The 272,258-nt window shown below is 43.9% G+C and overlaps 1 protein-coding gene and 1 long non-coding RNA gene across 15 annotated transcripts; one reads left to right on the forward strand and one right to left on the reverse strand.

The window, feature by feature from the left end:
- The first annotated feature begins 39,505 nt into the window (after window positions 1-39,505).
- LOC144329302 (uncharacterized) lies at window positions 39,506-56,777 on the forward strand. Of its 3 annotated transcripts, XR_013394790.1 has the most exons (5): window positions 39,506-40,744; window positions 48,097-48,150; window positions 49,397-49,497; window positions 51,858-52,437; window positions 52,636-56,777. It is a non-coding gene; the product is annotated as an uncharacterized LOC144329302 (long non-coding RNA). The 3 variants fall into 3 exon arrangements; XR_013394789.1 differs by lacking the exon at window positions 52,636-56,777 and having other exon boundaries at window positions 39,524-40,744; window positions 52,277-52,518; XR_013394788.1 differs by lacking the exon at window positions 52,636-56,777 and having other exon boundaries at window positions 39,530-40,744; window positions 51,858-52,518.
- On the reverse strand, window positions 49,904-193,834 carry SVIL (supervillin). Of its 12 annotated transcripts, none has more exons than XM_077936794.1 (41): window positions 193,512-193,834; window positions 158,196-158,281; window positions 120,350-120,416; window positions 116,648-116,739; window positions 112,609-112,666; window positions 112,361-112,512; window positions 110,288-110,945; window positions 105,511-105,594; window positions 102,873-103,730; window positions 102,278-102,448; window positions 101,632-101,666; window positions 99,741-99,802; window positions 98,947-99,086; window positions 98,132-98,227; window positions 95,654-95,906; window positions 92,200-92,773; window positions 90,101-90,296; window positions 86,304-86,436; window positions 80,064-80,141; window positions 78,315-78,380; window positions 74,104-74,251; window positions 73,419-73,508; window positions 73,234-73,320; window positions 71,360-71,537; window positions 69,326-69,498; window positions 68,008-68,163; window positions 66,701-66,837; window positions 65,794-65,941; window positions 65,518-65,663; window positions 64,600-64,775; window positions 63,782-63,923; window positions 62,854-63,130; window positions 61,790-61,941; window positions 60,987-61,092; window positions 59,348-59,555; window positions 58,362-58,495; window positions 57,595-57,750; window positions 56,500-56,643; window positions 52,348-52,469; window positions 51,042-51,197; window positions 49,904-50,932 (listed from the first exon to the last, which is right to left on the reverse strand). In XM_077936794.1, the coding sequence occupies exons 5-41, from the start codon at window positions 112,614-112,616 to the stop codon at window positions 50,846-50,848; spliced, it is 6,687 nt and encodes a 2,228-aa protein (XP_077792920.1). In that variant the 5' UTR covers window positions 112,617-112,666; window positions 116,648-116,739; window positions 120,350-120,416; window positions 158,196-158,281; window positions 193,512-193,834; the 3' UTR covers window positions 49,904-50,845. The 12 variants fall into 12 exon arrangements, with proteins under 12 accessions (XP_077792920.1, XP_077792922.1, XP_077792914.1 ...); XM_077936796.1 differs by lacking the exons at window positions 158,196-158,281; window positions 193,512-193,834 and adding exons at window positions 145,400-145,516; window positions 148,716-149,236; XM_077936788.1 differs by lacking the exons at window positions 158,196-158,281; window positions 193,512-193,834 and adding an exon at window positions 153,091-153,225 and having other exon boundaries at window positions 105,511-105,591.
- Window positions 193,835-272,258: the final 78,424 nt, after the last annotated feature.

Here is a 272,258-nt window from a genome sequence, read left to right on the forward strand (position 1 = left end):
CGCAGGTCAATTCTGTGTCCAGGGCAGTTGTTTACCAGCTCCATCTAGTATGCAGGCTGAGACCCTACCTGCCCGTGGACTGTCTTGCCAGAGTGGTGCATGCTCTGGTTATCTCCCGCTTGGACTACTGCAATGAGCTCTACATGGGGCTACCTTTGAAGGTGACCCAGAAACCACAACTAATCCAGAATGTGGCAGCTAGACTGGTGACTGGGAGTGGCCGCCGAGACCACATAACACTGGTCTTGAAAGACCTACATTGGCTCCCAGTACATTTCTGAGCACAATTCAAAGTGTTGGTGCTGACCTTTAAAGCCCTAAATGGCCTCTGCCCAGTATACCTGAAGGAGCGTCTCCACCCCCATCGTTCAACCCGGACACTGAGGTCCAGCGCCAAGGGCCTTCTGACGGTTCCCTCACTGCGAGAAGTGAGGTTACAGGGAACCAGGCAGAGGGCCTTCTCAGCACTGGTGCCCGCCTTGTGGAATGCCCTCCCATCAGATGTCAAAGAATTAAACAACTACCTCATGTTCAGAAGACATCTGAAGACAGCCCTGTTTAGGGCAGTTTTTAATGACTGATGTTTTAATGTATTTTTAATATTTTGTTGGAAGCCGCTCAGAGTGGCTGGGGAAACCCAGCCAGATGGCTGGAGTATAAATAATAAATCATCATCATCATCATCATTATCTATAGATATACTGCTCTTGAGCATGGGGTTTCATTAAGCTATCATGGCTCACTAGCATGGAGAGACGAAGTCTCAATGACTGGCTGTCATCCAGTTTAACATCCATTTCAGCCAGTGGCTTTCACAGCTTGTGGCAGCAAATTTCATGTTAGTAACCTGGGAAGTTCTGGAGGCCCATGGCTTTTTTTCAGAAGACATACTATATGTTTGGAACAAAGCATTACAGTCAGTAAATGGTTGTGGCATACTGCCCTGGTTTCTTCTCATTTTGAGAGCGAGACCTGGTGTGAGTCAGTTGACAGTAGTGAGTAATAGGCCACAGCTGGGAGATTTCAAGACAGTTGTGCTAGCCAGTTTGAAGGTAACCATTTTTAAAGCTGGAAAATAAGACTCTTGGGGAGCACGCCAAGAGAAGGCTGGTCATGTGAGCTTGGCGAGGCCCTGGGAACACTCATGAAGAACCAGAAGTTGGACAAAACTTTCCTCAGTCGGTCTTCTAGGGATGGATGTTAAGAAATAGGTTGATGAATTGTCTTGAAATGACTGAAGTAATCGTTCTAGCTGTGACTTCAGTTTAACAAAAACTCTGCTACCTTCAAACTCTTCATTTTTAATAAAATAATATACTAATGATTATTTGAAAAGTGTCAAAAGAAGGCCACACACAGGATGCATAAACAACAACAGCTTTAATACAAAACGGTTTATGGAGAGAACACTATGCAGCAGGTTGCTGCTTGCAACAGAGGCCACATCTGCACTATACATTTAAAGCAGTATTATATCATGGCTTCCCCCAAAGGATCATGGGAGCTGTAGTTTCTCAAGGGTGCTGAGAATTATTAGGACACCTTTATTCTCCTCACAGAGCTACAATTTCTAGAGTGGCTGAAGAATCAACCCCTCTTTCGAGGTGAATGGAGAAGAAAGTGTTTGTGTTTTTGTTTAAAAAAGCTCAACAATTTTGGGGTGCCCTGGTTTTTACTTTTCGATACATGCCCATTGCCGGTGCCTCCCACATATATTTTCAAATGCACAAACTGCAGGGTTACACAGAATCAATCTGCAATGAATTTTTATTTTTGGAATGAAGCCAGTCTCTCAAGAAGTGCTTCTCAGGGGCAAGCAATATGGAGAGAGGAAGATTGTGTGTGCACTATGTAGAAAATGCAAGTGGCCAAACTCCATTGGTTCTGGAATAAAATATGTAAAGCGGGTCTGTTACTACTCACTTCCTTGGCACAGACAAAGTTTGTGTACAGAAAGTGAAGAAAGAGGGAAAGGTGTACAATGGCAAGGGACTTCCAGGGCTCATCGGCATTAAATTCCATTGCCAGTTATGTGATTCAAAAAAGACTGTAAGCAACATATGGACAGTTACATAAAATGCAAAGCCTACTGAGAAAAGAGAGGCTGCAGTTCTGACAATGGCCTTTTCTAAACTGCATATTCTGAAACAAAGCTGCTATTTCATGGTATTTCAGACTGAGGAGTTAATCGTGCCAGAGTTCAGGCAGCCAGAAATCTGTCAGACTCAATCCCAGTGCAACCCAACATTCTTTCCAATCCCCTTACTTTGTATTGTTCCGGAATTTTCCAGCAAAGCACAAGTCAACTAGCTGGGTCTTAAAACGGAGCAGTTCATCTTAACTGCAGCTGACATTTGCATTCTGAAGAGGAATCCTGCTTTCACGCTCTGTTATCCTCCATTTGGTTGAAAGGGCCTGCACTGTGCTCTTCCAAAATAAATTCTAAAAGTTACCGAATCAAGTGCAATAAATGTAAAATGAACATATGGAAACACTTAAGGTATATTGACATGAGGAGAAAAGCGTTGAGTCGTTTCTCTGGGTTCAGCTTCAGATGGCCGCGTGGTGAGAGGAGGATACGCTTTTATCAGCTTTAGACTGGTGGTCCCCTTTAGAATTGTGAACTGTTGTAACATTTCTTATCAATCAATCCAGAAAACATTTCCTTCTGACTTGGGGGTGGGTGGGGGTGGGGCTTGGTGGGATGGTAGGAAAATCACTTCTGATTCCTTTAAAAGCAGCAACAGTGGAACAATCTCATTTTGACAGACCCTGGTCATTCAGACAACTCAGCAATTTCACTCTGAGATCTGAGATACCTCAGGTCAGGCATGAGTAACTGGTGGCATGACAGATCCTGGAGCTCCAATGGGTCTTTTATTGATCGCCAACCCAGCGGAGGTGTGGATAAAAAGAATATTAGGGCACTGTTCTGAAATTGCTGGAAACTATGGGCGGTGTGTGTGCTCTTGTGCTTGGGTCCTTCTCGTGGGTTTCCCACAGGCATCTGGGTGACCAATGTGAATACAGGATGCTGGACTAGATGGGTCACTGGCCTGATCCAGCAGGCTCTTCTTGTGTTCTTATTTAAAGCAGGGCTGGTGACCCTCTGACCCTCCAGAGGTTTTTGGACTACATCACTGACCACTAACCATACTCACTGGGGCTGATGGGAGTTGAAGTTCAACAACACCTGCAGGACTGCAGGTTCACCAGCCCTAATTTAAAAGAAAAATGTACTTCTATTCATAGCATTTAAGCATTTTTCTGGCTGAGGATCCTGCAAGAATGAATCTTAAGTTTGGAGTCGTTTTATTTCACGCGTCTTCTGTATCTAAGCAATTTTATACTCCCTGCTTTCTTTTAGTACAGAATTGTAAGAAGTGCTTTAAGAAACCCACTGTGTTCTCCTTTTCCCCCCCAGAGGAAATACTTTGGGGAGACTAATGTTGCTTATTTGATTGTACCTCCATGCATCTTAAAAATGAATTTTGATGTGTTTTCTGTGTTAGACCTTTGTTACAACGACAACCCTCAGAAAAGGCTGCGGGTAATTAAGTTCCAGTCTACAAATTCAACCTCTAGGTGGGACCAGATCAGTTTGTATCAGAATCCACAAATGCTGGATTCCACAAGTGTCCATAGTCTGGGATTTATAGAATCATAGAGTTGGAAGGTTCAGCACTAAACTGCAATAGTTTGCACACTGGATCTCCAAAACACAACACCTAATTGGAACGCATGGCTATCTGTGTGACAGCTGTTTCTTAGTGGGGTTCAGAAGGGGCTCCTGGCTGTTGTGTCTTATGATCCTTATCCCAATGGTTTTTCTACTTCAAAACTGTGTAGGAGGGAAACGGAAACCTGGTGGGATACAGAGCAGGTTGAGCTATGCTGAAAGCTCAGTAAAAACCCTTGTTTGAAGCCATTAATTTGGTGACCTCTGGCCATAAGGCAGACCTCCAATTTGCAAAGCAGAGGACTGAATGGAGGGGTGGGATGGAAGCAATCTATTCATGAGAGAATGGTTGAATAGAAAATGTTTTGCTCTCGTCTCTCCACCCATACTGCTTGCTTGTAGAATAAACAGGATTATTACTTGCATTCGTAGCTGAAATCAAGCATTTGCTTCTGGTCCAATAAAAATAGACGTAGGCCTTAGCACACTGTCCCATCTCCACCCCTCCTCGGCTGCTACTTTATCTATTAGAAAGGTACTTGACAAAGCATTGTAAAGATAATACTGAAATCAGACAGTGGCATTTCCTTATGGGTTCTGGTCTCAGAAGTTGTAATATGCTTGTGATGTGAAATAGATAGGAGGATGCTCAGGGGTTGCAGCATCCTCTGCTTGAATTGCCCTATAAAAATCTCTTTGCAAATGATAATCTACCATCTATAGTTATAAGCCTTTAAGCTGCTTATTCTGTTTTTGTGGGTTGGTGTTGTTTTTTTTAGCCTAAATATGCAACCAACTGGCAACAAATTCGCACCAAGGAGTCGTGTAATAAAATCTCAAATTAACTCCACAGGAATAAATCTTGAAAGGCCGCAGAGGATCCTGACATTTGTTTCAGATAGTAAAACCATAAAGCTTGTTCGCTTGCAAACCAACCGTCTAGTTTTCAGCAAAGCCTTTGGCGTCTTTAAACTGGCAACATAAGAAATGGCTTCAAAAGTATGTTTGGCTATTGATGAAAATGATGAGAGTGACATTTTCACACTTTGCTTTTCATTGTTGCATTATTATAGTTCATAACTATATGTATTTATATATGGCATTTTTGTGCCACCCCATAACATAAAGTTATCTGGCTGGCTTACAATAAATAAGTTTTTTTAAAAAAAGAAAAGAAATGCAAACTAAAGCATAAAACCAATTAAGAAAAAAGGGACGCGGGTGGTGCTGTGGGTTAAACCACAGAGCCTAGGACTTGCCAATCAGAAGGTCGGTGGTTTGAATCCCCGCGCCGGGGTGAGCTCCCATTGCTCGGTCCCTGCTCCTGCCAACCTAGCAGTTCAAAAGCATGCCAAAGTGCAAGTAGATAAATATGTACTGCTCTGGTGGGAAGGTAAACGGCATTTCAGTGTCCTGCTCTGGTTCGCCAGAAGCGGCTTAGTCATGCTGGCCACATGACCCGGAAGCTGTACGCTGGCTCCCTCGGCCAATAAAGCGAGATGAGCGCTGCAACCCCCAAGTCGGCCACGACTGAACCTATTGGTCAGGGGTCCCTTTATCTTTAATTAAGAAAAAGGGGGATGACATGAATGCAACAAGTGGCCCAGATTTCCTAAGTTGTTCACAAGCCTGGGTGAACACAGAAGTCTTCACCTGGCATTGCAAAGTCTACATGGATGGCACTAGGCGAGATTCTCTCACTTAGGTGCCACTACTGAAAAGGTGAGGGGATCCAGAGCAGGATCTTGAAAGGTGCTCTTAAGGTTGGAGTAATGGGGAGAGTCAGTCTTTCAGGTAGTCTGGCCAAAGCTATTCAAGGCTTTAAGGTTTAAAATCAGTCCTTTAACCCAGAAATGGACTGGGGTGACTTGATGACGTGTTGATTGAGTGTGCATACTGATTGGTTTGCACAAGGTTTGTAAGGAGGTTTTATAATGCTGGATAGTTGCTTCTTGCTTGTGTTGGACTGAGGACAGAGAGAGATGTGTGAGCAAAATACTTCCTTTTTCTGACACCACCCAGAACTGCCATGTGGTTCCTGCAGAAGGCGGAGAAAGATTCCCCACCCGTGTTATAATACATAAGATGCACAAACCAAGGGGTAAGGAGCAGCAATAGATATTGTCATTTCAACAACATTATAAAAGTAAATCATAATTGGTGAGACATGCCAGTAAATGTACCATTCAGATCTCATACCTGGCAAAGAAAGCATTGGATTTAATGTGTCTTGTTCCCAGTTAAGGGAGCACACCACTGTAACCTTAATATTTTGTCATTTTGTAAACATTAGGAGAGAAATAAGATTTGAACTCATGTAGATATAAACATGTCTCTTGGGTTATTGATCGTAAAACTTCCTCTTCTAGTTAATCTGAAATTAGTGTGGGATAAACATATAGCTTTATAAATGGAAGGACTATTTTTATAGGCTTACATTTATATAGTGGAGCTGAAATTCACCTGGACACAGTCCAGCTAGAGCCAAACCCTTTTTTACGCTCCGTCGAATTCAGCAGGAGGCATTTAGTGCATGCTTAATTTTCCATTAAAATCAAAAAGATTTACTGTGCAACTTTACCCAGAAGTAAGCCCATTTAATGTGCTTGCTCTCAGGTAAAAGTGCCTAGGCTTGCAGCTGTTAAGTGTGCTTAGCTTTGCTGGGTCATGCTTATTATTAATTTTTTTTTAAACCCAGTGCATGATTTGTGAAAGTAGCAAATGGAGACTAAAGAGATGGAGCCCTGGTGTCACATGACACACCACCATCCACATATGGCAAGTGCAGATTAAAGCTGAGACAGACAGCTACAAGTGGGAATTAAGTGCAGTGCTAACACAGACTCTGTAACAGGTTCTTAGCAGCAGGAAAGACTTATGTCAAACCTCTAATGTACAAGGATGTTAATGGAAACAAAACACTGTAACAATGTTGATTTATTGGGTCAGGCACATCAAGACTTTAATAAGCGAATCTTTGACACAATCCCGTATAATGGCTATCTGGGCCTCTTCCAATGTATCATGTCACTCTGGTTTGGCCTGCCTTCACAGTTATTGTGGCTGCAATCCAGTGCTTGATGCTTGGTTTTCAAAACAAAGATGTAGGGTGTATGTGTGTGTGTGTGTGCGCGCCTGCTAGTGTTCATTTCTTCATGTTGAACTCAGTGATCTAGTGGACTGGCTGCTGAATTTACAATTCAAGTTTCCCAGCAATGTGTGGGGCTTTAGCAGCAGAGTTGTCTTCCAAAATACTCCTGTGGGAAAGCAGTGCTTTGAAAGGATTCAGGAGTAGTAATAGTAGTAATTGTGCCCCATCCATCTGACTGGGTTGCCCCAGCCTACTACTCTGTAAATACATGCATACAAGTCATAAATGAAAAGTAAAAAACTGTTGCCGCCGTAGGTGATGTTCTTAAGGTACGGGCCAGTCTTGACAGACTCTGGGGTTGTGCGCCCATCTCACTCAAGAGGCCTGGGGCCAGCGCTGTCCGGAGACACTTCCGGGTCACGTGGCCAGCGTGACAAAGCTGCATCTGGCGAGCCAGCGCAGCACACGGAATGCCGTTTACCTTCCCGCTGGTAAGCGGTCCCTATTTATCTACTTGCACCCGGGGGTGCTTTCGAACTGCTAGGTTGGCAGGCGCTGGGACCGAGCAGCGGGAGCGCACCCCGCCGCGGGGATTCGAACCGCTGATCTTTCGATCAGCAAGCCCTAGGCGCTGAGGCTTTTACCCACAGCGCCACCCGCGTCCCTGGTGATGTTCTTACATAAACCAAAAACCCTTTAAAAGCCTATTGTTTGATATCGTGGTGGGAGGGACATATTGGTGATCACCAGGCCCCTCATAAATAACAGCATAGTTTTCTAGTATCCTATTTAATGAAATTGATTTTTTTAGCTTTCTTGGAAGCAAAGTCCTCAATCAAATCACTGTAATCCAAACCTCTCCCAATTTTATGTTCATCTGAAATTAGTGCTAATCCTACTAAGCGTTCTTGCAACATAGAAGACAGTTGTTGTTTTTTGTTCATCAGGTTCAGCTTTGAAAATGACCCCTCCCGAGATGCAACAGTTACAGGTACAGTGGGAGTAATGTCATGTACTACACATAAATTGGGGGTAAATATCTTGAATATTACACTTACGAATAAACTGAAAGGCTAGCAAAGCTCTGCATTTTCCTTGAGGTTGATAAGCTAAACAAGAAACAAAAAAAAAACAAAAAAAAGATTGATCTTGCTTTCTTTTGTTGCAGTTTCATTTTTATGACAACCCACCCCCCAGTTCCTTGTAGAACTAAATTTCTCTTAAAATTGCCCTAAAAAGAGAACTGCAACAAAAGTACAGTGGTACCTCAGGTTACATACGCTTCAGGTTACAGACTCTGCTAACCCAGAAATTCGTTCCGGAGAAATTTCATTTCAAAATTCGTAACCTCGGGTTAAGAACTTTGCTTCAGGATGAGAAGAGAAATCATGTGGGTGTGTGGCAGCAGTGGGAGGCCCCATTAGCTAAAGTGGTGCTTCAGGTTAAGAACAGTTTCAGGTTAAGAACGGACCTCCAGAACGAATTAAGTATGTAACCAGAGGGACCACTGTAAGGGTAAATGTATCATAATACATTAATTATTATCAGTCTGCAAGTGAGGCAGTGGATGTGCTGGACCGTTGTCTTGCCTTGGTAATGGCATGGGATGAGAGCCAACAAACTGAAGCTCAGTCCAGATACGACTGAGGCACTGTTAGTGGGCAGTTCCCTAGACCGGATGGATGAGAAGTTGCCTGCTCTTGATGGGGTTATGCTCCCTCTGAAGAAGCAGGTACATAGCTTGGGGGCACTTCTGCATCCTTTGCTGTTACTTGAGGCTCATGTGAGTGGCACGGAATGTCTTCCATCTGCTTTGGCTGGTGGCCCAGCTGTGCCCCCATCTGGACAGGGATAGTCTATGTCTTCTGTCTTCTATGGTCTGGTAACCTCAGGGCTAGATTACTGCAACACATTATGCATGGGGCTGCCTATGAAGACAGTTCAGAAAATTCAGCTGGTACAGAATTTGGTGGCCAGGTTGCTCACCAGACCAAGATGGTTTGAACATATTACACCAATCCTAGCCTGACTGCACTGGCTGCCAGTTAGTTTCCGGGCCCAATTAAAAGTGCTGGTTTTGACCTGTAAAGCCTTAAATGGCTCAGGATCACAGTACCTCAAGGTCCGCCTCTCTCCATATGAACCTACCGAGACTCTGAGATCATCATCTGAAGCCCTTCTTCACATGCCTGTATGAGAGTTCTGGAGGGCAGCAACACGAGAATGGGCCTTTTCTGCTGTGACTCCCTGCCTGTGGAATGCTCTCCCCAGGGAGGTTTGACTGGTGCCTTCATTATATATCTTTAGGCACCAGGAGAAAAGTGAAGAGGAATTAAAGAACCTTTTAATGAGGGTGAAAGAGGAGAGCGCAAAATATGGTCTGAAGCTCAACATCAAAAACACTAAGATCATGGCCACTGGTCCCATCACCTGCTGGCACATAGAAGGGGAAGAAATGGAGGCAGTGAGAGATTTTACTTTCTTGGGCTCCATGATCACTGCAGATGGTGACAGCAGTCACAAAATTAAAAGATGCCTGCTTCTTGGGAAAAGCAATGACAAACCTAGACAGCATATTAAAAAGCAGAGACATCACCTTGCCAACAAAGGTCTGTATAGTTAAAGCTATGGTTTTCCCAGTAGTGATGTATGGAAGTGAGAGCTGGGTCATAAAGAAGGCTGATTGCTGAAGAATTGATGCTTTTGAATTATGGTGCTGGAGGAGACTCTTGAGAGTCCCATGGACTGCAAGTAGATCAAACCTATCCATTCTGAAGGAAATCAGCCCTGAGTGCTCACTGGAAGGATAGATCCTGAAGCTGAGGCTCCAATCCTTTGGCCACCTCATGAGAAGAGAAGATTCCCTGGAAAAGACCCTGATGTTGGGAAAGATTGAGGGCATGAGGAGAAGGGGACGACAGAGGATGAGATGGTTGAACAGAGTTTGACCAAACTGCGGGAGGCAGTGGAAGACAGGAGTGCCTGGTGTGCTCTGGTCCATGGGGTCATGAAGAGCCAGACACAACTAAACGACTCAATAACAACAACCCTTTAAAATGGGAGGGGGTGTTATTGGTTTGGGGGGGTTGCTCTTGTTTTTATTGTGTCTTTCATGTTTTTATCTTGTATATTTATGTTGTGAAGTGCCCTGAGATCTATGGATGAAGGGCAATATAATAAATAAAATAAAATAAAATAAAATCAGCAACTCTGTTGAATCAGTATCTCCCTCGAGCTGCTAAGACATATAGCTGGAGCCTTTTTCAAGGTCATCATCTCCCATAGTATCCAAAGACTGAACATCAAATATGAATCCATACTTCTCATTAAACTGCACCATTTGATTAAATCTGTCATCTAGGTGAGCAATTGTTTCATCCACTATAACATTGGAGAACTTTATGCAAAATTTGACTTTTGGATCAAGAATGGGGTCATTTCACCTTTCTTACATGCTGCACTGGGAATGCCACCTCAATGGAATCATCAAATGTTGCAGCAATTTTTTTCAGAAGCTTCTACTGCCTTTTGAAACCCATGGTCTCAATACTCAGTTCATATAATCATGAATACCTTTCAACAGTGTCAATGCAACATCTTGCTACGTATCTCAATTTTGCATCAGCTTGCTTACTCACTTGTGACAGGATGCCATACCAGATAACTGTACTAAGAAGACATGTGAAAGATTGAAGCTCAGACAAAAGACCATTGGCTTCAGCGCACGTTACACTGTCAAGGGCAGGGGCTTTCAATAATTTAATAATGGCTTTATAAATTTGAGAAGCCTTGAAGCAAACGACTTCTACACCAGTAATGCAACTCTCCCAATGAGTTTCAGGTGGCATTTTCAAAGCACATCTTAGAAATGATGTCAGTATTTCCCATCTTTTGTGGAGGATGCAGAGAGATGATAAATTCTGTGTAAATTTTAAAAAAGAAGAGAGTTGAAGCTATATTGCCTCACCTAGAACTAGGTTTGAGCTGTTACATCCACGGGGAATGTAAATAGTGTTAGGGTTGAGACATAACATTCTCCTTTGTATTTTAATATATTTTTTCTTTTATATTGGCACCATTATCATATCCTTGACCTCTGCAGTTACCTAAGTTTCTCAAGAAGTGACTCTGTCAACCCAACTCCACTAGGGAATTTGCATTTATGTATTCTATGAATCTTCTGATGCAGGTTCACTCTCTCCAACATTAGCAACTCTTAAAAATGTGATTTGTTCCTGATGACATATACCTGGTGTACAATCAAGGATGATAGAAGAGTATTTTGTTACTTTAAGTTTCAGATGTTCTTCAGTATATGATTTGAGCAATTAATTTGCTTTATATGTTTTTTTCTTAGAGGGCAGGCATTTCCTTACATTTGGTTATATCTGGCCATAACACCCACTTGTCCTAAAAAGAATTACTGTTCTGGCATTACCGAGGTCATTTTTAAAAAATGACCACCAGTTCCTTGTCGAACTAAATTTCTCTTGGCTAAGAACTGGAAGCAGGCAATGAAATATTTTTTTCTCCAGTAGTCAATTTGCAGCTACAACTGAAACTGCTGTAATGCATCAACAGGTGTTTTTGAAATCAACCTTCTTTTCAGTTCATACCACTTCTTCATGCAACACGTATGACCATCTGAAACCTCATGATTTTTAAGATGATAATTTAAGTGCTTACAGATAAGTAATCCACCAGCAAATAGCTGCCTCATCTTCTGACTAAGCAGTTTATAGTAGAAGGAATAAACAGCATCACTAATCTTTGAATATACGGACACGTTCAATCCTTTGTCCATTCCTTAGAACTTTGAATCCTGCCGTTGTTCACTGGATACTTGTCATTGTGAAAATAGTTGTCTCTTCATGAACTAGCTTGAATCAAGCAACCTCTGTCCATGTTGCGGTGTCTGCAGTTAACAAGGTCCTGACAGAATTAATGTCATGTGTGCCACCATGGGACTGTTGGTATTGGGGGAACAGGCATGATCCCGGTCTTCACAGTAGTTATCCCTAGTTCCCGCATCTGAACAGGGGTAATGAAGCTCACTGGTTATCCATGGATCAGGTTCTGTCTCTTCATCTAATCTGCCTTCTGTGCTTGCTAGGATCAGTAAACTGGGATAACCTTGTGTACAAGGCTCTGATCTCCTTGGGAGAAGGATGTGATTAAAATGCGACAGAAGAGACAGGTAACCAAAAAAACTGAAATGAGATGCCTGGAAGTCATAGAAGGCTCCAGAACTGAAATCCATAGTCTCCCAGCAATATCTCCTGAGCTGCTGTACTAAATATTTCTCACACTCCTATATACTTAGAAATGGAGAGGTTTTTTCCAGTTAACTCGCCAGAAATGTCTCCTCTAGAGAATACGTAAGAATCTACGCCAGTGCATCTTAGCAATTGAAGCAAATGGAATTCCTTTTGATCAGTGATGTTTATGGAACACTTTCAGCACAGGGACACACCCTCAGGAACTACTTGCATGGGCAAAGCAGAACACTTCCTAAGCCAATCATTGTGCTATTTCGTTTGTACCGCTACAGGCTGGTTTATTTTTCTTCTTCTTCTGAATCTCTCCGTGTTAACGCAACGAGGAATTTGAGCTGAAATCGCTACCATCTGCATAAAGAGAGTAGCGAAACATGGTTATAACAAATGTCTGATTTGGACAGCAAAGTACAGGGCGGCTAATGGTAACCTTTCTGTCATTAACATGAAAGATTAAAGGCTATAATGTACAAAAAATGTATTAGACGGTTTATCATTATTTTTAATGATGTTTCCAAAGCTACAGTGGGCAAGATTTCTAGAAAGGAGGAAAAATACCTCTAATTTTATTTGCATTCTTGGGAGTCTGCCCAGTCATGATTGTTACCTTTAAAATACCAGCTTTTTCCATACTCTCGGCCTAGTTAACACTCGGCAAAGGCTTTCATATAACCGCACACTTAAATGCTCTTTTTCAAAGTAGCCTATGTTGACCTTTTACCTATAGAGTGCTGGTTCAAATCTCACTTACGCTTGGTGGAAATTTGAAATAGCAACTATATGTAATGTACTGGCTGTGAATTATGTTAAATGAACTGGTGTTTTCATTCCAGGTCCCTAAGGATTTTTTAAGAATCCTTCCAGCATCACAAATTAATAATATCTAACACTTCATTCGCAATCATACAAATGTGAAGGATATCCATACCAGTTGTTATGGATATGATATATACCTTAAATTTCATAGAATCATAGAATTGTAGAGTTGGAATGGACCCTGAGGGTCATCTAGTCCAACCCCTTGCTCTGCTGGAATCTCAACTAAAGCATCCAAGTTAGATGGCCATCTAATCTCTGCTTAAAAACCTCCAATGAAGGAGAGTCCATCACATCTCATGGTAGTCTGTTCCACTGTTGAACACCTCTTACTGTCAGGAAGTTATTCCTGGTATTTTTTGGGAATCTCATTTCTTGTGACTTGAAGCCATTTAGGTCCTACCTTCCAGAGCAAGAGAAAACAAGCTTTCTCCGTCTTCCATGCAACAGCCTTTTAAATATTTGAAGATGGCTATCATATCTCCTCTCAGTCTTCTCTCCTCCAGGCTAAACATACCCAATGCCTTCAACCGTTCCTCATAAGACTTGGTTCCCAGACCCTTGATCATCTTGGTTGCCTTCCTCTGCAAACATTCCGGCTTGTCAATATCTGTTTAAAATTGTGGTGTCTAGAACTGGACACAGTACTCCAGGTGTGGTCTGACCAAGGCAGAATAGAGCAGGACTTCCATTGATCAGGACACTCTGCTTCTGTTGATGCAGCCTAGAATAGCATTAGCTCCCCTGCTCCCCTGCTGCATCACACTGTCGACTCATGTGAAGCTTGTGGTCTACTAAGACCCCTAGATCCTTTTCACATGTACTCCCGTCAAGCCAAGGTGTCCCCCATCTTATATTTGCGCAGCTGCTTTTTCCTGCCTAAGGGTAGAACCTTACATTTATCCCTATTGAAATTCATTTTGTTAGTTTTGGCTCAGTTCTCCAATCTGCATGTGTGGTTTTGGTGCCAGGCAAAGACATCTTTCAATTTCCCCAGACTTAAACCTTTTAGGATGCATTTATGCTGCTCTGATATCTCCCGCTTTATTCCTAAATTATTTAAGTTTGTCATTTGAACTTTCCGAATTGTATTGTTTTATTGCAGGGGTGGGGAGACTGTGTCCTCCAGAAATTGCTGGTTTGCAACTCCCCATTAGCTCCAGCTGGCAACATCTGGAGAGCCACAGGTTCCCCACTGCTGTTCTTATGACATTGATTGCATTTTAACTGTTAGCCATCCTGGAAATATTTGTACTGAAGGTGGGTACAGTACATAAATTTGCAAAACATACATTCCATGTGTATACAGTCGTACCTTGGAAGTCGAACGGAATCTGTTCTGGAAGTCCATTTGACTTCCAAAACATTCAAAAACCAAGGTGCGGCTTCTGATTGGCTGCAGGAAGCTCCTGCAGCCAGTCAGAAGCTGTGGAAGCTGCATCGGACGTTCGGGTTCCAAAGAACGTTTGCAAACCAGAACCAAAACATTGGGAGCCAAAACATTCAACTTGCAAGGCATTCGGGAGCCAAGGTACGACTGTATATATCTAATTGAGGGGCTGCCAGAGATGCCCATCAACAGGTCCTTTGTCCTCCTTTTTGGTGATTAGTAAGTGACCACTCTGATGTCTGTGGGCATTATAACATTATGGGTTGCATCCAACTAAGTTCCACTCCAAGGAGAGCCATTGTAATGAATGGGCCCAAGTTAGTCATGCCCACCCATTTTGATGGAGCTAACCCTATGTAATGAGAACGTGCCACCGGTGTGCCATTTTTTTTAATCATCCTGTGGTGTATGTAATGTGTAGTCCCCACAGCACTCCCTCCCTCCCTCCCTCCCTCCCTCCCTCCCCTCTCTAGATTGTCATTTCCTTAAGGTTCTTTTTGATTACGCAGACTTTATTATACCAAGCTAAGTACCGTGATCTGCACTATGGATTTCCCCCCATGTAAGTTGTTAGAGCAGGTTCAGTCAGCACATTCAAGTTAGTCCCTTGTGTCCCATAAATGTAATACAACACTCAGCCCACTTTGATTATTTTTAGGATACACTTATGGATATTTGTTGGGGTGGAAGAAGGCCAGAGAGAAAGGAGCAGCAGAAAGCGGGATACAGCTGACCGTGAGTGTGTGAAAGGAGTGTTAAAATGGTGACAGGTTAAGCTCCCGACAAAGACTCTGATCAAAAGCAGAACCCACATTTGAATGCTTATTCTGATTTACTTAGGGGGCCAAATGAAGGGCCAAATAGCACATTTGATGCGGGAGTTCTGCGATCTGATCTCCCAGCATTTTTGTTTTTACTTAAAAACTGGCATGGAAGGTCTGAATTGGATCTGAGCAGCGGTACTGGGGAAGTAAGGCTTTAACCCTCTCCTCCCCATGCCACTGGCTTGCATCCTTCCAAAGTTGCTGATGGCGCTGCGGTCGTGAAGAGGGCAGCCACTCCACAGTCATCTGGAAAGAGCAAGCAAGAACAGCCATTTTCGGTATCTTGAAATTTCAGAACAGCTGACCTAGACATATCCTAGAAATGTTGTCCTTGAAGAGTGGGGATTTTAGATGCTCTGCCTCACTGTTCATCAGAATGGAAGTTATGTGCAAGTTTGGGAAATAAATACTTTCCACCTTTCTAGCCCAGAAATTGCCCTTCAGTTTATCAATGAAGTGGGATCATCTACTGATTAACACAAACTGTGCTCAGGCAGAAGCATGGTAGCACTCAGTGAGCGGCCAAGAAGAAAAGGGCTTCTTTTGTTATTGCTAGAATACCTGTGGCCTTCTTGGGAGCAGTATTTGAAAAATGTCGTGTTGTGCTGCCAAAAACGGCTGTATTCTAGTTTTATTTTAGTCATGAGAGTTGATTTGACTTTTTAGTCCCTGGCCAAAGGACCAAGACGTGTTGGAATGTTGACTCTCCTTCCCTGCAAAGATTGTAGAATTGCAGATTTGGAAGGGACCACAAGGGTCATCTAGTCCAGCCCCCTGCATTGCAAGAAACTTTTGCCCAACATAGACCTGGAACCCACAACCTTGAGAGTAAGAGTCTCATTCTCTACCAACTGAGCTATCTTAGGTGTGCATCGGCACTGGCAACTGATCTGTGGTTGGGGTGAGAATCATGGAACACTTCCTTTCCTTTCTAGATTTATGGGCCACCTTTATACTGAAGCACGCATGACACCACACAGCTTAAAGTATTGACACACTGTCCAAGATGCAGGACAGGAAAGGTTGTGGGAACTGGAGGGTTGTGGGGGAAGAAGAAAAAGAGGGAAAATCAGAAAATCCAGGTACCAACTTTTTCTTACCATTCCAAAGGCCTCCATAATGAGGTTGCATAATGTGGGTGCAATGGATGGTCACTGCAGCAAATCCACTTTTTAAGAAAAGCCTTTTTTTGCAGTTAGTGAAGTGATAAGAAAATGCATCGAAAAGTTTGGGAGGGATGAGTGAAAACATATACACGCCCTAGAAGCAAATCACAATGAATGCTCAACAAACAGGTGTTTTGGAAGACCCCTTAATGAACATGGCCCCAAGATCAGCACATGAGCACCACAGGTTCCCTTGCTCAGCTCAGCCTTAACGATGCACCCTGCACTAAGAACAGCCATAAACTCTTACAAATGCCCCTGGGAACCCGTGTCTGTATGCTGCTGTCCACAGGTGATTACTTTAATGACTGACAGGTATGCAGGAGACCCTCCAAGAGAATGTAACCAGCCTGAAACCTTGTGGTAAAACTACCTCATCTGGGAATTTATTCTGGAGCTGTCTTCCCCCCCACAATGGGTTTCATTTCCTGTAATTTAGAGCTGGATGTCTTCATGGAATATCACATGGTTTCAGTTTACACAGGAAATCAGCCACAGTTGCAAGAAAATTCTTCATCTCCATCTCCCCCACCCACCCAATGAAAGTTTGCAACATTCTGGTTTCACCTCTGCTTAGAAGTCTGTGTTCTGCAATGTGATCTCTGGCTACGCCCAGAACAGCAGATTTATTTCTGGCCCTTGATAATCCCTTTATATGAATAAAGCAATGGTGTGCCCCACCCCCGGCCACCCGCTTTCCCTTTACAGCAATTATATTAATCCCAGTGGCAAGAGGGAAAGGTGCGGGGAGGGCTGTTCGGCAAGTCGAGGGTGAAAATCACATTCTGAAACAGGAAGCGTGCCCAGTAAAATGGGGTTTTAAAAGGTCTAGGAGATTTAAAAAAATCAAATTAGAATGGGAAGAACCTTTTTTAAATGGGAACAGGATTAATCAACATGGTTAAAAGTGCTGCCCTGTATGGGATAGTTCAAGAGGGTAGGTGCTGGTTATATACGGACTTCAAATGTTTTTGTGAAGCCGTGCCAATAAAAGCAAACATAACTCTACTTCCTGTGTTATTTTTATTTTGGTCCCTGTATTTTACAAGGATCCAAATCATACTGCCAGCACTACAAATGCCAGTTGCTGGGAATTGCAGGTGGGGCGAGTGATGTTGCATTCAGGTCCAGTTTGCATTTTTTCCGCAGGCATCTGGTGGGCCTCTGTGAAGACAACATCCTGGATTAGGTGGGCCACTGGCCTGATCCTGCAGCTTCTTCTTGTGTTGTTGCAACTTTTATTTGAGATACTGGAGAGCCACTGCCAGCCAGTGTAGACAGCACTGAGCTATATGGACCAATGGCTGGCTCAGTATAAGCATCTGTGTTTGGTGTAACATCCTCCTCCTATAGATTTTCATTTGTGAGATTTGGATATAAGAAAGGACCACTTTCATTTGGTGTTCTCTCTCTCTCTCTCTCTCTCTCTCTCTCTCTCTCTCACACACACACACACACACACACACACACACACAGAGCTATCCCTTCTCAGACGGTGTTGGCTACAATGCTTACAGGTGTCAGCTAAAAGTAAAGAAAGTGTGCTTTTAAAAAAACTACTATAGTTTTATGTAATGAATGCATAATCAATTACATAATTGATAAACAAATTAAAATTCATCTGATTAATCAAGCTTATGGCGATTAAGATAACTTCAGTCTAGTGACAACCTATGAATTACTCACCTGAAGAAGCCTCTTGCTTGTAACCAGCACGACAGCAGAACATCCTCACCTCTACATATCAGGGTAGCGAGAGGCAAATGGACCAGCACTCCTGCCCCTGAATGTGTATGCAAGAACTCTTAAGACAGAAAAAGAGCTCCTGGCCTCTTTCTGCTCGCTTATCTGCTGTTGCTGGTGTCTTCTCCTTCTCCAGTGTGGAAGAGCTCTTTGCTAATGGGCAAGGAGGGGCCTGACCCACTACTAGATTATCATAGGGGAGAGCAGAATGGTGAAGTGGTTAGAGTGAAGCTCAGTGAGTGACCTTGGGCCAGTCCCTTAGCTCTCAGCCTAACTTCCCTCACAGGGATGGAGGGATGGAGAGCCACGTGTACTCACGGCCCTGGAGGAAATGGCCTTCGAGAAAGGGTGGCTTGTGAGTGCTATAGATACTGATTTGCAAAACACCTTTCTTTGCTACTCTCTGCCGGAAGCCCTTCAGCATTTAAGTCTGGGCAACTGACTTTCTCAACTCATTGGCACCACCAATGTGGACTAAGGAGGAACTAGGCCAACCTTGTCAATCATTCGACAACAGGAATATTGAGCTTGGAGGAGGCAGGGAGTGCCATGATTCTTCAGGGGCAGAGAGAATATGCATGAGGAGGAGCCCTTGCCTTTTCAGTATAGAGGATCTAGGATAGGAGAGGTGGAAATGACCTCTGGTTGCCAGAGTGGCCTAGACAGGGACATCAGTCTAGGGCACCCAGCGAGCTTTGTGGGTGAGTGGAGGTTTTGACTGTGCTCCAAGTGCTCTGGAAGACTCACTTGTTTTGGCAAACATTCCCCTGAACTTGGAACTTTTCAATTTAATCATTCCTTTTAACTGTTTCAATGGTTATGTTAGCTGGCTTGTTTTGTGGCATTTTTTAAAACTCTCAATGGTTTTAATGCTTTGATGGAATAAATTTGTTTGTGTATTTTAATTAGGTATGGATTTTACAATTGATCTTATACTTGTAGACCGCCTAGAAGCCATTTTGGCACGTAAGTGGCATACATATATATTGACAGCAACGGCAGTTGTTCTGTGTGTAAGGCAGGCTCATAGGAGCTTCAGTGTTGATAAAGGGGTTGTGTACCCTCTCTCATTTTAGCCTCACAACAATCCTGTCAGGCCAAGAGATGGCAATGACTGGCCTACAGTCACCCCATGAGCTTTATGGCACCTGGGGCTCCCTGCTCCAAATCCAACAAGTTGACCTCTGTACCACATGGACACATTTCCCCCTTCAAGTTCACTCAGGGATGATGCATAGCTCAGTCTTTTGCCTCCAATCTGCAATAAACTGCAAGGTGGATTACAATTGAGGATTACTCCATAATCATCATATGACCTTGTGTGGATCAGATACTGTTGAACACACAGTAATTTTGGACACAGTTAAATCACTACAAGGTGACTTCCCTCTGTGTTTGTCCCAGGGTAAAGCTTCAGGCAACGAGATTCCTAGGTTTTAAGAAGGTGGAAAGACTGTGATGGTGTGTGTCAGCTACAGAAGGTTTTTAACGTTGTGTTTTAATTGTTGTAACCTGCCCTGGGACCTTAGGGTGAAGGTGGGGAATAATGATGATGATGATAATGATGATAATGAATAATAAATTAATAATAATTATAATAATAATAATAGCTTTCCATTTTCTTGTTTATAGAGTAGCTCATGCAAATGAAAAGCTCTGTTCACACTCCATTGTTTAAAAGAGTCTTCCTTTTGTATATCTTGCGTGTTTGCCCAGCTGAACAAACTTCCTAGCAGATGTCTGGTGTAGGATAACTAGATTTAGGCAGGGAATGTCTCCTGTCTGGATGTCCTGCAGTGTGAACTTAAGATCCCTTATTATGTCCTTCCTGGCTTAACAAGGAAGTGGTCTTAATGTGTAGGATAAGGATATGGATATATATATATATATATATATATATATATATATATATATATATAACTTGAGTTTGCATTTTTATTAAACAGCCAGCAAAAGGTGTCCTTCCATTCTTCTCCAGATCCCAGGCAGAGTAAACCAACCAGCTGAAGAGGAAGCTTGCAAGAGTGACCCATTTCCTTGGGGAGCTTGCCTCTCCCTACTTCATACCTGCCCTTTTTGAGTCAATATATCAAGCATATAGTACAGCCAGTTTGATCAGTGGAACTATTTGGAGTCATCCATGGGCTGCCCATTTTGGGTTGTTACTGAATCACCTGCAGGAGTTAGGAATGTTCCCCAAACTCAAGGAGACCATGAACCTGCAGTAATGGAAAATATGGATAGATGGGAATGACAGAACATAAATGGACGAGCAGATCTCCTGGCCAATATTATTTCTGAATATGCCTTATTGTGCTTGTCTTGTCTAGTATTTGCAAAATCGGAGCGAGCCATTGAAAATAGAAGTCCGGCCCAAAGTTGAATACTACGCCTCCCAATGTGAGGGCACGCTTGAAAAAAGAAGGCTCATCTTCAGAAAATGTTGGGAGAATCTGCAGTAGAAGGAGCAGCCTTGAGACAGAAGCTGGTGAGTTTTCTGTGCCGTCAAAGCAGAGGGGTGCTAGCTGATTTACAAATGTCAAATGGAAGGGGTGGGAGCCAGGATAGCCCTATCTGAGCATCGTAATGGCATCTTGTTGTGAACTGGGTGAGCAAAATTACACAGCATATGTTTTTCAGAATCATAGAATCACAGAATTGTGGGATTTGAAGGGACCCCAAGGGCCATCTAGTCCAGCCCGCTGCAATGCAGGAATCTCAACTAAAGCACCTATGACAGATGGCCATCCAACCTCTGCTTAAAGAACCTGCAAGGAAGGAGAGTCCACAACCTCCCAACAGAGTCTATTCCAGCGGACTAGATAAGTTGTTGTTGTTGTTTAGTCGTGTCCGACTCTTCGTGACCCCATGGACCAGAGCACGCCAGGCATTCCTGTCTTCCACTGCCTCCCGCAGTTTGGTCAAACTCATGCTGGTAGCTTCAAGAACACTGTCCAACCATCTCGTCCTCTGTCGTCCCCTTCTCCTTGTACCCTCCATCTTTCCCAACATCAGGGTCTTTTCCAGGGAGTCTTCTCTTCTCATGAGGTGGCCAAAGTATTGGAGCCTCAGCTTCAGGATCTGTCCTTCCAGTGAGCACTCAGGGCTGATTTCCTTAAGAATGGAGAGGTCTGATCTTCTTGCAGTCCATGGGACTCTCAAGAGTCTCCTCCAACACCATAATTCAAAGGCATCAATTCTTCGGCGATCAGCCTTCTTTATACCAGATAAGTAGTGCTAGATATTTAGCTGGGCTCTCCCTGGTGTTGTTAACACCTTTAGCTCTCGGAATACAACACCCATATTAACATGCTGCTAGATGGAGTGAGATGCTGTCTCTCCCCCCTCCCCCCGGGAAAAAGACATCTGACACAGTGGAGCCTTTTCCGTTCTGGCATTAGCATGACTTGACAAAGGTTGGCAGTGTAGTGGATACAGAGAAACAGTGACTTCCTTGGCAACCCAGCACAAACGCTCCTTGTTAGAGCGAGGAAACCAGCTAAGTACAGCATGACTGCCTTATCTGTTAGATAGCATGGGGATGTTTTTGTATATCCAGTGTCTGAGAATTAACCTCTTTGAAATGGCCAGAGAGAATTCTGGTTCCTTTAATATATATCCTGTCCAAGATGCTGACTATTTTGCTGGGGGGGGGGGGGTGGAGAGATGCTGCAGGAAACCCAAAAAGAAACAATCGCTAATCTGAACCCAGATGGTAGCAAAAAGCAGGAAACATTAGGTAATACAGCAAATACGATGCACAATTTTTAAAATTTTTTATTTTTGCTGTTAAACTATGACATAATCAGTGAGGTGGAAACCAAAGTCAGGAAGCCCCATGTGACCGTTAAAACTTTGTGTCGTTGGGGTCTTCATTAGAGGAGTTGGGAGTCATGGCTTGGGTCTGGATCAGACACGACACGTTGTGGCAGTTAAGCGTCCTTGCATCCGCACAGTCTCCAAGACAGTCAAACAAGCAAAAAACCAAGACTAGAGTGTAGATATGCCCAAATGGGGGAAACGTCGTTAGACACGTTTTGGGAAGATTCTTCTTCAATGGCCTTTGTCATAAACGTTTTCCATGTACACATTTGCAAGGCAAATGCGTAATGATCCCACAATTTGTCATCTTATAACTGATCAATTTCTAGACTAACTCCCAGCAGTCCTTTGGAGGAAAGTCATGTTCTTTAGACATGCTTCAAATGCCGCCCCCCCCCCCACCCTCAATAGATACTGTAGAGTTTGAAAGCGGCAACCAAACTGATCAGGTGAGTGGAGTAACTCTCATACAGTGGTACCTCGGGTTACAGACTCTTCAGGTTACGGACGCTTCAGGTTACAGACTCCGCTAACCCAGAAACAGTACCTCGGGTTAAAAACTTTGCTTCAGGATGAGAATAGAAATCGTTCTGCGGCGGTAGCGGGAGGCCCCATTAGTTAAAGTGGTGCTTCAGGTTAAGAACAGTTTCAGGTTGAGAACAGATCTCCAGAACGAATTAAGTTCTTAACCCGAGGTACCACTGTATATGGAAAAGTTACAGCATTTGGGACTTTTTTAGCTTAGCAAAAGAGTAAGTTGTGACATGGCAGGGAGAAAGAAGACAGAGAAAAGTTTTTCTGCCTCTCTCAAAACACTAGAACTTGTGAGTGTCCAATGGACCTGGATGCTGGCAGATTCTGGGCAGATATAAGAAAGCAGCTCTTCACAGAGCACATAGTTAAACTGGGGAACTCACTGCCACAGGAGGCAGCGATGGCCACCAACTTGGATTGCTTCAACTCAGAATTAGGCAAATTCACAAGGGACAAGGCTCTCCATGGCTATCACCAGCCAGGTCGACTGTGTTCCGCCACCATAGTTAGAAGCAATATGCCTCTGAATACCTGTTGTTGGGTATCTATCACATGTGGGCAAGAGGGCTGTTGCACTCATATCCTGCTTGGGGGCTTGGCATTGTCTGTTGTGAGAGCAAGATGCTGGGCCAGATGGCCACTGGCCTGTTCCAGTTCTATGCATGCAGCCCCAGTGCCCACGGAGAAAGCATCAGTGCCATGCAGCGCAGGAAGACAGACAGAAGTGTAACCTGATTCTGTGTCATCTCATCCATGCGTGCAGGGCCCTTCTGTTCTCTCTCCAGGTCTGCTGCGCAGATGCCCACTTCCTGGGCCACCTGTGGCACCGCTCCTGCCCTTCCTCCTGAGGCTGCCCTGGTGCCTACCCTTAAGGACTGCTCTGCGACAGCACCCCCTTGCTGGAACACTGCAGATCCAGGCAGATGCATTACCACCCCGTGCTAGATCTTTAAATATGCTGACAACGTTACTGCTTATTTATTCCGGTCGCATTTTGAACGAGAGAAGCAAAAGCCTGCTGGTATTGTGCCAGAAATGCGATATATATAATGATGTTGTTTAGCAGCAACTGTCTCACTTGGTGCTGTTGACAGCAAAATAAATTAGCCTGATAAACATAATTTCTCAAAAACAGCTAAGTCAAAACAGATGGTTTAAAATATTTTGGCAGGGCCCATTAGCCCAGGTTTACATGTATGTGGAGACATTAGTTCTGCTGATGACATATGGTGCCTATTTACTATTTTTGCAGCGAAATGCTCTCGTCTACAGCTTTATCACGGAGAAAGAGGTTGAAGGGTTGTTTAGCTTTAGTTAACAGAGATCTATTACTTGCTAATTTACGGAAGAAGAAATGGGGAGGGACGGGGAGAGGGGGGAATGTAGCCATAGTAATAATTCAAGGAGCAGCGGAGGAAAGTGGAGGATAATGACACATTTGTACACTGACACAATAGAATATTATTGAATGCTAATAGCTACTTGTATAACAAAATGATGGGTTGCTTACTTTGCTCACTGTGTAGAAGTTATCTTCCTCCCCATCAGCTCATGCCATCCACAGCATGATATTCCCCAATAATAGTAACACTCCCCAATAGCACCAGCCTTTATTGCAAGTATTCAAAGCCCTTTGAAAAAACACTAGTTTAGTGATCCTCAAAAGTTGTCTAGTAAGGTCACGCAGTCCTAGTATTCCCTGTACGGGAGATGGGTTGTGTATGTGCAGGGGCTGAGAGGCAGTAGCCCTGCTAAGGCTATCAAGAGGAAAAGCATCTAAGGGTCAGGCTAGGCAATCAGCTTGGCACTCTGTGGATATGGCTGGAAAGTGACTCTGATGCTGCGCAGTGACTGGGCACAGATCTGGGCATTGGTCTGGGATGTCTCGGGGCATGAGGTGAGGGCTGCCACCTTGCAGGTCTGGACAGTGTCTGCACGGGAGACTACCTGGGAACCTCACGAATGCCACCTTTCAAGTGCCAAGATGGCATCAGGGCAAGGGATACATGTACAAAATAAATGCACAAATGTGTGAATGAATGGCTGCATGGTTCCTCCAGCATCCAGCTAACCTACAGCTTGACAGTTATTCTTGATTTGGAGCTCTTTGACAGTAGAACAGACAGTGGGCTCTCCTTTGCTGAAGGCATTTAAGCAGAAGGAGGACAGCAGTTATCTGGGATGCTGTAGCTGTAGATCATGGGTACGCAAACTAAGGCCCGGGGGCCGGATCCGGCCCAATCGCCTTCGAAATCCAGCCCATGGACGGTCCAGGAATCAGCGTGTTTTTACATGAGTAGAAAGTGCCCTTTTATTTAAAATGCATCTCTGGTTTATTTGTGGGCCATAGGAATTCGTTCTCCCCCCCCCCCAAAATATAGTCTGGCCCCCCACAAGGTCTGAGGGACAGTGGACTGGCCCCCTGCTGAAAAAGTTTGCTGACCCCTGCTGTAGATCTCTGCTCTGAGCAAGGGGTGAGACTAGGTGAACTCCAGTGACCCTTCCAACTCTTGCATTCTATGCTTCTTTGGGACTACCAGGGGTTTTGTAAGGGGATGTCGGGGGGGGGGGGCTAAGCCCCAGGGCTTTTGGCTCTGCTGCCCCTTTGAGCTCAGAAAAAGGATGCAAGGTTGTCTTTCCTAAAGGGAACCACTTCAGGATGGGTGTGGAACAGGGTGTGGATCTGCAGCAAGAAAGCATGGACAGGAAGCTAGCATTGCTCATACACAGGGAGGTCAAGGCCACTCCACTAGTTTTTGCAATGGGCCTCTTAGCTGCAGGTTTGGGTGTGACCCCCCCACCTCTCTCTTTTCAAGGTCCTTCAGTGCTCCCTTGCCTGCCATGTCTCTGTCTGACTTCTTATAGGGTGGTTTGGTCTATGCTGTCTTGTCGCTCTGTATTTAGTACAGCTTGTCTTTTGCATATTCATGAGGTGGGTGGGCCTCTCTGAAGTTCAAGGGCTGAATGTTTGGGTGGGTGGACATTTTCTGGAGTAGTCCAAGGGTGCCCCCCCCATCTTTTAAAAACCATTGTTTAACACAGCCTCACACACCTATAAGCATTCAGCCACACAACCCTCCCACCTGCTTTCTGAAGCAGGTCTTTCCAAGTACCATTTCTACAGGTGAGTGGTGGCTGAGTCCCAGGTGTCAGTTTTATTGGTCCTAATTTTTTAAGGGAAGAGCCCCTTAGCAGCTTTCCCTGTGGTTAAGTGAGGTGGAGCCACAGAACACCCTCCTGCAGTTCTCTGCAGTCAGGATTGTTTGTAAGGAACAGCTGTCAGCGATTCTCCTAGGAGAAAAATTTGAGCAGAATCAATACATTTGATAGTGAAAGCAGTAAGAACTTTTACGATGTCTTGACTTAAATAAAGCAGCCAGCAAATCTTTCCCCCTCCTCGTGGTTCAGTTATAAAGACTGTAATAAAGTATTAGTAAAACATAGTTTAATTGATGTTTAATGACTTCCAATATATTCCAAATGACCATCCACAAGTTATTTTTTGACATTTATTAGGAGCCATTAGATAACAATTTCATTGTGATTTTTATGACACAAATCTGATGGGTAAAATCTGACGGATTGATAGATAAATTAAAATGTAATGGGGTTTTAGGGTGAGGGAATTAGGCTATCTTGCAGGTCTGTTTTCGATGTCATAAATGAAAGGAATATTGTTTGAAAAGATTTGTTTATACCTTTTGGCTTTCATAATGTGCTGTAAAAATAGGTGTGTGGCAAGCTGTTATCACAGATTAAAAAGCAGGATGTGGGGCAAACAAATGTTAAGGGAATTGTGTCATCCCCTGAGCCAGAACTCTGCACATAAATGAACAAGCAAGATTGTGATTTTCTCACACAGGAAAGTAAAGTTTTACTCTGCATTTTGTTGACACTTCCATTTATTATTTCCTTAAGGGGTCTTCCAAAACACCTGTTTGTTGAGCATTCATTGTGATTTCTAGGGTGTGTATATGTTTTTACACATCCCTCCCAAACTTTTCGATGCATTTTCTTGTCACTTCAGTAACTGCAAAAAAAAAGGGCTTTTCTTAAAAAGTGGATTTGCTGCAGTGACCATCCATTGCACCCACATTATGCAACCTCATTATGGAGGCCATTCGAATGGTAAGAAAAAGTTGGTACCTGGATTTTCTTATTTTCCCTCTTTTTCGTCTTCCCCCACAACCTTTCCTCTCCTGCATCTTGGATAGTGTGTCAATACTTTAAACTGCAAAGAGCCATAAGTGCTTCAGTAGAAAAGTGGCATATAAATCTAGAAAGGAAAGGAAGTGTTCCATGATTCTCACCCCAATCGCAGATCAGTTGCCAGCGCTGATGCACACCTGAGATAGCTCAGCTGGTAGAGCATGAGACTCTTACTCTCAAGGTTGTGGGTTCGAGCTCTACGTTGGGCAAACGTTTCTTGCATTGCAAGGGCTTGGACTAGATGACCCTTGTGGTCCCTTCCAAATCTACAATTCTATGATTCTGTGTGAAAGCATGCAAAAAGTCTCGAGTTCAACCCCTGGCATCTGCTGGTAGAAGTGGGAGAGACTGCTGCCTGATACTCAGGAGAGCTGCTACCAGTCAGCGTTGACAATATTGGGTGAGGTGCATCTATGGTCTGACATATAAGTCATTTTCCTTTGTATCCCTCCAACAGCAGTGTGAAGATGTGGCTTTTCCAGAAAGCTTTTGAGATTGGCTGAGGCAGTTTTGAGGGCGTCGTTGTACATTTGCATAGCTGTTTTAATGACTGCTCTCTGTGTGTTTGTGATCTGCAATTACCAATATGTTTAATTTGGTTTAGTCACAAAGAAACGCAGGGTATACCATTTTGAAATAGGCAAGCAAACAGTGAATCTACAAAAAGCCACACACAACTTATGCACCTCCCTTCGGAGGCTAGACTGTCTATCACTGACACTTTTGTCCCAGGGAGTCGGGACCGAAGCATTTGTTGGGGTACTTGTAGCCTCTGAGCATGTTGGCTTTCCTAGGCAGAGAAGTCAATATAGGCGCTGATTTCTATGTTTGAGAGAGAGAAAAACTCTTAAGTTCCCTTAACAGAACTCATTACGTTACCCGGCAGCTACGTGTTTCTCCAGTTGAACAAGGCGAAAAAGTTTTGACATTTCCCCCACCCCACCCACCCCCCGGCTGCAGAGCAATCAAAAGGGATAATAAAACTTGCCAATTTATGAACAGCTGAAATATAGGCCTATGGGGAGGTGTGTCAACCTCATTGAGATTGACGGCCATAGGGAGTCCCTCTGTTGGAGAAACAAGATAACTTTGAAACGAGGCGAGGAGGAGGAGGCCAAGCGTGCGTAAGACTTGGCCGAGGAGCAAAGCCCAGATTTTTCGTTGGGTAAGTTTTTCCTAAATGCCTTCTATAGCAACTTCAAACATTTTTTCCAAGCAACGCTCCAGGTAAAGTCCCTTGACTTGCGTATCTAAAGAAAAGCACTTTAGCGGCAAACCTCAGGAGCAGATGTCAGCATTTCTGGGACTCATTTGACGTCACTGAAACCAGCGCAGGTGGCCCTGCTGGCAGGGGCCTGCTGGGCGATGCCAGGCAGTGGTTGCAAAACACTGCAGCATCTCGCCGTAGTTTCCCGGAAAAACCAAACCAAATCAATTCCAGCAGCTAATAAAGAGAGCCAAGGGGAGATAGCTTAGGAGTGTGGAACTCTGCGGCTGGCATTGAAGAGGAGCTGTAAAATTCAGATTCAAAACTTTCTTAAAAGACAAACAAACCCAATTACATTTAAATAAAAAAACTCGGTGTTATTTATGATCAGAATTCCCCCATATTTGTTCATATTTATCATATTTCTTCACACGATTAATACAATTTGGAAATTAAGTACAGTGGTACCTCAGGTTAAGTACTTAATTCGTTCCGGAGGTCCGTTCTTAACCTGAAGCACCACTTTAGCTAATGGGGCCTCCTGCTGCTGCCGCGCTGCCGGAGCATGATTTCTGTTCTCATCCTGAAGCAAAGTTCTTAACCTGAAGCACTATTTCTAGGTTAGCGGAGTCTGTAACCTGAAGGGTATGTAACCTGAAGCGTATGTAACATGAGGTACCACTGTAGTCGGTGCATGTTTATATTTATTTTATTTATTTCAAGCTTTTATATACTGCTTAACACGCTCCTGAACCACTAGTGCAAATGCAGCCCCCACAGCCCCCTCCACTCACTCAAATGGGCAAACCTTTCTGGACAGATATTGTCACTGTGAGGAGAAGACAGAAGGCTTGAGTCTCTGGAACTTGAAAGACTACCTTCTTCCGCATGAACCTGCCTCAGAACTAGTATCTTCATTGCCTCAGTGGTGCCCTGTCTTCAGTGGCGAGTAACCGGGGAAAGGGCCTTCTTAGTGGTGGCACCTGACTTATGACAATGGAGTCTCACTTTTAAGTTTCAGGCACCAGATCAAGCTGACTTCTTCACTTTTATTCACCCAGGCATTTTAGTCAGTTTTCTTGCCAAGAGAATGCCCTGATGATTTAATGCCAAATGATTTTATTCCTGTGGTATTTCACCCTGGTTCTGTAATTCATATATCTTGCCTCTGTTTTCATCTTGCTGTTTGTATTATTATTATTATTATTGAGCCCTTACTATTATTTATTATTGTTGTGCATTATATTTAATTTATTATACATCCTTTTGTATGCTTTATCTTTTAAATCATCCTGCCACCTACTTTGGAAGCTGGCTTTCAAACTGAAAACCAGGCAACTGATAAAACAAAACCAAACCAATAGCTGTTCCAATCAAGGCATACTCCAGCTCCAGGTACAAAGCCCAGTCGCTGGACTTGGGTGATGAACGCTCACCCTGAGGCTACAGAGAGCAATGGAGGGGAGAGTGGTTAAAAATCTTCTTTGACGTGATGGTGAACCACAATACCCAGGAAGCAGGAAGAGATATTTCACCCCCCTCCCTCCACCTCATTTGCCTGTTGTGCCTTGGGAAAGGAAACAGGCCCCACTTGCAAGAGAGCAGCCAAGGTGAAGGCCGACACAAACAGAGGCGCTATTTAATTCCTTTTCGCTCCTTGAAGTTCACAGCCGAGCGGGATTGTACTTCACAGTGAAAGAAGAAGTCCTGGGAAAGGGTGCAAAGGATTGTGCCTCGTCCCGTGAGAAACCCTTCCTTTAATTAGGGAAAAAAGAGACCTCTGTGGGGGTTGGGTCTCCTCCCCTCTGTGTTCCTCACAGGCACTTTCGATGTGTTTTACCAGTTTGGCAGCAAATCCCTCTTCTTCACATATTACTGCTGAGGGGGTTGTGGTTTGCAGAGCACAGGCTTTCCTCGTGGGCAGTTCTGGGTTCAGTTACTTGCATCTCCAGTTACAAAGAAACAGGAAGTGGCTGAGGGAAGAGCCCTTTCTTGACCTGAGAGACCTTGGACAGCTGCTGCCAGTCTGAGCAGGAAACACTGGGTTAGATGGCCTGACCCTCTATTTAATTCTTATTCTGTCAGCCAAGCCCACTTCCTGTTGAACTTCCACAGGACCCTTTTTTTAAAAAAAAATTCATCAGGCATGTTTAGTTTTCCTACTTAATTTTAATCTTGGGTCATTGTGCAAACTGGCATTCCCATCTATTAGCCACATATAGTGAGTGCCTATGGACTGAGCCCAGTGAGGTAACAAGAGCGATGGCTTAAATATTAAGGGAGAGGGGCAGGATGGCGGCCTTCCTCCCGAACCGGGAACCATAAGGAACAGGGAAGAAGGAAATTAACAGGAATCCCAGGGAAGGAATGAGAGTTTGAAGTGTCAGCGCAAGGCCTTGATTTTGCGAATCCAGAAAAAGCCTCAAGCCCATTAAAGCTAACAGCCACCACAAGGCAAAACGGGATGATAGAGGAGCATTTGCTGATGCTTTCTCTGGCTCCTGGCCCAGCTCTGTGTTACTGCAGCAGAGCTGCAACTCGTCAGGAGATCTGGCGTAAGGGCCTCGGATTGGCACAAAGGGGTGCCAATCGTGGTACTAGGTGGGTGCCGTCCATCCTTTGGGAGGGTGGCTTCCTTCTCAGCCTCTTCTGCATCCAGACTGGGAGTGGTAACTTTTTTCACTCAAGGGCCACATTACCTTCCGTGCAAGCTTCTGGAGGGCCACATGCCAGTGGTGGGAGGGGCTACCAGGAAAAGTTGGTGGAGCAACGTATGTAAATTTGTAACATAGCCTGGTTTTCTACACATGCTACTCCCACATCCCTCTCTGTCCTCCATCCAGACAGGCAAGAAGCATTATTGGGGTTCAAGGACATGCAATACACTCAGGGGGTGAGGGGGACCAGTGAGGGACAGTCCCGGGGAGAGTTTTGAGGGCCAGAGAGAGGGGCCTGTAGGGCCACAGAAAGCTGGCTTATACCGTTGGCCCCTTAGCTCAGTATTGCTTACACCGACTGGCAGCTGCTGTCCAGGGTTTCAGGCAAGACACTTTCCCATCCCTATCTGGGATTGAACTCGGGACTTTTTTGCATGTAAAGCAGATGCTCTCCCTCTGAGCTATGGAGAGGTTCCTCACAACTGGCCAAGAACCTCTAGCCACTCTGCTGGAGGTGAGAACAATAACTACCGGTACTTCTGCTCCAAATATTTTCTTTCCAAAACCAAAGCCAGGAGGAGTAAAAACAGAATGCACGATAAACTCCAAAACCTTACCAAGGAAAACGAGAGAAGCGCCCACCCCATATTTCTGGACACTACCTAATAAAGAGCAGTTGGGCTCATGGGGGGGGGGCACCTGAAACCTGAATGCTAAATAGAGCCTGCCTTTTCATGTGTGCAGATTTCCTTGTGGGCCTACCTTGAGAGCAATCCAAAACCAGAATGGTCTTTTGTGCATTACACCGCTGCTCTTGTTGCCAGAAATTATTGCAATGATGTAAGAAAGGGTTTTGCCCTCCATGGGGTTGCTGTTGCAGCTCCTACCTGCCCCAGCCAGCACTTGCTCTCAAGGGCACCAGGTTGGGGAAGGCTGCTCCGCTCAAATAGCACCAACCCTTATTGTTGCTGGCATTATGAGATTCTCAGCAAGGGTACCTAAGGGTCTTCCTTCCTTTTTCATGGTAACAATCGTCCCCCCTTCCCCAACCAGTATCTCCGATTAGAGATCGCTGTTCTCTCTCCTCCCAAATTTGACTTCAACAATTTGGGTCAAAAGCTGGCTCAGGGATGTGAATCCTGGATCTCAGCCAGCACACTTGCCTCTGCCAGCAGAGAAAGAGAGAGGTGGCCACAGAGTGGTATGAGAATTAGGCTTCTGGAAACAAACCTGAAAGCAGCGTCCAAAAATCCAGGGAGCCACTTATGGGTTGGGGTGGGGGCAGAATCCAACATTGCTGTCCAGATTTTGTTTGTTTGTTCTGTTCAGTTTTTACAAAGCTTACGAGGTTGTGTTCCATCCTTGCCTGGGTCTTCCACAAATACAACAGGAGATCTGAGAGGCCGTTCCTTCAAAGCGAATTGTTTGTGCAATTTACCCGGGCAATTAAGAACAAGACTCATCAGTGTGAGTCACACTGAACCTTTATTAAAGACTCCACTCTGGCTCCAGAGTTTATTCTGCGGATCCCTGTCTCAAGGGACTGGCAAACTTGTGTTTGGAACCGGCAAAAAAGAAAGCATCTTATTAGCATCATAGAATGGGGATGCTCAAAGAAAAGGACTCAAAGGTGCTGCTACCTCCGCCCCCTCCTTGCATGAGGGCCTCAGTCACTTGCCTTGAGAGATAGGGAGGAGGCAGATGGTATGTAGGGACAAAGGAAGCTGCCCTGTACTGAATCAGACCACTGGTCCATCTTGCTCAGCATTGTCTACACTGATGGGCCAGCAACTCTTCAAGCTTCCAAGGAGGGGACAGTCCAAGCCCAGAGTGGAGATGCTGGGAATTGAACCTGGAGCCTCCTGAACGCAAAGCGGATGCTCTACCACTGAGCTAAGACCTTCCTAGCAGACCTTCCCCAGGCAATGACTCAGCCCCATTTGGGGCAAGCAACAGGATGCTCACCCACCCCTAAATACCTGCCTTTGACATTTGCAAAGAAAGATGGTCCATAGCAAAATGCATAGTGTGGGACCTAGAGTGGTGTGGTGGTTAGAGTGTCAGACTAGGACCTGGGAGACCCGGGTTAAAATTCTCACCGTGAGACCTTGGGCTAGTCACTATCTCTCAGCCTAACCTACCTCGCAAGGTTGTCGTGAAGATAAAATGGAGAAGGGGGAGATGTTTGTGTACATAGCCTTGAGCTCGTTGGAGGAAAGGGGTATAGAAATGCAATATCAATCAATCAATGCTGTGAGCTACTATTCAGGTCAAAACCTAAGAGAAGTTTGGCTTCAAGACAGCAAAAAGATGCTTTGAAATCATGGTTTGATTGTCACACTCAAGTACATCTGCAGCAAGCTAAGCATTAGAAGCAAAGCATGCAGATCAGGTACAAGTTGGGAAACATGGTTGGTTTTTTTTAATTTCTGGATTCTCAGTCCAAGTCTGTGGGGAGTGGTAGAATGATCCCCCCCGGACATGCATATCACAAGCAATTAAATGCTTGTGATACATTCTTATATAAGCATAAGAAGTAGTGGTTGTCATACAGTCCCTTGTCTGAGAGGATTTTGTCTAGTAACATCTGTGGGGAAGGTATGACGCAAACTGTTCTGTATTTTTCACTTTAATTCTTGACCAAAAGTACAGCCAACTTTTTTGTAACGTCAGGTCTGCTAGAGACAAAGGTTAAGGTTTCAGCAGGCCGGACCTGGCTGCCTCTTGCGCTGTCCACATATGTACTGTGTACGGTTCACATCTATTCCATTCTGCTTGTTTGGCAAACATTGCCTCCAGCAACTACTTACAATCTGTTAATCAACACGGCTTTAGAATCTTTTGATGAAGGGCAGCTCAGAAATATTTTACATAAAATAAACAAACCCTCAGTCAAAAAAACATTCCATTTCTCCTCAGAGAAGAGCCTGAGCTCATGCGTTTAACTGAAGGATGCGTTACCCTGAGTGGTGGGGCGGAGATTTGAACTGCCATTGTCCCAGCTACAGCACATTCAGCAAAGGTAGAGCTTTCAGGGAGATTTATTAAGGACAGCAACATTTTATTTATTGCATTTCTATCCCACCTTTTCTCCAAGGACCTCAGGGTGGCATATATAATTCTCCTCCTCCCCATTTTATCCTCACAACAACCCCGTGAGGGAGTTTAGGCTGAGAGTGCGCGACCAGCCCAAGGTCACCTGGTGAGCCTCATGGCTGACTGGGGATTTGAACCCAGGTGTGGCGTTTGCCCTCCTAGGGGTGTGACATCATACTGGGTTCATAAGGAAAGGGTTAACTGATTGTAATTTGACTAACCAATGGGAACCCAAGGGGCGGAGTTAATTGTGTATAAGGTTTAAGCACAGAGGGGTTTTTTTTGAGAGGGGAGTTAGGAGTTAAGAGTTGTTGAGAAGACAGTCTAGAGTTAGAAGAGACAGATAAGAAAAGTCTGTAGGTTGGGCTAGTCTGGTGTTAGAGAATGAGAGAATTTGTTAAGAGGAGTCAGTCAAACAGTTGCGATAATCAGACAGAAGGTATTAGGAAGTTCTAGGCTGGTAAAGAAACTAAAGTTAAGATACTGACAGGAATATTATCTGAGAAACCATAAACTTGTTAATGTTTGTAAAATAAACTTGGGGTTTTTTTGTTCACTTTTAACAACTCTCTGGACTCAGCGTTTTACCCGAGAGTAACGGGTTGGTGGCAGCGGGGAAGCGAGAACAGTGGTGGCACAGGGATCAATAGACCGTTAAACGTCCGGGGACCCTGTGTGATCACCACACCTGGTCTCTCAGGTCTTAGTACAACACTCCAACCACCACACCACACCGACTCTGGGAAATCTGCCTTGCCCTTTAGGAAATTCCCTGTCCCACAGCCCTTCTGTGGGCGAGGATGCCCTCCAGTTGTGGAAACCAAAGCCTATGTGGGTGACTCAGGAAAGGGAGGAGGACGTTGGGGAATGTGGCAAGAATATGGTGGCGGCGGTTCTGCTCAGCATCCGATATGGATGGATGGAGACCTGTCCCACAACATCTGAAGACTCGACAGGAAAGAAGGAGCAGCCACCCCCTTCATGACAGCTGTGAGCCAGAGCTCTGGAGCAGATGCATTCCAGATGAGCACCACTGTTGATTCATGTGCAGGGCGTGACCACGGCTTGCATTTCAGAGCAAGGCAGCTGACATGGACTCATCGACGTGAACCACCTAGATGCAGGATGCTGGCTGTTTTCTTTCCTTTTCTCTCTCTCTCTGCTTCCCTCCAGCCTTCTCCTAAGCACCTCTTAAGGGATCCCTTGCTTCCCTTCTGAGTCATAATCTGAAAGCCTAAATCTGTTTTCTTGGAAGGACATCTTATTGACTCTGGTCCATCATTTCCAAGTAAGTGTGCTAGGACAGAACCCTCGAGGCATTTTATGCCATATCAGGGGCCCCCGTTTTAAAATATTAGGAACATAAGAAGCAGCTTTATACCCAATCAGACCAGAGGTCTATCTAGTACAGTATTGTCTACACTGACTGGCAGCAGCTCTCCAGGATTACAGGCAGCCCCACCTGAAGACTGAACCTGGAACCTTTTGGGGGCTCCCTCACTGCACTGTGGGGCCCTTCCCCACATGAAGCCACTTCCCCCACTCTGGAATCTCAGCTTCCCCATTCTGCGTGCAACAGACTGGGCATAATGGTTGCAACTGGATTCCTTTTCTCTCTTGTACACCGCTGCTCACCAAGGGGTTGGGTAGAAGAGGTTTGTACCTCCCCAGGAATGGCCCACCTCACCTACAGCTTGAAGATTTCTTGGTGTAGCTGTCTCTCGTGCCTTTCACCCGTGTGGGGACAGACTGAGATTTAACAGGAAACCTGCCCATGGACAAATTTCTGACTATTGTGCAGCTGTAAAAAGAACCCCAACAGGAAAAACAACAATATAGGAAGCCAGGATTCAGAAGCTGCCCTAGATAAAGTCAGATCCTTCGCTCACCTTGCTCAGAGACAGGTGTTTCCTTTCAATACTGGGCAGTATGTTTGAGGCTCTTTGTAAATAATAAGCAACATAGTTGTTATGATTTTAGGTTAGGGAAAGGGAACAGCAGGTCTCTCCATGCCCTCGCACAGCATAGCCTTGCCCAACCTGGTGCCCTCCAGATGATGTTGGACTGCAAGTCCCATCATTCCTGACTTTAGGCCCTGCTGAGCAGGGCTGATGGGAGTTGGAGTCCAGCCACACCTAGAGGGCCACACACACTTCCCATCCCTAATCTAGCTCAATATTGTCAGCCTTGACCACCAGTGGCTCTCCACCAGGGATTGAGTATGGGATCTTCTGTATTGAAAGTAAGTGTTCTTCCACTGAGCTACCCTGAAAACATTGCTGGGGTCTTTAGAAGATGTTTAAATAATTATACAACCTTCTGTAGGCATCTGAAGGCAACCCTGTATCGGGAAGCTTTTAATCTATTGCGTTTTTGTATATTCTGCTGGAAGCTGCCAATAATAATAATAATAATAATAATAATAATAATAATAATAATAATACCACCACCATGTTAAAACACTGGTCCCAGGTATGGGGAACCTATGGCCAACCAGAAGCTGAACTATAACTCCCATAATCCCTGGCCATTGGTCATCCTTGCTGAGGCTGATAGGAGTTGTAATTCAGCAACATCTGGAGAGCTAAAGGTTCCCTGCACCTGGTCTATGCTGCAGGCCTGTTAGTGGTTCTCTAGGGTTTCAGGCCTGGAGATACTAAGGTTGCATCTTCATCCAGGATGAGGAACCTGCAGCCCTCCAAATGTCGCTGGATAACAAACCACACCCACCCAAAATAGTAGCAGCAGAAGCAAGAAGATAAAATAGCAAATACCCAGCTGGGCCAAAATAAAACCGTGCACTCAAAGCAGCTTTGACCAGTCACAAAAGCTTTCTGGAAAAAAACACCAAGGTTTCACATGGCAACCAGAGGTATACACAACAAATTGCCTTGGCAAAATACCCAGTTTATCTGGCCTAGTACTGTTGACACTGGCTGGCAACAGCTCAGAGAGGGGTCTCTTCCAGACGTACCTAAGAAATGCATGCAGTCTGCATGCAAAGCCTGTGTTCTGCTGCTGGGGCCAAATCTGTGTGCTTTAAAACTGCTGTCAAAGAAGAAGGAACACAAGGGAGATGAATGGCAGGAAATTACCTTTTGCTGCATACCACGCCCGAGGTATCCCTTCTGCAGGAACTCTTCCCTAGGCTGTTGAGACTGGCACCCCAGGCCTCTGAGAAGGGAAATACCTGCTCCCTCCACCCAGTTCCTGTCCAATTGTGTAATGCTGTGACATGAGGAGAAAAGGAAATTCCTACCCAGTGGCGTTGGCTCTGGGCTCTCAAGTATGAGCAAACTTATCTGTGGCTCCCCTTACTCAAGTGGTACAGCATCGGGCGACAGCAGCTGTCCTGCAGATGGCTTTGCATGGTTAATCAGCCCTGGGATAGCTCATTCGGTAGAGCACAAGACTCTTAATCTCCGGGTTGTGGGTTCGAGCCCCAGGTTGGGCAAAAAGATCCCTGCCTTGCAGGGGGTTCAACTAGATGACACTACGCTACAATTCTGTGATTCTGTGCATGAGCTCCTCTACTCTAGTGTAAAGTATATGTGTGATGCTCGTCACCACCTGATCAAGCCGTTCCTGCTTCTGGCTTGCCAGCAAGCAAAGCCTTGCTTTCCAATTCCCATCCATTCCCAAATAGTGACCTGCCTTCCAGCCTTGAATTATACATCCTGTGAGAAAGGCAGGAGAGTCCCAGTTCAAATTTCAATGACAGCAATGAACTCAGGGGGTGGGCTTGCCCTGAAGCCAGTCTCTCTCTTACCATCTGCACTATGGGGGCAAGAAAGTGACCCACCTTACAGGGTTGTTGTAAGGACTGAGATTGTACAAGGGAAGTGCTCTGAACAGTCTAAAGCACTATATAAATAAATTCTAACAATGCAAGCCTATGCATATCTAGGCGGAAGCGAGTCCCATTTAGTTAAATGAGATTTACCCCCAGCAAAGCGTACATAGTATTGCAGCCTTCTTCTCTTATTTGCTTTCCTCACAAAAGTGACCTGAAACAACTACCAAAAATAGTATAAACACTGTAACCAATTATGACAAACACAGCCAATAACAGCCGTTTGGAATATTCGTGACTAGTTTGCACCCAGGTGGCCCATCTATGGACAAGGTGGGATTTTAATTTAATTTTTTTGAAAAAAAAATAACAACACACACACTGATTATTTTATAATCAGCCAGTATAAGAAGCTTCTGTTCATCCGTGGCCACAGAATGCTTGCCTGGAGATAACAAGAGCTCATCACTTCCAGGAAATACTGGAGATCAGATCTGATCTGATTTGATTTCTACACAGCTGGAGAGTCCTGAACGCAGGTGCCAGGTTAAGGTGCTGCTATTTTTGCGGGCATTTTAACAGTAGTGTTGGGAAGGTGCTGCTATATTCTAAACCAGGGGAATCCATACTGCTGGGAGGGGCGAGTGCTCCTGCTTTTGGGCTTCAACGCAGACATCTGGTTGGCCTCTGTAAAAGAGCAGAATGTCACACTAGATGGGACTTAGGTCTGACGCAGCAGGCTCCTCTTAAATTCTTAATAAATATCTCTTCCACCTTCCCCGCTGCTTTTTACTCTGTCTCCTAGCTCCTTTCTGGGGTTCCTGTTGCATCCAGTAGATCCAGACCTACCTTCTGCCCACAGTCCCAGCGTGAGCTCCGTGCCCAAGTCATTCACCTTGGTGAGCAGGTAAGCTCTCAGCAGCCCACCTCTCTGGGCACCGTGAAGGCAGGACTCGGAATGCAAAGCCAGATGCGAAGCCAGGTGCGGACGCCATTTGGGTTGATGTCAGCTGGCTCTGCCTGGCAGCGATTTGGAAAGAGGCATTTGGAGAAAGGATTGGGGTGCTGAATTATTGATGCGCATCAATATCCCGAGTAATAGACTCCCCTCTCTCCCCAGCGCTCAGGTTTCACGGGATGCGATTTCCCCAGACTACAGCGCTCTAAAGCTTCGGATCTGGGTTTTTAAGCCACACATGAAAAACCTTGCTCTTAGGGCTCTTTGACAGGGGCAACAGCTAAAAATGCAGCAAGGGCAAGCATATCTGCTTGCATGCCATCTATGAACCATGTCACCTTCTCACAGGTGCTTGGAAGGTTGCTATAAGCAGGACTTGGAAACAAATGGTGTGTGTGTGGGGGGGGACTGCCCCAGTGAGGCCTGCAGCCCACTCTGCGAGGAGGATGAAGTCAGTGTCAAAAGCTGCCAGCATCCTTATGGCTTCCTGAAGTTAATGAGCCCTGCTTCGCTTTCTGTTGCTGGTTCCCAAATTCCCTTTAACAACACACGGAGGTGGACGTGGAATCAATTGAGTGCTGGAAAAAGCCTCTCGTAATGCAGTTTCAGTTCAGGGCTAGTTTACAGAAATTCGCACAACAGTTTTGCCAGCCAACCTTCACACCCAAATTGCAAGAGAAGAAATGGGGAGGTGGAGAAGGGGGTTTTGAGCTGCAGATCTTGAGAACTGTGAGAGGAAGGCTCCTCCCCCGCCCACCTCCCACTTGCAGCATAGATGATACTAACCCAGTCAGATGGGCAGAGTACAACTAATGAAAATATTACAAAATTATTATTATTATTATTATTGCTGCCTGGAGAGGAGAGAATCTGTCAGTTGTGGTTCCTTTCAGTTTCCCAAGCTTCAGTTGAGCTTCCCATATTTCTGCATGGAAATCCCATTTCTCTTAATAGGTACATTTTGTATGCCATTTTTTCTCTCACTCACCAATTTTTTTCCCAAGTTTCTCCCTCTGATATACAGCGGTACCGCGGGTTACATACCGCTTCAGGTTACAGACTCTGCTAACCCAGAAATATTACCTCGGGTTAAGAACTTTGCTTCAGGATGAGAACAGAAATCGTGCTCCGGCGGCGCGGCAGCAGGAGGCCCCATTAGCTAAAGTGGTGCTTCAGGTTAAGAACAGTTTCAGGTTAAGTACAGACCTCCAGAATGAATTAAGTACTTAACCCGAGGTACCACTGTAATGCATTGTTGTGTGTTCTGCATTTCGGTGCATGCTCTCCCCTAATTTGTACCCAGGGGCAAAAGTGTGTGGAGCAATGAATGTAATTTTTACTTTTGTACTGTGGGCTAGTTTTGTTCACGCAACCCTCTCTGTCAGGCAGGCAAGAGGCGTTCGCAGAAGACCACATCAAAGCCATGCAAAAATTCCGCAAAGCAGGGGCAGTGAGGGGTATAGCCTGGGGAGAATGCCAAGGACTTAACAGAAACATGAGAGGCGGCATTTGTCTCCTGGACCCTTAGGGACTTCCACTGTTGACACTTCTCTCCACCACACGGTGTCCTGTATCTTCCAGGGATTCTTTAGCTGTGACACGCGTATTTGCAGGGGTTGTAACTAGCTGATCCTCAGGATCCCTTCCAACTCTCTGATGGGTCTTGCAGCAATCAGGGTCAGCCCCTGCGGGCCCCAGCAGGGCTCTCACACCTTGCAAAATGGCTCGAGCGCCGGCTGTGTTAGGAGCAGCCATTCATTATCTGGCCACCAGGGTCCGCTTTCGCAGTTCTGCTTTCGCTCTTGGAAAGTCTAGCAGGGAACAGCTGGGAGGGCTTGTGGGTCGCCGTGCCAACTGTGGTGGGTTTGTTCTAGTGTCTCGACTCGTGCGCACCAGGTGCGGTCCCGATCGCGTGCCCCGAGCACTGCAGTCGTGCAAAAACAGCCCGAGCCGCGGAGCCCCTCGCTGCCCCTTGGAGACACCGGCTCGTAGGCGATGAGCCGCGGTGCCAACTGGGTCACAAGCGGCGGAGCCGGCAGCTCCCTGAGCAATGCCCACAAGCGAGCACACGGGCTGGATCTGGCCTGCGTCCTCAGCCTCCACGTGGCTTCCTTCCTGATTCAACGAGATCCCTTTCATGTTGCTCAATGCGCTGCTAGTTTGACTCTCGCCACGCGCACCGCTTGCGCATTTTTTTCCTAGGGAGGAAACGCGAGGAGTTGCGTGAGATCAGCCGCCTCCTCCTCGCTGGCGTCTCACCAGCGGGCCCGGGCTCTGCTTCCAAAAGGGGCCGGGCTGGCAGTCGCAGATCCGGCCGAGAAGGTCGAGGCCGACCCCTTAATTGGCCTGAGGCGCCCTCTGCTGGACATCGCTCGGACTCTCAGCCACGCAAGCTCATTTCCGTAAGCGGCCGGCCAGCTGGTGACTCTTTCCCAGGTGAGAACCGGGAAAACAACGCGCGTGGCTTGAGGCCTCTTCTGCAGGTACTCTTTATATTTATATCGCATACAGTTCCACATATGTGTGTGTGTGTGTGTGTGTGTGAGGGAGGGAGGGGGGGGGACAGAACGTGCTTAGGCAAAGAAAAGTGATGGGAAAAACTTGGTCATTAGAAATTTGTTTCTTGATACATTTCTTTCCCACGGTTTATATACCAATTAACACTTTAGTTTCTAAGTGGCATGCAGAAGAGTTAGTCAGATACAGTAAAGATAAGAGCTAACACTAAAAGCAGAAAATTTACTTTAAGTGCATTGCTGGAAATAGTACATGGGTAGGCAAACTAAGGCCTGGGGGCTGGATCCGGCCCAATCGCCTTCTAAATCCGGCCTACGGATGGTCCGGGAATCAGCGTGTTTTTATATGAGTAGAATGTGCCCTTTTATTTAAAATGCATCTCTATAATTCGTTCCGGAGGTCCGTTCTTAACCTGAAACTGTTCTTAACCTGAAGCACCACTTTAGCTAATGGGGCCTCCTGCTGCACCGCTGGAGCGCAATTTCTGTTCTCATCCTGAAGCAAAGTTCTTCACCTGAAGTACTATTTCTGGGTTAGCAGAGTCTGTAACCTGAAGCGTATGTAACCCGAGGTACCCCTGTATTTTGCCCTGAATTGTGCCTTTAGGGCTATACCTCATCAAAATGCCTAGAGTGCAAGTTGTCCGGCGTTGCCATTCTCTGGCAGAATTCACCTTCCTCCCAGGGCCTCCAGAGGGACAATCTCTGGGTTCGAAGGATGGGTCTTTGGAACATAGGACACAAATAGAAAGGCCAAGTCAGGAGAACTTTCTGCGTGAGCAATCTGAGCTGGCCATTTATTCATTCAGTTGCATTCCTACCCCACCTTTTTCTCCAAGGAACTGAAAGTGGTGAACGTGGTTCCTCCACTCTTCATTTAAACTCCACAACAATCCTGTGAGGTAGGTCAGGCTGAGAGGCAGCAACTGGCCCAAGGTCACCCAGTCAGCTTCATGGCTGAGTTGGGATTTGAATCCTGGTCTCCCAGGTCCTAGTTTGACACTCGGACCACTACACCACTCTGGTACCACCTTCTTTGCTGGAAAACCTCTGGTAAAATAACTCTTTGCATGTTGTGAATGTGTATCAACTCCCTTTGGCCCGAACATGGAAGGAGGAGAAGGTTCAAGTTGTTTCTTTGAATGCCTTCATTGTCCCCCAAATCAGAAAGGCCAGAATATTACTAAGCGAAATGTGGCATTGCACCAACATGAAGCAAGCCGCTAGGGGAGTCTTCTCCAACCCAGTTCCCTTCAGATTACAGTTCCCATCAACCCCACCCACATGGCCAATGTGTACAAACATGGCATGCAGGAAACCCCAAATTCAATCCCTACTATCCTCAGGTAGGGCAAGTAATTTCCCCCTTCATTTTATTGTATTATCTTTTGGAAAACTGCTTTGAGGTTTTTTGTTTTTTGCAATTAAGTGGCACGTAAATTTTATGACACAAATAAAAATAAAATGACCCTAATCCCAAGGAGTCACTGACAATATAGCCACTGATATGTAGACAATCTTGAACTAGGCTGCAGGTGCCCTCCTGATATTGCTAGACTCGAACTCTCATCAGCCATAGCCAGCATGGCCAAAAATCAAGGATGATGGGAATTGTAGTCCAGCAACATCTGGAGGGCGCCAGGTTGGTGAAGGCAGCACTAGTGTGAGGACATGGGGAGCCTGCCTTCCATTTTCCCTCTTCCCCCAACCTTTTTCCTAAGATAACAATGGGGACCCTTCAGATGTTGTTGGACTAAAACTCCTATCATCCATGACCTTTGGGCGAGTCCCTGGGGGTGATGGGATTCGGATTCCAGCAGGTTTCCCATCCCTGCCGTATAATCATGATCATAAATGTAACGTTTATGGTTTACAAAGCGCCTCAGACATACTGCACAGTAATTATATCAGGCTCACAGTCTGAGAAGACAACACTGTGAGGAAAGGAGGAGGACAAGGACGTAAAGGGGAAGAAAAAAGATTATAGCAATTCATCATCTCAATATAAAAAAGGAAAAGGCAAGAAACCAGAGTGCAGGCTTCCCACTGATGAAGTTGTCTGTACTGGGAAGGAGCAGACGGGTCAAGCGCCTGTGTGCTTCACCCATTTGGGGAGAGCGTGTGAGATTGCTCACATTCTGAGGCCAGACAGAAACATTCCTAGCCAGCAGCATCTCTTGGGTTCCAGATTTCACTGGGAGAGGAAGTGTGTCACTGAAATTGTTAATGTGTGATTGCGACCACATCACAGTGCTCCACTGACCCACAGGTGCTCAACTGGATTCCTGGTATCCATACTCTCCATTGTAAACAGATCACCACCACCGTCAGATTCTTTTTCATTCCAGAATGGGTTTCTGATTGAACACCTGACTAAGCAAGGTGGGTGCACCTGGTGCCATGGTGGTCCTTATCACATCACAAGAGGGATGGGGGCCTGTGGGTCTCTAAACGCAGCTGGACTCCAGCCCCCATGAGTCCCAGCAGGCAGTATGGCCAATGGTCAGGGGTGGTGATCGGAGCTGTTGTCCAGCAACATCTGGCAGGTTCCAGATCTCCCAGCCCTGCACCACAAAGATCATAAACTAACCCTCCTAAGATCATAGAATTGTAGAGTTGGAAGGGGCCGCAAGGGTCCTCCTGCAATGGATGCAGGTTTAAAGCATCCATGACAGATGGGCATCCAACCTCTCCTTAAAATCCCCCAAGGAAGGAGAGTCCACAACTTCCTGAGGGAGTCCATTCCACTGTCAAACGGTTCTCACTCTCAGAAAGTTCTTCTGGACTCCTTTCTTGTAACTTGAAGCCATTGGTTCAGGTCCCAACCTCTGGAGGAAACGAGCTTGTTCCCTCTTCCATGGGACAGCCCTTTAGATATTTGAAGATGGCTATCGTATCTCCTCTCAGTCTCCTCTTTTCCAGGCTCAACATGCCCAGCTCCTTCAACTGCTCCTCATAGGGCTTGGTTTCCTCTTCCTTCTTAGCTCTTCTTTCCTCACATTTGGTATCCCATGATGCACTTGGGACCCAAGCAGCAGCAGCCTTCTTCGAAACTCAAAAGCAGTGAAGGGTTTTCCAGCAGGTGTTTTAAGCTGACCCTTCAATGCCCAGTTTAGCAGCCAGGATCTAGACCGGGCCAGGAAAAGAGTAACGCAGAAAAGGGAGATTTAGCCCAGATATTACTGGAGCGAAACCTCATTTCTTGAATGAATTGCAGAGGGCAGGCCTGACAAAAGACATCTGAGTTAGGAGGTGAAATATCACACAAGCACCCGGTAAATAAAATCAGCCGGATTAATTTCTTCTCTTCTCTTCTCCTGCCCCGGCCCGGCTCTCCCAACATGATGCTCAATTCATCATCAAGCGTACAGCACACAACGATTTTCCACAGGAATTGAAGCACTTATGATAAAATGTTGCCAGCTCCAGCTACATTATTATAAAAACAACATCTAATTTATGGCGTTGGAGTGCCAAGGCATTTCTTCACTGTAAGTCACCCCTGCCTAGGATGGGCTATAAAACCGCGAGGCACAATGGCTTTCCTCGCCGCTTGCGATATCGCAGCAATCAACCAGAAATATTTCCCACTGTGGAAATTAGCGCTGATTAAATTCCATAGCCCGATCTAATCACAGCAAAAGGTATTTTGACAAAACAGCACATTTTCGAGGTAGGAATTCAACAGTAGGCTCAACATTTAGGCAACAGAAAATTTTAGGCGGCCTCATATCATCAGTACTTAGGCATTTGCTTTGTCCTGCTGAAACGTGCCAGGAGTTTGAAAATGTATGTTACATCAAATGGCAGCTTTTTTACTGTCTGTCAGGGTTCAACCCACTTTTCCAAGTTCCATCACTTAGACTGGAGGGTCTCCCATTCCAGCATACTATTGACACTTTTTATTGAGGCCCAGTAAATTGACCACCCAAAGCCAGACTTTTGCCTCTTAACAGTCATAATGTCATAGTAGGAGGATGCCGTAACGGTCACTATAATCATGGAGACTAGATTCCCCATATCTACGTAGTTTTGATTTCATTAGGAGAAATGTCCCAATGGTAAAAAGGGCCATTTGACACTGGGTCAGGCTGTCTTGCCTTCACAGAGCCTGAATGCCCACCTATCAGCAGTGCTGTGGATTCCTGCACTGAAGGTTGGGACAGATGACTGCCAAAGACCCTTCCAACTCTAAAATCCAGTGATTCTGTCTCGTGGGTCTGTTTATTTTAATTAGTTTCTATTAAAGGTGTTCTTCTGTTACAAAACAGACAAATAAGTGGAGAAAAGTGCAGTTGGGGCGGGGAGGGATGGGGAGGTGTTGTTCTTTCATTCTGTTGCATAATGTTAGCGTAGGGTTTGTATCAGCATCATGTGGATTGGTCCTTTGTTTATGCTGGTTGCAGAAGTGTGGCTGCTTTGCATGTTTATTTGAGGGGGTGGGTTGGTTGTTGGGTCAGATTAGCCATACAGTCATATCTCGGGTTGAAGTAGCTTCAGGATGAATATTTTTGGGTTGTGCTCCATGGCGACCTGGAAGTAATGGAGTGTGTTACTTCCGGGTTTCGCCGCTCGTGCATGCGCAGACGCTCAAAATGACTTCACGCGCATGCGCGGAAGTGGCGAAACGCAACTCGCAGACGAGCAGTCGCATGTTACATTCACTTCAGGATGTGAACAGGGCTCCAGGACGGATCCCGTTCGCATCCAGAGGTAACACTGTATTGATTTGTATGCTGTGGGGGGGATAGGTCATTGTCCTGTTGTGCTGTGTTATGTGATAAAGGGGAACCACACTGGGGTGAAGATGGCCTCCTTTGCTTGTCCCCATGCTAATTTAAGTTTGTTGGTTAACTTTTCTAGTAGGGCAGTTTTGGTACCACTGGTCTATCGCATGCTCACTCCTGATCTCGCGGGCCTGTTCTGAGGCCAATATGGGATAAACCCCCTCCATACTCCCCTTTTTGAGACCATAATGCAATTGGTAATAATGAGGGAATCAGATCCTGTGACTTTTCTCTCAGGTGGTCTCAGCCTGGAGAAGTACACCCAAAAGAGCAAGGGCTCGTTAAAGAGACCCAAAAGAAACCAGTCGCAGCACTGATATCCGCATCCCAATTCCACCCGGCTGCATTTTAAGAGGGAACGAGAGAAAGAAAAATGTTTTGGATCCAGTTCCCAGCTCCGTTGGCAGGTTGGGGGTGACACGTCGAGTACTTTCACCATTTTATGGCCAGGTTTTGGCAGGAAAGGAGCAGCTAAATTATACCCTTAGGGAAAACAGACAGATTTAACAGCCCATGGTTTCCTGGCGCCCGGCCCAGAGTGCCTTCCCTTAGCTCAGAGGGCATTGCTCTGTCTGCACCATGGCACCAGGCAAAGTAACAGGAGAGCTGGCAATGTCAGCCTGCAAGGTTTGACAGAAGAGACAATAGCACGTCGCTCATGCAGCAGCTCAGATAAGGCTCTGACAAGCCAGGAATATGGGTGTAATTTAGATCAGTGTTCCTGGAACCTGAGTGGCGCTGAAAAATAGTTTTGACATTTCCAAAGAGAGTTGAGCAGACATAAGCACATCACTTAATAGATGAGTGTGTGAAAGGGCCAGAATAGCAGGTGGGAATGGGATATAGCAAAAGGCAATTTAGCAAGGACCTCTCTCCAATATTCTGGTTTGCTGCAAGCCAGCTTTTAATGTGGGGGAATAGGCAAGAATACAACACCCCTCCCCTCCTCATACACAGCCTGAAGTGGTGCACAGCTCTTGAGTTCACCCACTTCAGTCTATTATTTCATTCTGTGTAATGCTGGGAAGTGGAACCTGTGCCCATCCCATGTGTTTTTGGATTTCAGTGCCCATTATCCTTGACCCTTGGCCATGTTAGCCAGTACTGATGGGAATTGGGAGTGCAACATCACCAGGAGGAACAGAAGTTCCTCACCCAAAGTGTGAAGTATTGAAACTATTGTGGCAACACCAACATTGTCCCAGTTTGGTGTTTCTAAACCAGCTCTAAGAAAAACCAGATGAGATGGTGAATCTATACCACAGATCTGTCCTTTTCTTCGTCTGCAAAAGAGACTTCCATTTTTCTGCCTCGTTTTCAGAATGCTTTAGAATTTGCTTAGACTTTTGATAGCTTACCTTGCAGAAGTGCAAAGGATGGCATCTTTCCATTTCCTCTCTGCAGCCTCCCTGGCTGCCAACATTTCCTGATCTGAAAAGCAGCTTCAAAGGAGGAGATGCCGCACGATGTCTTTCCCTGACCTTTAATGGAAGCACAGGCACCCAGGAGGGCTGCAGAGTGCAGAGAGATGATTTGTAGAATGAAAGAAAGGGACCCTCACAAATGCTACTCGGACACCTTGAAAGTAATCATGACAAAAACCTGCAACCCACGATGGGAATTTCACAAGAAAATGATCTACCTTTGACCATTTTCAAATGCAGTTTCTTTTCTCATTCATTGATAAATAATGGTGTGTGTGGGTGTGTGCAGGGGGAGAACAGGAGTAACTTGTTGAACTGCACTAATTTGCACAAGTGGTGGTGGGAGCCTCACATGATTGGATGCCCCACTGTGTGTCCACACACACAAACACTGATGGGATCCTGCAGTCATTTGACTTGATTTTGCATTTGAGTTCTGCAAAATACTGTGCCCCACCCCCCGCTAATTCCTGCATGGCCTTTTGTAAAACTAAACTAAAAAATCCAATAGTTTTTATTCTCTGGGGTCAGGGTATATACTGCATGCCCTATGCACATACGTGATCACTTTTAGTTTATTGGTTTTCAATGAGTCACAACATTCACTGCCACAGACAAATAGCTCCCTTCACAGAAACCTGGACTTCCTGAAATTGCAGAGCCATGCTCTTTACATGTGCGAAAAGTGTACCCATTTTGTAGAACATTTTAGACAATTGCAATGTGTTGTATTGTGGATCTGCCTTTGAAAACAAACTGCAGCCGGTCCTGAAGAGGGCGGCAAAAACATTAACTGGGACTGGAATAAGACCATCTTTACACCTCTCCTTTGCAGGCTGCACTGGCTCCCTGCATTTGGATCCAATTTAAAGTGCTGGTTTCAGTCTTGAAAGCCTGAAATGGCTTGTGATCAAGTTACCCAATGGAGCGTCTTTTCCTTTGTGCACCTGCCCAAACCTAAAGATCCTTGGTGGCTCTTTTCTGAGTGGCTCTGCCAAATAAATAGGTTAGGCAGGGCCTTTCTGGTAGTGGCACCCCTGGTAGGGAATGGTTTTTCCAGGGAGGTTTGCTTGCCATCATTTTCATGATCTCTTCTTGTTCTATGTAGCACTCCCATGAGAGAAGAACATGAACAAGCCCAAAACTACAGGGGGATGCACAGGTGAGTAATAACAGTATAAATAAGATTCTTTACAAAAAGCACCAGCATGGTGTCCAGATTTAATGCAATGGTAAAAGGTAGACAGTCCTATGCATTATTTGTAATAGTATATGTAATAAAACTCCACTAAATTGCATAAATATGTTCTGGGTTTTCCAATCCCCTGGAGACTTTCAGATTGTGAATCCCCACCCCCCATTGCCACATTCCCCACAATCTTACTTTATTACCTTTAGGCACTAGGTGAAAGACTATTGAATTCATCCAGGCTTTTTTAAGAAGTTGATGTTTCACAGCCTGGCTCTTTGTGTTTTAAATTCGGTTTTGATTATGTTCATTTTTAGACTCAACCCATTACAGTGCCCATTATTTTATACTTCAGTTTTGTTCTTATAATCTGAACAGCTGAGCAGTTTAGAAACTTCTGCTATGGGAATCAATATAAATGAAATAAATAAATCATGAGCCAGTCCTGTCATAGCAAGCAATTACTAATTTTCATCTAACATAGGCAGATCCCCACAGAAAGCAGGCTTGCATACAGGACTTGGAACTCAAACTGATGCTCACATATGTCACGGAAGTACAGCATATAATTTGCAGTTGCTTCCTGTTTTTTAAGCTGTGTTTGTTGACATCTCTGGACACTACTTATGCAGAAGTCTTAAGGACTTTGATTTTGTGGGCTAAGTCACACTTCAGGTTACAATAAGGCCACTCAATTCAGTCTGTTCAATGTGCTTGATTGCATTTGATTTGGTCAGGTTAAGAACAGCATCTCAAGAGATCATCATGTCACTTAGCAACAATGGCTTGAAGATTTTCCTCCTGTAAAGGTAATTTTGAACTGTTAAGTCTACTGAAATGCTTTCCCCGGGTTTACAGGCAGGGAAAACATTGTACTGCATCTCTTTGAAAGACACATAAAAGGGAGGAAATCTTTTGAATATGTTGTGGTAATTCAAAGTGAATAGATAGCTACCTAAAACAGTAACCAGATATGGCTTTGCATCCTTTGTTGAAATCAGAATTTAATTCAGTGCCGGGGGAAAAACCACACCACATGATTTCTGAGCAAAAGCCGTGAAACTTACTATATTTTAGCAGGTCTGATATAAGCCAGAGATTACGAAGTCAGCTAAGATCTAGAGCAGTGATCCATAAGCCAAATTATTTTATCTGGCTATCATTTGTCTTACTACAGTTTAATCAAAGAATGATAATTTTTGTTCTGTTTCACTCATAGGGAAAAGAAGCAACGAGGCTGCATTTCTCAGCAGTGCTTGCTATTGTAGGCGAATTCAGGAAAGGAGCTGCTGCCAATCTGCATCTTGAAGGTATAATTCAGTAAGTACCGGTATATCCATTTCTTCTGTCGCCTCTTTCCTACAAATGGCAATTGTTTATCACCTGGACCCATTAGCACGAGTGGTTCAAGACCTTAGACTTCGTGTCTGGTAATACAGAAAAATATAAAAATGACAATCTCTTTATCCAGAGGCTCTGATTATGCAGCACCATTATTTCATGAGCAGGGAACCCGGTGGAGAACCTTGGTTGCTTGTACACAACATTTTATAGGACATTAGATCACAGGCACCAGTTCTCTCTTTATCACGCAATACTAATTTTCTGAATCAGAAAATTTCTGCTCTTTGTTCACAGCACAATGCAAATATTTTCTGTGTGTTTTACTGAAATGAGGTATTTTCTGACAGAATCAGTTACGTGGGAGAAGAAGAACAAGTCTGTGTGCATTGCTAAGAGTTTATTCTGAAGCTTTGCTTTGAGTCTTTGTCATAAAAGACAGTTTATCTTTACAACAAGTTATTAGAAACTGAGATGTTTTTTTATTTCTACTATTATAAAAGTAGAGCATAGGAGACTTTTCAGAGCCATCTTCAAAAAGCAGACCGATCTTTTTTGTATATAAACTGTACACAGAAAAAATAACAAGGCACTATACATTTTTGGGATAACAAAGTATATCAAAGTTGGATTTGGAGAGTTTCTCAAGAAACTCGTGTGATGACGCTTTGTTCAGTTTAGCACCTGAAGCAGCATTGAGACCAATTTGTTGCCTATTAAAAAGAGAAACCATTCAGAGATAGAGGGTGGGAAGACACAAAGAGAGAGTAAAAACATAATTGGTAGTTTAACTAATTCAGACCAAGCAACTGCACCGCCGAGCTACTTTTCTGAAAGTCCTTCTCGACTGAAGTCTTGAAAGTGAATAATACACATTGCATTGTTAAATACATCCTTGTCCTATGTGTTTTATATAAATATAAATTCTTTTTGAAAATCCACAGCTTTAAACAAAATAACACTTTACAAAGAGAACGTCTTCAAAACCCAAATGGCAAGTAGTGTAACGCAGCTAAAAACATCCGCCATTGCTGCCGCAGCAGCAGCCTGAGAAACTGCTGCTAAAGTACAAGGGGGAACACAATTCATCAGCTGTCAAATTGCCTTACCTCCCCAAGCAAAAGAGTTCTCTCACACATTTACAATATGACGTGATTTAAGAAGAGGCAGTAATCTACAGCCTTCCGGCGGTATCTTGTTGGCTTGGTGAAAGGGGGGGGGGGTGAGCGCAAGTTGGCCACGCTGCTGCTCTTTGTCCACGAGGTGCTGAAAATGACACAAGATCCCACTCCAGCTTTAGCCCTTAACTGCAACATGGCCAGGCTACTTAGAAGAGTCCTTTTGCCTTTTTGAGGTTCACCTGTTTCCAGGAAGGCAGTGTGTTGTATTCCTCTCTTGTCATCTGCAATCCAGCCTGCATTAAAAGGGTTGTTGAAGGGTAAGCATTAAGAAGTGTAAAAAAGAAGAATAGCAATGCAAAGAGTAATTATGGAGACATCTGTGAGAGGTGTATTCCCATTTACCTCAAAGTCTTCATCTGTAAGGTAGATTTCAAGATTTAGTGGATCCACACCCTCTGGGAGGGGCCTTGCTAAAAGTTCAGCCAATGGGTACAGCTTTTTGCATAGTTTGGCCAACACATCTTCCACAAGGATTATCTGGTTAGAAGCTTCAGCATCCTAGAAGGGAGGAAAAGATTTAGAAATCTCAAGTGGTTCAGAAAGAGATAAGCAGCCAAATGTTCTCTGCGGAGAAGTCAGGTGATAAACAAATTCCCCCCCCCCCCACACTGGCTCTTCAATCTGAAAGGAATTATGTTTGTATATACTTTATGGCTTAGCATTAAATGAAGAAACCAGGGCAAGCTTTGGGCTTGCATACAGTCTCCCTCCCTCCTTGCCTTCCATGATGGCTGGAAGTCAGGTGGCCAAGACACTTTTTTATTCCTTTTTCAATTAACTACTGTATTTACTTGAGCCTAATGCGCCATCGAATCTAATGTGCACCTCAATTTTTCAGAACCTTGAAACAAATAAAAAAAGTATTTGCTGGCAAATGTAAACGTGCCATGGAATCAAATGCGCACCTCAAATCCTACAACATAATTTGACCAAAAAAGGTGAGCATTAGATTTGACTAAATACGGTAGTTTAGCAATATTGTTTTTATTTTTCGTGCCATGGCCAGTGGATGGGTGGTGCCAGAAGCAGAAGTGGGTGGAGAAACAAATGTTAGTTTACTCGCACTTTGCAGTCACAACAGAGCCACTGTTTCATCTGAAAAAGCAGGTCTCTGAAATGTACATTTTACCCAAGGAGCTTTGTTTACTTCTTTTACAGATATGGCAGCCGATTTAGAACGAACCAGCCAAAAGAGGTGGCTCTCTCGAGGGAAGGTTCTTCTTAATTACCAAGAAAGTCCCCACATTGCCACTCCAGCTTTTGTGTAAGGCTTTGCATTTTAGACAAAAATGATGTGCTCTGTTTTGGAAAGGAAGCTCCAGCCACTGCACGCCTTGGCAGGTTTTCTGAGAGAGATAAGGAATAGCCAGGCCTCTGTTACTCAATCAGCTCAACAAAAACAAATATTTTAGCCAGACCTCTCAGTTCTTCAGACATAAAACATTTCCTTGCATCCTGGAAGCTTTATGTGTAGATGATAAAATCTCAGTCAAAATCCACCCACGCTGGTTCTTCTCCCCCTCAAATGCTTGAGGCTGCCTCTCCATGGTAATCCCCTGGCTTTTGCTGCTTCCCAGAACACCACCACAGCCACATCGCCAGCAGCGCAACGGAAAACGGAGAAAGATAATGAGAAAGGTTGATTTACCATTTCTGTAATCTCCGCAATGTCCTCTCTGTGTTCCCAGCTTGGAAACATATTGGTGAAGGTCAGAGGTTCAAGACCAGCGTGAATTAGGTAAGATTTGGGAGGTTTCTTCACATTTTTTCCTATACATAAAAAGAAATCAAAATAAATATGGAATACCTTGCCACCTTCTTCTAGACTTTTGTGAATTTTCCACTTATCTGAAAAAAAAGCTTTCTGTTGTAAACCTTTCTAGCAAAGTGTCCCGATTACCCAGGAATATGTTTTAAGGCTCTCTTTATCTCATAGGAACCTGTCTCATCCTTAATAGCAGCCTGTCTTTCCTGGATATTCCTTTTGTGGGCCCTAGCGATGAGGCCTTCTCAATTGCAGAATTCCATCCTTAGATGCAAAGTTGGTGTGGCAGAAAACCTGTGCATTCCAGAAGGTTGCTGGCCTGCAACTCCCACCCCTACACTTGGGAGATCCTTCTCACTGCTTTTAGATGGGTTCTGAAAACCTTTTTATTGCACAGGGTGGTGGTTTTTTTTGGTCTTCGATATATCCTGTTTTAATGAAAAGTGCATTTATTCGGTGTGAATTTTATATATGTGTGCATGTGTGTTTATGCACACCCACACAATTAATATTGCAATTGAAGTTAATTGAATTAAGTTGCTTTGTTGAAAAACAGAACACAAACAAACAAACTGAAATAAATCAATAAAAGCAGTTGCCTTTTATATAACAAGACAGAACACTGGTTGACTGATCCCAATATTTCCTACTTGGAATGGCTGTGGCCTTTCCTAACCCTGCTAAGAGAGGCTTAACCATAGTCTGCTTCAGACAAATTGGTCTGAAAGCATATGATGTGGTAGGCTTGCTGGAGCTACACAGGCCTGGGTCTACTTGTGCCCAGAATTGAGACCTCTTGCATTCTACCCTCAAGTGCTTGAGGAAGGAAAATGGATGTCACTGCCAAGACAAATGGGTTTTTTCCAACTAAGTTCTATTAACTAGACCTTTTGAAATTAATGGATCTCAGTTACCCATATCCATTAATTCTAATGAGTCTACACTGGGTACAGCCAAATGATTTTTATCCATTGCATATAGCTGCAGATAATAGCTACAAATATTCCCCAACATACAAGCATCAGACCCGCATGCTGAAGCTAGAAAATGTTTAGTGGAAGCTCTCTAAGTGCCTTTTTGAAAATATGGCAGTGCTTACCTTTGTGTAAGCAGCCGCTCATACCTACAGTGCAGTTTAATCTGCACGTGTGCAATTAAAAGTCTTCTGATGTTCTAACTACAACAGTGGAAGCTGCTTGAATTTGGCAGTGATGCCACATGTTTGACAAAAACCCAGACTCTGCAAATGTGCCAGTCTGGATAGAGTGCTTCCCTTTATCTCTCCCTGGCCTAGGCTCTTACAGTCTTCCTTAGGGTGTGTATCATTCTGCTAAGAAACCGTGCTGCAGAACGACAGCGGCAGCGGTACCTCTACAAGCCCCTGAGTCAAGCCTGCTGCCATCTGCCTGACTCCACCCCTTCACCTTTTTAATCTGTTTCTTTGTGATGGTATATGATGGCAAAGTTTTGGAAAAAGTTTAAACAGACAAGTTCAGCCATCACCCAATCTGGTTTAGCTCTCATTATTAATGTACAGTGGTACCCCGCAAGACGAACGCCTCGGAAGACGAAAAACTCGCTAGACGAAGGAGTTTTTCGTTTTCTTAGCTGCTTCGCAAGACGCATTTCCCTATGGGCTTGCTTCGCAAAACGAAGCTTGCCCCACAAGCTCCGGGGATAGCGGGGAAGCGCAGCGCGTCTTCCCCGCTGTCCCAGGACTTCTTTTGAAGCAAGTGGCGGCGGGGAGAAGATCGCTTCTCCCCGTTGCCAGCCCCGCAATCTCCGGACCCCTTTTGAACCAAGGGGCGGCAATGGGGAGAAGCGATTCTCCCCGCTGCCCCTTCCCTTGCTTTAAAACAGGTCCGGGGACAGAGGGGAAGGCGCGCGGCGCTTCCCCTCTGTCCCCGGACGGTCTCCATAGGAACGCATTGATTGATTTTCAATGCATTCCTATGGGAAACCGTGCTTCGCAAGACGAAAAACTCGCAAGAAGAAAAAACTTGCGGAATGAATTAATTTCGTCTTGCGAGGCACCACTGTATATATTTTGTGGTTGCCATCTGTCTGTCTTGAGCCAATGGAATACATATGAAAATCATTCCAAATGGAACAGTACAGTATATATTCAATACATTTCTATTGTGAGATTCACACCAAGCTGGAAAAGTAATCATATTGGGGGTGTTTTTTACAGCACTCTGAAGACAAAGCATCTTAATCACAGCATAATATTTTATAGACTGGAGCCTAACTGCATTAATACATAAAACAAACTAGATAGATGGTTAGGTACGGATGCACATGGGCTCAGGAACAGTGGAAGGAAAGCCAACTCAACAAGGCAAGACTTGTTGTTAACAAAAGGGCAATAACACACCCTGGCAGCAATAATGCAAGATGTAATCTAGTCTTATATCTGCATCTGCTGAAACAAAGCATGAATTCTCAATGGCAGCTGTTAACACCAACTGGGTTTCCCCAGCCCCCTAGGAGAGAATCACCCATAATCCTTATTTAAACCTGGAGAGATATAGTGTCAACTTCGTTAGTGGAATCTAATCCTGCATCTCCTCATTAAGTGTCCATCAAAATACATCAGGCACAGGACATCCAGAGAGATTAAGAAGCAGAACATTTTAATTTCCTTGAACATTTTGATTCTGACTTTATAGGTCACTATATTTAAGCAGAAAAGGTTGAGGTGACTCTTAGAAACAGTTAAACGCAATTAGGTTTGCTGTAGCTATCAGAAGGTTTGCAGAAAGTCTGCTCGTTAACTGCAGCAAGCTGCTTGTAAAGTAGTATTTTATTAATGAATTAAAATAATTGATTTAAATAATGATTACCTAGACACAAGCTTTTTTTAGTGATGGGAATGCACGATCAGGCAGCTGAATTCTCTTTATAACAGATGAGAGCCATGGAAATGTTGGGGAACTTTGCCTTGGCTTAGAGCAATGATAGGCAGGGGAAGGGAGAAAAACACTCCCACAGGGGCTAAGTGCCCCCACCTCCCACTTTAGGCAAGCCACACATATTCAGTCTCTATTTGCAAATCCTTGGTGTTCTGCCTTAAAAAGGAGAGTTGTGGGAGTGAAAGAATAGTGCAAGGCATGTAGCACCTTCTTTCAGGAGTTATAGAAACCGACAAAGACCAATGTGTACAATGCAGTAGCTACACAGGGCAGACAGCCAACATCATCTGCTACCAGGCCAGGTAGCACTGAACAACCTGGTTCCAGGATATCTCAAAGGGCCATCTGAGCCCTTTTATCCCAGCTCAGTCACTGAGATTGTTCGGAGGAGGGCTGCTAGTTGCCCCCTGTGCTGCAGAATCCTGGCTACCTTCAACTAGGCATTTAGTGTGGAGCAAATACTCTTCTGGTGAAGATTCAGAAGGCATCTTCGCTACCAATTTCCATATGTGTCTTGAAGACCTTATGCCAGCTGCTTAAATTTTTCCAAGATGAGCCTGTGATTTTAATGACTATTTTCACTTTTCAAACAGTGTTTTATGCTTTATTGTACTAATAATTGTTGTATAGCAGCCTGGTATTCTATTTGAAAGGGAGTGGGGGAGTCTAGAAACATTTAACATATAAATAAATGTCATCCTGCCCTAGGCTCAAACTTGGTATAATCAAGCTCCAAGAGACCCAAGTCATACTTGGGCCCCAAGCCAACGTCTGGGATACACTAGCTGGAAGTGTGCTGTGAACTCAGTGTTAGAGGAAACATGGTGCTTCAGCCAAAAATAACAAACCTGTGTCTGTCCTCCACCCCCACAGCCATAACATGTGTTGCAACCTACCCCGTGTCATTCTGACATGTGTTTTCCTCCTGTCCCTGCTCCACATCACTGGCTGCTGGAGATGAGGACAGGGAAAGCCACAGCAGAATGAGAGGGATGGGGAATCTCAGCACACCCCACATCCCCGCTCTTTCTGGGATGCAACAGGGTCCTCCTCTGCCAGCAAGCATTGACTTTGTATGAGATGCACATCCCAACACAAATGCTCCTGAATCTGTTATTACCTTTGCAGTACTGGAGGACGGTCTCCATGGCACATTTCCTGTCCGAGGCCCAGCGGATTCGAGCTGATCCGGCTATTTTATTTTCCACAGGCCACCAGCCTTGCCAGAGGTACACTTCATGGTGATTGTCAACAAGGAAGAGAGCTGCACAGGTTAAGAGACAAAGATTCTAAACATTGCACGCTTGAGTGTGTGAGAGAGAGGGTGTACCGTATCTTCAGCACTCCCATTTCATACATAATAAAGAGTCTGGTGTGGTACCAGAACCTGACACACTGGATTTGGGTCGAGTTCCCACTTCTGCAGCAAACACATTATGCCACTCTCTGAGTTTTCCATATAAAAATGGCACTAAAACTGTCACCAGCATCTCCTCACAGTGCTTTTTATGAGACAAACAAGATGAAAATGGCAAAGCACTTTGCATTCTTACTGCAGGGAGGCTACTGCTGCTTATATACTACTTCTAATTTGCACCATGTGTTGCTAGAGTGCATTATCTTAGTTTTAGTGAATCAGAGTGCTAGAGTGTATTAATTTATAAGGCCTTCAGCAGCTTGGAACCAGGATGCCTCAGGGGCCATCTGATCCCTTATATCCCTGCTTGAGCATGGTCTCCCATGGCTTGTATGCACAGCTCATCTCCATCGGGAGTCATATGTTCAGTACTGTGGGCCCAATTTTGTGGAAATCCCAGTGGAGGTCAGACAGGCCCCCTGTTGAACCTCTAGTGCTTACCAAGGACTTTTTTGTTACAGCAGGTTTACAACCGAAATCTGGTTTTTATAGTTTTAACTCATTTTTAGTCTTACTGCACTGGGTCTTCTGTACAACACTTAAGAGACGACTGTGATTAAGCATTATATGAATTACTAAAATGTAAGAATCATCATCACCCCTCTTTTGGGTTTTGGTGGGGGTTTTTTTGCAACTTTTGGGAGGAAGAACATAATCAAGTAACTGAAATCTGGCACGTTCAGGGTTAGCAGTATTCCTGAGCAAAGGCATCTTCCTAGAGGCCAGAGACTTCCTAAGGCAGCAGACAAGTGAAGCTTCAGATTGGGGTCCATATTGTCCCCTGCCACATTCACTTGCCTGGCTGGGGAGCTGTGTAGAGGTCTTCCTGGAGGAATGGCATAGAATTCACCACAGTGGGGTCTCTTGCTGGATAGATGTATTCAGTGGCTGAGAATTCCCCAGACGAACTACCAAGGATGAACAAGCGGGGTGTGAAGTTGAACTTCCCAGGATCTTTTTTGAAAAAGCAATGAAAAGACATATAATTAATATTTCAGAAGCCATTTTACCCATTTTTAGGGTTGTTGTTTTGTATGAGTCTTGTGACTTATTAGTTTTATCATCTGATTTATCAGCTACCCCATCAGGCCCCAAGGTGGGCTTCAACAATCTAAAATTCAATATTAAAAACTTATTAAAATATTACAGCCGTAGGGTGGGTCCTGAAAACACATCTGAGGTGTCAAAAGCCAGCATAAAGAAGTATTACTTCAGTATATGATGGAAACTATATAATGAAGGTGCCAGATGGGGAGGGAATTCCAGAATCTAGGAGCTGCCACAGAGAATGCCCTCTCCCAGATGATAGCCAGCACCCCTGAACATTTCCTGGCACTGTATTGCCATGGAGTTCATGTTCACCAGAGATGATCCCACAGCTTTACACCAGGGGTGGGGAGCCTGTGGACAACAATTCCCACTAGCCCCAGCCAGCACATGACCAATGGTAAGGGAGGGCCACAGATTTCTCACTCCTGTTTTAGACAAGTGCCTTTCTCTTGTCTGTATTTGTGAGTTCTGGGGTATCTTCTCAAAGCGCCGCAGGAAAACCAAGCATTCCCTACCTTGCAACATGCAATCATAGGCTTTCCGGTCTCTCCTCCCTAAGGCATCCCAGAATCCCAATGGCTCTGACCCTTCGTCGCATTCGTGTATCGTCACCTTGCTACTGCTGTGCAGCCCTGCTTCCAGAGGGCACCTGAAATGCAATATTAATCCATCAGAACCACTGTTCGTGTTGTGAATTTGTGCTGCAGCATGATTCTTACCAAGTCAGACATGCTCATAGACACTTTGCCAAAAAAAGAAAAGCTGAGAACAATGCCAGGTAACAGGCACCTGCCAAGCCTCATCACCTCTTGTTTCCTCTGACTCAACTGTTCTCATAAACCGACATCCTTGGCAATGGCTCACTCAAGCATCCTGAAAGTGTTTTCTCAACTTGAGAAGAGCTCCGCTAAATCAGTCCAAAGGGGCCCCTAATTCAACCTCCTGGTTCTCTCAGAAGCTAATTAGGTGCCTCCAGGAAGCCCAGACAATAGTTTTCCCCTTGCAGCTGCCCTCCAGCAGCTGGAATGAAACACACTATGCCTCTGAATGCAGAGGCTCAGCACAGCCATCATGGCTACTTGCCACTGACACCCATTTATCTAAAGCCACCCTAGTCACTTTAGCCACCTTCTCTATACAATGCCCAATGTGCACATTATAAAGGCAATGTGGCATAGTGGCTAGAGTGCTGGATTAGGAAGATCCAGGTTCAAATCCTCACTCCCCCATGAAACTCACCGGGTGAACTTAGGGTAGTCACCACTGCCCAGCCTAACCTCCCTTGCAGGGGTGTTGTGAGACGAAAACACGAGAACCATGTATGTCACCTTGAGCTACTGGAAGGGTGGGTGGAATATGTGTGCAAAAAACGAAATAAAAGTAATAAACCTCAATTTTGTCCCCCCCTTAAGTCATTTCTCACACATTTTCAGGGGTCTTCCACACAAACCTTGGACAGACAATGTGGATATGTATTCAAAGAAATAGTTTGGTTACTTACTGTTCTTTTATTTTATTGGCTGCTGTTCTTCCAACTTCCTTGGTGTGTGGCTGGGCTTTGCAGCCGTGCCACAAGTAAATGAGGGCTTTGTTGATATTTAGAACAAGCATTGATGTCCTGGACCTCAGGCTGCTACAGTGGCAGGCTACTTCAAGCAGGTTTCCTTCGAGGGAAAGCTCCCCTCGTACACAGTACAATCGCCAATCACCTGCAATGGGCATGGATAACACAACTTTATTATACAACTGCTAAGGCTACTTCCAAGTTAAGCTATGCATTGTGGCACAGGCAAACGAAAAGCCTTGAGGTGCTTGAAGATCAAGGCTTTGGTGAGTGACAGATGTGCTGAGGCAGTGTTGCTCACACCTGCAGTCAACACCTGGAATGTGCCTGTGTTGATCTCCACTGTCGATCACTCACAAAGTCTGAACAAACTATCAGGATCAGAAAAGATGGTCACTTAAAACACTTCACTAAAACTCAGTTTTTCTTCCTATTTATGATGGTTTTTACTTCATTTCACTCCCTCTTTATTATGAATGTTGCTGGAGGAAGCAAACCTAACTGGCATAAGGGCCTGGTTCATACATAATGCTAAGTGATGGTTTGCTGAAGCTGACTGTGGTTTGCTGGTATGTGCAAACCCAGCCCAGCAACGTAGCCGTGATTTGTTTTCTGTCAGCAAACCATGGTGTGAAATCATGCTTTGTTGTTCTAACTTTGGTTAGGTGACATGCCTGAACCCAGTAGCCTTCTTTAACCATGGTTTGTTTGGCCAGACCTATGCCAAGATTCAAAAGCATGAGCAGCTGGAAAAACAAAAAAAGCTTTGGAGAAAATAAGGGCTTGTCTGCTCAGCTCTGAGTTGAGAAGCCACTGTTAAAACAAACCATGTCCAAGTGCTATGTGTGAATGTAGCCACTGTTGGCCCACACCGGTGAAACACAGTGTGGCTTGAGTTAGCATAGTGAGAAAAGAATGGATGTCAACTTTTCTATCAGTAGTCTTTCCACCTGACTCTATTTGAGGGAGAGGTGAGACAGCAAGGCCCACTTCATTAGCCTGGATTTGATTCCTTCCTTCCTTCCTTCCTTCCTTCCTTCCTTCCTTCCTTCCTTCCTTCCACTACCTCAATCAACAGCCATTCATTTAGAAAGATGGGACCTGATTTATTTTCCTCTTCCTGTCCCGTCCCCCCCGTATCATGCCTTTTATACGTGTCTTGCAAACTATAAACTGCTTCAAATGCTTTGGCAGAAAGACAGAATATCAATGTATTAAATGTATTGTTTTTATCTTCTATATGTGACGTAGTGCTTTGTTTCCAAAGAGAGGAGACATGGTTTATCCTGCTTGGCAAATGGCTGTCTCAGATCTGGAAACCGCATGCATAAATCCAGTTATGTGGGGCCAGCTGTGATTTTTGGATTGTAGAGAAAGGAGACTTTGCACATGCTTAAATGTACTTGCCTTCACTTTTACTAGTTTGCTTCCCTGGCATTCAAGACAAGTGCTGGTTAAATTAAATGCTACTGTGCTGCCTTAGATGATCAACAGAGTGAATTCAGGTAAAAGCATTCACACAGTTCAACTCTCCTTTCTGTCACAGCAGAAAAATTGGTATCAGGAGGCTATTTACTCTGTGTGTTTTCTTCTTCCTCTTCCCTTCTGCCCGTATGAACGATCATTCCACCTTGAAAACACTGAAGAAAACATGGCGGCTCTTTTCCTTGAAGAACTTGAACCTGAAAAGGGAACATGATCCTAGCATTACAACAGGTTAAGTTTCATTCAGGGCAATGCAAAATATTACATAATTAATTTGATAAATGGCTGGGGTCAAAAGTTATGCCAGGTGTCTTATGAACCTCCCTACGTCCTTAGGACAAAGGTGGAGAACATGTGGCTCTCCACTTATTGTCGGACCACAACTCCTGCTATACATGCTGCCTGAGACCAACAGGAGTGCAATAACACCTGGAGGGCTTCAGGTTCCCCAACCATGCTTTTGATCATCTCACAGGACTGGAGGCATGGAAGGAGGTTACAAAAAGCAGAGCCTTTTCAATTGCATTAATTTGGCAGAATCTACTGGGAAGCCTTTGTCATCCCAAGCACTGCATTACCCTCTGGGCAGCCTTCCAACCAAGGACCACATGCCTGTGATGGATAGAGGCAGAGGCAAAAGCAGGCAGAGCAACTGATGTAAATTTCACATCTGTAGAGAAGACCCCTCCATCCAGAAAAGCAACAGGGACTATCAGAAGACAAGGTTACACACAGTGTGAAGCAGAGCCAGCCAGGGGAGTGGCCTTAGGAGAGATCCAAGGGCCAGACAGAGAGACCTGGAGGGCCACGTTGGGCCCTGACTCTGAGTTACCCCACCTCTGGTCTACATCGTGCTGAAAGCAAAAGAACTTGACAGCCCCATGCTTTGCTTACCTGAGCACCTCTCTCTTCATCCAGCTCCACGGTCATCAGTGCAGATGTCCCTTTCTCACTGACGGTGGAGTGCCTCCCTTGCCAGAAGAAGTACACACATTTCTCTTTGCCAACAACCCTGGTTTGTAGGTCCCCCTTCTGTCTGCTCCCAACTGCAAAGCAAAGTCAAAAGAGGCTATAACCTGAGGAGCACATGCCCAACGCATAAGTCAATTTTACGTCTCACAAACATTAGGACGAAAGCATAGCAAAGTGTTCCTGCAAAGAACTGCTGGGGAAAATTGCTCTGGCAGGCAAAAATACATGCAGGAAAACTACAGATTGGCCAGCAGTTTTATACTTCTCAAAGCACCATAAGAAAAAGTAAACGGCATTGCTTGGCAAAAATGAAGACAACTGCAGTATGTGTGTGATATTTTGCAACCTCATCATGCTACCACCTTAAAATAAGTGCTCTATGCCATTTCCCATACTTTAACAGTCTTTGACAGCTATATATTTCGTGGGGGTGGGGGTGAGCGTTCAGTATTATTGAGCAGCATTGGAATTCTGTGCAGGTAAAATATGCACAGTGCAATTCACTTGAGTAAAACTTTTTTTTTAAAAAGGTAATATTCCAAGGGCTCCTCCCATAGTGCAGAGGTATGTAGAGAAAATTAAATTGTTGATACTGTATATCCGTTTTCATAAATGATATGTGGCTTCTTGTATGAATGAAGAGCTCACTCAGGAGGTGTAGCAAACAACCAATAACTATGTTTTAGCTATTCTGCTGTATAATTAAGCATCATTCAGAAACGGCGTAAAAACTAGTCAAATGTAAAAGGGTGATAAATAGTTACCTCTTGAAATAAAAAATAAAGATCACAAAAAGATACATAAAGGACATTGTTTACATCCTGCCCTCCTCCTCAACAGCAAGATCATTTTTAGCAATTCATATACGGAAAAACAAAACTAGTTGGTTATGTGCTTGAATAGTTAAGTGCCTCACGGGCAACACAGATCAACTTTACCCAATTTTAAAAAAAAATCAATACTTCATTAGAGGATTTTTCACTAACCTGAAGTGCTCACAAGGTACTTCCATTTGACCACATACGTGTCGCCTTCATGAAACTGCCCGATGCTTTGCTTAGGGAGCCTGCTATAATCAAATTCCAATATATGCCAGACATCCACAGAGACAGTGATGATTTCGAATTGCCTCCCGTCATCTCCCTCAATGAATCCATAGCCGCGGCCGATGTTCATCCCATCCAAGACCGTGCCAACCGTTGTCTCGGGCACAGGGACCATTCGCATGACATCGTATGGTTTAACGTCAGACCTGGTTTCCTCCTGCAACAAGACACAAAGCATATTTCCCCTAAGACAGCAATTTCAGAAAGCCCATTATGACATTATGATAACAAACGAGCCAGATGTCAAGCACTTATCATCATACTAAAGAAGCCTACAGGGGTTCATCAGCAATTCACTTTGGTTGTCAATCACAAAATTAACCTTCAGAAGACATGGAATAAAAGACTACATGAATAGAAATAACGCTTATAATGGTGAAACCTAGCCTCACACCTGACAATCTCAGTTTCTTTTACTTCATAAGGGACCACAAGAAATGTTATAATCATCATGTCATCTTAGTACAGAGGACAAGTGCATCGCAGTAGCTATGGTAAAATCCCCAGGTACAATTATGGGTTTCAGCCCCACATTGGACAAAAGATTTCTGCACTGCAGGGGGGTTGGACTAGATGCCCCTTGTGGTCCCTTTCTAGAATTCTATGATTCTCTGAATTCATTGGGTAAGCCCCTGGGCAAATCCATCTCTTAGAGCTTAGTATTTCCATTTGTAAAATGGACACAATACAATCTCTCATACAGGTTCACTTTGTGGAACAATATAAAGTTTGTTTCATGCCCTGATTGGCAATGCATAATTAATTTACACAAATAAAACTACTATAAATAAGTATATAATTCTGACACCTTCTGAGGGGATTCGCCAGAGTTCTTCTCAGCTGGTTTCTTCAGTTCGGTCCAATCGAGAAACTTTTCTTTAAATAATATTGTCTCATTGTGTTCTGTGAGCCTGCCGAAAATAGCCCAGTCTGGACGTCCCTGTCCTTTTCTGCATTACAGAAAAGATAGATATAGATATATATAAACACAGAAAACACTGCAACGTCAATCAACGTTTCACACTATAAAATAAAAGCTGCAACAGCTTAAAAATAGTACTAGATGTCTTGCTTAATTCAACTCTGAAAGCTCTATTTTTTATTTTTTTTTAGAATTACAAGAACACAAGATTGTGTAGGTAAAAACACTCTTCACAGTTCTGATGCAGGGTTGTTTAAAAACGTGAATGAGGAGATGTAGAGCAGTGAGATACACACCCTGTTTGGATATACTGAGAAGGAAGTCTGCAATATTTATTTTTCCAAACGTGTTTCCTGTCTGGTACTGGCACAAGCATTGCATGTTCTTTAACAATGGCTGGGGTGAATGCAGAAGCCATCATTTCCCTCCCACAAACGCACAAGAATTAGCAAAAGTTAGAGGGCTGCCTCAACCCTGGCCCTCCAGATGTTTTTGGCCTACAACTCCCATAATCCCTAGGTAGCAGGACCAGTGGTCAGGGATTATGGGAATTGTAGTCTCAAAACATCTGGAGGGCCGAGGTTGAGGAAGCCTGCTCTAAGCTGCAAGCAATTCAGATCCTTAGCTCATGGCAACGTTTGTTATGGAGGTATCAAAAGAGGGAGCAAATTCAGCATTATGAATCATAGTGTTGGGGTTGATACCTTGGAATAAGGGGGTTGCATTCACCAGGATCCAGAGGATTGATGTCACAGTTTGCATAGTCAAAGGTGCCGTTCCACAAGTGTTTGGCCAGCTGGAACGCCACTTTTCTTTGGGCTAGCGTGACCTCCTTCCCATGCCAAACATACACTTCGCTACCAAAATCAAACACCAAGACCTGAAGGAGGTGGGAGAAGGGAGAGGGAGGAGGAGGAGAGAGAACGAACAATGAAGTCATTCATTTAGCCAAAAAAAGAAGAAATGCTGAGTAAAAACTGAGCAGTGCAGCTAAACAATGCTGACAATAACACCACAAAAATAATGGTATGCATGTTTACTGGGAAGAAATGGATCAGCAGCACCCACTCATTTCCCCATAATGAGTAGCCCAGGCTTCATTTCTGAGCAATTATTGATTTGCTGCTGGGGTCTCCTACACAAATGGCTTCTTGTCTTGCCTCCCTCCACCCCAATTTACAGTTTTGTATATTTACAGCTGCATAACCAAAAACTACAACATCTGCATCATTCAAGGCAAGCACTAAGGTTTGTAATTATCCCACTTGTAGCTCTGTGAAAAGTGCCTGTTTGTATGCCTTGTAAATATATTTTATTTCCTTGCCTTAGAAGAGTGAGCCATGAATGCTACTTCCTACAATATCACCTGGTTCCCACAGTTCCTATCTTCTGGCATGGGCACTCTTGGATTTAATTTGTGATTTGGGGGTCAAGGGTGCCAGTTGAGTTATCAGGAGAAGGCAGTGTGCAATCACTCAAGGGCTGAGTCTGGGCCTACTTCAGAATCAGCAGAGCCCTAAGGGGAAAATATCCTAGGAAATTGTACTAAAAGCCAATGCTTGTTTGCGCCCCAAAAGGAGCACCAGAGCTGCCACTGAACTTCAAAGCACCACTTACTATACCTCTTTTGAATTCAACAGCATACACTTTGGCATCTTTCCCCAGTAGTCATCATCAGGAATAAGTTTATCATCCACTAGTCGGTAAATGCAATTTGTTTCTATTATTGCAGCTTCATACATTTCATCTTCTTCCGGGTTTCCAGCAGCTTGAAATGAGCAGGCAAGACAAAACATCACGTCAGTTTAACTTGGAAGAAGCAACTCTTGGATATTCTTACAAAAAAAAAGCGAGCACTGAGATGGAGAAAACAAAAAAAACAAAAAAAAGAGCCTTACACTGGTAGCTTGTCTGGCCACCGAGCAGTTTCCAGAAGTCTTTGGCCGCATGAGTGTGCATATTGATTCCTTCCTCTATGGTCTGCACATAAGGAGCCCGGCAGCCAAGTTCTCGCTTTGTCTGAATTAAAGTTGCAAGTTCTGAAGCCTAAGAAATTTGAACACGATTAGCTGAATAGGCTTGTCTCAGCTGGTGGGATAATAGCTCAGTTCAGAGGAGAGAAAGAGGATGGGAGCTTTCTGCTGTTTTTATTAGACAAACGATACTGAACATGAAAACTATGTCAGATGCATATAGGCTCTCTTGTTTGCATTTCAATGAGGACTTTATCCCATTTAACCCAGAAGCCAAAGAGAACATCTTCAAAGCATTCCCCACCCTCCCGTTTGAATACAAGCAGAATTCTTGTATTCCTCCTCCTCCACACATAGAATTATTTCATCTGCTCAGTTGTAAGGTTTAACAAGTTACAAACCATTAACACTAGCTTTGACTCCCACTGTCTCTTCTATCCCCTCAATTTCTTTGTGGTTTTTAAATGTGGTTTTATTGCTTTAAACGATGCCTCTGGATTTTTGTAAGTAACATAGGAACTTGATATGTTATACTGCTTAAAAAACATTCTGGCATGTAAGCGGTGTATAAATTCATAAATAATAGTAATGCTTGCTTTGTTTAAAAAACAGGAAAACTGCAATGCAATTTTTAAAATATAAAAAATCAACCCACACCAGCCTTTTTTTTGGTGGGGGGAGGCACAAAATGACAACAAGGAGGAGGAAGAGAACTGCCCCATCAGTTACATCCACATTTCACATGTTACAAACAGCCATTCGCTATCTTGCCCACAGAAGAAACTCCCCAGGAACTAAGGGCTTTGTTATCTCAATGCTTATAAGCACCAACCTTTGCTTTCTCGATGACATTTGCAAACTCCCCTACCCACAGGAAGCAGAAATGAGGCGTAAGTAACAGGAAACAGTCGCCACTGTTAAGCGATGAAGCCCTTGGCTCGACTAATCTTGTTTGAACATGTCTTCTTCCTACAGTGAAAGGGAGAAAAAAAACCCAGACTAGTTGCATTCCTATAAATAAGTACAGTCATAACCTTGGATCCCGAACACCTTGGTACTCGGACGTTTTGACTCCCGAACGCCACAAACCTGGAAGTGAGTATTCCGGTTTGTGAACGTTCTTTGGAACCCGAACGTCCGGTTGGACTTCCGTAGCTTCCAACTGGCTGCAGGAACTTCCTGCAGCCAATCAGAAGCCGTGCTTTGGTTTCCGAATGTTTTTGAAGTTGAACGGAATGTTTTGGAAGTCGAAGGTACGACTGTACTAGCGCCATTTTCCAGGCTTGATTACACTGAGGGGGTTGGGGAAGGAACCACAACCCTGTAACAAGTAACTAATACTCCATTTCCTCAATGTTGTTTTATGCAAGAGGTAGCTTATGTAGTAGCAGAGGGTTCCTGTGCATAAAGAATACAGCAACTTGATCACCAAAATAACCCAGCAGCTGCAATCTGTGAGACAAGGTTTCAATACCTGGGTTAATATCCAATGCTAGCCATACTCAAGAGCAGATCCATTTAAATGAATGGGCATGACTAACTTAATTGCATTCATTCCAATGAGTCTACTCTGTGTGGAACTTAGTTGGATACAACCCTTGGGACCTTTTAGTTTAGGAAAAAAATGTGGTCAGAGGTAGCATGCTTCTGAGCACCATTTGCTGGAAGCTGCAAGAGGGAAGAATGCTGTTGAGCTCAGCTGTTTCCCATAGGGATCTGTCTGGCCACTGCAAGAACGGGCCACTGGCCTGATGCAGCTGGCTCTCCTTATGTCCTTATGTAAGAGGCAACATGATAGGTTTTTTTCAAAAACAAAACAAAAAACAACCAGTACCCCATCTTCACCTGTGGAGGGAGAATTTCTGAATACTGCAACACCCTTGGAACAGGGGGTCCTTACTATTAGGTGAATTTGATGCTGAGCCAAGCTGTTCAAAGAAGCAGCCTGCCTGCCAAGTGCTTTGAACACACAGACATTACAACGATGATACCAATTCCTAGGGTGGCTTAAGATGACCACTACATTTGCCGCAGCCCCCAACCACAGTATATGGATGCTGTTCCTCCTCAGTTCCCCATATAACTTCTTAAAGTCTGCATTTCAGATAAACTTTAGAAAATAATAGCTCTTTCACATACCTTTGATCTGCAAGAGCATCAGCTGTTTATATGGCACAGCACTGTTGTTTGAGTTCTGTTCTGTTAGATTGACACTACGCAGACTAACATTGCTGAAGTTCTCCTTACTCGCTAAGCCAGCAAGTGCTACTTCTGAGAAATTTGAGTTTGCAGACACTTAAAACAGTAGAAGTAAAAAAACAACAGACAAGACAGAAAAAAGCCAGGGGGAAAGAAAAAGAAAGAAAGCCACACACACAAAACAACAAAGAAACCACATTATGTTTCGTTTCCAAATTTTATTTAGGTTTTTTCATGCATGGCTCATTTCCAGCATTTTTTGTTGTTGCTGCTGAAAGAGACAACAAAAAAACAGGTTGAGCTCAAGTTATTCACTAATCTGAAGAACCTGACATTTCCAGGAGGAAATTTTCAAGATAATGGTGAAAAATGGAAGCATTTAGGTCTTAAAATTCCTATACAGTGGTACCTCGGTCTACAAACAGTCCTGTTAACTAACTATTCGGGCAACGAACTCCGCAAAACCGGAAGTAGGTGTTCTGGCTAGTGAACTTTGCCTCGGAAGCTGAATGGTGGAAGGTCACTGATGGCGGGAGGCCTCAGTAGGGAAAGCGCACCTCGGTTTAAGAACGCTTTGGTTTAAGAACGGATTTCCAGAATGAATTCAGTTTGTAGACTGAGGTACCACTGTATATTTATATAGGACAAGTCTATAAGGAAAATTGCATCATTATTATTTTTTGCATAATAGTTACTTAGTCAATGAATGGGATTCAGGTGTGTTTGCAGTTCTTTTCCAGGACATATAGGCACAGACCCCTGGCAATGACTGACAACCTCTTCTCCCTGCCTGCACTATTCATTTAAAATTATTGAGGCACTTCCTATTTTAAGGCAAAGTAATCTGTAAATACTCAGACCTCTAGTATATTCCCAGGTTGTTATTAGTTGCTTGTTACCCAAAGGTCTCCAAGTAACTTACAAGTATTGTAGTAGTAGTAGTAGTAGTAATAATAATAATAATAATAATAATAATAATAATAATAATAATAATAATGTAAGGGTCACATGCCAATAAACTATGGTTCATCAGCCTGAAAAGTATCTTTATGTCCACATGCTCCCATCTTGTTCCTCCCCTCTTCACATGCATCTGATTTTGGTATGGATATTGTGGATTGTTTAAAAACATATTTATTGGCCCAAGGTCATAGTGCTCTTTCTACAGCAATACCACTACGCTTCAAAGCCAAACCATAAATTCTGAGAACACTGCATCTGTAGCACACGGAAGGTGCACTTGGGATACCAAACTTACTTTTTTCAACTTTCATCCGCTTTGATTCCATAAAAGCCACATTTAGCCTTTGCTCTGTGTATTCATGAAGAATGTCCTCTCTTGCGGCTAACATCTTTAAAGGGTTCCTGGAAGCCTGGACTCTGCGCACGGGCCTCACTGCACGTTTGTGCTCTGCTACCAAAGAAGTCAACCTGAGAAAACAAAGAGACCCATGCTTAACCCAAACTTTACCTGCCTTCCATGAAACGTTGGGAGCTTCCAAAACACAGCAGTGTATTGTGTACTCAATGCTGCTCACGCATGCTAGTTTTAAACAGTGTGCAGAAGAATCTATCCTCATCAAAATGCTACCTCCTATTCCTATTGGTGCTTCTTGGTGGGAGACAGCCCTCTCCCGGCACCAAACCAGAGCGCGTAGCACAGCACTCATCCCTTCGGACGTCCAAGCAGGACATGCATCCGAAAATCCATGCACGTAGTAAACAGCAGAGTCCTAGCAGAAGCTGAGACTGCAAACACGTGGCATCTGAGTTTAGCTATTTATTTACAGGATCAAAATAAAGAGCAATCATGGCGTGTCTCTCTTCTCCACCGAGAGAGAACAAGAGTCAGAACAAAGAGAGTGGAAGTGGTACACAGTGTCTTCCGTTCTCATGCTTCGAAAGCATAGAATGTAAACACACAGAGCATGTGATCTAATAGCCACACACTCAGCAACGGGAGAGGATGAATATACTGACAATTCCACCCCACCCCCCATTTAATCCGGATTTGCTATTTCTGTGTTGTTCTTTTCAATATCTGATTTTCCATAGAAATGCTAAATCCTGATTAAATAAGAAAACAGGAAATGGCATTTTGCTGAGGAGCGTGTGTGGTATGCCGCACAAAATGTGCATGCTTAGCAGCACCAATAAAATGCCATGTGTGCCTGTTGGAAGAAGCAGAGACATCATGCAGCCTTTTCTGAAGGCATGCATTGCAGCCTCTGCATCTAGATGTCTAAACAGCCCTTTGGCCTTTTAAAAGCAGGTGGGGTGTTTCTAATGTCCCCCCCTCCCTTGGATTTAATTTATCCATCAGGACTTTTTGTTTGTTTGAAAGTCACTTTGGGTTCCCTTGGGCAATATAAAGCGAGTAACAATAATAAATAATTATAACAACACTATTATTAATAAATAATAATAATAATAACACTAAGCATGGACTGTTACCTGCCAGCACTTGCCTTTTCAATCCTATGGCTTCCTTAACATTAATTACAATAGCAATGTAGAGAATGAGACTCTTAATCTCAGGGACATGGGTTCGAGTGGCGGCAGCGAGGGCCAGGTGAAGAGCAGCCTCCATGCGCCACCCCCGCCCAGTGCATGAGCGCCCACCAGGTGGCGGTGTGGGCTGGGGAGATGCACTCTGTACCTGCCCCGGGCACTGGCAAACAGCGCTACGCCCCTGATACAATGTGGCACTTCAAAGTTGGATTCAGATCCCTAGAAGCTCAATAGATGGGGTCTTGCTCAATGAACAATCTCTTGATGCACTGCCCCTCCCAAGCTCCTTGGAAGAAAGATGAGATGTAAGTGAAATATACATGAACACAGGCTCTGTCACCACAGTCAAATGCTGCTGGTGCGTAAGTCCTAATACATTGGCCATGCAAACCATAATGATCCCAGGAGGACTAAGCTGAAATTAATATCATCACTGATACTGGATTCTTAGTCTTTAAACTGAAGAACTTTATATCCTAGCATTCCCTTTTCAAGCAATGAGGAACTGGTACTGCCTTCTCTACCACCACCACTCCTAGCTCTACAAAGGAAGAGAGAGGAAGACTAATAATAATAATAATAATAATAATAATAATAATAATAAGAGTGCCTGGGGCTTTCACCGCAGGTGTGGAAGAGATGGCAGTACAAGAACTCATAGCCTAACTGTTTCAAGTAGGAGTCGTTTAGCACTGCATAAAGCAAAGGGAAGGGGCAAAGGAGAACTCTGGCAGTGGTAGGAGCATCTCTCTCCCCAGGTGTGTGGAAAAAAAGTGCTCACTTTGGTGCATCAGGATCAAATATGGCATCAAAGTCTTCATCCAGGTCCAAAGGCAAAGAGGAAGTGGGGTAATCCATGCAACGGTAAAACTTGGAAAATGTTTCTTCATCATCCAGCTTCATCACTTCCTTCACAGATTTTCCCGTGACTGTCAGCAATGTTTCTTGCATTCCACCAACTACAGAAAAAATGAAACACAATATCTTTCCATTGCTTTATTTTGTTTTTAAAAACCCACCCTTAGTATTGGTGCAAGATACGAAGGGACACACAACATCCATTCCCTGCGTAAATGCAGACAAAGAAGACAACAAGGAACACTTAAATTGCTAAAGTAGCTTTATAAATGGATGAGAGAAAGTCAGGAAGGATTAGCCTAGCAATGGTACTAGTCATTATAGCTCTATGGAGCATCCTACTTCAGAGGGAGAAAGTCAGTGAATTCCAGCTGCTGGAGAGCAACAATGGGAGAGGCCTACTGCCTCTGTGTCCTGCTTGTGGACTTCCTGGAGGCATCTGGTTAACCACTGTGTGAAACAGAACGTTTAATTAGATCAGAGACGGGAACCTGTGTTCCTTCGGATGTTGCTGGACTCCAATTCCCATCATCCCTGGCCAGTGGGCATGCTGACCAGGGTTAATGGAAGCTGGAGTCCAACATCTGGAGGGCCACAGGTTCCCCATCTGCAGACTGGATGGATGACTGACTGGGGCCATCCAACAGGAGTTCCCTTATATTCTCAAGACACAGAACAAAATAAGCAACAATAGCTTCCAACTATTGTACTCCTGGCAGTTTCTCTTGGTCATATTAGCAATGGGAAGTCTGCTTAAGTGTGCAGAGGAACAACATCACTGCCATTTCAAATTTCTTCAAAGAAGGATCCGCCATTTAAGAAGGGGATGAGAATTTTTTGTGGACTTCAACTGGGGTAATAGAAGCAATGCTTGAAAACTGAAAAGCTTAGCTAGAATTGATAGCACAGATTATAGTGAAGTCATGAGTGCAGTGTCAGAACTAATAATAATTGTGCTCAGTGCAAGCCATATATTGTGTGCCCCAGCCCCCAAATAGCTATTGGTATAAACAATAAACAAACAATCAAAAATGTAATTTGCAGGACATTTTCTTATGAGTCATAATATTCATAATCTCTTAAAATAAATATAAATAAATATAGGTAAAGGTAAAGGTACCCCTGCCCGTACGGGCCAGTCTTGACAGACTCTAGGGTTGTGTGCCCATCTCACTCAAGAGGCTGGGGGCCAGTGCTGTCCGAAGACACTTCCGGGTCACGTGGCCAGCGTGACATCGCTGCTCTGGCCGTTTACCTTCCCGCTGGTAAGCGGTCCCTATTTGTCTACTTGCACCCGGGGGTGCTTTCGAACTGCTAGGTTGGCAGGCGCTGGGACCGAGCAACGGGAGCGCACCCCGCCGCGGGGATTCGAACCGCCGACCTTTCGATCGGCAAGCCCTAGGCGCTGAGGCTTTTACCCACAGCGCCACCCGCGTCCCTACTAAATATATACTAAATAAATATATTGTGTGACAAATAATTCTGAATGCCCATGATGCAGCAAGTTTACTGAAGCCAGGCAGGTATGGCGTCTGGATCACTGCCCGGGAATCCACTGAGTACAGCACAGGGGGGAAAAGGCAGAACAACAAACAAAGGTGGTAAGTGTGCTTTTTATACTGGGGAGCCATGGTGTTCCACCAGTGTCCTGAACTAAGCAAAGCTTTGCTAGTGGATGTTGTAGACATGTGACTCACAAGCCACTGCTGCAGTGAAGAAAATACTTAGCAGAACTACTAAATCAGCAGATGTAAGGAAGGTGAGCTAAAACACAAAATGCCTTAAACTGCTACAGACCTTTGTTGTTCAGCCTCCCCAAGAAAGTCTCCAGTTTATCCAACTTCATGTCCGATTCTAACTGCATATCTGGCCTAGCTTCAATTTCTAAGCAAAATAAGAATGAAAACAGTGGCTGAGATTAATGAGAATCAAAACTACTCTCATTAGACATCATACTCTTCTTTTTTTTTTTAATGACCCACCTTCCAGGGGTTTTGAGATGGGTGTAGTTGACTTCAGTCTGTTGCAGAAAGGGGATGCGGCAGGTGTTATGGCGGTAGGAGATGCTAAGCCTGTGGAATAGGCAGATGCTCAGTTTTGCATTACATAACAGATGCTTCAGTTTTTAGCGAATTAGCATGCCTAAACATTTCACCCAGGAAGCTCTCCCCATAATCACTATTATGCAAATATAGGTTATGGTCTCCTTTGGGACCATGCATATCCATATTTTAAGCATTCACAAAAGCCTGGGGTTAGGGCCATTTTTTTGCAGGAAGATGCGGTGATGAGAAAAGATAATGGCAATTCCCAAAAGCAAGTAGGGAACTCATTGGTTAAGTATCCTAATACGATGTGATCAGATGTTGATTGCTCAGATCTTATTTACAGCATCCTGAGGTCTATTTACAGGGTGTTCAGGTTGCATATAAAGGGAAACTCAACATACAATCAGCTTCAGAATGCAAATATTTTGCCGTTTCATCATCCTACTATGCTTTTAATATAATTGAAATGACTCTACAAATAATGTAGGGGGAAACTGAAACGAGCGGCTTCCAGAAATTAAGAGGAACTGAATGTTCCTTGGCATATCTGCCTCTGCTTGCTTCTCACTTCTATCACTGAAAACATTCCCAGTTACAAAGGATGGATAAATTCACTGACCTTTTTTGACCATTCTGCCAGCCACAGTGAACTGTGTCGAGTCATTGGCTGCTCCTTTCCCTCTCGCTTTCCAAGCCTCTTCCCGAACACTTATCAATTGCTTTCTTTCTTCAATTGTCATTTGACTTTCACAGGTATCCGACATCCTCTGGTTTTCAAAGAGAAAGAGGAGATGAATTTTGAGGCACAAGAAACAAACAACAACAACAAGAAATAAAACCCTGTGTTCTATCTTACAATGTCTCCATACATTTTTTTTAAACATAATTTCCATGTTATTGTTTGATGGCATTTTCATGCATGAATCTTTGGCCTAAACATATTTGATTCACCGGCAGAATTCATCTTGTACAATAATTTATGTGTTGTTGTTTTTGTAAGAAACATTGACAAGATGGCACTATGGGTAATTTTGTTGTTCCTAATCTGGTTATTTTTTCAATAAGCATCCAAAATGCACATTTGCACCTCTGATATGCAGAAGGAAGATAGTTCTTTGGATTGTTATTATTATTATTATTTGCTCAGTTTGACTCTAGGCAAACTTTCAGAGCATAGATCACATTCAAGCCATACATTTAAAGCCATAAGATACCACTTTGAACATTCATGGCTTCCCCCAAAGAATTCTGGGAGCTGGTCCCTTCCACCTCAAGCAACCCCAGGACTGCTTCACAGGGCTATAACATACATCAGCCTTATTTCTGGTGCATATGCGCAAGAATGAATAAACAAGAAAAACAGGTAAAAGCTGGTGCATTAATTTTAGCCCTCTCATGAGATAAACACAACCACGTTGCCATGTGCATTCACAATCTTCTGCCGAGCTGGTTTCTAGTAGCGTTTCCGTAATTGTAATGATTTGAGCACCAACTCCCTCCAGTGCCTCTCCATTTTACCCTGGTTGCAAGGTGGCATGGCATAATTCTTCTTGTAACACAAGCAAATGCCCCAGATTACCAAGTTCCTGCCAAGAAACCACTCAATATGACGTTGGTGTTTCTACAAGAGCACCAACTACAGTTTGAAGAAAGCACTACAACAAATTATATTTGTTCTGCTTCTTTGGCCTTTGAAATCATGTTCTGACCCAATTAAGTTAACCTATGCATTTAGCAAGTACTAACCATTGAACCAAAGGGACGCGGGTGGCGCTGTGGGTTAAACCACAGAGCCTAGGACTTGCCGATCAGAAGGTTGGCGGTTCGAATCCCTGCGACGGGGTGAGCTTCCGTTGCTCGGTCCCTGCTCCTGCCAACCTAGCAGTTCGAAAGCACGTCAAAGTGCAAGTAGATAAATAGGTACCGCTCCAGTGGGAAGGTAAACGCCGTTTTCGTGCACTGCTCTGGTTCGCCAGAAGCAGCTTAGTCATGCTGGCCACATGACCCGGAAGCTGTACGCTGGCTCCCTCAGCCAATAAAGCGAGATGAGCGCCGCAACCCCAGAGTCGTCCGTGACTGGACCTAATGGTCAGGGGTCCTTCACCTTTACCTTTAACCATTGGATTGCTCTTGGCTGCTCTGGAGATATCAGAAAGTATTTATCTCTCAATGTATTTTGAAAGGCTAAATGGACAGATTTTCTGAACTGACTGTGAAGATCTAACCCTTATATGGTGTCTTTCTTTATTATGAGGTTAGTTCCACTAACTGGGGAATCTGTGCACCCCAACCCCAATGTGGCAAAAGGCAGAATGGCGAATGGTTAGGGATAATGCAGTATTGGAACACCTGAAGGGTTGCAGGTTCCCCAGACTTGACCTAAGAGAAGCAAATCAGCTCAGAACAGCTTTGCGTTTAAGCAAAACTGTCAATTTCGAGATACCTGGAAAGGGTCTTATGCTTTTACCCCATCCCTTTCTTTGTACATGTATACAACTGCTATGTACTCATCTCTCCATTTGGATACAAGGCAATGCAACAAAGGAAGGAAGGAAGACTATAAACTGCACTCTGGACCACTACAAGGAGTTGAAGTGGCTTAATCTGCAAAGTTCTAAAACTCCAATAACCTTTTATTGCCTGGTATGAATTGATGGGATCCACATAGAAATATTTGTGCAACCATAAAACACTAATGAAACCCAGAGAAAAGGCAGTGCCAAGGACATACACGGTAGTGACAAAAGGAAGTGTTCAAGAAAAGTGCAAAAATATCCAACACACACTGCTTGTAACTAGTGCTGGTCTCTTTAAACCAGAAGGAGGGTCTCCACCCCCATTGTTCGGCCCGGACACTGAGGTCCATTGCTGAAGGCCTTCTGGCAGTTCCCTCACTGAGAGAAGCAAAGTTACAGGGAACCAGGCAGAGGGCCTTCTCGGTAGTGGCACCCGCCCTGTGGAACGCCCTCCCACCAGATGTCAAAGAAATAAACAACTATCTGACTTTTAGAAGACATCTGAAGGCAGCCCTGTTTAGGGAAGCTTTTAATATTTAATGAATTATTGTATTTTAATTTTTTGCTAGAAGCCGCCCAGAGGGGCTGGGGAAACCCAGCCAGATGGGCAGGGTATAAATAAATTATTATTATTATTAGTTACGTCTAGACCATTAATTCAGACAAAAATACCTGAAGTATTTCTGCTAGGATCCCAAAGAAGAAGAAGAAGAAGAGTTTGGATTCGATATCCCGCCTTCCACTCCTCTTCAGGAGTCTCAAAGCGGCTAACAATCTCCTTTCCCTTCCTCCCCCACAACAAACACTCTGTGAGGTGAGTGGGGCTGAGAGACTTCAAAGAAGTGTGACTGGCCCAAGGTCACCCAGCAGCTGCATGTGGAGGAGCAGAGACGCGAACCCGGTTACCCAGATTACGAGACTACCGCTCTTAACCACTACACCACACTGGCTCTCCAAAGGACTTCAAAACAGAAAGGGTTCATTTTCTCCGCAACTGAACGCAACACATGCCAAAAATAATCTAGACCAAATTAACCAAAATAAACTTGTTGTGTTTCCTGCACTGCAGGAGGTTGGATTAGATGACTCTACAAATGGTTTAGCATGATTCTATGAAAAGCAAGATAATCTGTACAATTAAAAAAAACTCAGTGCCAGGAATGGCAACCTGTGGCTGCTCAGGTGTTACTGAACTCCTATCAGCCTCAGACAGCATGACCAATGGGGTCAGGGATGATGGAAGCTACTGTCCAACAACATGGGGGGGGGCACAGGTTTCTCAACCCTGTTTGAACCCATAATATGAGAAACATTAGTCATTCTCATCACCAACAAAGCGAAGAGCACTGAGCCCTATTGCTTTGTTTCAAAAGTTACAATCGTACTCAAACATCATTAAAACAGACCAGCTTTGAAACCCAGTTCTGAGCTAAACCCAAGGGAGGGAAAACCCTTATCCATTGCTATGCTCACTGGATCTGACAGATCACTTTTTTGGTGCTTAGCATGACCAACTTAGCTTCTGAACATATGAACACACTGCACAGCAGAACACACAAAGATCAAGAGAGATCTTGTAGATGGTGGACTAGTGGATGAAACTTAACTGAAAGATACAGGACAGAAGGAGAAAAGAAATGCTTTCATGTGTATATTAAATCTGCTTCCAAGGTTCCTTTCAGAATACATGGATTGTTGCAATGCACTCTATGTGCAAAAACTCTGCAGCTGGACTGTCAATGGGACAGGCTATCACCAGCACATAAGCTGCTAAAAAGCTTGCATTTGCTGTCTATACATTATTCAGCCAGGTTCAAGGTTTTTGTATTGATTAACAAGGCCCTTAACAATTGGGTCCAGGATGTCTTAAGGACTGCCTGTTCCCTTACATCCCTGCCCAATCACCAAGGTCTTCAGGGGAGTTACTGTTAGCTCCCCCAAATGGCTAGGATGTATGGAACATATCCACTAGAGGAGCCAGGCATTCAGAATTGTGTGCTCAGTTCTGTGAATCTCCTTGCTAGGTGAGGCCAAATAGACACCCTCCTAGTTGGACTTCCGGCACCTACTGAAGATTCTTTAATTCCAGCCCACATATATTATATTATATGTTTGCATGCATTTAGAAAGTTATGCACATGTAACTTTTTTTTCTCTCCCCAAAAATGATCCCTTATCAGAAATCTGGAATCCATTCAGCCAAATAATACATTCTGTTTGCTGACAATTCTCCCAAAGAGTGTCACCACAAAACTGAGTTGCATATTGTTTTGGTTCTAGGCTAAAGAATCAGACAGAAGAGGCAATATTTCACCTTCCATCTCCAGGGGTGACGCTCAAAGGCCAGGGGGCTTGGATCTTTCAAACTAGCACTACTGACCTTGAGGAAAAAGAAAATGGAAGTGTGAGAAGGAGAGGAAAAGCAAAGAAGCAGAAACAGAAATAAGCCTCCAACCCCTTTTCCTGAGTTATAGACGCTCAGACCTAGAACCTCCAAACAATGGCTTGGTTGTGTGAAATAGCTATCCACTTCTTCCCAAACTATAGAAATAATCTGCCTCCAAGGCGGTGCAAAACAAATCCCTGAAATCTAGCCACTGACTCAGATGTTTGCTTTGGAATTTGGGCTATCCATATATTAAATCTGTAACCTGCCTTGGCTATATTTGTAAGACATCTTGGACTTAGAGAAAGGCAGGCACACAACATACATATAAATATATGATAATATGCTGATGTTGAGAAAGATAATGTTTACATTGGAGCAGCTGATAATTTCATCAGGCTCTAGGAGGAGGAAAGGTGAGAGACAGGGCTGTTTAATCAGTTCTGCTGAAACCACTGGACTTCTCCTTTCTCTGAACTGTTTTCATTAAAATCTGCTGCTATAGGAACTTAGTAACTTTTAGAATGGTGCCTCGGTTTGTTTGTTTTCCTCTTGCATTGTGTATTCTTCTGTCTTGTTTATTACTGTTCTCATGTAAGCCCCTCTGGGTGCCTTTTCAGCTGAGGACTGGGACAAAAATCATTTTTACAAACACACAGGTACACATCACCATTTCTGGTTTCTGTCATTGCCTCCAGTTTCATAAAGGGGTGGGGGGAAAGAGAATGAAGCCAAACAAACAGGAGCACAACAACCATCCTACAATTTCTCTACCTTCCCCCTTTTTAAGTAGAGAGGAAAAACCCAGATTGTGCAGCAATGTTACTTCAATTTTTATTATACATTAGACCTATAGGAAGGAAGGAAACAAGCAAAAAGGCCCTACACCGTGCTCAACAATATGTAAACAACAGAGTAAATCATAAACACTTTTATGACACTAATAGTGCCTTTTCTGACCACCTTCAGAGTAAGAAGCAAACATTTTGCTAATGCACCAAGTTACAAGGAATCGGCCATCTGGAAACGGGGTTAGTTAAGTTGAACAAATCCAGACTTATCCTGCCCCAGTGAATGGGGGTGGAGGTGTCATGATAATTGTTGGTAGCCGACCGCCATCTTTGGGATCTGGGCTCCTCTCCTGGGAAGGGTGGGGGCCCATGCCTTCACCCACACTAGAGAACAGTGGATGTGTGAATTTCAAAAACAAGGCATTAAATGTTTGAATGCACTGAAGATATATTCATATCATTCCAAGATTCAGAATTCAAGTCAAATGCCACTCTTGAAAGCAACCCAAATGATTAGATGTTAAAAAGGATTAGGTTGTATGCTGCTATGTGTTCTGCTCTATAAGGAGGAGAGTACATAATGGCCGGCCACTAAAGATTTCCAGACATATATATGTGTATGTGTGTGTGTGTGGAGAGGGAGAGGGAGAGGGAGAGAGAGAGAAGGGATGAAAGAGAAAGAGAAAGGAAGGGACAAGGGAACTATGGGTTGTATCTAATGCTAGTCATACTCTGCGTAGACCCATTGAAATGAATGAAGATGGCTAACTTGGCTCCATTAATTTCAATGGGTCTGAGTGTAACTTAGACACAATCCTATACCCCCTCCGCATGAACAAGCACTTGACAAATCATTGCAATGTCTGAGTCTGCAAGATTTGCTCACCTGATTAATAGGTACAAAGGGATGAAGTTTATGGGCAGCAGCTATAGCAGGAGAATAAGTAGAAGCATAGACAGGTTCCTATGGACAGGGGGCAGAAGCAATATGAGAGAATTAAAAAGGTATGAAGATGATGTGCAAGACGGTAAGGGTCAAAGGAGTGATTACTTCATGCTAAACCGTTTGTAGCAGTTTGCATCCTTATCCGTCAGATTTCTCCCATACCAGACAATATTCTGCAATAGTAAATAAAAACCACACACACACACTTTCCTGAAGCCACTCACATGCGATAATTAAAAGCTTTAGTGGTATCAGAAAGAAGCATGCCAAAATAGGGCTGCCATACACCTGGATTTTCCTGGATCTTAGGCAAGTCAATTACATGAGAAAGCGTATGTACAGCACACCATGAACCACAACAGCAATGCTTTCAGACTGCAATGCATTTAGCTCTTCCTGAAAGAAAGAACTGTCCATTATTTTGATGCACCACTTCCAGAAAGGGAACCATTGGCTGAAGGGAATACAGAATTGCACCCAAAGAACCACCACAGTGAGCCTAGAATAACCCCTATGCATTAGAGTCAGGCTTACCCAAAGCAGCTTAGAAAATGGCATTATAATCTGTAACTCCTCCTCCTTCCTACAGGTTAAAACAAACAGGAAACATTGCAGAGCAGGAGAGAGGTGTAGCTGCAGGAGGAAGCTTGCATTCCTAGTGCCACTGCTCCTAGTCGGATTAAAACTCACAGTGGGTCCGCTGAACATAACGATAGCTGCAGTTCCAAAAGAAAAGCAAGCTGCCGTCTAGTGGCTAGACCCACTACATTTGCCATGGATATTTTGGGAATCAACGCTTGATGTAAGAATAGCTCTAAAGCAGGATGTCAGCCTGAAAAGGTCGCTTTTAGGTCTCAGTAGGAGATTAAAAAGCATCATTTTTGCAGGAGCACTTTGTTGGAATGAAACGCATTTCAAACCCCCTTTGCTGATTTAATATTCCACTCACATGACTTGGAGCTCACTGCATAATCTGGAACTCTAAGCCGACTAGGGTGTACTTTTCAATAAAGAGACAACCTAACAGAGATGATTCGAACGTTTCCCTCATGCGATTATGAAACCGTGACGGGAAAGGGAACAAGCCAAGGAGGCAAGGTCAGATATGAAAACAGATAAGCTTTAGTTCATGCCTAGGAGTCTTCAGTATACTGAACCAAATACAATTTTAGCTGCTAAAGCTGAATGTTGGAACATTCAGACAGACAAAGCACAATACTTCTTCACACAGCACATCCGGAATTTGCTGTCCTAAGATATAATGATGGCATCAAAAACCTGAATGGCTTTAGAAGAGGAATAGACAAATTCATGGAAGATAAGGCTGCCAATGGCCACTGGCCACAATGGCTATGTGCAGCTTCCAATGTTGGAGGCAGCAGGCCTCTAAAGACCAGTTGCTGGGCAGCAGAAGTGGGGAGAGAGGTGATGCATTAATGTTCTGCTTATGGGCTTTCCCTAGGCATCTGGTTGGCCACTGTGAGAACAGGATGCTGGACTAGATGGGCTTTGGCCTGATCCAGCAGGGCTCATCTCATACTATGTACAATACGTGCAATAGATTTGAATGTTAAACACAGGGGGTCATTCCAGGAGGCAACATGGAAACAACTTATTGCTATTAAAATATGAAGCATGTTCTAATTCAAGGAAAGGGTGCCACAAATATCATGTCTCTTATAACATCACAGGTTGGCAAAAAAATTAATATGATAAATAAGGTCCAATTATAGCAGCCCACATAAGCAAAAATCTGCTTGCTCAATGAGACTTCTGGTTTCTCTTCTCTCCTCTACACCCCACATGTTCCAAAAATCTGCTCCAGAAAGTTCCCCAACTATGTGGAGCAGATTTTGGGGGTTTCTGGAAGACTGTATGGCAGAGGAAAAAAGAAGCCCTGTTGCACAAATGCTCATACTATAATGGATCTCGCCTAATCTCTGTATGCCTACCAACAGCTATTTATGAAACCAAGAAAGTTGGCATGTACAATGAAAAGGTATAAATTTTCACTCCAAAGTATGCAAATGCTTTTATAGTGAAAATGTTTTCCTTTATGCATAAAAAGCATTAGAAACCATCAGCACTCAGGATACCAGTTTGCATAGTAGATCTCAATTATATGTAAAACATGTTAATTTAGAAGAGCACCCCAATATTAAGGCCATCAATTTATTTTAACTCCTCATTCTCTAAATAACTATTGTTTTATGGAACACCATGGAGTGGGGAGGTAAAAAGGTTTGATATTTTATGTATTCGCTTGAAATAGTTTAGCGTGCCTAAATATTTCTGAGGTGTGCTTAATTCCTGGAAAAATAATGGATGTTCTTCTCTAGATGCAAAAGAGCCTTAAGCTCATTTAGGCATTTGATGCCATACTTTTGCCAAAAACCATTACAGGTCTATTCCACTGGATGGCTGTGCTATCTTACAAGTGCATCATTTATGTTTAGAAGAGTTACAGGTTGCTGCTCCAAGCTACACCTAGAAGTATATGCAAGACGTACCAAGCAAAGTCAGCCACAGGCTTCAATACATAACATCATGCACCAACAGCCAATTAACAGTTTACACAATTTTCAAGAAAGCAAAAATATCATTCCTAGTATCGTTTTTCTGAACAATTCCTACTATAAATGGATGGTATCAGAGATTCAGGTTTGATCAGCCAGTGTAGCTTTCATTAGCACTAGAAATAATGCAGTCCTTTATAAAATATCAGAGATGCCCAACTGCATATATGCAGTATAAGAGAGGGCCTTTGAGGAACTGAATGCTGCTGTCTTAAAATGAAGAAATGACTCTTCCCCATACTAGATATTTGAAAAGTAAGACAGGTTTGGAGTGGTAGTAAAATTGCAGTGAGTTGACATTCCATAACTTGCATTTTAAAGGCCATTAAATGCCTTTCTGAAAGTTCCAAGCTGCTTCCAGCATTTGACCTTTCGCGCCCTAGTCCTACACTTTGAAATCTTTCCAGTGAACGAGGCTTAAAAGCAAAATATGTGCATCGTCCAGCTTTTCTGAGATTGATGTGTTTAAATGTCTGGACTAGTAAGGATACATTCTGGAGGCATCTTCTTCCAGGATCAGATTTAATAGCGTATTTGGTAACTGTTGGGAGATAAACTGCTAGTATGAATCTGCTGATTATTTCCTGCTGGCCATTTGGCTGGCTCTCTTGAAGACAACATTTTATTATATCGTAGAACAGTGGTTTTCACCCTGGAGTGCCTTAAATGATGGTCAGGGGTGCTGGGTGCAACACTGGCCTCCATCCCTCTTTCCTTCCTCTGATGCCCTCTCGCGTCTCTGCCTCCCAAACGCCTGCACAGCTGTTTGATGCAGCAGCCCTGACTACAAGCTCCCCAGATCAATGGGCGCCTCTGGGGCTGGCCAGGGGGTGCTGGTTGCCAGGAGCTGAGGCAGCCTCAGAGTAAGCAAGCAAGTGGGCGAGGGAGCCCAGCCAGGCAGTCCATCAACCCTTGCTGTTGGGAATGGACAGGCAAATGGGAGGCCAGGCAGGTGCTTCACTGGCCTTTCTTGTGCTCCCTGCCTGGGAGCTGAGTGCCCAGTGCTGAAGGGGAGCCTTTTCTCTATGCAGACCTGGCAGCGCCTGCTGCTGCCTCTCAAGGTAAGGTGCTGGCCTCACGTTCACCATTGGCCGGTCTCCACTGGGATACTAAGGCTGAGGGCATCCTCTTCCCAGGCCACTGTAGGGCAGTATGAGGGGCTGAGGGGCAGCTCAGAGACCAGGGGTGGCGGCAGCAGCTGCCCAGAGGACTCCCAAGGAAAGAGGAGTGGAGTGGAGTGGAGAGGAGACTGAGGGAATGCTCCACAAGGGAGGGTGTTCAAGAAAGGGTGAGAGGCTGCCGGCTCTGCAGGCAAGGGGTGACGACATGACTGGGCTTCTGAGCCCCACATGGGTGCCACAGAAAGAATGTAGCTGGTCAAGGGAGCCATGGACCCAAAAGAGGTTGAAAACCTCTGTTGTAGAAGGTTCTACCTCACCCCTCCAGCAAGTTTCCAGGGCTGTTCTAATCTGGACATAGTCAGCTCTTTGGTTTGATCTGCCAAAAGCAATCCATTTAAAATCTTAAATGGAATTATTCAATAGAGGTGATGGTGAAAAGAGACATTTTGGTTTGCCATAAAAAGACGAAGACTGCAATTCTACTGCACTGCACACCGTGGGGCTTACTTCTGAGTAGACATGCCTAGGAATGCGCTGTGAACCACCTGTTCTGGCTGAGGCACTTTGAGTAGCTGGCTCAGCCAGACAAAAGCCACACTTGAAATTGCATACCTTTTTATCTCCTTCATCTAAGATGAATGAATTCAAAATCGAACAATTAGAATAACAAAAAAGGGAGAATTTATTTCAGCAGCAGAATTTAGAAGAACCTGCTAAGTTGAAGATTATAATTTTTAAAAAGGAGGCTGAGAGGGGGCTGTTTTCATAGCAGATCAAGTGATCAAAGAATTTTTAGCCGATTAATCATGTGCCCTTCAACTGTTCCAGTTACTTAATTAAATTTAAAATAACTTCCATATCATCAAAGCCTTGGTATAATATAAATACTCTTTGGAGATATTGAAGGAATTGAATTAAAGCTTCCTTAACAAAAGCTACCATTCTTGGTTTGAAGAAAAAAAGACATAATGATAATATTGTCATGCTCTATAATTAGACTGACTAACCTGAGCCAAAGAATGTTTTTGTTTTTGTTTTAAAACAGTGTCCTTAATGCTGAGCCGAAAATCGATCGGCAAATGCTTTAGTTGATTAATCAATCCTTTCAGTATTACTTTACACCATACAATTATAAAGAGAAGAGATAAAATGGGATAATTCAGGTTAAAAGAGCACTGTAAGTTCCAAGAATGAATTGCTGTTAGTGACCTCAATAAAATATAGATTCTTTAAGATTTCACATCTCACACTCCAGGAAATAGAGCTACAGAGCTACACGATACAGAGAGGTGACATCCTACAATACTTAGAACAGCAATGAGGAACCTGTGCCTCTCAAGATGTTGGCAGACTACAATTCCCATCAACCAGCATTGCCAGTGGTCAAGGATGAAGGGAGTCGTAACTCCAATATCATCTGAAGGACCATAGGCTTCCCTTGCCTGACTTCAAAAAATTCTCTCTTCTACTGCGGTTGTGGAATGCTAGGCATCTATTTGCTATGCACTCACTTCTCACCTATGATTCTTACCAAAGAATAACTTGTTAGGTAGCTAAATATCCATTAAGGGTTGCAGAAACCATAAAATACAAAAGAGTTGTGCCACATGTTATTGCGGAATAAGCTTCTGCAAACTAGTCCCCTAAAGCTTACATCTCATTAAAACTTTTTTTTCTTTAAAGTGAGACCATGAGACTTTTTGCTAAAATGTACCATCATGGCTATCTTTCAGGATTAAAATACAAATGCACTACTTTAAAATGCAAATGGCTATGTGGTACACTTTGAAGAGCTGTTGGGAAAGGACTTTCAAAGAGCCCTGTGCTGTGCTGCAAAGTCCCAAAGCGAAGCATCACAGGACATCACTTTGGTGTTAAGGGATTCACAGGTGTGCAGCCCTGTCCACCAATCAAATTTGGCCCACCAAGGTAGGGATGTTAATTTCTGTCCCTCGGGCCAGATAAGGGCCCCCACCCTGCCTTTACATTAGATCTGCCTTCCCCAACCTAGTGCCCTCCAAATGTTTTGGACTACAACTCCCATGAGTGCCGGCCACTATTGCTAATGGATGGTGGGAGTTGTACTCCAAAAGAACTGGAGGACACCAGGATGAGGAAGGTTGCATTAGAGGAATACTACTTTGACTCTGATGTTAAGTCAAGATGCTCTTAACATAATTGCATTCCTAAATTATTTTGCAAAGCATATGTTTAACGTTCTTCCATTCAGACATAAACCTCGTGTCAAGACACCGGGGGTGGGGAATCATTTGTTCAGCAAAGAAAGCATCTCAGATAACTGTCCTTGGTGCATAAGAGAGATAGATTGGTTGTGCTTCAAGTTCAAACCCGGCTGATGATGAATTGCCATGCTACAAGCAACAGCTGTTACCTCCAGACAGGCATGCTTGTCTAGCTTGATGCATCTGAAGAGCCGAAGTGCTTTCAAGTGAAATACCTTCCCCATACATGGGCAACTTTACCTTCTTCGCAAACAGCGGCTCCATCTCTGGCAGCTGGGGGCCACGCTCAATGACAGATAACCGGCCAAACTCCGCCTTTTTGTTCAGCCTGTTTTTCCAGTCTTCTTCACCACTCTTCTTCAGGAGTGCCAGCCTGAAAGTGAGGAAGCCAAAAGATAACGCGCTGAACTATTCTGACCAGTCTTCTGTATCCCTTTCACGGGGCTGTTGCACACATTACACAGTAACACACCTGGGACTGGGGGTGGGTCATGACTCTGTGGTGGTGCACATGCTTTGCTGGCAGAAGGTTTCAGATTTAACCCCTGCCATCTTTAAGTAGGGCTGGGGGAAACTTTGTATGCGGCTCTGGAAAGCGGCTGCCAGTAGACAGTGGACCAATACAAAGCTCAAAGTAGCTTCCTACATCCTACAGCACATCTATCCCCACATCTTGTTGTCACAGTGACCACCCAGATACCCCAATGGGAAACCCACAAGTAGGACCTGAGCCCAAGTGCATTCTCCCCACTACGGTTTCCAGCAGCTGGTATTCATAAGCATTACTGCCTCCAACCATGAAATCAGAGTATTATAGATTTTGCAAACTTGCCTTAAATGTTTGTGTTTTTAACTGTTTATAGATGTTTTCAACAGCTTTAAACTGTTTTAAAATGTGGTTTTATTTCTAGTTGTATTTTTTTTTTAATTAAAAAAAATGAGACATGCTTCCTGCCCTGAGCTGCTTTGGGAGGAAGGGAGGGATATAAATTGAACAACAACAACAACAATAATAACAACAAAAACCATTCAGTTAACAATTCATAAATATATGGTGGGGGGAATAACAAAATAATTATAAAACCACACCCATATTTTAGTCAAAACTATACATAATCCGCCTCTCCAGAAGCCAATATACTGAACAATGTTAAGTTACAAAACCATTTTCTCTCAGAATTTAGACTGCACGCAGCTTGGGGCAGGGATCTGTCTTTTTGTGGAGTGTGTGTTATGTTATTCTGTAAAATGCCATGCACAGATTCAGGGTAGGGTGGGGGCAGGGCTGTAGCCAGGCGTGCAGGCGACGGGGGCGTGCAAAATTGGCTAAAAATATGTCCATAAATATAAATTATTGCCTCATAAGAAATGGTTTTAAATAGAGGGTGAATTGAATATGTGGAAGTGGGGGTTGGGGGGTTGGAGGAGAGGCGGAAAGAGGAACTAATTTGTCCAGGGCTATGGGGCACAATCTGGACAGTTCAGGGGCGCAAGTTTACCTAGCTACGGCTCTGGGTGGGGGAGACAGCTACCACTTCTCTACCTCAAAAGGGTGAGCTCTGACCCCTGGCCTTAATTTTCCCTGGGGAAATATCTAAGCGATATGTACCAAGCAGTGTTCGAAACTCCCATATTTCTTGGCGCATTTTGCGACAGTGAATTGCATTAGTGTGAGCAGTTTCTGAGCTCTGGATGCAGTATTTGCGCCTAAGATTTCAGATTAAAACTGCAGAGTGGAAAGAAAGGAGGACCTTTGTTTGCCTTCCCACTTCCAGCTACAATCTGAAGACTGGAGATGAGACCCTCTTAAGAATATCAGGGAGGTGGGCAGGGGAAGGACTAGACCATGTGAAAAACGTACAAAATATTTTAGCTGCAGTTATTTTCAGCTCTGAATTCTTGTTATTAAAAAAGCAGGCCTAGACATTCTGTTGTTGTGCCCATAACATAGCTTTAAGGTGCCATTTAGCTTCTAGCTTTCATATCCCAGTTTCCAACACTGGTACCAAGTAATCCTTCATCCTTGTGCGTAAAAGCTGAAAGACAGGAAAAGCCACACCAGAGGAAACCCCCCTCCTGCTGCCTCTTGCCCAGGAGGACTCTGCTTTGTTCTCTTTGATGTGTTTTGATGTGCTTATTCAACACCCTCTGGGGACAACCAGAGGTTCTGTGGCAATTTGACATTGGAGCAGGAGTTGAAAGTTCCCCGTCTTCCTTGCTTCGTCTTTTTCCCCTCCCCCAGATCCTTCCTCAAACAAGTGGGCTGCATATCACTCCTTAAAGGAGCTTTTGTGTTTAGTACAGGCAATGTGGCCATTTCTTTTGTACAGTATTTTGAAAATAACTATGCAGCACTTCTCTATCATCAAATGCATGGAAGTGGTAAAAAAGAAAAAAGGAAAGAAAAAGTACTGGTGAGTAGTTCTAAACTCAGCACACAAATATTGCCAGCATGTTCACTGCTTTGTTGCTGGACTACAATTCCCATCGTTATCACTGACCATGCTGGCTGGAGCTTATGGGTGCTGGAGTCCAGCAGCCTCTGGAGGTCCACTGGTTTACTATCCCTGCTGTAAACTCATGGGCAATGCTGGAACCAGGCCACTGATTTGATGCCAAACTATAACCTGGAATACACTTAATATGCCATGGAGAGGAAAAAAACTATAGCTGTGTGAGGAGATCATCAAAAAGGCCCTACAGGGGCTGTGTACAGTCGTACTGTGGTTTTCCAACAGCTTAGTTCTCGAACGTTTTGGCTCCTGAACACCGCAAACCTGGAAGTGACTGTTCTGGTTGGCGAACTATTTTTGGAAGCCGAATGTCTGGCGTGGCTTCCACGGCTTCTGATTGAGTGCAGGAAGCTCCTGCAGCCAATCAGAAGCCACACCTTGGTTTCCAAATGTTTTCGTGAGTTGAACAGATTCCGTTCGAGAACCAAGGTATGACTGTATATTGCATGCCAGGGCAACTCAAATTATAAGGTGGGAGAAGATTAATTGTTACTTATAATGTATGCACATCTGTTTGGTATGCATGGCAGAGAAAAAAAATGTCTAGCTCAACCAGGAATTATCCACATACTTTCATGTCCATTTCCAGAGCCATTAAGGACACTTCCGAGTTGAAGAAATAGGGTGGGAACTCAAAATGCTGAATATTACATTCTGATCATGGACTACCCACAGCCATTCTTGCAAAAAGCCATTGTTTGATTTGCTGGAGTCTAACAATTTGGTTCAGCTATCTAACGGAAGATGGAGAAATTAATTTGAGATTTTCACTTCACTGTATTCAGGAAGGGCTGTAGTAGTAGTAGTAGTAGTAATTTATTTTTTATATGGCGCCCATCTGACTAGGTTGCCCCAGCCAACAAATTATAAATCCACAGTGAAGCATCAAACATTTAAAAACTTCCCTATACAGGGCTGCCTTCGGATGTCTTCTAAGGGTCAGGTAATTGTTTATTTCCTTGGCATCTGATGGGAGGGCGTTACACAGGGTGGGGGCCACTACCAAGAAGGCCCTCTGCCTGGTTCCCTGTAGCTTCACTTCTCAAAATGAAGAAACAGCCAAAAGATCCTCGGAGATGGATCTCAGCATCCAGGCTCAATGATTGGGATGGAGAAGCTCCTTCAGTGGACTATGTCCCTTGCACACAGAAGGTCCCAGGTTAAATCCCTGCCATCTCCAGGGAATGCCCCCTTCTGAAAACATGGACAGCCTCTGCCAGTCAGTGCAGACACTATTGAGCTAGACAGAGCATTGGTCTGACTTGGTATAAGGCAGCTTCCTATGATCCTAAACTATAATACTGATTTACCCAGATTTCAAGGATGCCTTCCCTTTATAGTTTCACTTTCAACACTAAACTTTTTTTTCCCTTTTTAATTACCACTCAGGTTTAGACTTTATGATTTTAATACACAGATTAAGAAATTCCCCAGTGGATGTTCTTGCACATCACCACACTAAATACTTCTACTATAAAAGAAGAGAGAAAACAAGATACTTCAAAAGAAGAAGAGTTTGTTTACCTTTCTTTAATTGACATAGTTTTGTTGGACGCGTCAAGGGTGTCCTCCATAATTTCGGCTTTGCTCTCCCTGGAGTCTAGTTTTCCCTCTAACAGCTCAGAGGTTTCCTGCTGTCTACAGGATCCCGCAGCCGCAGACTGAGAATAGCTCTTTGTTGCTGCTGTTCCCACAAGTTCTGAAATTGGCTCATCATGCTCTGAGGGGTGGGGGTGGGGAGTTCAGAATTAGTGCTTAATTGCAAAAAAGCAAAAACCTGCAAAACACATCACTCAAACTGACAGGTAACTTCTTTGTTTCGTATAATGAATTATACAAGCCCAGGTTACAAATTAGGTGCTTTCCACCACAATGATGGATTTTTCTCATGCTTTACAAAATTACTAGAATTCTGTGGCTAGAAGAACTAACCAAGAGTCAGTGATTCAGAAGGAAGGAATTGTAGAATCACAGAACTGTAGACTTGGAAGTTTGGGGAGTTGGAAGGGCTGCAGGCTTAGCAGAATAGCACCTGCTTTTCATGCAAAAGGTCCAATATTCAGTCCCCGTCAACTTTAGATAGAGCTGGGACAGATCCATGTCTAAAATCCTGGAGAGGTTCTGCCAAACAGTGTAGACAATACTGAGCTTGAGGAACCAATGGTTTGGCTCTTTATAAGGCAGCTTCCTTGAGTCCCTGTGAGTTCTCATAACTCTCCAGTGCAATGAAAATAGATGTTGAGTTTCTTGCATCATTTGCAAGATGCCAAAAATCTGACATCATACGCATGTGCATGTGAGCGCGCATGCACAAAGACCCAGGTGGCTTGGGGGAAATGGTACTTCTGGTTATTCATACTAAGAGATTTCATTGAGTCCCAATGTAGCATGCTAGTGTATTGGTCCTAAATGATGCAGTATACAATGCTAATGTGTTTCTTCCACTGAATGCCAGCGCTGGGGAAGAGCAAGATGGAAAAAGAGGCAATTCTCAAGTTTCCCAAGGAACACATTCCCAGAGACTATGCTGTCCCCAACTCAGGTAAAGGACTCAAGCGAGAATGCTCAGGCAAAAGCCCTCGCCTTTGTTGAATCTTAAAGACATGTCACACCACAGTTCTGGTCTCTATCTTGTATAATCCGACAAAAGCCACAACAATGATGTCCAAGTCATCATGGAGATGAGTGATTTTGTACACTCAATTAGCATTGCTAATCTGTCACAACAGGCCTCCAAAGGCTACAATACCCCATGTGCCATGTCAGACATCCGCTTCCAGAAAAAGTAGCTGTTGGGTGGTTATTTGAGGTTGCAATGAAGGGCAAAAAAGTATGCCTTCACTACCACACAATAGACATGGTCATCGTCACACTTTACGGTGTATGTGTGGGTGCGTTGTTTACAATTAAGTGTCCAAGGTACCAATCAGCAGCATTAACAATGGCACTCAAGATGTGGTTGTGGAAAATGGCCTGTTGCATCTCACCGTTCCAAAGTGAGGTTGTGGTCTGAACAGAATTGCCTTTTCTGTACCGCAGAAAATATCCAAAAGCATTCAGGAATCCATTGGATTCAATAAGCCACCAGGGTATACCATCTTAATCAGTATTTCACCCCAAGAGAGGGGGGCAGTGCAGAGTTCTCTCTCGCTGAAATAAACGACCACTAGTAAATGGTCCAACTATGACAACAGGGTTACTTCAGTGTCTCTTCCAACCATGACAATATGAGACAGCCCCACAGATGTCATGGAGGCCATGAAGCTGGCCCAAGAGTGGTCACAGTGTGAAAGCTGTTATCTCCTACAACTAACAACCTGTGTTTTCCCACCCCATGTTAATTATTTTTAATACAAGCATTTACAAAAAACCCCACAACCCTTAGCGAGCAACAGATGAGGCATTCCCCCCTCCCCCCTCCCAGAGGACAGAATGCCTCTTAAGCTAAAGCTTGTTAGGGACACCTGTATAAACAATGGTCCCCGCCCCCTCTTCATAACTGCTTCAATCATCTACAAATTTATGCCACCCAAACCTTTTAATTAATTGCTTTTAAGAACTCAAAACAACAAACAGGCTAAGATTTCTTTAAATTGGGTGGCAGCCCACACTGAGGCATTTACCTCTCTGCAGGGTTGATCTTGCCACAATTCCTTCATACTCCATCGTTTCCTCAGAGGACTGGCCTTTGACTTCCCGTTTATTCTTCAGAGTGTCGCTGGCGAATTCCTTTTGTTCAGCAGGCTGACAAAGAGGCTGTGGGCTAAACAATTCCATGCTGCTTTTTCTTGGGAATGCATATTTCATCTCTTTGTTGTAGTCCTCCGTTTTATCAGGAACAGGAAGCGGTGGCTCTTCCTCAAAAGAGCTTCGCTTTCTCATAGCATTCTCTTCACGTTTTACGAATCCCCTGGGCTCTGTCTCTTCAGGCTCCCTCGACTGCCAGTTGCTCTCTCTCAATTCCACCGAAGGCTGCCACAATTCCGTTTTCAGGGCGTTTTTTAATGAAGTATCTGCGTTTTCCGCTGGAGAGTGGTATCTGAAATCAGGTTTCCCAATCTCATTCACCACCTCGTCTTCTGCTGGCTTCACATGCAGATCCTTACTATATACCGGCGACAATGCAGACACCATGGTTGACACTGACGTTACAATAGTAGGGGACAAAGGGGCAATTTTCCCACTGTCACTTTGCACCTGTGGAGCAATATAAAGAGACTTAAAAATTAATAATTCACAGCCACAGGTTTGGTAGCCTGCAATTTAGCTGCCACACCCCTTCAGATACAGAATGAGGGTTGGCTAACACAAACAAAGGTTCACGTTTCATATGACCAGCGAAAACGAAACAGAAGTGATCCCTCTTCCCCTAGCTTTCCATATTTTCTAAAGCTGCTTTTCATTTCCACAAACAGCTCTTCCTCATTAACCTACCACAAAATATCAGCTAGTATGTTAAGAGCCCAGTGGTATAGTGGTTAGAGGGCTGGAGTAAGTATCAAGGAAATGCAGACTGAAATCTCCACCCAGCCATGAAGCTCCCTGGGTGTCTTGAGCTAAACTCTCCCCAGTGTAACTACCTTACAGGGTTGTTGTGAGAGAAAACTGGGAGGGTGGGGGGAAAGAACCACCATCTATGCTGTGCTGAGAAACTTGGAAGCAGAGTGTGATACAAATGTAATCTGTAACAAAATAGTTTTTGATAACTCATTTTTCCAAAAAATATTTTACAAATGCTTTTGTAGGGTACATATGTATTATACTCAGGGGGCATTTCCTCGACATTCCAATCCTACAGTTCACCTATGGGCATTACTTACTACTTTGTTCTCAGCCTCTTAAGATACAATTTATGGAACCTACGCATTCCCCTTGCTGAGAGAGTGAACTTGCTAAAGTAAAACACATTACAGTTACCCTCACAGGTATAAGGAACTTAATCCAACTAGAGTTATGCCGTCATGAAGCAACAGCATATCACCCACTGGAGAAATATTATGGCCTCAAATGCAAAAGAAAAATAGACCTGCCACTCATACTGTTTTCAACACTACAGACTAGTATAATAAAATTGAACACAGGTGGGTAAAAATCTATATACATGCAACTCTTAAATATAAAACAGCACCTCAAACAGTATTATCATCAAAGCTTTGAACAACATCACAGCTAATGTCTCCCCTCTACTTGTAATGCTATCTCCCCCCCAGGCAGCAGATGGTATTCGTTGCTTAAACTTGCATTATGGAAAGAATCTGCTGTACACTGGTGCCTAAAACCCAATGGGGAAAGTTCACTAGCCAGTAAACAACTTTGTAATTAAAGAGCAGGTGTGTAGCTTGGGGAGTTCAAGACCCAGTGTTACTCCTGGATAGAGAAGTGGCAGCTGTGGCCACAAGTGTTTCTGGCTAGCTTACAGTCCTGGAGAAGGCAAATCTTGCCACAGTTACGCATACCTTGTTTACATCCATATAATATTACTGTAACATGCTCTACTTGGGGCTGGCTTCAAAGTGCTTTGGAAACTTCAGCTGGTGGAGAATGAAGCAGCTAGGTTGCTGACGGGTCCCCAGTTTTAGGATCAGTGGTGCAACAATAAAACTGCTAGTACATTTCCAAAGCTAAGAAGAAGAGTCTGGTATGGTTGCAAATTGGATGGGGGACCGCGTGTTGAGATTCCTGCACTGTGGGGGTTGGGGGTGGACTAGAGGGCCCTGGGCATCCCTTCCAAATCTACAATTCTACGATTCTGTGATCAGTGTATCTTTGCTGGCTTATGGTATGTTTCACAAGGCCCAATTCAAAGTACTGGTTTAAAGCCCTAAATGGTTTGGAAGAAGAACATCAAGAGGACTGCCTTCTTCAAGATTCAGGTAGGTAGCCATGTTGGTCTGAAGCAGTCAAAATAAAAATAAAAAAATAAAAAAACTGTCCAGTAGCACCTTATAGACCAACTTAGAACAAACCTAGTTGTTATAGAACAAACTTAGTTGGTCTATAAGGTGCTACTGGACAATTTTTTATTTATTTTGCCTTCTTCAAGATAAGACTATCCACATGCTGTGACTGACAGGGGGCCAGGCTCTGCATCCCACACCCCAAAAAGAGGTGAGATAGTTGGGCTCATGGGAGAAAGCCTTACCAGTGGTGGCACCTGAGCTCTGAACACACCCTTGCCCTGGGAACCTCTGTCCCTGTTTTCTATAGGAAAATGACAACAGCTCTTTTCCAATGACCCTTTTGGTAAGATGCTGTTTTAAGTATGCTCTTCAATGAATTTTGCAACTGCTGGGTTTTCATATGCTGCATATATTGTTCATCTCATTGGATATAGTATTGCTTTTATTGTTAGTTGTTTTACTGTGATCATTTACTGCCTTGCAGGTCACATTTCTCGGACAGAAAAAGAAGGAACATATATTCAATAATTTTCTGAGCTTTTTATTTTATAGTGTAAAAGGGTTGCAGAGTTGAAAAACGCAACCTTCAATGGTGAAAAATCAAGTTAAGCTAACATAGTCTTCAACAAATGTAGCATTCCAGATTCAGATTAGGGAACTGAATCTAGGATAGCCCAATCACTTGTGCATTTCAAAAATTTGGGGAATAGTGGTGTTTACCAGTCGCATCCTATCGGCAGTAGGATTTCTATTAAGAGACTACTTATTACTGAAACTGGGGGGGAAACCCTCTGTCTTTAAACGACTACTCAAAGCAGAAACCAAAAATCACCACGAGTGACTTGGACTTGGCATTCAAATATCAAGAGTAATGGCAACTGCAGTTTAGGTTTTACTCTCAGGTAAACACAAACAGAAGCCTTCCAAATTGTGCATTAGAAAGATGTGTCTTGTCTGCTTCTTGGCAAGCCATTGCCTGCACATGCTGTGACAGCAGTCACACGGCTGCATTAATAGCAAGGAACATGGTGCATCATTCGATGATGACTTGCACCAACATCCTATGGAGACTTAACTTTGGGTGGCTAAGCCTGATTGAACTCACGACACCTAACAACTGCTGAGTAAATATGCCCCAAAATCGGCTGCTAGAAGAAAATATCCTGTATATACCTACCTGCTCAACTTCCCCAAGTGTGACAGGCTGTGTCTGATAACGAGCTTTCGACCTCCTTTGCCTGATATCCCCTCTGCTCCTTGTAGAGACTGCCTTTGTTATGGGTTGAGATAATTTGTTAAATAAGGCCATCTTTTCTGCCAAGCTCAGGGTGGAAGAGTCTGGCTCCCCAGACTGGTCTTGCTCAAGGGCTTCCCTGGCTTCCTTGATTTCTTCTTTAGCTGATGTCTTTTGGTTCGCAGATGCCTGCAGCCTTAAAAGTGGAACTGAGAATCAGTACTGAGAGTTGCTAAGCAGTTAGCAGGCTTGTAGTTTTAGATGTAGAGAGCAAAGTACGGGGTGGGGTGGGGTAATCAGGAAAACTAACAAACAAAATGCGTTGGCAATTTGACTAAGCTATGAAATCAGCTTTATCAAATCTGTCTGAAGAACTACTAACATAAAATAGCATTTTGCGATTTGTTTATAAACGCTCCCCTAATGGCACTGCTTGCAGAGTGACAACTAAAAGAGTCGTCCTGGTGCCAAAAGGATGCAGTTGTACGGATGCAGTGAACTAGACAAATAGTCCACACTGCTGGGGTCTTAAGTGTTCTGAACTCTCTTATTCACTGCTTCTGGTCCTCACATACGCATCTGTGCATAGATTCCATATTAATGTGCACAGTGGGTCTTAAAGGAGCCACACTGCACATGTGGGAGAAAGACATCCAAACATCTACATCTACAGCGGGTACCCCTCTTTGTAGGGGTACCCACCTTCTTACCTTTCCCCCCCCATAAATTTTATATAACTGCTTGATTGTTAAAAAAAAAACAAAAGCCCAAACCTCAAAGTGGTTTACAAAAAGATTTAAAAATAAATAAATCTTGACTTCCCTTCTCTTCCCTTCCCTAGTCCATGGGGACGAAGGTCCCTGAATGTGGAGTGAATTTACCTCCTGCATTAGTATTGCATTGTCTAACTTTTGCCAATCACAAAAGGGAAACAGGAGGGGGGGAAATCACCTCAATACAGCAACACCAATCCACACAAGAAGGAGCAGAAGTGGTGAAGCCAACAGTTCCGTAAAGGGTCAACCAAGCCCTGCATGCATTAGCTTGTTCGCAGACAAAGCACACAGCAATGGCACCCTTACATTGTCCTCTCTCTCTCTCCTCTTCTACAAGTCTATATTCACTGTGTTAGTTCTGGGTTGTAGGTATGTACATAGGGGACACACAGGGAAGACTTGATGTGGAGCTGCTCACACATTGAGGAAGGGTCATAACTCATAGGTTATGCATGAAGAAAGCTCCAGGTTCAGTACAGTCATTGTAGACAATTAATAAGAGAGATGGGACCAATGACAGCTTCCTACAGAACTACATTTCCTATGTTCCGTATGCCCAGATGGCCAAAACCAAGAGCTGGGAGATATTCCTAAAGACATAGTCACAGTAACTTTGGCTGAACCCTGTTTAGAAGACAAAAGTTACAGTAAAGTGCTTGCAAGAGGCGATAGGGAGGATTAGAACGATACCATGGCAATATTGCTCTACCATCAACCTGTGCTCTCTCTTGCTTGGCTTCACACATCCGTTACATCTTTCCTCTTCGACTATAATGACATAGACCCTTGTTAGTTCCCAAGAGAGGAAAGAGGTTAGGAAATATACTGAGAGATTGTGGACCAGACTAGAGGAACAGAAAGGAGGAAGACAACTCATCTACATTCCGAAAGCCAGAAAGACATGTGGATGTCCAATAGAAAAAGGCTATGTAGCCTGAAAGTTCTGGGGTATTTAAGTGTTCAAGATTTAAAGATCCAGAAGGATAAGCCATGTTGGCCTGTTGTAACAAAAAGCTAACAAAAACAAAGTAGTATAAGTGAGTGCCCTCTGTTAGCATACAAGATTCGTATCTGACTTTGGGGCCACAATAAAACAGCTACCCTTTGAGAAATCACAATTCTCCTATGGTTTTTCTATAGTGTTATTTCCCAATGCTGCCTTTTGCATCTCTTAACTTTAAAATCACAAAATGCAACAGAAACAAGCAAAGAAATTTGTGCTTACACCTATAGGTGGTGCAATTTCTCATCCTTCCATTAATTCAGCAAATTGTTAGAAGTGGGAGAGAAACAGAGGAGGGTGCAAGTTGCAGTATCAGAAAACACCTGGTTTTTTCACTTTTATTTGAGACACAACAAATGTCTTTGCTCAGCTTTTTAACATGCAAAGTTCTTCTGCATTTGAGAAATGCAACTTCTAAAACAAGGCAGTGCACTTAATTGGAAAGCTCCTGAATCAAACACTCAACAGGCAAAGAAGTCTATTGTTCTATCAGTCAAACACAGAAAGAGGACAAGAACAAACGACGTTCTTAACAGTTCCACCAAATTGCTTGGAACACTTAAGACACTTGGGTTTTATGGATGCATTTGCTAGCAATGACCCTTGTGCTCCCTGTAACATGCAAGTCGTCTCCCCCAGTACCTGGTAGGATGTACAGTGCTCTTAACTACAGTGGGATTAGGTATTCTTGCCACTATAGAATGGGTATTCACAGTACGTAAGGCAGGGATAGGTTCACTTTAAAAAAATAGCCAAGGGAAGGAAAATGCACAAGAAGAGAGAGAGAAGAGAATAGCATTAAGAAAAAACATACAGTTTGAACCACATAAACAAACCAATAGTAATTCCCCCCATTTAAAATAATTGGACATTTTTTTAAAATAAAATTGCATTGTTGATCCCATAAAATATTTGAAAGAAGATGGTCAAGGACATCCTGATTTTCTATAAAACTGAATCATTTTCATATGCATTTTACTTTTTTAAAAATAAAATTAAAAAACTTGGCTGCAGGGCAGCAACATTGGTGCTCTGAAAGAAAGTTACAAGATGTACAAAAGCACTGGATATAATTAATTAATGTGATGATGCACAGGCCTAGAAGTTTTCTAGATTTCTAGTAAGATTCAGCAGCTTAATTGTGCAGGGCTCAAGGCAAGAAATCTGCTTCACTTGGCTTATAAGCCAGAACTGCAATTAACTCCTCCCTTACCATTTTTCATCTATTGCTTCATAAGCTTATATTGCTCATGCATTTTGTGTTGCTCCATTATCCCTTTCCTCCAAAAGCAGCTAGAAAGATATTCCCTCTGGCATACATTTCTCAAGGAAGCTATTCCTTAGCAACAAGCCTTTTTCCTTATTACCAAGCCCACTTAATGAGTGGGAATTTAGAGCTCCATTAAAAAAAACACAACCCAGTGGAATAGCAGACCTAACACATTTCCAAGACTTACGTAGCTGCAATGACCACTTCTTCGGTGGTAATGGGCTGCGTGCGTGACCTATCCTGCATTCGCCTTAGCCTTCTTTCCACCGCAGAATTCCTTGAATGTGGCTTCGGAAAACTCTTCCCGTCAAACGACTTTTCCATTTCCTAGAACCAGATGCACACCAGAACCATCAGGTTAACGGAAAGGAAGACTCCCAAATCAAGAGGGTGATAGGCTTGTTGCTCAGTTCAGAAGAGGGTTGTACAGTGGAACAAAGGAAGCTGCCGTATACTGAGTCTGCCATTTGGACCATCTGCCATTGGGTCCACCTAGCTCAGGATAATCAGTGCTGAATGGCAGCAACTCTCTAATGTTTCAGACAGGGGTCTCTCCCAGTCTTCCCTGGAGATGCAATGGATTGCATTTGGGACCTTCTGCACACAAAGCAGATGCTCTACCACCTTCTGTGACACCTATGCACCAATTCCCAATGGCCACACTGGCTGGTGATTGATGGGAGCTGAGCAATGCCTGGATGGCCATAGCTTCCCCATCCCTGCCCACTCACTCATTTGCCTCCTACACACTTGTGGCCCAACTCCTTCTAGTGCAACACATGAAGCTGCTTTATACTGCCCTCAAGCCAGTGGGGGCATCTAGCTCAATACTGTCCACATTGACTAGCAGTGGTTGTTCAGGGGTCTCTGCCAGCCCTGTCCGAAGCTTGAACCTGGGACACTCTGCACGCAAAGCTCTGACACTGAGGTGTGTCCCTTCTGCAGACTGAAATGGTGAGGGAAGACAAGGAGGACACTTACCCTGAACAGCAACCTCTTTGCCGCAACACTCAGCTTGGCTCGCTCGTCCACTTTCTCCTCATCTACAGATAATAAAGAAGATTATCTTTAGATAAATCCAAGAGATTCTCAATTTTTAACCACCCCCCCCCCCAAACACGTAAATAACCCAGGAACACAACTGACAAAAAGGTACATCAAGAAGTGAAGGTCTGTTCGGTTCTGGGCAAGACAGTAACATCGCTTTTTAATGAGCATCTTAGCTGCAGAATGTTATATAGTGCAATTTTAAGAGAGTCAGAGAATTGCTCTTTCCTGGCAGTTGTAAGGGGTTTTCATATCCATAATTTTCAGTCAAAAGAGGTTATATTCTGGTACAGTGGTACCTCGCAAGACGAACGCCTCGCAAGACGGAAAACCCGCTAGACGAAAGGGTTTTCCGTTTTGGAGGCGCTTCGCAAAACGAATTTCCCTATGGGCTTGCTTCGCAAGACGACAGCCCATAGGGAAATCTCCGGGACAGCGGGCAAGCGCAGCGCGTCTTCCCCGCTGTCCTTGGACCTCCTCCGAAGCCTGGCGGCGGGGCGGGGACACCTCCTCCCGCCGCCGCCGGGCTTCGGAACGATGCCCCGATGCCGGCGGGGGGGGAACGCCTCCGCCGCCACCCGCCATCGGGATGATGCCCCGATCCGGGCGGCGGGGGGCGGGAACACCTCCCCCCGCCGCCCGCCATCGGGACGATGCCCCGATCCCGGGCGGCGGGGCGGGAACGCCTCCCCCCGCCGCCCGCCATCGGGACGATGCCCCGATCCCGGGCGGCGGGGCGGGAAGCCTGGGCGCGCTGATCTCGGCGCGCCCAGGCTTCGGCATGCTGGCACCTGTCCGCAAGCAGCGGCAGTGCTGCCGCTGCTTGCGGAGAGGTCCGCGAAGCCTGGGCCGGTCAGCTTTTGAAGGCAGGCGGGGGGGGGAGCAAAGACTTTCGCCCCCGCCAGCCTTCAGAAGAGGTCCAGGACCTCTTCTGAAGGCCAGTGGGGGGCAAAAGTCTTTGCTCCCCCCCCCCGCCTGCCTTCAAAAGCCCTCCGGGACAGCGGAGAAACGCGCTGCGTTTCTCCGCTCTCCCGGGAAGGCAGGCAGGGGGGAGCAAAGACTTTTGCCCCCCACTGGCCTTCAGAAGAGGTCCAGGACCTCTTCTGAAGGCTGGCGGGGGCGAAAGTCTTTGTCCCCCCTGCCTGCCTTCCCAGGGGCTTTTAAATTGCCCCGGACAGCGGAGAAGTCCTCCGCTGTCCCGGGCGATTTTAAAATGCCGCCCGTCAGCATTTTAAGATCGCCCTGGACAGCGGAGACGTCCTCCGCTGTCCCGGGGTTTTTTAAAATGCTGGGGGTGGAAAGAAAAGCCCTTGTTCCCCCCCCCAGCCTTCAGAAGAGGTCGGGGGACAGACTGTCCCCGGACCTGGTCTGAAGGCGGTTTCCCTAGGAACGCATTAATTGATTTTCAATGCATTCCTATGGGAAACCGTGCATCGCAAGATGAAAAACTCGCAAGACGAAGAGACTTGCGGAACGAATTAATTTCGTCTTGCGAGGCACCACTGTATTTGTTTGTCATTTATGCTGGAGATAATGAAACTACTTACATCCTAGCCAGAAGATCTGAAGACCTCCCTTGTGACCCAGAAAACCTGCTTATTTTCTCCATTCCCTCGTAACACTGCCTTCATTTATTCTCCCTTCCCATTGCCTCTTTTTGTGCTGCTATCTAGATTGCAAGCCCCTCTGGGCAGGGATTCATTTCACCTCTGAGGCTGAGGGGGAGTCAAATTTGGTCAAGGTGTCACTAGCCTGCCACTAAATGCTGATAGGTAAAACATGAAAATTTACCCATAAAAGAGCATGGCGAGAGAAAAAATCTTACCTTCAGGAGCTGGCATTTCTGGACTGAATACAGACCTATGGGGATTTTACAAAAGAAAATATCATTATGAGTTGGAAATAAAAATTGCAATAAAAATCCCTAAGCCTAATCTGGTTCAAGAGGGAAAGCAAATAGGTTGCAAATGGGGGAAAAAGGTTTTTCAAGTTATAATAGTGTTTCATTTACAATGACCCTTAAAAAGCAAGAAGGCAAGCAATGCCAGCCAGGTGTAAGTTGCATGAAGGAGAATGATGTCAACTAAAATAAAAATAAAAGTAGTCAGAACTTCAAATATTCTGCCAATGGTTACACACAGCACTGACTTTTGGCTTAAAGCCTATGAATTGTTCCCCTTTCACCTTAAAACATATAACGTAAGGAAATGTATTTCTGCTCAGAGTTGTGTGATAAACAGCCTTTAGAGTAAATATTGAACTTTTTATTTCAAAAATTAAAAATAGACACCTTGAACTACATTGCCACCTTATCTGAATTAATATTTATGTTGAGTTGCATTTTTTCCTTGCCACCTTATCTGAATTAATATTTATGTTGAGTTGCATTTTTCCCAAAGACTACTTTTATTACTGCCAGCTGTCATTCTAAATAATGCTGCTCCAGTGCGCTGTGCCATACAAATGCCTACCTATCTGTTTCCTTTCGCTCTGCTGAAGTTATAGGTTGAGTCCTAAATCTCTCGGAAGTCTTTCTACTTTCCCCAGGAGAAAAATAGCGCCTTGGCCTCCGTGACCCTCTTTCGTGTTCAGCACTGGCAGACAAATCAGTACCTGATGTTGGCATCTCAAACTGAGATTCACTTTTTTTTAAAACCACATCAGAAAGTGCAAAGAAAGGAAACAAAGAATTAGGATGGGGAAAGAGGGAAGGGAGAAAGAGAGAGAGAGAAAGATGAAGGACAAATATAAAGCATCCCACCAAATCAGTCCATTATCAATCACTCTGCATGCTCCTGGAAAACCATGCATAGAAAAGTAAAGTCATTCCATTCCAGCTGCCCCAACATCAGAACTTGCACTAAGCAAGCAGAAGCACAAACGAACAAGAGAATTCAGGACAACTCCGCCTCCAAGACACACTAGATGGGGACGGACTCATGTGTTTGAAGTGCTGCAGAACGCAACTGATGTTGAGTTTGGGGTGCCATTTTATGCCAAGGACGTGCAAGTGTCACACCAAATTAAAAAAATATATACACATATATATTCAGAAACGTCACCTACAGTTCAGGTTTCTTGCAGGCATTGGCAGTTTCCAAAAAGGCATTACGGAGTTGGGCAACAGAGACTTTTGTGTCAACCATGGCAATCTCACCATTGGGGATCTTGGCTTCAGTGCTCTGAAACTCCATTGCATTCTTCGCAACATGCTCCTTACTTTTAAAAACTTCTAATTTAGGCGAACCACTATAATCAGAAAATGAGCGAGTAAGGAGCTTATGCTTCCCTGGAGTCTCTTCCCGAGCCTGAACTCTCCCTTTAGCACTCTGTAGGTACACAACTCTTTCGCTCCTCTCAACGTTCTCCTGAGTCTTCGCCTGAGGTCCAGGCATCCATTGCATACATCGCTCTAGCTCTTTCTCAGGTTCCACGTTCCTTGGCTGGCCAATTGCCAGTTTCTCAAATTCATCTCCTCTGCTCAACCTACGATTCTCTGAAGTCAAAGTTGGCTGCCTTTCCTTCTCTGCCTCCAAACTGGAGTAAGTGAGCTTCAATGACGATCCATGATTCTGATGCAAGTCACTTCTTTCATCATCCATCTTCGCATCTTCTGGGAATCTGGTTATGAATGCTACATTTGCCGGCCCAGGGAGGTTATGAACGGGGCTGCTTTCTGGTTCTTCGGCTGCCACTGGTTTAGCTATATGAGCGATTCCAGCAGGCTGAACATAGCCATGTGTTGGTTGGCAGGCCAAGCCAAGAGGCTGATTGGCAACCCTATGGAAAGCAGACGTTTCTGACTGAAGAGGCACGAAATTAACAGGCACTGGGCGAAACTTTCTTTGAGTCATAGTGTCTGCTGGAAGTTCAGGGCTTGAACGGGCACTTTCCTCTTTCACCAGTTTCTCTCTAACTTTTACTCTTTAAGAAAGAAAAATGGATTAAAAAAATGTGGGACAGTTGTAACTAAGCCAGAGAGGAGGGGGGAAACACATGCACCTAGTTTGGGGAAATCCAGCAACATCAAGTTTTAAGCATCAAATTAAACTAGACTAAACTAGTGTGGGAAATCTGAGAACCTTCCTAACAAGTGCCCTTTGAGAGGATCAAGGCATGGATTTCAGCATAGTCATTTTTCTGTCCACTTCTATTTTCGTGCATTGTGCTGAACAATTTAGTCAGCTGTGTTCAATCTGCTGATGAGGAAATGTAATTAAGTATGCCCAAATGGAGAATAAATAGAATTTGGGTTTTCGTCTAACTACTTATATCACTAAATTTTTTTCCAAAAAATAACAACACTGGCACTTGTCCACCTTTACAGTGGAAAAAGAAAAAAATGGGTGGCTCCCTTAACATGTTTCTTTTGTTAAAAAAAAAGCAGCTGAGAACACATTATAAGAAAAACATGTAGAAAAAAGAGAAATACTCCATTTGAATTATAACCAGTGAGAAAATGTTCTAAACAGAGATGGAGAGCAGAGGCAACTGAATCTTGACATGTAACCTGAGAGCCAATACTTTTAGATATTTGTTTTATTTGTGAAAGACTCATGCCTCTAACTTTGCCAAATGCGCAAGAAGTGTGAAACAGAAAAAGGGAGGCTCCCACTTATGTATATTTTGCTGAAATATGCAGCAATTTGAAAGTGTGCGCACCATGAAGGGGGGAGACTGTATTTTATACTCTGCAACCTATACCTTAGAACAAGATATATCCTAAGCAGAGGATCTGAGAAAGAAATTCAAGTGTAAAACAAGCCGTGATCACCTGTCCAGGAACCATACATTTGCGCATTCACAGTAGTTATGTTTTGGTTTAGTGTTGTGTGCAAACAAGGTATATATGTTAGAGAAAAAGGAAGTGGAGTGTACAACTGATACCAAACTCCTTGTTGGATAGGGCCTCTCAATCATAGCTGAGCCTATTCTATATAACATTTGACACATTACCTTTTTAAAGGAACTGTTACTAATAGCAAGTGTTCATACACCACATTATTAGCAAACCAAGTTCTCATTTAAAGTATGTTGCACAGCACTAAACAATCAAAATTTTGCTATAGCCTGTTTTTAACCACTGGATTTAGGAATACTTCCTTGCCTGCTCACTAGAGACCCACTTTTTGGAAGGACAACTCATCCCTTTATGAGAACTACTTTATGTGAACATGCAAGCTGCTCACAGCTCCAAAGACAAGCTAATGTATTAACTATACACTTTTTTGTATCTTCACATTCAGGGAAACCACTCAGTAAGGGGCAAAAGTTTCTGCATTCAGTGCTTGCAACATTTCACAGGCTAGTATTCTGTTGCACTTCAGATTGCAAGGCAAGAGAAACAGGTTAATGACAGGCCAAAAGGCAAGACCTGAGTTTAGCCAGTGCCACTATGTTTACACCTGTGGAGCAAACATTAAGGGCATTTCTAGTGCTTCCTACCAGAACATCAATTAGTTGTAAGTGACAAAAAGGAAGACACATAAATTGTCCGGCGGGTGGGGAGGTGGGAGAGAGGGCAGGGGCAGAAGGAAAGTTTCATTAGAGCAGAAATTAAAAACAGAAATTGTATTTTTTTATCCACTGCCATTAAAGGGTGCCAACGACATTTGTTAAAATGATAGTGGGGGAAGGAAAAGGAGAAAGGAAGTTAACAGTCCAATTATTATTATTTAAGCCACACAGCTGCATGGTAGGATACCTGGAGGGCCAGCTGATAAGTGAAGGTGTATCCCCATCCGAATCTTTCTGAAGAAACCAATCAGGTTTTGTTTTCCCTGCACTACTATAGAAAATAGAGCTTCAGAATTTTTTTCTAGCAATATGTCAATGCATGCACACACAACCCTCCTGTTTCCCCCCACTTCCTTAAACAGTTTCTTCATTATTCACTGAAGGTATTTGGCTTATAAATGTAAGAGGCAGGCTTGTAGCTTTAGAATAGCTGCGTGTGAATACAACTAGGAACATATCCACAATACGCACAGAAGAAGCTAAACCTCTCTTGAGACAAATATGCTCTCAATACAGACTGCTACTACACCCAGATGTGGATTTTGGGGGGTTTTTTGTAGCTACACATTCAAATCATTTTTCTTCTGGTTCGATATTTAATGCAAGAAAATATTCCTAAGAAACTAAAGTGTAACATGGTCAAATTAACAAATGATGCATTGTCTTAATGAAATTAGTTTAGACCTGCTTTTTGTTTGTTTAAAGAGAAGTTTATCCTGAATTTTCATTTTAAATGTAGGGTGAGAATTTATATTGAGAGAAAAGGGAAAGTTATAAAGAGATTTTAAAAAGAAGTCAAATAAACCTTTTAAAAAAGAATTTCATTGAAACATCTATTCTGATGCCTCCTTATAACTTCTCTCGGTTCGATGTTTTTTATTTTTTATTTGTATTTTTTATTTGTATTTTTTCAAAATAAATGAACTTGTTCATAGGCTTTGAAGAACCTGGACCTGGTAAGCCAGATTCAGAAGCCACTTACCACAGTTCCTGTTTTAGATGTAACAGGAAGCTATGCTGAACTGGCTTCCTAGTCTGTTTGCTCATGTGAAAGGAAAAAGCAAAGTGACTGCAGGTTCAAGCAGTTTGGGAAAATCCTGGTTTATAAAGCCAGGATTTGGTTGCATGAACAATGCCTTAGTCCTTCATCACTTCAATGAAAGCAGTGAGAAATGTACAATAAATCAATATTTAATGGTAATGATTGAAAACTGCAAGTTTTTATTAAAATGCACACGTTAAAACCCTAGCATCACCTTGAAAATTTGCTACTTCAGACCAGACTCTTGGAATAAATACTGGTGAAAGGCAAGTTGAGTCAATATTCAAAGTCAGCCACAAACTGCACCAAGAAACTAGGGGGGGGAAGGGGAGAAGCAATGACACTGGAATCTTTCCCAAACATCAGCATTCCTAGCCCAAGAAGCTGCCAGGATCTAGATAGGTATGGAAGCTGGAGAGTTTGATGCCAGAGTGAACTAGCTTAATCTTTATCACAGAGGAGCTTTAGCTAGAGTCACAGTGACCTGACATGTAGCCCAAAATGGAAAGAATGAGGAAGCTGGCAGCATTAATCCCAATGAGAGAGACCTGGTCCAGATCTGCTTAATGTACTCTGCTATTTTGATCTATGCTAAACTCCAGAATATAAAAGCATACTTTAACTTGAAATAGTGAGTACAGTTTCTGTGTATGCATATGCACACATGTGAACGTGCATATGCATGCACACACATGTACACTTTTTAGAAGAATGTGTGCAAAAGAAGCAGGTGCAATGCAAAGAACTAAAGATAAGGAAATACTGGGAGTGAGTTTAACACACATATTCTCTGGGCCCAAAAGGCAAAAATGAAATGGTATTTCAATAAGACTAAGTAAGTTCCATCTCTAACTACGGTACAGTTCATCACTCTTATCTGTACCTGGAGTGACAGGATGTCTACCTCTTTCATGGTTTTCCCCTGCATTGTTCCCAACAACATGTTTACCTGTTTTGATTTTCAGGTCAACAGCAGGGAAAAGGGAAACAATTGTTTCCCTCAAAGTCCAATTAAAGGTCCAAACATCTGCCTTTCCTTGGAAGGCATTTGCTGCCATTGTTTGCCCTATCTGCTGCTGTGCCCAATTAAAGGCCTTTTTATGCCCAGTGATCGCAGTCAATCAGCGATCACATAGTAAAAATGATGCTCACAATGCTATAGAACCAATCACGTTTGGTTCATGCTGATGTAGTCATGCTTCTTGAATAAGCAATCACTTTCATCTGTTTTAACATAAGAGCAGCTCTCCAGAATTGGACCAAAGCCCAGTATAATCCAGCACCCCATTTCTCACATTGGCCAGGTGACGCCCATGGGAAGGTCACAAGCAAGTACAAGAGCTTGCTTCTTCATTAAAAAAGAAACCTGCAAGAAGAATTTTGGCGTATCCTTAATAAAATTCTCCACTCATATACAGAAGCTGTTGGCTGAAATCCCTTGGAAAAACGCCCTTTACCCTGGATACTGACACTTTTAGTGTGGAAAAATAAGAAAGACAAGTTTATCAAAGGAAATACATGTTGGATAGGAAAGATGCTAGTTCTGTCTAAGATGGAGTCGCAAAGAGCCATGATTGCTCTTTGAACTTTGCAGGAGAGAAACAAAGGAAAGATGCCTCCTCTCTCAAGGTGAGACTGAGAGGAGGGGGAAGTAGGATTTTAGGTCAGCAACCCTGACAATGACAGTCTAGCATCTGAACAGTTTAGGTCATAAAGACAGACTGGGAAGCTTGGAGGTTCCTCTATCTACTTTCTCCCCATGCGAATCCCATCAGCTTTACTGCAAGTTGAGTTGCCTCCAAAGGCTTCCAACAATACTTGAGTAGCTACATTACTGCATAACATAGCTGTCAACTTTCCCCTTTTCTTGCGAGGAATCCTATTCAGAATAAGGGAATATCCCTTTAAAAAAGGGAAACGTTGACAGATATGCTGCGTAATTACATAAAATGTAAGTGACCCCATGGAAGCAACGTTGGAGGAGGTGGTTAGTAGCCCTGTCACCCCAGATACAAATGAAGGGGCCCTAAAACCCTGGAAAACCACCACAGATATAATTACTTTCTCTTGATACTTCATTGGTACAAAAATTTAGATAAATTGCATTGCAAGCAGAATAGGCAAAACAATGACCAATTAAGAGCCATCACTTTTACCTCATCTCCGAATGCACGATAAAAATTAAATTCAAACAGGAAATGAATATTGGGCAACTGCAGAACAAGTTGGGAACTTAAAAGATTGCATTTGCCTGCCACCAGTTTTAGGTCCCTATTGAACATGATGAATTCTGAAATACATGATCCACTTCAACTGGGCAAACACACAGCATTTCTTCCGCTGATGGCAAAGGTGGTGTTTATAAAACAACATTTTTAAAAATCTATAGAATCGGGAATATTGCAGAACTCAACACTGAAACTAATTTTTATTCATGCAGCCATAATCTTCCCTCGTCTTCAAGGGGGCTTTCATTTAGTGGGCTGAGACAGGTTTCATTTGAATCTAGGACAGGAACATATATTGGAGGTTGGGTTGAGAGACAGACCTTATTACAATCTCTACAATGTAGAATTTGTTACAGCGTCCTTCCAATAAGTCTATGTATTTGAATGTGTGACATTGCGAGCTTCTTTGGTTGTTCCCTTCTCAATATTCAGCTTGGATTGATCTTTTTCTCATTGGTTTACAGTGTAACAAGGGTACCATTTGTGGTGGTTGGTCCTGATCAGCCAAGTTTGTTAATACACATGTAAAGCAATCAGCAACTGCCTTCAAGCAACCTGTCTCTGCTGCAGCAGCAGCCTTTATCATCCAGTGTGGCTCAGCAGAGAGGCTTTCGCAACTGTGCTCACCTCCTGCCAGTCACAGGCCTTCTCTTCCTCTTTTTCCATTAAAGTCTGTCTTTGGGTTTAAACTGCTCAGCAATCTTCTTCTCATTCATTCTCTCTCTCTCATCACCATCAGTCAACATATTTGCCATGACAGATAGCTGTGGGGTTTTTATTGTTCTCTCTGTCCCATAATCTCACTCAACGCTCCTTGAATATTGAGAGGGCTCGGGCCCCTAAAAAAAGACATGGGGGGCGGCGGACTTCTTTGGCTCCTAGGAGTTGTGTTGCCTGCATTCAGACATCCCAAACACTCCCACAAGCAGCCAGTTATGTGGGGCAGAGATACACACACACCTGCAACACCAGAACACAGTTTAGCTGCCCTTGATGTTACTGGGAGCGAGAAGGGAGAAAAGGGGACTTGGCTGCCATTTTTTTGGAGATGGCCATGTACTTAACAAGGCATCACGTGCTTTTGACGGTATGTTGTTTGCTGACAGAAAAATGCAACCTGAAATCCTCACATTCACTCACTTCGAACTGATATGCAGATTGTCTGAAATTTACATTGGGTTTTATCTGTGGTAACTGGAGGGTCTGCAGAATATTTGTTCTCCCTCCTCTCAAAATGGGTAAGTTCGTTTGTAAAGGTATTTGCCTTTTTAAAGACTCAAATGCTTTTCAGAATTCTTTCCCTCAATCTGTCCCCTATTTCTGCACTGACCTCAAAGTTTTAGCCAGTACAACAACACCTGCTTTCTCGTTGGATTTCAACCATTCTTTCAAAGGCTGTTCCAAACATAAAATCTATGCCATGCATAGATCTGTCTTGCTTATTTTTTCCTTCCCAAAATCCTATATCCAATCTTGCTCTTATTCCTGCAACACTAGAAGTGCACTGTATGTGTCACTGTACTAACTCACACCTCTTGATGGGTAAACCTTGTGCCACTTGCTTCCTATCCAGTTTTCCCCTTATTGCCATCGTCACCTTCTAATATTAAGACAATGTGAAGTCCTTGGAGCAGGTACCAAATACCAACAGTTGCTGACACTCTACAAAACAGCGACAGGAACAGCGCACTTACCCTAATCTGCTGTCGCTGAGGGAATGACTTGGTGAAGCTAGCTGCTTTGGTGAAGAAAGGGAAACCCTGCGAGTTTGCTTTGGCGAACTTGGCACTTCACTTAGGGAGGAGTCATGGCCGATATATGAGAAGGATGTGGAATTCTCTGATGCAGAGGGTAGATCGTGTCTGTTGCAACTAGGCTCTGGAGCTTCTCTCTCATTGTCCTCATTCAAATGCAGTTTTTCCCTTTCTGGAGAACTTGCTCTCTCAAGCACATAATTTTCCTTTGACTCCAAAGAAGCATTCCTCATCTCCTTAGTCTCTGTTCTCGCTGAGTACAGAGAACTATAATCTTTACTTTCATCCTCATTTTTCTCACTCTTTGGTACTCTCTTTTCAGCCACTTCTTGATCTTTCCTTGCCCTGGTGTATTTGGATAAATATTCTGAGTCCACATCCGAATCTATCGAAAGTCCGTATTTCTCAGCCAGCTGGCGTCGCCTCTCTGCCTTGTACCTAGCTATCCTTTCCGCTTTGGACTCGGGTCCCTGGGAATCCATGACTGAAGGGCTGTAAGAAGGTGGCTTTGTTTTTCCTCCACTGGATTCTGCTTGGTATCTTGATCTAGGCTGATTCTCTACTGAGGAATCTGAAGTTTCTTCTTCATTTGATCTTCCTATAACAACACAGAATAGTTATAATAGGCAGAAGGCTTCCCAATTTCTCTCTTTTTAAAGAAGTCCTACAAAGTTGTAGGTATTATCCTGACACTCATCCACTTCTGTATGACTTCCTTCCAGATGTCTTAGTATTCAACACAAGTTACAATGTTTGAAGCAGACATTAAGGAATCTATGGGCAAGTCTTTGGGCTTTCTATTCTGTCTCACTGTTTGCTAAAGAGAAAAATAAAAAAATAGGCTAGGGTGATGGCTTGCAGAGCCTGTAAATAGCCTTTGCCTCTGTTCATGGCGGTTTGGGTTAGGGAGTTCCTCACAGTTTGGTTAAAAAATGTCCTGGGTGGGACTGTGCATATTTGTGTCCCTGTCCCAAGGTTCAGAAGCATCCCTGGGCTGGCCCATCAGTCCCTTGAGCCTTAAAAATTCCCCTTAGGGGCATCCCCTGGATAGCTCAGTTGGTTAGAGAATGGTAACACCATTCTGATAACACCAAGGTTGCTTGGGACAGACATATATTCCTGCACTGCAAGGAGTTAGACTAGATCAGGCATCCCCAAACTTGGCCCTTCAGATGTTCTGGGACTACAACTCCCATCATCCCTGACCACTGGTCCTGTTAGCTAGGGATGATGGGAGTTGTAGTCCCAAAACAGCTGGAGGGCCAAGTTTGGGGATGCCTGGACTAGAAGGTCCTCAGGGTCCCTTCCAACTTCACAATTCTAAGATTTCTATGATTTGCTTATCTCTTTGTCAACAGCAGTTGGTGTCCAGGACTTGGGGCTAAAAACAGAGGAAGTTTAAGTCCAGTTCAGTTAAACAACCTTAACAGAGAGCAATGAAAATTAGGAGTAACTTTAAAACTTGCAACTGCTGCCTGTTTCTTGAGCGTTTACCACAGATATTTGAAGTTACTCTTCAATTTCCAAACCAAGCTGTGGGGACTTCTCCCATTATTATACATCCTATCAAAATACAGTAGAATTGCTTATAAGCTGTGTCTTTTATTTCAACCATATTACTTTTTAAATAGACTGCCCTGGGCTGATAAAATCCTAGATGCATCGTGCAGCTGAGCATCCTCACTATTCATCGATTCTACAGATCCTTATGATTAGTTATTTCTAAGCATGAGCTGCATTTAAAAACAAAAACAAAAAACCTAGTACAGAAGAACTTAATAGTTGAACGGGCAAGAATTTGACTAAGCCCCTCTTAAAGCCACCTACTTTTCTATGTGCTAGCACACACTCCCATAGAATAAAGACCCTAAAAATGTTTAAGGTATTTTATACCAGTTGCCCTTAAAAACATAAAGGAAATACAAGGACTCATAGCCAGGCAGAGCTCCTACTAGCTCAAATCTGCTACAATACTTGGTTAAGAACAGCACATATTACAAATATGTTTCTTACTGAAGTGAGGACTATATGGATCTGTTGCACGCATATATCTTGGTGTATCTTCTTCTAGCAAACGATGGGTAACCAATCCTGGACAGTTTTGCAAAAGGACGGGCTGAGTGTCATTTTCAATTCCCTCTAAACGCCTAGCTATCCTTTCTTTCCTGGGGAAGATGAAAGCAATAGGTTATGCCAGAAATACCCCCAAAGAACTGGAAATCTATCCTAAGGAGAAATATAGAGGAAGATCTAGAATTTACCTTTTCATTTCCAAGGTATCCTGCCTGTTCGGTTCAAAGAGTTTTCTTAATTCGGAAACTGAAACAAAACAAAACAAAACCCCATAAAATACTTATTAGAAATCTGCAACTATGCACTTTATTAATGGAGTGGTTTGCAGTTGTATTCTAGGTTAGTCATAAGTGTAGACCCAATGAAATTAATGCACAATACTACTTGAAATTAATATTACCTATTAATATTAATGGATCTACTCTGCGAAGTCGGATACAACCTTTGGATTTTTACAATACGGTTATTAGCAAACAGAAGATTAAGAAAAATATTATGTAAAACTTTGGAAACCAGTAGAATACCAACATTATTCTCATTCCTGTTCAGGGTGTTTCTCAACCATGCATAATCATAAAACAACTTTGGGTAGAGGTGAGCCAGCTCATGCTATGCAGCTACTTCCCTGATCTTAAGAGCTTCTCTTTTGAAGTTACGAGAATTCTGTGTTCCTTCAAACAGCAGACACTCATATGTATTTTTTGAAATTCATACTTCATGCTCAGTGGAGAAGCCATTATAAAGAAGGAGGCGGGAGCTCTTGCTTCAAAGGTACATTAACTCTACAAGTTACAACTGTTTTGCAGTCTGCTAACAAGCAGCAGCATTCCACAACCAGGGTGCCACCACTGAAAAGTCAGTGTTTCAGTCACAACCCATCTCACTTCTGCAAAAGGGGGAATCCAGAGCAGGGCATATAAGCCAAATGTAGGCAGTGGCGGAGCTTTATGCTCCGGCACCAGGGGGTGGAGAGCGGGCGGGGGCATGGCGCCCAGCGCACGCGGGGGGAGCTGCGATGGCACCCCACCAGGATCAGGTGATGGGGGCGATGCACTCCCCCTACCCCCCTCGTCCTCCGCCAGTGAATGTGGGCCAATGAACTTAAGGTAATAGTTGTTGTTGTTGTTGTTGTTACCATCTATCTTTTATTCATTTTGCAACAGTGTAAATAAAAACAAATAACACCCCAAGAGGAAACAGAAGTTTACATACAAAGTGGCAGCTGCTTTTGACACCATGGCTTGCACAGCTATGTTCATTCAGGCTCTATCCAAAATCAGAGCAGGATCAGAGCAAAATCAGAAGCTGGCAGGTCAGGAGGAACACTGAGACCAGAGCCTGGGGAGGGGGAATCTTGTGGGTTATGAGTGGAGCAAACTGCATGGCTTTCACTCGCTTTTCACTCCCCAGCCCTGGTTAATTGACAGAACAATTTTACTGCTTGAACCACTAATGCACTGTATGCTTGGCAACTCTAAAGCTGACTACGGCACAGGTTTTTAAGGGGGCCTTTGGAGAGTTATGCAGTCATTTCCCTTCAGGCCACAATTTTTAGGTACGTGTTTAAGAGCCGAGGACCTAAGCCACATAAATAACACCTATGCATAGCCAACTCTTATTTAGGTGCAGGCCTAAGAGCATAAACTTCTTTTTATTGCCATCAATGGACCGTCACCGTGGTTAACATATGAACTGCAAGTCGCCACTTCGCTGAAGCAAAACCCTGAAGAGTTTATTTGCAAGTGAGACCTGCAGCAAAATGCCTCCACACACTCCATAAGAAATGTTCCTGTTCAGGCCCCCAGGCAATTTGGAACAGGAGATTTGTACTGTGGTCCCGTTCAAGCCTTGCAGGGGAGGGAAGGTGAAGGAAACAAAATAGGATTCTCTCCTCTCCCACAGTGCAGTGATGGTCCATATCCCGGGTTAATAGCCAGCTGAGAGGTTAAAACCCTGCAATCTCAACTCTGCAACTGATGCAATGGTCTTCCTCAGGTGTCAGCAGCATCCTGGGTTGTGCTGCTGTTTTGCAGGCCTAAGTGAAAGCTATGGGCTTGTGGAGTATCTCCCCAACACCTTCTCAAGCTAGACCTGAGATAAAAATAGCACAGACCTAGCCTGTGCAGCATCACACTTTTTCCACACTTGAGATTCCAGACAGTTATATCAATTACATAGGTTAACACATGACTGGAGGCTCTCCTAAGGCAACTTTGTCCCCATCCCCCTTTAAAGTGACCTGACAGGTAGCCCTCCTAATATGAAGTTCCTCTAGATCAGGAGGGCCACAGGTTCACTTCCACCCTATCCTATATGCTGCATATAAGTAAAATTCACATTCACCTAGGTTTAAAAGTATTTCCCCCCCACAGATACTAGTGAATCCCTGGGGGCGGGGGGAAATGGTCAGTTAAATTTTGCTTTTCCTATACGTCCTGTAATGCATGTATCATCAGTGCAAGACACCTGCGTAATCACTCTTTTCACGATCCCATTGAGAGGTATACAATTTCACACAGACGTGCTGGGCCAGTCTGAACATCGGCATAAACTTTTGACCACTGAAGGATACAGCTGGGCTGCACAAGTTATCTCAGCACAGCTGAGAGGTACAGAACACTTACAAGAGAGAAAGCAGTGTTTTAAAGATGATGGATCCGACATGCATTTCCAACCAGCTTTGCTTTAAGTCACTTAGTCCCAAGGATTTTATACAGATCATGTAAGTGACAACCCTTCTCCCATAAGAGGAATCACAGACTTTAGAATCTATTTTTAAATGTTGCACAGGACACTTTAAACTGGCTTATTTTGCAATAGATTGCATTATAAATCTTAGTTTTGAAAGCTATATATGGTTGGGGGGGGTGTTTTTACACAAGGCAACAGTTACATTTTAGCAGGTTAAATATGCATCTGCCAAGAGTGTCTTAAGATATACTCCAATGGCAATTTAAAAACAAGCAAAGAAAGAAATATCTTTCTCTCTCCAATTATATTTTGTGCGTGTCAAACAGCTTTAAATTTCAGGAAGGAACGGTCTTCCCTATCACACTAACAAATGTCCCACATTATGGCAAAAACTCTCTCAGGCAGGATAAAGGATCCAGTTAGATACTAGCCATGTGACAGTAATGCACAGTCTATTTTAAGAGCAAAATTGAAAGCCTTTTGCAGTTTCTACCACAAGGGGAAGACACAGGCATGTCCAAATCAAGACTTTGAGAATTTTGCATCGCCATTTTAAAAATAAAAACAATACCTGATTCCCAGATCAATTTCATGTAAGCAAACATACTTATTTCTCTGTGCACCACTCTGGAACTATTTCATGATGCTAGGGCGGTGTTCTTCCAGCTTGGGTCCCCAGAAGTTGTTTAACTACAACTTCCAACATTTCCATTTTAGCCAATGGTCAGGGATGGTGGGAGTTGTAGACCAACAACATGTGGAGACCCAAGGTTGAAGAACACTGCACATGGGGATGATATTGGAAATAACATAGGATTGGAAGGGACTTGGAGAGAGTGGGGAAGTTCTGGAATAGAATGGGCAAGGACAATGGGGTCAGAAAATAGGCTTTCCACACACCCCAAAGATAAAGACTTAAATAGAGAGCCTTGGGGAATGGTCACTGCCTTCTCCTGCAGTATGCAGCTCATTTAGAGTTATCTGGAGTTACTCCTCTGCAAGAGCTCTCCTAGTGCAGCTGCTCTGTGCTTGCAGGCCTCTGTTCAGTCTAAAATGAGCAGTTTTTCTTTGGAGATCTAAGTCTTCCATTAGGTAAGTGTGTGAATGATAAGAGTTGATTCTAGGTGAAGGCAGTTAGGTATGGAGGCCTGAACTAACCATTCACATAATGCTCTGTGTTTTTGAGGGGCCCACAACAGGGAAGGAGGCTCACTAAGGGCATCTTGCCCCAGGACCCTACAAGACCTGGAGATGGCACTGAATTTCATGTTCCCGGTTCCTTTTTGAGAGAAGAGGGAGGTGAATGACCATTGCTGGGAGATTTCGCACACCATGATAAAAGTTTAAGGTTCATTGTTGGCATGTCAGAATTTTGCAAGGAGTAGAACTATCATCCCAGAACAAACCCTCTGCTTTCAGCATGCCTCTTTCAGGAATGGGGCAAAAGGTTGTTTACGAAGAAAGCATGTCTATGGCTATCTTTCAAAGCAACGTTCTAAAAAGCCACTATACAAGAAAACACAATTCTGTACCTACCTTTTGGCAGCACTGCTAAAAGGTTGGCATCGATATCCTTAGTGCTGTTTGCAAGCTCTTCTTTATCCTCAAATGAAAACTCTTTCTGAAAACTGTAGCATCAACAATATTATGTTTAACAAAGGTGTGGAAGACTCTGCTATAAATCAAGTTATACTACGGCATATAGGCAGTCCCCCCCCCCTTACTGGAAGCATCAGTGCCTTAGTGAAAGAGTACTTGGGCAGCCCATGGCATCGGCCTATCATCCTCGATGATCAATACTACATATTATGCCATATCCTCATTGGTTCTTCTGGTCCTTGGTTTATTAGTGTGGGAGTTCATGCCTGTGCTGTGGAAAATATACTAATCTCACAAACTCTCTTTTGTTCTTCTGGCTGCAGTTTCTTACTATTATTATTCTCAGTCTAGACCAGCCTTCCCCTGATGTGCACTCCAGATGTTGTTAGTATCCAACAGCCCCAGGCTGCATGCCCAGTGTTCAGCAATGGTAAGTGTTGTAACTCAGAAACATCTAAAGGGCACCAGGTTGTGGAAGGTCGGTCTATGTCTTAGCTCCTACCCCAACCATTGCCCTCCATAATCAGAAATTCTCTAGTCATTCACTAATCATAGAGATTACAAATACAGCATCTATCCATATTTTCTTGGTTTTGATCTGCAACTCCTGGGTGCGCTGCAAGCTCATGCCATTACAGGAATCTCTTCATGCTATTTTTGCACAACACACACACACTTCCCTTCGAAGCTACTGATGCCTACAAGAGCTCATATCTGCTCCTGCACACCAGGTGCTTAGAATGTGTGCTGTAGCCTACCAAAGTGATACTCCTCCAATTCTGAAACACCACTGTTTTCTCATTTGTTTTTAGGTGTATTACCTTTAAAGATCTACTTATATTTTTTCTGTCAATATATCTTTTTCTGCAACTGAATTTAAGGGAGGAAAGCTTTCTAGTTGTTGTCATTGCCATATAATTGGGAGTCATGAACTCTTGCTGCTCTACTGCAAATCACCCAAAGATCTACCAGTACATCCAAAACAACTTTCTACCCACTTTTATTCTAGCCAATATGACTTGTAAAGCTCACATTGTACTAGTGGCAGGATAGGCTAGATTTCTGACTTAATAATCTATGGCAAGTCTGAAGAGCTACATTTCTTCATTTTTCTTGAATTTCCTCTCTCTCCTGTCACAAATTAGAGAGATGGCCTTTGCCCACTTTTATACCCTACCAACCTGTTGCTAGAGATCCAGATACTTTACAGAAGCCAGAAAATATCCATTTCCCGCTTCTTCAACTTCAAAATATCTTGTGAACATAGCTCATTAAAATGATAATGATAATAAAGTACCACAGCTTACAGTTCCTAACTTTTCCTTAAAAAGAAGAAAAAGACTGCAAATGTTTCCATGGTTCTTTGGGATTTGAAAGATACTCATAAAAGCACAGCCCAAAGAACTAGGCTTTCTAATCCTCCAATTATTTACTGTTTTAAAACTAGGTAATGTTAAACAAACTGCTAAGCTATCTGACTGAGCTCCTGTTACATGGGCTGACAATAATTTTGGGCAAAGAGGGCATGTTTTAAGATGAAAAGGATAAGGAGGACTGCTCTCTGCTTCCGTGACATACAGTCTTTGAATATCTGTCCTATTAACCTAATTACCATTCCCAACAATCAGCAATACCGTTAACTCAAACCCCAAGGAAACTGGCATTTCGTCATTATGGCTCATTATACTGCACACCCAAAGAAGTCATAACCTTGAACTCCTTCATGGAAAAGGCAGCAAAAACAAATGTACATAACCATTCCTTTTAAAATACAGACTAGCATACATACGCCAGCTCTCTTTATTTCAGTTCCTCTATTGCTCTTTATGTATAGAGGGACCACAGCTCAGTAGATGGGAGACATAATTCAGCAGCAGAACATGGAGTTTGCAAGCAAAAGGTTTCAGGTTCAGTCCCTGGCATATCCAATTGAAAGGGCTGGGAGATGGGACAATGATCTGAGATTCCCAAGGGCCACACCTGTGGTGTGACTTGGTATAAGGCAGCTAAGTGGGCCTGGGCAGAGCAGAAGCTTCCATTGCAACTAAGGGAGGACCAGCCAGTATTTGCATGTACTGTACATACATGTCATGACAGTAGTAACCGCAAAAGATAGGTACTTGGTTTCTTTCCTGCCTCTCCTGCTTTTGGCTGGAGTTCCATTTATTGCTCAAGAAGGCTCCTTCAAGACCCAAGCCTGCTCTATTCCAAAAGCATGATATGGAGCTTTTTTTTTTTTTAGGACAGAGACTAAAAGATTGATTTATACAACCACTTTCTTAATTTCTAGGGTGAATCTGCATGGATTATTAGTGCAGCACACATAGATTTAAATATGCAGTGACTTCTGATATCTCCAAATGTATGTTCAGAGGGGTAAAAGGTAAAAAAAATGGTAAAGGACCCCTAGACAGTTAAGTCCAGTCAAAGGCGACAATGGGGTTGTGGCGCTCATCTCGTTTTCAAGCCGAGGGAGCCAGCGTTTGTCCACAGACAGCTTTCCGGGTCATGTGGCCAGCATGACTAAACCGCTTCTGGTGCAATGGAACACTGACGGAAACCAGAGTGCATGGAAACGCCGTTTACCTTCCTGCCACAGCAGTACCTATTTATCCACTTACACTAGTGTGCTTTCAAACTGCTAGGTTGGCAGGAGTTGGGACAGAGCAACGGGAGCTCACTCCATCATAGGGATTCGAACCGCTGACCTTCTGATGGGCAAGCCCAAGAGGCTCAGTGCTTTAGACCACAGCACCACCAGCTTTGTTTGTGGCAGCTTAAAGATGCACAGATTTATTGTGACATATGTTTTCATGTGTTACCAACCTTCTTTTAGGTGCATGAAATGCTACCTTCAGTTGTGAGGCGCGCATGCGCACGCACGCACGCGCGCACACACACACACACACACACATACAGGAGGTGTTAACAGTGGAGTCACAAGACCATGAATTACCAAGTACAGGAGGGCTGTGACATTTCAATTTGAACTTTGCACAGAAACCTCACAGACCTCCTTGTTCCTCTTACATTTCATAGCTTTTGGCTCCACTCTTAGTCCCCCCCCCCCCCGCCAGCTGAGAATAACATTTCAAGCATCTGACAGAGTGGGCTCTGCCCCATAAAATACTATGGGCTGGTTTGCATAGCCAGTAAGCCATGGTTTATGGCTTACCATGAAATAGCAGCATGCTAGTTCTTGCTGCTGAAATGCTCTGCCTGACCTGGAGCCAGGAACAACAAACCACAAACCTTGCCTTGACATTACATCCTTGCCAACACTTGCACTCTGTTTTCTCCAAAGAAACTACAGGCAGAAGCCAAGGTTTGTTCTTGACTTGCTGCTAATGGAAGAGAAACTGATCGTGAGTGATGGTTCACACACAACACTAATCACAGATAGTTTGTTCCTCCTGGCTCCAGGCAGTGTGGAGCAAACAGAGGCAATTCAACAATATCCAGAGTAAACGATAAACCAGGGTTTACTAGGCATGAACTAGCCCAAAATACCTGCTAGTGTACAAGGTGTTGTTCTGCTATACAATGATGAAGATTAAGCCAAGTGTTGTTCTTTGTTCTCACCAGAGACTAGTCAGTTAAACCTAAGAACTGTTAAGAGAGTTTTGTTCGTTTGTTTACCTTAGTGTCCTCCTCCTTTGGAGTAATCTTGGAGTCTTATACCTGACCAAATTTTCTTTGTCAAAATCTGGAACAAAGAAAGGAAATTATATCACATCAGCAAAAGGTTTAATGGGAGAGGGGGGAAACGGCAGTGCTTTAATAGTCTAACCTTGCACTTACAGCCAAACAAATCAATTATGAAGTGTTCATATGGTGAAAGCAAACAATGCTGTGGAGAGAGAATAATAACAGAACACTGACTATGACTTAGAACTATGAACAGAGGACTGGGCCAGTAGCTTTCATGTTGGCACCCTGGGTAAATTTGTTATACTGTAGTTAGCATAAGTTCCACAATGGCCCACATCATGGTGAACCAAACTGCCACTTGACATGAATGAGTAAGCATGCTGCTCACATCATTCCCGCCATGTACCGTACTTCCTGCATTAAACATGGAAAACATTAAACACTGGCTTTTTAGCTAAATATACATTTTGGTGATCTCTGATCCAGACTTACAAGACATGTTCACATTAAAAACAGGTTTACCATTCATACTTCACATTTGCAGCATAAAATACAAAATAATGGTGCAATTACAGTAGTTGTTTCTACTGTTTAAAGATTGGATTAGCCTGAGTGGGAAGTGCAGGAACCACTGCACAAAAGTAGGATGCAGGAAATTTGTGGTGAGAACCTGTTCTGGACTCCCCCTCCTCCCATGCAAGAAGATTGCAGAGGGATTTGGCAACAGTACCATCTTTGGAGTCTGCTCCATATCTTGACTCGAAGAAGAAGAAGAAGAAGAAGAAGAAGAAGAGGAGGAGGAGGAGGAGGAGTTTGGATTTGATATCCCGCTTTATCACTACCCGAAGAAGTCTCGAAGCGGCTAACATTCTCCTTTCCCTTCCTCCCCCACAACAAACACTCTGTGAGGTGAGTGGGGCTGAGAGTCTTCAAAGAAGTGTGACTGGCCCAAGGTCACCCAGCAGCTGCATGTGGAGGAGCGGAGATGTGAACCCAGGTTACCAGATTATGAGTCCACCGCTCTTAACCACTACACCACACTGGCTCCAACATTCTCCCATCATGCCTTGTGGAACAGCTGGAAGAAGTGGAGCTGCTGCAGAATGTATTAGATCAGTAAATCTAAGTTCCCCAATGCCATGCAGAGATACACTTGAAAAGTAAGATATAAAGGAAGGTAATGGCAGGGCTACCATGTTTCAAACAGTGTAAATCTGGACAGAAAAGTATGGCAACCCTAGATGAGGCTACTTTTCAACTACTGCCTGTATCCATGGCCCTCACAGGAAGTAAATCAAATGGCTTTGGGCTGTATCCAGCAGACTTCCACTCACACAAAGCCATTTCCTGTTCCTGGGGAGATGACGATGCGGGCTGGTCACAAGCCCGACCCTTGCGCTCAGGGCGGTATAGCCCCTGTGCCATTGGGGACCCTCGGCCGTGTCATCCCTTGGGCCGACCAATCCGGTTGGTCAGGGGGCGTGGCTTGGGCTATTTAAACTGCCCGTGGTCGAGGACTCGCCCCTTTTCTGCTTCCTGCTGGCTCAGTTCTCCCTCTCTCCCTCCCTCCCTCCCTCAAGGTTAGGCTCTTTATCTCTTCACCTTGCTATGGACCTCGTCTGCTGGTTGCCTGTTGAAGGGGCCTGGTATGATTCTTTTTCACTTGGCAAACTGGTACCAGCCATTTGGTTTTTCGCCGGCCTTGTAGCAAATCGTCACAACTTTGTAAGGTTAGGTAGTTAGGCATTGGAGTATTCGGCTGGAGGTGAGGGGAGGTAGTGGCCATCACCTACCCTTCCTAATTCAAGGGTATTCCGTTAAAGGAATCCAAGGGGCGTGGTCTCTGTCTTAAGACCCTGGGGGAGTTCCTAGTTGATGTGCATCAGCAGGGCTCCCCCTATTGGTGGTTAACCCTTCCGAGACTTCCTGCAGATGGGCAGGAGTCAGATAGAGTCGGTTCGTTTCCAATGCCTAAGCCAGGCATAGGCAAACTCGGCCCTCCATATGTTTTGGGACTACAACTCCCATCACCCCTAGCTAACAGGACCAGTGGTCAGGGATGATGGGAGGTGTGGTCCCAAAACATCTGGAGGGCCGAGTTTGCCTATGCCTGGCCTAAGCCAATACCACTCACATTCTGTAATCAATAAAGTTGTGGCCTTTTTAGCTCATTAACCTAAAATACTGGTTTCATGTGTCTTTGTTCCAACATCTCGAGAGGGCTTGGGACCTTGCATGCAATGGGACTTCCCCTTCTTCTCCTCCTGTCAGCCCCCAACTCTTTGGATCCCCTAATTTTTTGGAACAGAATTTGAGGTTGCACAGGGGAGAGAAAAGGGTGTGGGATGCACACCAACGAAAGCAAGGGTAAGTTCTGTGGCCAGAGCAAGAAATGTTCCATTCATTGGCAGCCTTGGATACAATCAATTTGTTTGTTCAAATGGAAACATGGTCTAGAATAAGTTTTTAATAAAGCTAAGTAACAGTATGCTCTCTCATCTTCTCTCCCTCCTCCACACTGAAATGACTTGGCTTTTTAAAGAGAAGCGTAGAAAGTTTGGAAAAAATTAAGTAGTCAATAAAATATTGTTTTAAGTTAACTGGAATAGACAGTAACAATTTAGTGTTTCTGAAGCCTTGTCAGCAAGCAAACATCGTTTTCAAACTTGGCATCTGCCTTGTCCTATGATGATATCCAGTTTATTTTGTTCCCCAAAGTAACAATATGGATAAAGCTTACCCTAAAAAGCAACTCAAAAACAAAGAAACACACACAATAGTCAAGGCAAGCATTAGCAGTGATTTACCATTATTACCCTGTTTGAAACTGTGCGTCTTAATGAAAAAGAATGACCTTTACGAATAATAGATTTGTATTATTGGAAAGAGCAGCTGTTAATAATTCTCTAACAGTATATGAGTTTGGTTAAATTAAAGCCAGGCATGCGTAAAAATTTATAGCAATTCTAAATGGTGTATAACCCAACACAGCTTTTGGCATGGATACCTCTCTCAACCATGAAAGCCTCCAGAAGGCCACAGAGAAAATTCCTCTCCATCCCCAGCCAAAACAGGAGAAGCTTTCAACTTAAGGGATGTGGAGGAAGAAGAGAAGCTAGCCAAAGAAGAAAAAGCCTGCGTGATATTATGATTTGACTCTCCATTAACCATGAAGCACCAAACCCACATTTTGAATAACTGCAATGCACAGAGCAGCTTAAAATATTGGTACACTGTGTGAATGTGATGGGGGCGGGGAGGGTACCTTTTCAATCTACATCAGATTCCAAAATGCTACGATACCTTGCCTCAAAAAGTTCCATAAATGAAGTTTCTCTTAGTGGACGGTACATGTTTTTGACATTATGTGTTGAAAGTTTCAAGGGGTGGGGGAAAGAAACCTATTGCTCAAATAGCATGCATTCAGCCCTTAAATTACATAAAGATGTTTAACAGACGTAAAAGTATTTCTGTTTTCTAGGCTCTCTCAAGAGGGTTGGCTGATATTTTGGTGGTTAGTCTGACAATCATGTCCAGTATTCTCTCCAGAATACTAAGGAGTCACTGCAAACGTATCAATACTTTGTTCCCTGGGCAGTCACAGGATTATGGCAATTGTATTCATAAAACTCTTCACTGGAAAGCAATTAATATATGCATGCCCTGTTTTATTTGTTTGTTTTCTGAAGGCAATAAAATTATTTATTGCTTCAGAATTTAAACTGATCACTGCACTACCGATCAAAACACTTTAAAAAAACCAAACAAGCAAGCCTCTTCTTAACGCACAATACAGACATCACCTTTTTTTATTAAAAAAAATCCTCAAAAGATATTACCATTAATGGTTACTCAGTATATCTACAAGGCCTTAATTCAACTGCTAGCTAAGCTAATTAGAAGATTCATCTAATCGGATTTTTTAAAAGAGCGTCCTTTGGGAAAACAATAAGACTAGATGCCAAACTAAATGCTGATTACCAAAGTGGTAAATATTTTTTTCATGGCCGGAGGGAGGGGAAGGGAAGAAACCTGGAAGAAAACTGTTTGAATTTAGATTACAATAAATTACATTCAGTTGCATTATTTCCGATGGACTTGGCACTCTTACCTTGGTCTTCGGAGTAGCTGACATTTCGCAAATAGCTGGATATCCAAGGATTTCGAAACATGGTTGCAGAAAACAAAGGGACCAGGCAAAAGGAGAAAACTACAATAGCAGCTAATTCTCAGTCAGCCACAGCCCTAGGCCCGTCTTAGCAATATTGTGTAGAGATTTTTTCATAGCTCAGGACTGGAGCTGTCAGGCTATCGCGTCCCAGGGAGTAGAGTAAATGCATAGCAATAGGCTGCAAAGTGGAGCAGCTCAAGGCAGTAATCAGATTACAAACAGAAATTAGGCACATGAATGCTAAAACAGATTGGACAATGGTGACTGGGAGATTCACAATATTACCACTTGAAACCGTTAGCTGAATGACTATTTATATTCTAGCAATTAAATAGCCCGCCTTTATTTTGACTAGGGAATAGAAATGAAAAATAAATAAATCCTCATTTGCCATAAAGGAAAGGCAAATATGATACCTGTAATCAGAATATACTGCAGTGATAGTTTAAACAGAAAGCAGAGACAGCCAACCAGTTTGGTTTCTACAGAAGGATCAATGCTGGTAATCATATCCATTATGCTAAACACTTGTCCTACTACTGGCAGACTAATAGCAAAATATTGAAACTGCTGAGAATTCTGAACAGCATAAGAGCAAAACAGTGTTTGGTTCACAGTTGAGGGGGAGGAAAGATGGGTAACTAAGTTCTTGGGAACAGACATCAGTCTTAGAAGAACTTCAAAATTTAAAGACGCAAGGTGTTAAAAGTATGGTTGTAAAAATTGGTAGGACACAATTCACCTAATAGCAGCATTCATTTTTAATTTGATGAACTCCTTTCAAATGAGGAGACTTCAAAGTTAAGTAGGGTTAAAATCATATCACACCCCCCCTTTCTTTTTCTTTTTTTAAACCAAACTAACCAAAAGGGATGGAAACATGGTTTCTCCAGTGAGGGGAGAGTAGATTATCCAGGTGTCTCATTTAAAGGAGTAAATTCTTATTCTAGTCTTCACAGACTCATGAAAAGTAACTGATGCCCTTTGCCCGCATATTCATTCCGCGTGCACCCCAAACACACTCACTCCAGTTTGGTAGTTCAGGAGATGATCTCTCAAAACCTCCAGAATACTCCTTAAATTCAAGAGGTCTAAAGGGACTCGGCAGAACTGTTCAAAAGGGGAAATGGTGACAGGAATGCATTGATAGCACTTCCACTGTGAATAGCTTTTCACATCTAGCTTCCAAATGGACTTTGAACATGGGAAGTTTAAATAATGGTTTGGAGCTGAATGTTTTAACTATGGGTACTTTTTTTAAAAAAAAATGATACATATATGGAATTTGTGAACTTGTCCCTCTGGCCTATATTTCCACAGTTCACATGTTCAAAGAATACAGTGGATATCCACAGATAACAACATTCCAAAAGCCTTCCATCCCCTTAAAAGTTGCTCCGATGCTAACCTTATTTGACAAAAAACAGGAACACCTGATTCTGCATGCAAAAGGTCCTGTGTTCCATCCCTGGCAGATCCAGGTAGGCTTTGTCAAAGAGAGGAATTTGCAACCCTGGAAAACTGTTGCTGGTCAGTGCAGCTTCCTATGAATTTGTTGTTTTAAAGCTGGCAGCCCTAGGAAAGCCATGTATTTATAATACAAGTCTAACTGTATTTTGATGTGTCCCAATAGCTCAAGAGAGGCATTAAAACTGCATATGAATTAAGCATGTTACTACCCAATAATCTTGTCTCTGGCAATATGTCCCACTGAATGGTCACAGGAAGGTTCTGCAATGGCTGGCCTTTGCCCAGTGCTGATATCAACATAAGGTACTATTCTTTAGAGTGATTTGCTGAGAGTGAAATACACAAGAGGGATATTAAAGGGAAGGGGGCAAAGAGATCATTTTAAGCTTCCTAGCTCATCATGTGCTTAAGACTCAAATCCACTCCCTTCTCAAGTGTCAGGATTAAGTAGCTGAAATGAAGATTTTCCTGCGATTTTTTGCAAAGAAGCACAACACTGGGATATTCCAACATACAGCCATGTAGTGATTATCTCATGCAACTAAAAGATCTCTTGGAAGTTATTGATATTTTGTCTAACATCAAAAGGTGGCTGAGGTCTATTATGCCACACAACCATATTTTTTTAATGAAATGGCAAGAGCAGAGACTTCACACACACAAATTTTTCTGTCTCAGGGTAGGGGGCTGGGAAATGCTCTTGCCTGGAGAGCCACTACCCATCAGAGAAGATAATGCTGAGCTAGATGGTTGCTTCCTATCTTCCTGGAAGGCTACACTGAAAAAGTGGCAGCAGTTCTCATTCTCTCTCCCTCTCCTGCCACTGTGTGCAGAAATGCTATTCTGGGTAATGGCGGGGGCAGCCTTGGTGAACACACACTGCACTGTCAAGAAACCATATTGCTTTTCTGCCCTCCTTAAGTAGCTTACTTTGTTCAGTTCCACTTGGAGGCTATAAAGTCTTATCAAGTCAGAATCTAAGGTACTAGTCCCTGATTTGTGAGGATTTCTTAGAGGTATCACCAAGTCTTGGATGACCAAAGCACACCAGAGGCCCAACAAACCAATTGTGACACTTCCTTCCTCTGGAAGGGAACCTAAAAACCCACTTGATTTTGCTTTGCTTTGCTTTTAGCAGATATTTTATGTATTTAATTGTTAGCTGACCAAGCTTTTTGACGATGGGGGCAGGCTTCCAAATATTGCAAGGACTTTCCAAACAGCATAAATGTGAATAATACTTATTTTTATTTTTTTTAAATGTATTCATACAAGTTCCAACCAGCCCCTTGGATGTGAAAGTCAACTCAAGGTCTCTGAACAGCAGCCAATTCCACCAGGGAACACAAACCTTAATATGGTACAGACAGTGGTGTGGGTTCCTCTCCTCACACAGGACTGTGAGGTCAAAAATTCAGCAGGGAACAAAGCATCTTTACACAATGACACATGAGCATGAATGCAGATGAAGTTTGACAGATCTAATGCGCCACAAAACATCCACGTTAAGACTTTCCTCCCAAGAGGACTCTCAGCCTTCAACAGGGCTCTAAGAAAATGCAACTAATATCGTAGATTTAACTTGATGAGAGGAAGGGCAATGGGACTATGAGAACGAAAGTAAGCAGAGACAACAGACAGAGTCCTATGTGCAAGGGACCCAGAAATTTCAGCTATATGTGCATCCCCTCCCAAAGGGTGTTGCAGAGCTGGAAATGGTCAAGACAAGGGAAACCAAAATGATCAAGTAGAAACCTGCTGATCAAGAAAGGTTGCAGCATTTTCTCATTTAGAGTAAAAGCAGATCAGAGAAGTACAAATTTATGCATGGAGTGCAGGAAGTGGATAGAGAAAAGTTCTCTCTCTTTCTATCGTAACACTAGAACAATAAAATGGATGTTGGGCAATTCAGGACAGATATTATTATTATTATTATTATTATTATTATTATTATTATTATTATCATTTATACCCCGCCCATCTGGCTGGGCTTCCCCAGCCACTCTGAGCGGCTTCCAACAAAATATTAAAATACAGTAATGCATCAAACATTAAAAGTTTCCCTAAGCAGGGCTGCCTTGTCACACAGCACATAGTTAAACTATGGAACCTGCCCTATAAGTAGTAGCAACTGCCACCAGCATGGATGGTTTTAGAACAGGAGTTCATAAAGGGTAAAGCTGTCCGTGGCTACAAGCCACAACAACTATGTTCTTCCTCCACCATCAGAGGCAGCAGACCTCTGAAGGCCAGTTGCTGAGAATCACAAGTGAGCAGAGAACTGTAGTGCTCAGGTCCTGCTCTTGGGCTTCCCACTGTGAGAACTGGATGCTGGAGCAGATAGGTCATTGGCCTCATTCAGCAGGGCTCTTCTTAAGTTCCTATATCTGTCATCAGTGGGTGAAGAGGAAAGTAAGCGAGCTCGATTAAAGGAAAGTAAGGCAAGTATGGTCTTGCCCATTTGATGCAAAAAGAGTAGATCAATATAATTATTGCCAAACATTCCAAAAATAAGATCAATGACAAACTAAAAACACACAGCAGTGGTGTTCATATCTAGGTAGGCTTGTCTAAACAAAGATGTTTTTAGCAGGTGCAAAAAAGAATACTGTGAAATGCTCCTGCCTGGTGTCAGCAGGTACAGAGCAGGGGCTAGGCTGGTGCAGATCAGCCCCATCCCTGCTGAGTCTTCTGTAAGTCTGCTCCCCAAATCTGTGCCGTAGGCCCGTGTCCCAAGTCCTTTAAGTACGTAGCAATGACATACTGCCATACAAACCCCATACAGTTTCTGGTGCCAGGTTGCAACTCAGAATGGGCTGCATACTTTCCAGCAACGACTATACACTGAGTGGTGGTGGGTCATGCTTTAATTACCGGGGAGGTGAAGGTGATACACTGACTTGTAAACATAAAACATGGGTGGATCTCAGAGAGCTTCCTGCTGCTCTTCCCCCTCCCAAGAAGATTTGCAAGTGTTACTCTCTCTTAGTGGATGTTATTTATATGAGCTTCCAACCGGGTATAAAATTTCCTGACATGAGATCATCCCTCTAGCGAGGAAAATGTTTAATCCATTTCACTTTCCTTCAGTCACATCTATTGTTATACAATGATGCAAGACGGTGTTGCAGAGTATGGAAAGTTTGGACACATCCCTGTAGAAGCAGAATTTTGTACTGCACTGCAGAAACAGTTTCAAAGAGGTCATAGGTGAAAGTATTTGTCCAAGAACAGAAACATGTAGCACGTTTACAGAACAATTGCAAATTGTTGATGCCAGATGTGTTGAAAGCACACAGCCTCTCTACTTTGACTTATACATATGCATCTTCCTTTGGGGGAAAAAACCCCCGATACTCATTCCCCTAATCCTTGTCAGTCTTCAGCAGTTTATTTACTTCCAAGGAGCATTCTTCTCTGCCAAACAAAAACAAATTGCCCTCCATCCAGTTCCAAACACAAGCCCCCAGGGTAGAGGGGCAGAAATTCATCCCGCAAATATGTGTGCATGAGAGGGACTCCCAAATCTTTCATCTCCAAAATAAAGCCATATCTTGCTGAGTGTTAAGTCACTTCTAAGACTGCAGTTCCTTTTAAAGGGAGAGACAAAGGCAGTACAACACCTGGCAAAGGTAATTCAACTAAGACATTCTGGACATTTTTAGGAGGGGTCTTTTAGATAAGAAAACATCCTGATTACAACTACTCTGGTCATTACACAACATGGAACAACCAACCATGGTGTTGATGTAACATGATCGCTGGCAGTATGACTGGAAAATAATGAATGCATTTCCTCTAGTTGAGTCAACAAGAGTGAATTGAAGATATGGGGTTGGCTTGGATACTCCTCCCCCCCCCCCCCCGTCAAAGCGCCACATCCTGTGCACAAGCACTGCTATTATGTACTACGCAAGCAATCTACTGGCTTTTTGTGGTTGTTGTTGTTGCCTATAAACAGAGCATAAAGGACACACAGCTCCTCTATGCTTCAGATCTGATTTTGGTTTTGTGTCATTTATTTTCTGAGTATTGATATCCTAATATTCTATCCAAAGACCATTCCAGATCCATTATGAAACTGTAAAAATAAAAATAAAAAATGGTGCTAAACTCTGTACCAATCAGTCCACAAAACATTGTGGCTAGTCTACTTTACATGCTCAAATCATTTTTAGGGCTAGCTTTTCTTAAAACCAAGAGCAAAAACTGCTGTATGGGCCGTCACCCACATTTTTTAGGTTAATACCAATGGACACTGCTTCACAAATGCAAGGAAATGCATCCAGTTAGAATGAACTGATTGCACTAATTGACACCACCCACCATCTGACTCAGGGTTTGAATGATGCACTTCAGTGGTCTTGAACTGTTGCACAAATGCAACTCTTTCAATGTGCTTTACACCTGATCCTATCTGCTTTATCAAACCAAGTTATCAGGTCATTAGTCAATGTTAGCCACACAAAAGCCTGCTTTCCATGCTCTCCTCCCCGAAATTCCCCTGAAGTCTGTGGCAAACTAAAGGGGGGAAAGACGAATATGAAGAAATGTATTATTTGCAATAGTTTCGTTCTTTCTTATAAATATGTCAATACAACCAAGAATTAACAAAAACCAACAATGGAAAAATGCATACACTGATAGCAATATTACTATGCAGTACTGTATAGTATTGACCTTGTTGTTCTAGATACAATGGAAGAAGAGCAATATATTTCTAATTTATGAGCCATTAAGATGGATCTGTTAACCCCATGTTCTGGTGCCTGCAAAATGAATTTCCACACTTAATGAAAATGCAAGTGGAGAGTGATTTCAGTCCAGTGAATGTCTATTGGGCCACATCTACTGGGAGGTTGGGCTGTGCATCTCTCTCTCTCTCTCTCTCTCTCTCTCTCTCTCTCTCTCTCTCTCTCTCTGTCTCTCTCTCTCTCCCTCTCCCTCTCCCTCTCCCTCTCCCCCAGGCGGATGCTCAGTTTGCCATCCAGCAAATTCTGTCCCCAGACTCCATTTCCAGCTACTTACCTAATAAGGCAATGTGCAAGTTGACTGGCTGGCTTATAGGTCATGTAGTGTTTACCTTTCAAGCAACTGACAGCCTACCTTTTGGCAGACAGAGGGTGCTCAGCTATCCTCTCCCAATTGCTGCAGAAAGTTTTCTATCCAGTCATAGGAAATCTTTAGATCAACAACATACGGTGGGGGTGAGGGAAGAAAAGGATGCACTGTCAAAAAATATCATGGAGCAATATGAAGTGGGCAAGACGATGGATCACATTTGTAAACACCGGATCACATTGTATGTCATATTAAAAGATACAATAAAATGCCTTCCTACATGTCAAAGTATTTCCAGTTTTAAAAACTTGATTAAAAGTGAATTAGATCTATGGACTTTATAAAGTAAATTCTTAGTTCAAAGTGCATGAGATAAAAGGCAATCAGAAGCAACAATTACATAGAATAGCAGTGTTAAATCTTTTCTAAAGATTTTATTTCCTTACATTTATATCCTGCCTGTCTTCCACCATGGAGCCCATAGTGGCATGTATGTGGCTCCCAGGTGGTCTCCCATCTGGTAGATCAGCCCCTGTTTAACTTCAACAAGGTGGTGGCCTCATGCGGTTTCAGACCATTCCAGTTTTCCCATTTCTGGGGACCTATTCTACATTTCTAATTTCTGTTTAAAGCAGCTCATAGGATACAGGTAGGGAACATGCAAAACACATTCAAAGATGTATGAACATTCTGCAGTCACCAGAAACCCACCAGTAGGACTACTAGACTTTTTGCAGTCCAAGATGGCAAGAGGGGCTTTGGCCCACATGAGGCAGAAGTTGACTGATATCCGTGTATGCTTGGCTCTACTACTTTACTTAGTCAGCAGGGAAGACTGTCCTTTCAGGGCAAACACCATACAATAGTATTACAGCAAGCCCCACACTGAAGTACAATGCTACTGAATTAAGAACTTAACAATATGGATTCTGAAAATGAACTCTGCCATTTTAATGGTTTAGATTCTCTGTGGCTCCAGATTCAGTCCTCAGGTCACCCAGAATCTGACTGCTCCCAAAGTCATTTTAAATTTGCTAGCTGCTGTCATCCCCGGGATTACTAATGAAGCATCTATGCAAGATCAGCAGTGAGAACACTCATTATATTTAGGATAGAGTAATGGCAAAAACAGTTCACCCTCCTCTGCCAGACTTGTGACTGAGGTAGCTTACTATATTGGTCAGGGGCCTGCCCAAGCTCTCGTTGTTAAGAAACAGGCCCACACTTCTTCTTCACCCACCTTCCCCATAATCAGCTTCTCTCCTTTCCTTTAGGGAGCAACTGATCCCCCTCGTGCTGTTGCTACCATGTTTCAGTAGTCCTCAGCATGTCATTTTGTTCTTAATTAAGGTACTAATAGGTATGGGGTAGGAAACACACCCTGGCTCCTTGGCAAGTCACAGGATGATAAACTCTGTCACTTCTAGAGGAGATCAAGCAAAGCTGTTGATTCATATGCCCACAAAATATTCCTAACAGACCTGGCATGTCATCTGATGGCCAGGAGAAGCTTTGCCTGGGCCAGCAAGAACCTCACGAACTCTTCTTATCTCTCCTGAAGAGGCTAGGCAGCAGCTCAAGAAAAGCAACACAAGAGCAGCAGAATCACATGGACCAGCTCTTGCTAAACTGTACCACTTCAGAAGGCATGTGGCCAAAACATGTTTACATGCTCATCTTCCGTGTACCATATAGTCAGTGCATAGGGGAAGATGCAGGCTAACTTCGTTGCACTTTGGTCCCATTGAAGTCAATGCGAATAGGCTAGCCATGAGATCAGCCCCAATGATTTCAATAAGGGGGAAAAGAGAGTAGGGCAAAAATGCCATCCCGCAATTGTAGCCATCGGGTTTACCATTTGACTTTTCATTGGTAGCAAGTTTTAAATTAGACTATAAATTAGTCTTGTTTGGGCTTAAGCTTTAAAGTAAGATAATGCCCCTTTTGTAGAGATTTAAAAATGCAGTCAGCAAACTGCAACGGAAGCTGCATAATATAACGTGACTGCATGTGCTTTGCTTCTAATGAAGTCCATGCTCATCCCATCACTGTAAGGGCTGGGTGGCTTATGAATAGAATGTGCTGTTGAGAAAAGGGTCTGCAAACCTCCCTCTTATCATTGACTCTCAACATTATTCCAAGAGTTCAGTGCAGATATTTCAAACCTACTAAGCAGGGTTAAGAATGTCCAATCCACTTGCAATTACATGAGCTGTTGCATTCTGCTTAATCGTGTGCTCTTGACTGGTAGCAACTCTCCAGAATGACAGGCAAAGGTCCTTTTCATTTCCACTGACACAGTATCTTTTAAGTTTAACTTAGTAGGTCAGAGGCTGAATGTGGAACCTCATAAATGCAATTCCTTGTGTTGAAAGGGAGGGCCTTCTCCATCACCCTCACCCTCAGCCCTCTGACTCTCCCTGGTGTCTCAAATGGGACTAAAATGCAACATTTTAAATAGCAAGCTCCTAAGAGCAAAGGTCCATCTTTCATTTTTGGTGTTAATAGACGCAACCTAACAACCGCATTTAATTGTATTTTTTTATGCTAGTCTTTAGGAGTCTGGTTCTTGAGCGGGACATACGGTCATGGGAAAAAGAAAGTACACCCTCTTTGAATTCTGTGGTTTTACATAATAACAATCTGTTCCTTAGTAGGTCTTAAAATTAGGTAAATACAACCTCAGATGAATAACAACACATGTCATATTATACTGCGCCATGATTTATTTAACAAAAATAAAGGCAAAAAGGAGAAGTCATGTGTGAAAAGCTAAGTACACCCTTATGCTTCCATAGAAATTAAGAGGCTAAGTAGCAGATAGGTGCTGCTAATCAATTGCTTAATTGATCATCAGCAATTGTGCCCACCTCTATAAAAGTGAAGTTTTAGCAGTTTCCTGGTCTGGGGCATTCAGGTGTTTTTTTAATACAAAACCAGGGATGCAAATGGAAAAAAGAAATCAAATATTCACAAACATATTAACCAGAAGGTTGTTGGTTTGATCCCACCCAGAGATGGCTGTGGGTAGGATTCTTGCACTGCAGAATAAACCTCAGGGCCCCTTCCAGCTACACAGTTCTATGATTCTATGTATAAATATCACACACAACTGTGAAATACAGACAGAATGGGGAAATGGGCATCCATTCATCCTCAACCTGGTTTAAGGCATATTTATTCAAATCTGTGTCCCCTTGTACAAGCCTATGTCCCCACATATATAGCCAATCTCCAAGGGCCGTTCTTTACTTGACTCTACAATGCTTAATTGGGCTTTGTACAATATATTTGGCTTGAACAAAGAAACAAGCTCTTCCCATTTGCTGAAGTAATTTGAAACAGACTTTCCTGTTGTGTAAATGCAAAAATTCACACAACAAGACAGTTTGAGGCAATTAATTTAGGAATACAGATCAAAAGGAGATTTGTAAGCCTAAAATGCCTTCACAACATTGCAAGGCCAAACAAACAAACAAACCCCAGCAAAAAAGTGTTTGGTAGCAGAGACTTGTTGTTCCCATTCCTAGTTGCATCCTTGCTTTTCAAACATGTTGGTCTTTGGAATATATTTTTGGGCCAAAAATAGCAGAACTCTGAGCACAGCACATGACAAACAGCCATGAAAACTCATTCATGTCAAGAGTCTACGCTGGCATAGTGCAATCAACTAGCAGCCAGGCATATCCTAGGAAGAGGAACAAAGAAAACAAGGTTGAACAAACATAGATTTTAGAGAAAAAGGGAGGGGTAAGGAACCATAGAAGTTTTTTTGTTTGTGTTCAGTGATACCAAGGAGGTTTCTCAAGGGTGGCTGTATAAATTCATAATAAATTATCAGGGGATGAACCACAATTCAGTAACAGAACCCATATTTTGCATGAAGAAGAATCCCAGTTCAATCCCTGGCTTCCCTGTCTAAAAAGATTGGGTAGTAGATGATGGGAGCAGACTCCTACCCAAGGACCTCTGACAGCCAGGGCAAGCCAGAGTAGATCATGCTGGGCTACATGGGGAAATGCCCTGACCTACCCGAAGGCAGCTTCCTATGTTATTAAGAAAAAAGCCACTGCCAGGAAACCCATTTGCAGGTAATAAAATTCAATGCATAATACAGAATAAAAAATAGCTGCAAAAATAGATCCAAAATTTGGCATAGCCACACACACACACACACACACACACACACACACAAACTAACAAACACCAAATTAACCAAATAAAGTCTAAGAGGAAATACACATTACACACTTTATTCAGGTGACCTAGGTGAGTTCTATTAATCACACATGACAATGACATCATTCCTAACCGCAGGATATTTTTTGAGTAACTCTTAAAACTGACTGAAGTGTGCCTGAGCTGGGGAAAACCCCATTTAACGTTCTGGGCTCAAGTACCATCAGCAGCATGTGGATTATTATGGAGAACCTATTTCTTCTGCTCTTGAAAGTGACTTTCACGTCTTATTGGACGGAGCTTGTGAAAGCTCGTGATGAAGCAACCTTGAAGTATGAGGTATGGTCTCTGTGTGGATTGGAGAATGCCTGGGAACTCCAGTTACATAGCCTTGAGTACCATGGAAGAAGGAGAGGGTGGAAATGAAACTAATGACACCCCCTTGGGGCATTTCTTCATTGCAGCTAAGCTCCTGTCCTGGGATACTGCACTCATTAATCCCTAGATCATATTCTGAAAAGTCAACGGTCCATTACAATTAGGACTGTGCTCCAAAGAACCCAAATAATTTCTGTGGAAAGGGAGCTTCTGCGTTTTTTATATATATAATTAGATCCAGAAAAACTGAGGTGGATGATTGAAGAGGAATGATCTCACTCAAATAATTTTATTGGACAGATGCTTCCATTTCATTCTCATCTTTGGACAATAAAGCCATATTTAAGTGATTTACCATGTGTGCAAATAATCCCTTTTGGATTTGGCTTTTCTGCCAAGGCCTATTTCAATTAGTTGTAACTTATCAAGAGGAATGCAATAATAAACTCCATGGGACTCTCTGAGTAGGTGACATGCCAAGACTTTCATGTAGCATATGGCTGCCCCAACAGCCTAAAATCCTCATCCTTCCAGGGTCAGAAATGGAGCACTGACTGAGTCCCTAAGATCCCGAAGTTCACATGCTCTAACTTCACTGCACAACAGGAGAGGGGGCAGTAAACGTATTCACAGCCCATTTATGTATTTCTTTTGCTCCAGACAATTATTCAAAAAGAAACACAGCAGTCAAATTTAAGGGTCTCAAATATTTTTGCTGCCAAAGCTCCAATATTGCAGAAGCTTCTTATTCAGCAAGTTGCTCATTTAAGCAAGATATTTACCAAATTACCCCATGGTACTTAAAGTGTAGTATGACCTGATTTGTAAGCCAAAATTCAAGGGGGCAGGTGCTCCTGCACACCAGCATCTTGCTTCTTCCCTCTCAAACTTTCCTTCTTGGAAGGCCTCCAAATTCCCCCGACCCCAAACTCCCCTGTGTTCAAATAGCAGTTTGGAGATCTGACACAAGTCTTTTTAAATAGGGTAATTGAGGGTGGGGAAACAGAGCTATTTTCACCAAAACCTTTGCCAAAATCCCTATGCCGCTTTTTAAACTCTAGAAAGTGTATATTTACTCATCTGAATGTTAGTCAGAAGTTTATAGTTTTAAATCCCTTGCTTTCTGAGCTCTCTTAATGTTCAATACAATTAGTTATGCTTGTAAACCTTTGAGAGAGAGAGCGATAGGCTGTACTTGTTTACATATCAGAAAATGTCAACAGCAAAGCGTGCTTTTGCACAACTTCTGTTATAAACAGGAGGCAGCATTTTACCCACTTCAAAACCCATTAAAGAAATGAGTGACGGTGTTGCATCACAGTCATTTAAACCCCCCACCACAGTTGAATACATGAATCTGAATTATGCTAAGTCATCTCCTTGATCTACCTAGCCAGCTACGGTCTACAACACCAACCAGCAGAAGTTCTCCAAAGTCTCAGGCTAATTGCTACACAATTTTTGAAGAGTAGGTGCAGAAATGTCTTAAGATACCTTATTATAGCCATCTGTACTAGTGTAGCTGACACTGTGGCCTTCACAGTTGTTTTCACACAAGTCCAGGTTTGTCCAAAAAACAAACAAGGCTGGTATCAGCTCTAGAGCGCAGATATTCCAGCAGGGCCTGCCTGCTGATGGCTGCACTGGGTCCCCTTCAAATAAATGTTCTGCCCCAGTACTCTGGCCAGCACCAGGCAGCTGGAACTAGCCACACTTTTTAATTTCTCACAATTCTAGGTCTCTGAAGTGGAATCACTGTCACATTCTGGGAAACAGAAAAGGTGGCTACATTCAGCTACCAGGTCACTTCTCCAGAGCCCATTAGCAGCTGAAGTGATCTATCAGAGGACACACTCCCCACCCCCCCAAAAAAAATCTTGGAGGCAGCCCTGGGGTTGAGGGTGGGGGGTTAAAAATATTTTCAGGAAGCATGGTTTATCCTGGCAGATACCCTTGTGGGACTAGGCATGCAGGCAGTGGGCAGACAGGTAGCTTAATATAAAGGAGGTTGAATCTCTCCCAGGAACATAGCTGTCAAGTGTCCCTTATTTGAAGGGACAGTCCCTTATTCCAGCGCCATGTCCCGCTGCTGTCCCTTATTGATGGATGTCCCTTAAATGTCCTTTAAATGGTGTCCCTTAAATTTCAAAGGAAGCAGCTCCTCTCCCTCCCTCCCTGCCGGCCAGGGAGGAGGGAGGCTCCAACTGTGTTGCTTGGCTGTGTTGCTCACCCAATAAGAAGTCTAAGAACGACTGGGGGGGGTGGAGCTTGCATGCCTTGTGTGTGGCTAGTTAATGCAAGCTGAGGGGTTTTTTGAATGCTGGACGCCATTTTGTTGCACGTGCTGCTGCAAGCTTTGCAGTGCAAAGCCAGGCCGGGGAGCCATCTTAAGTTGAGGCTGCATAGGCCTTGTGGTGCATGTGATTCAGATTCTATTCAGTTGAACCTCTGGTTACAAAGTTGATTGGATAGTGTTCTCGAAGCTAGCAGCATGAGTTTGACCAGACTGCAGGAGGACAGGAAGACTGGAGTGCCTGGAACAGGTGAGGCTGCAGGTCCCTTATTTTGGCTGCTGGTCCCTTATTTTCAAATATGTAAGTTGACAGCTATGCCCAGGAAGCTTCTAAGTGCAAAAAACAAAACAGCCTGAAAAAAACTGAAAAGACTGAAACAAACGAATCATGAGGAACTATGGCTTCTCTCTCACACATGCAACAGATGATGTAAATCTCACTTGTACCACTTTAGGCTGCAGATGTAAACTCATATAACACACTGTGTGTGTACACACTGCACGTACACACACACCACAAAACACAGTGTCATATGAGCTTGCATCTGCAACCCAAAGAGGTTCAACTTAGATTTACGTCATTATCTCTTGAATGTGTGAGAACGAAGCTATAGTTCTTTGTGGTTTCAGCAGCAAAGTTGTTTTGTCTGTCTGTTTCAGTCTTTTGAGGTTTCTCAGGCTAAACGACTAAACAACAGCAACAGGCTGTTTTATCTTTGCATTTAGGAGCTTCATGAGAGATATCTCCATTACATAACGCTAGCCTGGCTACACACACACACACACACACACACACACACACACACACCCTGCACATAGAAAGCTAACATGGGAAAGAGGCACTTAGAAAACTAGCCCGTCAAGGAAAAGTTTGTGAAAAGTAGCAATATACCATGCTCATGGGGTATCATGTATTTGAATAAACCCCAACATTAAAATTTTCCTGCACATGCAAATCTAGCACATTGCTCAGTCCTCAGTATAATCTGTACCAAATTTAGGCAGCTTGGACAAATCCAAGATGAAAAATGAAAATGGGCCTACACATAGCTTTTTCATTCATTTCTTAAAAACGAATGCACTCTGCTAATTTCAGTCAAAGATACAAAAGGCACAATGCATGTCAGCTTTCTTGCTTAGGAGCCAAGCCTTTCTTATCACTAGAGAAGCTCTAGAATGTGAACGTTCTCTTCAACATTCAGCACTTAAAATGCCATTTCAAAGAAAGCAATTTCAGTGTTGCAGCAAGGCCACCTCAAGGACTACAAAAATGAGCTCTGCAACTATATATAGAAGACTACCTTTTGAAACCTTCAAAATTTCTTGGTTTTGTAATTTACATAACAACCACCACCGAGATTGCAACCGGAAAATCATCTCCATTCATCCCACAAATTGAGGTCCTTTCCCTGCGCAACTCCTTACATTCCAGACGGTTAACGGAACTCTTTTTAGCTGTGCCTTTATTTGGAAACAAGTAAGAGCCATCTGTGCGCCTAGCTGTTTTCACAAATGAGTACTGGCCACATGCAAGCGGGCAATGGCTTGGCAAAATGAATGAAATCTTCAGTTGGCGCCAAGAGCACAGCCATGTGCTTCTGCTTCCCATAATACACAAAACGGACATGTTTTGCTTTAAATATAAGCTCATTATCCTCCAAGGTTGTAGAAAAGAGAGCAGAGAAAAACAAGTCTCTGCACTTATCATAAAAACGGCTTGATCTGGGAAATATGGCGGCTTGCCCATTGCAATGTTCCAAGCAGCCAAGAAGAAGAAAAATAATCATCCAGTGGTCAGGCTGAATTAAGAGTTTAATTAAGATACGGTTATTCAGCTGGCTGCCCTTGCTTACCCTCTGAAATCCCTCTCAATCAAGGAATTCTTTTTTTCCACCAAGGCTTTTGGGGAGCACCCCTAGGGACCTTTCCAGACCACCCCTACCCCCATTCATGTGGCAGTTACTTTGTTGTTGTGTGGGGTGCTCATGTTTCGCCTCCTCATGCTAGCATGGGACCAAAGTGCTTTGCACAATTCAGATAGATTTAAAGACAAAAATAACAGAAATACAATATGTTTTAAAACAATGTGAAAGCAACAGAAAATCAGCCTTAAGCCTTAGGGAACTCATTTCTTCATAGATACTTTTTATTCTTTGGAAAATAGGAAGCTGGCTTACTCTCAACACTGACTGGCTGCAGCTCTCCCAGGCCTCTCCTAGCCCTTCCTGGAGATCCCAGGGATTGAACCTTCAGCACGCAAAGCAGCAGCTCCATCACTGAGCTACGGTACTTCCTCTACATGTCTATGCCTGACGCTGGGGATATTTCTACAATCTCTTTGCAAAGTCAGGCTAAGCTACCCAAATGAAAGACAATGTGGAACAATTTGTCAGAGATGCAGTCCAGGAAAGGGAACAGGTAGTAAGATTGGTGCGGTGGGCAAATCAGAAAAGGCTTGCAGAGATAAGAAAGAAAATGGGAATAGGCAGAGGCAGCAAAGCAAGGAATGGAACTCAAGAGAAGGGAGGCAAGGAATAAAACAGTTCCTTTCTGCAATTGTTTTGCAAATCTGACCCCTGCCTTTTTAAATTCCAGATGGAAATCTAAATCGTAGAATTTAGGTGATCGGGTTCTGCGCATAAACAATTTCCTTAAAAAACATAAAAATTTGTGATCCCCACACACAATTTTGATGTCTCCCTTGATGTGAAGAGGAAGTTAGAAAAAAGGCTATAGTCCAAAGAGGTTTAGCCAGGAACACAAAGCAACTCACCACTGAAAACCTTGGGGGCAAGAAGGAAGGTCTTTAGCAGTGGGTTGCAATTTGCCCCCCAGCAAGCACTTTCATGATGGTGTCTCTTCCATCTCCCCACTGATCTGCACCATTTTACAAACAAACAAAGCAAAGAAGGCAAACTTATTGCAGACTTAATGTGGATACTGACTAGCATGCTTTTAGACTCTTGAATCCTGTGTACAAAAAAAAACAAATGCACTATTAAAAGCACCAATTTTTAAATGGCATTTCATGCTTTATGCCTTGGTGGTCCTCTTACAAGCTAACATTTGACGAAGGCCAATCAAAACAAAATTTGTCTCAACAATGGATGTTTCAAGACTGTTCTTTATAACAGCAAATGCAGATGTCTGCACAGATGTTTTGTTCAACCAAATGCCATTGTGGCCAACTTTACTTCTGGGATGGTTTTCTTTGTGAGAGGTTCTCTGGGCAAGTTAGAGTACAGTACATACCCCACAAGTGCCCCAGAAAAAAGACAGGACATCCCTTTTTTCCCCCACCAGAGCAAGGTGGTCATTTTGGGCACTGTGATCTTGCATAATTTTGCGCCAAGACCTCACTCTGGAGAAAGCACATCTTTGGGGCTCCGTGATTTTGCACGAGTCACACGACTTCCGTGGAAGCACAGCTGGGAAGACACAGAACCTAGTTTTGGGACTCAACATGTTGGAGGGCAAGAGAGTGTAAAATAAGCAGTAAATCATGTCTGGCTTGGGAATCAGGCCTTGCCTCTTCTCTGACAGACGATCTAACATCTGCTATGTGTCCTAGTCATGCAGAGACACTGATCAGCTGCTCCCAGCTAGATTTTAAATGGATAACAATAGCAGAAACCATTATTTTGTAAGCGTGACAAATGCTGTATTTGCTTAATTAATCAGAGGGAAATTTGAATTTTTGTGTCCATGTCTCAGTGCCCTCTACACACAGCAGCTAAAACTTTAACTACTTGGAATGTTAAATCTAAACACAACCTTTGGATTTCAAGTCTAAAGAAACATTTTGGATTGCTTTAAAAATTTGTAGGGCTTACCTCTCCAAACCACAATGTCACTTTTTCCCTACTCTCTCGTTTAACTGCAGAGACTACTGAAGCAACTTAATCTGTGTTTATAATGTGTCTTAAATTACTCACTCTGAAGAAGAAAATGGGACAGTCAGTTGCTCAGATTCCTTCCAATCTCAGAGCCAATGACTGCTTCAGTTTGCTTCAAAAGGTAATTTACGCCACATGTAAAATAAGCTTTCTGAGTATCAGGCAGCATTCAGTTTTGTTCACTTTTGAATCTCGAACAGAAGCCAACCTTTCCTTTCCCACTAACTGTTTTAATTCACTGCTTAAACCGGGAGATGCAACAAACTTCTATCAAACTTTGTTTTTCAAAGAGAAAAACAACGACCAGACTTTTAGAAGACATCTGAAGGCAGCCCTGTTTAGGGAAGTTTTTAATGTTTAATAGACTATTGCATTTTAATATTCTGTTGGAAGCTGCCCAGAGTGGCTGGGGAAACCCAGCCAGATGGGCGGGGTATAAATAAATTGTTGTTGTTGTTGTTGTTGTTGTTGTTGTTGTTGTTGTTAAATTCAAGCTTGAGTTTCTTCTCAAATGAGAGACAATCACAACAACATTTCATACTGCCAAGAGTTGGTAGTGCAAATGATCAATCACAGTGCAAAATGTGACTTGCCAGACACAGATCCACCAGCCATGAGATGTGTGTGGCAATTCTCTCTTTTTTAACATTCCAGGCAGGTGGCAAAACCCAGGATGTTTACTGAGACCCTAGTACAATAGTCTGCTTTACATGGCTGGAGGACAGAGATCAACTGGGCTGGTGACAAGCAGAGCAGCCCTTCTCCAGCATTTATAAAAGGAAAGCTCATCATGAACACTCCTATCAATATTATATGAAGAAAATGAAATGTTCCTTAACAGATCAGCTTTTTACTCCCTGTATAAATCCTGCCCCCCAAAAAGGCTGCACGCAAGCTGAGCTAGCAGGGAGATAAATCAGATACACTTTTGCTAAAGGTAATAAAACACTGCAAAATTCTCAAGATTTATAAACTGGTGATCTTCCCATCTTGGTTGGGTTGAAGATCGAAATACAGGAAGTTTTCTTTCCCTGTTGATAACACCATTATACTATTTTGTTTGTCTGCCTGACAATACAGCACTACATCCTCCTACACTGCAAGATGGTTCATTAATTACATAATGATGCAAACAGGGCAAATTGCGTTGCTTCCTGCCCACTTCTGCTGTAATGCTCAACTGTGCAAATTCTCATGAAACAGATGCTGCAGATGCTACAAACCAGCCCACAACATGCCAGCTACTGCAACTAGCTGCCACTGGACCCAAATACACTCTTAATTGACTTCATGAGTGAACTGGAAGGATAGTCAGTTAAATGCCTTATTATTTGAAGCACTGACAGCCTAGATGGGTAGAGATGGATCATTGGATTTCATGCACTTACTACCACTGTACACAAGTTATGTGAGACCCAGATGTTTGATCTTAGCCATTTGTACTTGTCACCCAATTTCTATCTCCCCACTTCCAAAAGGAATCAAGAAAAATGAGAAACACAGTGGTCACATGCATATTTATACATGTAAAAGTCTAGTGCCCATTTTTCTTTGTGCAGTTATCAGGCACATTCGTTCCTGAGATTGGTTGTTGCGCTCCATGTAGGCTGTCACTCTGTGGACAGACATCTAACCCAACCTTGAGCTTCCCAGCAACATTAAGATACAACAATAATCATGTTTGACTGTGTAATGCTTTTTCTTGTTCACAACTTCTCATTACTTCTCTAGTCCCTCAGCATTTAAAATGTTCTATAAGTATCTGGTAACAGTCTGCTGGTACTATAACAATTCCAGAACCTGTTAAATGGCAAACACATTTTTCCCTTCTCATTGATATGGGCAGATCCTCCGATAGATGTACAATGCAGATTTAATCTAACATTATCAATCTTTCACTACTCTGCACCTGATCTTTCCATCTGGGTCACTTGCACAAATTTAACATCAGCAGCTGAAATAAGAGCTCTATATAATGTGCCTCTTAATCCCCCTGCTGGAAGTCAGGATACTTAGCATGCTAATAGGACTAGTGTAACCCCCTCCTCCAAGCACTTTGCTTATCTACTCCTGTTTCACCCTCTTCCACGTTTTCCGGGTTAAATCAACAGCAGCATTCTCAAGACTAGTCCTTGGAAGCCTTGGCCTTTTTGTCAATACTTTGCAGTCTTAAGCTTCTCTCTATCAATTGTTTTGACATATCCAGGCTGCTGCTCCACATATTCAAAAGACAGAAGCCAGCACAACTGCAGTGTCTATATAAAGTCTGTGACACGTTATTCTGTGAAGTTCAATATCACAAGCCATTTTAGTAACACCGTGAATAAGTTTTACGTTTCCATCTGGAATCAAAAGATACAAACTGAATAATTCATGCGGCAGCGAAATCATTTATATTTCCAGAAAACAGCATTAATCCACTGACTGCTCTACTTTCTCAAACAGCAAACAGTATGGCATAATCTGCATTGTGCTATTTTATGCTCCATCGTGGAGGACATCATAGGAGATCTCCCCAACATAGCAAACATTATTGTACAGACCTGGAAACACTTAAGACCCACACTTTTAAGAAAGCAGACTGTTTGAAGCTATAGTATGATCCACAAATGCAGCCTAGCATTTGCTGTATCTTCCACCAAACTTCTCTATAATGAATATACAACACATATAAAATGCTTTTTCTTTACCCACCTAGCTGAGTCCCAAATGTTGATGTACTCCAACCCTCATCATCCCTGGCCATCAGCCATGCGGGTTAAGGCCAGAGTAGAAATGCAACAACAGCTGGAGGGTCACAGGTTCCACACCCCTTGGCCTTACAGGTTGTGAAACCACCAGCTCTCATTTGTAGCTGGCGGGACACAAAATGTTTACAGCAAAATAAAATAAAAAATCTTCAGGCAGGCTTGCTGCCTGAATCACTCTTGGTTATGGCACAGCTTCGAATGAACAGTCTCCAAATCTCTGGTAGGAATTGTGATTAGTGGCACCCAGAGCAGCTGATTCATAGCCAAGGTTTGTATCAACATCTTTGCATCCTGGCCATGAACAGGTAAAGGTTTTTCATTTTGTGGGGCCCTTATCTTTTGTTGAATGCATACTGTTCTATTTGGAATGGCTTTATTTCACAGTTTTGATAATTAATTGCTTTTATAATTTTATACTGTGTTGCATTGTATATCACATCACATTTATATTGTTTTAATCCTCCCTGGGACCTTATGGTAAAGGATGTGTAAGAAATCTTGTAAATAAAGAATATTTGCACCAAGATTCTATCCTCTTCATTTTAGTCTCAAGGTGCATGACTATTTAACAGAGTAAATACAACATTCAAGTAGGAAAGTGAGCCCTGCAAACTTTTATTTCAGTAAAGATTTAAGATTGATAATTCTCCATGTTCTATTTTAATTTTTTCTAATACAAAGCTGAGTTGCATTCTTATTTGCTCACAGCAAATTTCAGCTGGAATACATTCTCCTCACTGAAGTTATGAATGAAAGCAAAATCTCTCCATCTAACAGCTTTCAAGCACAGCCATGCAATTGTTTTATTTCTTGAAACAGTGTTTTTAAGAAAGCGCTTACCTACTACTTCTGTTAGAGGAAGAAATTATGCCTTTCGGTCTGACAAGAGGGTGGAATCTTTCTCAGGAAGGAAATGTAGAAGCTTAAAGAAAGGTTTCTTCATCACCAGCAATGCTTCTGGAAGATGAGCAGTCAGAGAGATCCTACTACACTGGTACACTCCCAAAGCTGCATCTCATCAATAATTATAATTAACATCAACTATTAGCAGTTTGTACATATAAAGTTGGCAAATGAGGCAAACAACAATGGAAATCGAATGGAAGAAACACTCACATTCCTTAATTCTTCCCATTTACTTGGATGGCAAATTCAATCAGCAAAACGGGATAGCAAATAGTAAAACCGGTAGATTAGAAAGATCACGCTATGCAGGGTCTTAAATGTGTTGACTTCTTTTAAAGCTTTGGTCCTCCTTATGGCTATGGGAATAACTGCTACACGCATGAGTTTTCCGCGTTTGCAGTCCAAAGTTCTTCACAATCAAGCTGTTTCAATAGTAAAATGAATTTTGTTGTGCTTTAATGGCTATGCATCCTGTTTAAGGCGGGGGGAGCCAATGAAATGCCCTCCGGAAGCTGGCCGGATCTGATGGGAGTTGGACTCCAGTAACATTGAGAAGGCTCTACATGGGTAGCCCCCCACTCCCACCCATCCCAGTTTAGGATACAATTTACGGAACACATTCCCTAACACCTATTCTCTATGTAGTCATTCCTCACAGTAGAGTCCTTTCTGGTATTACTCTGATGCACATGAACACAAGGCAGTGCTGGGGTGGTTTATTGGGGGGGGGGGCTCATGCTTGACAAATTGCTTTTATTTTTCCATGTTTTATGAAGGCAGATTAAATAACTGCCATTTCCTACTTCTCTTTGAAGAACTCTTTCGCAGGAGGAAAGATTTCATAACTGCTCTCCATTACCTAAAATGGGCCATCCACACCTTTAAGTCCTGGGAGCACAACACTAACTTAAAGCATTTGGCCTATCGGCACCTATATCTTGAATAAGAGTGCTGGGTTGTGTTTTGGGAGACCCAGGAAGGCAGTGATGCACAGATAAAGGGGTTTAAATCACGTGCAGCCAAATGGTGCCTCCCAGCTCTGTTGTTGGCCTACAATTCCCATCACCCTTGACCTTTAGGCCATGCTGGTGGGGGCTAAAGAGAGTCCAGTATCATCTGGAAGGCCACAGGCTCCCCATTGCTGCATTAAGGGTCTTTGGGCTCTTATCTGGGACCTTTCACCAGTTGAAATCTAATGGCGAAGTTACCCAGGACAGGGGTCCTTTCAACAATGGAACCAAGACGCTGAACTCCACTCTCAGAGAAATGTTTGTGCTGTCCCTTCTCTGCCAGCATTTTGCTCACTGTTGGTTTTTTTATAAGTGGTTAGTTTACAGGTTGTGTTATTTCTTTTATAGTGATTGCATGTGCATTTGCGTTTTGACTTTTAGCCATTTTACCGAGCCTTTGTTGGGGGTGGGTGGTGGAGCAAGGATATAAATGTTTCAGTTAAGTAAAAAATAAATCAGCTAAGCAGCAGCACTTTAGCTTTAAGACCAAGAGAAAATGAGGGCACATGTTTAAACAATAGGAGATTAAATCAGGAGTAGGTAACTTCCAAGTGCAATTACGCTGCATCTCCCATCATCCCTGATCACTGGCCATGCTGGCTGGGGTTGATAGGAGGTGAAGTCCAACAACACCTGGAAGGACACTCAGTTGGCTACGCTTGCCTGGCACTGGTCAACTTGAGAACCATGGGGCTAAAGAAGAGGGCACAGGTGTTCTCAAAGGTGTCTGGATTTTTGTGAAGTTTCTCCTCTTGCAAATTAAGTATGGGACTGGAACACAGGATCTCTACAATAAACCAACCAAGATCCTTTGTCATCTCTTCCTCAGTTTTCCCACCTTTTCAATATTGTTTCTGTTCAAGAATGCTCTTTTCTAACTTACAAGGATATAGACAGGCTTTTCAATTAAAAAAGGAGAAGAAGCTGTATGGGTGACTGCTTTCATTTCCCACATAGGTAATTTTAAAGGCTGACCTCAATTTGTTGAAGAAGGGCAAATTGCATACATTGAATAATACTTAGCATTAGTATAGCACAGTTTAAAGTGTTTTCGGATACAACAAAAGGTGGGCAAAGTGCCAAGAGCCCCACTGAAGAGGAGATGGTTGCCTAAGGCAATCTGGTGACCTTGCGGCTGAAGTAACATTTGAACTGAGGACTTCCTGGGTCACAGTTTGTTCTTAGCATATTCCAAGAAATACAGCATTTAAGTCAAGGATGGGTGAGATATGGCCCTCCAGAGGTTGTTGGGACTGCAGCTCCCATCAGGCCCAGCAAGACTGGTCAATGGCCAGGACTCTCAACTCTTATCAGCTCTAGCAACATTTGGAGGGCCAAAGGCTGTCCACTCCTGAGAAGTGAATACACACACACACACACACACACACACACACACACACACACACCAGCCAAAAGGGGGCACTTATGCTAGCTTTTTAGATTAATGGTTAGGAAACCATAAAATCATCTAGCCCAACCCTCTCAAAATATTTGTATTTGGCTAGCAAGCTACATTATATTTGGGATATTATTCCATAGAAAAATTAATAGGACTTGCTGTCCAAAGTTATTACTCATCTTCCCCACCTCCTCCTCTTTCCCAAAAGATGATTACTGGTTTTGTGAAAACTAGAGCCAGTGCAACCCAGTTGTCAATTCAAGAACAACACACACACATACACACACACACACACACACACACAGAGAGAGAGAGAGAGAGAGAGAGAGAGAAAGAAAGAAAGAAAGAAAGAAAGAAAGAAAGAAAGAAAGAAAGAAAGAAAGAGAGAGAGTGAGTTCAGCACAGTCAGAGCCTGAGACGTGGCCTAGCATTAAACTAGCTGGCAGTGGGTTAGCGAGGAACATATTTCAGTTTTAACAAAGTATTTCATACTTTTCAATAAAGAGCATATAACATTTCCATTGTTCAGACTGTTATCTAGGGTGTTTTGCAATCTGCTGTAACACAGAGATATTAAAGGTCAACACATTCTTTTTAATTGTCACACACTTCACGCAATGAAGGCATTAAGTGTCAAACTTTCCATCCATTGTGAGAATTAAATCACCCCATAGGCAAAAGAAGAGAGATGCAAAATGCCTCGAATGACTGACATGCACAGGCTCTGGGGGAAAGAAATCCTCAGTCACAATTCAACCTGACAAAGCAGTCAAACATTTGCAAGCAACTGGCTTCGAAAACTTCTGGCGTCAAGCATTGAAGGAAGAGAGAAGTTACTTACTTCAAAATCCTGTGCGTTTGGGTTTGTATATTTTAAATCCTAGCCTGGGTATTAAAAAAACAAAACAAAAACCCTTGCAGAAAGAAAATTCACAAAAGAAAAATATATATATGCGCCCTAGTAAAACGTCTTTTTATCCAACAGTAAAAACTAGGCTTCATTTCAGAAGTGGCTCCTCGGCTGAGCTACAATTTCTCTCCGAAACAACATACATTCAAGGTACTAAGAAAACAGAGTGACACATCACACAAGTCAGTAGCATGCAGGCTTCACAGGCGCAACTGTGGCCAAGATGATTCAGACCCAGATGAATTTAGAACAGGGCTTTCCAGTGGCGTATGTGCACCAAGCAGAGAACATGTGCAAAAGCTATATTCCAAGGAATGAAAGGCTGGACGAAAATGTTATTGGCAAAAACCTCTCTTTAAATGTCCTCAGACACCTGAAATCCTCAACAGAGCAATCCCGCAGTTCAGCATTTCCATCCATCATTGGGATTCTTACACAGACAACTACAGGCTCTCAAACTTAAGAGGACTAAGCCAAATGCAGTGTGGTAACTTCACACAGGACCAACCTTTTATGGGCTGAACAGTGGAGCTTTGATACCAGCTAATCGACCATAAATAGCTCTTGAAATGCAGAAGGCTCATATCAGCTGTTACAACAGGCCTGGCCTGCAGCTACTTCTAAGTCCTTCCCCACTGTCAGAAAGTTTCAGTCCTAGCTTTCATTTCCAGTTTTCAGCACCTCCCCCCCCCAAAAAAAAACCCCTCCAAAAAAAATATGCAAAAGGGAAAAGAAAGGAAGAAATCAAGTCATTCAGAAAAGAAAAGCCTGGGAAGGATGGGATGAAAGGAAAGAAGATACTTCCAAGCAAAGAAAAAAGATGTACTGTATGCATTGTTTTACCAAGTAAATTGTCCAGTACCATTGCCTGAGTCACAATACAGGCTGTACTTGCCACACTTTAAAAATTAAGAGATCTCTTCTAAAAGGTACAGATAGGGTTTTTTTATTTTAAAAAAGTCACTAGGCTTTCTTAATTACTAAGTGGGTGTTATTGGAAGGTGAGAAACAGAACAATAAACAACAACTTGGATTTTTATGGGGGGAAACAGTCTAAACATGATCACGTGCTGCAAAGAATATAGCAAACTATACAAAAATAAGGAAGGTACTAGCATTAAAGCTTTTCATGTGCTCCACGGAACCCAAAACTCCAAGGGATTTTATCACACATAAAGCTCTCTGGGCAGGAAGTTCTTACTTCCTTCAGTGTTGGGTAACTCTTCATAAGTGTATTAGAACCACACAGGATGTTTTTCAAGTTTCTAAGTTCTTTCACATACACCCTTGGAAAAATAAAGGTCTGGTATCTTTAGTCACCCCAGGAAGGAAAAGTGCATTATGTATGGAACTGGGATTCACTGTACAGTCCTTGTTTAGGACTCCCAGAGAGATAAAGATCAGTTCCTGCATGCAAGAGTCTATTGAGATAAAAGATCCTGGGCTGGTGGATGCCAGTCAGCAAAGGTTAGATACTTCTAAACCACCTTTCACACCACAGAGTCATAAGGTGGTATACTATACAGCAAATTTATTTATTTAAAATATTTTTTAGCCTACCAATACATATCTATAAAGCCAATTACAATTCTAAATCCAGGTTGAGAAATTTAGGGCCTTTCAGAAGTTGTTGGACTACAATTCCCAGAATCCTCACCACTGGATCTGTTGACTACAGCTGATGAAAGTTGGATCCCAACAGCATCCGGATGGCAGGAGTTGAAGTCCCAGCAAGATGTGCAGAGCCACAGGTTGCCCATCCCTGTTTTAAAGCAGCTTAGGAACAGCCAAGTCTAGGGATGCTATGTGTCTTTGGAAAGATCAACAGGCACGGGGGCATTTGCCCACTGATTTTTGGGCTGGCAATTAGCTAAGGGCATAGAAGAGTGAAGTTCCGTATTACTTTCAAAGGGGAATATAACGGGGCAGGGAAGCCTGGAGCTCTTCGAAGCTTCAAGATTGTATCCCCTTCCAATCTTATGATATTAAACAGTTACAGTGAATGTCTTCATCACAGACATCAAATGACAATAGAGTGAATTCTTGTATGGTCCAGATACATCATCTGGCAATGTTATCAAGAGGCTTCATCTCTGTTCTCTTTCTACAACAGAAGGCCACAGAGAGCAATATCTAAGTATGCATTTTCTGACACAGCACCCCCACCACCATCTGGTTTGTGCTTCCTCCATCTGACTTAACAGCTTTAATGACATGGGCCAAATGCAATGATCCCTTTGGGTAGGAGGTCATATGAACTCTACAAACTAAGCAGCAACGAGCATTCTCTTGGACTGAAACCAATGAATGAACGGCAGGAGAGCAGTAGCTACAATTCACATGTGTGTGGTTGTTTTTTCTAAGGCATCCATCATCTGTTATCTGTATACATTGAATACTACATGATAGGTATGGATGAAAATCTTGTTTCTAAAATATTGCTTAGAAAAAGCAGAGAAGAGCTTCGGGTAATGAGGTTCCACTTTAATTAAGCCTGTGTTTTCACAGTATAGGGGACTTATTTACAGCCAATGGGCACCTTCAAATTCTGCCTAAATGGTAGGGGCGAGTAAGAGTTTATACAAATGCTAGAGCTGCCCTCTTGCATTTGGTACATATGCTTAGGATGCTGGGATGCCCTTATAATTGCATTGTTTCCGAAAGCACAGTTGTTAGGACCAGTATTGAAAGGGGTGGGTGGGCTGGCCAACCCTTTGTGGGCAATAGAAAAAGGCACCAAAGTGTCCAGTTCTAATTGTGGCTACAAAGAGAGAACTAGAGGTGTACTCTAAGAGCACTCTCAGTTCAGTTCATTCCTTTGGAATTTGATGTTTTACCAAGTCCATGTCCTGCACCTGACATCACACAACGTAAAGCTGACAGCCAACCTATGTCCTCTAGTCTAACTGGCCTTGTGAGTCAAATGGGGAGCACGGGCAGGCCCAATTAAGCCCCTGGGCCAGAGGTTCACCACTGCTGATGTAAGACATATCTCCACTAAGTGCAAATACCTGCCCCACAGGGTTGCTGTGAGGATAAAATGGGAAGGGGGAGAACTATGTACACCACACCTTGAGCTCCTTAGGAGGAAAGGTACGGTACAAACATACAAAATAAACATTTTATGCCATAGAATTGTGCCAAAGAACACTGCCCCTCCCCCACAAAAGCTATAGTTCCCAGGGATCCTTGTGGGCAGGGAATAAAATAAGCATGTCTACTCAAAACCAAGTCTCTTGGAGCTGAACGGGTCTTACTTCCTGGTTAACGTACTTAGGATTATAGGCTCAGGTTGCAATTCCATGCCCATTTACCTGGGAGCAACATCCATTGAACATAGTGCAAATTACTTCTGAGTAGAAATGCATAGATTTGTGCTACAAGTATGAAATAAGCATGGAAAACAAAATATATTGTTAACTGCTCTGCAATGCTCAGATGAAGAGCGGTATAAAAAATTGATACTAAAAAGAATAATGAACATGCGCATTAGAACTGAGCAGTGTGCTTAGGCTGAAAGCACCACATTAAAAAAAATAGTCACTACTGATACAATCACACACACAACAAAATCCATTTGTCCAGAGGCAGAGTGCCGGCGTCACTTGTTAGATGAATGCAACATATCCATTTTAACGAAACAGCCTGTACCAGCACCGCACATGGACTTATGCACAGATTGTATTACTAACGTTCTGCAACCTATCTGCAATGTTTCAGCCAACCCAATTCCAGCGTATAAATTGCCTCCTTTTCTCTTGCTCCTGAAAGTGAGAAATTTACAAAGCACAAAAGAGATTTTGTTTCTTTCCCCTTATGGTAAAAGTAGACAGCAAACGACACTGTAAAACAAAACAGAACAAAAGCCCAGAAGGCTGCACTTCACATACTGAAGCTTTGCTCACTGGCCCAGGGCTCCTCCCTTAATACTTGATACTTCTCAATACTAAGGGCACACAGCTCTCCGTGTAATGGCTTGCCATTAAATGAAAGACTGCCCCCTTCTCATTCCCTAACAACTCCGGTGTTTATCACGCCTCCAGCTTCTGGCACCATCATAACAAATGTATCGCAAGCGTCCCTGAACCCATTCAAGCAGCTCATATAAAATAACTTATTTTGCCCATAGTGTGCTCTCTGCTCCAGAGGGAATTAGGGCCCATTGAAAAGTTCACACGGCACAAGGCACACATCAAATAAGAACTCAAAAACAAGGAAGGGACTATACTCCTTTAAACAATAGAATAATTTAAAACAGGCACCTCATATTTTATTCTTTCCCCTCTAGGAAATAAAAAACACTTACCAGGTTCCATTGTTAGAATCATGGCTCCAACGTCTCTTTCTCTGGACCAAGCCTCACTTATCCAGTGGATGTGAACAATTCAGGGACACAGCCTGGCTTTGTTTTGAGCTTATATCTTCTGGGCTCACCCACCCCTCCTCCCACTTGTGGGAAAAAGACATTGCCTGTACCCTGCCTGCCTAACCATCTCTATTGGCTCATTCACAAACAATTCTACTTAGCATATTCAAGTTTCCCTGAGAGCTTGAAATGACCCAGAGGGACATTTTTGGCTTCCCTAGTTTGTGACTCTGCTCCAGTAGAAGTTAAAGTTCAAGCTTTCATTGCTGGCAGCTAGGCTATCTTTAAAGCCTGTTTCTTCCCAGTGGGCCAAATCCTTTCCTTAACACAAAGTGCCCGAGAAACTGAGCTCCTCCATGTAGATACTCCTTAGTATGCACAGAGGACTGTCGCTGTCTGTTTATACAACCCATGGTTTAATATTAGGACCAGCACACAGGAAGGGCTTTAAAATGGCACCTAAGGGCACTCACAAGATCTAATTTTGAGTTTGGGCTCAGATCCAGATCAGTTTTCAATGCTAGAACTCAGCCTTGGAACACATGAAGCTGTGTGGTTTGCTGACCATTACGAATCGTTTGCATTTGTTTGTTTCTTGCTTTATATTTGTATTATTAATTACATTTATATATCACCTTATACACACTTCTCTCCATTTTATGCTCACAATAACCTTGTGAGGCAGGTTAGGTTGAGAGATAATTAGTGGTCCCAGTGGGCTTCATGGCTGAGTGGAGATTTGAACCCTGGTCTCCCAGATTCAAGTCCAGTACTCTAACCAATAAACCACTCTGGTGCTTCCACCCCTGCAGTGGCGGAGGAAGGGGTGTGTTGTGGGGGCGGACTGCCCCAGGTATCATCCCTGAGGGGGTGGTGACATTCAGCAGGCTGCCGCCCCCCGCTCTCTCTCTCTATTATTAATATTAATACTAATGTTATACACTGCCGAGAGGCTTACTACTTGAGGCTACTGATATAAATAGCATGCATGGTGCCAGGCTACAGCCAGGAAGACCCAGGTTAAAATTCCTGCTCATCTATGAAGTGTATGAATGAACTTGGTCCAGCCACTCTCCCTCTCAGCCTAACATACTTGATGTGGTTGTTAAGCAGAGAAAACTAGGGAAGCTTTCTGCTTAACAACCATATCCATGTCCATTGGCTTGAGTTCCTTGTAGGATGGATGAGACAATCATATGAGTAAGAAAAAAATAAAAGGGAACTGTGCAGGCAGACGGAGTCTATACACAAGGTCCCAGAAGAAGAATTTGTAGGTGTGAGCAGGGGACGGAGGGGGACCTGTGGCCCTCCAGATGTTACTGAATTCCAACTTCCATGAACCACACCCAACATAGCTAATGGTTAGCAATGATTAAAGCAGGAGTCCTGCAATGTCCGGAGAATTTGCAGGTTTCCTATTCCTGGGCAAGACTGTTTCACATTACCTCTTTTCCGGTGCCACTGAGAATATTCAGAGAATGTTACCTGTCCTTTTAAAGCATTCTGATCCTCATTCACAAAGTGGAATGACCCACCCACTGGGGAGTGAAACAAGCAAGGTAACTAAAAGATGCTATACATCTATTATTTATGTATTTCTTACCAACCACTCCGTAAGGTAGAGCTTTCCAAACTTTTCATGTTGGTGACACACTTTTTAGAGATGCATCATTTCGCAACACAGTAATTCAGTTTTACCAGCAAACTGGAGGTTAAACTACCCCATTTCCAACCCTGGGAGGAGGACAGGGAGTGTTCGCATGACACACTAATGTACCACGACACAGAGTTTGGAAAGTTTTGTCATAAGGCATTGTATTCAGTATTATTCGACCCACATTGTGGATAGGTTTTGAGGCTGAGACACTGTGGCTTGCCAAAGTTTATGGGAGATGAGATATGAAGTGTGGTCTTCCTGAATCATAGCTCAGTCTCTTGACCACTACACTGTACCAGATCTCCAGCAGAGATGGCCCAGTAGCTGTACTTATGGTCGCACCTGAGGCTATTTCTATGGAGGGAAGAAAAGTATTTTTAAAAGCTCCAGTCAATTCTCCCTCACGTGATATCAAATGATTAGGAAGCATCCCACAGCTTCTTCATTAGGAAGCTTTTGTATAGAGCATGGGAAACTCTTGAATATTCCTACTGGATAATGAAGGTAGGAAAAGAAAACTCCTTATAATATGCTAAGATTCTCCATTCATAATAAGTGAAAAGGGGTGAGATGGTTTGCAACAGCTCACATGCAACTCAGATTTCTACCGTAATTCAAAGTAGAGTGTCTTATTAGCTCAAATAGTTAGCAGTTCATGCCTATTTTTGGAAGTTCTGTAGAGGGGGGAACAAAACACTGCCTTTATCTGTCCTGGTGACAAGACCAACTGCATATCATTCTAAATAGAGTGGAAGAGGGAGAGCTACTGCTCAACACATTTGCTATGATTACTTGCACAGGGAGCCAAGTCCTTCTTTGTCAGAAGTCACAAATGGAAGGCAGAAGAGTATTAGTTCCATCTGTCATAGTGAGTAGGATGTCCTTCTCACCAGCTCTCCTGCATAAGCTGATGATCTTTTCTAAATAAAAAAATTATGCATGTATCTATGTATGTATCTATGCATGCAAGTGGAGCTTCACTGAGTAACATAACCAAAAAAACCCCTCAAAACAGATCCCTACCCCATAGTGATTACCATTTAGAATTCAATGATACGGGAGACAATATGAGGGAAGTAAAGATAAGAGCCAAGCTATCAAGAGATGAATTTATAGAAGGTTGTCCAAGACTACTGGAAGCCAGAAAGTTAAGTAGCATTACTAAATTACAAGACATTTGTCGTGGATTTATTCAGTTGTGCTCTAGTTTAAAAGATGAAACAGCACAGTTCCCAAGTCCTGACAAGGTCTCTGATTTGCTTTGTCCTGGAACAAAGTATATACACTATAAATTCATAGAACTGTGAAGTCAGAAGGGACTATGAGGGTCATCTAGTCCAACCCAGCAATGCAGGAATCTTTTCCCCACATAGGGCTTGAACCCACGACCCTGAGATTAAGTGTCTCACGCTCTACCAACTGAGCTATCAAACTGAAGGTTGTCCAATTCTGGCACCCTAGTTTACAGAACTATAATTTTGTAATTTCAGGTGCTGTATACTGCTTTGTTGTATTTTTTTACGAAAGCGTGGGCTATAAATATGTCAATAAATAAAAGATGCAACATATTGCTTTAAGCTTTTGTGGCCGGGTGCTTAGGCCAGCAAATGCTGAACGAACATGGATTCTGTGCGGGGTGGGAGAGAATAGCAGAGCCCCTCTTTCACTTTTTACCACAATGTGCATTACCTAGCTGCTTCTGTGTTAGATCTCTGGTTGCCCAAGTGGGGAGCAAACTTTGCTAAGAGTTGCCATAAAACAGGACTCTGGAACTTGTGACCCGTGAAGCTGAATGCAACCCACCAGCCATATATGCTGGGGATTGGTAAAATTGGCACAGTGATATAGCTCAGTGGCTGCTCAGCTTGGGGTCTTCTTGCCAGCCACTCTGCCTGTTGAGGAAATCCTGTTCTCCAGCGGGCCTTTCCCTCCATACTTGGGAATACAAACATTGGTTCCATCAAGGCAAAGACTCCAACCACTTTTTGCCTTGCTTATAACCAAGGATGCCTACAACTGGTATGAAATTATGGGAGTTGGCTCCTTTCTGTTGCTTCTCTGAGCTGCTCTTAAGCTAAACAGCAATAATTCCTCGGGCTCTCTGAAGCATTCTGGAATCCTGTTCAGCATTACTCTGAAAAAGAATTTATAATGCTTCAGAGAGCATGAAACCCCAGGTAAAAATATCAGAGGGAAACAATCTGTGTTAAAAATGCCAATGGGTTTCCTTTCCACCCACCCCTGTCCCAACAGTGGATGAATGGGAAACCATTGCTTTCTTTTTGCTGCTGCACAGAAGTGACTGACTCTTTTGTGTAAAGCCCTGAAAAGCTCCTGACAGGGATACTAACATGGAGCTGACAACTTAAGTGGTCTGCTAGCCAAATTCAGACAGTTGAATTAGGATCTCTTTCGACATGAGAGAGAGAGAGAGAGAGAGAGAGAGAGAGAGAGAGAGGAAGCTTGCATAATTTCAGCTCACACCACGCTTTGCATAATCACAGAACCAACACTACGCAAAGCAGGGCAATAATTAATCCTTCCCTAGATTATAGTATTGTGTGGAGTTCTTGCATTCTCTCAGGTCTGGGCTGGGCTGTGTGCCTTTGCAAAGGCTGAGTGGCGATCATAGACTCGGCTGCTGAACAAGGCACATCAGGCTATACTCCAGAGGCAGCAAAAAGCAAAAGGAGCTCCAGGGACATTTTAAAAGGTAGTTTATCACCCCGATGTGCACATGCCTCTTCTGAGGACCAGGAACCCCACTCCCTACATTGCTATTACTACAACTACTGCTAACTATGCTAATAAGAACGTGGGGTGTTGGGGGATGGGGTTTATGGTAGTAATTAGTAATAGTATATACTGACTACAAGGACCCCAAGCTAATATATAATCATTTAAAAACAATAATACAGGTGAAAGCATCAATTAATAAATAAAAATGAAATGAAATAATTAATTTAAAAAGAGCCCAGAAGTTAAATCCCATCAAAAGTCAACTTAAACTTGGTCTAGAACTGGTGTTATATGGACCGTAAAATTTGTAACAGGCAATAGTCTGGCTGTTGCATTTTGCCTCCTGTCCTAGTGGTTGTGCAGTGGGGGGGGGGGAATGGCATGGATCCAGAGCCTTTGGAACAAAGATGTGAAGCATGAAGTGCATACGGACATGCCCATTTCCTACCCTCAAATGTTTAATGTCTGAGTATCAGAGCACATGTGGCTGGAAACTGTCTCTCTTTAGTAGTCAATGTCTGCTCCAGGGTACCATTGTGGAACAAAGCTTGTTGGTTTTTCCGAAATAGATATACATATAAGTATAACATATAAGTTTTAGTTTTCAGTTGTTGTTTTCAAAAGGAATACCAGTAAAAACAATGCTTACCTTAATGGCTGTCCATGATTTCACAGCTAGACAGCCTTCTGAATCCCAATGCTCAACAGAGAACTTCAATCTGAAGGCACTTTTATCTACATAAAAACAAAACAAAACAGGCATTATTTAAATGCGAAGCAGCACCCAACATGATTGAACGCCCCCCCCCCCCTGCCAGTGATGTCAGTTGATTGACGGGTAGACATGGTTTTAGATAAATGACATTACAAGCCTGCAGGATAGAGGTTCCACACCTCTGCTGCAAGAGTTCCATCTGGCGAGAATTCATTTTCAAAACTGAAATTTATTATCTATCTATCTATCTATCTATCTATCTATCTATCTATCTATCTATCTATCATCTATCTATATCTATCTATCTATCTATCTATCTATCTATCTATCTATCTATCTATCTATCTATCATCTATCTATCATCTATCTATCTATCTATCTATCTATCATCTATCTATCTATCTATCTATCATCTATCTAATCTGTACTCTTCTGTGTCTGCACAGATTTCAGCTGAACATAAAACAGGAAGAGATTTGGATTGCAGGGATTTGATTGAGGTCTTTGCTTCCAAGAAGGCTCAGAAAAGTTCATTTCATTAAACAGGGTAGTAGAGAGCTGACCCCTAAACAACTAATCACTCCACCATTGTATATCAATGAACAGGTTTGTCACCAATTCACCATATGTCCTTCCTACCATGATATCAAACAATATGCTTTGAGAGGAATGTTCGGTTTTGCTCTTTCTGTTTATATAAGGAGTATCACATATGGAGGGGACCCGTTTGTGACTGGTATTCTTGTACTTACAAGTATAGTGTTGATATAAGATATTAAGTAATATTCTTTGCTCAGGTTGTAATAAACATTAACCACACAGAATGTATTATGATACATTTTTCCACTAAAGATTCCTGTGCAGAATTAAACAAACACTTATGCCTGACTTGCTTTCATACCTTTAAGGAGTTCCAAATGACTCTCTTGTCCAGACTCCCACCCCCCAAAAGAACCACGGATGAGGCCCACACTTAGGTCTGTCCGCCTCCCTCATCCCTTGATCATTTCTGCCTGCCAGCCTTGGGGCATTTTAGGGCATGTTCTATGGGGCAGGGTTGTCCCACAAGAGGTGACGGTGGCCCACAGCCATGGGGTGGCCCACAGCCATGGGAAGATGCGAGGGGTCTCTAGCAGAGGGGAGGGGTCGCTACAGAGGCACTACAGAGCGCTACAGAGGCGCTACAGAGGGTAGCGATTAATCCTCATTCCCTTCTAGTGCAATGTGCAGGCAAAACCATGAGAGAACCAATAGAGCCCATTCCTTTCTTCCCAGTAGAAGAGGCTACAATGTTTGGGATTTTGATCGGGAGAGAGGAGGACGCAATTAAATTTGAACGACTGTCCTGATCAAGGTCCAAACGATTGTGCATGGTGTGAAGGAAGCTAGCACCTCTTCCTACAACTGACTCCACTCTATTTTGACTCCAGCACATGGATGGGTTTCCCCATAGGTCAGCAGGGTGGGAGTGGGGGGAGGCCCTGATCCAACCCATTATAGCAGTGTTCCCCAACCTTGGGCCTCCAGCTGTTTTTGGACTACAACTCCCATCATCCCTCGCTAGCAAGACTAGTGGTCAAGGATGATGGGAATTGTAGTCCAAAAACAGCTAGAGGCCCAAGGTTGGGGAACACTGCATTATAGTATATAGCAGGAAATCTGCTGTCATTATACAAAAGGGGACAGATAAAAATCCATTTATTCAAAGCAGTTTACTTTTCAGCCAAAAAAAGGCTTACAAATTATTATTATTTTTAATTAAGGCAGTCCCTGCCCTCAGGATTGCAACCCAAAAGACGTGACACAAAAGGAAAAAGGGAGGGAGGAGGAAAAATGCAAACTCTGTAACCAGTTTGTGAAGTTGCACATCTTTTAATGGACAACTGGTATGGAAACAGTTCAGGTAGCCTGATGGAATAGCTACTGATAGAAAGGTAACTGTTGAACAACAAAGGCAGCTGGTTTCTCAGCAGAGCTGCCAGAATAACCCTGCTTCCCTTTTCTGCATATGACCAATGTGTTAACAGCTGTTGCCAGCTTACATCATCAAAGTGGAAATTAGGTAAGAAAATACTGAGGGGGACTATTGGCTACTGGGGAATGAGTGGAGAGTGAGACTGATCCAACATTTCTGTGGTTTATTCGTACTCCAGTGAAAATTCTGTACAGTCAGAAGGATCCTTCAAAAGTAACTTGCAAGGCCTGACTTTCTGCCTCCCCAAACAACTGGTATAGTCGACCCACAAACCCAGGCTCGCTCTCGTGCATGCAAGAAGGACCCTCGTTTAGTGGATCTCAGTTTAATTGCGGGTGGGGAGAGAGTAGAACATTGACATGTGGGTGGAAAACTTAGCATGAAATTGCAGATTCCCAGAGAGGACTGAAGGTACTGTGCTCCTCCTCCGACCCTCCTGGTGGAAGGAAGGAAGGAAGGAAGGAAGGAAGGAAGGAAGGAAGGAAGGAAGGAAGGAAGGATTTATACATACATACATACATACATACATACATACATACATACCCTGCCCATCTGGCTGGGCTTCCCCAGCCACTCTGGACAGCTTCCAACAAAAGATTAAAAATACACACAACCCTAAACTAAGTCATCATCTGGCTTAGTGCATCCTCCAAACCTGGGTTCATGGTTTGTCTCACTCCAGATAAACTTTAAGCTCCAACTAAGGTTCATTCTTCATTTACAGTTTGTGGTTTGTTTAGAGTTAGTCAAACTAAGATAACATGCTAGGCTAGTTGTGCAGAAGCTTTTGGCCCTCCATATGTTTTTGAACTACAACTCCCATCATCCCTGTCCATTGACCATGCTTGCTGGAGCAGAAGGGAGTCATAGTTCAGCAACAGAGGGAGGGCCAAAGGTTCCCAACACCTATGCTAACCGAAGCCACCGGTTAGCTCATAGCAGCATGGCAGAAGCGGGACTGGGGAAGAAGCAAAGCGATCACCATCTCCTTTCTGAGAACTTGCATGCTAAAGTTTGGCTTAGCATTACATGCAAAGTGAGCCAGAATTACTGAAGCACTTGGGAGAGACATATTCTTCATGCATTCTCCATCTCTGCGAGCAGACCTCATGGTTATAGCATCAAATCCAACATTTGTACATTAAAAACAACAACAACCCTGGCTTTGTGTTAACATCGATGGCAACCAGCCACAATGACTGTGTTCTACTTCTACAGTCAGAGGCATTATGCCTCTAAATACCAGATGATGGGAACCACAGGAGAGGGGAGCTGCTGTTGTGCTCACGTTTCACTTGCAGGCTTCCCACTGACATCTGGTCGGCCACTGTGAGAAAGAAGATGCTGTCCTAGATGTGCCATTGCCTCACCATGTGTTCTTCTCTTGCCTAACGAAGAGTTCTGGAGAACTCAAAGACTTGCCACACTTCTGCTGGTTCTAATAAAGATGTTGCCCAACTGCAGATTTCCACATTTTCTACTATGGACCAACATGGGTATCTGCTTAGTACAAACAAACAATGTTCATAATGCCATTACTAACATTTGCGCAATGCCTTAGTCTGCTACCCGTTTTTAGATGCAGCCTCAAATTCTTCTTAATGCTGCGGCTTTGTTGTGTATTTTAGTGTTATGTCGTTCACTGCCCTGGCCAGTAATTAGACTTTTGGATGGATGCAAAAGTTGTAAACAAGCCAAATATAAAACCAGTTAGTTCTTCACAGAATATCCACCAGTATCCATTACTTCACATAATGCTTCCTTTTCTTTTGACTTCCTTTCCCTTTCATGATTCATTAAAGGGAGCCCTGCTGTATCAAATGTCCACCTAGTTCAACTTTGAGGCCAGCCCTACCATTGGACAAAAGTAGATACCTCAGGTAGCAGGTGTTGGGAGGCATTCCCACAGGCTAGCCTGATGCCGTCAGTGTTCAAGTCAGAGTCATCAGCCTGTCAGGTCATGTTATGCACATAGAAGAGAGGGGACCATTTTGTCATCAGGCAGCAAAGTCTTTGAGCTAGCCCTGCATCCCAGAGTGGCCAGCCAGTTGTCTCCAAGAAGCCCACAAGCATGACTTGAAGACAATAGCCCTCCACCATTGCTGCCCTGCTCAGCAACAGGTTTTCAGTGTATACTGATTTTGAACATGGAAAATCCACAGAGCTATCATGTTTAACAGCTACTGATACACTATCCTCCATTAACTTGTCCAATCCCCTTTTAAAGCTATCTCAGGTAGCGGCCATCCAACATCCTGTGGCAATGAATCTCACAGATTTTTTATCCAGTATAAAAACCCACTCCCAAGAAAAAGAACCAAGTGCTCTCTGATAGCACCTTACGGATACAGTGGTACCTCAGGTTACAGATGCTTCAGGTTACAGACTCTGCTAACCCAGAAATAGTACCTTGAGTTAAGAACTTTGCTTCAGGATGAGAACAGAAATTGTGCGGTGGCAGTGTTGCAGCAGTCGGAGACCCCATTAGCTAAAGTGGTACCTCAGGTTAAGAACAGTTTCAGGTTAATAACCCACCTCCAGAACAAATTAAGTTCTTAACCCGAGGTACCACTGTACCTGAACAAAGAATGCACGGCGCTGCTGTCCTCATAGCTCAGGTGAAGTCTGTGATCTTAAAAGGTTAGCAGTATGATACTGGGAGAATTATTTGGGGTCTGTGCTAATAATAGTGATATGAATGTGCAACCCTTTCCAAATTATCCAGGGTTATAGAGCTCAAACACAGAGGATGACTCCTGTAAATAGCACTGTGCATATTCATGTATTGGGTCATGTAACATGAAAGTTTGGCAAACATGCTGAAGAATTTACTATGCTTCTCATGCGGAGCGGCTAGTAGTAGAACAGGCCTGCCCACATTCCCAGTAAGTAGAGGATTCAACTGCAGGAAGTTTTAAGATCTTTTGCTGGGAGATATATTAAGGGACATAAAGTGGGGGAAAGGATAGCGAGTATCTGCTGCAGAGCAGGACTACGTACATGACTGCTGTTTGAGATTTGCTTCAAGTGGGAAATCTGCTCCTATCTTTACAGGAGTTCCCATCATCACACACTGACCTCTAGTGTACTAAGAAAGAATCAAGCTTACCAGGGAGCTTGGGAAAACATTTAGGGAGAAGAGGGGCAAGGAGACTGAGGCTGCATTCAGACACCACTTTATTTCTTACCTATTAATCTTCACATTTTGTGTGATCTTTCACATGACTTAAAAGCCATTTTTGAAAAACTGGTGAAATCTAGTAGACGTTCAGCTCTCATTTCCATGCTAATTGTTTCCAGGGAAAGTAAAAAAAAAAACTATTTGCAGTCCCATTAACTCAGAAAATCACGGGAGTTTTGAATTTTTATGTTCCTGCAGTTTTCAGGATCATGCCACTGCTGCTAACATGATGAAATATAGGGTGTTATCATGGCATACAGTTCTTTTCTGCCTTTTTAAATTTTAATGCAACACAGAGGCATATCCATTAGAAAGCCACAGTTCTGTAATAATAATAATAATTTATTATTTATACCCCCCAATCTGGCTGGGTTTCCCCAGGCACTCTGGGCGGCTTCCAACAGGAGATTAAAATGCAATGATTCATCCAATATTAAAAGCTTCCCTAAACAGGGCTGTCTTCAGATGTCTTCCAAACGTCCGATAGTTGGTTATTTCTTTGACATCTGATGGGAGGGAGTTCCACAGGGCGGGCGCCACTACCAAGAAGGCCCTCTGCCTTGTTCCCTGTAATTTCGCTTCCCGCAGTGAGCGAACCGCCAGAAGGCCTTCGGCACTGGACCTCAGTGTCCAGGTTGAATGATGGGGGTGGAGATGTTCCTTCAGCACCAACAATTTGAATTGTGCCCAGAAACATACTGGGAGCCAATGTAGGTCTTTCAGTACCAGTGTTATGTGGTCTTGGCGGCCACCCCCAGTCACCAGTCTAGGTGTTCCATTCTGGATTAGTTGGTAGTTTCTGGGTCACCTTCTAAGGTAGCGTCACGTAGAGCGCATAGTCCAAGTGGGAGATAACCACAGCATCCACCACTCTGGCAAGACAGTGCACGGGCAGGTAGGGTCTCAGCCTGCATACCAGATGGAGCTGGTAGACAGCTGCCCTGGGGCAGAACTGACCTGCGCGACCATGGACAGCTGCGCACCTGCTCCTTCAGAGGCACGGTTGCACCATTCAGGACCAGGGAGTCCCCCAACCCACCCACCCCCTGTCCCCCAAAAGCAGTACTTCTGTCTTGTCTGGATTCAACCTAAATCTGTTAGCCACCATCCATCCTCCAATCGCCTCCAGACACTCACACAGGACCTTCACCACCTTCACTGGTTCCGATTTAAAAGAGAGGTAGAGCAACAGGTACTGCAGTGTAAAAGGAATGTTGGAAACTGGGACAGAAGCACAAACTTGCACAATAAACCCAATGTCTAACTGCAACCTCAGTGTCTCTTTACAGTGGTATAGCTCTCATGGCACTACAGTGTTAGCACTACAGTGGTACCTCTGGGTGCATTCCGTTCCAGAGCCCCGTTTGCATCCTAAAGCAAACGCAACCAGTGTGTGCGGGTCACGACTCGCCGCTTCCGCGCATGCACGTGACATCATTTTGAGCGTCTGCGCATGTGTGAGCGGTGAAACCGTCGCCGCAGAGTGCAACCTGAAAAGGCTTAACCTGAAGCAACTTCAACCCGAGGTATGACTGTACACCTATTGAAGGGATCGCTGAATTGGCTCCCTAATATATTACTTTTGCACTTACACTACAAAACATATTTAAGGGGGTAGGAGACCAAAATAAAACTACTCGTAAAAGGGTGCTAATATCTATCGAGGCAAATGGTATTGGGGGGAAAGAGAAACAATTACAGAGAAATTTGAACACTCTAATATTTATAGAAATGCATTAATACTTCAACATTTGCACACTAATCATTTTCCTACGGTATCTGTGGTGGTGCGTGCAGAAACTGCCTTCTTGAGTGTTGGACTCCACTATGCATTTTGTCAGCTCAATCCACCAAAACATGTGTTTACATGCAGGGAAGTCCCTAACTCACTCCTACTGCCACAAGAAATTGTGGCAGCAGCATAACTTTCCAGCTTGCTTGAAGGCAAATGGGTCTTGGATAGGGTAAAAACAACAACAACAGGCCAAGCTTCCATCTACTTCAGCCCTCAAATTAAGGCTGTGTTTCTCAGCTGAGCTAACATAAAGATAGATGAAAAGTAGCCTCACTGACCCTGTTACTTAATTTACAGGGGGTGGCAGCAAGAGCAGCTCCTCTTTAGTTCCATTATCTTAGGGGCAGGAAATAGAAGGAGGAAAACTCTGGTCCTAAACTTCCACTGCCTTGCAGGATATATTTGGGAGAAGAAAAGGCTAAGGAGTAAACCCTACACAAATCAGCTGGATTGCACCTTGTACACCTCCTTCAGGCAACTTGTGCAGCCAAGCTGGTGCTAAATGCATTGCTCTGCTTTCCTTTGGACCACACCAGTGAGGCCAAAAAGGGGGGTTCAGCCCAGGACCTCCATACACACTGCCCAGACTTGTTTTGCCCCAGGGTCCTTTGGTGCTGCTAAGTTTGACATCATCCCTGGAGTCATACTCCATTGTCTCTCAAAACAGACAGATGCCAACAAAAACATTGTGGTGGTGTGGTAAGGATTACACATAATTACTGCAGAGTTTTCAACCTAGAAGGCTTCTCATAACACTGGGAAACAATGGTTTGTTATTGTCTAAATCTATACATATTGTTCACACAACATAACAGCTATTGTAATTGTATACGGATTGCTCAGCAGATTGAAACCAATATTTGGGTTAGGGCTGGTTCACACATCCTTCATCATCACATGAGGACACATGTGCAGAATGGGCCAACGAAAATAAAACTATTGCAGCTAACACTTTCAAGCTGCCTCAAATGCAAATGTTTTCAATGGAGGTGGTTCACACACTACTCACATGTAGACAAACGTGCACCCTGCATCTCAAAAAATTGGCATGGTGTTTTAGTGTGGACACTTGCACATGCTACATCTAGTTTTACGGCTGACTTTTAGCTCCTATTAAGACTTCAGCAATACCAGACAACATTGGACAACCCAGCAGAGTTAACCCGAGGGAGTTTAGACATAGGCAAAGAAGGGAATTGTAAATTATGAACCTGAAGTGAAAAGGCATCAAGTCAAATGCAACAAGAAGCTGCTTAAAAATGCAAATTGAAATGTTAAAACCCTTTTATCAGCTCCATTAGAAAGTTACTTCAAGGGAACTGGATCCCTTTTCTCCCCACTCTGACCCCAATTAGAAGTTAAAAATGTCTCTCTAAGCAGTATAACGTAGAATTTGATTGTGTCAGAGAAATATTTAAAACGGGGAAGTAGAAGAGGTCTAGATGGACAGCCTGTAATTGAAGCACCAAGCCCAATTAAACCATTTCTCCTCGTTGCCCCATCCACAGAACAGAACTTATTCATTATTTCATTAAGTGCAAGGCTCAGACCTACACATGGGCTTCCTTAGCATTCAATTTGTGTTTCTGAGCCTCTAAAATGAACAGGAAACAATGCACCTTCCAGTCTGCACCAGCATATGAACAAACTGGAACATTTGCATTAATTAAACCAGGAATGGGTTTAATAGTCCAGAAATTGTGGACTATTGCTCAGATAATCATGGCTGCTGGAGCTTCTTGGGAGTTGCAGTCCACATCCTATCACCTACTCTTGAAGGATTGTGAATAACCTCACAGACTGGGGGTGGGGGATCTGCCCAGTGATGGGCAGATGTGCACCATGGGATGTTCAGGTGGCTTACTTAAAACTGTGGGGGGGGGGGCAATCCAAGCTTAAGGCAGAGTAAAACATGTATATACCATTTCCAAAGTTATAGAAATTTTTCATGCATAACTGGAAGAGCAGAATTTACAGCAGAGCCAACCCATAAAAGGATTACAAAACCAAGTGCGGAAAAAATCTATTCACCCTTCCTCGGTTTTGTAGAGCAAAGATTGCCTGTTCTTTCATAAAAAGTTGTACAAGGACACATTCAATTTTGCTCTATGTACAGTTCTGGCTCTTGCACTTCAAATCTGTGGAGGACAAGACTATTAAAAGCTACTGGCCATGGTGGCTTTCCAGTGTCGGACGCAGTACGGCTCTGAATATCAGTTGCAAGGAATTACAAGCAGGGAGAGAGTACTGTTGAGCTCAGGTCCTGCATGTGGTCTTCCATAGTCAGCCATGGTGAGAAAAAGGAGCTAGACTAGACTGGCCTTTGGTCTGAACAAACAGGGCTCATCTCATGTCCTCCTTATGTCCATGAAATAAAATAAAAGAATGCTTTCCCATTTGTAACATCTCAGATCTACAAAATTCAATGAATGCCTTCCTTGAACCATGCTGGTCCAGCCCATAAGCCAGTTCCTTTAGAAGCCTTTGTAGATGCTACTGGTTGGCTGTGCTATTAGCTGCATCCATTAAAGATGACAAGCCAGGCAAGTGCAGGCTTCTTAAGCAAAGTGCCACATGCCCATTGCATATTTCTGATCAACAACAGAGAGGCCTACTTGCAAAGCAGCTATTTGCCAAGCATATGGAGCTCTTTAAACATATCCATCTGGGTACATCTTGAACACGCTAATAGTAGCAATGCTTCAAAGAGAAGTCTGAAATATAACCGGGGAAACCTAAGCTGACCAAATCAGATGTCAAAAGAGAATGACTTGCAGGAAATGCTCCTGCAAACTTTGCAATCTATCTCCCCTCCCCGTGGGTTTGTTTTTTTAAATTGATCCACAATTTACTATTTTATTCATCCTTTTCTATATAATTATACAGAGGTTTGTGCAATTCTCTAAACCAGCCTTCCTCAACCTGGTGTCATCCAAATGCTTTGAACTACCATTCCCCTCATCCATTCTCCTCATGCTAGCTGGGGCTTATGGGACCTGAAGTCGAAACACCTGGAGGGCACCAAGCTGGGGAAAGCTGATGGCAAGAATAGGAGTCCAGACAATACCTGCAAGTCTGCTGAGGTCTTCAGACAGGTAGAGCACTTTCTGCAGGAAGAGCAGGCCTAGACCACGTATTTTTATAAACTCAAATGATGTAGAAATTGTTGGCCATCAAAACATACACTCGTCTCCAGTAGATAATTGTGAATATGTGGCAGCAAGAACTTGGGAACATTTGTTTAGACCCAGATGCAGAAATCTGTATACGTGCAAGTTAACCAGAAACGTTCAGGAACAACATTGCGGTGACATAAAAAAAAAATTTGTTGCTGCGTTGTGACAAAAAATGGAATGAGGCTTTCTGCATAATTATGAATCGGGGGTTTCACTTCTGAATAAACATGTGCAGAACTGTGCTTCATGGCTTGTAATATCCTGCGCAATGAGAGAGACAGAGAGAGAGGGAGGTTTGGAGAGGAGGAAGAACTGGAGAGGGCACAAGTGGAAGTTCCTGGTGGTAAAGGGAATAATTGCAATGCTGAAGAGGAGCTAGAGGGGGCACAGGGAAGAATTAGAGAGGGAGCAAAGTCCTGGTCCAGGGAAGGTCCAGGGAAGAGAAGCTCTCTTTGTGTGGGACGTTATTATTATAACTGTTTTAATTTATTACACTGGGCACCTTGAAGAAGAGGAGAAGACGACATGGAGATGGGGGTGAAGGTGAAAATGATAGCTGCAGAATAGGATGGTGTAGCTTCTCAATTTGGAGAAAGGTGTGAGAGGAGGAAGACCTAGGTTACCATGGGGTGGAGGTGAAAATAAGGGGACTTTGTAGTTGCACTGGGTGGGAAGGGAAAGTCCTAGGGGGTTACCATGGGGGACTGAGGGTGGGGCATCAGTGAGCAGAGTTTCCCCTAGGGATAAACAACAACATTCAGATTCCTGCATTGCAGGGGGTTGGACTAGATGACCCTTCGGTTCCTTCCAACTCTAAGATTCTATGAAAACAAAAGAACTCTGCCAGCAGAGCCTTATGGCACAAGTTCTGTCGATAACCAGTTAGACAAGTCCTGCAGCTGCATGGTACGGTACTCTGTAACAAATGCCTAGCTGAAAAGGTTCATGCAAATCACCAGCTAAGCAAAGATAGGAAACCAACACAGAGTCAACTGAAAGTGATTTTCTGTTGTTTCAAAGGCAACTGAATAGCACCTATAAAATAAAAATGGCAACCAGACATTTAAACACAAAGGCAACAGCAGGGAGAGGATTCAGTTTGCAAAAATAAATAATAAAAATCAGTTATCTTCCCTTTTTACCTCTTAAGATTTTAATGCATGCTTGCAACACACCTGGCAAATTAGGGGCTGCTCATTCTCCTGTAGCAGCAGGCTATTTCCTACACATGACATTGAATTTTCCCTCTTCCTGAACCAAGTAATCTGTCATTCACAGTAGAGGAACATGATAACCCTTCCTTCCAAGCTATTAAGATTTTTTTAACTCTCTAAATTCTGGTGAATTGATGGGCCAACCAAAAGCAATTTGGATCCATGGAAAAGAAGAAGAAATGGCATGTAGGCAGTTAAAGAGGATTTTGGAGCAGCTCAGCTCCTTTGCCTGTAGCTGCTGATCATGAAGAGACAGTAGGAATCTACACAGTGCATGAATCTGAACTTCATACCCGTGGATGCACCAGATCAGTGCAATGTATTTGATTACTTCCTTTCATAATGAACTCTCACAGTTCTCTCCATGACCGCAGACAGAAAGAGAAAGTAGTGTCAATTTCATCCTAGTTCTGGCTGAATCAGAGATCGGTTTGAAGCAGCAGGCAGTCTGACTCAGCACTTGGGTGTTGGGTGTTAGAAGTGTACCATTGAAAGGCTACTCATTGATCCCGCTTTGCACCACAAATGGCCGGACAATGCTTCTTGCTTGTCTTGACGGAAGACTGCAATGGTTGTGAGCGTGCATGTAGAAACTAGCCTACTGCACAGAAGTAAAATTTGCATTCATTGCTTTGCCTGCTTTTGCCTCTGGCCTTGCCCAGTGCTGCCATGTGGCCCCCAGAATGTTGCCCAAAAGGAAATGTGGGTCTCTCTCTCTCTCTCTCTCTCTCTCTCTCTCTCTCTCTCTCTCTCTCCATACAGTAGTACCTCGGGTTACATACGCTTCAGGTTACAGACTCCGCTAACCCAGAAATAGTGCTTCAGGTTAAGAACTTTGCTTCAGGATGAGAACAGAAATTGTGCTCCGGCGGCGCGGCGAGGCCCCATTAGCTAAAGTGGTGCTTCAGGTTAAGAACAGTTTCAGGTTAAGAACGGACCTCCAGAACGAATTAAGTACTTAACCTGAGGTATCACTGTATTTATGCAGATGTAGTCAAATCTTTCAAAAGCTACTAATACCTCAAGTGACAGGACACATATGGTAGATGGCATTTACTACTTTCATATCCCACCTTTCTTCTCTGATGGAATTCAACACAGTGTGCATAGGGTTCCCATTTAGGGCACCGACCAGGCACAGATCTGCTTAGCTTCACCAAGGTTGTTGTACAGCATCGTATACCTGCAAGAGGCTGACACATCTGCAAGGATTACTGTTTGACAGTTGGGCAATATTGCAGTCGTAAGGCAACAAAAGATCAAATGTCTGTTCTGAAAGTTTGCCTACCCGGTAAGCTCAATTGGGAGCAAAGCTGGAGTCCTAAGAATCCCATCATGGAATGGGCAATGGTAGTCTAAGCCTTTGCCCTCCCCTTCCAACAAGATGAGAGCTTCTGAAAGACATTAGAACTCATTGTACGCAGCAGCCAATGCCTCAATTGCCTGAACACAGCAAGAGCTGAAGAGTTTTTCCCCGTTTTTGTTTCCATATTTATTCCCCAAGTCTGTATTACTGTAACAATCAGAACCAGATTTTCTTTTATGAACATCAGTCTAACTTCCAGATGTGTACGATTCTGATTTATGACCATTAGCAGTCCAAGTTCTTTGTGCATGTGCTGTCTTGTTTGCCGGAGGCTTAATCCTCCTCAACCACGCATTCAGCTTTAAGAACCGCGCGCACGCACACACACACAAATAATTTTTACAAAGCTGAACTCCAGGGCACAATTATAGCTTGCTACATCTGTGCTAAATGCAAAGGCCTCGAGAAAAACACTGCCTTTTAAAACGGAACTGTCAAAATGAAGTGCCAAGGTGTCTCTGTCTTGCAGCCAAGCTCCAGGGCATCAGAGGAGGAAGCAAGAGATTTTTGCTTTTACACACAAATACTGCAAAGGGTATTAAATTACATCAGAATTACTCCTTATATTGAGAGGATTAGGACATGGGGCAGGGTAAATTACATGGTAACGGGGGGGGGGGGGGGGAGAGTGTGGCAACTCTCCTCTAGCAATCTCAATTAAGTAATTGCATGTAACACGTGAACTGAAATAATTGCACATTATTTACTTGCTCCCACTTCCTTTGTTGTCCGCCATGTAGAGTCCGTCACAACAGTTTAAAGGTCAACCCAAAAGCAACAATTTCTGATAGCCCTGGTTAGATATAGACCTACAAGCTTTTGCTGCAAAGGTTCGTTTGAGCACACAAAAGCCAACAGAGGAGTGTCAGGGAAAGGAATATCACTGAAACCCAACATTCAAGGTTCAGTAAATTGTAGTCCTTTAGGTATGCAAATAGGACTCTTTGTGTACAGATTTCATATTCCGCTGCTGAAAGGATGTCACGGTGTACTTAAATTACACTATAATCAACTTGTTAGAGCAGCTCAGAAAATCAGCTACACCTAGATGCAATTTATCCAATTTCATTTGCGATCTTGTAATTCAGTAACTCAGCTGACCTGCACAAAAGAACATTTTAAAGAAGCTGACAGTGAGCCGTGATGATAGCGTGAATGGCAGTTATCCCAGAAAATGCACTATTATAACCCTCAGGCAGCATCAGTTAACTCAAAACATAACTGCTATAGGAGTAAAAGCTTGTTTACTATGCATATGGAACTCTGGGCTAAAGCATACCGTAGAAAGCATTACTGGATTTTAGAGTTACAATGGATATAAATGATAGCACTTTTCAGGGGGGTGGTAGCCAACCAGACACCCACAGGCACTGTGGTGCCTTCCAAGCCCCCCCCGTGAAGCAACTTGGGGGGGGGAGGGGGGATTATGTATACATGTGTAGTTAACCATAATTTGTCCAACGGACAATCACACAAATTATGTCTTGTCTCTCCAAAGCTTTCTTTACCTTTCCAGCTAATCTTGCTTCATGCCTTTGTAGCCTGGTGACGGTGGAATGGTAAAAAAAAAAAAGATTAATGAAAGCTTCCAAGTTCAAGCACAGTACTGAGCCATAGGTAGAACAAACCAAGGTTCATTAGCCAACAACAAACCATGGCTTCATAATATGTTTTATTGACATAAACAAACCATGATTAAGCTGTTGAGCAGAGCTGAACAAACCATAATTTAATAATCCACTGCTTCACACTACATATGAACCAGTAGACATTTCTCTCTACTACACAAAGAGCAGAACAAAGGTGATGTGCCTCTTTCCCTTGTGTCCTTTACCATCCAGTGTGTGTGTGTTTACAAGCATAATACCACTTCTCTTATGCTAGCGATTATATGCACAAGGGATGCATGTTCAGAGCTATGCTAGCTCCAGGCAAGTGTCCAAACAAACTCATGCCAAGTATCTAATGGAGGTTGAACTTCAGGCTAAAGAGGCAAGTCAAGGTGATTTAAGTTTAGATGCTGAAGACAGGAGCAACTCTCTTTAAAAACACTCCCCCCCCCCCCGGTTCTTTTGGCCTATGTTCAAACACACAACAAAATCATCCTTCGCATCGATACAGTTTGCAAGGTACGGATTAACTCAAACCACATAACCAGAAAGCATATAGGATGAAAATTCACACAGTTGCACTGATGCTCTTGGAAAACTTTCCTTACAACTTCTGCTCTCCACTGGAAACCCTTCCTGCAAAATCTGATGGCACAAATGTATTACACATGCTGACAAACAGTGCTGTGCATTTAAAAATATATCCTCTATTCCTACTGTGGCTGCATACAAAAAGGGGGGGGCATGTTAATCATTTGCCCAAGAAGCAGGCATTAAGGGCAACATCTTACACATAATTTCTGCATGCGTTTTGCAATGCCTACAGTACAGCCTCTCTTCAAGGGTGTACTATAAAGAAAATTCTGCCACTGACAGACATGAGATTCAGCTACAATTCTGCACACATTTTGTCTGGTTAGCAGAAACCACACATACCAAAAGCCACAGGCAACTGGCACATTAAAAGCTGCTGTAAGATTACTGTGTATCACATCTCTATACGTTAAAAGGTGGCGGGGGAGAGGGAGTTCACTTACTCATGCAATATCTACAAAGAGCCCCCTGTGTAAGGCCATCTAAGTTGGTACAGACATTCTGGAAATTATAAAAAGCAAAAACTGGCTGAGAAGGATTTGGGGCAAAACACTGCTTCACTTAGCACGGAACATACTTATTAGGTTGGGAAAGATAGCCAACATGCTGGAAAGAGAGCATTTCAGTTCTTTGATATTACAAACAGCCTGTCAGCTGACCACAAAGTTTCTGGCAAGACTGAAGTACACTGGATTAAAAGTATTGGTTTTCAGCATACGGTATCAAGAGCATGCATACATGTCAGTTCCAGAGTCAGCAACGTTTAGTCATACAGCTGCCCTGCAAATGGACTTTGGGGCGATTTGGAACCAGCAAAATAATTCTCCATTTTTTATCTCAAGGAATCATTGTAGTCTGGTACACCATGTAAGTCGTCTTAATATGGGATTAATGAGCAACGGCATACAAAAACTGGTTGAAACATCCTAGTAACCTGGACCAAATGAGGGCCCAGTTATGCAAAAACAAGTTGTGAGGATCTTCCTCTAAAAGAAAATCAAAATGGCTCACTAAAATGTGTCTTGGAGAAGTTTGGTGCAGTTTTCAAACTTTCAGCCTGTTATTTCAGTACACTGGGCTGGCTCGGACACAAGACTAAGACTATGGTTTAGCATTGCCTACCAAAGCCTTGAGTTCACACACTTCCCCCTTCCCTTTTGGTGCATCTGCTTCTGCTGTATAACTAACCATAGCTCATTGTTATATATGAACTCCGAAAAGCTATGGGCATTGAACAAGACATGGTCATAAACCTAGGAATAAGATTATTCTGACCTCAACATTTCAGTTGACACTGGTTTTGTTTACCCTGTGTTTTAAGCAGAGGCAAGCACAAATCCAGGACCGGTATGCCTATGCCTTCAGCGAGATGAAATATATACATGAATGTTTAGAGTCAGGGAGATATAAAAGTGAAGGTGGGGGGCAGGGAGCAGAAGAGAAGCAGTACTGTTGAAGGCCTGGAACAAATGGCCGGAAGATTCTGCAGAGGGCAACTCTGGTTCCAAGAGGATGAATAAGCAGAGGAAATAGGAGACGCCTTAGTCTTTGCCCCATTGGAAAGGTGATATCTCTGGAAGGTTATATCAGGTTCTTTAATTCTAGCTAAAATTAAGACTACTGTGTATGTTAAAAGGGGGAAAGGAAATATTGGTGGGGATGGAAAAAATATATTCAAAAGCCTTTATACTTCTCAAAAACATTAACAAAATACTTCCCTTTTCCTAAATCTTTATTGCTCCAGTTTTGTAAAATGTGAAGGTTCCACAGGTTCTTCTCCTGTTTCATCCATTTGCTCAAGGTCATGTACATAAGTGAATTTTGTAATGCATTTGCCACTATTATATATACCTACAGGATCTGTAGGTACCCAACAGATGTTTTAGACTACGACTCCTATCAGTCACAGCCAGTGGTGTTCTTCAGTTGTTCTTTTGAACAACTGTGCTGGCTGGGACTGAAGCGAGCTATAATCCAAAACATCTGGAGGACACCATATTGACGAAGGCTGCAATAGACGGAAGGCGTTCCCCAGCTACAGTCCATGGGCCTCCAGGAATCTGATAGCTTCATTCATGTGGTCCACAATGGGACTGTGCCTGAAGGGGGGAGATGGCACATCCATCGCAGTAGGCATTCATACAGTGGTACCTCGGGTTAAGAATGTAATTCGTTCCGGAGGTCAGTTCTTAACCTGAAACTGTTCTTAACCTGAGGTACCACTTTAGCTAATGGGGCCTTCTGCTGTCGCCACGCGATTTCTGTTCTCATCCTGAAGCAAAGTTCTTAACCTGAGGTACTATTTCTGGGTTAGCGGAGTCTGTAATTATAATGGGTACAACAGCCAGAAAAATGAAGTGATCAGCCAAAACCCTCAGCAATTTTCAGGTAGTCATAGAAGGGGAAAGCTTGGGAAACACTGGACTAAACACACAAGCACATTTTGCATGCTGAAGGTATTTATTTATAGCAAGGACACGTGTTAGATCAGAAATGTTAATTTATTACTGCAATGCCACCAGCACCCTGTTCCTAGAAAGCATGCCATGTTAAAACGATTGCAAAAACCAGTAATCAAATTTGTCCCGGCCCCAAAAGAACACAGCTGAAAGACACTATAGACATAATTAAGTGGAAGGGAAAAGGAGAGGACTAAGAATTTTCCTACCAAAACCTTAGGTCATATATCTATCTAACTTGAAAACTAATTGAGTCTTTGCTCTAGAAAGTTAACATCTTGCCAAGAATTACCATGACTGGAAGACCAAAGAAGTGATTTTTTTAAAAAAAGAAAAAGAAAAGAAAGAACCTGGGTGGGTTTCCTTAAATTTGTTTACTCAGCTGTCAAACATTCTCTGAAGAGAGTCAGTTTCCTTTTGTATTGTGGGAAATCTTTCTCCTGAACTTTATCCAACCGCTTAAATCTTCATTACTGCTGAACCTAAACCTTGCATGTGTTCCTTCAGCTCTAGACTGTATCCTTTCAGGCTTAACCAGTTAAGAAGGATCTGATAACTGTTTCTAAGAAGTGTTAGGTGTTTTTCAAAATGTATCAAGTAGATGAACCCCTTTCCCCAAAGACGCTTTGTGCTGAGGTTTCTTTCACAAGTCAGAAGAAGGAATAATTATGAACAGACAGGGGCCAGAAATTATCAGCCTTCAAAGCCTTTCAGAGTTGCGCATAATATAACAGGGAGAAGAGGGGGCCGGAAGTGAGGGAACAGATTCAGAAACGTATTCAAAGGGTTTGCTGCAATGTGATTGCAACTAAGAAAAGATATCGAGAAATAATAATAATAATAGTGTGCGTGGTCAGCAATGAAAAACTGTTGAGAGAATGAACTAGCTTTTGAAGTGCAGAAATTGTTCCAATGCCAGACAGGGCCATCGTAAGACACTCTACTGTCTGAGAAGAAAGATAAGATGGCGTTCCTCTCCATACCAGGTACAGAAGCTGGCAGGTGAATTTTACTTTAACACTGGTAATGGAACAGCACCTTCCACTGCACCAGAGGGATGGGAAATGGTTTACAAGGATCAGGGCAGGTCATGTGGAATAGAGAGTTCTGTCCTTTGACAGAGGGGGTTGGCCAAAGGGGATTCATGAGGAGTGGCTGGTGGGTTGCCCCTAAAGCCCCCATCATAAGCCTCCCAAGGCAACCAGCTCTGGTCTTCCACCAACTCCCACCAACCCCAGCAATGGCCAGCAATGATGGGAGTTGTAGTTCAAAGGTTCCCCTTACCTGACTTAAATGTACTGTAAACATGGACAATGGCCTTCGGTGGCACAGATATACACTAGCATCAGTAGGAATGTTTATAAATGAGTCTCCTTAAGTAAGGGCTGCAACACCTTGATTTCACAGGGAGGGGCAGCTTCTTCTGGAATTTCCATCAAAATATTACACCATAAGGCAATACTTTAAAAGACAGCATTTTCTGACAAACACTTTGGCATGTTAAACTAAACTGATGCAACATTTGCATGAGGGCTCTACTCACAACAGGAATAAACATGCTGCAGTGAGTTCTAGACCATCTAGCTTTAACGACTGCATTATGAAGACAGTATGATTAGGCTTCCCTGCCTTGAAACTGGCATCAGAATCTAGGAGTTGCTCCAGTTCATTCAATGAAGCCTTCTCCCCCCTTGGGTCCTTAAATCACACATTCCTTCATCCCTGACCAGTGGACAAGCTGGCTGGAAATGATGGGAGTTGGACTCCAAGAACAAAGTTGGGGAAAGCTGATGTAGTGAGGACTGCTAGACAATGCAGAAGAGTTTGTGCAGAACTCACCTCTGCAAACCAATGCTCAAGACACTACAACATGCAGTCTGGCTCTCAACACTAAATCCTCAGGCTAAGTAAAGTCCAATATTATGTAAGATAACTTTAGAAGCCAGGCAGCTTAGATTTCACGAGCTTTAGTCCCAATTTAACACATACTGAACAGTAGGGCACATTCTCCATATTAAGAATTATGTGATTTCCATAAAGGCAATATGCCTGGCCTGCTAGAAGTGAACCAAATTCTTGGGGGTGCATTTAGATGTGGGGTTTATTGCATTAGTTTTCCTGGTTATAATGCTAGCACTTCTGTCTTGGTTTCTAATATTCTTTTTATACTGCATTACCTGTTGCATTCTGGAACTGTGGCTTTTTGATCAATATACTGCACACCCAAAAGGTGAGGTTTGAAATTGGATACAAAATAGTCTGCCATAAATGGTTGTTCTTATATAAAAAATTTAACAAAATGAACATCTTATTCAAACTACATTTGTCTATTTTATGGAGCTTTATTAGCACTAAGGTAAAAGGTAAATGACCCCTGGACAGTTAAGTCCAGTCAAAGGTGACTATGGGGTTGCGGCGCTCATCTCACTTTCAGGCAGAGGGAGCCGACGTTTGTCCGCAGACAGCTTTCCAGGTCATGTGGCCAGCATGACAAAACCAGTTCTGGTGCAACGGAACACTGTGATGGAAGACATTGAGTGCACGGAAACACTGTTTACATTCCTGCCGCAGAATAATAATAATAATAATAATAATAATAATAATAATAATAATTTATTATTTATACCCCACCCATCTGGCTGGGCCTCCCCAGCCACTCTGGGCGGCTTCCATAAAAACCAAAAATACAGTAAAATATCACACGTTAAAAACTTCCCTGAACAGGGCTGCCTTCAGATGTCTTCTGAATGTCAGGTAGTTGTTTATCACTTTGACATCTGCTGGAAGGGCGTTCCACAGGGCGGGCGCCACTACCGAGAAGGCCCTCTGCCTGGTTCCCTGTAGCTTTGCTTCTCGCAATGAGGGAACCGCCAGAAGGCCCTCGGCGCTGGACCTCAGCGTCCGGGCAGAATGATGGGGGTGGAGACGCTCCTTCAGGTATACTGGACCGAGGCCGTTTAGGGCTTTAAAGGTCAGCACCAACACTTTGAATTGTGCTCGGAAACATACTGGGAGCCAATGTAGGTCTTTCAAGACCGGTGTTATATGGTCTTGGCGGCCGCCCCCAGTCACCAGTCTAGCTGCCTAGAAGTACCTATTTATCTATTTGATGAGCTTTCGAACTGCTAGGTTGGCAGGACCTGGGGCAGAGCAATGGGAGCTCACCTTGTTGTGCTGATTTGAACCACCGACCTTCTGATAAGCAAGCCCAAGAGGGTCAGTAGTTTAGACCACAGCGTCACCCACGTCCTGCACTAAGGTAAAAGGTAAATGACCCCAGTCAAAGGTACCCACAAACCACAGTTCAGCCCAGCCACATCTTGACATCAACCTCTTGGGCCAGTGGCAGTGGTAAATAGATGTGCAGACCAGAGGTTCCCCATGGCTATACTACAGAGCCAGATATGTGCTCCTGGCCTACTTTGCTTGCCAGCTCAGTGAACTGAGCTCTCATATAATGCAGTATACCTTAGGGCTGCATTGTCCAAAATTCAAGGCTAGATGTGGCACAACTGCTGCCTAACGACCATTATTAGTTCCTTCAACTTGACAAACCCAGATTCTCTCTGAATCAGGTTGCACTTTACCACTTGCACCTTATAATAGGGATTCGTTTTTTTAATGTATTTTTTTGCATACATCATGTAACCTGCAGCGACTTCTTCCAGGTCTAAACAGTTACCATTCAAAGCACAATCAATACCTAGCGGCAACAAAAATGTTGAATATAGCAGCAAGTCCAGAGAAGTTATTTTTGCTTGTTGAAGCATATCGCAAGCTCAGTTCATGGGTGTAACTCAACACTAGATACCTCTGAACTAATTTGTTTAATGTTATGCTTAATGTTTTGTTTTGGTACATGTATTGTATTGATACATTGTGTGGCTGGGACCCACACACATGCTTGGTAGGATGGGATGTTTGACTAACAGCAGGTCTTTGGTCAAACAACATTTGGGAACTGGGGTTGGAGAGGGTGGAGAGAGAACAAACGAGAATAAAAACTGAAAAACTGCAAACATGTTTTCAAATACCTGCCAACAAAATCTCTAATTGCAACTGGTGGCATCACAGGTTGAAAGGGTGGTTTCCCAAGACCTTAATTTACCACAAGGTCACTTTGGGCAGACACTGTCACTGTCCTTTACACAGTGTTTTCTTATGTCATTATTGATCAGGCCATAGCTCAGTAGTAAGATAATATGGTTTGCATCCTGAGTTCAATCCCTAGTACCTCCTGGTGTGGCAGAGAAAGACTCCAGTCTGAAATCCCACAGAGCTGTTCCCAGTTAGTGTAAACCAAGATAAAAAACTTGTGGACATCCAGGTCTTGTTGGGCTACTTCCTATCATCTCTAACTATTGGCCATGCTGGCTAGGGCTGATGGCAGCTGGACTCCCAACAACATCTGATGGTCACTTAGATGTTTTCGTACACCTAACTACAGTATATTAAGACTGCAGTAACATGACAATAAGGATCAGTGGCAATGGGATCTTTCCACAGTCTATAAAATGGCAGCAACTTATTTCTTAGTCTCCAAACAAGTATAAGCAAACAGCAGGGAAATATTAATAACAGGGATGGAAAGTTTTACATATGACCATATGCCATAATCAAGCATAATCATGAGCCACAATCAAGCAACAAGATCAGATACATTCACTCTCTTTTCACAGCCATTGCTTAATCTACATAGCAGATATTTGATCTCAACTTCTGAGGCCAAAGTGGTTGCGAAATCAGAAACATTAAACCCCCTTTAAGGAAGGCTTTGTGAAAAAGTGCAGGTCACCCTGTGTTCATTTGAGTTAGTTTTTAAAAGGCAAAGAAGTGCAGAAAGATAGACTCACTCAAGACTCAGGTAAATACACTAGTAAAGACAGGTCAAGAACAAGAAAAGGCAAGCACCAGAAAAGAGTGAAGAAAGCTGTTGTAAACAGCTCAAAGCACAGAATTAACAAAGCACACTTTTACGTTACAAGAAAGAATAGACACGGCAGCAAGATGAAGTGGTAGATGCATAATGGTGAAGATGAAGTAGGAAAGAGTGGGGGGGGGATCCTCAGAAAGGAAGATTGCTGCTGGAGGCAAGTTCAGATGCATTATTTTGTGCAAACACATGAAGCTGCTTTATCTCCAGTCATATCAGAACGCTGGTCCGTTTTGCTCAGTAGGGTCTACTCTGACTGGCAGCAGTTCTCCAAAGTCTCAGGCAAAGGCCTCCTCCAAGTCCACCTGGAACCCTCTTAAACTGGAGGCCCTGGTGACTGATTGTGGGACCTTCTGCATGCAAAGCAGATGAGCAGGGCAGAAGTGGCATTCATCATTCATTAAGTAAATGCAATCCCTTCTCTCCAAGGACGACGATGAAGCATCTACCTCTGCTAGTAAAAAGGAATGCTCAGTTATTCCTTAAGCTGTGTTTGCAACGTTCAGGACACAGTTGGAAGGAGGTTTGTTGACATATTTGTTCCTTGTAGCTATGGTGCTGTTGTACCATCTGACGGAAGGTGTCATGAACTGTCACTGAAACATCTTTGAGTGTTGCCCACACATGCGCCAAATATGAGAGACACGTTCAGGGTCTACATCAGTCACACACAAAAACAAGGCATCCAAAGACAGATAATATGAAAGCGGCTGGCGCTTTTCACTCTCACGCCCTTAAAACAACCATGTTTTCAAGCTTGTGCACACACAAATGTCTGCTCCACCTGCTATCACCCTTGCGCCCCCCCCTTAACATAGCACTCTTATTGTTTCTCCCCTCCATTAATGAGTGACAAATCGTTCTTTTCCAGGAAATATGAACACCATTGGAGCAAGGGTGAATTTAATATAAAAACACACACAACTGAATCAGATATTAGGGCAAGGTTTTTATGTCACACAAAGCACACACAAAACCACAAACTGCAGCAAATTGAAGACAACTGAATGTTTTGAGGCAACAGCTAAGATATTTTCTTTCTCTATCGTTACTTCGGGTCCAGATCATCTTTAGCATAGGAGCCAACTCCTGGGGCCGTGGGGGTTTTGGCCCCCACAATAAAATATCCCCCCCCCCAAGTTGATGGGCATTGCCATTCAAATGGTGTGCATACACCATTTGATTGATTGTGCAGGACAGGGTTTACCTGGGCCCCCACATTATTTTATTCAAGTTAGCACCCCTTATCTTTAAGAGGCAGGTAGGAAAGTGACCAATACAATTAATTTTGTTTCAGTTTGGAATGGGTAGTTGCAAATATCCAGGGGCCAAATGAAGGTACACCAGTCACTTCCTGCCAAACATTTCTTAGAAAATTGGGAGTCACCCTTAACCATGGTTTAAAGTTATATCTGCAAAGATGTTAAGCATAGTTCATGCTGCCCATGGTTCATCTCTTAACTAGAGGTTGAAAGTGAAGCTTGGACATGGTTTGCAAAGAGATGTTGTTTTGGTAGAACAGCCGTCATCTTGTTGCTGCTGCAGAAGGCAGTTATCAACCAAAACATTTTGGACAAGTGATTGTTTCACAAGGACTAGTACAATGGATAAAGATTTATATTTCAGGGTTTCGAGGGTTTGCCTCTTCTTTTGTTTCCTCAGTCACACCTTTCCCTAATAAACCATCAAGCTTGACACTGCAGGTTTCAAAGCTCACCAATATCGCCGTGAATTTTTTAACTTCCAAAATATTTAGATGACCACTTAACATCCACAGTTCTTGGGAATGAGGTTAATGGTTAAAAAAGAAAGGGAAAATAGAAAAAGAAACAAAACCCATCCATGCCCCGTCAGTTTTTTACTGCTACAATTTAATTGTGGTGAGCAACATTTACAGAAGATATTCCGTGACTATTAGTTCAACCTATTCTTTTAGAAAACATCAGAAGGTTCGAACATTAAATGTCAGAAACAGATAAAGTTAGGAGTGAGTTGGCCCAGAAACAAAACCCTTTCATTGGATCAACATTATTGGGGGGCAAGGGTAGCAAGCTTTTGGGTTATACAGAGCTGTTCTGTAGGTAAGGTCTTGCAACCTGATGCTGAGCCTTTCCCCAGCAATTTGAGACTAACCATATAAGGAAAGGATAAGATTTCCAGCCAGATTGTCACCCAGTTCCAGACACAGGATTGAATTTCTGCTGGGCGGGTCAAGCCAAAACTGACAGGAATCTATCAGGGTCAAGGAAATGGTCAATGGGTTTGTCACTTGACAGTGCTATGGTTGCCATCTTGATCTCAGCAGTCAGCACAAATTGCTATAGGAACCATTGCTACTCTTCCCTCCGTACACCAGCTATGCTGCAGTCCAAGAGAGAGAGATTAGTAGGTTCTGCTCAATGTCTCTTTCCTGGTGTTTGGCAACTTCCTGTTGATGAGTCTGCAAGAGCCACTGTGCCAAGAAGTTATCATGTTGCTTCACTAACACAACCATATGAGACACATACATCCAAAAGTACTAGTAGTAGCAGCAGCTGGTCAGTTTCTAAATAGTTCTATATACTTACGTAATTCAATCCTTTCTGCACTCAATATTTTCATCTAAATAGGGCATTGCTATTGTATTATATTGTGCAGTTTAAAAACCCCACCCCTCATGAAGTGTTGGAGCAAATTAATCACTATTAATATTTTATCGTTTATGACCACTGAATTGACATGTCAAATACCCTCCACTTTGAATGCACATATTCAAAGGGCTGGCCGGCAGGACATACGTACGTATATTGTACATATATAGGTAATGGTAAAGGACCCCTGGACGACTAAGTCCAGTCAAAGGCAACTATGGGGTGTAGCGCTCATCTTGCTTCAGGCTGATGGAGCCAGTGTTTGTCCACAGCCAGCTTTCCAGGTCATGTGGCCAGCATGACTAAACTGCTTCTGGCACAACAGAACACTGTGACAGAAGTCAACGAGCACAGAAATGCTGTTTACCCTCCCGCCTCAGTGGTACCTATTTATTTACTTGCACTGAAATGCTTTCAAACTGCTAGGTTGGCAGGAGCTGGGATAGAGCAACAGGAGCTCACCTTGTTGTGGGGATTCAAACCACCAACCTTCTGACTGGCAAGTCCAAGAGGCTCTGCGGTTTAGACCACAGCATATACATATGTATATACATACACAAAAGCCTGGCCACCAGCACTAGTAAACACAGAAAATCAGAAGATCCAACACATTATCTACACTCGCCTGGGTGAAAGCAGCTGGCAGGGCCAGGCAGAGAAAAATTGTGAAACAGCTGGGAAATGCAAGGCACTTTTGAGCACGCTGCAATGTAATCCAGAATAATGCTACACGCTTGCAGGCACACACACCATGAAGCAGGAGCTGGAAGCAGCCAAACACAAGCCTGGCGCATGGACTGCAGCTGCCCTTTATTTCAGACCTAAACACAAGTGGATACAAGTGGGGCTTGCAAAACTAAGTTGACTTCATCTAAAGCATCTGAATTCCTTATGAATTCCATCTTCCTGAATACCAGCGTCTGAATTTTTATTTACCTAGAATAACTAGAAGTATCTGAGAGGTGGCAGAGCTTAGGGTGTGTGTGTGAAAGGCATGCTTTGCATTGTTTTAAGGTTCCAAATGAAAAGACTGGCATGTCCAGTTGAAACTGTCAGCTATATACCAATAACCACCATGACTTGAGACAGACAAACCCAAGTTCAACTCTTCAATTTCTACCTCTTAGCCCATGAGCTGCCAAAGGAAGGTGGGGTAAGATGCAATCAATCAAATAAACAGTGCAAGGTATTGGGACTAGGGAAGCCTTGGAAATGGTCAGCATGTGTTGAATAAGAACATAGGGAGCTTTTTTATACCAAATCCCACAACGGGTCCACCAATACTGACTGGCAGCCGCTCTCCAGGTTTCCAGACAAGGAGAATCCCCAGGCCTACATGGAGATGGTGGGGCTTGAACCAAGGACCACCTGTGTGCAAGGCTCTGCCACTGAACTGCTGAGCTGCAGCCCTTCGCTTTGTAAACTACGGGTACTATAGATGAATCCTGAACTGAAGTAGGCCATCTCCAATAGATTTAGGGCTTGTCCAAGACAAAGCAGGACATCTCTGAAGTGCCCCCAGCTGAAGCAGGGACTTCCAAAGCAGTTTGAGGTTTGTTTTTTTCAAAAATAAAAAATAATAATAATCCCCATGCTTGCCACATTAGGAAAACATTAGGTTGGTGGGGAAAGGAGGTGACTGACAAATCTAGTTTCTAACCAGTGGGATTACTTTTACCAGGGGTCTCAAATCTTCGTGCTTTGGGGAAGGGATGTTGAACCCTGATCTGGTCTGGTCTGTACTCTTTGCTAGTTCTGTTAGCAGTGCTCGCTTGGAAAATACAGGGCATTCAAGCTCTCCTGCATCTCTGTCACATGTCCACATATCCACTCCTGCCAAATGAGCTTTGCACCTAGTTTCTGTAAGTCTGGAGTCTTTTACTGTGTCAACTGAGTAGGAACACTGAAGCTGTTTTTTCATACAGCATAACTCCATAGTTCATGCACCCATCCTTCTGAAAATGTGAAGATAAATTCCCAAGGTATTTTTCTTTTTTCTTTCTTTTCTTTTTTTGCCAGAAAACCACAAGGAGAGAAGTGAAGGCCTTTTTCATTCCCACCCTCAAATATCAATTTAAGAATGATCAGTAAAAAAACCCTAGATCCATTTGTCTGCAATTTGGCAGGTTTCTTACTTAGTCTTACTTTTACAATGCATGACATTCTTATACCATTTGCCCATGAAACAATAGAGATTAAATGAATCATTTTTTAACTGTCCCCCAACTCTAAATGCTACCCTTTTGAAAAACAATTAAAGGTGCCCTTCCGAAGTTTTTCAGGATTCATCTCCTCAGAAGGGGCTGCTACATCTTAAAATTTAATCTAATTATGGAAAGAAAGAAAGAAAGAAAGAAAGAAAGAAAGAAAGAAAGTTTTAAAAAACAAAAAAACCCCACTATAATTATGAATGGGGAATGCAAAAGCTTATTCTTACCAATTAGGATTCAGCTTTGACCCAAAGTGAAATTAGACACCCACCAAATCAGTTCAGCACAAATCTGGTGTTTTCTAAAGTACCAAATCAGGCTCAAAACCAAATCTTGCTGTCCGTGCACATCCCTAGTTGTAACATGTAAGGAGGGTTACTGAAAAATGGCATTAAGATCAAAATAGCTGTTGGTTAATAAGATAAACCCCACAGTTGGGCAATAACATTTTGTGGAGTCAACCAAGGCATCACAAATGTGATCCAGATACAAATAAAAAAATGACACTCATCAACATTTATATTTGGTGCAATTAATTGTACAGCATCTTTGTAGTCCTTCTTCCCTCCCTAAGGATGAGGCCTCAACTTTCATTCTATTCCCCTCTTATCAAGGCTTTTTCTAATTTAGAAGCAGATCTGATTTTACTGCACTAATATACTGCACTACATTTCAACTTAAATCCACACAGAGGTGCTATAGCTGATATGGCACTCTTAAGAAATGCAGAGGAACAATCCACAATATCTAAGAACTTATCCTATCCCAGCACACAAAAAGCCAAATAATTTACAATGTTGCCTTTGTGCCTTAAAGGCTTGGGGAGAAAGAGATAACTGCTGCCCCTTTTAAAACAAACAAAAAAGAACAGCGTGTACATACTTTTAAAAATTAAATTCTTACAAAATGCACTTTCCTGCTAAATAATATAAAAACAATCAGACAGATCCCGCTCAATCCACATCACATGTGAACGATAATGTTTTCTTATTAAGATTTGGAAGATTTAAAAACAGCTTCCAGCAAAACATCTGTTGCACAATAATTGCGATAAGAGGGAGCAGAAATATCCAGGGAGATTAGGACGAAGGCCACCTTTTCGTTTGGAAAAACGTGTCCAGTTTGAGTTGCAACCCTTCTGGAGTAACACTACCTTCTACACAAAAGATTTCAGCAGAGTGTTTTGTGCTGCTTATTCTATCACAGCTGCCCCCCAGCAAAATAATAATAATAATAATAATAATAATAATAATAATAATAATAATAATAATAGCATGATCTAGAAGGGGGGCACCTTTCCCTCTAATGATATTACTCCAGGAGCAGACACTCACATGGTTCGGAAGGAAGAGGATTTGCATTACAAAAGCTACATTAAGCACTAACGAAGCCCCTGAAATACTGGTTGCCACACCTCTAGAAATGATAATATGCAGCCAGAAAATGTGCAGAAAAGGGACTGGAGGAACTCCCCTATGTGAAAATCTTACCATGTTTCGGCTCTTTAGTTTTTAGGGGGGGGGGATGTGAGTAAGAAGGTACATGATATAGGTTTACAAGATTACGCATAGTATGGATAAAGATAAGTTTTTTCTCCCCTTTCTTATAATACTGGGTTCAAGGAGTTGGGCAAGTAAGAGATTCAGAAAATACTTCTTTTCACAGTACATAGTTAAACTGGAATTTGTCACCCCAAGGTGTAGTGATGTACAGCTGTAACAATGGGATGAGACAAATTCATATGTGGCTTCTAGTCATGACGGATACACGCTGCCACCAGAATGCAAGTGGGAGAGAATTATTGCGGTCAAGTCCTGCTTGTGGGTCTCCCATAGGATTCTGGTTGGCCACCACACAAACAGAAAACTAGACAAAATGTGCCCTTGGTCTGATGCAGCAGACACAGCCCTTCTTTAAGACCACTTTTAAAAAATAAAGAAAAAGTAAAGCGTCATCTTACAGGTCGCTTGAAAGATGAAATCATTTCTGCATCCCTTTTGAATTGCTTCACCGGATCGTGCCATTGCAGCTATCTAACTTAGCATCCTGTTTCCAACATTGGCTTGTCAGTTTCTAGAAGCCCAGAAGCACAACGTGAAACCAATGGCCTTCCCTTGTTTGTCTCCAACCTTTAATCCTCAACACTGTACTGCCTCTGAGCATGTCGCATCTGAGATTACCTCTCAGGTGCCAGCTCAGAAAAAGTTGTATTTTAAGTCCTGGAGGCATGGTTTACCAACTATAATTAAACAAATGTAATTAAAAGTATATTTCCGTATACAGACTCCTGGTACATTAAGGAAAGCTTCAGCACAAGCAAGAGTAATAACTCCAGGGTAAAGAAATTGTGAATATTTTAAAGCTGGAGGAAAACTAGGGTGGGGATAGAGAAAAAAGGAACAGTTTGAGAAAAATAATGACACCTGCTTTTGGATGGAAAGATGTTGCTTGTTAAGTTAGGAACAAAAAGTCTGTGACACTCCAGATGTTGTTGAACTCTAACCTTCATCAGCTAGAGCCAGCATGGGTCAAGGATGATGAGAGCCTAAGTCCAACAACATCTGGAGGGTCACATCTTGATGCTCAGTTTCTAAAAGTCTGCAATCCTATGTACACTTACTTTGCAGTAAGTCCCACTGAAGTCAGTGCGACTTACTTCTAACTAGATATTCATAGGTTTGAGCTGTATATGATTTTGAACAATTCAATCTTCACCTGGGTCTAAACTTAGCACATTGTAAAAGTTCGAACTTCCTATTGCAAAGAGAACTGAGGAATTAAAAACAAACAGGATGTTAACAAGGGAGAGAACAGTAACCCAACGCCCAGTTCAGCTCCATCCACAGCTAAATTCTAGCACAAATGTGTGAAATGAAGCAATCAGGATGTGTCCACACAGCCTCCAGAGACGAAATATGAAACAACTGAAATTTGCACAAGATGCAAATTGACTTCACAAGTTGTCGCAACGCATACAAAAGGTATTTAGAAAGGCTCCTGTGTTCCTGAATTTCATTTTCCATCATCCTGCTTTCAGGCAACTGATTAAACCCTTGTTACTATCAAAACAGTAACCAACATTAACAAAATGTCAAGTTACATAACAACTTGAAGAGGAGCACACAAATGTGCCTATCTAACCAAGTGTTTTACTTTTAGGGAATGTTTGCTAGCACTGCAAGCCTTAATTGATTAATCAGTGCAACCAATTTTCATAAAAGTTGTAACCTGAGACCACACTGTAGGTTTCTCCCAATCACAGCCTTCCCTCCAGTTTCCAGGAAGGAGGTGCCGGCATGGGAAGGAGCTGTAAGGTGAACTGTTTCCCATAAAGCCACGGGCTCTCAGTGATGACCAGAGAAATGACAAGGAGCCAAACTGCAGTTGCTCGTATACCACTGAAAGCAAGGTGAGGGGAAAGCTGCAACTGCAACCCAACCTCTGACTGAAGTCGCCAAGATCTCGCAAGGGTTTATTCCTGATTGTACCATCCATATGCCAGATTCAAACAACTGGGGCATGCCGGAAGCCAATGCAGAGCATGAGTGGGGAACACCTGTGGCCCTCATCTTAATTTCACACAGGTGAGAGGAGGCCCAAAAGAAAAAGAGAAGAGGAAGGGAGAAATGGAAACGGGAGCCAAAACAAATATTGACAAGGGTGGGAGAAAGCCCTCTGCATGCAATGAGCTCAGATGTTAGGGAAGAACTCTCTTGTCCTTCCCTTGGTACCCAGCTGGGCAGGAAGGAAGGAGGAAAGAGCTCTGACCCCACCAGCATGCAGTGCCCCAAATTAGGCCCAAGGGAATGCCACCCAGAAAAGATTCCCCAGCCCTGATATAGAGTAAGCATTATAAGATAGGAGGTGTTGTCTGCATCCTGCAAAGAGCAGACCCTGGCAGGGATGCAACAGATGGTTGTCTTAGTGGCAGCACCCAGGTTCTGGAAGTCTCTTCCAAGGGAAGCCCATCTTGCCTTCTTCCTGCTGGCCTTTCAGTGGCAGGTGAAAATCTTGTTCAGACAAGTCTTTGATCTGGTGAAGTCGTTACAATGTTACCTCGGGTTAAGAACTTAATTCGTTCTGGAGGTCCGTTCTTAACCTGAAACTGTTCTTAACCTGAAGCACCACTTTAGCTAATGGGGCCTCCCACTGCGGCCACTGAGCGATTTCTGTTCTCATCCTGAAGCAAAATTCTTAACCAGAGGTACTATTTCTGGGTTAGCAGAGTCTGTAACCTGAAGCGTCTGTAACCTGAAGCATCTGTAACCCAAGGTACTACTGTATTATTAAACTGCCCGGTGATCCGATCAGATGAAATTTAATTAATAATAAATTGTTTTATTCTGTTCTGCAATGTATAATAAACAATTATTGTTTAAAACATATTGACCGTCTTTGCATTTTTCACCCATAAGAGCCTAGTGAGGTTATGATGATCTCCTAGTGTTTGTTCAACTAGCTGCTGTTTTTATATATGTTGATAGTTTCGTTATTATTGAATTTTGTTTGGAATTGGATATTGTATTGCTGCTAGCCACTTTGGAAAAGCAAGGCATGAAATGTAAACAGAATACATACAGATGGCTTTGCTTTGAGGAGGAAGGGTTTTGCCTGCAGAACTTGGGGGGGGGGGGCTTTCAATGAAATCTGTACACATTTTATGTAATTTCCTGCTCTGAGCTGTTCAGGTTTAGGCAGGCCACATATCAACAAAACAAACAAGTGGGCAAGTAGGGTCTCTGGGCCTTGGATCTCTTGAAGAACCTGCTGCAAGTCAAGTTGTACATATCAGTCACCTCCCTGCAAACACTAGTAGTGATGAAAAGATTCCAAAGAAGTGAGCCTTCCCTTTTATATTTTATCAAAAAAGTTATTTCATTTTCTTCCGGAGTGAAGTGACAGACCTTCCAGATGTTACTGGACTCCAATTCCCATAAACACCAACCTACATGATGGATGGCAGGAAGGGATCATGGGATGGGGTGCAGAGATACTTCTCTTTCATCTTCCAGAGGAATATGAATTATATTCCAGAATAAAACATTTGGTTGTCAATACTGCTGTTCTGTTGTTATGGCTTATGTTGTTTTATTTGATTGCTGCATTTCAGAGTTGTATTGTCTTTTCAGTTATTTGTTTGCAGTTTTGTTAGTATGAGCCACCTTGATTATTAGGACAGCAGGTTGAAAAATAAACATTTAAAATAAAGTTTTGGTCAAGGGAATGAACTCCAGGTCAGTAGGAGCAACACTGGGAAAGTTTTCATCATCCTTTGACTGGTGTAGAATTCAGCAACCAAGTTGCTCACCAGGGCAAGACAGTTTGAGCATATAATACCAACCCTCGCCACCAATTAGTTTCCGGGCCCAATTCAGAGTGCTGGTTTTGACCTATAAAGCCTTAAATGGCTTGGGTACACAATACCTCCAGGACCGCCTCTCCCCATATGAACCAACCGGACCCTGTGACCATCATCTGAAGCCATTTCATGCACCTCCTCCACGAGAGGTCTGGAGAGTGGCAACGCAAGAATACACTTTTTCTGTGGTGGCTCCCCGCTTGTGGAATTCTATTCCCATGGAGGCTCTCCTGACACCTTCATTGCATCTTTATGTGCCAGGCAACAACATTCTTCTTTTCCTGGAACTTTGCCTAATTACGGTAATCTATGGCATTTTGAACTGTTATGGGTTTTTGTGGTTTTGTATTGTAAACCACCCTGTGACCCTCAGATGAAGGGGCGGTATAGAAATTTAATAAAAATAAAAAATAAGTAAAACAGGGATGGGAAATCTGTGGCCTTGCAAAGGACATTGGACTACAACTCCCATCAGCTCCAGCCAGCATGAGTGATAGTCAGAGATGACAACTGCTGAAATACAGCAACTTCTGGAGAGTATCAGATCCCCATTCCCCGCTTCACAAAGTGGGGGCTGCCAATGTTTTGGGGGGCCTGTGGGCACAACTACAAACCACAGACTCTGTCATGGGCACCGCACACCCTCTGTAGCTGAACACACACACCAAAACCTGTTCTATTGGCTACAAGAGAAATGCTTATTTCAAACCTAATTTCAGTGAGGTAAGGGCAGTGGAGTAGACCCTGCAAGCACCAGGGAAGACCCCTGTGGGAACATATGCTTTATATTAGAAGGCATTTGCCATGAATTTTATTGAGAACCCCAACATTCTGCACAATAATCATGTGGAGCCCAGTTTACAAATTATGCAAAATGAGAATCAAGTGTTTTTCATGGTCTGCCCTCTTCCCAAGAGCTACCTGGGTATTTTCAAATCCCGCTATTTTAAAATACCCATCTTCAGCCACACAAGGCTAGCAGATCATGAAGAATTTCAACCTAGCCTTCTTCCAAAGTTATTTTTTATACTCTGCAGAGAGGGTTGGTTTTTTCCCTTCCCTCCCTGGTTTCAGCTATGCAATCCCAGCACCAGCAGCCTGAAAGGATGCAGTCCAAAAAAAGCTTTACTGCTTGGTTCATTCTAAATGTATATAAATTAGCCAATTAGAGTGAAGCTCATGTTCCAATAGGAGATGCCTCGCCATATCTGAGTGCCCTTTAACCATTATAGAAGCGGAGGGAGAAAAATACCAAACTGAGGGATGAACTTTGTGGTTAGGGGGTGAAGACATCAATCAGGAAAGTTGGCTTGAAGCAAGACTGAAATCTAGGAGACAGTGCAAGCCTACGCATGTTCAGAAGCAAGTCTCACTGACCTCAATAGGGCTGATTCCCAGGTAAGTCGATCAGGGATTGCAGCCTAAATGAGCAGAACTCCCTATCCTTTGCCCTGCCAATAGTGAAGGAAAACTAATGCAAAACTAAGCAAAGGATTTACCACAAAAAACTAGTTCCATCAACTGAAGTAGTCTTCCCAAGTTCCCCCTCCCTCTACTGCTCAATTCTCTGCATGAAAGTAAAAAAAAATCGCCAGCTAGAGGCGAACTCTAGAAAACAGTAACTTTGACAAGCACTGTGACAAATTGGCTTCAGAAAAGAAACATTTCAGATCTAGAACCCACCCACCTTTCACAATCGGCCACAACTCCTTTCACAGCTGCTGCTGCAGCCTGCAGAAGGTCTTGAGAGAAGCAATTAGTCCTGAACTAAGACAAGACATTCAAAGACAGCCGGAAAGTAATTGAGCAATTCAACAGAGTCATGCAGGAGCTGACCCTGGACCTGCTCTGCGGATCCCCTTCCAGAAAGGGAGACTTGCTCAGCTTAGAGATTCGCGGAAGCAAGAAAAGCCTTTGTAACCCTCGCCAAGCCCCAAGTGGAAATATGAGCAGATCCTTTCAATGCCTTTCTGAGCCACACTCGCCAGGTAGCGGGAGGACTCTGCTCACTTGCAGAGCGAAAAGCTCTGAACCTCTCCTCCTATCCAGAACAGAAGTGGGCGTCGGGAGTTTTCCTCGAAGCAACTCGGCGTCCAGAAGAAAGACTTTGTTTGCACACCCAGCTGTCAGCTATAAGGAGGCGCTGCTGTTACTCGGGTTTACTGGGAGGGGGGGGGAGCCCGCTGTGAAAGCAATTACGCAGCTGCTTCATGAGGACTAGCGCCTTAGGAAGCCACGTTTACTCCAGAGCTGTTTCTCTCGCAGGGCTCCCGCCGCCTCGGAAGCAGAGCCGGCTGCTTGGGAGAGAGCAGCTTCGCCTCCAGCCCAGGGTCTCCCCCAGCCCGAGGGCTCTCGGCGGCAGCTGGCGAGGTTACACAACGAGGCACAGCCTGAAGCCTCCGCCGCCGCCCCCACCCCCGGCCCCGCTTCGGCGCTGCCTTCTCAATGGACGTTTGTAGCCAAGCAGCTTCTGAGGCGAGCCGCTTCCCGTCCTCGCCGAGAGCGCCTGCCGGCTGGTTGGCTGTGTTGTTGCGAAGGGAAGGGAAAGGCCAAGAGTCGTGACCTTTCGCTCCTCTTTCCCCCTACCCAACCCTCCCTCGCTCCCTCTTGTCCCCTCAGAAGGGCTCGTCCCCAACCTGCCCCCCCCCGTTTGTCTCTCCCCCCGCCTCCTGCCGCCACAGAGTCCTTGTTTCGCTCCTGGCATAGCCAAAGGCGCGTCGGGGGTCGCTCGCAGCCCGCCTTTCTTACCTCGGGGCTCGCGGGGCGCCGCCGCCGAGGCGCCCGCCACCTGCCTCTCCTCAGCTCCCGGGAGCGCCTGGCCGAGGGGAAGGCAAGAGCGCAGAAGTTCCCAACAAAGGAGAGAAAGTTCGCCGCCTTCTGCTGCTGCTGCTGCCGCCGCTAAGCGGGCGAGGAGAGCGAGCAGCTGGCGGGGGGCGGGGAGGGCGCGCGGGCGCCCAATGAGAAAGTTCGGCTCGTGCGAGAGCAGCCGCCGCTGCTGCTGCCGGCCGGGCCTGGCTTGGCTCGAGGGGGAGGTTGCTGCTGCTTCTGCGGCCGCCTGCGAGAGCAAACCCCGCGTCTGTCTGAGGGCGCCTGCACGGGAAGGCGCGCGCTGGAATGGCTCCTGGCTGGGACGGAAGGGGAGGGCTGTGGGTGGGGGAGCCGCCCTCCGCGCCGCCGGCGACACAAGTCGGGGTGTGGGGGGCGAGCGCCGGGGCCGAATCTCTCCCTCGCGGCGGGGCGAGCTGCGCGCCTCCCCCCGCGCCCGGCGGAGGCGGAAGGGGGAAGCTCCCAGGTGTGGCCAGGCTCATTATTCGGCTTAGGCAGAGCTCAGCCCCTTGGCCGAGTTTTGGTTCTAAACAGTGACGAGAGCGCGTTAGAGCATACACGGAGTGCCTTTCCCTCAGGCACCATGCGCGCATTTGCCAGGGCTGGGCATTGTTTGGTTTCGATTTAATTTCCATGCTGGCTTCAGAACTCTGCAGCGGTTTGGCTTTCGTCATTTAGGGAGAGCCCCAGTTCCTGACGCCCCAGGGCCTGGGGAGAGGAAGCTTTCCTGCAGAAACCTCGTTGCTGTTCAGCTCAGAAAGGCCAGCGAGGATTCCATGCAAACCACGATTTCTGTCTTCCTTTTATTTTGGTTCAGAATGCAGCTGCTTGGGTGCTATCGGGAGTGAAGCAGGACATGTTTGTGACACTCCTTTCACATCAGTCCAGTTGGTTGTAGCAGTTTGTATCCAGGCTCAGCTGAACATTGCTGGTACTGACCTTTAAAAGCTCAGTATGGGACGAGCTTGTCTTCAGGACGTCCTGTACCACCCACACAAACCCAGCAGGAGACTTCAAGATGGCACTGGAGGCCCTGCTCTCAGGTGCCTATTCTTGGATTGGCAACAGGGCCTTCTCCGTGGTAGCCAGCTGGATGTGGAACAGAGGGGTCAGCAAACGTTTTCAGCAGGGGGCCAGTCCACTGTCTCTCAGACCTTGTGGGGGGCCAGACTATATTTTGGAAAGAAAAAAGAACGAATTCCTATGCCCCACAAATAACCCAGAGATGCATTTTAAATAAAAGCACACTTTCTACTGATTCCCGAACTGTCCACGGGCCGGATTTAGAACGCGATGGGGCCAGATCCAGCCCCAGGGCCTTAGTTTGCCTACCCATGATGTGGAACTTCGCTCCCCAGGGAGATCTGACAAGTTCATTCCTGGTTTTAGGTGTGTCCGGAAGACTTTCTTGTGCAGAAGGCTATTTGAAATAAAAATCACTTTTGTTTTTAATAGACTCTGGTCTTGGGTTGCTGTGTTCCATTGAATCTTTGTTTTAAACTGTGCTGGTAGCTGCTTTCTGAAAGTGTTTGCCCTGAAAGTAAATATTTTACATGACATCTAAATATTCTACAGAGGTGAAGTGCAATATATTTATTGAGAGCTAGTTTCACATAGTGGCTAAGAGAGTGAGGGTGAGCCCTCATTGTCCCAACTTGCCCCCCAAATGGGTTTGAAACTGGCATAGTAACAATTACGGTATCTTCCGTGAAGTCAATGGGATGAAGAAACAGTTTAAGTGTCCTCCACACCTTCTCCCTAACTGGAGCGAGCCAGCAGGACTTAGGGACTTTTTTCCTCTGCTCCAGAATCTCTCATCACTAGGGATTGCTGAACTTCACACACTATTTCTGACTAAACGTGCACAGTTATAGGTAGGTAGCCGTGTTGGTCTGCTGTAGTCGAAACAAAATAAAAAAATTCCTTCCAGTAGCACCTTAGAGACCAACTAAGTTTGTTATTGGTATGAGCTTTCGTGTGCATGCACACTTCTTCAGATACCTTCAAATGTGCACAGGTTTGTGCTGCTAGCAGAATGGAAGGCAAATGGTGTGTCGAATTCTGGCCTCTTAAAGGATGCAGCTGAACTCTGAAAGACCAAAGTCTGCCCCTACTACTGAATATGTTTATTACCAGGAGGATTTCAAAATAACATGAGCACTTAGAAGGTTGTCTGGTGCTATAGTGTATAGTGTGATACAGTCATTAGTAAGCTGGGCTCTGACCACCAAGATCAGTCAGGAAACACTATGGACCTTGTGGTCCTCTCACAGCCTAAGCTACCTCATATTGTGGTACTTAATAAAGTGGGATCTTATGGTTTGGCTTGGCTCATTGGATTCATGCTGCTGTGCATCTGTTTATGTTGCTTCACTGTTGACTCTTATAATTGTATTGTATTTTAATCATGGGAGATTGTGCTAAAGGGCAGCTTATCAATTCTATAAATAAACCCAGGCCACTTTCACTCTCGCTGTTTCACGGGTATGATTGAACCGTATACCAGCAAATTAAGGCAGCACAATTAAAGTGGGTTTGGTGCTGTTGCACAAAAAAAAACAACCCCTGCATTTCCCCTTACTCAGTCCCCCCACAAAATCCCCACCCCATACTTTTTGCCATTGAAAAGTGATGGGAAAGTGCACTGGAAAGTGGAATAATGATGGCATTGGGTTATATAACCCTTATACCCTCCATGCCAACAAATAAGGAAGAATGTTCAGTAAAGATCATCTGAGAGATCTTTCAGCCATGTATGCAACCCTGAGTTCAATGCGGGAGGGGTGGGATACAAATATAAGTAAAAGAATCATAAATGCTTAGAGACAATGCTTAGAGTTTTGTGGTTCCAAAAAGTAAGGTATTGATCCTATGGTTTCTAGTGGTAATATCACAGCAGGTCTTGGGAGTCTTTGTGTAGAGAAATATAAAAACCAAATCTACATGTTATTTTAATATGTAAAGGACCTTACAGTATGATTTAAGTTTAAATATTATTCCATTTATTCCATTTACACCCCCCTGCCACTTTCTGCCATCTTGGAACTGAAGGAAGCACACATGAGGTTCTGGGCATGTGTATCTCCTATTCAAGAAATGACCCACCCTTTTTAATTTTGGGGAGGCAGCTGCATTGTGTGTCCTCGCATCGTGTGCTGCAAATACATGTAGCAGATGGCCCCAACAATATCTCTTCAGGTGTTAGTGAAGACTGCAGTCTTACTTGGAAGTAAAGTTTAATTGGAATCAATGAAACTTGGGATTTTCAAGTAAATGGATGCAGTGGAATATATGGCCTAAAGCGGCAGTCCCACATTGTCAGCTGAATTGCAATTCCTGAGCTGAAGGTGCTGATAGCTTCACAGGTTTCCTAACTGGGTGACATGGAGATCTCTGGCTGGGCTTTTATTACAAGCCTGCAGTAGGGTTTGACCTCCTAGGCCAAAGGACAAGAGGAATGGGGGAGTGTTGAGGCTAGGTTGTACTTATGGGGAATTAGGGTTGCCAGATGTCCTCTTTTTCCAGGACACATCCTCTTTTTCATGCGTATGTAAAATGAGTCTCGTCACAGCGATCCATAGTTAAAAGTATAAGTTGGCAAAAATGTCTTCTTTTTTGCTCTTCAAAATATGGCAATCCTAAATTAGCTCTGCCACGATACAACACTTCATGCATCCTCTTGGGTGTAAGACCTAATGAGCATGCATTCTGAAACATGCTGCACAGGTTGTAATTGGGTTTCTTCAGAATTGTCAAGCCACACTTCAGGATCTGATAGGAGGAGCTGAGTTGCTGGAACTGAAAAGCCCTTGGAGAACAGAGTTTCTACTGTAACAATTCTATGACTCAGCTTCCTCTGGATTTAAAGAGCTGGAGGAAACAGGCTTGCCTAATTATCATTATTTGTATTAACATGCCATAGATTTTCTTCTAAAAAGTTGCTGTGCAATCAGATTGCCATTAATGAGAGGAGAATTATGAGCGCTGCTATGCCTTCCTTTATTAACTGGACCAGCAAATAAATATGCCAACATGGTGAAGAAGAAGCAGATCATCAAGACAATAACAATAAATAATAATAATAATAATAATAATAATAATAATAATAATAATAATAATAAACCATACAAGTCCCACATATTATTTCTGATTGGTCACAGGCCTGCAGCCCAAAGCTCCCCCTTCCCTTCCTTAAAATATATATGCCACTATTGGCTCTGGAATGAATTACATGCATAAAGTTTAATGAAATCCAAATCTTATGGGGATGATCATCTTACCAGGTGGATACCATTTGTGGCTGCAATCTGTATTCCAGCCAACAAAAACATTTCAAAGGCATTGAGTATCAAAAAGCCAAGCTGCAAACATAGCATCAAATAAGGGCCAATTTAAATGCAACAGCAGCCGTTATGCAGGCTGCCAAAAGGCATTTGCCCATGTAGGCACCACCCATAGCCAGTGCAACATTTTAAAGGCTCTTAAACTATTCACCAGCCTGTATGTGCCATATGTTTCTATGCCAGCACTGTATGGCCCAGGCAGAGGCTGCACTGGAACGAGACACTGCATATAGGTCAGCATGTGGACTAACCTTTCCTGACCACCATATGGGATATTGAGATACATTAAGTACTGGTACTACTTGCTCATTTCTCTCCTAAGCCCTGAACAGTTAAACAATTAATAAGGTTTTTTGTTTGTTTGTTTGTTTCCTCTGGATGAGAGGACACTGGGACATTCTTTGTAATATTTGCTTTGTTTATAAAGAAATACAAGCACGTCAGCGCAGCCAAATGCACACATATATAAGCAGTCCTCACAGATGCATCTCTGCATTGCAGCCTCAGAGGGTTGCTTTATTTATTTATTTATTGTGTTTAATTATAGCTTGACTTTCCTCCAAGGATCTGGAAAGCTGTGCACATGGTCCCCCTCTCTCCCATTTTTATCCTCGGAAAAACTCTGTGGGGTAGGCAAGGCTGAGAGACGGCGGCTGCCCCAAGGTCACCCAGTAAACCTCATGACTGAAGGAGAATTCGAACACAGATCCACCCCAAGCGCCAGCCCCACATTCTAACATACTATCTCACAGGATTGTTGATCTCTCTGGCCAGAGTTATGCTTGTAGCTCGCCCACCTAAACACCATTTGCACCAACCACCCTTTCAGTACAATCTCACTAGAGGATGCTGCTTATAATTTGTGTACTGCTGCTGGAGATTTCCAACATTAGTCTAGACAGACAACCAGTTATGCTATAGCAGGGGTCAGCAAACTTTTTCAGCAGGGGGCCGGTCTACTGTCCCTCAGACCTTGTGCGGGGCCAGACTATATTTTTTTGGGGGGGGATTAATAAATTCCTATGCCCCACAAATAACCCTGAGATGCATTTTAAATAAAAGCACACATTCTGCTCATGTAAAAACACGTTGATTCCCAGACCGTCTGCGGGCTGGATTTAGAAGGCAATCAGGCTGGATCCAGCCTCTGGGCCTTAGTTTGCCTACCCATGTGCTATAGCAACCACCCACTCACGTCCACTTGCTCGCCTCCTCAAAACAAGGATGATGACTATTCCCTGTGTATTGTGGTGCTTTGACTCCCCATGATGCAATGGGCCAGGGGCCAGGGATGGATGTGGGCAGGATTCCTGCATTGAGGGGTTGAACAAGATGATCCTTAGGGGTTCATTCCAACTCTACAATTCTATGATCACATCCCCCAATCTTTTCCTCCCCACCCATCGCATATCCCAATCTGAATGAACCAGGGCAATGATAAGCAGCACACACGGCAACAGGGGAAGACGGAAAGGACTTTGTGTGCTGCAAAGATGCTTTTGGCTCAAGAAGACTAGAAAGCACAGTGACCTCCTCCACTTGTATGCATTCAAATTATTTCATCACATTTCTCCCTATCCACCACCCCCTCCCTCGGCACAAAAAGTCAGAGAATCTAGGACTGCTATGGGATTTCAGAAAACGGCTGGAGATGCCATTCCCCATCGGAGTAGTGGAAATGGAAGGAGAGCTAAAATTCTAAGCAACCGCTAATTAATTTATGAGTACCTGGAGTCGTTCCAGGTATGGAACCGAACACCAGATTCACATGACATGGGGGGGGGGGGGAGAGAAGCCCAAAGGAAAACTATATAAAAAAAGAGCTGGCAGTAAGCATCAGTTTTGCTAATGGAAAAAGGAGAAGATTGGTTAGGAGCAACTCTGCATTGGTTATGGGCTGAAGAGGATTCTGGTGGTTTCTATTGGTTTATTTATTTATTTATTTATTTATTTATTTATTGTTTGTTTGTTTGTTTGTTTGTTTGTTTGTTTGTTTAAAAAACCAATGTATATAATTCATATAGTTTAATTTCATTTTGAAGTGAACAAAAGAGAACTCAAAACCACCTAGCCTTGTGCTGAACAGTTAGATCATGTAGTTCAGCTGGGGAAATTCTACTCAGGCATTGCACCCAACAGAATATCACAGGGTGGTGACCCGGAAATGCGCATTGTCTGCTGTTGCCCTTGCACTGTATCATGTTCTCCCTTCTGCCATACGTGAAGCAGCAACCAATAGTTACTTTAGATCGCTTTGCCCAGGCTTTTCCTGACTCATAAGACTAGACCTTGTTTACATGTTGAAATCCTCTAAGTTTCTGTTTTATTCAATTTATATACTTATATGTGTTAGATTGTGATTTCATTTTAATGGTATTTTGTTTACTGTTTGTAATCTGCTTGCTGTGGCTAGGGCCCCAAACAGGGACACAAACAGGAAGTCCCTGCAAGTAGCAATGTAGACTCTCCGTCCTACTCCAACAAGTGGGGTTGGCAACCTAAGGTCCATGGGCCACAAGTGGCCCATGGGGGTCGTTTTACCGGCCCCCGAGCCGCCCCCAAACTGAGCCGCCCACTCAGTGAGTCCCCACGCGCTGCGCTAAACTGGCACAACGCGGCGTGGGGACTTGCTTCCGCGGTGCCGGAAATCACATCTGCACATGCGTAGATGCCGAAAATCATGTCTGTGCAGACACAGATGCTGGAAATTGTGGGTGCACGTGCTCATGCGCGCCCGTGATCCACCCCACATAGGGGGCTCCGTGGCAGTGAACTGGCCCAGGCAAGGTAAGCCTTGCCAACCCCTGAAAGCAGTACAGCCAGCAAAATGGGGAGGGAGGGACTGAACAGAAGAAAAGGAACAAAGCAAAGCTAGTGGAAGAGCCACCATTCTGCATAGATCCGGTCTGGAAATAACACCAAACTATGGTTGAGTATTGTGTGCATAAACCTTGAGCCCAGATGCTCCCTCATCACCTCTTCTACATGGTTTTTGTTTTGTCTGAACCTGAAACTGTGGTTTCTATGAACTATGGTTTAGGGAAACATTCCAACTTCATAAACCATGTTTTGAAGTTGGCTTGCTTCCCTAAGTCATGGTTAAGGCTAACCATGGTTGGTCAATGTCATAAAAATTAACCATGGTTCATTAAAAATCGGAGTGAAAAACTTTTAATCACTTCCCTGATGCTGCCCCGTGGGAGGGGGAGAGCCCATAATCCTGACACTCATTGATAGAACAAGGTCATTGTATCTGACTGTCGTGAAGGAAAGCACAATGTTCCTGGCACAACGGCCTAGTTTCCTCAACCCACCTGTCACATGTCAAACATCCTCCATGCACACAGACTGGAATTTCCCCTAGTGGTTCTCCATACCAGAAGTAGATTGGAATTATCTCCTAGTTTGCACCTTTTACTTCCAACTTCCCAGGTTGCTGAAAGGTGTCAATGGACCATTTCCCTGTGTGACCCTTGCCTACATATTGGATATGCCATGCCCCAAGTGTCAGAACCAAGTATATGTGACCGTACCTTTATGTAATGTGGCCTTTGAAAGTAAGTTTGAGGCTCCTCTTTAAATCATATTGTTTCTCCTCTCCCCCTTTCATCCTTTATACTTCCATCCCTAATCTTAATAAAGCTGCTTAATTTGGAGGGTTTGACCATAGGCAACCCAAGGATCTTTCACCCTTGTGCTAGATCACACTTTTATGCTATACACTCTAAGGGGAAATTGGCTTGAGTTCAGTGGTGACTGGATAGTGAAGCTGAAAGTTGCCTCCTCTAACATATAAATTAACCTGCAACTCTTGAGTTCCTCTTGCTCAGGAGCTGGGGTAAGCTGAGATGCTGGGACAGTAAGCTGAGGTGTTGCAAGCTGGCTTTTCCTTCAACCACATGAATGAAAAACACTTTTTAATGTTCTTCCTGCCTGCAATCTTTCCATATGTTCGCATTAAAATTAAATTCAAAGTGTAACAAGAGAAAAGAGCCACACTGAGCAAACATGGACAGTTTACCACCCTCCCCACAGCACTCAGCATTATAGTCCAGCTTTGATCAGTTAAATAAGGCTGCAATCCTATACTGTACTCACTTACGTGGGAGAATGATCCATTAAACTCAATGGGACTTCCTTTTGAGTTGACGTGTATAGCATTGTACTGTACTGTAAACCTTCAGCTGAGATTGGGGACTCAGCTATACAGCTGCAAATAAAGTAAGTGTGTGGTAAAGCTGGCAGTAGATGGCGACTGTGAGCTATGGCAAATTCAATGTATTTTTCAAAACTTTTTTTTCCTAAATGCATTTTCACAGGTTTTTTTTATATGTGTGAAGATTCCACCTTGAATACAGTTTACTGGAATTTGTTGGTTGATTTTAGTTCCTGGCAGAACCTCCAACATGCCATAGATGAAAACAGGGACACACGAGTACCAGCACTATTCTCCTACCTCACACCACTGCCCACAAATAATAATGCTTAAACTCTAGTAGCCTGTCCACTGATTTAAAAGTCAAAAAGTGGTTTGCCCTTTAGGTTAAGCACAATAATCAACTGGGAATAGGAAATAATCTTACAACGTATTACCAACAGCTCAAAATAAGCCTCACCAGCTGCAGTATTTAAAATGGCAAGCAACACATTGGACAGAACCCTAGAGTTGGAAGGGACCTCAAAGGTTCTCTAGTCTAACCCAGTGCTGATGCAGGAAGCCCACTATTACAGCATCCCTGATACGCCGCCATCCAGTCTCTGCTGAAAACCCTTAAAGAAAGAAAGCCTACCCCTTTGTTTCACTGTTAAATAACTCATACTGTCAGGAAGCTCTTCCTAACGGTTAGTCAAAATCCAAGTCGCTAGTTTGGGTGCTACCTTCGGAAGAACAAATTTGCTCCATCATCAATGTGAGAGCCCTTCAAACTATATCACCTCTCAATAGTCTGTTCTTGAGATGAAACATACCAAACTCTTTCAACCTTTCCTCACAGGACTTGCTCTCCACTCTCCACCGGACACAATCCTTCTTTAACCATCTGCCCTGAATGTGCTTCTTCAGTGTTCATTTGCAAACTAATGCCATGCATTTGCTCTAGGGACAAGATGCATCTACACCCTGCTCTGAGTTTTAATTTCTGGAGAGCTTGGAGAGGGAGTGGAACTCTGAAGAATGGCAACTCAAGCAACTCACTGGCAACATTTTAATAAGGCATCTCCAAAGGACAAAAATAGAGACAAACTGATTTACCAGGTCACTGAAAATAGGCCCTGTCCCTGGTAAATAGAGACAGTTGGAGCATATATTATTCTTTCCAAAGATCTGACATGTGGAAACAAAATATGAAAATTTCCAATATCAAATAACAGAAGCTCAGAATTGTTTTTATTACATTACAGTTGAGCTATGAAGATACTATAAATGTGATACAAGTTACCCAAGAACATGGCTGTAAACACTGTGCTGCCTCTACTCCTGCCTGGTATTTTTGGCACCTCTGGGCGTACACACTGTACTCCTAGATTCACAGAAGACTTGATCCTCTTCTGCTCCGTACAAGGGCTGCGTTACAGGAAATCCTACACAATGATAGGAATGGGAAGTGTAGTCTTTCTGGAAAGAAGTGGGGGGGGGCAGTGAGGTGGAGGGATGACCTATGGCACAGGAAAGGGCATCAAGAATATTGGATCACATCCCTTACAAAGGAAATTCCTAAAGTGTTTGTTAATTTCATATATTATATGCTGCTTAATACCAAACTAGTCTTTAGCTTTGAGAAGGGACGAGCAATGTTTTCTATGCCTCGTTCAAAATGTATACTTGGTCACTCTGCAGGCTCAATCCTATGCATTCATTTATTTCCCCGCAATGCATTCTCTGCATGGCTCTGCCCGGCTCACAGAAACAAATAATAATAATAATAATAATAATAATAATAATAATAATAATAATAATAATTTATTATTTATACCCCGCCCATCTGGCTGGGTTTCCCCAGCCACTCTGGGCGGCTTCCAACTGAGTATTAAAAACAGTACAGCATCAGACATTAAAAACTTTCCTAAAGAGGGCTGCCTTCAGTTGTCTTTTAAAAGTAAAATAGTTGTTTATTGCTTTGACATCTGCTGGGAGGGCGTTCCACAGGGCAGGCGCCACTACCGAAAAAGCCCTCTGCCTGGTTCCCTGTAACCTTACTTCTCGCAATGAGGGAACCACCAGAAGGCCCCCGGCGCTGGATCTCATAATTAACATAAATGACTTAAACGCAACAACATAAACAGTGACATGCATCACAAGAACTCTCCACAAACAAACAAACAAAACCAATTGGCAACACAGGTATGCAATAGGTCACAGATCAATAATTGAGAACCCAGTTCTTCCCTCCCCGAAAACACATAATTTAAAGGACCTGGATGACAGAAAAGGTCATTTATAGCTGCAAATGCTGCAAAGTGGGAGTGTCACGGTGGCAGAGGATTCACCCTGCTGCAGGCAAGGCACCCCCTCCCCCAAAGTTCAGACATGGGGGTACAGTACTGGCAAGGCACAAGCGTCTCACAAGCTGTGGGGTTTCCCCTGAAAGTCTATCTGTGTGTTGTACTGAGGCATAGGGTGTCATAGCCCCAGCATCAAGTGATAACCAAGGCTTAGAGATGGAGGAGGAGAAGCTGGTTTTGAGTTTTGAGCTGCTGATCAGCTGGATGAGAAGCAGAAGTAGGTTTCTGTTTCCAAGGCTGGTGGTTGTGAGCCTGCAGACCCTGAACTAGGAGCCTCAAAGAGGCCTTTCACCAAGAAGAAGCCAAATGCCTCCCACTCCACAATGCCTGCTCAACAGTGCACCAGGTGACAACCCACACAGAAGAATAAAAGCAGTCACCTTCAGGCCAGGGTGAGGTCCACACCACAGGTTGAGAGAGGGGCAATCTGGACAAAAAGACTTGTAAGGCTTCAGTCAACCTCTAGTGGTGTTGTGGTCCAGGGTCATGGGGTGGAGATGGTTGTCGAAGACCACTTATTCATCTGGGTCCCTGTCTCCAGTGTCCTACAACTGCCCAATCAGGGGAGATTCTTAGCCCCATTATTCTTCAAAGCTAAGCATTTAGGAAAATGAAAAGCACAAGGTGCTTCAGTTATGAGAATGGTGTGCAAAATCTGTTATGTACAATGGAACATCATGGAAAACACAACTCGACTGAAAGCAGATATTGACTCACTTGGAAGTATTTGCCAACACATTTGCACATAAAATAGTAGATCTAGCTGAAAGCAATACATGGAGACCTGCATTCATTGTTGCAATACATCTCTTAATTATTTTAAAATTGTATAACTGTAAGATTACTGTATAACCTTAGAACAGACCTTTCCAAACTGTGCGTTGCGGCATGTTAATGTGGTGGCTGTAGTGTGTAGGTGTGTCACATGAATGCTCCCCGCACTCCTCCTGGGGCTGGAAAGGGAATGGGTGGCTCACCGATTTGCTAGTAAAACTGAATTACTGTGCCTCAAAATGCTGCATGTCTAAAAAGTGTGTCACCAACAAGAAAAGCTTTGAATGCTCTGCCTTGGAAGGTTGTATAATCTTAGGAAGGGTGTGGCTGTGAGCATCATGAAGGTAGCCTGCACTTCTGAATTCGCCACTACACTAAGTAAGCTGTGCACTCGGAGCTATCCGAGGTGCTGAGACTCCTGCTGGGGATGGGCCGAACATACTGGTTGTGTTCACACAACCAGATCTCAGCTTAATAAACTGGAACATGCACAAGCTTCATTCAGTTCTATGCAGTCCCTTTGCTCCTGCTTCAGTTCTCCCTTAACTCAAGCCAAGAAACAAAGCAGGAAGCAGCCTGTCACAGCTTCCCGTTGCTTCGAAACCAGGACTCCGTGGCTAGTGGTTTCCTAGCGAGTCAGAATACAAAGCCATGGTTGAAAGTTCTTGACATTTTTGAAAGCCATTATTCATAGTGTCCAGTTTGACTGCAGTAGGAAGCTCTGGTGAACCGAGAGCTAGAGTGGTGTAGTGGTTAGAGTTTTGGACCAGGACCTGGGAGACCAGGGTTCAAATCCCTACTTGGCCATGAAGCTCATTGGGTCACCTTGGGCCAGTCACTCCAGTGTTATGAAGTAGAGTGATTTGGGGGTATTATTGGAGCATGAAAATGCTACCCAGCATCCTGGCGAGAAAGGAGGAATGCCATTGAATTTTGAGCTCCCTTGCCTTGGACATTCACCCCACGCGCCTCCTTCATAGTCAGAATCCCCCACTTTTGCAGCCTTTGAATGTGGCTGAGGAAAAGCAGGCATTTTCACTCAGCTCTGTTAGGGAGCTGAATATAATAACCCTGTTCAATAAAACTTTTGAATTACTTGCACTTTCAGTCTGAATGAGTAATCAAGGTTTGACCCACAGCACATGCACCCTCCTTCACCTGCAGGTTGGAAACACAAAGTTCTCACCCTAGGGTTAGGGAACCTATGGCCCTCCAAATGTTGCTGGACTACAACTCCCATCATCCCTGAGCATTGGCCATGCTGCCTGGGGCTGACGGGAGTTGGAGTCTTACAACATCTGGAGGGCCATAGCTCCCTCACCTACGAGCTAAGTGAACCCAAACTAGTTGACAGACACTTGTGGGAGGCCTGAACGGAAGAGGAAAGCAAGAACCATTGCTGTAATTATATTTGGCCATCCCGAGTTTAACTCCCCTTCTAGGTTTCCCAAGACGAGGGTCAAGAAACACACAATTCGACAAACAATTCCAGAGAATATGTACAGATTTTCAAACTAGCATCTTAGCTTGAAAACACCAGTAATCCCTCAAAACTGGAGCAGCCAGATTGTAAAGTAGCGATAGAATTAATTGTCCTAATACCAAAGCAAATGTGTGGGCTTTAAGCTGACCTCAAACAACAAAACAGCACAGTCAGATCATACGCAATCAAAATAAAAGCACTACTGTGTCCTACTGTGAGACAAGAAGGAGTTCCCTCCCCATGGCAGAAACTATTTGGAGTTTGTCACAATATGGAGGGAAACAGGATACACCCACATATATACTCGAAGGGTATCTCCTGCTACAGCCCTCTTTTTGTCTGGAGAAGGAAAACCATCTGGTTCACAGAGATGTCCCTCCAGCCAAAGTTGCAATGGGAGAGCTCTCTGCCCAGCTGCTTCAAAAGTATCTCCACAGAAGGGGAGATGGCACTTTGGAAAGGCTCCAGGGGTCTCAAAGCAGTTCCTCGCCCTTGAAGAGATAATAATCCATCTTCCAAGGAGTTTCATCTGAAGGATCTTTGCAGCTAAGGCAGCATACACACGATACACGTAAAGCATCATTTAAGTCCATCGCCATCACTAAGAATCCTGGGAACTGCAGTTTGCTAAGGGTGCCGGGAACGGTAGCTCTGTTTGGGGCAAACTACAATTCTCAGAATGATTTGGGGGTGGGTGGGATGTACTTTAAATGTATGGTGTGTATGTAGCTTAAGGCATTATTGATTTAAGGAAGGGTGTATCAGTTAATTTTACATTTGTTCATTCATAAGCATACAGTCAAACCTTGGTTGTTGAACGTAATCCATGCCGGAAGACCGTTCAACCTCCAAAACTTTTGACAACAGAAACTGAAAGCAGAAGCCTCAGTACAATAGGGAAACTCAAAGCGGAAGCTGCGTAGCATGTTCGGCTTCCAAAAACCATTCGAAAACCGGAGCAGTTACTTCCGGGTTTTCAGCATTCAGGAGTCAAAGTGTTCCAAAATGGAGGTGTTTGGGAACTGATTTTTGAGTGTATTAAGGCCTGCTTCTGCATTCAGTATGTCTATCTGTCTGCCTGTCTGCCTGTCTGCCTGTCTGCCTGTCTGCCTGTCTGCCTGTCTGCCTGCCTGCCTGCCTGCCTGCTTCGAAATCTGAAAATAAGTGCATCTTTAGATATGCATTTGTAAAATGCATTTGGGTATGTTTATGAGCCAAGAGCTGTATTGCAAAATTCAGAGACATACAAAAATCTGAAGGAAAGGCACATTCCAATCCATGCATCATTCCGGGAGGTGCAGATCAGGTCAGCATGCATCAGAATTCAAAAAGATAGAATTCCTCAAGCATGAAGCATCCTGATTCTATTCAACTCCATCAGCTCAGATCACTGATTTTGGGGCAATCAGCTAGAGCCAGGAAATGCCAATCCCCTTCCTGATCCAAGTGTCTGTAATTTATTCTCCCATCTGAGTGCAACCGCCCTCCCCCCCATTTCAAGTAAACCCAATTCAAATGCTTTCCCATCTGATTCAAATCCTCTTTCAGAAGATTAAAAGACGGGACATCCAAAGAGGATACAATGCCCTCCACCTTAATGAGATTGATCTCCTCCAAGGAACCCCTGGGTAATTCATGCCATCCGACCAAATCACTTTTAATTTCAGAGAGCGCCTTCACCACCTTCCAAGCATTTCTGCCTTGCGAAATGGGGGAGGGGGGCGGAACTGTAGCCAATGCAATTGCTCAATTTTGAATAAGTTCAAGCCATGGATTATCTTTCCTGAGCCTGAATGCAAGAAGGGACCAATTAATTTTAAAATTAATTTTCAAAATTAAACAAGCTGCAGCATACATTCTGATTGTTCCTATTTACTGGAGATAGCCCCTATTTCCCAGTACTTGTTCTTGGTAAATCACTGCTCCCCCTATTTTATCCCTCTTCCCCCGCCCCCTTTTGGCAGCAGGGTTGGTGGGTATGCACTTTGTTAATATGTTGTTTGTGTGGGTTACTAATGTTATCTAGCCTTCTCCAGCTGCTGTTGAATGCTGATAGCTTGGTGTGGTGGTTAAGAGCGGTGGACTCGTAATCTGGTGAACCGGGTTCGCTTCCCCGCTCCTCCACATGCAGCTGCTGGGTGACCTTGGGCCAGTCACACTTCTTTGAAGTCTCTCAGCCTCACTCACCTCACAGAGTGTTTGTTGTGCAGGAGTAAGGGAAAGGAGATTGTTAGCTGCTTTGAGACTCTTTAGGGTAGTGAAAAAGAGGGATATCAAATCCAAACTCCTCCTCTTCCTCCTCCTCTTCTTCTTCGGGCCACAGGTGAGAGCTGAGTACAGGGTGGGGGCAAAAGGCGGACAAACTACTCCTGAAGGAGCATGATACGCCCCCCCACCAGAAGTACTATCTTAAAACCCCATACAGTTTCCACAAGCTTCTATAGTGTTACCTGAATGGGTGAAATCACAGCACAAGGACCTCCTTCAAATTGTGCTCATGCAGTAGGTTCTGATTCATTAAATGCAAACCCTAATAAGAGGAGCTCTGTTGAATTGGGAGTTTTGTATGCATGTGTTCCAGTACTATGAAGTGTTACAAGAGACAGCACACAAACAGCAACAAAACATGTTATGCAGTGCATAGGCTTCATTGGGCAGCTGATGGTGGCCTTGAAAGGTCAAGAAGGTAGTTAATCTTTAGGCTATCCTCTAATTGCTTTCTGAATCAATGAGGGATAAACTTCTGCAATCTCTGTCCCATCAACCACTTTTCATTTGCTCTTTGCCTTCATGTTAATATTTCAGAGTTCCATCTCTTTCAAGTGTTCAGGCTCAGAGACTGGCCAGTGTTTAAAATCTGTAAAATCGACATTCCATTTTCCATAACTTGATCAGCCCAAGGAAAAAAAAAAAGCATCTTTAGTGGCTTCAAAAATACAACCAGCTTTTCACAGACCAGTTCCAGCTCACATACAATGTCAGGGAAATCATAAAACACGATAGGGATATGTTTGAATTTGCAATTGGGTATAACAGGGACAATACAGATATAGCAGCAGTTAAAAATATGTAAGTTAAATCTTAATCACTAAAATATAACCTAAAATCGCCATTTACGGCCTTAGTCATTATGGTAGCACAGCTTGTTCCCTAAGTTTTCAAATGAGGGTGGTTAAATCAGGTTTTTGAAACATGTGTAACCACTGCCCTACCTCTCTTCCTTGTCAACAACAACAAAAATAAACAACTAAAGCAGTCTTAGAACAGACTGCTTCCTAAATTTCAGAAGTGAACACAGAGAACAACGCATTAGGAAACAAGGCTTTGCTAAGGCCTACTGCTGTGGAGGTGATGCAAGATCAGCTACAGCCAATTCCCTTGTACAGAAAAGGATGCCTTGGGTGCAAGTTGAAGTGGGTCTGATTTCTGGCAGATGCATATAACTGCCGTAACCTTCAAAAAAAGCATAAGAGGTGCCACGATGCAGCACAGAAGCATGCTGGTTTGGAGAAGGGCAAAATCCACAGCTACAGCTTGTCCACTTCTGAAATATTTGCGGTTGGAAATCCTGCAAACTGGACACTGATGCTGTAACTCCGTAGCACAACTTATCGCATACTTATCTCTCTTGCAATCCTCTTATTCATCCCCCTGGGCTCAAGAGATAACATTAAGTCAGACATAATTTTAAAAGGCTTACTAATACTTTTGTGCAATTGCACAGCCTTGGGGGTTTAGTCTCACCATAGAAACTGCAAACAATCCTTAATGACATGCAGGCATAAAGTAACTGCCATGCCGGAAGGTTCCTCTGTGCAATTCATGAGGAAGCAAGAGAAAGGAAAGATTAAGGAGGATGACACCAGGCCCTCACCTCAGAAACCAATTCTGGCCCAGAAAAGCAAGGACAGCAGCTGAAGACCTCTGAATATGCCAAGATGGCTGTGGACAGTACAGTGTACAGAACAATTTGTGCCACTCCCCAGAGGAGGAAGAGATGTGTGGTTGTTGTCGGTGTCTTCCTACTGAGTGTGGGGAGGTAAAAGAACCTCTGACCACAACCCCTTCCTTCTGATTCATGTGGGTACAAATGATACTGCCAGACACAGCCTTCAACATATAGCAAGGGACTATGAGACTCTTTGTGGGAAGCTGAAGGGCCTTGGGGCACAGGTGGCTTTTTCATCACTCCTTCCTGTTGAACCTCATGGACCAGAGAGAGAGAGGGAAATACTGGAGGTAAACCACTGCCTGCACAGGTAGTGTCGTCAGAAAAGGTTTGGCTTCTTGGACCATGGGCTTCACTTCCTTGAAGAAACACTTCAAGTGGATGAAGTGGAAGTACTGGAAACCTTGGGAGGAAGTAATCATGTCTTCTTGCATTTCATGATACAGAGTCAAGAGAAAGCTGAGTGTAGTTGGAAATGCTCTGATTTCAAAAAGCTCAAGGAACTACTGGTTGAGATCCCAGGGTCGGTAATACTCAGAGAGAAGGGGGTCCAAAGGATGGGAGTTTCTTAAAGGTGAACTATTTGTTAAGTTGGCGGTGAACATATCAGACGACACAGTGATTCTTCAAATAGCTCTTTTTTATTCACAGGCCAGAACAGAACTGAACTGAAGGGTTCAGCCAGCCTGCTTATATAGAGCTCCACTACAATGCAACGTAACTATCCAATCACTGAACGTCACTTTCAATTCCTTATTTGCATATGTGGACCTGAGTGAAAACTATCTACAGAATTCCCCTGCTGGCCCAGGGTGAGAACTTCGGTACATAACACTATTGAAGGCACAAAGGCAGACAATTCCCAACAAGAAAGGAAAGTGGGAGGCATATAAAGATGGACGAATATTCAAATATGCGCAATGGGTGGGACAGGAGACTGAAACTTATGTAATACTCCTTTATTTAGCAGAAGTGTGTGTGTGTGTGTGTGTGTGTGTGTGTGTGTGTAAAATCTCTCCGGTGTAAGATCTCATCTTTTTGTCTGACTCAACTTCCAGTTTACTGGAAAAGTCCTTCCCTGGAAGCCACTGAAAGGATATTCTCCTTGACCTACGTGTCCTTGGTCAAGTAGCACTTTGAAATGACAATGGCCACAGCGTTCCTGTCCAAAAGAGGTTTCCTGTCTGTGCTCTAGGCTGAGGGCCAGGCAAGATGTGACTTGTTAAACATATCTTTTGCACTTAACAAGCAAGGATTTGTGTTGTTGTTCCTGCTGCTGCTGCTACTATTAATGAAAATCACATGGTAGATTTAATCCCATTGCCAGAGGACACCTTCAGAGGGAGGGATTCCTGCAGCAGGGGAGGAAAGACTACGTCTCCCCTTCTACGTCTGTTGAGATCCTGGTAGTTTTCAGCCGCATCCCCAATTAAAACTATTTGCATTTAAAAACAACAACAGCCTTACATGTTCAATGCAAAAGACACATTTCCCTTACATCTAAGATGAAGTCAACAAAATTACATGTGGTTAAGTATAACCTCACTTCCTACTGTGGCATTGACACTACTACAGGTGCCACATAACACCTGCTACGGATTTGTCAGAACTTGATTGTTTAGTGTGGCAGAGCCTACACTTTGGAACCCCCTGCCTATTGAGATCAAGCAGGTGCCTTCACTGTACTCCTTTTGGTGCCACCTAAAAACATTTCTGTTTAGACAAGCCTACCCAGAGGCTCAGAAAGTGGAGGCAATTTTAATCTGTTTCAGTGTTTTAATTTTTGTATAGATTAAAGTATCATTCTGAATTCTTCTTGTTTTTGCTATTTTATCTTTTGTAAACCGCTTTGAGTGTTGTTTTTAAAATCAAGCAGTGTATAATTTTTATGAAACATATAAATAGACACAAGACCAAAATAAAAATAAAAATGCATTTAACAGCTTAGCACTTGCTCCCCTCTACCACATTTTCCCACAGACCTCTAACTGGTTCTAACAAGGTTCTGCTCCCCTTCCTTCATACACAAGGGGAAAGGATACGAGAGGCCGTGTGCTCCCAAAGTCTGCATACACAATTCTAAATCAGGGGTGGGTGGTTGTTTTCTGTCCCCGTCCCCGCCCCCCCGAGGGCCACATTACCTTGGGAGCAATCTGTTGGGAGCAGGGCTGGATTTAGGTTTGATGAGGCCCTAAGCTAGTGAAGGGGACACGGGTGGCGCTGTGGGTAAAAGCCTCAGAGCCTAGGGCTTGCCAATCGAAAGGTCGTGGTTCGAATCCCTGCGGTGGGGTGCGCTCCCGTTGCTCGGTCCCAGCGCCTGCCAACCTAGCAGTTCGAAAGCACCTCCGGGCAATAGGGACCGCTTACTGGCGGGAAGGTAAATGGAGTTTCCGTGTGCTGCGCTGGCTCGCCAGATGCAGCTTTGTCACGCTGGCCACGTGACCCGGAAGTGTCTCCGGACAGCGCTGGCCCCCGGCCTCTAGAGTGAGATGGGCGCACAACCCTAGAGTCTGTCAAGACTGGCCCGTACGGGCAGGGGTACCTTTACCTTTAAGCTAGTGAAAGTAATGGGGCCCTTTGTATGTCCAGCTGTCCTTTGTCAACAACAAATTGTCACAGGTTTTTTTGTGTTAAATCTATGCTATATGCTAATTTATGGACCTAATAGGTATCTAAAGCCATTTGCACGTAACAAAATATGTACATCATAGGAGCCTACACAACACAAAACACTGTTGCTGTATGTAGGTTTTATTTTATGTGTTTTTTAATCTTATACAGTGGTACCTTGATTTACAACCATAATCCATTCTGGAGGTCCAGTTGTAAAACAAAACAGGTTGTACCCAAGGCGCGCTTTCACCAATGGGGCCTCAATTTTTTTTTAAAAAAATTGGTTGTAATCGCCCAAAATGGGTTGTAATCCAAAAAAAGGGACACACACTTCAGGGTTTGACATGGTTGTAATCCAAAATGGCTGCAAACCAAGGTATCACTGTATTTTGGAAATGTACATCCAGTTTTTTTCTCTTTAAATTTTTTTGGGAGGCCCAAGAGAGTGGGGCCCTAAGCTACAGCTTGTTTAGCTTATATGTAAATCCAGCACTGGTTGGGAGCTGTATCCTGGTGGTAAGAACATATGAAGAGCCCCACTGGATGTAAAAGGCCCATTTAGTCACTATCATGTTCTCACAGTGGCCAACCAGATGCCAATAGGACCTGAGTGTAACACTACTCCTGCAGTCTACTGGACAGAAGTAGAACCAAAAAGGGACGGTGCTAGCCATTCCCCCCCCTCTCTCTCAACTTCTTTCCTGTTTCTCTATTTTTGATTCTATTCTTTCTGCCCACCTGCTCCCGCCTAGCAGTCTGCTGGTATGAGCAACAGAAGAGATTGTTTCTCTGCCAGATGTTTGAACTTCCAAAGGGCTGTTGAAATCAGGCCAACGTCCACAGGTTGCCCTCAACCCCTGCTCCAAAGCATGGCTTAGCAACATGTCCAGACTCCTCCAGCGTGTTGATAAAATGTCTTGTTTCCCATGGTATAATCTATATGATTTCGTATACAGTGGTACCTCGGGTTAAGTACTTAATTCATTCCGGAGGTCCGTTCTTAACCTGAAACTGTTCTTAACCTGAAGCACCACTTTAGCTAATGGGGTCTCCTGCTGCTGCCGCGCCACCGGAACACAATTTCTGTTCTCATCCTGAAGCAAAGTTCTTAACCTGAAGCACTATTTCTGGGTTAGCGGAGTCTGTAACCTGAAGCGTATGTAACCCGAGATACCACTGTACAGAGGATCTCCTTTTTCTTTTTTTAAAGAACATCTTAGTAGCATGTTTGGATTCTCTTATTCAGACAACCACCAGTTTCCATGCTTCTGCTACTATGATGCCTTCCCCTTCCTGTTAACATACAGCTGATTTTTCTCCAGAAACAGAGTCTCGCTTCTTCCGGTAATTCTGGGGCCTTTTGCTCTGCTATCTGTTATCTTAAGCCTGCACACCTTCTGCCTTTGAAGTATTGCCAGCATTGACTTTTGTCTGGTGCACTTTTTGCTCACACATTTGTCAAAGGCTGAGAACAGAGTGACAGAGCGGAGTCAAACAGGCAGCCGCGCAAGAGACCCAGCGGAAGTGGGGGGAAGCGGTCCTGTTTCAAACCTGCTATGTGGCTAAAATGCAACGAAACCTCAAAGCAGAGAGCATGTGGCAGGGAGAGATGAGAAGAGGATCAAATGAACCAGAGCAGTAGCATCCTTCAATCATGTATGCCATGGAATAAGTGGAGGCACGCTTTGACTTCCAAAATAAAAATATTTATATCTAGAATCTCAGCCTGTGCTAGCCTTCGTCAGGCATACAAGAGGGAGGGGAATGCTCTGTAGAACAGTCATGCGCCACCTTTTAAGGCTTCCAGCAATTTTGCTTCTGGACTTGGCTGTGGAAAATGGTCAAAGCAACTTTCCTTCAGTGGTGTGTTGTTGTTTTTTCAGATCTCGGAGCCAAGAGGAAACTGTAGGTGGAAACTGTGCCACAGCATATCCTGCCCTCAACTTACTGCTTCTGGGATCACTGCAAGTATTAGCGTGTTGCCTAGCATTATTATAACTAGAGTTTCTAGCAAAACAGATCAGTCAGTCTCCCTATTGTTTCCTCCTCCCACTGCCAGCATGAAATAAGACCAAAGGGCCACAGGTTGCTCACACTTGCCCCAACACATGACTTTGGCCTAGAACTGGATCATATCATAGTGCTTTAAATGTACAGTGTGAATGTGGCCTGACACTACTCAGCTGCGGAAATAAGAGAGGAGAGCTCTAAGACCATAGAACTACGTGCAGGGCTGTCCCAAGACATTTTGCTGCCTGAGGTAAAGGACAAGATGGTGCCCTCCCATCCCACCCCCCCCCAAAATATTGCACACACCAGAAGCCAACTGGACTGGCATTTGACCCTTATTGGTGATAGCACAGTGCCTCCCCCCATTGTACCAAAATTGCCTAGGGGGTGCAGGGCAGTTCACATGACACAAAATCGCTCTGCCCACTCCATGCCACCCATGGTGGGCATCTCACTCAGCTTATGGTAGGACCAGCCCTGAGTACATCTATTCACTTTTATGCTGAGAGCAAGACAGAAGAGAGATAACAACTCATGTTTCAGTTTTTATGGTCTGACTTGTACTCCTCCGCTGACAGAATAAAAGGATCTCTCATTCCAGGGCACTCATGTTACAAAGATGTCTGCGAGTGAGACATGAAGGCTGGCAACGTCAACCCCTCCATGTGGGAATCCCTTGCAGACGAATGCAGTGCCTGGAGACAGTTTGGTCATGTATCCACAGCAGTGACCACAGGAGAAGAAGAGGAGGAGGAGGAGGAGGAGGAGGAGTTTGGATTTGATGTCCCGCTTTATCACTACCCGAAGGAGTCTCAAAGTGGCTAACATTCTCCTTTCCCTTCCTCCCCCACAACAAACACTCTGTGAGGTGAGTGGGGCTGAGAGACTTCACGGAAGTGTGACTGGCCCAAGGTCACTCAGCAGCTGCATGTGGAGGAGCGGAGACGTGAACCTGGTTCACCAGATTACGAGTCTACCACTCTTAACCACTACACCACACGGGAATGACTGCTGGGAGGAGCACAGAGAGAAGGAACGCCATGGTGTATCTGCAGCAGCACAACCGAAGGCGCTTTCATCTGCCCCAGCTGCAACAAAACATGTCTCTCCCGCATTGGTCTCTACAGCCACAGCAGGCACTGCAAGCTTCCAACTTCCAAAGGTGTACTCCTCCATTGTCTCCCGAGACAGAGAGATGCCAACTACATGTCAAAATCTGCATTCAAAATCGCCTTGGAATCCGTTCCTTTCCCACAATGACAGTGGAGCCCACAACCACTGATGTTGCGCCCTGGGATTACCTGCTGCACTGGGTGTAAGGGCTTGAAGTTATTTCTGTAGTCAACTTCCTTTCATCTGTGGTGGGGGGGGGGGGCACTGGAGATTGAAAAGGCTTATGAGAAAAGCTAATAAAAAATAATGACAGCAAATAGAACTTCTTCGCCCTTTGGAGAAGGATCATTATGTGATAACGCATCTGCTTTGCATACCGAAGTTTCCAGGTTCAATTCCCAAACTCTCTGGGTGGGGCTGGGAACAGACACTGCCTGAACCCTGGAGAACAGTCAGTATAGATATTTCTGAGCTTGATGGGCCAATGGTCTGATTCAGTATCAGGCAGCTTCCTATGTTTCTATTTCCTCATCAATCCACAGAAAAACTCTACGAGGTAGGTACAGTCATTATTAGTCCCTGTCAACAGGTGGGGGTGGATGTCTAGGGGAGCTCAAGCCAACGAATATCAACTTACTCAAGGCCACCCATTCAGGCCTAACCTGAGCCAAGACTTGAGTAAGCTCATTCTCCTCTTCCTCTCTCCAAAGCACACTCCACAGGAGGAGACCACACAGACTGTCAACCCACCAAAGACTAGTCTGAAATTTCTTTGCTGCCAACATCTCTTACGATTGCTAAACTTTTCAGCGGCGTAACCATTTTAGACTGTGGCAGGAAAACCAACAATAAGTCTTGGAGCACCTTACATGCGAAAAGATTTATTGCGGCATAAGCTTTTGTGGACTAAGGGCCATTTCATCAAACACATGAAGTGCTGTTCCCAGGTACTAGTCTGAACCCAGGAATTATCTGCTGCAGGAGAAACCTAAAAGACAGAATGATACCCAAGTGAAGACAAAAGACTTTTCATGTATGCAACAACGGCAGTGAGAATGCTACTAACCCAGAGATGGAAGGAAGGAGAAGTACCAACAAAAGAAGAATGGCAGATGAAACTGATGGGGTATGTGGAGATGGCGAAACTGATGAGGAAGATCCAAAACCAGGAAGATCAAGTATTTTCTAAAAACTGGAGTAAATTTGTAATTTATTAAAAAGACCACTGTAAACAGTTAAAATCTTTGGCAGGGGTGTAACGACATTGTAATGTGGAATTATTTATGATAATTATGGTTATATAACAGATGGATAATGGTAAAAGATGCAGTAAATTTAATCTTAAGCATGGAATCCATGGAAGGAGGGAAGGGGGTCCGAAGGTTCAAAGGAACATTGTATTTTAATGTTTGAAATGCTTATGTTAAATATGTATAAAATTATTTTAAAAACCAATAAAAATTATATATATAAAAGACAGAATGATACACCACCACTTATCACTTATTCCTCCCCACTAAAACATCCTATCTTAAACAATGGCAGTTCCCTCTCATAGGCCTTGAAGGGTAGTAGATCTGTATTTATTTACACACAGAGGACTTCAAGCAGAGGCTGAACAACCACTTATTTAGGATATTTTAGCTCTGCATTTCCAACATTGAGCAGACGGGCTGACCGCAAGGCTCCCCTCCAGATTCATGATCCTAAGAACTGGCATGTTGATTCACCTCAAGCTCCATCCAGTCCAGCATTCTATTTCTAATACTTCACAGACAAATGTATTAGGAAAGCTCACAAACAGGACATGATGCAGTCACCTCTTTGAGGTGACTCTGAGGTGCAAGATTCTGGCTTTGGTATAAGACATGGATCGGAACATAGGAAACTGCTTTATAATAAGATTTTTGGTCTGTCTAGCTCAGTATTGTCTGCACCATTGGTCTTCAGCTAGCAGGTCACAGCCTGATTCAAGGTGGGTCACAACAGGAAAACTACCACTATACAAATATATGGTAAAATGTTTTTTTTAAATGGGTCCTTAAGTGCATGTTTGGGTAAAAAGCAGGTCCTGGGTCTTAAAAGGTTGAAGATACCTGGTTTGCACTGACTGGCAGAGGTTCTCCAGGATTTCAGACACAAGTCTCTCCCAACCCTACCTGGAGATGACAGGAATCTTCTCTACCACCTAGACATAGATACACATCCTGCAAGATTCAGTCATTCTCATTTGGGTGTTATGTCGTTGGAGGCTGTTATTCTGAAGTACAGATCTTAGCCATGGCCACTGGGAAGCTGGTCTGGAAAGCTGAAAAGTCTATCTTCCTTTTCCCCCATCTCCCCTGGCCAAATATTTTTAAGTCCGAAGCATCTGAGAGACCTTCAGAGATGTATCAGATGAAGGCAGATAGCTAGATCCTAGCCCCACAGAAGTTTGCTACTAATTATTAATAAAATCATAGTAGGTCCAAAATGTTCTTTCAAGATTCTGTTGTTCCAGTTGTTTTTGCTTCTTGAAATCATTATTCTCTGAAATCCTACTTTAGGAGTATGACACAATTTATTTTTCTAAAGGCCTGCTTTCCAGACAAACAACTCTTAAGTGCTGATGAAATCCTGAGCACATGGCAGCTCCAGCCTTCCTTCCTTCCCTAATAAGGCTGTCCACACGAGTCAAAGCTGCATAACTGAAGTCATGGCTTCGGTGGACGGAATGCAGCACAAGAAGATACACATCTATATTTTTAAATTTCAGAGATAACTGTGTTTACCCAACACTTAATCATTTGCACCAGATCTTACTAATAAACAAAGCCATTGGCTATTATCCTGATCCGTGTGGTTTCAGTCAAGACCAAGGGCAATAAAGCCACAAACAAAATAAATTTTGTGCAAGTCAGAAGGTATGTGTGTGCATGTACTTAAATGGATCTCTGCTTACCTTTGACAATGAACCTGCTTTTTGGCATTCCTCATCCTTGGTTTGCTGCTCCAGAACTCAAATCCTGCCTGGACCAAATACTTCTGGCCCACTTGGAGGGACAACCAGCTCCCCAGTTCCTTGAAACTGGTGGCCTGGAGACTGGCCTTGGCTCTCCAGCTCCCATAACAGAATCCTCATTGACTTCCAGTATTTTCTGCCTTCCATTTCTAGATGTTTTCAGAATAAGAGTGCAAAGTGAATGAGGCAGGGAACTCTGGAAGTAAGCAATGGGAAGAAAGAGCTTCTAACTTCTCAGCCTTCAGAGCAGCCTGTCAACATCTCATCCAAAGAGCCTATCTTCCAGCCTGGACTGGAGAACTTGCTTCTTCTTAGACCTCCAAAAGAAGAGATCTTCCAGGCAAGTTGCATCCTCCCCCCTGCCGAACTAGATGTTCACGACTAGAATGATTAGCCTCTGTTCCACCAAGAAGCAACTAAGGAGGTTCCTGATTAAGATCAAGGCCATGGCATCACCAGGGGAGGGATCATGCTTCCCCACCATGCTGCAGTCCTGATCTGATTGCCTCCCTGCAGCTGCCAGCATATGGGCACCATTTTTGTGATTGCCTTCCCAGCTTTGGGCTGACCACCTTGACCAACCTGGCCTTTCCCAGATGTTTTGGGTTACAGCCCCAGCCAGCATAGCCAAACGTGTGGGGCCGATAGGAGTTGTAGTCCAAAACTTCCGGAGGGTACCAGGTTGGCGAAAGCCAAGTTAAGACCAGTTGACACGGACAACAGAATGGGCTACCTTGAATTCCACTTAGATTTTCATGCTCTCAAAAAGCAGATGTGCATGTGTGAAAAGCTGGCTGATTTTGTTTTTACAGATCAAGTATTTATATTCATTCAAGTCTCTCAGATATTTCTTAAAATGCACATTGACTCTTTCTTTCTGGCCCTTTCCTACAACTGAGCAACCAGAAGAGATGTGGCTGTTTTAGTATATTTTCCTTTTTGGTTGAAGCGCAAATTATATTCCTGCAGCTGTGTCCTGGGCCTGGTTTCAATTATTATATTTTCCATAATGCTCTCAACTCCTTCCCTGCTCATTTCAAGGAATCATAGGCTCTTCATAGGGTTGCCATATTTCAAAAAGTGAAAATCAGGACTGAAAACTTGTTGAGTTTTTTTCCAGTTTTGGCCAAAGCTGTTGAACTTTTTTTGAAGAATCACAAAGAAATTGGATGTTTTGGAGCTATTTCTGAGGAAAACTGGTAAATACAACAAAATACAACACAGCTGACATACACCTGAATTCTCTCAGACATTTAGCCGATTTCTGCCTGTACACTGCTTGTCGCTGCAGCATTCCGTATATGTCCAGGAAATTCCGGAGTTGTGGCAACCCTAGCATATTAAATCACTCCAATCTTACAGTACAGTAACTAGATGCACTTAATATTACTCTAATAATAATAATAATAATAATAATAATAATAATAATAATAATAATAATTTATTATTTATACCCCACCCATCTGGCTGGGCTTCCCCAGCCACTCTGGGCGGCTTCCAAAAAAATATTAAAATACTGTAATACATCTACATTTTGTGATTTGCCTACTGCCATAGCCATAGTCCCAGCATTTTTACTGCATATGCCTCTTCTGCCGACCCAAACTATTTCCAACATTTTTCCAAAAATCACCCCACAAGTTGCTTAAGCCCTCTTTCAAATGGGTCCTGGTGATCAAAGCGAAGTCCAAAAGGAGCAAGCCTATGTCATTCTATTTGCAGACATTATGTTTTCCACATGGTAAACCAAGCTTTCAAAAACAAAGAATGCTGGTCTCGAATACATTGCCACTGCTATCATGTGACTGCAGCTGAAACACTGCTATAGCCCCATGTGGTTGGGGCTAGAGCACTAACATGTACGGATGCTACCCATGTGGGTGGCCTTGGCTGTGTGGTTACTTCCTCAAACAGTGCTTTGTCTCCACTGTATAAAATGCATACGATCTCAAATAGCCAAGTAGCTGGTGGGGAAAGGAACAGAGGCATTGGAATGTTGTATGGGCTATCGTATACCTTCAATATTTATACAATGGTACCTCGGGTTAAGAACTTAATTCGTTCTTGAGGTCCATTCTTAACCTGAAACTGTTCTTAACCTGAGGTACCACTTTAGCTAATGGGCATCCTGTTGCCGCCGGGCCGCCAGAGCACAATTTCTGTTCTCATCCTGAAGCAAAGTTCTTAACCTGAGGTACTATTTCTGGGTTAGCGGAGTCTGTAACCTGAAGCGTCTGTAACCTGAAGCGTCTATAACCCAAGGTACCACTGTACCATGTAACCACAAAGAGTTGGTATGCAAGAGGACATAAGGAGAGCCCTGCTGGAGCAGGGCAGGGGCCCATCTAGTCCAGCCTCCTGTTCTCACAGGGGCCAACCAGATGCCCCCAAAAGGAAGCCTTCAAGCAGGCCTGAGCACAAGAGCACTCTCCCCCCCACCTGTGGATTCCAGCAAGTGTTATTCAGAAGCATTACTGCATCTGACCATGGAGGCAGAGCATAGTCATCGTCGCCAGCAGCCATGTATAGTCTTGTCCTCTTTGCTTTTGTTTTCCAATCTTCTTTTAAAACCATCCAAGTTGGTAGTCATCACTGTCTCCTGTGGGAGCAATTCCCATACCTTAACTGTGTGCTATGTGAAGAGGTTATATTGTTGAAAACACACATTTGTACGTTTTGTTTTCTTTCTCTTTTTTTGGTAAGGAAACCCCAGTCTACCTGCCTGCCTGCTTCCTGAGGTATAAGCCAAATGGGACGTGCTCTTATCTGGATAGATACTGAACCCTGTATCATAGCAAGTAAGATCCTCTAGCTCTGCATCCTCCATGCTGATTAGCATCAGTGGTGTGTCCATGCATGAGGAATTGGGCTGCCTGCCTGCACAGGCATACTCCTTTCCTGACGGTCTACTTGCTTGACAATGCCATATAGAGGTCTGGACCACGAGTTCCTCATCCCTGAGATGGAGCTGCAGCGTAATATGCAGGTGGATTTACCTGGGAGATCTTCACCTGTCTTGTTCATGAACAATTGCAATGCACCACACCCAAAAGCTGGAAGCACCTTTAATTCTTCTAACAATACTGTTCTCTTTTAAGATTTGCTGCTCGGGATATCCTTTATACATTTTTCTTGTTTTTATTGCATTTATGTGTCTGTTAGTTCTTTGCGTGCCCTTCTAGTAATTTGTTTGAAGGGTGGGGTTGAAATCCCATAGATATATACATGTTAAAAATGCATTACTTTGAGACCAGATTCCTGTACACCCTTCCCATTCCCACTGCACACAGCAGACAGGTCTAGGATTGAACTATAAATGCTAAGTAATTGCATTATTCACTGCAATGACAGAGTGTTGTTACTTCCATGATTAGAACGCAGCATCTCCCTGCTTGCTTTTTTTATCCTCCTCTCACTCAAGGGAATGCCCTTAAGACAAGAAAATACTTGTATCTTTGCATGGAAACATCTGTTAGAGTTCCAAATGTGGCCAAGTTTTTCCTTTGTCCAATCCAGCTCCAAAAGCTATCCAGTATGCTTGCAATGCATGTTTTAAGCTGTGGAAATATTATTCAAACAGAACTCATAAGGGAGGAAATCGCTTCCATGGAGCTTGAAATACAGTGTCAGCAAAAAGAAAACATCCTCTGTCCACCAGCAGCACACAATGATAAACATATAGGATACATTTAAACTATTTTATGATGTGGACATGTTTGTAATATTTCACATTTGTATTGCTTGGCCATAAAAAGATAAAACTATGCGAACAGACACACGCACATGTTTTTATTTACAGAAAAGAACTGGATGCTGTGCTCTGTGAATGTGCATTAAAGCACACAACTTGAACAGTCCCAAAAAAATTAAACGTCATGTGACCCTCCAGACGATATTGGGCTCCATCAGCTCTAGCTAGCGGTGCTAGACGTCAGGGAAAATGGGTGTTGTAGGCCCAGCAACATCTGAAAGGCCACAGGCTCCTCATCTCTGTTTTAAGCCCAGTTCATACAGTCCCCGTGTGCCTGACTAACCTCTTTCTTCTTGCTAACTAGCAGCCACATGCCCAGTGTTGTTGAGGGATTAAAAGAAAGCAAAAAATCTGTGTAGCTTTGAAATCAGTAGTTAAAATCAGTACAGTCTTCATAGGCTTACTCCACCATCTTGATTCAAAATGGTGCCCAGCTGTATTCAAACACAGACAAAAGTCTGCTTTTTAACCTCAGGAACCATCATGCAAAATTTGGATTGAATCAGTGCAGTTGCTCGGTCCCAGCTCCTGCCAACCTAGCAGTTCAAAAGCACATCAAAGTGCAAGTAGATAAATAGGTACCTTCCGGCAGGAAGGTAAATGGCGTTTCTGTGTGCGGCTCTGGTTTGCCAGAAGTGGCTTAGTCATGCTGGCCACATGACCCGGAAGCTGTACGCCGGCTCCCTCAGCCAGTAAAGCGAGATGAGCGCTGCAACCCCAGAGTCGGTCACGACTGGACCTAATGGACCCTTTACCTTTACCTTTTTAGTGCAGTTTGAAAGGTTTGATCAACTATTTCACTTAAAAGTAGATTTTTTAAATTTTTAATTTTTTTTTTAGTTTTCCTTTATTACTCACAAGTATATCTTTACACCACAACTTTACATCTTGCAATTATGCATATTCTTGCTTTCAAAGTAAGTTCATGATTGTAATTATCATAGTTCAGCAAACATTGCTGTACACAAAGAAGAAGAAAGAAAAAAGGGGGGGGGGAAAGGGAAAAAAGATGTAATTTTAAACTGATAATATTCTTCATAAATAAGTGACTTCCCATCTCTTCCATTTTGTACCAATAAACTTATTGCCTATATTCGTCAATTGTCTTTTTAATTTATAATATTTTCTTATATATTAATTTTCCTTTTACAATTGTTATCCACAGAAACTACTCAAAAGCTGTCACCATTTTTAGATTGCAGCAGTTACTCTTCACTGGCAGATTACAATTACATGACTTGCAGAGGTTTATTGTGACCATTTCAAAATAAAAGTAGAATCGAATTGTATCTAAATCTAGATGAAGACGGGGAATGTCCCCTACCTGAAACCCTGGAGGGCCACTATCTATCAGCACACAGGGGTCAGCAAACTTTTTCAGCAGGGGGCCGGTCCACTGTCCCTTGGACCTTGTGGGGGGCCGGACTATATGGGGGGGGGGAATGAACGAATTCCTATGCCCCACAAATAAGCCAGAGATGCATTTTAAATAAAAGCACACATTCTACTCATGTAAAAACATGCTGATTCCCGGACCATCCGTGCGCCGGATTTAGAAGGCGATTGGGCCGGATTTGGCCCCCAGGCCTTAGGTTGCCTACCCATGGCATAGACAATACTGAGCTAGATGGACCTAGGCTGTGACATTGTATCAGGCAGCTTATGTTGCAATAGGGAAAGGCTGTAGTTTAGTGACAGAACACCTGCTTGGCATGCAGAAGGTCCCGGGTTCAATCCCTAGCATCTCCAGGTATGACTAGGAAAGACTGAAACCCTGGATAGCCGCTGCTGGTCAGTGTAGACAATAATGAGCTAGATTGCCCTTTCTCAACCTTGGGACTACAACTCCCATCATCCCTAGCTAGCAGGACCAATTGTCAGGGATGATGGGAGTTGTAGTCCAACAACATCTGGGGACCTGAGGTTGAGAAAGGCTGAGCTAGATGGACCAATGATCTGACTCTCTAGATAAGGCAGTTCCCTACATACATTCCCTCGCTCTTGCTTTCACCCCCTTTCTTCCTGCTCCCCTCTCCTTACCACCCACATGAAATTAGGCCAGAGAGACTTCAGGAGGCTCATGCCTCTGTTATGACATATGCCTTTGTGAGCTCACTAGCCCACTTCAATAGCTATCCAACTAATGAGCAAGAAAATGATTCCACTGACACATGGCAGATCTCAGCGATCATTATTTTGTTATTAAAACGTATTTCACAGTTTGGCATTCCTGTGCCCTACCTTCCCCAGAAAGCTTTGCCGTGAAATGATTCGGCTCTCAGCAGGCAGTTTCCCCAGGAGGAATAATATGCTGCTATGTGAAAAGTATGATAAACTTGCTAGCTAAAATACTGTTTTCGGAAAAATGGGATGTGGTTGGTGAGGTCTGAGGTCCTTTACAGTACTTCACAACACTGAGCCTTAATGTACCTGCATGCTCAGCCTCGTGCTCTGTACAAAGAGCAATGGCAAGGCTGAGAAGCCTGCATTTCTGGCTGTCACACACTCTCAGCCACTTCAAACAATCCTGATTCTTGCGCTCTTCCAAATCCCAGCCAATAAGTTTAATAATAAGGCCTCCCAGAGAGATTGGCAAGGGCTCCAGGAGCCCAACCCTGCAAGGACTTGTGGGGAAGATGCTCCTACCAGGCACGCCAGGATCAGACTGTACAAACTGAGCACATCCAGACCCAGAGAAAAGCCCCACAGAAACGCACCCCAAATGAGAGGGTATCACAATCGCAGAGAAGTCAAAGTACATTCCCACTGGAGATAGCATTGGCCCTGAGTCACTGTATTCTGAAGTTTAATGCTTTGCTCTAGATAACAACACACAATGGCCAACGCGCTGCAATCAGATCTGACTGTGTGCTTCAGCTCAGGGTTGGCTCCTCTTTTGTAAACAGTATGGTGTGCTGTGTAGCTTGAGTCACTGCCATTGGAATAACAGGGGTGGCTATTTTTACATGGGTGCTCCTCATTCTGGGTTTGGTCAGTGGTTTCCACAGCTGCGGAACCATAAATGGTTCGCATTTATGAACACTTACTTTCCAGCGTTGTTTAGTTTAGCTCAGCAAGATTTGTGTGGGCACGCAACAAAACATAACCCAGACTTGTTTTATCCCATGCAGCTGGGAGGGAAATAGGAAGCAATGGGGGGAAGATTTTAAGACTTGAGAAGGAATGACATTAAGATTCCCAACCCCTCTTCCCATAAGCATTCTTTTGAATGGATACATTTTTAACAGCATATTTCTTTCAAACGATGTGTTTGGGCAAAGGCCTGATGTTGTAAAAAAAGACATATAATTGGCATTTGTAGGGGCTGCATGAGTTACTGCCTTGTTGCTGTAATTTTACACCTGTCCTGGGCTATAAATTTGGAAAGAGTGAAATGAGCAGATCTGAAATTTGTTTTCCCCCTCCAGTCCACTTACTCTGTTCAGGGAGGGCTCATCCAGTTTAGAACAAAACCCTTCTGCAGGGCGATACCCAGAGAGGCATAAAAAGGAAGTCCAGACATTACAGTATCCATATGGCTTTGATTTCAGAACATGTGGGTGTTGCACTGTGGAAAAAGTCCCTCTGCACAGATGGATACTTAAATCACAAGGAGTTGCCCCCAAGGTCACTTGATTTACAAGGCTCCTTCCTCGCACCATGTGTTCCTTTGCCGTTGTTGCCTGAGAGCAATGTTCCGCCTGCATTTTGTGCCTCCCATCATGAGCGCCTTGGCTCAAAAGGTTACATTTTATCTGGAGAGGTTGGGTAGCTGACCTGCGTCTCTCCAGAGGCCATTGGCTTACAGTTCCCATCTTTCTTTACCATTTGCTGAGAACGATGGAAGCTGGAGTCCAACAAAATCCAAAGGGCCACAGGTTCACCATTCCTGAAACAGAATTTCAGATGCTGCTCATCTAGCCTGGCACTGTCCACTCTCATTGGCAGAAGCCCTCCTGGTCCACAGGGAAAGGCCATTCAGATCACCTGCTGCTTCAAATTCCTTTTTAGAGATACCGTAGTTTGAACTAGAGACTTTTTTGCATGCAAAGCATGTGCTCTGTAACTGAGTTTCTGTGCCGAAATGCATTTATGTGGTGCTGTGGGTTAAACCACAGAGCCTAGGACTTGCCGATCAGAAGGTCAGCGGTTCAAATCCCTGCAACAGGGTGAGCTCCCATTGCTCGGTCTCTGCTCCTGCCAACTTAGCAGTTCGAAAGCACATCAAAGTGCAAGTAGATAAATAGGTACCACTCTGGTGGGAAGGTAAACGGCGTTTCTGTGCGCTGCTCTGGTTCGCCAGAAGCGGCTTAGTCATGCTGGCCACATGACCTGTACGCCGGCTCCCTCGGCCAATAAAGCGAGATGAGCGCCACAACCCCAGAGTCGATCATGACTAATGGTCAGGAGTCACCTTTACCTTTACCTACTTAATAAAAGTGGTAGGAAGAGATGCACTCTAATATTTAGGAAAGTGAGAAACCTGCTTTTCCCATTTATGTCCAGAGGTAGGGAAGAGAATGCTCCCTTCCTTAATGGATAGTGGCGAATTCTCCATCATAGAATCATAGAATTGTAAAGCTGGTCATCAAGTCCAACCCTATGCAATGCAGGAATCTTTTGTGCAATGTGGGGCTCAAACCTGCAGCCCTGAGATTAAGAGTCTGAGCTATTCTGATGAAACAGAAAAAGAAGTGGGAGTTGTAGTCCACAAGCAATTGTGGTCAGCAATGGAAATCGGTCGAATGAATATGATCAATATTCGTTCATATCATTGTCTAGAAACGACAGATAATTGGCAACCTTTTTAAAACATCAGCCCTGGAGGACACCAGGTTGAGAAAGGCTGACATATACGAATACAGATCTACATCTCAGAGTGGCCAGGAGTCCTGATCAAAGACAATCAATTGTTACTCATATTTTACAAGAGAGGCTGAGAGAGAAGCAATTAGCACCAGGCCAGTCACCATGGCAGAAACTTTCAGCATTGTAAAACATTGTCGTCAACAGTCCTCACCAACCTACTGAACTCACCCAGATCTGCTGGTAGATCCCAGTCTACCTACTACTGCCTGCTCCTGGTGCGAAGCAAGTGGCAGGGCCCATGTTGGCTCTGCAACAGCTCCCTCTGCAGGGCAAATGGGGCAGGGACCAGCAGATGGCTCTATCCAAAGAGATTTGTAGATATGTTACAGCATGGATAGGCAAACTAAGACCCGGGGGCTGGATCTGGCCCAATCGCCTTCTAAATCTGTGGTCTGGGAATCAGCGTGGTGTTTTTACATGACTAGAATGTGTGCTTTTATTTAAAATGCATCTCTGGGTTATTTGTGGGGTATAGGAATTCGTTCATTTTTTCCTCCAAAATATAGTCTGCCATCTGCCCCCGCACAAGGTCTGAGGGACAGTGGACCGGCCCCCTGCTGAAAAAGGTTGCTGTTACAGCATCATATGTGGCATTACTGCAAAGAACACAGATATGCAAATGACTCCCATGCCTGCAAAACCTGGTAAGAACATGAAAGAACCAGTTTCTCTTGGGGAGGCAAGCATAATATATAAGAACCAATGGTTAGTAAGTTAGCTAGTTAGTTTAATGCAAATATGAGCTTGCCTCGTGTGGAAAACATGGCTGAACCTGTTTCAGGCTGAGGGCTGCATTCCTTCTGGGGGGCGAAATGCAAGTGATGGGCACGACAGAGAGGTCACTTTGGTGCTGCTAACGCAGCAAAAACAATGTGAGAGGCAGCAGTTATGAGTTACCGGTCTCTGCAGCCACAGCAGGCGCTGAGATTCTCCAGTGGTTTGACTCCCCCTCCCCCCAGAGGCACACGCCATTGTCTCTCAAGACAGGTGGATGCCAGCAGCAGTAAGTTAGCTTCTACACACACAGACACACACAGAGCGCTCTTCTATTCTCAATCCAGACAAGAATCATTATCAGAGTTCAAGGACATATTCCAGACAGGCAAATACAATTAAGGCAGGGCTGGTAAGTGGCCAAGGAAGAGGATGTTTCACAGGGGAGGATCCCAAGGGCCAGACAGAGACACCTGGAGGGCCACATTTGGCCCTCAGGCCTGAGGTGCCGCAATCCCTGTATACTAGTTCTAATGCCTGGCACCTGCAAGGGAGGAAGACGTATACATTTATTTATTATACACTTTTGTATACTATTTAATCCTAAAACATCTAAGCAGTGAACATCATAAAACTCTCATAAAACAGAATAAATTAATAAAACTGTTCCATCAATAATATACAAATCGCATGAGGTGATTTGGAGGAGAAAATCTGCTATATAGACCTCTCTTAGGCTGAAGCAGAGATACTGAAAGAGAAAGCCAATTTACAAGGGAGGAATGTAGAAGCTAATAGAAAAGCTGGAAGAGGTTCTGAGCAAAAGCATTCCAGCAGGAGTTCAGCAGGAAGCAATTATTATCCCAGCAGGCTGATTTCTCCATGGCCAGCCCCATCCCCTTTCACATCATTTGCTTGGTGGATTCACTCACCGTTGGATTTACTCTCAAGTGGAGCCTTTCTCCCAAGGAGACCCCTGGCAAGAAAGCTTCCTGGCAGCCAAATGGCTGCTCTTACACTGACCTTGGGCTTCCAACTGGGTCCACCTGCCCCATACCTGGCATGGTATGTAAGCTCCCAATCTTTCCTTTATCAGCAGGACTCACTGTCAGTGCCAATCAGCTGTTTGTTACAGACAGTGAGCCCCATCAGAATTGGCTGCCCTGAGTTCCCATCAGAGTCAGAGATAATACATCTGTCAGACCAAGTACTTCGGACTGGCTTAGGACTATAGCAGGTTCTTGCAGGTCCCCAGTTGTACTAGGGCTCTCAGTGGGGTCCCACCTTCTTCCTCCTAGGAGGTCTCCCCAGGCTGGGCAGGATCTTGACATAAGACACATCTTATGGAAGCCAGCTAGAGCTTACCTCTTTTAGCTTATTCAAGGGCTAAGGTGGCTCAGTTTCATCTATGACCAAGAAAAGATCCCCCCCTCCCCACGGTCCAGTGATAAGATCTGACCCTAAAAGCCAATGGCAGCAATATATTGTAAGCAAAGCTGCTTTGCTTGCAAACTCTGTTAAACTTTATACCCTGTGATCTAAATGGAGTCATCCTACTACGGCAGAGAAATTCCACTAACGGTTGGTGGCCATTGATGTTGGCACGGCTCAAGAGCTAAGCCGAGAGCAGCCCCAAGAGAAGTCAAAGAAGATTAGAGTTTGTGTGTCTCTTTCCTAATGATTTCCTGTAATTTATGGCACTATTTGTAAGTATCCCTGCAGAATTATTATTTTCTTAGCCCCACTGTCCTAGTTCTGCAGAGGGCAGGGCACCCTGTAGAGTGAGGCAAGAGGCCCAGTGGGGGAAATGATAGCATTTTGGCATAAAGGCCAAGTATGTAAAGAAAGAAAGAAAGAAAGAAAGAAAGAAAGAAAGAAAGAAAGAAAGAAAGAAAGAAAGAAAGCATTGATTTGCAATGGGCAATCTGAACCTCACCATGCCAGCACCCTCTCCCCACACCCAGGCAACCGGGTTTGTTGGTCTTCTATGCACTGGGAGTACAAGGTCAAAAAATGAGCTAAGAGATGACAGCCGCTCCCCAACCCTTTAATAAAGGCTGCAATTGCTGTAATGCAAATCTGCAAGAAATTTTACATCAGATGCATGCATAGGAGCAACTGGCCCATGCAATTGACAAGTTGTGCTTTGCACATGCATGGCGTTGGAAATCTGTCTCAAATTTGCCTCACTTCATCCTGCGTGCCTGGTCTCTCCCCTTAAGGGATTGCTTTGTGTAGACCCTGTTTTGCTTTCAGCATCAAGGGCCATCAGGATGGGCATGGCGCCACCTGCCTTTGGAAGTGCTACAACAGAGATCGTTCAGTTTGCAACTTAAGGGTTAATTCTCATCTCAGTGTTAGCCAGCTTCCTAAGAGCGGGTTGGAGGTGTTGCATAGTGACCACGGAAGGTGGCATGATCTTTACTGAAGTAGCACATGCTAATAGGCTGCCAAGAAGGCAAACCCTCTCTTCATCTTTCTGCTCAGCAACACACATGCCCCTCACCTCCACCAGACATTTACCAGGATGTTTCTCTCCAGACTCCATCTGCTTTACCCAAGCGCCTCTACTAATACATGCCACATCTTGACTTCCACACAAGCCATGGGTAACTCTCAGAAGACGGTTGGAAGGGGAACCAGATCCTTGCTGTGATTATTTCACTAATAGTTTAGGCTTGGCCATTGCATAGAGGGAAGTTTTATGAACTTCTATAACGTTATATTGTCAATTATTTCTTCTTTTCCTTCAAAGCCATAGATCTTTCCCCTAAAAGGTGCACACATCTGGTATCAGCCCAAGCATGCCATAAATGGGCTATATATACAACCTTGCCTCCCCATTTGTTTACTTTATACATGACTTCACCATTCCTAAGTATCGCCTTTATCCAGCATTTCCAACTTTTATTGCATTCACAATCCAATTTGTGAGCAGAGAGCATACAAGACCGTGAGCAACAAGATACACTTAAGCTTCTCATGCACTCCTTAAGCTGGCCCAGAATTCTTTTGATCTGCAGGGTGTAATCACAGCTGAAGAAAACTATAATAATACGATCACAAGTTGCACATTTGCTTAGAATCACAGATTTTCCAGCTACCCCAAGTGTGCCTGCCATTTCCCCCTTCTCCCCATTAATGAATTCTGACACTTGAGCAGATGTTATCTTGCAGATTTTCTTCCTATTCTTTTCCATTCCCCAGCAATGCTCGCTGCTGATTTTGATTCCTTTGGCCAGAGAGGTGGGGAGTCTCAGAAACGCTGACACTTCTGTCATCTCTTTCATCTTCATTCCTCTCTTGGAGTTTGCCAAGTCAACACAAAATCTGTTTTGCATCAAGAAAATGATTTAGGAACAACAGCTTTCACCGTCTCCTTTGAAAGCATTTGGAAAGCCCTTGTTTCAGCAAAGAATTTCCATTGGCACCAATACTGCGGGGAGCTACAGTAACAATGTTATGAAAATGGAACCTGGTCCATTAGAGCCCCGGGGAATAGGAAATCTCTCATAAGTTTAGGTACACAGGAAGCTTCCTTATGCTGAATCAGACCAGTTAGTCCAGTGGTTCTCAAACTTCTTTCTCTGGGCCACACGTTCAGAATAAAAATCTGCACCGAATTTTGTATTGACAAGAAATACACTAGAGAACAAAACGAAAACAACTCCTAGCAGTGCTTGATTTATAACATAGAAGAACACAACTACTTTATAATATGATCATATTATGAGGCACCCAGAAAGTACAAAACCAGGCAGCTACAAAATAGCATGAATCATCCCTAAAATATAATACAGACGACTACCATTTTGTGTGGGAGTTCTTTTCCCTGCACACCCTGCCATGTTACGACCTGTTCTACCCCCATTTCACCCTGCCCCTGTTCCACACACACACACACACACACACACACACACACACACACCATTCTGTCCCTGGTCTAAAAAGACCTGTGCATTGGTGATCATGTGTCAATTGGAAGTGCCTAAAATGGTTGCCTCCGATTGTCCTTGACTCTTCTGACCACACTTGCCATCCTCTCCTGCCACACCAGGGTGGCACACCACTACTGAGAACCCCTGAGTCAATCCAGCTCAGTATTATCTACATTGACTGGCAGAGGGTTTTTTTTCCTGACAGGGGTCTCTCCTAGTCCACTCTGGAGATGCCAGGGCTTGAACTTGGGACCATATCCATGCAAAGCAGATGCCCTACCACTGAGCTACTGAGATACTAGGTGCTCACTGACCTCAAGAAAGGATGTTGTAGAGTTGGCAAAGGTTCAGAAAGTGACAACTCAAATGATCAAAGGAATAGAGTAACTCTTCAACAGGTTGCAGCATTTGGGACATTTTTGTTTTTTTTTTTAAAAAAAGAATAAGAGTTGACTTGATAGAACTTTATCAAATCATGCATAGCATAGAAAAAGTGGATAGAGAAAAGTTTTTCTCCCTCTGTTGTAGTGGAAAAACTCATGGACATCCAAAGAAGGTGAATGCTGAAAGATTCAGGACATATCAAAGAAAGTACATCTTCACATGGTGTTCACATGGAAATCATTCTCACAGGAGGCAGTGATGGCCACCAACCTAAAGGTAAAGGTAAAGGGACCCCTGACCGTTAGGTCCAGTCGCGGACGACTCTGGGGTTGCGGTGCTCATCTCGCTCTATAGGCCGAGGGAGCCGGCGTACAGCTACCGGGTCATCTGGCCAGCATGACTAAGCCGCTTCTGGCAAACCAGAGCAGCACACGGAAATGCCGTTTACCTTCCCACTGGAGTGGTTCCTATTTATCTACTTGCACTTTGACGTGCTTTTGAACTGCTAGGTTGGCAGGAGCAGGGACTGAGCAATGGGAGCTCACCCCGTCGTGGGGATTCAAACCGCCGACCTTCTGATCAACAAGCCCTAGGCTCTGTGGTTTAACCCACAGCACCACCCGCATTCCATGGCCACCAACCTAGACGGCTTTAAAAGAGGTTTGGACCATTTCATGGAGGACAAGTTTTATCAATGGCCAATATGACTATGGTTGGAGGCAGTAATGCTTCTAAATACCAATGGCTGGAAACCGCAGGAGGGGAGAGTGCTCTTGTGCTCGGGTCTTGCATGTCAGTTTCCCATAGGCATCTGGATGACCACTGTGAGAACAGGATGCTGGACTAGATGGGCCATTGCTGATCCAGCTGCCTATTTTTACGTTCATTGTTTCAGTGCCAGACAAATACATTTTTGTTTTTCCAGGCATATGTGCAGTACCAATAACTTAATGTTTATGTATTTTTATTACTGTATTTTAGTTTGCTGTAAATGGAATGGGCGTTTCTGATTGTGAGAAACAGTCGTAAATGCCGTTAACCTAACATAGTGTAGATTCTAATGCATTGGCCCATCAAATGGGCACTCAAAGTCCTGAGCTCCTTCCCAGTTTTCAGATTACCTGGAATTTTGCCTGCCTTGGACTAGATGGCCCTGAGCCAGAATATCTGATGGGCGCTTCCTCTCCCTCTGCATTTTCTTTCTGCACCAACAAGTACTGGAAAAGCTGCCCTTTTGTTAACTGTCTAAGTACAGCCACTGGCTTGGCTATCCTTTGCAGCTGCAGATTAAATCTGACTGAGCTTGAGTGCACATCACATTGAACTGGATGTCACACGGTCGTTTGCCAGAGTAGGTATAATTAGCAGACTGGAAAGAAAAACAATAGATGCAAGTAGCCTAAAGGAAAACAGAGGACAGAATGTGGCGACCAATAATGATTCCAAGTCTGTTCAATACATGAGAGCCCAAAGTGGGAGTTTTCAGGGAGATGATCATTTTCACCTGCCAAAAGAAAGTTAAGCAGTGCTTTGAAACTAAACTCTGCACAAAGTTATTGCTGTTTTTTCTGGTTCCTGTCACACATGTCTTTCTGTCTCCATTTTCTGAAGTGAGGAACTCTCATACTGAATATTGGGAATGATGTGGGCAATTGTCTCAAGAAGGGTGCAGATCCATAACAAAGATCTGCCTCTAGGCAAATTAAGATGACAGGTGCAGGGTTCCTCGTTGCCTGCAGAACCTTTGGGCCTCCAGATGTGGTTGAGCTACAACTCCCACCGTCCCTAGCCATTGGCCATGTTTGGTGGGACTGATGAGAGCTATAGGTCAGCCACATCTGAAGGTCAAAGAGGAAAAGTGAAGAGGGAGAGACATCGAGGAGGAAGCACAAGGATCAAAGACTGGCAGTGGTGTCTGCCACTGGGCTGCTGCCCTCAGCAGGTGCCCAGTGATGCCAGTTTTGATACCCATGAATTCTGGGCACCTGAAAAAGGCTTTACACCAATGTTTCATGGACAGAACAAACTCAAGTGGTCAATTTGGTGGCATCAAAGCGGCACCACTGTGTATGCTTGTGAATCCAACAAGCTGAATCTACGAGAGCTGAGAAATGTTTCAAGACAACGCAGATGACAACGAGGGAGGCAAGTGGAGCATGTTAGTCATCTGCAGTGATTGGATTAGACCATAAGAAAGTCTTCCTAGCCAATAACCCAAGATTCCTATGAGAATAGCCTTTGCCAACAATGTATCTTTTGCTTCTGATTATGATTACTCTCTGCTGTACATGTCTGGGTGAAGAAGCTCCAAACCTAATCCACGGGCAGTGTAAATCATCCATCTGCCTCCACTCAAGTCAATTTGATAACACACATGAGGAATAAACTTCAGGAACAAAGAAAATGCTTTAAATAGGACACAGGCCTAGGACACATTGTATATATGGCTTTATGTGGTGGCACAGCTGACCACTTAAACATTCCAAAGTACTCAGATATCAAGGGGGTTTAAAATGGTGATATAGGTTCAGGGTAAGCGTATGAACAAAGTACAGAATACAGTCTTCATTAATTATGATGTATATGGAACTACAGGGTAATAGTTCCGGTTTAATTAGCAAATACTACAAGGCCAAGGAAATGAAGTCATTAGATGTTTCACACAAGACTCACTTCTTCAGGACACAACAGACATACTTTTGTGCTGTAGGGAAACAAATGGAGGAGGAGAGTCTCTGAAGACTGATTTACACCAATGTGATTGATAGAGAAGCACCCATATAGGGTGGGGGAGAAAGCAACTTTCCCCCAGTGCCTTCAGGGGTGTTGAACTGGCCTTGTGAATGATCTATGATGTATTCCAAGAAGCACCACATGAAACATTCTCCAGATTATGACGACTCTGAAATTCGTAAGTCCTGTTCAATGCAACAAAATTCATCAGGAGTGAAAAGCAAAGTCACGTTTACCTCATCAAGTCAAATAAGGTCACATGATTTGGTTTCAGTATCAGAAAGTATAAATATCTGGGATTTAAAAATTTTGTATTATTGTTGTTATGAATCCCTCCTCAACGCTATAATTTTGTGAACCAGAATTATTTCTTTCAGCTGCAGAAAGACAGAGCAAATTGTTTGGTTTTGAGCAGTGATGGCCTTAGCCTAGATATGGTTTCAGTGGCACCTTGGACAACTCCTTGCAGGACTCAGGCTGAAGATTCCAAAGGAGCAGAGTGCAAATGTTGTTTCAGCAGCAGCAGGAGTTGCAGCTCTGAGAATCTCAGTAGTTTTCCACAAAAGCAGCCTCTTCATTTGAATGGTCCCAGCCTCCTTTAGCAGTTGTCGACTCCAGCAGAGGAAGACTAAGGTTTCTGAGCTGGATACAGTGGTACCCCGCAAGACGAACGCCTCGCGAGACGAAAAACTCGCAAAACGAAAGGTTTTTTCGTTTTCGAGTTGCCTCGCAAGACGAATTTCCCTATGGGCTTGCTTCGCAAAACGAAGCTTGCCCCGGGGACAGCGGGTCTTCTCTTTTGAAGCAAGGGGCGGCGGGGAGATCGCTTCTCCCCACCGCCCCTTGCTTCAAAAGAGGTCTGCCCCCGGACCTCTTTTGAAGCAAGGGGCTGCGGGGAGATCGCTTCTCCCGGTGCTCCGAAGCGGGGTGGGGGGCGGGAACACCTGCCCCAGCCGCCGGGCTTCGTAGCGCTGCTGCGAAGCCGGGCGGGGGGCGGGAACACCTGCCCCAGCCACCCCGCTTCGGAACGCTGCTCCGAAGCGGGGTGGGGGGGCGGGAACACCTCCCCCAGCCGCCGGGCTTCGTAGCGCTGCTGCGAAGCCGGGCGGGGGGGGGGGGCGGGAACACCTTCTGAAGGCGGGCGGGGGGCGAAAGTCTTTGTCCCCCCTGCCTGCCTTCCCAGGGGCTTTTAAATCGCCCCGGACAGCGGAGAAGTCCTCCGCTGTCTCGCCCGGACAGCGGAGAAGTCCTCCGCTGTCCCAGGGTTTTTTAAAATGCTGGGGGTGGGAAGAAAAGCCCTTGTCCCCCCCCCCCAGCCTTCAGAAGAGGTCCGGGGACAGTCTGTCCCCGGACCTGGTCTGAAGGCGGTTTCCCTAGGAACGCATTAATTGATTTTCAATGCATTCCTATGGGAAACCGTGCATCACAAGACGAAAAAACCGCAAGACGAAGAGACTTGCGGAACGAATTAATTTCGTCTTGCGAGGCACCACTGTACCTAGGAATCCGAGCAGGGCAACATAGCCTCCTCAGGCCAGAGGTACTGGCACAACCAGCTCCCCTTGTGCACACGCATTTGGCTTAGCCGTGTGCATCTGGAGCTGGCCCTAAGCACAGCTCCCTCTCCCACTTTGAAACCCCTGAGGAAGGGGGTTTCTTCACATCCACTATCACATCTTTACCTGCCCCATGTCTAATAAGACATCAGGTATAGGATAGGTGGCATTTCTCGGCCAAAAGACCCAGTGGGCCAAATGGTTCTTCTGCACTGCCCTGTGACCATAATCCACCCAAGACGGCAAATCACTGGCACACCACTCTATGCTAAGAAAGAAACTGGTCCACTAATTTTCTGGACAGTTTTGCCTGAGGTTATTGGCAACACAGATTCCTTTAGATGCACTTAAAAGAGCCCTACAGCTTATAATATTTTCTGATGAAAGATGCATAACAATGGTATTTTGCTGTTCTCAGCTATGGAAGACAATATTTATTTACTGACCCATAAATCTGGTATGTGACACCATAGAACCCAACAACCATTGAGACGATTCATTTTTCCCCACCAGTGGAAGGGTACAGGTTCTACACTTTCCCCAAGGAACCCAACAGAAGCCCAGAAATTAATTAGGATCCAAGTGAATTGCTAAGCTCCCCAGCATCTTGGGGCCCGGTGCTTTCCTTTCCCCTTCTCCTTTGTGCTCTGATCATGCGGGTTGCGATCAGGCCGAGTCAGCACTTTGACTGTGAATGATTAAATGAGGGCTGCAGAGCATTTGAGAAGGCTGCCAGAGCAACTCATGATTAATCAAAAAAACTTTCAAAAATGCAGGGAATCCATGCACTGTAGAATCTCACTCTGCTTTTGATCTCACAGGGAGCTGAACAAATGACCGGACTTTGACATCAGGATTTATGAAGCTGAAAGACAAGCTCCAACTTTGGGAATAGCCTAGCCATTTCTAAAACTTGCACCCCTTTAGGCTGGTAGGTTTTTGTTGTTTTATTGGTGGGTATAATCTGTGGCATACATGCACACACACATACATACACTGTTGTTGTTGTTTAGTCATTTAGTCGTGTCCGACTCTTCGTGACCCCATGGACCAGAGCACGCCAGACACTCCTGTCTTCCACTGCTTCCCGCAGTTTGGTCAAACTCATGCTGGTAGCTTTGAGAACACTGTCCAACCATCTCGTCCTCTGTCGTCCCCTTCTCCTTGTGCCCTCCATCTTTCCCAGCATCAGTGTCTTCTCCAGGGAGTCTTCTCTTCTCATGAGGTGGCCAAAGTATTGGAGCCTCAGCTTCAGGATCTGTCCTTCCAGTGAGCACTCAGGGCTGATTTCCTTAAGAATGGATAGGTTTGATCTTCTTGCAGTCCATGGGACTCTCAAGAGTCTCCTCCCCATAATTCAAAAGCATCAATTCTTCGGCGATCAGCCTTCTTTACATACATACATACATACATACATACATACATACATACATATGTTGCATTTATAGCACACTTGTTTCTCTAAGGAGCTCAAGAGGGTTTACATGGTTTTCTCCTCTCCTAATTTAATCCCCATACAACCCTGTGAGGTAGGTTAGGCTGACTGGCTCAAGATCACATGCACTGACACAGTGCATTAGTGATGGATTTATACTATATGGGTCCACATTTAGTTCTTCTGCTATGCTTCCACAATGTTACCACGTTACTGTCACCTAGAGGGGCACACTTACGTTACACCGCAACAAAGGGGAGTATTTTGTTGGCTAAGTACACACAAACACAGGAATATAGGAAGCTGCATTAAAACCAGTCAGACCATTGGTCCATCTAGTTCAGCATTGTTTAAGCTCTGTGGACTCCCACTTAGTGACTCTGCGGGTTTCAGGCAAGGGTTTTTCCTAGCTCTACCTGGAGATGCTGGGGGTTGAACCCAGGGCCTTCAGCATGCAAAAGAGATGTTGTACCACTAAGCCCAGTGACATGACTAGATGTGATGGAGGCTAGATGGGCACTCCGTGTTTTCAATGGCGGATGCACAGTTAGCATCACACCTAGTTTTTGTGGCACAATGAGTTTCCATTCACTGTGCTTTCTTAAATATAACCATACTTCTAGGTTTGACGGTAGCATAACTCTCCATTTTACCTATTAGCTCAGAATTCAGAAGGTGTTAAAAATAAAGTGGAACTAGCAGAACCAACATGGTGTGTATCAAGGTTATTGGAACCTCTCGGTTATCTGAATTCCCTCACACCCAGAGCTCTGTATGCATATCAGAGCAATGGCAGTTTTGCATGTAAACAACCATTCCCATCCTATTTTGGATAGCCCCAGGACAATTCAGTTAAATGAAGCTATAGCTTTTATTTTCTCACAAAATCTCATCCTTTCTTGTGGCCTGAATGAGGATTTCTGAACATCTGGAACTGGAGATATTAGGAGTCCTTGAAGCAGCTGGGAAAACAGTCTGAATTCCAGCTGTCAGTGAGGGCAAAGGATGTTCCTGAAGCTCAAAGGTCCTTTGCAGCCCATTCCTGCTCACGGCTTAACTCAGTATCCTCTGATGGGCCAAGGACCTCTAAGGCATGCTGCCTATTCCCCCTGCTTAGCCAGATCTATTAAGCCATCCCCAGGGGAAAAGCCCATTCTTTCCTTGTCCTGTAAAATGATGGATGTGTGTGTGTTGCTCTTGCCACTTAAATTCAACTTTGAAGAAGGATCACTTTCCGGGAAAGATGGCTATGCTTAGAGTTTGCTCACCAATATTAAGATTCCATTCCTCATTTACTTTGCATGAATGGCGGTATAAGGCAGCAGTTCCCAAACTTTTTGGTATGGCAACCTACAAGTCCACATTTATTTGATATTGTGACCCATCAGTTTACATGAATTTTGGATGTTGCGCCTTCTCAGCCACTAGATGCCAGAGAGTGGTTCCTAAGTGTTAAAATTCTGTTACAAGTGTTAACACATGGCAGCAAAACAAAAAAGTTGTAAGCGGTGTTCATCACATCAGTTAAGGATTGCAAGCATTGATTATCTGGGGTTTACTTATAAAGCCAGAGATGCATTTGCAGAGGCTTTGTGCAAGGCCACTTCCAGGTCACAACCCAAACAGTAGAAGAAGAAGAAGAAGAAGAAGAAGAAGAAGAAGAAGAAGAAGAAGAAGAAGAAGAGTTTGGATTTGATATCCCGCCTTTCACTCCCTTTAAGGAGTCTCAAAGCGGCTAACATTCTCCTTTCCCTTCCTCCCCCACAACAAACACTCTGTGAGGTGAGTTACAGATAGGTAGCCGTGTTGGTCTGCCATAGTCAAAACAAAACAAAATTCCTTCCAGTAGCACCTTAAAGACCAACTAAGTTAGTTCTTGGTATGAGCTTTCGTGTGCATGCACACTTCTTCAGATACACAGTGTATCTGAAGAAGTGTGCATGCACACGAAAGCTCATACCAAGAACTAACTTAGTTGGTCTTTAAGGTGCTACTGGAAGGAATTTTGTTTTGTTTTGTTCTGTGAGGTGAGTGGGGCTGAGAGACTTCAAAGAAGTGTGACTGGCCCAAGGTCACCCAGCAGCTGCATGTGGAGGAGCGGAGACGTGAACCCGGTTCCCCAGATTACGAGACTACCGCTCTTAACCACTACACCACACTGGCTCTCGATAGTGAGCCAGTAGTGGCAGGGTGTGGTGTGTCCTGGCAGGAGCCAGAGATTGGCTCTGCAGCAGTGTGCCATGTGGCACCAAGCTTCCTGCACTTCACTGCCCCCTCTTGGTAAGTGCCAGCCACTGTCTGTGTTGGGAAGCCAGGAGAACAATGGTGCCCCACCCACGCTGGCTCATGGGCCACCACTGAAACCACAGGTTGGGAAACCCATGTCTAAGAGATGGTCTTCAGTATTAGCTGAGAAACCAAAAGTGTATAACCTAGTTCTTCAGGGATCAAGGGCAAAGGATACCTGGAACCCCTTCGCTGTTTCAAGGTAAAAAGGGTTAATACTACTGGATAACCAGCCACAGAAAAGGTTGAAAGTTTCTGTTTCAGTCTTTAGGCTAATTGATGATTCACCCTGGAAACCTGAGCTCCACAATGATGAACAAGCAAGTTGCTTGGGATCTCTCTCTCTCTCTGGTCCCAGAGAGAGAGAAAGTTAAAGGAGCTGTATTAAGGACTAAAAAGAAAACGGGACCACATTGCTAGTTTGTTAAAGAGCAATGTGTTACTTTGTGTTTGTTTGTTTTTGGCCAACATTTGTTTTGTAACTAGTTTAAGTCTGTTTGCAGTAAAGCTCTGAAACTCATTCTTGTGGTGGACAGCATTCGTGTCTACTCTGTCCAAGGTCCAGATAAGGGATTTTGTTGCAACAACTCTTAACATCCAGCTCAAGTGACTGTTTCCCTTAATGTAGTGGTGGCAGCATCGGTGTGGGCAGTCGGGTCAGTGGCAGCCAAGAAGTGGGAGGAGGTGGAGTTGCTGGGGCCTGAACCATACTAAGCTGGGGTGATTAGGAACAACGATGTGGGAGAGAGGGGAGGGAAAGGAAGCCTGGCATGGCAGCTGAGCACATGCAGCAGTGGTGCAGGAGCTGCCCATCAAGTGAGCACTCCAGTTGGCTTGCAAGGGTCTACTTTGCCAGTCCCTCATAAGGTACACACTGGTGAAGCAGCACCCAGCAGGACTGAACCCTCCTGCTCTCTGCATTATGGTTGGGAGGGGAGTAAGGAGACGCAGTGTCTCTTTTCCTTGCTCCTCTACTGACTGTACAGGCTTGAAGAAAAACCTAATTAAACAGAGGATGGATCCCTGCATTGTACCAACTGTACAATTCTATGATTAGCCCTGACACCTGAATTGATTAAGGGCTGGATCCAGATTGGCTGTTTCCTGGGTCAGCCCTCGGGATCAATTCAGAGTAGGGAAGGGATGCACAGTCCTGGAAAATCTTAATTTTTGTTTTGGGGGGGGGGGTTCTTAGAATTCCCAAGCAACACTTTAGTAAATAAATATTTCAAAAATAGAAAGTAACAGCAAGGGGGGGGGAGGAGGGAAATATGCTCCAGGTAAATTATTCCCGAAAAAATGTACCCCTTAGCAACATGCTAGCTTGACTTTAAAAGTGCTGTATGGATCAGGGAGGAACTGGAGGTTGGGTTGGTTCTTACTGGCATTGTTAAGATTCTTTGTGGGGAGGGGACGGGGGGGGGGGGAGCTTTCCAGCACACTGTTTCAATTATTGCTTCTCTCACCAGGCTGCATTTCCTTTTCAAAGCCATGCAGAGAACTAGAAAAATTAAATGGTGCTAAATGAAATCTGCTCAACCTTTTGCTGAAGCCTTTCTAATCTTCAGGGGGAGCTCGGCAGGAAATGTGAGCACTGGTGCTAACTGACATCTCAAAGAATGTAAACGCTTATTTCCTCCACAGCTGGTCAGAAGCTCAGTCTTCATGACAACCACCATGGGAAATCTGGCATTGTTGCAGAGTTGGGTGCTACATCTGCTGCCATTTGATACAACCTTTAAGGGCACAACCTCTTGCTCATTTTGCACACTCATGAAGGAAGCCTCGTCAGTGGGATGCTCTTATCTAGGGAAGGCCAAACTCTGGCACAGCATCAGGAATGGCATGGGAAGCAAGCAATGTGGTGCACCTAGGCAGGAGCCAGAGGGCCAACAGACTTGGCTAAAGCTATAATATTCTGTCAGTTTTGTTTTTTTCAGGCTATATTCACACCTTATATTTAAAGCACCATGATACCACTTTAAACAGTCATGGCTCCCCCCCCTAAGAAAGATGCTGAACATTGTTAGGAGAACCCCACCCCCAAGAGCTACAATTCTCTTAGTGGTTTAACAAGCAAACCCTCTTTCCAGAGAGCAGACAGTGTAGACAATCTGGAGCTAGATGAATGTCATGGACTGGCTGGACACAGAGGAGGTACCAGCTGAGCAACCCCCAAGGGACAAAGGCTGGGGATTGGTGGGGAGACGATGATGACTGGTCATGGGGAAAGAGGGAGAAACCTGGGAGGAGGTGGTGTCGGAAGCTGATGAGATAACAGGGGATAGTCAGCAGGAAGATGCTGTGGCAGAGGGAAGTCCAGAATCAGAGGTAGAAGCTGATGCAGGAGAGTGGGATGAGAGAGGCTCAGAGGCAGGAGTGAGTCTGGCGGGTGAAAAAGCCAAAATGTCTCCCCCTCCTGCTCTGACAAGCTCCCCTCCCCTCGGGTCTCCCAGGACCAGGAGAAGCATGAAGCGGGAGGAGCAAAGACAGGCATGCCATTGTAATCTCAGATTTCTTGAGAAAGACCCAGGAGAGAAGACTTAGACAGCTGTGGGAAGGCAGGCACCTTCAGTCTTCACAACTGCCTCCTTGGGGCAAGAGGCAAAATCTAGGGCTTCATATAGATGCACTTTTATGTGTTGCTCACCAGAGCTCTTCGATAGACTTAAGCTTTGCATTCAGAAAGCCACAGGTTCAGGCATCTCCCTATGGGGGGGAGGGGGAGGCATCAAGTTGTAAGGACAGGAAAGACCTCTGAGACCTGGGGCAGATGCTGCCATTGGAACAGCCTAAAAAGAGGGTGAAAGAGGGCACAGATTTGCATCACGTTTACATTTGGTAATTTACAGGTGATGCAAACATCCATATCGTTACTGCAAGTTAAATAGAAACACTGTGCATTTCACCATATTGAGGAAGACCCTGACCAGGTGACCTGTCTGCTCAGATGCTAACTGTGGATGGACAACTTCAAGGCCCCTCCTTTTCTCTCTTCTGTTGGCTCTTTATCTTTATACTGGGTTTGAAACAGAGCCCTTCAAACAGAGAACTGCCCCTCCATAAAGTTGAGTGTATGACCACCCAAGCTAACTGCCCAAATAGAATACTGACTCAGTATATGGCCACTTCTCCAGTCAGTTCAGTGTATACTGGATCCCAGGGGAAAGTGGTTGAAAACTCCAGCAAGATTGCTGCATGCATCCACTGCCATGCCATAGATTCAGCATCTGGCATGCCACTGCAAATGCTCAAAAAGTATCAGGCTAAATGCTAAATCCTGCATACAGCACACCCTGATTTTCTAGTGTGGTATAAAGCCTGGCCTGGATTAGCAATTCTGCAGGATAATCTGGTGAATTGGTGAGGAATGGAATGGATCCATTCCTAAGCGCCGCAGCCTTAGTAAGTCCTGCTTGGCATACAAGCAGGTCAAACACAATGGCATTCTGCTAACCAGCGCATTGCATTGGGTGTGCCCATCTATAAAATGCCAAACACAAAGGTTTATGTAAACTGTTCATTGCACAAGTGGTATTATATCTTCATTCAAATATGTTGGCTCTCTGAACTTCCTTTTCATTATAGAGCCACAGCTGAAAACTCATACAATGTTCTGAACAGAATCCAAAAAGACCTCTGCTCCAATGGCAAATATGCCCAATGTAGCTTCCTCATCACAATCTCACATTGCCGAATCCAAACTGTAATGGAAAGATCACATGCTGGAAAACTCTGAATCTGTTTCCAAAGATGCAGAAGACCATCCAGCTAAAGCTAGGCACTTTCTAAGTCCCACTAAAGCAACTGCAGAACTATCCAATCAAAACCATTGTGGAAAGTATGGCACCCCCCCCCCTATTACGGATTAGCTAGGGTGATATATATTTGATTCAAGTATCTTAAATATAATAACACTTAACATTTCAAGTGTTCAAAGTGGTATTACCTAGCTGTAATCCTTACAAATGTTAAGTTAATAACCCTGTAAGGTAAATGAATATTGTTATACAGATGGGGTAACACAGGCAGAGAAAGAGAGAGAGCAGCTTGCCTAAATCCACCTAGTAGTTTCAAGGTGCCATCCAGCCACCTTAGGGACTCCACTCTGGATTTGTGTAAGGTTTACTCCTTCACCTTTTCTTCTCCCAAAGATATCCCACAAGGCAGCAGGTATGGATTTTTCCTTGGGGCTTACAGTGGTACCTCAGGTTACAAACACCTCAGGTTACAGACTCTGCTAACCTGGAAGTAGTACCTCGGGTTAAGAACTTTACCTCAGGATGAGAACAGAAATCGTGCGATGGCATCAGGAGGCCCCATTAGCTAAAGTGGTACCTCAGGTTAAGAACGGTTTCAGGTTAAGTTCGTAACCAGAGGTACCACTGTACTTTCAAAGCCTTTATCTCAAATGCTTATAGCCACAAGGCAGCAGAGGTCTGGGATCAGTTTTCCTTCTTCTAGATGGGTTACCTTCCCATGTTGACAAGCCCCATCTGCCCCTCATCTCCCTCTGCAGCACAGAGTTGTGTACAGAAATAATCTTCTTGGCTGTTGGACTCACTATTGGCCTTGCCTGCTCAATCTGCCACAGCCTGTCTTCATATGCAGGGTAACTAACTCATGAGGGTTTGAGACCCATTGGATACCCTCGCCTGGTTTAGCTGGCCAGTCAAAGCTGTTCCCAGGCTGTGGCCACAATCACATGCTGACAGCTTCTAGGAGCCACAGGTGAGAGCTGAGTGCAGGTTGAGGACCAAAGATGAGCAAACTAAGACAGTAGGAGCATGATGTGTACCTCACCAGAGGTACTACCTCTCCCCTAACACCCCATACCCTGCAAATCCCATTAAAACAACTGGGAGCGATCAAGGGAACACCTTTGTCTTCAAGAATCCCAGAACAGAATCCCAACCCGGATGTGTCACCTGAAGCTGTAACTATCATAGAATGGAGGCAGGAGCATTTGATCAAACAATACACATCCAATTCTTCGGCAACTGAAAAAGGCTGCCTGTAAAACACAGCCTGGGCAATTGCCTAATTTGGGGGGGGGGCGTTTTTGATGGTCAAAGAGCAAATTCCCACCCCACAGTGAACTGAAGCAGTGTAGCAGGTTGCTTAGATTGCTAAAGGTGCTTGAAACTCGGCACAGTTCTCCCTCCCACCCCTCTGGCTGAATATAGCTCCCAGTGTTGACTGCTGTAACCAATAACAAATATCCCTTGTTGTTTTCCAGGCCCAGGTTTTTTAAAGTCAGGCATTTGAGCAGGGCCAGCTAAACAGCTAGCAACACCAAGTGCCTACAAGCACATTGGCTAATGCCTCGACCCCTGTCTCTCCCCCCGCCCATCCCAAGGGAGGCCTGTCACTCAGTCTGCGGCAGGTGCTCCAAGGCACCAGAATCTAGGCCAAGGCTGGCCAGAGAACAAAGTAAACCTGTCAGGAGCCATGATATAAATTGCCCCCCTGGGAAGTTTTAATACTAGATTCTAGCATAGATGGCCTACGCTGAGCTTAATCGCAGAGGAAAATATTTTTATATAAAAGGAATGGTGTTGGCAGCTGGCACAAGTCCTTTCTCACTTGGGCAGAGAGAGATTGACCAGTCCACTAGTCACATGGGGTGAAATTTGCGGTTGCACAGGGAAGGGACAAGGCCCACGCTGGCTTATGGAGCAAAAGGAAGGCCATGTTGACTTCTGGGTCTGATATCAAATAGGCTTTGCTGTTTGGCATCAACCAGTTATCTAGGGTGGCAATCCAAGGTGCAACTAGTTGGAAAATATGTATTGCCTGAGTGGGGAAACCCTCTTTATCTCGACAGCCGCATTGCCTTCTAGGACAACCTTCCAGAAAACATGTGGCAGTGGTGGGCAGAGTACCTTCAAGTGTCTTGATTTTCCCAGGACAGCCCGGAATTACAGAAGACTTCCTGATTTAATCCTGAAATGTCCTGTTTCCTCCCTCCAGCACCACCACCAAACCCTTGCAGTGGTGCTGCACTCTTCCACGAGTCAGCTAGCTCCTGCGAGAGCACAACACCCAAAGATGTGCATCCTGATTTTCATCAGATAAATGCTGGAGGGTATGCAAATAAACATTTTGCCTTCATACAGTCTTGCTGGACCAGGCCAATGGCCCATCCAGTCCAGCACCCTCTTCTCATTCTGGGTGACCAGATGTCTGTGGGAAGCCTGCGAGCTGCCACATACTTCCACGTCTCTGCCTAGCTTCCATGCAGGCAAGCAAGAGTTTAAGGACATATTCTGTCCAGGCAAAAGAAGATGAAAAGGCGGGCTGATGAGGGGGTGTCAGAGGGAGAGAAAAGGTGTGGCTGAGGATGGTGTGTAGCCTGAGGAGAATTGTGAGGGCGAAACTGAGAGGCCTGGAGGCCTGCTTTTGGCCCCAGGGCCTGAGGTTCCCAACCCTGCTCTCCATGAAGGGCTGTCCAGGCCAAGCCTGGATGAAGAGCCACCAGAACAGAGAGCAAGAGCTTGAAGACTGCCTGGCTCACAGCTTTCCCCACTATGGATCCTGAAAACTACAGGCCAGATAGCTTAATCTCTGTCCAGGGTAAATCGGTGGAAAACATCATCAAATATAAAATTGCCAAGGATATAGAAGCACAAGTCTTGCTGCAGTGGAACTGGCATGGCTTCTGCAAGGGCAAGTCCTGTCTCACCAACCTATTCTTGAGAAGGTCAAGAAGCATATTCTCAGTACCATAGTTTAACTATGCACTGTGTGAAGAAGTCATTTCTTTGATCTGTCCTGAATCATCCAACATTCAGGAAGTTCTGGTGTTATGAGAGGAGAGAGACTCTCCTCCATCTGCTTTCTCCATGCCAAGCATACTTTTATGAACTTCTACCATGTCACCTCTTCCTCATCTTTAAACTAAAGAAGTCCCCAATGCTGCGACCTTTCTTCATAGGGGAGTCGCTCCATGCCGTTGATCATTTGGGTTGTCCTTTTCTGAACCTTGGCTTAGCTGCTGCCCCTCTCTGAGCTAAGAGCAAAGCAGGGTGGTGCCATTAAGGCATACTTTGGCTTATCGGGCCACATGAATGAGACCGAGTGAAACAGAAACCAATCGGTGGCAGCACATGGCTCAGACTGAAGAGAAAATAGACTACCACCTGGACTTTAACAAAAGCAGCTTCCCCTTTCTCCTGAAGCAATGCAGTCTCTTTAAAGTGCAGTGCAAACACAAAGGCAAAAGGAGAATGGGAGGATAGGCTGAGGAAAACTTTGCAGGAGAGAGTCACCACCAAGAAATTGAGCAGATTCCGCAATGTCTGAACAGAAGCAAATGGATTGGCCCGAGAGCCAGAGTGTAGCTCATGACAACACCTTCGCAAACATCTCAAACATTTGTTTCCCTCGTTGTAGCCTCACATGGCCCCAGCTAAGCACCAACACACACACACAAGGTCTCTATTATTTAAGCAGAGCCATATGAGGGAATATTGGAACAACTGTGGGCTGGAGCCCAACCCTGGAATGAGAATGAAAAATGGCTTTGGAGCAGAGACGGAGACAGTGAGGAACGCAGGGCAGACTGGCAGGACTATCGGGCTGAGTTTTCAGGAGCTTTAAAATAAAATTTAAAAGATAGTGTGACCTCTGGGAGATGATTTTCTGCCAGAGCTAGTGGGAAAATTGGTCTTGTGAAAGCACCCAGGCAGGGGCGTAGCCGGGGGGTTGGGGCAGGAAGGGGCAGCTAAATGAAGAAAAATCAATAAAAATACATAGCTAACTGAGGTTATGCGCCCCACTAACAAAAGGCCTGCTCCTCCAACAAAAATCCTGGCTATGCCCATGCACCCATGTAGGATGGGCTCATAGTTACCTGTAGTTTAAAATCTATTTTTTCAACAACAAAAAGACAATTGTGTACCCTCTAGTACTTCACAGATGCTTGTAACCTGCCCAGCCCCTCATAGAAGCAATAATGTGGCCACATTCGCACCATACATTTAAAGCACTATGATGTCACTTTAACCAGCCCCCAAAGAATCCTGGGAGCTGTAGTCTGTTAAGGGCACTGAAAGCTAATAGGAGACCCCCTATTTCCCTGAGACAGTTACCATTCCCAGAGTACCCTGGGAAGAGGGATTGATTGTTGTACTACTCGTGATAATTGTAGCTCTGTGTGGAGAAGAGGGGATCTCTGAACTACTCTCAACATCCTTAACAAACTACAGTTCCCAGAGTTCTTTATGCTGATCTTTTATGCTCTTTGTTTAGAATGGTAAATCTTAGGTTGCATCCAGTTTACAATCCACTTCACATTCTTTCTCTGGGTGTCAAGGCAAGAGGTCATCTTGGATCTCTCTTTTGCAAACAAAGGGGCAAGCATAGCCTCTTTGTTTCACCAACTAGATAACTAGCTAGGACTATATAGACAGAAGGCCTGGGATAGCACAGTCGGTAGAGTATGAGACCCTTAATCTCAGGGTTGTGGCTTCAAACCTCACGTTGGGGGGAGATTCTTGCATTGCAGTAGGTTGTACTTAGATTACCCTTCTGGTCCCTTCCAACTCTATGATACTAAGAATGGACTTCCTGTAATAAACACAAGCTTTCTCATTTTATACCAAGTCTCTGTCTGAATACCTTTCAGCTAAAGGTGTCCTCCAAGCAAGCATTCACCTCACTAAAGGTAACTTCTTCTGGTGCACATAATAATCTCTATATGCTAACATACTCACCACCCTCTTGCGATGAGTGAGTGTACCCAAAGTGACTAACATATACTGGCTTTTGCGGATGGTTGAAGCACATTGCATACTTAGGGGAATCAGACAAGATCTGGCTTTTTCAAAAACTCAACAGTATGGAATGCATTTGTATTAATTTTTTTGTTCTCTGTTAACATGTGCTTCCAATTTTCATTTCCAAGTGCACTTATGGAATATTTTGTTGTTCACAAATAACCATGTGACCTATTACTTTCTGCACGTTATGTCCAAACACATGTTCAACAAAGAGAGGAACAATGATTGGTAATGTTTCTCTCCCTCCCCCAACACCCAGATAAATAACAGCAAACAGCAACAAGCCATCATGCTGCCATTTGGTCCATATTCAAGCGGATGGAAATAATAAACTAGATCATTGAACCGGATTCATTTTTGCCAATGAGAGCTTCTTGGGATCAAGCCAGACTGGGAGTCATGCTTTCTCCTTGGGACTAATCCCAGGCTAGCACTAGGCTGGCAAAGAGATGCTTTATTTGGTGTCCATGCATTGGGCAGGACCACACATGGCTGACCTTCCTCTGCCCTCTAGACCACCTCATTCCCATTCCCAATCTTATCCCATCCTTCTTTAAACTGTTCTTTCTCTCTCCCCATCCTCTTTTTAAAATTTCCAATGAGCTAAATGTTTACTTGCCTTATCAGTATTGGCTTTTAGCAGCTCAGGGGATTGGGGAGGCCTGAGTGAGAACAAATTCATACTTCTCAGTCCATTTTAAAATAGATGTCCAAAAAAGGACCGCTGGGCTCTTTGAAGCATCCAGTGCCACTGATAGGTTGCCCCTTGAACGTTTTGAATAGAAAACTCCCAGCCTTGGTGGGAAACAATCTGTGCAACCCCAAGCCTCATTTTGCAGGCCCTTGGTGGCATCTTGGTGGCCCTGTTTCTTCATTCCATGAGAATTCTCTCTTTCTCCTTCATTTTCTCCTTATTTTTTTACTGGCTTTTAAAAGTGTTTTCCCCATTTTTGGAAGGGAATGTAATTTGTTTTTTTTTTAAAATAAATGTTTTTTTAACACCCCCCCCCTTTTTATGGCTTGAAGTTGGTAAGCTTTTGTCATATCTATCTATCAATAATAATAATAATAATAATAATAATAATAATAATAATAATAATAATTTTTATTTATACCCCGCCCTCCCCAGCCAAGGCCGGGCTCAGAGTGGCTTACAAGCAATAATAAAAACAAGTTGAATGATTACAACTTAAAAACAAAATTAAAATACAACATTAAAATATTGAAACATTAAAATATTAAAATGTAGCCTCCTCGCAGGAAGAGAAGGAAAAGAAAAAAGAAAGAGAGGGAGGGAGGGAATCAAATTGGCTCCAAGCCAAAGGCCAGATGGAACAACTCTGTCTTACAGGCCCTGCGGAAAGAAATCAGATCCTGCAGGGCCCTGGTCTCATGAGGCAGAGCGTTCCACCAGGCTGGAGCCAGAGTTGAAAAGGGCCTGGCTCTGGTTGAAGCCAATCTAACTTCCTTAGGGCCCGGGACCACTAGGGTGCTGCTATTTATGGACCTTGAGGCTCTCCATGGGGCATACCGGGAAAGGCGGTCCCGTAGGTACGAGGGTCCTAGGCCGTGAAGGGCTTTAAAGTCAAAAGCAGCACCTTAAATCTGACCCTGTACTCCACCGGGAGCCAGTGCAGCTTGAAAAGCACTGGATGAATATGCTCCCATGGCAGAGACCCCGTAAGGAGCCTCGCTGCAGCATTCTGCACCCGCTGGAGTTTCTGGGACAGCTTCAAGGGCAGCCCCGCGTAGAGCGAATTACAGTAGTCAAGCCTGGAGATGACCGTCACATGGATCACTGTGGCCTATCTATCTATCTATCTATCTATCTATCTATCTATCTATCTATTACAATGTGTACCAATTAAATCCCCCTGGGTCCAATAGCTTTCTTGTCTTTCTGCGGCTGTGCCTTGTGGAAATCCAATCTTTCCCACTGAATTGAAGCTTGGTTAAGCAAAAACTCTCATTTCTAGAAAAATAGGTGCCGGAACTCACCACAAACGCCTCTCTTGTTCTTTTAGAATAGCAATGGCCCCCACCTGAGAGGTGCCAGAATTGAGTTCCAGAAAGTTCTGCTGTTTGGGTAGACGAGGCGTGAGGTAGGCCTCCTTAAGGAGCTGGGATGAAGTGCTAGAATTACCATACTGCTAGGCTTCCATTCCTTTGGGTTTTCTATACCACTTTGCTTCTATGTATTCTCATCAATATCTGTTACTTATCTTGTACCTCTAAGTATGTTATATACTAAGTTGCAGTCTTGTGTATGGTACTCATAAACCACTACAGTCAAATTAAAATAGGCTAGTTTTGCGGATATTATTTCAGCTGATAAGAGCTGGGGAGGAGGGACACCCTGGTTTGAGGGTGAATACATGTGTGCGGTTCATACCAATCTGGTGGGACTATTAGCTCCGGCAAACATCAGCAGAGAGAAGAAAATGTAAATCTCTTTAAGTAATTTTTAATGAAAAAAAATATCGAGTTACTCCGAGTGCTATCATTTCTGGGTGGCTGGTTTTTAACTTTGGCAACCAGTACTTAAAGGGAAATTTTACAGCCTTAATGCTCTCCAGATGTGCACCTAGTCCTAGATGAAAGTTTTAGCATTGGTTACTGGGCATATATGTCAGCAATGGACTTTGCAATACCCCATCGGATACACAATTGTTGTAAGTCTCAGGAGAGATCTTTCAGGGGGCAGAAACAAGAAACCCTTAAAGCAAAGGTCATTTGTTGGGTATTCTGTCTCATGTCATTTATTTAATAATCATTACAGGGCACGCACATTTTTTTTTAGCATGTACGAATTGACTTCAAAATACATGGGCAACAACAGAGCATCTCCTCAATGGAGACTGCTTGCTAACGGCAAATCTAGATTCTTTCCTCACATGACTTCTTTTTGTTTTGTTTTCGATGCTGCTATCGCTCCCTGGGGAATGACTGGACATATAGCAACTTTTACATGGCCAGTTAACAGTAAGTTGGCTCAGAAAACAAACTGGGACAAATGTAGACCGGCAAAAAAGAATGAAGGCTTGTTGAGATACCCAAAGCAAATGCAGCAGTCTTGGCCATAAGACTTATTGAGATGTTGCCATCAGTGGTCATGATACTTAAAAAAAACTACCCTGGGTTAACTTTGAAGGTTCACTGTAAATGCAGGTCATCACCTTTGAAAATAAGGGACATCCATGCTAATGGTCTTTTTTTATTTTTAAAGACTTGTTATGATTTCTATTACACCCAAAGTCTGGAATGAATTAGTGGACTCTGAGATGAACCGCTGGGTTGATGCTGAGTCTGCTCAGCTGTCTTAGTCAATCCTTTTTCTCTCAGCCTCGGCTTCCTTTGGGCAGGATACAGACAACAATAGTGACCTTCCTTACAGGGAAATTGTATGGCACAATAAGATACTGTATGCGAAGCACTTTGAATATCTGAAATGCCAAACTTTTATAGGCCAAGTTGCTGCTAGAAGCAGAGAATTGGTGTCAGTTTTGATCCATTGCTGACATAGAATCATAGAACTGTAGAGTTGGAAGGGATCCTGAGGATCATCTAGTCCAACCCCTGCATTGCAGGGATCCTGTATTGCAGGAGGTTAGACTACATGTTAGCTGTTGCGTTATTTTTGTTATTTACATTTATTCATTGCTCCACACAAGAAAATGTCCTGAAGTGACTTAAAGCTATAAAATACAAAACCAACTTGTCATTATTATTAAAAAGGTAAAGGTAAAGGTACCGCTGCCCGTACTGGCCAGTCTTGACAGACTCTGGGGTTGTGCGTCCATCTCACTCAAGAGGCCAGGGGCCAGCGCTGTCCGGAGACACTTCCGGGTCACGTGGCCAGCGTGACAAAGCTGCATCTGGCGAGCCAGAGCAGCACACAGAAACGCCGTTTACCTTCCCGCTAGTAAGCGGTCCCTATTTATCTAATTGCACCCGGGAGTGCTTTCGAACTGCTAGGTTGGCAGGCGCTGGGACCGAACAACGGGAGCGCACCCCGCCGCGGGGATTCAAATACAAATACACCCACCAGTAATTTAACTAGTGGAGCCTGTTCCATTCAGACAAGTGGAATATCACCCCACCAGCCTTCAATCTTGCCCTCAGTCAGCCCCCATCCACCTGCCTTCAAGACCAGGGGGTGGCTCTGCATGTCAACCTCCTCCTCTTCCTCCTGGTTAAGTCTCTGTGCTACCTTTGTAGAATTCAGCAGGGAGGAGGGCAGAAGGAGTACCAGAACTACCAGAAATAGTTGGCTTCACCTGTTACTGACTCTGCCTGCTATTGGCTCTGGCTACAGTCGGCATCCTTGCCTTCTGCCCAACTGACCCCAATGGGCATCCGCCTCTACTGAGTTTAACACCAACAAACTGATGGTTAAGCCTAACCCCTGATAGCAGAGAGAGGCAGCCAGCAGCTGCTCTAGCTGTAAATGAGAGGGAAGCTGCCAGTGTGAATCCCTTGATCTGGATACTTTTGTAAAGTCTTAAAATGCTCTTGGGGGCATATCAAAGAATCATAGAGTTGGAAGAGACCCTGAGAGTCATCTAGCCCAAACCCCTGCAATAAAGGAATCCTGCAAACAGCCGTCCCTGGATGGGCTTGAACCACCAACCTTCTGGTTAAGAGCTAGACCCATTGACCCACTGTGCCATTGGGGGATCCTTGATACCTCTTCTTTTTCCCAGCATCTTGATGGTAAATCACTTCCAAGGATTTATAGCCTAGCAATAAAAATTGGTCTACGCTGAAGTAAGCAGTGAGGAGGGCAGTTTTTAAAGTGTTAAGCGAGAAGCCAACAGCACAATAGCGTTGCTTACCTCTAAAACCCTGTGACGCTGTACTTAGTAAAAACAACCCGGCTGCAGTATTAAGGAAATGAAACATCGCTGTCCACAAGCTGCCTTCACTCAACTAAGTACTTCAGTCATTTTCCTCCCTGCTCTTTTAAAAATTACAATTTATATTGGCATCTGATATGTTTTCCTAAGTTATTTCCATCCAAAGCTTGGACTGAATTATACATGATGGTAAATGTTTAGATTTGGGGTGGAGTGAAATGAGGTTTAACTTATTGGGTCTTCCATTTATAAGCCTGTTGGCAATGCATTGATTCGACTGAACACAGAATGTAATTTGACCTAAACACTCAATTCTTATGTTTCTGATTCAGATGCCAACTCAACCCCTACAGCTATTTTCAAAGCAGAGAGCAAAATGAATGATTTAACAAAATGCAGCATCTCCCCTGGAGACTGAAATACCAGGATGAAAATTGGTACACATATTCACAGCACAATTCTATGTTCAGAGTATGAATTTAGATGCTGCACAGGAAGCTGCCTTCAGTCCATAACATCCAGTATTGAACATCTACTTCAGCTAGAAGCAGCTCATTCACATCATCTACTACTAACTTAACCCTTTTAACTGAAGAGATGAGGGACTGAATCCTGTGTGGGGTGGATGTATGTATGGAGGAACAACTTCCTGGTCACACCTTGACTTCCATGTGCCTGTGTGGCCCTTTGCACGGAACCCACAAGGTATCCATGAGTAGATTCTATGGGAAAGAGGAGCCAGGGCCAAGAAGCTGCCCATCCACAGGTGGGTATCAGACACTTGTTCTTCACATCATCAGGGCAGCAGACACTGAGCTAGCACACAGATCTCCTGCCCTGGTCTTCTACATTCGGGTGAGATGGATTGTGCAGTGTATTATTTATCAGTTTCAGTTATAGGAATTATGTAAATATGTAAATGTATAATTAAAATTAGCATATGCAAATGTCATGCAAACCCATGTCTTCTGTTTTTTGCTGGTGTATAAAAAGCACCCCATCCCTTGGTCCCTGCTTGGATTGGGGACTCTGGGATACAGTAATATAATTGGAGAAGGAACTAAGCAATCTCCAATGCAAGACTACCATATTCTTCGCCCCATAGGACGCACCAGTCCATAGGACGCACCTAGTTTTTTTTGGGGGGGGGATTATTTCGCCCCTAGGTGCGGGGCTGGGGCGGGGGAAGCCCGAGCTTCCCCCGACCCCAGAACAGGCTGCTATCCGCAAGCCGTGGGAGAGCTGCGCAAAGTCACGCAGCTCTCCCACGGCTAGCGGAGCGCTGCGCGAAGCCCGAAGCTTGGGGCGTGCTGAGCTCAGCGCGCCCCAAGCTTCTGGGTGCCAGCAAGCTCTCCGCTAGCCGTGGGAAAGCCGCGCGGCTCGCCCACAGCTAGCAGAGCGCTGCGCGAAGCCCGTCTCCCACGGCTAGCGGATAGCTTCCTGAAGCCTGGAGAGCGAGAGGGGTCGGTGAGCACCGACCCCCCTCGCTCTCCAGGCTTCAGCAGAAGCCTGCATTCGCCCCATAGGACGCACACACATTTCCCCTTCATTTTTGGAGGGGGAAAAGTGTGTCCTATAGGGCAAAAAATACGGTAATTTCCTCTGAAACCGAGTAATAAAGTGAGATGGTGACTTTCATGTGACTGCTTTTGTACATAATTAAAGTACTAAAAAGATATGCCTTGGTCAAGTTCCACAACTGTTTTTCTGAGTTGTGGGCTCATTTTACTAAGGATGCCGTATTAACTCTCGATACTTATGTTCTTATGTTTTCATCTATTCCTGATCCTTTTTGGATCCTCATAAGCTCATATGTTGATTAGTTTTCCTAGAAATTCCTTTCCTTTCCTTAAACAGAACAATAAACTCTACCTCCCTTAGTTTTAAATGCTTGCTAAACAGAAAACCATGTGAGGGTGTTTTTGAAAGATTTCCTGCTCTCCTAGCATTTTTTAAAAATGCCTCATCACAAGCAAAAATATTTGGCTCTGAAGTGAGACCTGAGGTCTAAGCCCATACACTGTTTGGAAGTTCATGTATTGAGGAATCTTGGCTTTGAACGTCATTGTCTGATGGTGGGATCTAACCTAGAGGACTATCCAGAATTATGTGTGTCCAGGTCCCCAGAGCTTCCTTGAGCAGAGGAAGGAACATATGACACTGATTTATGTGATTGGACATCCTGCACTTCCCACATTCTTTCTCCTGTGCTGCAGGTCTTGTTCTTCACATACATGTCCATCTATGGCCTAGGCTTTGACATGAGGTCAAGTCCCACCTCCCTTCTGACCAAGATTCCTGGTTGCCTTGTACATGATGAGAAAAGCTTGGATCCAGGCACTGTGCTCAGGGTATTGCTTCGGCTGTGCATGATTCAGCTGTCAATTTCCCTGGACAAACCACATTTTCTAGTATCTCTTCCTAAGAAAAATGCCTTTGGAGTTGCAAGTTCATCTGATGGTGAGAGCCAGGACAGACAGGTCAGTGGGGAGGACTAGCAGGTTCATCCTCCCTTGCATGCCACTGCATCAGATGAAGGGCAGGGGAAATATTGTCCAAACTGACCCTAATTTAATCTCAGGAAAACACTGCATGCAAACGCATCCACACATGTGGACACAAAATGATATTGCAGTGCTTCCCTTCCATAGTAAAGGATGCCAAGCACATCTGAGGTGCAGCTAAGTACATCCAAATCCATTGTGAGATTAAATGTCCTTTGAAACATGTTAAGGGGTTTTGTTTTGTTTTTTTAGTTAAGGAAATTGGTTATGGTAGATTTAACATACACCAGGCCTTTGAGCAATCACAAGGGGTTCCTTGATGTCAGAATCGGTCTGTTATAAGAACTCTGTTTTCATTTGTGAATTGTTGGAGGGTATGTTGCTGACTTAGCCAAGAGCTCTGCTTTGGTTGGAGGAGTTGAAACTTGCAGGTTTATGATGCGATCTCCTGAGACCCTCTCTGCAAATTGCTGGAGCAGACCAGCCCATTTCTACATAGATGCAAGTGTCAGAAGTCCATTATTTTTAACAGCTTGTGTTACAATATAAAAGCTGATTTATTGTCAGAGCAGTTTCCCAACGTCTTAAAGGAAATCATCAGGGATTGCTTGTTTTTTTTGGTTACCGCTACATAAATAACCTCATGGGCGGATGGATATTTGTGTTCATTTACTTAAACATTACTATTTGTTATATTAAACTGTCTTAACACACAGTCACGCAAAGAAGAGGGTGACTCGGTGTGTTGAACAGCGCCTGCCCTGAAGGCACTGAACAATCTATAACGTAACCAAAACACCAAAGAACAATCGAACCCCCAGTGCGATTATAGAGTTACTATCAAAATAGAACCAGCTTGAACACAGAAAGGGAGGAGTATTTATAACAGTTTACATTTGCCCAGAATGGGATAGGAGTCTCTCCTGGATTCCATGTTTATGCAGAAAGGGAGGCCGTTGGACATCTTGTTCCTGGTGGGTGATTCCAAAGCTTATATCCTAATTAAAATTAATCAAAGCATTGTGACTTTATGGAAGCCCCTCAATAAGTAGATATACAGAGCACTTCAGGGCATCACTTGCCTCAGTACAAATTTTGAATCCAGCCAAAAAAATGCTGGACTGGCTCAGTAGAGACGTATGAGATGAAGGTCTTGTAAAACTCTTCAAACCTTCCCTGCATCTTTCTAGTTGATTAAAAGTTACATTGATTAATCTTAACAATTCATCAATTAAAACACTGTAGTCATACTGAAAGAAAAGCAATGACAAACCTAGACAGCATCTTAAAAAGCAGAGACATCACCTTGCCAACAAAGGTCTGTATAGTTAAAGCTATGGTTTTCCCAGTAGTGATGTATGGAAGTGAGAGCTGGACCAAAAAGAAGGCTGATCGCCGAAGAATTGATGCTTTTGAATTATGGTGCTGGAGGAGACTCTTGAGAGTCCCATGGACTGCAAGAAGATCAAACCTATCCATTCTGAAGGAAATCAGCCCTGAGTGCTCACTGGAAGGATAGATCCTGAAGCTGAGGCTCCAATACTTTGGGCACCTCATGAGAAAGAAGACTCCCTGGAAAAGACCCTGATGTTGGGAAGGATTGAGGGCACAAGGAGAAGGGGACGACAGAGGACGAGATGGTTGGACAGTGTTCTCGAAGCTACCAGCATGAGTTTGACCAAACTGCGGGAGGCAGTGGAAGACAGGAGTGCCTGGTGTGCTCTGGTCCATGGGGTCACGAAGAATCGGACACGACATAACGACTAAACAACAAGTCATACTGCAAAGCCCATGATGCAGTGGGCTACCAAGCAAATCACATGTCCAAGAAGACTTAATGTATATGGAAACTTGAATTAGAGTGAATATTTCAAAGGACAGCAGCCCACAAGTTACTAGCCGAACCTTGATTTGGCCAACAGATTTTCTTTGGAAATCTGGTGCCAGCATGGAAATTGAGTGCCTCCAGGAGAAATTATCACATCCTTAGTCCAGAACATTTAATAACTCCTAATGAATCCAATCTTTCGCTGATGGTAACAGGGCACAATCTGGGTGCTGACATTTAATGTTTGTCAACATCTCATTTTGTTGTCGTTGGCTGCCTAAGGCAGAATCCAGAGGACATTTGGAAACAAGTGATGTGGAATTGCATTGCTGGTGACCTTTTGGATCCTCTGCTGGGCCGTGAGATAGAGAAACTATTAGCAGCACACTCTGAGCAGAATGTCCACCTCAGCCATGAAAGGTCTGCAGTGTATGAGTCTGACCTTCTCATCTGATGATGGAAAGGGCTCAGGTCATGTTCTCAAGAAATAAAGGACTAGATCAAACATAGTCAGCTTCGTTGAAGTCATGATACTGGCAACACACTCCTGCTTACTCAGAAGACTTTTCTAATTAAGGCCATAAAATGTCACAAGGGATACTGGAAGTCATCCAGTCAGTCAGTTTGTTGTTTGTAGCCAAAGGCTATTGCATTGAAAGGGCTGTCAAAGACGGACTTTATACATTTCAGACTGATATACTAATTCAAGGGTCTACCTAGGCTAAATTTCCTTTGCTAAGTGTTGTTTTATGTAAGAAGACCAAAGATCTCAAAGCAAGGTAGCGAGCCAGACATTTCTACAGGCTCTGATAAAGGGTATCTCACAGGTATATTTAATGAATCCCATTGGTTCCATGCTGAAATCAATGGGTAGTATCCAATTAAGTCACATTCAGAGAAGGCCCATTGAAATGGATGGACTTAGTGATGACTAGGGGTGTATGGGGTGTTAGGGGAGGGGTAGTATCTTTGGTGGTTGGAGGATATGGGTGGCGCTGTGGTCTAAACCACTGAGCCTCTTGGGCTTGCCAATCAGAAGGTCAGCAGTTCGAATCTCTGCAACAGTGTGAGCTCCCATTGCTCTGTCCCAGCTCCTGTCTACCTAGCAGTTCGAAAGCATGCCAGTGCAAGTAGATAAATAGGTACCACTGCAGTGGGAAGGTAAACAGCGTTTCTGTGTGCTCTGGTTTCTGTCACGGTGTTCCGTTGCACCAGAAGCGGTTTAGTCATGCTGGCCACATGACTTGGAAAGCTGTCTGTGGACAAACGCCGGCTCCCTCAGCCTGAAAGCGAGATAAGCACCACACCTCATAGTTGCCTTTGACTGGACTGAATCATCCAGGGGTCCTTTACCTTTACCTTTTTAGTATCTCTGATGGGGTACATGTTTTGCTCCTACTGGGGTAGTTTGTCCACGTTTGGTCCCCACCCTGCACTCAGCTCTCACCTGTGGCTCTTAGAAGCTATCAGCATGTGATAGCAGACACACACCCTGGGAAATGGCTTCAATTGGCCAGCTAAAACAAGTAAGGATAACCGATGAGTCTCAAACCTTTGGTGAGTTAAGGACTCTGGAGAAGTCTGGAGGATTGAGCAGACAAGGCCAAGAGTGGGTCCCACAGTCAAGAAGGTGGTTTCTGCACATGCTGTAGAGAAAAGTGAGGGGCAGCTGGGGCTCATTGACCTGGGAAGGTAGCCCATCTGGCAAAAGGAAAACTCTGATTCCAAACCCCAAAGGCACACTCCATTGTCTCACGAGACAGATGGATGCCAACAACAGTCATGACTATCTTCCTTGCTTTCAACTGGTCTAATGCAAATAGGATATAATCAGGTGCTTCCAATGGTGCTAAGTTAAAAGTATTTAACTTTGGTTAGATTATACTAATTACGTTGCCCTAGCCAAAAAACTACAGCTGGCAGGTAAACGCTAGCACAAGGTACAGATTTACTGCACAGCAGCAGCAAGGTGAATCTTGACACAAGCGAGCCAAATCTTTTTGGGAAGAGCTGGCAGCCCAGAGGTTTGCATGCCAAAGGTCACAGGCATCTCTGAACAGGGCTGGAACAGGTACTGGCTGCATCTGAAAGCCTGAAGAACTTATTAGGCAATCTAAGCCAGGGGTAGTCAGTATGGTGTCCTCATTGCTGTGGAATCTAACTTCCACTACAATCACCTGGGGCTGATGAAGATTGCAGGCTATGTCATGTAGGGGGCACGGCATAGGCTACCAACCTGGTATAAACAGTGCTGAGCCAGATGGACACATGGCATGATTTGGTTCGCCAATATTTTTTAGCCACGGGCTGGTCCACTGTCGCTCAGACCTTGTGGCAGGATGGAGAAGTGGCACTGGGGGGGGGGGGGAGCTGGAAGAAGAGGTGAGGGGGGCAAGTAGTCCTCCTCCCTGGCCCCGAGCCCCAGCCCCAGTGCTTACCTTCCCAGGGGCTGCTGCTTCTTGTGGGTAGGCAAAGGGAGCGCGTTCGCTCCGCTCTCTGGCCCACAGGAACACCAGGGCAGTGGCGGGGGTGGAGGGAAGATGAGGGGCACAAAAGGGCTGGCTCGAGAGAGGGGCTGCTTAGCCAGCTCAGCCCAGCCCCCTTCCTCCTCTAGGCAGGGCGGGGAGAAGCCAGGAGGAGGGAGGGAGGGAGGAGGCGCCGCCATAGTGTGTGGGGGGGGGGATGGAATGGCGCAGCAAAAAAAATGGCACAGCCCAAATAAACAGAATCTCCACACCAGTCCGCGGGCCAGATCCTGAAGGCAATTGGGCCTGATCTGGCCCCTGGGCCTTAGTTTGCCAACCCCTGATTTGGTTCAAGGCAACTTCCTATGTATGCAGGAGGAGGAGAAGACAGGCAGAGTGGTTTTGGAGACAGTCATACTGCTAAGGAAAAGTTTCAGTCCCTCCTCCCCTCTGGGTTTCACATGATAAAAGAAGGGTACGTGGATTCATTTCCACATCTGTTCAGCTTCACATCAGGTGCTTTGGGGTTTTCTTCATCTTTAAAGAAGCCAAGATTAAGCCTCGGGGCAAAGCAAAGTTTAGTTCTGAATTTGCTTAAATAAGGAAAAAAGGAAAAGAAAGCAGAGAAGTGCAAATGGGCCAAGACCCAGGGGAGACTTATGTTAATTGAACCTCACACAACTGTGGCTCTGCATTCTTTTATATTTTCTCACACAGCCCTGCAAAACCAGCGAGGAAATCCTGACCAAACCAGCGGGGTGTTGCAAGTGCACTGCTGTTTTCAGTGGTCTGTGACTTATCATCAGCCTCACCAGGGATGCAAATTCTGTATTTGCAGCAAAACCAAGGGCCAAAAGTATACATGACTTTAAATGTGTCTTTGCACTGAACCTGGAGTGAAAGGTCCTAGAATGGATAATTAAACAGTCAGTCTGTGAGCACTTAGCCCTAGTTATGGTGTTTCCACCGGTCCCTTTGACATATTCATCCAGTGTGAAATGACTGGCAAAATCTTTTTATTTCTGCTTCATCGTACCCTCTGAAATTTAATTTCACCCAATCTACCAAAGGAAGCACTAAAGACAGTGAGCTGCCCTTTCTCCTTTCCCATCTCTGCTTCAAAATCCCACCTGCTGCAAAATCTCATGGCCCTCCTCCTGAGCCAGATAAAAAACAAGGCAAGGGGAAGAGAGAAAGTGACAGGCTGAGACAGAGGGGCCACTTAAATGGAGATTAACAAGAATAACAGACAATCATGAACATCTGCTTCTGCCATTATCCCATTATGGGAATAATTACAACATGGGGCTTCTACTGCAGGAAGAACAATTCAAGGTAATACACTTTCCACTAACATTTGCTAAAGAAAAGACAAGGGTTTTCAGGGCCTGAACTCATTCTGTGCAGACTGTTTCAAATCTGCCTGGTCTCTAAGTGTGTTGATCAGATCTTTTACAATAACCAGTTGCAATATCTGAGGCTGGCACAATGCTGCAATTCCATGCAAACTTGCTTTCAGCCTTTATGCACAAACCTGATCATTTCCCCCATTCTCTGATTTGGAGGAAGGAGCAGGTGTCCATCAGGTGTCAAAGTTAAGACGTTAAAGAGAGCAATCCGCAAGGAAGTCTCTTGACAGTCATTGCTGAAAACAGAGGTGGAACACAAAGGTAAAGAGGCGAAGGCAAGACCTTGCTTAGAAGTTCTGGGTTTCGTATTATTTTATGAAAGGGGTGTCAGAAAATCTACTTTCATCATGTCTGACTCAGAACTTTTGAACAGATTGTTATGACGCCATGCATTTTCCGGATAGGCAGCAGCTCCATGTTCAAAGGTGCCAACTTGAATAAAACATTTGGGGGGCAAGGTAAGCCCTGCCCCACATAATCTATCACAAGACACGGTGCACACACACTATTTGAATGGAAATGCCCATCAACTTAGGGGGCCCACCCCTCAAACATTTTATGGGGAGGGGTGAAGGGACCTTGGCCTCTAGGAGTTGGCTCCTTTGTTGTTTAGTCGTTTAGTCGTGTCCGACTCTTCGTGACCCCATGGACCAGAGCACGCCAGGCACTTCTGTCTTCCACTGCCTCCCGCAGTTTGGTCAAACTCATGCTGGTAGCTTCGAAGACACTATCCAACCATCTCGTCCTCTGTCGTCCCCTTCTCCTTGTGCCCTCCATCTTTCCCAACATCAGGGTCTTTTCCAGGGAGTCTTCTCTTCTCATGAGGTGGCCAAAGTATTGGAGCCTCAGCTTCAGGATCTGTCCTTCCAGTGAGCACTCAGGGCTGATTTCCTTCAGAATGGATAGGTTTGATCTTCTTGCAGTCCATGGGACTCTCAAGAGTCTCCTCCAGCACCATAATTCAAAAGCATCAATTCTTTGGCGATCAGCCTTCTTTATGGTCCAGCTCTCACTTCCATACATCACTACTGGGAAAACCATAGCTTTTACTATACGGACCTTTGTTGGCAAGGTGATGTCATAGGAGTTGGCTCCTATGTCCATGTTAATAAGGGTAGAGACCCAGGTGACCTGCACCCCAGCACAGGCTGCTGATGTTGGATGTCAACTCCTGAGTGGAATTTAAAAGAAATGTGTGCTGGGTGCTGTGCTTCAATTTCCCTGCTGCCATGCTTACAAAAATCAGTATACAGGGTATCGGTGCCATGAATGTCCACACAATATTTATGTCACAAGCTTTATATCCTGCTTAATTTAAAATGGCACACACACACACACACACACACACACACACACACAAAATGGTTTACATAAAGGTAAAGGTAAAGGTACCCCTGCCCGTACGGGCCAGTCTTGCCAGACTCTGGGGTTGTGCGCCCATCTCACTCAAGAGGCCGGGGGCCAGCGCTGTCCGAAGACACTTTCCGGGTCACGTGGCCAGCGTGACAAGCTGCATCTGGCGAGCCAGCGCAGCACACGGAACGCCGTTTACCTTCCCGCTAGTATTTATCTACTTGCACCCGAAGGTGCTTTCGAACTGCTAGGTTGGCAGGCGCTGGGACCGAACGATGGGAGCGCACCCCACCGCGGGGATTCGAACCGCCGACCTTTCGATCGGCAAGTCCTAGGCGCTGAGGCTTTAACCCACAGCGCTAAAACATTCATAAGAAAATACTGAAAAATCCAGCAAATTATTCTGAGCATGATTCTATAGCCGTGTGGTATAGTGGCAAAAGTGTTGAACTACCGCCTTGGGAGACCAGGGCTCAAATGCCCACTTTGCCATGAAACTCATGGGGTGACCTTGGGCCAGTCACTGCCTCTCAGCCTAATCTAGGCTTGTTGCAGGGATTAAAAGCAATAAATAAGCTTGCATATATAAATCCCCTCTACTTTTCCGTTGCATGTGCAGGAAATAACCGCTGCACAGTTCATTCTATACCATCACACCCCTGTCAGCTGCCAGCTCTGCTAAAGCACACCTGGGCTGAGCACTCATTAAGCAGAAGAGGGAGAGAGATCATGGATGGAGTCTGGGTGCCTTCTAGCAGCTGATCCATGCCACCAGGAAGCCAGCTGGCTGTTTTCCCTTCCTGGGATGACTAACATCATGATCATGAAGATGTCAAACAGACTTTGGAAAGAGTCCAGTTGGGTTCAGAGAACAACCATTAGCACATACCTCTCTAGTTTCAAACAACAACAACCTTCCCTACTGAGAGAAGGTTCTGCAAAAGTGCCTTTTCTCTTAAATTTTAAAAGAAACAGCATCAATACCTGTTTCCAGTTCCCCCAGTCCTGCTCCCAACAGCAATAAGCCACCGTGCTGCAGAAAGCTTTCCAGCTGTGAAACCCCACAGGCAGGAAGGCAAGTCCAGCCATGGATAGGTTTCGGCTGCTGGCATGCAGGTTGATGTGCGTCCATAGGAGTCCCTTTAGTGCAACGCCATAATTCAATATCTAACTCTGGAAATATGTCAGCGCAAATGAATTCAGTATGCCGGCACTGCCTCATGAGGTCTCTTCTAAAATAAACATATGCCAAAATAAATGAGGTAGTCCCTGAAGATAGCACAAGAACCCCCTTTTTTTGTTTTAAACAGACTGGCTCGTTTTGTCAGAATGACTTGGGGATGAGTCAGCATCAGCATCATAGCAAAAAAGACAGAACAGACAGGAGCATCTCTGGTTGAAGGAATCTGGACAGGACATCTCACCATCTGATCTTAATAGAATTGAAGGTTCGTAAAGGAAACAATCCCTGAACTACACCAGTTCCAACAACACACCCACTGCCATCGTTCTTCTAACTGCTTTCTAGACCTTTTAACTATTAGGATCCTTCTACCTGCCATCATCTTGTTTTGTAGGACACTTTGGCATTAATCTAGGACAGAGGCAGTCAACACTATCACTTCCAAATGTTGTGGACCACAAATTCTTTTAGGTGATGGGGTGTCTGTACTAGCCAGTCTGCCCAAGTCTTTGTCTGTTTTGCCACAAGAGATGCAATTCTTACCTGGTGGTGACTGAAATCTGTTGTATCCAAACAGGGCTGAGATGAGTGTGAGCTCTCATTCGCTTCTGCGGGAGAAACTGGTTCCTCACCTAGCAAGGATTTTGAAAAAAGGATGAGACGTTGCCCCCTCTTCATGCTGACACATTTCCTCAGTTTATGGAGTAAATGAGCAGAGAGACTTCTTACTACACTAGGATAGTTTGAAAATGGCAGAGTTTCTACATAGGGATTCACAAGATAAGCAGGGAAATCATGTGAGGCCCTGTGATTCAGGCCTGTGGTACAAGGGCCACCAGCATGTGGAAGCTCCAATGAAGATGGTTGTTTGGCTCTTCAAGCATATGGTTACCGTAGTATGACAGATTCAGGATTTCAAGGGACACCACTCTTCTTTGTGCAGAGGCTGTTGAAAAAACAGAAGGCCGCTTCCCCTGTAGTTGTATGAAAACCTTCTGTAGCCACAGAGGGAGTAGTTGTCACAGTGGTTCCCAATTAGCTATCACAAATCCTGGGTTTTTCAAAAGCCAAGCCATGGACCTCCTACTTTTGAAAATGTTATGTCTTTGGTAGTTTTTGTTATGTGAATGGTGCTACAGACCCTCTGGGTGGGTTACTCAAACCCCGTGGGGTCTGTAGACCACAGTTGGGAACCACTGGTCTATAACATTTGGACAGGTAACAAGCCAAACATAGTGAAACTTCATAGTTGAGGAGTGAGGAACCTTTTCAGCCCAAGGGTCACATTGTTTCATGGGCAACTTCCTGGAGGACATGTACCAATGGTGGCTGGGACAGAAATGGGTGTGGCACACTCTCCAACCTCTGTCCAGCCCAGCAAGTGGTATTAGCACAGTTCACGGAACACATTCCAGCCAAGTAAAATCACCATAGTGCAGAATACAGCCACTGAACGGTGCAGTCTAGGAGGACATAAGTTGAGCAGGGTCCTGAGGACCACATTCAGACCCACCATAGATAGGGCACATATACCTATCTTCTTATGTAGTTTGAGCAACCAACTAGAGCATTTTCAGCTTATAATTTTATGAGCCTAAGAAGAACTCTGCTGCATCAGACCAACAGCTTATTTAGCCAACATCCAAGTTCGCACAATGGCCAAGCAGACACTTCCAGGAAGCCCACAAAGAAAGCATGAAGGTCATAGCCTTCTCTATTCAGCCCCAGCAGAACACTGCCTCTGAACCTGCCTGTTACACCTGTCAGTAGTCTTAGCTTCCATGCATTGGTCTAATCCACTTTTAAAGCCCTATAAACTAAAGGTGATCAGCACTTCTTGTGACAGCAAATTCCATACGTAAATGAAATATGTGTTGCGTGAAAGAAGTAGTACATGGCTTTCTGCAAAGTTTGTGGCCTGTGAACAGGGCAGATGGAGGCTGGAATTCCTGCTGATTCACTCGTGCAAGTATGTGTACATGAGCAAAACCAGGATTTTTTTGTTGTTGACAGTCTTCTGAACTTTATGACCTTAAATTGCTGAACTCCATCCTCCATTATCAGTCTCCATCCTGATAAACTACTGCATATGGTTCACACAACAATGGCTCCTTTCATTTTAAGCTGCCGACCCATGAATGGATTGTCAGTAGCGTGCCAGATAAACAAGAGGATTCAACATCCCTTCAGAATGTGTGTGGAGAGGGAGAGAGAACAACAGAATAAGATATTAATAAGCCTTTGAGGAAGTTTTGTGTTTGTCAGATACAGAATCACAAGACTGAGCGTTTGATAAAGAAACCATCTTTCTTCAGTAAAAGTTGAACAGTTCATTATCAGCATTTTCTCACATGATGACTCTTTTTAGACAAGTAGAGGTCAGCCAATATGGAGGACAAATGGTATTTGTTTCAAGTGATCCTAAACTGATGTTTTAAAAAAGAAAAGAAACCCACTTGCTTTAAAAAATTGATAAAATCAAATTCCCAGAATAATATTTCTGTTTCAGAATGTTGTAATATCAGTCAAATTAACAGATGTGGCTAAAAATGTTTAATTACTTTCTATGGGAGGGGGCAGGATATCCTTATATCATATCATATTGCTACACAATTTAAAATCCCGACTGAATGGTTGAATACAGAAGATTCAATTCTAATTTTAATTCAAAGTTATAGTAAAATGCTTATTGGAAGCTTTTGTCCATGTACCCAAGTGATTCCTCCCCCAAGCTTTACCTGGGCATCCAGAATTTTATACTTCAAGTTGACAATGTAGATAAAGAAACAGGGTTTACTAATGGAGGCAGCTTCCACACTCAGCTGTCTACCGTCAACAACTAACTTAATAAGGCAAATGCAGCTCGTTAGTGGCACCTGTGCAGGTCACCTGGCTCTGCTTCTCCCTGTTGCGCCGTTTTGTCTCCTCTTGCCTCTTTCTGAGGGGAGCAGCAATGTTACCACGAGGTGACAACAGCACCTGGAAAATTTGAAACAGCTACAGTCCTGCTTTGATTCCTCAGTAGTCAGGAGTAGACTATGGAAAAATGATGAAGCCCTCGAGTTTCTCAGTAGTACAGAGATGCTTGGAAGCGGGGACGGCCTGCCCCGGGTGCCGTCACTGAGGGGAGTGACAGTCGGCGCACTGCGCGCCCGCGACTCCCAAGCCTACCCTGAGCCTTCAGGGTAAAGGGGGGAGGGGAGCTGCGCAACTTTGCCGGCAGCATTCCCTCCTTCCCCCTTCGTTTTGACAGCTTGGTTTGGGAGTCGTGGGCAGGCGGCACGCTGAATGTCCACCATGGATGGCTCGCTCTGCCCCCGGCTGCAGGGTGTGTGTGCTGCTCCAGGCACCCTAGCAGCTATCCCACGCCTGGGAGGGCACCCTCTGTGCCACACCACCCTTGGGAGCGCACCCGCCCTGGGCAGCGCAGGCATATGTTCCGCTGCTGACTCCAAGGGTGCTTCTGTTCTTAATTGCTCCTCTGGGAGGATTGTTTAGGTCTTCCTGACAGGTAAGGATGTTGGAAAATTCCAACGAAAATAGAAACAGGAGCAGAAATTGTTGGTGCTTGCTCATTTGGCCCGTGTCCAGAACATAAATCAACCCAATGAATACAAGTGGAATTTGCTGCTGTTGAGCCTACAAATGATATGCAATTAGTTACGTTTCCCCTCCATTTGCGTTGTGCTTCCTTTGCGCTGTAGTGAATGGAGTGAAATAACGTAATGGCAAGGTAATTTCTGTCATTAACTACATAAGCCACACAGTGGACAGCGAGATGAATAACATGCTTTGGGGTGGAAGATGAAATGCAGCGGAACAGAAACACAGCTGTAGGTAGCATCTACAAGGTGGAATGGAAAAGAATGCCTTCTTACATCCCTACTGACAGTGCCCAAGGCCTCAGACAATAACTGCCCTCAACGCAGGCTACAGCAAAGCAAACTCAACTTTCATTGGATGAAAGGAAGAGACATCCTGGAGTTTGGCTGCAGGCCCTCAGGATCCAAGTTCAACTCGCCCTCCGTGGGAACGTTTGGGCTCTTTAAATAAAAGCCAAGCCTTGCAGCCATTGGGCATCCTCTAACAAAGCCCAAATTCCAAAACACTGAGGAACAAAAACCAAATGGTCTCCCAAAGTCCAACATAAACAAAACATCTCACAGTTTTGGCTCAGGGTACACAATGCGCATGACATTGCTCTCTGCTGCCGGAGGACAAGGAAGGAAGGAAGAAGCTGCCAGCAGAGAGGAGAGAGAATGTGAGCTGTGTCTCCATTATAAACAGCAGCCTGTTTGAGTGCAGGCAGATTTCCCAGGAAGAGGACTCCGCTTTTCTGGGAATGAGGAGGGTTGTGTTGTGAGAACATGAAGGAATTGAATGCTGAAAGTAATCAAATCAGCTGTTGAGATGCAGGGCAAGCTTCTTATCTTTGCCATCCTTTTCTGAATGTGAGGATTGATCGGAGGTGGGGAACATCAGCCTGAGGGCCACATCGCTTCTGGGCAACCTTCCTAGGGCCACATCATGGCAGTGGTTAACAGGGCCAGAGGCAGAAGTGAGCAAAGCAACAAGCTTTTATAGAGTAAACTCGCTTATACACACACTCATACCTCTTTCTTGTCTGGATGGAGGGCTGCATTATCAGAGATCAAGGAAGAAGAAGAAGAGTTTGGATTTGATGTCCCGCTTTATCACTACCCGAAGGAGTCTCAAAGCGGCTAACATTCTCCTTTCCCTTCCTCCCCCACAACAAACACTCTGTGAGGTGAGTGGGGCTGAGAGATGTCAAAGAAGTGTGACTAGCCCAAGGTCACCCAGCAGCTGCATGTGGAGGAGCAGAGACGTGAACCCGGTTCACCAGATTACGAGTCTATCGCTCTTAACCACTACACCACACTGGCTCTCACACTGAGAACGCAAAGCAGGGCCGGGGTGTGTGTGTCCTGGGAGAGTAGGGCCACACAGTGAGGCCTGGAAAGCCATATTTGCCCCCCACTCCACACCCTGGCCAGTCTGAGGCTCCCCATCCCTGCAGCAGAAGCTGTTTGCTCTTAGTTTTGTTCATATGTGCACAGGAAGATATTACCATCTTTCCACCATTAAAACACCAAACACGAATACCAGTTGCTAAAGAGAGGCTAAAACACACCCTATTTAACTGGGGAATGCATGACAAAGCCAGAGAAACATAGATGCTGAATAAAAAAAATGTTGAATTGCTTTTTAAACACACACAGAAACACTCTCATTTCCTATCCACTTTGCAGAAGAGCAAGCACGTTTTCCAGCAAGTGTTTGGTTACTTATATGCTTGAGTGATAGAAGGTAAAGAGAGTTTTGATATACATATGAGAAATTTGTTTGCCATCCAGACGCCGTCTCAATCTGTCACCTAGATATGAATTTAATTTGCAACACAGATGTGCTACCATCATCTCTCATATGGTAAATCAGGCAGCAAGGAGCAAAGAATTATAAACCAACGCCCAAGGATACTTGCTAGAGTCTGTTTAGGTTGTAAACGAAGTGAAGAGTTTTTAGTTGCCTAATCATCTGCCTCTTAATCATTGACAGATAGATGTGCCTTTTAGTTTGGGCAGCAATTCATTTAAAGCTTCTTTTTTTGCTGTTATCATAAATGAAATGACAGGTATATATAACTTATCATTGGAGGTATGATTGCAAAAGTTTGCTATTCATCATACATATTTTTGTTTAAAAACTTTTTAATATATAAACTGAACACATCTGTTTAAAATAATGTACTGTATAGCACTTATATCCTTATCCCCCAAAATATAAAAATATTACACACACACACACACTTACCAATGTAAAATTCCTGGACCCACTGGTCACGAGCTGTTCCTATGAACTCCTGTAAAAGGATGTGCTGTTAGAATACTAACCAATATATATTGCTCATGTGATCTTACAATGTTAATTAGGCACCTCACCCCATTTCACAGAAATCCCATGCATTCTGCAAAGACTTACAGTGGCAGCAATAACTAATAATCCATACATATATATTTTAATACAGTGTAATAACCACAATGAGAAGTGTGGCATAATTTCCTGTAAGACTATACCTTCAGATTCTTACATAACAAATATTCATTCCATGTCCTCATTAAGTCCATTAGGTGCTCCTGTATTTAATCTATACATCCACCTGAACACCTTCATTTTTTATTTCCTGGTGCCACATACTTTCTCAATGCACCATTAAAAAAAACAGCAACTCCTATTACAACTTTTGTGTTCTTCTGTCTTGATCTTGATCTTTCTTGTTTTGACTATTTTTGGAATGCTTTAAAAAAACATTTTAGTACTGATGTGTTTGTTGCCCTGGGCTTCTTCAGGAGGAAGGGTGAAAAATAATGATGATGATGATGAAGAGTGTGTGTGTGTGTGTGTGTGTGTGTGTGTGGCATATCATATAGTGGTGCATACTGCAGAGGGAAGCAGACAAAGGTTGCTTGTCTTTTGCTCAGTAAATTCAAGATGAGATTTGAACCCATGACTTTCTTGTTCAGACTCATCGGCATAATATTGCCCAATGCTGATACTGTACAGTAAATAGAGCCTTAATAGGCTTACTGATCCCACAGAATATAAAATGCAGAGCAAATGAGGCTCCAACTAGGGCTGAAAATGCTTAAAAAAAGCTTTCAAGTTACACTGGCTTTTTCAGGTTCAGGATTAAAAAAAAATCAAAACAAATTATACAAGTTCAGTGTATGCACAGGCTGATATTGTTAATTCAACAAAGGAAAGTCTAAGCAGGAACTATGTTAATCAGGTGATTACTTGGCAATGACATTATGGG

This window comes from Podarcis muralis, chromosome 12 (assembly GCF_964188315.1).
Source record: "Podarcis muralis chromosome 12, rPodMur119.hap1.1, whole genome shotgun sequence".
Lineage (NCBI taxonomy): Eukaryota > Metazoa > Chordata > Lepidosauria > Squamata > Lacertidae > Podarcis > Podarcis muralis.

Coding starts and splice junctions, on each gene's coding strand:
- SVIL (XM_077936787.1), bottom strand. CDS start 153,112: ATGATTCTAACAATGGAACCTG. Junction 99,087..99,740: donor CAAAGAGGTTGCTGTTCAGG/GTAAGTGTCCTC, acceptor ATCTGGTTCTAG/GAAATGGAAAAGTCGTTTGA. Junction 90,297..92,199: donor AAGATCAACCCTGCAGAGAG/GTAAATGCCTCA, acceptor CCCACCCCTCAG/AGCATGATGAGCCAATTTCA.